This window comes from Aythya marila, assembly GCF_965140915.1.
Source record: "Aythya marila genome assembly, chromosome: 10".
In the NCBI taxonomy this organism is placed as follows: Eukaryota; Metazoa; Chordata; class Aves; order Anseriformes; family Anatidae; genus Aythya; species Aythya marila.
This window is the reverse complement of record NC_139051.1, coordinates 21737322-22024374: the sequence shown is the minus strand read 5'-3', so window position 1 is coordinate 22024374 and position 287053 is coordinate 21737322. Positions and strand designations below refer to the sequence as shown.

Below are 287053 nucleotides of genomic sequence, written 5' to 3'. Positions count from 1 at the left end.
GGTGCTGAGAAAAATCCAAGAGATTTCCTTTTTTTAATTATTTTTTAAGTGTTCCGTGCCATAAGCCATGTGTCCTCCAGGCCCACTGGGCTTTACTCTCACCGCTGTAGTCCCCTCAGAGAAAAAGGGTGTGTTGAGGGGTTGGCACCTTGTGTCCCTGTCAGGGCAGCGGCGGCTGCTGTGGCCTTTGAGTGCACAGGTAGCACAGAAGGGGTGGTGGTGTGGCTCTCTATATCAGAGAGTTTTGATGTCATGGAACTTGAGGCTGGGAATGATAAGGTTGAGTCCCTGTGGGTTAGGATCAGCGGGAAGGCTAACAAGAACAAGGCAAGCATCCTGGTGGGGGTCTGTTATACACCGCCGAACCAGGATGAGGAGACTGATGAGGAGTTCTACAGGCAGCTGACAAAAGTTGCGAAATCGTCAGCACTTGTTCTCATGGGGGACTTCAAGTTCCCAGATATATCCTGGAAGCACAACACAGCCCAGAGAAAGCAGTCTAGGAGGTTTCTGCAGAGTGTGGAAGATAACTTCCTGACGCAGCTGGTTAGTGAGCCTACCAGGGGAGGTGCTCCGCTAGACCTGCTGTTCACAAACAGAGAAGGACTGGTGGGAGGTGTGGTGGTTGGGAGCTGTCTTGGGCAGAAGCCAGGAACGGGACCAGTAAAACCGCTGTATTGGACTTCTGGAGGGCCAACTTTGAACTGTTCACGACACTGGTTGGCAGAGTCCCCTGGGAGGCAGTTCTGAGGGGCAGAAGAGTCCAGGAAGGCTGGGCGCTCTTCAAGAAGGAAATCTTAATGGCACAGGAGCGGTCTGTCCCCACGTGCCCAAAGACAAGCTGGTGTGGAAGAACACCGGCCTGGCTGAACAGAGAATTGTGGCTTGAGTTGAGGAGAAAAAAGAGGGTTTATAATCTTTGGAAAAGAGGGCAGGCCACTCGGGAGGACTATAAGAATGTTGTGAGGCAGTGCAGGGACAAAATTAGAAAGGCCAAAGCTCATCTGGAGCTCAATCTGGCTACTGCCATTAAAGAAAAAAAAAAATATTTTTACAAATACATCAACGCAAAACGGAGGACTAAGGAGAATCTCCATCCTTTACTGGATGCGGGGGGGAACTTAGTTACAAAAGATGAGGAAAAGGCGGAGGTGCTTAATGCCTTCTTCGCCTCAGTCTATAGCAGCAAAACCAGTAGATCTCTGGATAACCAGTACCCTAAACTGATGGAAGGGGATGGGGAGCGGAATGTGGCCCTCACTATCCATGGGGAAATGGTTGGCGACCTGCTACAGCATTTGGGTGTTCGCAACTTGATGGGGCCAGATGGGATCCACCCAAGGGTACTGAGAGAACTGGCAGAGGAGCTGGCCAGGCACTTTCCATCGTTTATCGGAAGTCCTGGCTATCAGGGGAGGTCCCAGTCGACTGGCGGCTAGCAAACGTAATGCCCATCTACAAGAAGGGCCGGAGGGCAGACCCAGGGAACTATAGGCCTGTCAGTTTGACCTCAGTGCCAGGGAAACTCATGGAGCAGATTATCTTGAGTGTCATAACACAGCACTTGCAGGGCAAGCAAGCAATCAGGCCCAGTCAGCATGAGTTTATGAAAGGCAGGTCCTGCTTGATGAACCTGATCTCCTTCTATGACAAAGTAACGCGCTGGGTGGATGAGGGAAAGGCTGTGGATATGGTCTACCTTGACTTCAGCAAGGCTTTTGACACCGTTTCCCACAGCATTCTCCTCAAGAAACTGGCTGCTCTTGGCTTGGACTGGCCTACACTTCATTGGGTTAAAAACTGTCTGGATAGCCGGGCCCAAAGAGTTGTGGTGAATGGAGTAAAATCCAACTGGAGGCCGGTCACTAGTGGTGTTCACCAGGGCTCAGTACTGGGGCCAGTCCTCTTTAAGATCTTTATCGATGATCTGGATGAGGGGATCGAGTGAACCCTCAGTAAATTTGCAGATGACACCAAGGTAGGTGCATGTTTCGATCTGCTCAAGGGTAGGGAGGCTCTGCAGGAGAATCTGGATAGGCTGCACCGATGAGCTGAGGTCAGCTGCATGAAGTTCAACAAGGCCAAGTGCCAGGCCCTGCACCTGGGGTGCAATAACCCCAAGCAGAGCTACAGGCTGGGAGCTGAGTGGTTGGAAGTGGTTCTGCCTGGCGGAGAAGGACCTGGGAGTACTGGCAGATAGTCAGCTGAATATGAGCCAGCAGTGTGCTCAGGTGGCCAAGAAGGCCAACAGCATCCTGGCTTGTATAAGAAGCAGTGTGTTCAGCAGGTCTAGGGAAGTGATTGTCCCCCTGTACTCAGCCCTGGTGAGGCCTCATCTTGAGTACTGTGTTCAGTTTTGGGCCCCTCGCTACAAGAAAGACACGGAGGTGCTCGAGTGAGTCCAGAGAAGGGCAACGAAGCTAGTGAGAACAAGTCCTATGAGGAGCGGCTGAGGGAGCTGGGTTTGTTCAGCCTGGAGAAGAGGAGGCTCAGGGGCGACCTTATCGCTCTCTCTAAGTACATTAAAGGAGGCTGTAGCGAGGTGGGGGTTGGACTATTCTCCCACGTGCCTGGTGACAGCATGAGGCGAATGGGCTAAAGTTGCGCCATGGGTGTTTTAGGTTGGATATTAGGAAGAACTTCTTTACTGAGAGGGTTGTTAGGCATTGGAATGGGCTGCCCGGGGAAGTGGTTGAGTCCCCATCCCTGGAGGTCTTTAAAAGACATTTAGATGTTGAACTTAGCGATATGGTTTAGTGGAGTACTGGTTAGTGGTAGGTCAGAGGTTGGACTCAATGATCTTGAGGTCTCTTCCAACCTAGACAATTCTGTGATTCTATGAAATGAGAAGAACACCTCTTAGAAAACTAAATGTTTTGTAGAACTAAAAACAAAACAGTATCAAACATCTTTAATATGTAGAAATGTGCTTTGGTGTCTCAGCTGGTTTTTAGCATGAAAATGCTAGTTTCTGTTGATCTTAATCAGTTTAATGATTCAATTCATTGTGGTAGCAAGAGGGAACTTTTTAAAAATAATTCTATTGTGTATCAGGGCTTCTTTTAACTACTAGCTTGTGTTTTTTTTTTAATAGATCTCTTGCATTGAAACATGCTGTATATTAGTAATGTCTTACTAGTCTTATACCTTGTGTACATTTTTACAAATGTTGAAAGGAATTTGAAAGTTTTATTTAGAATACAAATTTGGCTACAGCAGATGAGGTTGGATAGTAATGAATGGAAGAAACCCTCTGAACCCACTACTACGCATATTTTGGTACTATGCTTTTCTCAGCATTGTAGACTTTTTATGTGATTATTTTTTATTTTTTGTACAAAATGCTTACTATGAGGCCCTAAAAGTGTGGGGACTAATACTTCGCATAATGTAAACAGGGAGAAGAGCAGCCAACAGCTCTTTAGAGGATTTCAGGTATGAAACCAGAACAGAGAGAATGTTTTAGATTTACTGGAGAGTGAAAGTAGCTGTCTGGATAAGTTAGGATTTTTCTGTATGTTAAACACTGCTTAACACAATTTCTATAGACTTTTGCTACCCTTGGATTTACCTTGAATTTATCAGTGTTCATTTAATATTTCTAGATCAAATTAGCTTTCACTTTAGCAAATAATAGCTAACTGCCTTTAGTTGTGTTTTGGGGGAGAAAAAAAAAATAAAAAATTAACGGTTTTATGGTATTCTTGCCTATAAGTAAATAAAACCTTCAGAATTTTGAAGTTGGCTTTGAATATATTCTCTGAAATTTATGTTCAAAACATGTTTGTAAGGAAGCTCTATGTAGCAAGATGTCTAAGGTGCTGAAATACTGGTGGAGTTGGGTAAAGGAGCTGTGGGAAAGGTGATATGAAAGGCAATTTTCTGTGTGTGATAAGTAGTCAAGAAAGATTATATGTGCTGCTCGCACCTTTTCAAGAAGCTGATAGGCTATTGTGAAAGGTGACCTGCCAGTGGAGTAGCAATGGGTGAGTGACAACAACAACAGGAGCCAACAGTAAGCCTTGCAACTTCAGGACAATGTCACCAAGAACTCCTGGTGTGGTTGTTTCAGCTGGTATAAACAGAGTTCTCTGAGGCTTCAGGCCTTCACTCAACAGGTGAACTTTGCTATCCCTGGGCAAAGAATAGGGGGTACAAAATCTGGAAGGGATGATATGGAAGGTGCTATGTGTAGGGAAGCACATTTGAAGTGCTTCTATACAAAAGCATGCAGTATGAGGAATAAAATGGATGAGCTAGAAGTCTTGGCCCAGTCCCACAGCTACGACATTATCGGCATAAGCTAAACCTGGTGGGATGAGTCCTGTGGCTGGTGTGCTGCAATAGATGGTTACAGGCTCTTCAGGAGGGACAGGCAGGGTAGGCGAGGTGGCAGGGTGGCAATGTATGTGAAGCATGGGCTGGACTGCATGGAACTTTAAGTTGGGGATGGCAAAGTTGAGTGCCTCTGGATAAGGATTAAGGGGCGAACAAATAAAGGGGATGTTGTTGTGGGAATCTATTACAGACCACCTGGCCAGGACGACAACACTGATGAATTATACTTTGCAGAACTAAGAGATGCCTCGAGGTCAACTCCCCTTGTCATGGGAGATTTCAACTTGCCAGACGTCAACTGGGATCACCACGTGGCTGACACGAGCAAGTCCGGGAGGTTCATAAAGCACCTAGATGATAACTTCTTGGCACAGGTGCTAAGGGAACTAACTAGGAAAGGTGCCTTCCTTGATCTGTTGCTGGAAAACAAAGACGGTCTTGTGGGAGACGTGGCAATTGGCAGTCGTCTCTGTCATAGTCACCATGAAGTGGTTGAGTTGAGAATTTATGGTGACAGAAGGAAAACTGCCACCAAAACTTCAGCCCTGGATATGGGGAAAGCAGACTTCAGGCTGCTCAGAGAACTAGTCAACGAGGTCCCCTGGGAAGCTGCTTTTGAAGGCATTGGCGTCCATCAGTGCTGGTCAATCTTTAAGCACTGCCTCCTAAAAGCACAAGATCAGGCGATTCCAAAATATCAGTCAAAAGTCAGGTAGGTGGGGCAGAAGTCCAGCCTGGCTGACCAGGAATCTTCTACTGGAGCTTAGACGGAAAAAGAAAGAGTACAGCTGCTGGAAGGAGGGTCAGGAGACGAGGAAGTAATACAGGGATGCTGTTCATATTTATAGAGAGAAAACTTGTGGGGCCAAAGCCCAACTAGAGTTGAAGCTGGCCATGTCTGTGAGAGACAATAAAAAAGTTTTTTTTAGATATGTGAACAGAAAAAGGCGAACCAAAGAAAACATAGGTCTGCTATGTGACGGGAAAGGTCTCCTCACAGACAATGACATAGGCAAAGCAGAGATATTTAATGCCTTCTTCACCTCTGTCTTCAATGCTGATGATGGGCTTCAGGACCCAGGGTGCCCTGAGCTGGAGGACCATGATGGTGGGAATGATAAACTCCCAACCGACCCTGAACGTGTGCGGGATTTGCTGCTCCACATGGATCCATACAAGTCCATGGGTCCGGATGGGGTTCACCCCAGGGTGCTTAAAGAGCTGGCTGATGTCATTGCAGGACCTCTCTCAATTATTTTTCAATGATCTTGGGAATCTGGAGAGGTCCCAGTAGACGGGAAGCTGGCAAATGTTGTCCCAATTTTCAAGAAGGGCAAGAAAGAAGACCCTAGCAATTACAGGGCTGTCAGTCTCACGTCAGTGCCTGGTAAAATTATGGAGATGATCCTTGAAGTTACTGAAGCGCACCTGGGGACAATGCAGTCATTGGTCCCAGCCAACATGGGTTCATGAGGGGTAGGTCCTGCCTAACAAATTTGGTTTCCTTTTATGATAAGATCACCTGTCTAGTTGACCAGGGGAAACCAGCTGATATGATCTTTTTGGACTTCAGCAAGGCTTTTGACACAGTTTCCCATAGGATCCTACTGGACAAAATGTCCAGCATACAACTTAACAAAAACATCATACGATGGGTGAGCAATTGGCTGATGGGCAGGGCTCAGAGGGTTGTGGTTAATGGGGCCACATGTGGCTGGCGGATGGTCACTAGTGGGGTCCCTCAAGGCTCCATCTTAGGGCCAGTCCTCTTCAATGTCTTTATAAATGATTTGGATGTAGGACTAGAAGGAGTTCTGAGCAAATTTGCTAATGACACCACAGTTGGAGGAGTTGTGGACTCAGATGAGGGTGGAAAGGCCTTGCAGAGAGATCTGGACAGATTGGAGAGCTGGGCGATCACCAACCGCATGAAGTTTAACAAAGGCAAGTGCCAGGTCCTGCACCTGGGACGGGGCAACCCTGGCTATATGTACAGACTGGGCGATGAGACGCTGGAGAGGGATCTGGGGGTTGTGGTTGACAGCAAGTTGAATATGAGCCAGCAGTGTGCCCTGGCAGCCAGGAGGGCCAACCGTATCCTAGGGTGCATCAAGCACAGCATCGCTAGTTGGTCGAGGGAGGTGATTGTCCCGCTCTGCTCTGCACTGGTGCAGCCTCACCTGGAGTACTGTGTGCAGCTCTGGGCACCACAGTACAAGGACATTAAACTGTTGGAAAGTGTCCAGAGGAGGGCAATGAAGTTGGTGAAGGGCCTAGAGGGGAAGACATATGAGAAGCAGCTGAGGGCACTGGGCCTGTTCAGCCTGGAGTCTGAGGGGGGACCTCATCACTGTCTACAACTTCCTTGCGAGGGGGAATGGAGAGGCAGGGAAGTTTAGGCTGGACATCAGGAAGAGATTCTTCACCAAAAGAGTGGTTGCACATTGGAACAGGCTCCCCAGGGACATAGTCACTGCACCAAGCCTGTCTGAATTTAAAAAGCAATTGGACTGTGCACTTAGTCACATGGTCTAAACTTTTGGGCAGACCTGTGTGGTGCCAGGAGTTGGACTTGATGATCCTTATGGGTCCCTTCCAACTCAGGATATTCTATGATTCTATATGAGTTTGCTCCTTCTGGTATGTGATGCTGTAAGAGAATTGTTTCTGCATGTTTAAGGATTTATCCTGTTATTCATTACCCAGGATTTTCAATGTGTTTGTCACATTGCTCTTGTTGCTCCTGCAAAGGTATTTAGCTAAAACTCCATAGGTAAGTTCACATGGGTTGCAAAAGAAGTATTGCTCATTTCCAATAGGCTGGGATAATGAGATGAAGTTTGAGTGAAGGCTCAAGCTCTATTTATACTTTCAGTGTGAATTCCTAGAAATCAGATCAGGTTCTTTACTATCAAATTCTCCTTTACTTGAATCTAAAACATTGCAAGCTTTCCCCTAGGAAAACATTTTACCCATATTTCTTATGGAATGGTTTGTTGGCTTTTTATTTTTATATTAATGACAAATAGCTTTCTTCTACAACTGAACAAGATTCTCTTCAAAGAAATGTAGCAACAATTGAATGTTAGACCTTCAGCCAGACTTTCAGTAGATTTATCTCTGTATATGTAATTTTGGTGTAATACAGACTTGTTATCTATAGAATAATTTCTCTTTTCAAATGAAATCTTTATAAACAGTGATATGGAGTGGCATTAATATTATAAAGGTCTCTTAGATTCATGGTGTTTCAATTTTAGTGAATACCTCAGAAGTTAGAAAGCATTGTATGAGCAAGCTGTGAACATCTGAATTGATACTTCCAGTTCTTGTATGCAGTTGCAGCCATGCACTCAGTTTAAAAATAGTGTCGATATGTTTCAGTTACTGCACTGCAGTCTCCAGGTCTGATTCAATTCAACATTGAGCAAATTAGTATGATTATTTTAATAGTAAGTTTCCTATTTGCATAACATTATAGAGGAAACTAGCAGCTGGGCGAGCACAAACACCAGATGGCAGTATTTGATCAGTTTCTGACTTCTGAGCAAATGCATTACATGTTTTTTGGCTTATTTTATGAACGTTCTTTTTGAGTGCTACTAGGATCTCTTTTCCTTGACAAGTCCTTAAATAAATAAACGTCATTAAAAAATGAGAGCGTTCAACTGCAAGCAAACTAGCTGTAAAGGTTTTCTTAATCCTTGACAGTCTCAGAGAAACCAAAATGTCAATTAACCTAGTCAATTAACTTAATGGTTAATTTTGTGGAGATACGTGCCTCATAAATATTTCTCTTATCAACACCTATGTCTGTCTTTATTGATAGTTCTTGGTAGTTTCCTGAAGAGATCACTTAGGAAGGTAGTTACCAGTTTAGGACTTGATGGATGTGGTAATCTGAGTATTAATTGTGTGGCCCAGGTTAATTTCATTCCTATTTGTTCAGGTGAAATAAATATTTTCTGAAATGTTTTTGTATCAGTGCTTGTGCTGTGTTTTGTTGGTGGTGGTTTTTTGCACTTAAAAAACAAATAGTGGTCTGTATTTGGAAACCAGCTGTTTATATTCATTAGGAGGTTTCTTGTATTATTAAAGTCCACATTAGTTTCTGAATTCTAGAGACTGTCTATTAGTGATCGTACATGAAACCTCTTCAGGACGGATAAATTGGTAAGCAGCTCCAAATGAAGGAGGTGGAGATGTAATTTTTTTTTTTTTTTTTTTTTTTTTTTTTCCCTTTTTTACTTGTAAAGCTGATATTCCATGTAGAATGTAGAACCTGTAGAGGCAGAAGATTCATCTACCGATCACTGGTGTGCAAGAGGCTTTGCTTTATCTCTTCAGTAACGTCTGGGCCTGATGTGCAGTTTGAATACTCAAGTGTCTGCAGTCAAGAAAAGGAGACCTGTTGCTTAGCTAAGATCATAGGTTGCCTTGTTGGGACAAACTATACTGAAACATAAAGGGCTGTAAGGCCGTCACTTCCCACTGACCTCTAGTTCACCAAATATTCCACTGTGAAATAATGGAACTTTCTGGTCAGAAGAGACTTTTACAGAGGCTACCAAATATGTTAGAGGCTCTTGCGGAAAACCAGAAAAGGTTCATAACGCATGAAAGTGCCAAGGCGCTCTTGACTCTTCCAGTTAGGAAAAGGTATTTTATCTGCTCTGCAGCTTTCTGAAAATTGGCACTGGGTTTCCTTAAGAAAGGAACGTTCAAGTGTTAAGGAGAATCTGAGGGAAAATTTTATCAGGTAAGCATTTCTTTAGACACAACACTGCCTTACCCATCTGATTAACACAAACTACGTATTCTTTTTGCCCCACGTCTGCATATGAGTTCAAGTACAGGACATCTACTTAAAGAACTGTCAGTATGTTTTCGGAATTCTAAATTTTGACATTCTGTCATAGATCTTTAATTGGACTTCTAAGCCAGCTTTCTTAGCAGACAAACCATCAGAGTTTGCTCTTTGCTCAATAAGTTGATGGGAGTGCTGATCATGTGTAAAGGGAGCCTTACTGATGTGCCCTATGCAGTCCCATGGGACTTGTTACTCTTCCTCTACATTGATATCATCACAAGGTATGTCAGTGGCCAATGAACAGCTGTTTCTTATACTGATTTTTGTGCCTTTTCTTCTGCATCTATACTTTGTGTTTGCTGAGGCTGTTAAATGCTGGTTAGAACTTAGCTAGCAGGTGGTCACTGCATTTATTCTGATGCCACTTCAAAATACGTGTATATGTTGATAAGGTTTCTTGGTAAGATCACTTCTTGATTTGCCACTTTTTCAGTTTGGTTTGACAACAGTTTCATTGCACAGCACTTAGTCAACATTATTCAGCTCAACATTGTTTTGATATAAAATTCTGTATCATTGCATAGCTCTTACTAGAATCTTCCTCAATACTGCGCCGTCATTTCCATAGCGTGCTATTTCCCTGGCTGTTTTCCAGCTTCTGTCATTCCTAAAGGTTGAGCTTGGACGGTTTACAAATGTACAGACAATCGAAGTGGAGATGCTGTTTATTTGCATAATGTTAATTGTTAGTCATAAGAATGTGACTGATCACACAGAATAAACTCTTATGAGAAAATGGTGAAACAAGGAAAAAAGGGACAGATTTTTCCTCTGAAAGTGCACAGTCCTAAGTCATGTTTGCAAAGTTTTATTTAAGATTGGTAAAATTTGTGTTCTGAAATTAAAATAATGCTTGCATTTATCAAATAGCTTTATCTAAAATAAGAAAAGGAAGCATTTGTAAAGAGGGTACCCTGAATGAAAAGGTGGTTGTGACCATATGCAATTGCTTTGGGGCTTACAGATGAGTTTAAATATAAAGATGTTATATCTGATACTTTATAATAAGTGAAATCATAATACTCTTTTTAAACTTTGAACTTCAAAACAAAAGCTTTACTTCCTTTCTCTCTATTACTCATGAGTTTGGGCCTTTTTAAATGCATGCTCTGTAAAATAAATTTCTATTGGCTATAAACCCACTTACAGGAAAGGAGGAATACCTAGCACTAGAAGGGTATTTTGAGACCAGTAAATTTGAGTGTGCGGTTTGTATTACTTCAAGCTTTGTTCACATGTTTTAAAGAGTGATCAGGAAATTTCACATATGGTATTTTTCAAAAAAGCTGCAACAAAATTATTTTAATAAGAAAAATGAATGCATTAATTATTTAAAATAGTTGGTGCAACTGTTCCTTCTAACTAATCCAGGCACTTGGAAGGCAATTACACTGAGATTTGACAACATTGCCAACCCACTGCACAGTGCCTTATGCCAAAAGCTATTGTTGTTTTATTGACCATGTTAACCATTACATATGCATATGAAAAAACAGAGGCATTTTCATTGGGATTATCCTAATAGCATTAAGAGATTATTTTTAAATTTCCTTGGAAGGAAATTCACTTAAATGAGATTACTTATTACTTCACTGGTTTCCTATCGAGCTGCTATGTTTAGGTAAGTGGAGTCCATTAGAGTATAAAGTTTAAAAAAAAAATGATTTTATACATTAATGATTTCAAATAAAGGAGAAGTACTATATTTGTGCATAGCTTCTTTTGAGGAAGTTAAGTTGATGTTCTGGTTAGGAGAGATAACGCTTTTTGTCCCTCTTGGTGCCCCCCCTAGTGTCACCATTAGTTGCTAATTACTTGCAAACAAATAAACAATTAACTCCTCGTGCTTCTTGGTGGGAGAGTTTTCATTGACATGCTAAAACTTTCTAATAAAAGATTTTAATTAATGACGTTGCAAATCCAACCCCCTTGTTAGCTATAAGGAGGACTTTGGGAGAAATGCAAGTACAGTATACGTGCTATGCTAGCTGAAGGTGAAATCATGGCAAGTACATCGCTGTGTGCTGCTAATACATCAGCGTCTCAGAATCTTCAGAAAGCATCTAGTTTTGTAGAAAATAAAACCACGCAGTGTTCCTTTTCCATTGAAAGTATTTTGGGATTGGAGCAGAAGAAAGATGGCATTCCTGCAGTGAAACCTCACAGACCATGGATGGATGCATGCACCAACTTGGGTAAGCCAGCAGTCTGTTTTCTAACTTCTCAAGCTTTTACTCTTTTAAAAAAGTATATATTGTCATGTTTCTACTGAAAACCAGTAAATAGAAGTTCGTTTGCTTGCTTTTTCTAGTTTTAGGTGATGACAGTAATTCCCATCTGCAAATCCCTGTTGTTTCCTATGAAAATTCATTATTTCATGCTAACAGTGATCCAATGCAAGAGGAAAAAGTTTTGAAATGTGAAAAATATTTTTCAGTCACTGAAAGGCTATCTTTCAAACGAGAATTGAGCTGGTACAGGGGTAGAAGACCAAGAACCGCTTTCAGTAGAAACCAGGTAGGGATTTTCTTACTATTTAATAAAGGACTAACAATGCAGTTTAGTAAATTGTTGGTGGAAACCTAAAACAGCTGACTAATTTGGTATTGTGTATCTCTCCATATAGAAGTGTAATTAAGAACTAGTGTAAATTCACAATAATGTTACTAGCTTCATCTGGTTGATGTTTGTTCATGAAAGCAGAATTGTCCAAGCACTGCTTGGAAGTCTTCTATTAAACAAGTTAAGCTGTTTCTATTTATTTATTTATTTTAACTCCGGTAACAATAGCGATGATTACTCAAAAAGTTTATTTTAATCTCCTCAGATTGAAGTCTTGGAAAATGTTTTTAAAATGAACTCCTACCCCGGCATTGATATTAGAGAAGAACTAGCTCGCAAATTAGACTTAGATGAAGACAGGATCCAGGTAATTAAATTGTTTCTTTAAAGTTAATTATTTAAATTAAATTAAATTGTTTAATTATTTAATTATTTATTATAATGTTTATATAATTATTTATAATTATTTAATTATTAATTATTTAAATTAAATTAAATTGTTTTCTTTCAGAAAAAAATTTCCATCCATGTATACTGTCTGGTGATATATATAATATGGTGGATATTTCCATCCATGTGTACTGTTTTGTGATATGTCTGTACTGTCTGGTGATATAAATAGACAGATGATGGTAGTAACAATAATTTTAATATCAATTTAAAGCAGTGTGCATTTATACATAACAGTATGCATTGAGTGATTTGAGAAATGACAGCCATTGAATTCATTCTGCAACCCCAACCCTTTTTCCATAGCATCAATGAGACATTTATCACTAATATTTCTATGATTTCTGCTTTGTTAATCTCTAGTTGTTTGTGGAACTTGATCACTTGCTCCCTGGTTTTAAAATTATGCATGTCAACATACTTAAAAAACAAATTTGAAACAACTATTGAAGTAATTTCTTGGAATGAATTAGTAGATTAGCATTTTGAGTGTCAGGAGAGTACAACTGTGTTAAACCAGCATTTGAGCCTATGCCATGTATCTGGCCAAAAGCAAAATCTACTCAGGGTTTTAATTATTCATTTCCAGCTAATCAAATGTGATAAGCATACCATAAAAATTAGAATTCAGGCCTCGCCTTGGTATTTATTATGGTTTTGATTTGAGTTCTTATTGGGCTTGATGGGGAGTTTGGTGCTGCTATTAATTAAGCAGTTGAAGAAGTTACACCTTCAGACTTGTATGTGAATTGCAGCTGCTTAGGAACTTCCATTCAGTGTCACTGAAGTTGATACTAATTTTTGTATTAGTGAAGCTGGTTCTCATTTTCCAGCAAAACTAAGGGCATTATTTTCTTAGTCTTAATTAGTGCTGGTCACTGTCTTCAGATTTTAACTTTTTATTAAGCTTCCAAACTACTGTCATTTCACAAAATACTGTAGAGTTGTGTGAATATTTTTAAATTTCAAAGCTTGCTCTGATTACAGTGCTGTATTTCTGAAAACCATGACTTTTGTTTCAATTTTAGATCTGGTTTCAGAACCGTCGTGCAAAGCTGAAGAGATCACACCGAGAATCACAGTTTCTAATGGTGAAAAATACTTTCACTTCCAGCCTGCTAGAGTAGAAAGGATGGTTTGCCACTATACTACTACAATAGAACATGAAGAATTACTAGTTATTGTCATAATTTGTACTAAGTAATGATATACTAATTATATGATTTTTATCACTAGATTTGAAATGTTACAATGATTTTCAGTCAAATAAACTGTAAATACTCGAAGTATTATTATAACTTACTTTTTGTGGAGAAAGTCAACTTTTCTATATATTTTAATAAATACTTTCAGAAAAGTGTATATATTTTTTTACAGTTAAAAAACACAAACTCTGGGTTGCACAAGATTTTCAGCTTGTGTGAATTACTGCAGGCTTAACTGATAGAGACCTAAAGCTACATAATTTTGAAGTGTAAAATACTCAATATGCAAAAAAAAGTGCTTGATATATGAAATTGTGCATTGCAATAGAATTTAAATAGCTATAAAAAAGAACATATTTTCTAAAATAAAAATAAGTTCTCCATGAAGATGGAAGGACTAGCATTCAGCTGACTGTTTTCAGTTTGAACCATTGTTTCACTGAAAAAAAGCTTAAAATTTTAATATTCTTTTATATATTTCAATTCATTTATATTTGCTTGTTTAATGCTTCAACTCAGCTATCTCCTTCGTTTTCAGTGTGAGTGTTGCAGTTCCAGAGTTGCCATAATTATCTTGTAGTGACAGAATGCAGCATTTCATAGGATCAAATCAGTTGGGACCAGATCAGCTATCCAGATCATTGCCATTAATTTTAGGTTGTTGAATATTTTTTTTATCAGACACTCTATGAAAATTAATTATCCTCATACTTGATTTTCAGCCAGAAGTCAGTATGCATAAGGATGGCCTTAAACTATTTAAATAAACTGTTTTTCTACATCATGGCCAGAGGTAAGTACAGGTCTATGCTGTTGCTTGTACAGCAGAGCTTAAAGCACCACATGCTTGAAGTGCTGGTGTCCTTCAGTGAAACTGGTCCACATTACTTACTAGAGGCACATTGTACATGGGTCCAGCTGTATGTGCATAAACTCATTTTCTTAACACAAAATGATGGCAGATGGTCAGTAGAAGCACTGACTTTAATTAAAATTTCAACCCACAACAACTGGTGAATCTTAAAGAATTTAGGCATAAGATTTCATTAATTGGGTTTTCCCACTTGGCTGACATGAAAAATAAGTTTTATTTTGAACCAAAACTATATTTGCAATAGTGAAAAAAATGAGCTGAATCATTTTATCTGCCGCAAAGAAAAGGTTTTTAATATGCAAGATTGAAAAACAAAAAGAGCAAACCTCTGAAAAGTAGGGAGCAGAAATTATGTGAAGAATGCTTATGACTTTGAAATCCTCTTTGTATCTCATTCTAAGTTTAGATGTTTGACTCTCCTGCCTTGAAGGAATGCCTAGCCACTAAGCTATAATACATTCTGCTGTTGATTTCCAAATTTCATGAGGAAACAGTTTTTTCAAGGAAGTACTTTGATATTCACTGGAGGAAGAACTTGAGCCTGTCTTCAATCTACATGCGCTCACCACCAGGCCTCTGACACTTGGTTTCTTTGGAGTCACTTATGAGGAAATGAAAGTCAGTTTGTCATTGTTAATACAGGTTAAATGTAAATGGGGGGAGGGGGGGGGAGAAGAAAAGGGAGGGAGGAGGTGCAGAAGAAATTGTATAAATCCTTCTACTGTCATAGTTGTCTGAATGCAGTTAGGCTAGTAGTACTTTCATGTTTAATAAGAATAAAATGACAACAGAATTACTTTTTTTTTTTCTTCTGGCATGTTACTTTCAATGCACTATAATCTCTAGAGGTAGGGTTAAAATTTTAGACCTGTCTTTACTACTTCCAGACCATTCTTGATTCTTTCTGATGTGTGCTCTGCTTTTCTTTTAGCTTACGTTCTTAGAAATCTGTATTTTACATTTCAGTTGTAATAATGGATGCCTTAATATAGCTTTGCTGAATGTTTGCAAGTTATTGCAAAGTACAGTTGGTTTAGGATTTTACCAGATACATCATTCATCTCATTTCATGAATGAAAAGCAAATTGTTGTTCCCTGTAGAAAATGCTGTCCTACAGAATAAGAGGTAAGCTTAAGAAAAGGACTGATGTTAAAAACTTAATCTTATGTAGTTTCATAGAAAAAGCTAAAGGAAAGGATGATCCAACATCAGTCCTTAGTCAATATTTTAGATGATAGGTTGAGATGTAAGACTTTCAATAAAATCCAATTCTATATTTCCTTAAAAATATTATTTAAAAGCTGCATTATTTTAGAGCTATATTACAGGTATTTGCCATTTTGTGTCTGTAACTTCATGGGTTTATTGCCTTCATTTTTGTAGAAGTCCTAAAATCTTGAATTGCTTGACTTTGCTTCTGGAAAGCTTATTTTAGTGTGGAAGCACCAAGCTTTTTACCCAACATTGAAATATTAATTATTGATGCTTTGTTAGATTTAGGAAGTGACAATTACAATAAATATTATTAAGTGAATTTCTGTTGTTCTCTTAAATATTTTTGAATGCAGGATACAATCACAAATAAAGCAATTTAAATGGAGCCAAATCCATTAGGAATAGTTTTAGAGAAAGGAAAGCTCAATTCAGATACAGATCTTATTTGAGGTAAAGACAATATCATGAATGCATGAGTTCCTATTTTGTTTTTCTTCACACCTCAAAACATATTACCCATAGCTTAACTTTAGTGCTGGTAATTTGAAACTATTGTTAACTTTACTGCTGGAAACAAGGTTTCCAACAACAACAGATTAGAATAATCTGTCCAGATTGATGCCTAAGAACCTTACTCTATTATCTAGCAAATACCTAAATACACCTAATGTCTTTTATAATGGAACTTGTCTCAGGTGTCGGAATTCAGACAAACAATTTAAGAGAAGGAGTAAAATAATAGCACCAGCTCTGGTGTCCAGCTTTCAAGCTTTCAATTAGCAAATGTTACTAGAAGGATGGCTTGTGTAAGGAAGGTACTGAGAGTTGTGCATAGTCCTGTGAGGGGCACAAAGTTGAATAACATGATTGCATTATGTAATTAATCTTGGCTTAGATCATTCATCCCAAAGTAAATAGTTAAAAGAGAACCTTTAACTTCACATTTATGCCTATTTTGACAAGTTTGGGTTTAAATTGTGGCAATGACTTTCTCAAATACATTTGAATTTCTTTTCCATCTTAAAATATTAGTCTGTACTTCATAAGATTTTCTAAGCTTGTAACTCCTGATAACATGAAGCTTTCTGGGCTGCCTTAGTAGTGCATGTAATACTGCTACTTGGTCTGGCTGTGCCTAGGCAACTAAGAATAACGGGTGGAACTGTCAGAAGAAATCACTGTGCATACTGAAATCTCATCCCATCCCAGTTCTGCATACTTTGTCTTGCAGTGTTTCTGTTTACCTACCTTTCAGAACTGTGATCAGAAAAGTATCAGTCATCTTGGTTCCTATTCTGACCTGCATATTTGTGAAGCCACAGCCTCCTTTTCTCCCATCTGTGTTGCCTTGCGTGGGCTCCAGTGCTCATTCTGTGGGAATAAAAATGTTGTTTTTGCAGAGTTACATTGTTTTAAAGTAAGGAATCTGGTACTGAGATATGCTTGCAGTGATAAGAAAATTTAGCAGGTGACCTTGTACAATGCAGACAACCAGACTCCTTAGAACATTTAGGTGAAAATCATGGTGTCAAGTCAGGTAAGTGAAGAAACATTACCACTTCAAACAGTCAAAAGAAATTTGAAATTTAACAGGCTGGCAACTGAAGGCCATGCATTGTCTGTGAAGCATCAGATAGATTGTGAACCTGGATTACCCACTCAGTGGGGAAACAGGAGAGGGTCCTGTCATCAAAAGGTATATAAACTGTGTTTTGGAACTAGTAGGCGCACTCTCCTGCTTGTGGGGTGCCTGCGATTGCAATCGAGAATAAATTACTACTTCACTGAGATCCTTGCCTGAGCCTAAGTTATTGGCTATGGAGTGTTTCTCACAATTTGGAGGCTTGTCCGGGATCCGGTCACCTACGAGGGAGCCCCACTGCTGCAGCAGCAGGAAGGCATGCCCCGCTGATTTCAGTGGTCGTGGGCATCGATGGTGGTGGATCTGTGGAGAGCTGACAGAGGGCCCAAGACTGATTAAAGAGGCAGGATCCGTGAAGTAGTGGCTAAAGGAAGAAGGTAGGCACTCCGGTTTAAGAACTGATCCGGTAACTCTGTGCACAGACCAAGGTAAGAAATACTAAGCATTGCCTTGGGGGTCGGGTGAGACTCTGTGTGATGTGTGATTGAGATGTACTTCTGTACAAAGTGAGTGTGCAGTCCTGATCTGTGGTTCTGTAGCTCTGTGAGGGGCGTAGCCGGAGACCGACAAAATGTGAGATAAGGGAGAGAAAGGAAGAGTCTCGGGAAATTTGGTGTACGGTAAGCCCTTGCACAGGGAAGTGCTGCTTGGCAGTACACCAGTGAATCTGGTAAACTCAGGTGTGCGGTACCCCTTGCACGGTGAAGTGCTTGGCAGTTGTGGTGGTTTTACCATGCTAGGCAGCTAAACACCACAACCGCTCTCTCACTCCCCCTCCTTAGATGAGGAGGGGAAGAAGTAAAGTGAAGAACAATTCATGGGTTGAGATAAGGATAATTTAACTAAGGGGGAAATAATAATCTTTCCTTAATTATTATTATTATTATTATCTAAACAATTTAACTAAAGGGAAAAAAAAAAGGAGAGGGGAAAGGGAAAAAAGGGAGGAAAACGAACAAAACAAATAAAGGCTATGTGGAAGTGCAGAGGAAAGAAATTACTCTCTACTTCCCTCAAATGAGCGATGCTTGACCATGTCCTTGAAGCAGGGCCTCAACGCATGTAGCTGGTGTACAAGAGGAGGACCAGCATTTTCACAATGAGAGCCCACCCCTCCCCTTTTCTTCCTGTTTCCACCTTTTATTGCTGAGTGTGACATCATATGGTATGGAATATCCCTTTGGTTGGTTTAGGTCAGCTGCCCTGGTGATGATTCTCTTCTCACTTTTTTGCCCTCCCCCTAGGAGGGTTAGAGAGAGTCCTGATGCTGTGCCAGCACTGCTCAGCAGCAGACACAACACTGGTGTGATACCAGTGCTGTTCTAGCTACAAGTGCAGAGCACAGCACTGTATGGGCTGCTGCAGGGAAAGTTAACATCCCAGCCAGACCTAGTACAGCAGTACACCCCCATTTTCCAGAACTGGAACGTTAGTGTGTGGTACCCTGCTGAATCATTGGGATTAGAAATTAGAGAGCGATTGCTTATGAATAGGTGCTATGTACTGCACCTGTGCTGCGCTTAGGCCTCCAGATAACAGGAGCCCCTCATGGTTCAGACTTTAAACAAGGGGTTGGAGATAAGGAGGACTGCTTACAAAGGGACAAGATAAAGAATGTTAAACATACAGGCCTCAAGAAAACAGGAGCCCTCAGACCCAAGAACCAGATCAAACCAACCTTATGGCCCAGATTGTGACCAAAGCCTCAGAGAGCATGCATAAAGAGATGAGGTGAAAAGTTCAACCCTGATGAAAACATCTTACTTCATCCCCATGACCCTCAATGCCCACCACCACAAGGCACTGAGCAAACGCAGAGCTGAGGAGTTTATGGAAATGACTTATTGGAGCTAATTTTAATACTAAGCAGGGACAGGTTATGCATATGTATAGGCATATTGGGAAACTTCATGCATATGTAGCTCTTTACTGCATACAACCACAGCAAGTTGCTGCTTTAGGCGCGCATGACTTTGGTGGGACTACCCCCATGCCGCCCAGCACTGAATAAACATACCTACTTTACAATCTTACTGATTGTGGAGTCAGCTTTCTGTGAGTCACTAACACTACTAACACTTAACTGTGTATCGTCTTAGGTGAACTACACCCCCCTTCCCTTACCAGCAGAGAGGTTAGGAGTTTTAACAGGAGATGAAGTCTCTAATGAGGACCCCATCTGGCTAGCTGAACTATTAGACCAGTTCCTACGACCTAATTTATACTCTTGGGGAAGGGAATTATGTCTATAAGTACATGTATGTTGTTTACAGGGAAAGAAATGGGAATGATCAGGAGGAGATCTGCTATACAAAAATGGGAAAGAGCTCATCCTCCAGGATCAGGGCATACCGGCAGGGCAGAAATACCCACTTGCCAATCCTGGATGGAATAATAATAGTGTGCTACACAGAAATCTTATGAGAGACTTGGGGTCAGAATGAGAAAGTACTTGGGGATGAGTCCCGAGGACCCGGTATCCCAAGGGCTCTTGAAAGTTCATTTTGTGATTAAAGCCTGGCAAGATGCACAGAAAATGCTCCAGAAGGTGGGGGGATGTAGTGAACAGTCACTGAGGGGCCCTCCTGCGGGAGGCCCTGAAGGTGTGCGTCAGGAGGGGAGATGAGAAGGAAAAGCAGATAGCGAAACTCACGATATTGACAGTGCAGTAGGTAGTGAGGCAGAGGGTTGGAGAAAGAGGAAGAAAATCTTCAGGGGGAGTCAGGGCCAGGATGGAAAGGAGAGGAAGAGAAATGAAGGAATGGCAGGCAAGGAAGGCTGCCTGTGTTGCAGCCTGAATCCTAGCAGGGACAGGCTTTGATGGGATGTTTTAAGTGTGGCCAGGCTGGCCACTTCAGGTGGGAATGTCCGGAGTGGAAGAAAGATGAGAAAAGGAAAATGGGATTAAATATGGTATACTGATATGTTATTTCAGCATCCTGAAGGGAGAAAGGTCTAGAATTAAGTTGGCCAATGACTGAACCTTTGGTGAAATTAAGTGTTAAAAAGGGTTACTGAAAGTCTTGAAGGTTTGCTATGTAATGTTTGACACAGTTGTTTGAAGTTGAATGAGCAGGGAAAGAGGATGTAAGCATTATCTAAGTAACAGTCTAGATGTTTTGCTGTGGTGTTTGGTCAGTTTCCCACGTATCAGGGAGGGCCGGGGGGCCAGAGAGGGCAGCCTGCTCCGTCAGGGGCCTCTCCAGAGGCCGCAGAGGGGCTTCGGCTCTGATGCCTGGAGTGCCTCCTCCCCCTCCTTCTGCAAAATTTGACCCTGTAATGAGTTGATCGATTTACAAGGACAGTGAAAAACTTCCAGCCAAAAAGCCGGCTAGTTTGAAACAGTCTTAAATTACCAGTTAGCTGTGAAAGCCCACATTTATGTTATATATGGAGTGGTAATTCGTGTTGAGAAAATGGTTGATATTAATAAAGAAGGGGGAGATTTGAGAGTGTGGCCATGGGGGTTGGAAAGCCCATGGTTGAGATAACATTAGACTCTTAACGATGAGGCCATCACGAATGTAAAAGAGTTTAGAGGGAACAAAGAAGGGTGATTCAGGAGACTCCATGCAGTCTGGGGTTGCTTGTTCTCCAGCTGGTTTCTTGTTCTCCAGCCATTAAGGCATGGAAGTTTCTGGGTGTTTACTGTTGCTGTTATATTCAAAGTTGTTTGACCAATGAAAAGTTGTTTTGAGAAGAACTGCTGTGGAGAGAAGGGTATAAGAGGGGAGCCTGCCCTCAAGATAAATAAAAAAAAGGCAACGCAATGAAGTTATGTCATCAATAAAGAAGCAGGAAAAAGAAGTGAAGAGGAACAGGCTGGCAGAATGGAGACCAGGACAGGAACAGGCACTTTGATTGCCTCATGAAGATAGGTTCGGCCAAACTCAGCAAACTGCTCAGAGAAGCTCGTACAGAAAGTTGCTGGAAATAGGCGCTGGAAATAGTTGCTGGAAATAGTTGCTGGAATAGGCTGGAGAGAAGCTCAATCTGAGAGAAGCGGACCTGTGCACACAACTGCCCCTTGCTGGTAAGCAGTTGCGCATTATGGGGAATCATACATCCTTAGGAACAAAGACTGTCCTGGTAACCTTACAGTTTATTCTCCTTATTAACAATCAGACAGTTTATGATCCTGAAACATGGGACCAAATTGATGTCAAGGTGTGGGACTCTGCAACTAAAAATGACAAGGTTGCAGTGGGATTGCTCGGCACCTGCCTAGCAGTCACTGAAGCCTTAAAGTGCCATGTGGGACCACAGTCAGACACGTGTGGTTTTTCAGTGAGGGAGCTGTGGGCTCGTTTACTGATCTGACTGCTACACCATGGGCCCCTCTGCTGCTACAGCCATTGAAGGCTTTTGCTGTTATGCCCCCTGCTGACCTGGACGTGACTTTTGACCCAGGTCTATTGGCCTTGAAAAGGAGATGAATATGCTTCTATCCAGGAGGAACAGGATATGTAAGGCCTGAAGACTGAGTTGCATGACAACTTGAAGCGAGACATATTATTCAAAAGGAATGGAAAATGGAGACTGTTAAGTCATGGAACTTAAAAGATTGATTGTTACCTTTCCTGATTGTACGTATGTATAGGCATATTCAGGTATAGTATGCAAAAGCAATGTTCTGTATATTTAGAATGTTTGATGTTCGTGTGTGCTTGTTGGTGGAGTGTAGACTTCCCGCACATCCAGCGCTGTTTACTTGCCTTTTATACTTTTTGGGAATATTTCTTTCATAAATATTACTAAATTCAGATTGAATTGAGACTTCGTTTATAACATTTAGAACACCACTCATAGTCATTTATAACTTCGTATTTGCAATTATTTTATTTATCAAGTCTGTGCTTACAAATAGCAAGCTAGCACACCAGCAAACTGTTCATTATAACTTTCCTAGTGGACATAGGTACATCTGCATTTTTTTTGTTGTCCAAAGTTTTGTACTGAAAGTACTTTTAAAGCAACAACAACCAGGATTTTTTATTGTTGTGTATCAGATTAATGCTGTGTTGTAATTGAAAAGAAATGTGCCTTCAAAAAGTCATCCAAAGATTTGTATGGCTGGATTTTACAAAAGACTTGTTTACCTAACATGAAATTAAGGTAATTTCATATAGTTGAGATTAACTGTCAGGGTTAATTATTGATTAAAATAAATAAATAAATAAATAGAAATTAAAAAAATCAGACATTGGTTGTAAAATAACGTTTGCTTTGATTCCTTGGATTGACTTAGTTTCTCTATCAGTTGCTAGGTTGATGCTTTTTGTCTCTTCATTTTCTAGGATTTACTACTATGTAATGAGTTCATTCTGTGAGAGGGAGCTGGGGCTGTTGGGCACCTGAGGGTGGAGGGGTTGGTTCTGATTGAATCACAAAGGAACCTCCTGTGATCCTAATGGGCAAGCAGCATTTGTGAGGGAGAGGAATCTAGGGATGTTGAAAAGCCATCAGTTCCAGATTTATTTCTGGGGAATAGTCCCTATATTTGCATGACATGAGGGAAAAGAGACACAGAAAATGCAGACCAGTCTTGGTATTTTGGGCTTCCCAGTGTTATATATGGAGTGGTAATTCGTGTTGAGAAAATGGTTGATATTAATAAAGAAGGGGGAGATTTGGGAATGTGGCCATGGGGGTTGGAAAGCCCCGTGGTTGAGATAACATTAGGCTCTTAATGATGAGGCCATCACGAATGTAAAAGAGTTCAGAGGGAACAAAGAAGGGTGATTCAGGAGACTCCATGCAGTCTGGGGTTGCTTGTTCTCCAGCTGGTTTCTTGTTCTCCAGCCATTAAGGCATGGAAGTTTCTGGGTGTTTACTGTTGTCGTTATATTCAAAGTTGTTTGACCAATGAAAAGTTGTTTTGAGAAGAACTGCTGTGGAGAGAAGGGTATAAGAGGGGAGCCTGCCCTCAAGATAAAAAAAAAAAAAAAGGCAACCAGGTTCGATCTGGGAAGAACGGGATATATAAGGCCTCAAGACCAAGTTGCTTGACAACTTAAAGTGAGACATATTGTTCAAAATGAATGGAAAATGGAGACTGTTAAGTCATAGAACTTAAAGGGTTGTTTGTTACCTTTTCTGATTGTACATATGCATAGGTGTACTTGGTTTAGTATATAAAGCAATGTTCTGTATATTTAGAATGTTTGATGTTCATGTGATTCAAAGATCGAAGCTGAAATTTCCTTAAGTGGTATATTCTTTATTGCAGTGCTGGATGCACGGGGGATCTCTCCACCTATTGTGCATAACCAAAGCAGAAAGCAGTCTTGAATTTATACAATCAATCTATTAATATTCTACAGGTGCCTATACATATTCATCACCTATCCTCTCCTTCCCTCGTTTCTCATGCTAATTAGCTTTTTGGCACCTTGCGCCTGCGTAGAGCCTCCCAAGAATTGCGGGCAGGGGTCTTCGGGACGTGGGCAGTGGTCTTTGGGAGGAAGACCCCGAGTTTTCCTCACAGTGTACTTTTCACTTTTGGTCAGGATTCTGCTGAGTTGGCACGTTTCTTAATTGCAAGAGCTGGCTTTTGCTGATTCTTCTGTTTGTTGTATCTTTATCATGAATTCCAGTGTTCTGTTTCGAGATTTATAGTCCTTACATCTGTTTCTCTGTCTGTCTGCCGCTTCCTTATCTGGGGATTGTCCTTGCCTCCCCAATGTCTATTGTCTTTGCCTCCCCAATGTCTCCTTAATCACGTGTGTGCGTGTTGGTGGAGCGTAGACTCCCCGCACACCCAACGCTGTTTACTTGCCTTTTATATCTTTTATAGCTTTTATACCTTTTATCAATGTTCTTTATAAATATTATTAAATTCAGATTGAGTTGAGACTTCATTTATAACAAACATCACTCTTAAAATGCAGTTACCTGGCTAGATATTTTAATGAGACTCAGGTAGGTTACATAGAAAATCTCGTAGTCATTCTTGCTTAAATGAGAGTTGAGCTGATCTTCCCTGTTTCTTCTGTGAAGATATGGTGCTGGACAGTAAGATCCATCACAACTTACAGTTTAGTTGGAATGGTGTTGTCAGGTATTTTTATTATTACCATCTAACTACAAGCAAATAATAACAAATAACAAACTATAAAAATACTATAACAAACTATAAAAATACAAACTATAAAAAAATAACAAACTATAAGCAAATAATAACAAATAATTGTTGTAACTTGCTATCAACATGCTTTAACTTTCTGGGCAAGCATTAACAAATGTTGTTCATTGTGTTTGACCAGTCTCTTATTATCTGAATATTTTTCTTACTCTTTCTAGAATTTAGCAACTGACTCAATCTTGATATCGGACTGCTTCAAATTGTTGTTTTACAACAGCATGCCAGACTGTAAGTATCAAGGACCTTGAGTAGTTTGAAAAGTAGCAAATAATTGTTACTCCTAACAGGGCCCTTCCTCTTTTTAAGTACAGTTTTGTAAAATTACTGTATAGATTCTCTTGTAAACCTTCCATAAAGCGTTCTAATTTTTTCTCTGGAATATTGTTATGTATCTGTCATATAAACAGACTACAGTTTCCATATGCTTCCAGCCTTCATATTTTCTTTTGTTTATATATTTCCCTTAGCGCAAGCAGAATGAGGTGCTGTTACCAAAGTGCTTTCCAATCATCTTCCATAATGGTTACGCAATAGACTTCAGAATTCTTCTGGACATGTTCCTATTGTCTGTAATGGTATCTGTTACTAGTATCTCTGTTTTAATTATAAGAATCTTCAAAACATTTTCTTTAGCTTTAATTACACTTAGCTTTTGGCCTCAAATAGTGAATGATGTCATCCTGAAGTGCTCAAACAAATTGCTCTCTCTGGGTTAAATGGGAAAGGGTTTAAGGTAGGTTATGCTCAGTCGGGGTCCCTTAGTGTGCTAGAATTAATTTCACAGGCATTGCCACAGGATGCTATAGATAGATGAATTTCAGAATAGGCTGTTAAATCAGCTCCCCCCTGCGCAGCCCCCTATATCCCTGAAGAAAGAAAATGACAAGATGTCTGGATGGAAGGCATTGTGCTGTACTAAGAAGAGGTTGAAATTAAAAGTAAAACTGAGAAACCCTTGTAAAAATATTACTTTTGTTATAAATGAAGTCTCAACTCTATCTGAATTTAGTAATATTTATAAAAGAATGTTATATATGGAGTGGTAATTCGTGTTGAGAAAATGGTTGATATTAATAAAGAAGGGGGAGATTTGGGAATGTGGCCATGGGGTTGGAAAGCCCCGTGGTTGAGATAACATTAGGCTCTTAACGATGAGGCCATCACGAATGTAAAAGAGTTCAGAGGGAACAAAGAAGGGTGATTCAGGAGACTCCATGCAGTCTGGGGTTGCTTGTTCTCCAGCTGGTTTCTTGTTCTCCAGCCATTAAGGCATGGAAGTTTCTGGGTGTATACTGTTGCTGTTATATTCAAAGTTGTTTGACCAATGAAAAGTTGTTTTGAGAAGAACTGCTGTGGAGAGAAGGGTATAAGAGGGGAGCCTGCCCTCAAGATAAATAAAAAAAAGGCAACGCGATGAAGTTATGTCATCAATAAAGAAGCAGGAAAAAGAAGTGAAGAGGAACAGGCTGGCAGAATGGAGACCAGGACAGGAACAGGCACTTTGATTGCCTCATGAAGATAGGTTCGGCCAAACTCAGCAAACTGCTCAGAGAAGCTCGTACAGAAAGTTGCTGGAAATAGGCGCTGGAAATAGTTGCTGGAAATAGTTGCTGGAATAGGCTGGAGAGAAGCTCAATCTGAGAGAAGCGGACCTGTGCACACAACTGCCCCTTGCTGGTAAGCAGTTGCGCATTATGGGGAATCATACATCCTTAGGAACAAAGACTGTCCTGGTAACCTTACAGTTTATTCTCCTTATTAACAATCAGACAGTTTATGATCCTGAAACATGGGACCAAATTGATGTCAAGGTGTGGGACTCTGCAACTAAAAATGACAAGGTTGCAGTGGGATTGCTCGGCACCTGCCTAGCAGTCACTGAAGCCTTAAAGTGCCATGTGGGACCACAGTCAGACACGTGTGGTTTTTCAGTGAGGGAGCTGTGGGCTCGTTTACTGATCTGACTGCTACACCATGGGCCCCTCTGCTGCTACAGCCATTGAAGGCTTTTGCTGTTATGCCCCCTGCTGACCTGGACGTGACTTTTGACCCAGGTCTATTGGCCTTGAAAAGGAGATGAATATGCTTCTATCCAGGAGGAACAGGATATGTAAGGCCTGAAGACTGAGTTGCATGACAACTTGAAGCGAGACATATTATTCAAAAGGAATGGAAAATGGAGACTGTTAAGTCATGGAACTTAAAAGATTGATTGTTACCTTTCCTGATTGTACGTATGTATAGGCATATTCAGGTATAGTATGCAAAAGCAATGTTCTGTATATTTAGAATGTTTGATGTTCGTGTGTGCTTGTTGGTGGAGTGTAGACTTCCCGCACATCCAGCGCTGTTTACTTGCCTTTTATACTTTTTGGGAATATTTCTTTCATAAATATTACTAAATTCAGATTGAATTGAGACTTCGTTTATAACAGGAAGGATGTATGATTCCCCATAATGCGCAACTGCTTACTAGCGAGGGGCAGTTGTGTGCGCGGGTCCACTTCTCTCAGCTTGAGCTTCTCTCCACGTCCAGTGTGCCTATTTCCAGCGACTTTCTCTACGAGCTTCTTTGAACAGTTTGCTGAGTCTGGCTGAACCGATCTTCATCAGGCAATCAATGTGCCTGTTCCCGTCCTGGTCTCCATTCTGCTAGCCTGTTCCTTTTCATTCCTTCTTTCTGCTTCTTTATTGCTGACATGACATAACTTCATTATATCTTATTGCCTTTTTTTATCTTGAGGTCAGGCTCCCCTCTTATACCCTTCTCTCCACAGCAGTTCTTTTCAAAACAACTTTTCATTGGTCAAACAACTTTGAATATAACAGCAACAGCAAACACCCAGAAACTTCCATGCCTTAATGGCTGGAGAACAGCAATCCCAGACTGCATGGAGTCTCCTGAATCACCCTTCTTTGTTCCCTCTAAACTCTTTTATATTCCTGATGGTCTCATCATTAAGAGTCTAATGTTATCTCAACCATGGGCTTTCCAACCCCCATGGCCACACTCTCAAATCTCCCCCTTCTTTATTAATATCAACCATTTTCTCGACATGAATTACCACTCCATATATAACACTTAATTAACATTTCCAGAGTGTATTCAAATGCCCCTGGGAGAGCCTTGATTTGCTTTTTTAATAGTTGATTGAGATGAAATGCTTATATTGCAGCAAAATATCATTTTAAAATGAAGCATTAATAATGATTCAAATGTTGCTAAAGAATAAAACCTACATGACTTTAGGAATACAGTTGGATTGAAATGTTTCAAGTTCAACAGAATTTTTTGTTTAAAAATCACTCTTCCATGCAATTTTTAATTTTCTTTGCATCACAAATCTACTTTTCTCTAAAAGTGCAGTTTCATGTAACAACTAATCCAGTGTAACACAAGACTGCTGCTGAAAGATGCAGTCCTGCTCTGCTCCCTGTTTTCTCAGCAAAGATCAGATGGCCATAGAGTCAGTTCAGCTTGCTTTTAGAACAGGGAGGAGTGAGTTTGGTGGCATGTCAGTAAGCTGAACATGATAAACAGAGAACTTAGTTCTGTCCTTTATTATATTCATATGAATAAACAGATGCAAAAGTAAACAGAAATACAGAGTTCACATTAGCCTGCAGACACTTTCTTCCAGCAGAGCAAGTTGGCCTGTATACTCTACATGGAACTGTGAGGTCTGGGAAATGGTAATATTTTATGAAGATTTGCATTCATGAATCAGTGATAAATAATTGTTTCAAGAGTGATCAGAAGGCATTTTTATATAGTAACTGTTTTATTTCAGTCAGTTCCTTTTCAGTCTTTCTATTCTTACATCTGATGTTAACTTGAGCCTTTGGGAATGTTGGACTGGAAAAACTTCCATGGTCATTAAATGCAATTTCCTGTAGAAGACATTGTTACCCAGAAAGGTCACAAGACCATTCACTCCTTACTCTCTGAACTCTGCAAGCCTCCGAACACCTCCAAATACCGGAAGGTAGATTTGAGGTTTTTAAGAAGAAAGCTCAAGAATGAGTGTGTGATGTAAAAAGTGAGCAGGAGAGAAATGTGTCTGCCTGCACCATATGAGGGATTCTCTAATGTCTAGATTATTTAGCATTAAGGACTGGATGCTAATTTTCAGGACTTGTTGCAAAACATCTGGATAGAGAGGTGGTGGCTGCCAGTGTCAGAGCAAATATAGCAGAATTCATGCATCTAATTCCACTTTCAAGTCCCATATGGACACAGCAGCAGCTAATCTAGAAGTGCCAATAAATGCTCAGACACAGCAAGAGGCCATTGGCTGCCAGGATGGCATGCTGTGCTCTTCTTGCCATTCCCAAGACATAAGCAGGCAGTTGGATGGAATTGTTCTGGAGGCTGGATCTGGCCTCTGTGGCCCCTGCTATTTTAAGCACCCACTAATAATGCCTGGATGACATTAGGAAGTAAGGTCTATAGTGTGTCTATAGAAAAAAGGCAAATTAAAAACAAAAAACATTAACCCTAGGGGTCTTTTCCTAGGGGGGGAGGGGAGGGGGAGGGAGGGGGGGGGGATCAGCGTCTCCAAATCTAATTATTGGTTTAGCCTTGAGCATATGTGCAAGATGTTAAAGCGGGCATGTTTACAACTACGCTTGTTTCCCCATCTATAAAATGGGAACAGTAACACAGATCTTCCTTTCAGAATTCATTTTTTGAATTAATATTGACACATCTTTCAAGGCCCAGTGATTTAAAAGTTGCCTTGAAAAAGACAATAAATTTCAGAAGAAAAAGAAAACTAAATTTCAATTTTATGGCCTATGGTCACTGTCCTATAGTTGATAATCTTTCACTTGAGTTTAGCCAGATCTTTTGAAACTATGTCATGTTACAATATTGAAGATGCTATCAGAGTACAGTTTTCAGGATTCCTGACAATGGTGGGAATGTTCATGCTCTTGCTGAGAGTGTCTGCATCAATTTCATGCTTTCTTTTGACATTTGCTCTTAAGATTTGTTACTGGAAGATCTTTCTTCCTCATTTTCATGCCAGACGTTCTTTCTATAGGTGAACCACCCCCATGTTAGTAGGACAGTTTTATGTAAGTGGTTATTCCCAAAAGGTCTGTTTTTCTGCTTTCTGGTAGCTGTCAAATGAAGTTCCAAAAGATCCTTGTGTTACAGGTTTTCTGTTTCAGGATCTTATTTGTGCTTTTATGGACAGTGAAATGATACTTTGTGATTCCAGGCTTCTGAGAAGTTTCCGAGATGCTGCTGATCTTTTAGCGTACTGTCTGCTCAGTTCATGTTAGTTCATCCTCGTTTTCTAGCAGCAGGCTGCGTTTATCTAACAGAGATGTGATATTGCAATAGTCATGGCTGTCTGACACCAGTGGATGTGTCTACAAGCATGATAGCCTAAAACTTCCTGGCCTAAAACTGAGCAATTTTCCTAACTCCTTTTGCAGTCAAGTTCAGTCTCCGCAGGGAGAGAGATTTCAGTGCTAGAAATACAAAATATGGATGGACCAGACCTCTTCCCAATCTAAGAAGGACTTTTTTGTTGAGTGATAGAAATGTTTGGTAGGGATTTCATAACTGTACAGTAGAGCTTTTTACTTGAATTTTCATGTATTTCTAGGAACTGCTGAATTCTCACTGTCCCTTCTGTCTGGGAACAGCTGCTGAGAAAGGAGAAAAAAAAAGTTCTTAGCTTTAAGCAAGAAGGTAGAGTGGCAACCAAAACCAGCTGTAGAATGCATGATATTGATACCCGTGACTTACAGATATTCTCCAATTCATATGTACTCTATACTATTTCGGAACAAGAGACTGTTGTAAAAAGGACAAAAGAGCCTACAGAAAAGCATTCCCCACAGCCACTTTTGCCCTTACATTAGCTTGCAGCATTTTAGAGAGTCTAAGTAAAAGTTTTTAACTGCTGTCATTTGATTCCCACATCTCCTCTATCTGTTTCTACAAAAGATTTCAGTGGAAATTATTTTAAATGCGCACAAAGCAATAAAATACTTCTGTGTGCAGTCACTTCATTCATGTTAGTAAGTTGTCCATTGTGGCGGTATTGGGATAAATGTTTTTCAGATGCATCTTTTTGTTATTAGTTTAAGATGAGATATTGGGAAGGGGGCACTGAAGCTGATTTTGTCAGATGTTTTTGTTTTGTGCTAATAAATTCAAGCCCTTAGTAAATATGACTGATTTTTTTTTTTTTTTCTGCTCAGTCTACTGCCAGAGTAATCAGTGGCAGCTGCAAGTTCTTGGGTTATTCTGCTACCTAGGAAACGCCATTATTCATCCTGTATCTTTGTTTGCACTTTGTTTGCATTGTGGGCTATTGCATTGATAGCACAGCTAACGTTAATGTTCCTTCTACAGTTTCCAGCTTCTCCAGCAGTCTAGAACTCTGTTAACAGAAAATGCCAGACAAATTTCCCCATAGCTTAAAAGGGGACTTGTTTGCAGGTCAGGGAGATGTATGCGTTCAACAGTCATTGTTTGTCATAGGTGGTTATGGGCAGTAGAGATGTTATGGTCCTGTAAATAAATTGTGCTCATCTTCCTTTCTTTAGCCATGCTATTGTGTTGCTGTACGTATGTCCTTTGTAATGCATTAAAGCACAGAAGGACTAAAGTTATTTACAGTTGTTATATGGACTGACTTGATTGGGGGAAAAAAAAAAAAAAAAAAAGTTTATAGAATTTTCAGGCCTGTTTGGTCAAGCAGGACTACCTCGATAGAAGTATAATACATAAAATAATTACTGAGTAATTCAGATCAAAAGTAAGCATTGTTTCCTTCCAGAGCCTCCAAGGGACTATAGCCTAATCTCTAATCTGTGCTAAAGCATGTTTAATGGCAGGAATCTTTTCTGCTGTTGACATAACGAAGGGCTGTGGCCATCCAGAGCCCACAGGCTTGTTTTCAAAGGTGAGGTTTTATCCAATATTAATCATAGCAACAGGATGTACTAGAATGTAAAGTTTTCAAAAATAATTGGAGTTGAGATGAGTAAAGTAATGATGTATGACAAGACCCTGTGCTACCTGATCAAGAACTGAAGCTGGGATTTACCTGAGCAGGTGGTTGTACCTAGTGAGCCCCTGCAGTTCCTGCAAGCTGAATGCAGGGCGAGTCAGTGCTTTGTTGGAGCCTTGGGCTTCTGCGTCTCTTACATGACATGAGTAGTTTAGGCAAGGAATTGAATTGATGTAATTCATACATGTGTCAGAGCAGCCTGCGACTGCAATTTATATGGTTTATTCTCTTGTAAAGGAAAGTGTTTGGGTCAAAGTGTGCAATGACAAAATTAACAATGGGGATTCAAATTGGAAAAGCTGGAATACATCCACTTTTTATTGTGTTTTCCACAACTGAAGTCATCGCCGTTGATTCCCCTAGTGTGTCTACTTTATATTTTACATGTTACGCGTTGCTCCTTCCCTGTTACAGGTCCCCAACAGTTTTTGCTGTCTGTGACCCTAATGTATCCAAGGCCCCAGTCCATCCCGCTGTGCCTTCACGAAGAACATTCCGTCAGGGATTCTTTCTTTCAGGAAAAACAAACAAACAAACAAAAAACACCCCAAAAGCAGCTGCAAGCTGCCTCCAGCTCCCTCACGACGGGGCGGGGCAGGAGCAGCCCCCTTCGCCGCGGGCAGGGCCGGGCCGTCCCCGGCGAGGAGGAGCCCTCCGGTAGGGCCGAGCAGGGCAGAGCCGTACAGGGCCGGGCCCGCATCGCGCACGCCCGCGGCCGCCCCCTGCGGTGCCCGCGCGGTGGCGGCAGGTAGCATGGCCCTCGGGCCGCGGTTCGGCGCCCTCCTCACGGCGCTCCTCGCCGGCCTGGCGGGGGCTGCCCCGGGGCCCGGCGGCAGGAGGGGCTCGGCGGGAGACGCTTGCGGAGGGCGGGTGAGAGGGGCCGCGGGCACGGGAGAGGAGAGCAGGAGGTCCCCGGGCTCTGTGGGGCCGGGAGCGGGCGTGTGGGGAGCGATAGGGGAAGGGGGTGAAGGGTGGGTTGTGGGCTTTGCCTTTTGTTCCCGGCGCTGCAGTGCCCTGCTGTCAGGCTCTGGGCTGCGTTTCCTTTCTCTTTGCTGTGTCTGAGCGAGGTGTGCTGTTCGGTGCTGTGCGGGTACAAACGCGGTTGGAGTGTGACGATGCGGGGGCGCCAGAGGCTTAGGGGCTTTGCCGTTTTTTTGGGGTGTCAGCCGTGGTTTCCCTGGCTTCGGGTCACATCCTGCGCGATCCGGACCGCGACGCAGTCCGGGAGTCCGCAGGGGGCAGCGGAGGGAGGCGAGAGGGTTGAAAGAACTTGTAAAAAGCGGTGAACAACAGACTTCTGATAAAGCTTCAGGTTTAAACCTTTGTGCCGGATGGACCTGTTGAAGGCTGGACTCCCCTACTGGCTCTTTTTAAGTGAAGATCCCAAATACAACATTTGGGCTCGGTGTGCCCCTTGTGCGATCCCCAGGGGGAGGCAGGATGCGCTGCTGGGGCGCAGGGCCTGCTCTTGCTCTGTACCTTCCTGTCCTGCTTCACATTGACTTGTTATGTGTTCTCTTGCTACCTGTTAAGTCACAGCACTCCTGTAGTTCACTTTGACACTTGTAGAAACGTGCTGGGTTAATTTTTGCTTACGTAATTACTGTCGTTGTGTGTGTCTGAACGCACCAGAATCCTGTCAATATAAATCTTTTAGATTAGTAGAAACTTTTTTTTTTTTTTTTTCAAATTACTGTGAAAAAGCTTTGCTTTGCTCACTTACAACAAATGTAACACTTTTCTGTTTAACATTTTTCTGTTACATATATCTGAACTAGGAAGCTCAGACTTCCCCAGACAACTGATCAGATAGATATCTTGTCTGATCGGTTAGAGTTTCACAGCCTTGATTTTTGTAATGCCAGTTTTGCTTAGGATTGCCTACCAGGGCAGCATTTATTAGAATAATGACTGCAGGATAGTACCCATTGTGTCAGTTAGGTGGCATTTATCTTTGTATTTATCTGCATGTAAGTTGTGAGTAGAATTGATATGCTAGCGAGTGACTGATGGCCCCTCTAACACATTGTCTGCTCTGGAGTAGGGCTGCCTTTGAAGTAGTACCCTGTAGGAAGTAAAGAGACTATTTGCTCTATTAAAATTCCTTGGTATTTCCTCTGTTTAACCACAGGCCACTTCCCCTCTGCCACACTAAACACTGCAGGGACACTGACTGATTGAAAGGACACAAGCCCTGAAGTAATTGTATCCTATTGAAACAGATTCTTATTGCAGGTTATTTGTAAGTAGTGTCTAATTAATGTGTGTTAAGGACATGAATAAATCTTAACGTTTTATATAGAGAAATACATGCCATGAAAACATCTGGCATGTATTAAATGAAGCAATTGAATTGAGGTAATTCTCAGTGGCATACATTACCTAGAAGAAAATTGGTTGATTTTTAGTAATTCTTTAACAAAAAATAAAATTGGATAGCTGACTGTATCTGCACTTAAATATATGTGTTGGAGAGTTTCCTGTGCTAAAGCTGTGACTATGCGATGTACTTCTCACCCCTGCTTAATCTGTTTTATTTTTTGAGTATTGTTTTTCAAAAATCTGCGTTTAGTTCGATCACGGTGCATTTACACAAGTAATTCTCATTTTCTTCTCACTCTGCGACATATAGTTTTAATTTTCCTCAATATGCTGTAGCAGTAAAAGCTTGACTTGATGAGATCTCAGGAGGAGGAAGTATTTGATATTTTGATTCATAGCTCCTGAAATTATTCTTAATAGTTAATGTTCTCAAAATTAAAGGCATTTAATATTTTTACAACTTACATTGCAAAACACGTGCCTGTATTTATTGCTTTCTCTAGCAATACTTTGGTATGGGTTTTGCAAGCAGTAATTCAGCTAATATTAGAATGAGTAACTTAAAGAATGCTACTAATGATTAGAAGGGATTTCAGTGGATCCAGGATTTTAGAGTGTGGATTGACTTTGCTAAGTGTAGGATTTCTTTCATTGATGTTTAACAGTAATTTTAATGTATTCCTACACTTAACATTATTTCAGATTAAGGTGGAACATTTGCGTAGAGTAGAATTGTATTGCAAAGTAGCTTTCCATATGGATGGTCTTACCACATCATATGCATACCTTTATCCAGGAAAAAATAAACCAGGGGAGGGCCTCTTTTAATCTAGAAAAAGTGTGTCCACATGGGGGGCTATTCTGGAGAAGTATGCTCTGATTTTTTTTTTTTCATTCTATAAACAAGATGTGAAGGAAGTCAGAATTGGTCTCTGATGTTGATTTGAATATATTTCACATTCATTTATTCGGTGTTAAACACATGAGCAACTTTACTCTCAAGTTGTTTTGTAGATTCTAATGGGAGTACACACACGAGTAACTTTTTTCATATGTTTAATTTCTCTGAAGATCCTCGCACTGAACCATGTTCGGTATAAAGCTTAAAATTAATGAGACTGTTTGATGAGAAAATAAACATAGCATTTTAGCAAACCTCTTTTTCCACCCACCTCTGGTTAGCAGAGAGCTGTAACTTTCTTTGCTCTGCTAAGTAAAGTTTATCAAAAACACTGGGGGCTCTTTGTTCCCCTGCATCCTCTCCTCAAATGCTTCTCATGTCATCATCTATGTTTCTTATGTAAGGAGCTTTCTATATCCTCCTGTTTCATAGCAGGGACTCTGAAGATGCCCGCTTCATATCATTCCACCACCAGGAGCTCTATCTGCCCCTCTGCTTCTTTAGGCTTATGCCCATCACACAATCGTTCTTCTCTACAGCTAGGGTTTTTCTAAGCACAGACCTAAGTCATACCCAAACAATTTTCCCAGCTAAATATATGCGTTGGGAACTTTATTTGAGAGGAAGAATGCCTTGTAAAATAAGAAATAACTTGAGAGTTTAATTTCCTCTCTTTGATTCTTTAACTGCTGGAAAATAATAAGAAATAAGACTTTTCTCTTTCAGTGTATTTAAAAATTTCAAATGGTTTTGGACAGAAGACAGACTTGAGATGGAGTGTAGTGGAGAAGGTGTTAATGGTTGCTATCAGGGGGTTCTTTAATTTACAGACAATTCCTGAGTTGGTGGAAAGCGCTGCAGACCAGATGCCATTCTGTATTCTTGTAGTGGGTTTACGTGGCAAAGTTTTGGTTTTGGTAGCAGGGGAACAGCCTTGCAGGCACTAAGGTCAGTGAAGAAGGAGGGGGAGAGGTGCTCCAGGCTTTAGCAGAAGTCCCCTGTGGCCTGTGGTGAGGACCATGGTGAAACAGGCTGTCCCCTGAAGCCCGTGGAGTACCATGGTGGAGCAGGTAGACCTCCACAGAACAAGGCTGCGGCCTGTGGAAGACCTCAGCCAGAGCAGATTCTGGGCCGGACCTGTAGCCCATGGAGAGGAGCCCACACAGGAGCAGGTGACCTGGCAGGAGCTGCTACCCGTGGGGGTCCCAGGTTGGAGCAGTTTGCTCCTGAGGGATGGACCCCAGACTCATATCTGGAGCAGTTCTTGAGGAGCTGCTGCCTGTGGGAAGCCCATGCCAGATCAGTTCACCAAAGACTGCTCTCCAGCGCTCATCAGGTTGCCTAAGGAGGGGTGAACTGGCCCAGGTTGGAAATGGAGCTGGTCAAAACTCCTGCACTGGTCAGTAGTGGGATTGCACCTGTGAATAGCCACTGCAGCGTTAGCCTGGGCAACACGGAGAGACGCAGGCTCCTGACTCAGCATAGGGAGATGGTAAGATTTATTGCCTATTACTAACAAGCTAGAGAAGCGAGAAACAAATGAAAGAAACCAAAAGCACCTTCCCCCCCCCCCCCCCCCATCCACCCTCTTCTACCTTCTAGAAGTGTTCTAAAATAATTTTTCAGATCTTTTTTTCCCTCTCCACTGGCATATAGAACAATGCAATGACATTTTAGAATTCATTAGATGTATCACTTCAAGCTTAGTACATTTCTCTCATTAGATATAACTCAACATGTTGAGTGCAGAGCTTTGCAAGTATGGTTGGTCATGCAGGTAAACATCTGTATTACTTTTGTTTAGCTTAAAACTTGGCTTCAAACTTTTTTTAATTTGAATGTCGTTAATCAGGTAATGTTAGCAGATTTTTACAGTTCGCCATTTTTACTCTAGTGTCAGAAAGTGTTAATAACAGTCTTGCCTATTTAAGTTAAACAAAATTATGGAAACTTAAGCATGCTTATGTCATTGACATTAACCCTCAGCATTAACAACAAAAACACGTTTCCTTGTATGTTGGTGTTGGGAAAGGAGAATATGATGCTAATTAATAAGCTGTTGACCCAACAAGATTTCTGTAGTTGAAGTCTCTTAGGACTGTTACAGATGTGACTCATTTCCTCTTGAGACCATGTCTTTTAGTTTAGATGTCAAACTCCTCTCCTTGCCTTACTCCCTCACCCCCTAATCTGCTTTTGAGTAAGTAGAAGCACAGTAACTACCATAGCAGACTTGTTAATTTAAAATCTCGAGGCAGTTATTTAGGAACAAGTTCATTAATAGATTAATACTTCTTAGCCCACTGCTGAAAAGATGTTAAGCAGTTGTGATTAGACAGTACTAGCTTTTCTTTGGTTAATTATTTGTTAACGTTAATGTAAGATGGATGTTACTTAATTAAAACTGCAACATTTAAAGGCTGTTTAATAAGGACCAGCTGTCTTTTCCAACAGATCTGTCTAAAGATGATGAAACAGAGTTTTGATGTGAGTTTGCCTGCTTAATTCTACTCTAAGGCTGAATTTTACCCATAAATTTAGTATGTTGTTTGTAAGCCAGCAAGATAACAGGAATGTAAAGCATTACTAGAGAACTATTAAGCTGGAATACCATTTTTAATTTATAATAATTATATATCCTTATTTTTTAAAACGTATTGATTTGTTATATTGCTATGGACATAACGAGTGTACTTTTTTCTGAAACTTTAAGTTTATGCTGCTGTTTCTATACCACGTGTTGTTTTTATGTATGAAAGTGAACATTATCCATAAATGCTTTGCACATAAAATCATATCAAATTCATGGAGGCTATATCCTTCTTCCTGTATTAATCATGAAATATTTTATGGAAGAAGTGCAAGCTACAGTATAACTGAAAAGAAGGAGCTATGGCTAGGTCAGTACATATTATGTGCTTTATTTTAGGTTAGGATAATTTGAGACCCTTTTTAAAGATCAGAACTTAAGTGCAAACTTGAAAAGAAAAAAAGATTTTATTCGCTTACACATGAGGCATTGTACAACTTTTGTCTTGTCTAGCTATTTGTCTTTTCCAGCTCTCCTCAGGAGCAGTCAACACATGTTGACACCCAAAGCTTCTACAAGTTTTTCCCCAAGAGACATCAATCAAATATATACTTCAATTAGGAGAGTACTGTCTTAACACCAGTAACGGATAGACTCATTTCTGTAGTTTTACTGCAATATCTGTTTAACAAAAACAATATATTATGGATTTGATTAACCAAAGTCTGCCAGCCAAGTTATAAGTGTGTGTTTTTACATGCTTGAACTTATATTGCTTAGTAAATTGTACATTCAAGAACTAAGACATTGGATCTATTTATTAAAAAAAAAAAAAAAAAAGGAAAAGTATTGAAGTATTGGTGATCTCGGTGGATTGGTGAGGATATTCCATAGTTGCTACCCTTTATCAAATTCTTGTACTGGTTTATACAAAACAGGTGCAATTTCTGGAAGTGAATCATAAACTCCTCCATCTAGAAGGAGGATCATTAAATGTGAGATGTTTATGACAAGGCGAGTGACAGCAGCTGGCAGTCCCGCAGTAACTGTCACATGCTTGTGCAGAGCTCGACTAAGTCTTCAGCCCTGCCCAAGTGCAGTCTTCGGACTTCCAAACAGCAGAGTTGGAGATAGCAGAGCTGGAAAGAGCACCAGAAGAGACTGTCAGGGTAGAAACAGAACAAGATGAGACACATCTGGTAATTCTGGAATAAGTTCTAAAACATGGATAGATCAGATCAAGTACATACTCTAAGAATACACTTCAGAGATTTCTCTAAAACCAGGAAAAAATAAAACAAAACAACCCCCTCCCCCCTGCCCTTTTTGAAGGTGAACATCAAGGTGGATGGATTCCCTCTATTGTCTCAGAAAAGTAGTTGTCTGCTCCTGCCAGAGACATCCAGCACATAAACTTCTCTGTTCCTTCTTCAACCTGAGTTACCAGCAGTGACACTAGATGTGCTCCTTTAATAACCAGGTTAAAAAACATTAAGTATGAAATCCTTTTCACAGCATGCTGTGAATAATTAAGACTGGAATTGTGGCTAGAAAAATCTTCTGAAAGGCTTGTGTGGAGGTGAACTAAGGACTACAACAAGTTTAAGCATCAACCTGCAGTTGTGCACGATGCAGGACAGGGCAGGGATTCTTTTCTTCTAGATGCTTTTTGCTTGTTTGTTTCACTGGCAGGAAACTTTGACTGTGTGTAGCTACCAGGACATCTTGGGAGAGGGCCACGAATTTCTAGGGCACACAGGATGAAAAATGTGTTTTTCATGCAGCAGGTAAGCACTCTTTGATACTGTCTGCAAGACAAGTGAGCAAAACTTTCAATAAAGTGTCAAAACACGTCAGTAGTGTGTAAGTAGATACTGACTATATGGAATATATGTCATAGTGATCTGTTAAATACGTGTTATGATCCTTTTTTGTTGTTTCTGAAATGTAAAGCTGTAGGTACATGAGCATCCTTTATTTTTCTTGTTCTTGTGGCTCTGATCTTGGGCTGTTATTCAGCAAGACATTAAATCTAGTTTTAGGTCATATCGCTCATTCTGCTTCTTTTAACATGTTCAGAAAAATGTGAGGGGTAGCTTTGTGTGAGGAGAATTTGTGCTAGATCAAGTATCGTTATCTCCTTCTGCAGACCTGAAAGCTTAAACTCAGAAATGCGTGCTCCGGTTACTCCAACAGAACTAGAGTTTTGTCTGTTCTGAATCCAAGCTGAACCACTTGGTGCTTGGACAGTATAGAGGTGGCTGGGAAACAATGGCCTCTGTGGTGACAGATGTACCTTCTGGCTGGCAGCATGACCTTTGCAAGCCAGCGGTCTTTGAGTCCACACCTGGCCCCTGCCTTTTCCTTAACAGGTCTTGTACAGGGCACGAAGTGTTGTAGAGGCCATTGTAACATCTCCAGAGAAGTACTGTTGAAATGTGTTCAGTTTTCTGTAACCTTTGTTTATGGCCTAACAATGAAAGAACAAGCTTCTGTCTGTGATTGACAGAAACTGTAAGGGACAAATGAGGAGCATGCAGAGTTCAAAGGGCTCCAACTCAATCTGTGCATGAGGTCATAAATTGCTATGAACTGTGACAATTACATTAAGAACTGGACAACATCAAACTAAGTCTTGAGTCTGCTATGTAGAGGAGATAAGCATGCAGTTCTACTTGGGACTGCATGTTCTCTTTTAAGGTTTATAAGTAATTAATTTCTGTCTATGTATGATTCTTTTTCCCCACAAAATTGTGTGATAGTTATTTTTACACTTGCTCTAATATGGCAATGCCAGATTTTCCTCATGGTTGGTGGGCAAACTTGGATTTTAATTTCTGACCTTCCCTGTCTTCTTCACTCTTATATCAGTGGGAGGAACTAGATATTTCTGATCTTACTTCTGACTACATTCAAATCCAACCATGCAATCAATGACTTCTCTGACTTTTTTTTGTATACGGCTGTGGGAAAATTCCTGGTTGGCTGGCTATGAATTAATGAAAATCCTTAGAATGCTTCACTAATGATAGCTCCTGTGGCTTTAAAAATGCTATTCCCTTTTTTAATTTGAGGGAGGTCACAGAGGTTTACAGAAACTAAGAAAAGAAAACTTAACATCTGGTTGTGCTCTGCTGATGACTGCTTTTGTGTTAAGAAAAGTTATGGCATCTCCCCAGCATCAAACAAGTTCAAGGTGATCCTTTCTAAGAACTCTTTGCAAAAATAATTTTCACTCAAACTGTTTTCTAATTAATTTTGCTTTGTATTTTTGAATGGAGGATTTTAGACTTAAACAAGACATGGGAACTGCAAACTTGTTTTCACTTAAAAATGCACCCTGCCTTTATAAAATAAACTTCTTTTGAGTTTTATACTTATAATGTAGATAATACTTATGTGTATTTCTAATATTTTTCTTTAAAGTTGTAGAACTCTAAGATTAAAAGACCCCGGGGGGTAAAACTTTGGGATACATTAAATTAGGAGTCTTTTTTTTTTTTTTTTTTTTTTTTTTTTTTTTTTGTAGATGATATCCATAGTGAAGTTTGGTTTCATCAGTTTGCGCTTAAAGTTCCAAGGAGTAATCTGACTTGTACAAGTCCTTTTTCTCTAATTTTAATTTTACAGATTAAAAATGACTTTTTAGTTTGGCAGATTAGATCTATGCACAAATTTAGTTGAGCTAGTAGGAATGCATAATCAGAGAACATTTAGGTCCAAACAGTAGATCTTCTAAATGGTTAAAACTAGAAGCTATAAGCTGCTCAGTTAAACATGTGTATTCCAGGTGTGATTGGCCTGCATTCAGAAAGCATAAAAAATACAGCTTTAGAGAGTTTTAATAGTCACATGTCTATTATATCCTATTATATTTTTATTTTCTACAACAATTTAAACAAACTATATGCATGTCTGAACTTATTTTTCATTGACCTGTGGAAACAGCACTCTGTTCAGCTTTTCTTTTAAAGATGGAAGTCCGGTGGCTTTGTGCATGTTTATTTCTGTTCTGTTTGTTTTGCTTTTGTTAAAATCTTTGACTTCATTTTGGTGTGTGTTTGTCTGTTGTACCTTGAGTGGCTTCATGCTCCATAAACAGCTGTAGGTGGCTTTAGTGCAGAGGCTGGATGCTCAGTGAACTCCCAAAACAAGCCTCTTCTTGGGATGCTTCTGCGTACACGGGGCTCTTCCTAGAGCAGGACATGAGTTAGGGTGCTGTTCATTTCCACCGGGTCTTCCCATGTGGAGAGTTTTCAGGCGCATCTCCTTGGCATGGGGTGTGCTGCAGCAGCAGCACCACACCAAGGCACCTGAGCTGGGTAGCAGAGGCAGGAGGGCAGCACTGGTGGCATCGTGCTGCTGACAGGGTGATTTCTGCTGCTTGGGGTTTCTTGATGCTGACTTCCATCCCTGTGTTATGCAGCTGTGTCCTGGAACACCCTATACCATACACCCTGTGCTCTCATAGAGTGGTTACTGCACTGGAAATTTACATCTTAGTTTATCCAACAGGCCCGGAGGGGGAGATTTTATTTTAAAAGCCAGAGGAACTTTGGATGCAGCTACCCAGACAACAAAGGCCAGCTCTTGCCCCTGCTGCTCAGGTGTTGTCCTGTGTCTTGTCTGAAAGCCCTTGTTAAGGCCTGCGTGCACTGCTTCATGTTCCTCAGATTTCTACAGGGACTGAAGTTAACTGTGTCTGGGCTTGTTTCTAATTAGAAGCAGTGGAAACAAAACAAGGATGGAAGTTGGATCCAGCAAATTGTGCCGTTTGCCCTGAGCATAAAGACTGCTCTGTCTGGATAAGCCTTAAATATGGTGGGGACAGGAGGCCTGGCTGAATCACAGAGCTTTTTAGTAAAGTTTTCAATCTTGAGCTGGACTTCTCCTCCAAGTCTTAAAGATATGGGGTACGAATGGGTGATTTCAGGTTGACCCTGTAAGCATGTACAGGTCCTTAGAAGCTTGGAGTGGGATTTTGAAAAAGAATGGAGTGCCCTAACTCTTATTAACTTTCAATAGGATCTGTTATCTTCTGTGGCTTGGGGTGTAGTTACACATTATATTGACTCACAGTGAAGCTGGTCAGAAATTTTCGCTCCCATCTGCTTCCTCCTGCTTTGGCATTTGCCCTTCCCTCCTCACCTGGGCTCAGGCACCTGTTTGTGAGCTGCATTGTAAATCACGTGGTTCAGACCATTTGGTTTGAAAGTATCCCTGCTTCTTTGTCCTTTTATTTTCTTGTCACTATTTGGGTCACTTCAGTCCCCTGGGTGAAGTGAGATCCCCAGGCAGCTGTGCAGAGTGTATGCTCAGAGGTGCTGAACAGCAGCAGGGATTGTGCAGAGGAGCCAGGACCTCCCTGAACTAATCTGGTGTTGAGGTCGGTGCTCCTCACAACTGTTTGGATACTTCTAAAATTCCCACCCCACAGGTCTGCGAATTTAGATATGTTTTAAAAAAAGTAGCCCATTGAAAGAGTTTGAGGTTAGAAATTTCATATATGCTCAATATATGAAGTCTAAATTAAAGAAGATTTTGAAAATATTTTTAATGTGATTTTTTTTTTTTTTTTTAAATGGTGAATTTCTCACAAGCAAGATGTTAGTGTTTCAGAAGTCACTTCAGGCTCTGAAGTGCAGCCAGCTCTGTGGTGAAATACAGCAGTTCCTCGAGTGCCCCATACAACCCTTCCTGAGAGGAAATGAAAAGTAGCATATTCATTTGTAACCTGACTTCACTATACACTCTATACACTATGGGTTATGAATTGGGTAGATTAATACTAAAATTACGGAAAGACCCTTCTGAAGGCAGCAGCTGCTATTGGTACAGAATCTGTGAGCAGATTTGTGGAGTTACAGAATACAGTTGAGGGTCGTTCCCCATTCAAATGTGCTTTGATTTTTTTAACAGCATCAAAATTTTATTATGCCTCCAGATGCCACTCCCCAGATCACGTATGAACAACCCCAAAAGATGGGCCAAATGCATAGCCTGCTGCTTTAATTATAAAGCATTATCTAATGCCTTGCTTAGTCTGTTAACAACAGAAGCGTTTTGCTAAGATACTTTTCAAAGAATACCAGTAACATCTGTTCCAAAATAGTTACAGCTTTGCTTTATTGTTTACATTGTTTTCAGCAAATTATATTGGTGGAGTTTAGTCATTATCTTTACCATATTTTTTTTTCCTGGCGGGAGTAATAGGTTAACCACAAAAAAAGTTAAAATAAGAACCAAAAAAAACCACTAAAGCAAACACCTAACCTAGCCTGACCCGTAACAGGTGAAAAGTTGTTACTCCATGCTTCTTCAGAACTTCAATGGAAACAAAACATTTATCTTTTATTCATAAGTTAAGAATAATGCAGGTTGGGATAGCTTAGGTTTCTCCATATAGTTGCATTTGTAAAAGTAATTCACTAATCGTGCCATTCACTTTTGGGGTTCTTTTTCAGTAAGGACCGCTAGCCGTGAAATGTCATGCAGAGGTTTGGAAATGGGATATTCAGCTCTCTAAAGAATGAGCTGCAAGGACAGAACTTTCTTTTTTATTACGTTCTGGCAGTAAGTGCAGGAATTGAAGCCAAAAAAAAAAAAAAAGCTTGAACAGAGCCTGGTATCATCTAACAACACTGATGAATATGGTTGACTATTGTCTTCTGTAGCCACATTACGTTTGGTATATATGTTTTAATTATTGTTTGGTATTTTCCATTCAAACTGCAGAAGTTAATGATGTGCAAATTCCATTAGTTTATTTGCAAGCTTGTATGTGGAAAGTTGATTAGTAGTTAAAGATGTGATTCGTTCCCTGTCCAAAGTGCTTAGGTTTTGTTGCAGCAGAGAAAATGATCGTTTTCTTCTATACATTTTACATTCACATCCAAGTAGTTTTCCTGTTGTAAGTTATCATTTATATCTGAAGGGAAACTTACTGCTCTTTGGACCCGCTTCTTTATTTACTACAATAATCTAATCTTATTTTAATAGTGTTGAAGGTTGAAACTGAACTGGTTTTGTATTCTGTATTGTTTTATCTTTCCATTTATTAATAATTTAGGATTAGGTATTTATATATTCAGTGTAACTTTGATAAGAGGAAGCCAAGTAGATGTTTTAGAGTAGTACAAGTTCAATTAAACTTTTTAACCTGTGTATTTAAACGTTTAAGCTCTTGAATCAGGCTTTGCAGTTCTGGCGACTTGTGAAGATTTTTCAAGTATTTTTAAAATCAAGAGACTTTTTTTCATAATTTGATCAAAGTCACATAACCTGTGGCTCTGTTTTTGTTGCACATGGTGATGGTCTGCAGATAACATTACATTTTTTCAGCATGAAACCAAATACTTCAAATCCCTAAAACAGTCTCAAATTTATGCTTAATAAAAGAATTTATTGTGCTGGATGTCATCTGGTATATCACTCTGGGAACAGAAACTGGCAGTGAGTGGACAGGAAATATTTCCATTTCAAATCACTTCAATCTCATGGTCTAGGGCAAAAGTCTCTGATTTCAGAAAAAAACCCACTGTGAATATCAATGTAATAGAAGTTATTATAGTTAAGAAGAGTATCATCTTTTTCAAGTAATTCTTTCTGTTAATAGTGTTTTGTGTGAACATACTACTTACACTATTAATGTCTCCTATTTTTGGTATTTAAGTATCAAGCCTGTAATCTTTCGGAGGCAGAAGAAGTAGTAGTTATGTATTTTCAGGTAAATATCTGCACGTGCCAAATAAATAGCAGTTTGACAAGTAACTGTACTGTAGCCAAACTGCTTCAGAGTCTCTGATCCTTATAATTGGTGGTTTGTTTGTTTGTTTAGTTTTTGTTGTGTTATTTTAAAGACTGTCAGTTCCTATGTTTAGATTAGAACATAATCGTTGATTGCATTCTTTCAGCTTAATGGATTTCTTCAGATTGTCTCCTTTTTAAATATAAACTGTGAGATCCAGGGACTGTAACTTTTTTAATGGAAAATTCATGTAGTCAGATTGAAGTATCTGAACATCTCTACATTTTAAAGTATTTAAAATACTACTTAACGCATTAAAAATATTCAAAGAGTTACATATTTTAAATGGGCATATTTGGGAGACATAAAAATGGGGATTCAGCAGATAGATACTAATGTCCTGATACAGATTTTTGTTTTCATACTGTTGGGCATTAGTATACCGTGGTTATAAAAGCTTGGAACTAATTGATCAGATTAATTGTATATTTCATTCTCTGAAAAAATAGAGGCAGAAGAGTTGTGTATTTTACAGATACTTTATTAGGCTGACTGTAATTTGTTTGTAAAGATTTTTGAGATGCAAAGCTACAGAAGGACATTTGTCTTTTAAGGGTGTCTGTTTAACTTTTTTGGTGAAAATCAGCTCATCTGACATTATTTTAAGGAAAACTCAAAGAAGATATGCTCTTAAAGAACATATTTAGAACTTAAGAACATATTAACTTAAGAACTTAAAGAACATATGCTGTTCTTTTAAGAAGAGCATATGACGAGAAAATGCTACCGTGCAGTGGCCATGTGAGCGTTAAATGCAACAGATAATTTGTGAATTCTTTCTTTTTCAACTAATTATATTTTATGCTTTGACTAAATTAAAGGTGGAAGAACAAAGGAACTACTGGTGGTGTTCAAAAAGAAATGAAAAAAAAATAATTGCTTTCCTTTTTGGAGTGTATATACCTTGGTGTGACACAGGTGTATTTGTAGATAGACAAATTGGTTCTGAAGCTTTTTATTAATTAGTTTACATACTAGCTGTGAATTAAGTTGTCTTTAATGCCTTGGATGATCTGGGCTGCAGTAATGAAAATCTTCTGATTAGACAGATGAAATAGGGTTCAGATGATACATGCTGTATTTTCTTAATTGTTTTTTCTCCAGTCTTGGTAAAATTATTACTCAAAGCCAGTGGTTTACTTAAAAATAAAGAGGAGTTAATATTCCCTGTCACTAAAATCAGAGGAGTTGGTAATTTTACCTGACTTGACACCTTGCTTCTGCTGGATTGTGGGCATTACCTTGCAAAAAGCTCAACATATCACTGCTGTAAATGTGACCTTTGTTCCTTGTTAAATGTTTTACATATTAATTTGTAAGATTTTTTGTTCTAAGCCTCAGTGGATTATACTTTAGGTTTCAAATAGTTCTTGTCAAACTTACATTAGCACTTATTACCAGTTACCCTGATTATGCTATTATAATAACTTAACCTTGCACCTTATTACTAGTCAAAACAATTCATGAGAACTTGTGGATTATTTGCTTGTGGGAAACTATGCGTCTGTTTTCTTTCATAGTTAAGTCCGAGCTTCTGTACATCAGCTGGCAGTTTACTTGTATCAAGTAAGTTACCGAAGGCATACTTTTTTGTTTTGTGTTCCTGCAAAGCTAAAAAGCAAACCTTAATAAGGCCGAGACTTGTTATTTAACTCAGGCAGTTTGGAAATGTTTTATTATCTGGGGTGTAACAACAACAAAAGAATCTGTATATGAAAAGAAAGCAGTTCCCTTTACAAGAGAGAAAAGGTTTCTCTCAAGAAGTATAGATTTCCCATAAAATTTACTAATTAGTATGAAAATCACCAAAGGACATCAACTGAAGTCTGAGTCTCCTGTATACAGAGCATAAATACAGAGTATAGTTGCATATACATGGATACATATGAAAGTCCTTGTTCAGAATACTTTGCTATCTAAAACTATTTTATAGGAAACCAGGAAACCAGAAGAAAGGAAATTGTTATCCCATTTTACAGATCAGAGGCTAAGGCAAAAAAGATATTACATTGCTTCTTCCATGTTGTAAATACAGGGTATAGATAAAGCAGGAAATTAATCCATGTTTCCCAAGCCTTTGTGCAGAGTGAAATCACAGAACTGTTCTGTTCAGAATATGGTGCAAAAGGTGCTTGACTGTATTTATTTATTTTTTGTTGTCCCCCCCACCCCAGTCAATGTGTCACATATAAGGCATTTCATGGAGAATTAGGTGAGAGGGAAAATGAGATTAAAAATGCCTTTTATTTCTTCCCCAGTCTTAAGGCTTTACAACCATAACCATCCTCCTCATGTGTTAGTGCAACACCACAGGAGTGTGCTGTTCTGTGGCTGGACATTATAAATATGGTATCAGTTACAACATCTTATGCACAGTGGCACCTAGCTTGGCTTGACCTTTTAGGTGTTACCATAATATAAATACTATGTAGGCAAATACGAGTGACTGCTTTCTTGTCTGAAGATTTTTTTTCGCTTGAGCAGCTTCTCTGTTTACTATAGTATTCTAAAATTTTTTATTTATTTTTTATTTCTGGCTGTTATAGTGAAGTAGGTGAAGTTACAATTCAGGATATCTTCTCTTCAAATTCCTTTCACTTGTGAAGGCTTTGTGTGGAATGAGCTTGGGTTTTATTGGTGCTGCTTATATGGAATCCAGAAGTGTTTTTCCTCAGGCTAAATGCACTTTATGCAACTCCTGCATCTTGTCAGTGGATGAGAGAGTGGACCCATGTGCCAATACATCAAGCATTTGATGGTAGGGTTGCCATAATTTCTCCCAAGGTGTGATGTCATATTATTTATTAATGAGTTATGTAAATTTATCATTTAAAAGAGCTGTTTTGACAAAACAAAACAGAATACTATCAAGATGTGATTTTATTTTCCATATTTTTTTTTAAAATGACTGATCCAGTTTTAACCAATAATACAAGAACAAAAAGTGCCCTAAGTTTCTAGGAACTGGGTAGGAGCAATCATTCATGAATAAGGTTTAGAATGAAAATATTGCAAGACCTGAAAGGGTAGTCAAGCAACTGACACCAATGAAACAATTTAAATTCCTATTATACAGTTTGTGTGAGATAGTGAGTTTTAGCAGATAACATTTCATGTCATGTAGCGTATTAATTAGTATGAAAATAACAGTTATGAACCAGTCATGTACTGTATGTGTAACCTTTGCTTACTTTCAAAAGCACTTACCATAAAGTACATAGGGAAAGTGCATCTCAAACTGTTACTTGTTCAAGGGTGTTAGAAAATATGATATCCATAGGGTGTAACTTTTATTAGTGGAAACTGGCTGTAGTCAGACTGGAGTTTCAATACTGTTTCAAACGTTAAATCTCTATTTAAATAGTTGTATTTAGATTCCTTTTTTAGTAGTTAAAAACCTTACAGGACTCGATAGCACACAAAGCCTAAAGAGTTTGCCATTACAGATATGCTTAAAACATATGCATTTCCTTGATTTTTTTCCATCAGTAGAATTTAGCAATACTTAATGCTTTTCAGCTCCAAATACTGAAGAGAAATGAACATCTAGGAATGTTTGAAGGTATTATCTTCTTTGTTTCATAGTGAAATGTCTCAACAATCTTGATAGCAAAAGCTGTTCCAAGTAAAGGGATGGTTGTGTAGCAAGATTAGGGATAAAATATCTGGATCGGCAGAGGGTGAGAAGCAAGATCCTAGGAGAGGAAAGGCAGCCTTCATGATCAGGTGAATTTGGAGGTACACTGTCCAAGACTGGCAGTTCATCTTGAGTATTTGCCTCCTTAGAAAGCTGCATTTTGTGTGTTTTTTGTTGTCGTTGTTTTGTTCTAATTCCTGGTGTTGATCGTCATTTGGCAGAGCTTTTCCTACTTACGAGGCTGCAAAAGGGAAAGCTGAACTTTGTTTGCAGAGAGGGGCCAGTATTGGTGAGTATGGTTTCTTTCCAAGTATCCTTCAGGTGGACCATAAGCATTTGTGCAGCTTTCTGTCTATTTCTGACACGTTCCAAAAGGAGTTTTTTGGCTGCAGATATGATTGTTGTACTCCATATAGACTCACCAGGAGTGTGTAATTTGTCTGGCAGCTGCAGCTTTCAATCTGAAGCCACCAAATGTGCCTGCCTGTGTCTTTGGAGTTCAACCATGTGGATCATCTCTACATAGCAAGGAAATCTACCTTCTAATCCTCACTGCTGATTGTGTTACTGCTTAAGCTGGGAGTTGTTGCCATCTTCTCTGTGGACCAGGACTAGACTGAGGGTCTAAGAAGGAATTTATTTGCTAAAAGCACACAGTTCATTAATGAGAATCTCCATTTGGATGCTTGGCCCAGGCTGGTGGGAGTAGCAATTTATAGTGGTGAAGGAACTGAAGCTCATACTTTCAACACCATTAGAAGGAAGGGCAACATGGTTGAGACTTGTTTCTCGCTCTGCAGGAAGCCGATTTATACAGCCTGTCCATTTACTTTGTGAAAGGAAGAAAGGGAGGAATACTTGATTAACTTCTAGGGTAGGGGAGGACTTACAAGGAAAGGTAATTCATTTTATTAGCCTCATTGATGTACACGAACTTTTACTTCCAAGCAAAAGTATTTTTTAGTAATCTTTGCTGATATAATGATAATTCACTTTTTGGTGTGTGTTTGTTTTTTTCATTCAGATTTAAAAAAGGAAAAAACCACAAAGTTTCTGATATAGCCATTACACCCAGCCTGATCTGAAACTGCAGTGATCTGCCCCTCACTTTTGATGAGGGGATTGTGAAACAGAGTAGTATACAGAATAAAAGGAGCACTCCTTGTTACATATATATATTTTTTAGCGTCCCTCATTCTACTGAGCTCAATGCCAAAGGTACCTTTGCATTGCTACTGAGTAGATTCCTTCCTAATTTTTCATTGTCTGAGTCTTGTGAAGTTAGGTAGCTTGCAAGGATGGTAACTTTGAGAATGGATATTTGCATCATTTAAAATGATTTTTTTTTTACTCCATCTTTTGCAAAACTGACTTGTGCATGAAGTATTGAAAGTACTATTGGGAGAATGCTATTTAAAGCTGGAACACTGGGGGAACTTTAAAGTTGGAACATGGAGGATTTTGGCAAGCAAATAACTGTTTGTTCCTGGAATTGAACCATAGTGCTTGCTAACCCGGAACTTGAAAATCTTACGGATGAGTACAGTTGTGTGTTTCTAAATCCCCAAGAAAAGGTTTTTATGTTCAAAATAATTGCGTTACTTCAAAGAGGGATTAAGATGGAACAATCCCAAATCTTGTCTACTTTAAAAGTTTTACAAGTTCTGTGGTTCTCTGATCAGCAGAGTGTAGTTACTGCTAAATTGCCTTGTTTGACATCCTCCAGAATCAGAACTTTGGTTTGTTTATACATTGGTCCTACAAAAACAGCACACACTAGGTTTCTTTACAACCTCGAGCTCCCATGAATATGTAGTACTTTCTATAGTTATGCCTGTATGTTTCATTCGTGTAAGTAAGAATTAAAGTTAAGTTTCTGAGAATATGCAAATATCGAACTGCAAAGCTCCTCATTTTTTTCAGCGAGTTTTTCTCAAAGAATACAGGAAAAGGATTGGGACAGGGGGGAGAGGAAATCGTGTGAACACACATGAAACAGAACTGACATGCTGTGTCAAATTTTTTGCATTCCAGCCTTTATGTAATGCTCTGCTTTTAAGATTTCCTTCTGAGCAGCTGTTGTTAGCATTTTCAAAAAGTTACAAATCACATAGATAAACTCGCCTTGTACTACAAATGAAGTATTTTCTATCTGCTTGCTTGAAGTTTGCTTGCAATGAACATCTCCAGCAATGCAGTAAATAACAGAATTTTTTTTTTTAGATAGAATAGCTATGGACAAAGCAGTTAATCCACACTCAGTGAGTTTCACTCAGAATTGTTTTAAGTGTGTTTTTTTGTGCATGTGTGTGAACATACATGCATTCTGTAATGAAATTGAGAAGTAAACGGAGAAAAAAAAAACAACACCCAGAAATAATCGTGAATATAAATGCAAAATAAATGAGAAAGTGGAGATTTTTAAAACACTTGCAGCAAATGATTGCATGCTATGTAACATATCTCCAAATAATGTGCTGGCACCAATTTGTCCTTTCAAACCTTAAATATTTTTACTGGGTTGTTTCTATTTTTAAAAAATACTTTAAAATACTTTAGTCGTAATCTTTGACAGGCATAAGCAACTTTCAAGAATTCCCGGGGCGGTGGTAGTGGTGGTGTTGCTAGATGCCATAGGTTATTCCAATGTCAAGATAAGAGAGAGAATGTCTGTAATTATCCAAGAAAATACATGGAAAAGTATGGTTTAATGAGGGAAATTCCGAATTTCCCTCATTGGGTCTAAGGTATTAAGTTCTTTTAATAAAGAAGTACAGGATACAGCATGCAAATTGTTGTTCATTGGACCATTTGTTTTGAGATGTAGTATTTTCCATTTTTTATCAACATTTAAAATTCAGGAACACCATCGAAATACCCACTCAATAACTAAGAGTTCTCCCTCATATAATTTATTCTGTCTTGGTACTCATTTTTGAAATATACTAGGAGCAGAATTGTTCCAGTATTCTGGATCTTAAGCTTTTATAGGCATCAAGTTTCAATGATCAAACTCGAGTTTGATTCGTGTATGTGTGTATATAAAGATTATAAAGCTGTTTTCTGAACAAACCTGGTAAGCCCATACATATTGAATGTTGGACTGTTTATAATGCTAATAACTCATAAGCTAATAGTAAATCTGAAAATTAAATGCATTTGGAAAAAAAAGTCACTACCTATACGCAGCAAATGCCTTTGTGTCACTTTTCTAGTGAGTAGAACTTAAGTATGATAGAGGTTCTTTCTGACTGTACACTATTAACATTCTACCTTTAAGCTTAGCCAAGATGGAGTTCCTAGAAAATTTGTCATCTTGGCTCTAAAGACAACAGACATATAATACTTAACCATCGCATGGCAGACTTACTGTCTACTGTTAGCAAAATTTTGTCTATTATAGTAGTTGTCCATTACATCTTCATCTGTGCAGAGTCCTTGGACTAGCATACTAACAAATTTAGTTTACAAATTTCGTGTGCCAATTGAAACAGATCATATTGTGTTAGATAATGCATGTAAAAGTAGTGAGAGAGCCCTGATGAGAGAAAACAGAATGGAAAAGATGAAACATGGACTTCCATTTAAAGATGAGGAATTACATGTCCAGTATTATGCAAAAATAAAAACTATTTGGCTGTTATCATTATAAGTTACTCAAAAAGGGCAAATTACCTTTTTTTTTTTTTTTTTTTTTTGCCTTTTTCCGCTCTATTTACTTTATGCAGTTAAATTATAAGAAGTTAATTTTGCTGTGACCATATAACTTTTTACAGGCAGTTTCTTTACTGTTTGAGTTGAACAGAAAAACAGCAGAGAGAAAATTATTTTTAAACAGGATATTGTGGTTGTAAAAATCACTAGAACAAGCAAGTTCCTACTTCTCAATGTCTGTCCTGCATTATTCTTTCATTTATTTTTCCAAATGGCTGTTTGATCAGATTAATTAAAATAACTATGTTAAAGATCTGCAGGAAAACAAACAAAAACCAAACAGCTTTTATGCTGTTGTTTGGAGAGCATTTATGTTAACACAAAAGCAACATCAGACTGCAAATGATGGCCAGATTTCAGTGCTGCTAACATCAAATGCTGATGGTATAGTCCCTGTATTTTCCAGTATTGAGGAACTATCGTAGTGAAGGAAATATAATTGTTTGATACTGAACATCGGAATGAAAGAGAGATGGAGATGGAAAAGGAGACAGAAAAGAGTGGAGAATGGTCTTAAAAATCCCTTCCCCCACCATCCTCCAGATGTAGGCCTTTGAAGTCCTTAAAAATTCCATTTGTTTTTAGAGACCTGTAAATTTATTTGACTGGGTGTGAAACTAGACATTTTCTTTTTGGAAGTGTTTTTCCCTCTGGTTATCCATGTCTTGCCATTATGATCCCAGGTTTTGTGCTCTAGCTGCTGAAGATGGCAGAAAAACTGGAACTAGAGATGGTGGTATCTTCCTAATTGAGAGAGAGCCTGCCAAACTTGTGCTTTTGTGAACTATCTTGGCTTCTGTGTAGGTTCTAAGTGATGAAGAGATGCTCAGTCCTAGTTACGTTTACAGACTGTACATTTACCTGGATGAAACCTGGGATCAAAGAGGAATGTGTTAGGAATTCCCAATTTAAAAGGTAGGAATATGGCAGCAAAACGTCAATAACGAATCATTCATGATTTTCGAAATAAACTCCTATAGTTATACTCTGGGTGCCACTGCATATGTTCTGCTTCAAAGGAAGATATTTATTTTTTGTATCTTGTTTGCTTAGAAATATCCTAATCACCTCTTGAAACGTTTTTTTCATGGTATTCTAACTCTTTGAATGTTTTTAGGAAAGCAAAACTGCCCCTCTCGGCTTATGGTTCTGCAAGTTTTCAAATAAGTGGACAGTCAATGAAAGGTGTTTTATTGTTTCCTAGATACGCTTTTTAAAAGTAGTTATGCAAAAGCTAAAATCCTGTGCTTGCAGATTTGTTCCTTTAGCTTGTTCATTTTATAGGATGCTATGTTGTAAGTAGTAAGTGTGCACAGCAGGCTTCATTAATTAATTAATAATTCCATTATTTCAGAAGTGAGTTATTCTATTTGTTGTTCACAGCACAAGTCCATGTTTCTCAGACTGAATTGTCTGGGATCCCTCTGAAAACATCTGTACCTCTGCATTATGTACCTCCCCATTACTTCCAAGGCCCAGCTACCAGTTGTGCACCTGGCTTGGCATTGCTTGTTCTCCCCTTTCCTTTCCCCTTTGCCTTATCTCCTCTCCTGTCCCTCCAGCCAGGGATCACATCCCACAGGTAAGGGAGCACTGCTTTAACTACAGATTTTTGGCATCTGAGTATCCTCAGCCCATTTCTATCATGTTCGTGGGGAACATGCATGGCTTGAAAATATTCTAATAATTTTTCAGGGGCTTTTTAAGTTTTTTAGAAGGCTTTTAATTTAACATTATTCACACAAGAAAGTTGGAAAAAATCAAGTGTGACAGGGCAGACTATAGGAAACTTCTTAAGCAATCTAGCAAATTGCCTGAGAGAAATAAGAGCTGGTGCCCTTTTTCTACAACGCTTTGCTGCATTGAATTCCTGGGCTTGACCAAGAGATTTAAGATTTTCATGGTAGGCAGCAAATGGTATGGATTAACCTTGCTTCTATTGTCATTAAGTTGTGTCTTTAAGAACTGTCTGTTCCTTACAGCAAACCAGTTGGCATATGTTCAGTGAACAGCTGCGTGGAGCCATCTTGTGTACTGAAGAGTCAAGCTGTAAATACTTCTCATATTATTTCTTACTTTATTATGGTTTCCTACCTCTATATTGGATTGACTGATAAAGTTTAAGCTAACTTTCCACATTGCCTTTTTTAAGAATAGAGACCGAAATAGCCAGGAATGAGGCAATAATACATTTTTACTGTATTATGTTGTTCATTTTTATTTTTTTTTTGTAGGATACACTTTAATCAGTGATCTTCAGTCAGCATATTCCACTTGAAAATCTTACATGACCTTCATGAGACTAGCTGTCACACAAGTACACAAGTATACAAGCGTGTTTTAGTGTCTACCTCATCCTCTGACGGGATTTAAGTCAGCAGCTGCATAATTCAATATCCTTTCATGGCAGGAGGAACTTGAAAACTGTACCTAGTAGAAATGCCAGAACAGTATGTTCAGACAAAATGTATTTACTTACGTGGAAGGTCAACCGTAAAAACATAGATAATGTCATGATTTCATGAAAAATGACATACTGAGTGATTGTGAAAGGTCAGGACAATTCTCTTAATCTTATCCAAATGGAGTTTGTTTCTTAAATTTGGTTTAGGGAAATAAGTATTATATGTTCCTTTTATAAAAGCATGTTGCATTTCCCAGATTCTTATGTGAAGCTTTATTCTGGTTGTATTCAGTGGTATTCTGACCTGGATGCCCATGGTCACTGGGCCATCTATATGCTTTGGTTTTTATTTTTTTGTTGTTGTTTTGATTTATTTATTTATTTATTTATTTTACTGTTTTAAAGGACTTTACTGTTTTACTGTTTTTTAAAATGTTTTAAAGGCTGTCACGTTCATTAGTACCTTTTTTTTTTTAAAAAAAAAAAAAAAAAGGCTAGAGTGAATGCTTCATAATACTTGCTTCAAGTCACAGGGCTTGAACTGGGGTAAAAAAAGCTGTATTCTGGGAGATGGAGAAGGAATATGCCAAAAGTGAACATGTCCAACAGTTTTAAAATGAAGGGAGGCGAGTTCTGTCTGCACCAGGCCTGCTGCTCCCTGCTGGGCCATGCTGCACTGAAGGGGCTTCACCGGAATGGGGCTTTTCCAAGTTCAGAGCCTGGGCCTAATTGACCTACTAGACAAACTAATGCTCTGAAAGGGACAATTGTGTTAATGTGCTGACACCTGGAGACTTACTGTTGATTTTTTGCAAGTAATGTGCAAGGAAAAGCAGGGTCTTTGAACACAACAGGCTGCTCTTGTGGAGGCTGTGCTGGGAAAGGGCTGGCCAGGGGCTCCACATACAGGGAGGGTGGGGCAGTGAATGGGGATGGTAGGGTTGCAAATGTTATTGACAATTTTTGAGGTTTAGTACTGAGTTCTGATATGAGGCTTTATACTAGTTTTTCTGGTAAACTGTTGTTCCTGTGCATGCTTATCTTGGACCTTTGGCATTGGTTATAACTAAGTATTTAGTATGTCCTGAGCACCAGAGGGTTTTCTTGTTGATCTGAGGAAAACATTTTTTCTGTAATTTTTGTTTTTCTTACAAGAGGAGGGATTGAAAGTAAAGGGATGTAAAAGGGTTAGAGACAGAAATAGTCTTGGGGATGATAAAATTAAAGGTTTGCAGTCTCTGCTTCTGTCAGCTCAGAGTAACGTTTGCAAATCCCCAAATGCAGAAGTCAGGTGCTCTCAGGGTTGCTGTATCTGGGAATCTACATCTTGTGATGCTTGAGGACAAGTTCTAACAGTTTGAGGCACTGCAGGAAAAGAAACAAAAACATTGATGGAAAGGACTGCTGGCTAAATCTAGACATGACTGCGGGAGGTAATTATGCCACTGACTTCAGTGGAATTGTACATGCTCACACCGAGCATGAATATGTCTCAAAATATGGTAATGGGGAAATCTCCTCAAAGAAGTTGCTTGTAAATATCAGTTAACAGAAACCACTTAGTTTTTGCAATTACTCCCCACTCAAAAGCATGTTTTCATGATTATTTTTTTTTTTTAAGGCAGAGATTGCTTTGAAGGATTAGAAGGTTCTTTTGAAGGAAAAAAAATTTCCATAGCAACATAACCACCCCATTTTAGAATTTTCACTGTAAGTGTGGCTTCACAAAAAGGATATAGCATTTGGATATTCTTTTTCTCAACTATTCTGCTTATATTTAAAATTAGCATCATCAAGTATGCATCTTTCTGTGTGGCCTTAAAAGTGTATCTTTAATTTTGTTTTGATCCTGACATATTTCCTTTCACCTTTAAAATAACTCACACGTTTATTTAAACGTCCAGCTCCTGCTTGGTTCCACATAAATTCATCTGTGCCTCTGCACCTCTTGTAATAAATCTAGATAGATGGATTTCTGGTCTGTTCCAACAGTTGCTGCTCCTCATCTGTGCATGCTTCTAGTTTATCTCCGTTTACTGGTTTCTTTTTGGAATTTGCTGCTTCTCCAGGAATTTATCATGCACTTATTTTTGCTCTTGCTAGTATTTATTTTCTTTACAACAGTCTCTAGAAGATGGTCACTAATTCTTTTTTTATGACGCCATTGCTCAGAATAGAGCAGTCAGAGACTATTTTTTTTCTAAAGCTTGAACATTACTAATTTAGCTAATGTACGCAACTTAGTAAATTATAGTTAATATTTTCTTTCCTATCTCTCATTAATATATTCTTTACATCACTGTTTTCAAAGTATGATCCATGGGATGGAAGTGTACAGTACATACCATACGGTTCTGCAGCACCATTAAATTAAACAATATTTATGCATTTTGAGTATCTGAACTACACTCACTGCTGGGGTGGGTGGGTTTGATTTTTTTTGAATTTTCTTCACATTTGTGAATAAGTCTTTCATTTCCCCAATACATAGTTTATAATGAAGTAAAAACAACGATCTGTTTTTTGTATCTCATGCCAAATTCAGGATGCAAATGCCACAAAGACACATTTAGCTCCTCTGCAGCTGAACTTACTTGCAGTGGCTCTAAAGATGAAGCAGTCAAACTGTAAATAAATAACAGAACAGACTAAAATCTGGTAATTTCTTATGGAAGCAATGTAATGATTTATGGGAAAGAACATAAAAGAAACTGACTGACTTAGCAGAAGCTGAAAGAGAATATTTTGAGGAATCCAGGTCACAGTTTCAAGTCTAAAATAGGCATTGAGAAGCCTATTGACCCATGAATTCACTTTTATTAAAACTTCTACACTGTAACTGAGATTTTTATTTTTAAATGTTATTCCCATAATTTGTGTATGTAATGCAGGAAGATATATATCTAAAGGCAAATATGAGAAATATGAGTTGAAATAAGCAGTTACATCAAGAATATAGTACTAACAGTACAAAGCCATCTATCCAGTGTTTAGAATTCAGTCTGCATTCAGTGGAGTATACACAAATTATATAGCATACATGAATATGGATTATGTATTCTGTTATATTCTTTTGGAAGCAGTCCAGGATGCAGGCGTATGAATAATACAGATAATTAATCCTTTCATTGATGGCTGTAGAAATATTTTAAACTTGGTTGAAAACATCAAGAAAGCTTTAAAATGAAAATAGTCAAATGTCAAAATAAAATGTCAAATGTAAACCCCCTAGTTTACTGAGCACAGAGTATGATAAACATTGATTATTCATCTTGATATTAGAGTTCAAGAAAAATTGTCCCTTCAGTTTGCCTTAGGGGAGCATGAAATTAGGACCATGTGTGTATTGATTAACAACATATGAAAGATGAATCATGATTACTGTTTTGGTCTGGTGCACAAGGTTATGCTTGAGGGGTAGTGATTTCTTACCTCCTTTACCAGATCTCTGTAATTAGTGCTAGCACGTATCTCTGTTTCCTAGTATTGATCTTAAAGTGGCTGCCTGACAGTGCCTATTCACACTCACAAATTGCCTTTCTCGAATGAAAGAATGTTTGCTCAAAAATGTTGAAGTGAACTTCAGTATTGTTTGTAAAAAATGGTTATTCATAGGACAACTCTGAAATCGTCAATTTCATTGCTGGCAGGAAGTGTCAAATAAAAAAGATATTACTTTCAGCTTGACAAAGAATGTGAAACTGTATGTGTTTTAAATTGAAGAGGAAAAAGGTCAACAAGAAAAATAAAGCAGATTTAAAAGAAAATTCTTTCCATTGTATTTAATTTACTTATGTCCTCTGAAGGCAGACGTTAGTTAAATTTAACTTTCCTCAGAGGCAAAATCAGTTCTGTGGTTAAATTTTTTTTTTTTTTTTTCCCTGGAAATAGAATCCTAACTTTGTTCCTCTCTGACCTCGTAATGGGGAGAAACAGTTGTTCTAAGCTCATTTCATTAATAAGTAGTTACTGTATATGTAGGGCAGATATTAGAAGACAATAAACAAATAAAGTAGAGGTTACCTTTCAATAATAATAATAGTCTTTGTCTCTTATGAATGATCTATTTTTTCATGTTGAAAGATAGATGCTTAAAATGAAATGCCTGCACATGCCTTGATCATCCAAATGAGTTAGTCATTCGTTCTTCCAGAGATGAGGTGTATTAGTGGTATTCAGAACTCTGCTGTTTTAAGATATCTTAGGAACTTAACTATCCAAGTTGTTGATGTGGATTGAGGAACAGATCCAGCCTTGATCTCTGTGACTTGAGGTATGTGCGCTGTGGTGGAAATCCATTCTGACTTGCTTGCCCAACAGAGATGTGGGATTTGGATCTTAGCTTATCACGTTTTCTGCAGAGTTGTGTTTTGAGCTCACATACTGTGAGACTTAATGTTATTACAGATAACAACCCCACACCTCCACTTTTTAACAAACAAGATTAACTGTAATTTAATCTGTGCATTTCAACTTGATTGTCTGTTTAAAGATCAGCGGTCTACAGTTTTTCATAAAGATGTTTTGGCTATTTTCTTTCCTATGTATTTTTTAGTCCTGATGTAAAGAAGTATGTGGACCAAAGGGATTTTATAGACAAAGCCCCAGGCAATGGAGACTTGCTTTCAAGCAATGTTCAGAATAAATTAAAAGGTGCATGTAAATTCAACAAATGGTAGTGGTTAATTAACTAAGAATGTAATACCCTAAGGCTATAACATTAGTATTTATAGTTGTAAAGTAAGATGCTCTAAACAAATTGTCTTAGCTATAAGCCATTTAAAGAACACAACTACTTTATGGCTTAAATAGAAGGAAATGCTTCCTGGAAGAATATGTTCCACTCACAGCAGGAAGTATTTGGAGGGTTAGTAGCAAAGTTTAACGTAAGTTGTCTGATTAGCATACATGTTATTAACTTAGAGCTCATATGGCAATTATCTATTTCAACATTTTAAAGTACACCTAACTCTTCCAAATTTCTACAGCCTTTTTGGACATTTTAGACAGTTTTTAAATTTAGGGAATGAAAAAACAAATTAATTAAAATACTTGTGCTGATTTTCAGTGGGGTTTGATAGAATTTGCTTGTCATCCTCAGAACTTCAGCTCTGTAACACAAAAGGAAGACAGGTATTCATTTAATGGCTTATCTGCCTATGCTCATTTATAAATATAAAAAGTTAATAGGTTTCTGTTTTGTCTCTTTTTTTTTGCGTATTTATCAAACACATAATGTGTCTTTGTTTTGCCCTAGTTAAAGTTAAATGCAATTTTTCTTAAGTAGTGTAAAAGAAACAGAAAATGTTTCAGAAGAGAACAGAAATAGTAGAAAAATTAAGACTGGAAAAAATTGTCACCTTCCTGTTTCAGGAAACCTTTTCAGATAGCAGCTTGCTTAATGCCAAACTAATTGAAAGCTAAACAAATTAAAAGCCACCTAAGAAGAGAGTGAGATTACAAAATTCCAATAGTGTCAAGATCTGCTTTGCTTTTATACCTTATGTGCTATATTTTGCATCTTTTTCTAAAGTTACTTTACTCATTTTTTTTGTTCTTCTTTCTAAACCTATCAAGTGAGAGACAGTGCATGTTTACACATGATCCTGGCAACATCTGATTACCGTTGGAGCTCTTGTATACTATTAACTTCTGCTCTTTACATTGTAGTGATAAAACCAGATATAATTCCTTTTAAAGGGTAGTGTTTTTTGTTTGTTTGTTTGTTTTTTAATGGTAAATAAAGTATTAGTTGTCTTTCAGGGAATGATAAGACTCAGTGTTACAGTTTTGAACTTTGTGTCTAGTAACAGTTAGAGTAACCCTACGTTTTGTATTTCCAAAGCCATTTCAGTGATTTCAGAAAGGTAAGTCATTACTACCTCTAAGTCCAATGTTCTTCTGTGTAGGTGTAAGAGACACACCAGACTCATTTGCCTACAAATGCGTTCAGATTCCCCCAGGACAGCAATGGGATAGTTCTCCAATTGGTCCTCAGTTGAGGCATTGTCTGTTTTGATAATATTTGATAATAGAAAAGGTTGTCTGATATGGCAAAATGGATTTCTGGAATATGCACTCCTACTGAGAAAGTTACAAAATAAAATTATTGGAATTATTCCAGTTGGAAATTCACAGTATCATTTGTTCCCCTTCAACTCTTTGTTGATTTCAGCCAATAATCAATGGAAAGATTGGAATTTAAATTTCATGTCTGTGTGTTTGTCTAATTAAGCTTTTCTCAGCAAAAATTTCTTTAAAATGTTTACAATACATGTTAAAATGATGGAAGTCTCTAGATGGGGGCATCTGACATAAATAAACCAGAAGAGTGTCCCAGTGCGTAGACCACATCGGACTCAAAGTACATTGAAATGTTAATTCCACAAGAATGATACAGCACAGCAACAGTAATTACTTATAAATGTATCTGTATATAATAAGTTAGTGAAGGACAAGCATGGGCACGTATCTGGACACAAGGCACTGATGCTCTGCAGTGACCATTTACAGTCCAGGCACCCTGATGAACCAAGCTGTAGGTATTTTTTTGTCCTGCCTTATTGTACCTCTGCTTATGTTGATCTTTGAGTTCCATGTCAGTATCAAACTTGCAAAAAAAAAATAAAATAAAAAAAATACAAAAAAAGGATGACTTGATTACGTGTGAATTCTAAGTGTGCTGAAAATTTGGTTTCTTAGTTTGCTCAGTGAACAATGAGGTAATAGAGTCCTTCAGACACCTGTTCCGAGGAAGTTAATAAGATGAGGAATGTGTGGGAAGTGATGAACACTCTTTAATCACTTTATTTACTGTTTTACTCCTACCTTATTTTTTTTCTTGGAAATGATCTTTACTAAGAAAACAAAGTGCTATAGCACAGTGCTTAACAGTACATTTTTCTTCTTTCTGCTTGAACTTCTGATATTCTTTTTCATGACTGTAGATTTGGCATCAACTTTGCAACAGACTGTCATTTCTCTTCTCTTCTGCACTATATATGCCCTAGAGAACCCTATTTGATGTATCCTTAAATCTTGATTAAAGGTGGTTTTGTTTTGTCCAGGCATCATTAACCTAGATGATGGAAATTGAGAATATCAGATACCTTTATTTAAAAAATAAACTTATGTGGTTCACATCTGTTGGGCAGGACAGACTACTTTCTTTTCTCTTTGTTTTTACATCTTGTGTATTACTTTTGGCAAATTGGTGGCAGGTGAGCACATGCAGGTATGTGCAATTTGTTCTGTCATTACTTGTATTCGGATTTCCTGACTGATGGTGTACCCAAACAGAAGGAAGAAAACCTCCTCATGAGTTCTGTCATCCTCCAAAAGACTATTTACCAAAAAAAAAAAAAATGTTCAAAGTAGGTCATTTTATTTAAATTCTTTTCCTGATATTTCTCTACAGGGCCTATCACCAGCCACCAAGATGAATGCGCTACTCAATATCACCTTTAAATACGACAGTAAGTTGAAAATCTCCAATATAATCACAAAAATCAAGGACTCTGACACTGTTGTCAATGTATACCAACATCTTTCTTAAAAATGGCTCTAAGAATATTATAAGCTCCTCAGTTTTGAAATAACTTTGAAATCTAGATCTGTTGCAGCTGGGTCAGCTGGGTCTTGTCTTTCCTGCATTTCACTGATTAGAATAATACAGTCTAATAATCTACAGCAGTTTCACTTTCAGATCATTTACTCAGTATTGGTAGGAGAATTGTGAAGGATGTTTTTACTCTGTGGAAGAATGTAGTCATTGAAAGGTTTACTACATACCAATTCATCGGAAAGCATTATTTCAAGTTTTATGCATTTTGATGTGCAATTTTTCTGGAAAAGAATCAAGTAGAAAGCCACGTTTCATGTAGAAAATTATGTAATTTATATTTGTATACAGGATAAATATCTTTAAAATATATGCCTATAAGTATTTATATGGAATTTTAGCCTTGAAGATAAGTAATGTCTCTTCAGCTGGGTGAAATACAAGGAGCTTTAGATTGGCTGCAGTTCAAAAAAAGCCCAGGTTAGTGGAAAACTATCCGTATTTCAGTGAAGTCAGGTGGTTTTAGTAATGTAGCAGAGGTGTGATTTACATGGTTTATGTTGCAGCTAAACCGACGTGGTAATCATAATAATTGTAATAAGCAGATTGCAGCAATAATACCTTGAAACTCTTCAAGGATCTGCTAAATGGATGTATTTTATTGACCTCTTTTTTAAAAAAAGTTTTTGTCACCTGTGTTTTCTATTCATGGAAGAATGAATATTGAGTGCATTGGAAATTTACCTATTTGGGGGCATTTAGTGGCCATCATCAGTATACATTCAATGTGCGTTCAAGAGAAGGTCTTAATTTACAGCAGCAATGTTTGTATTAATGCCAATACAAGTCACTTTTTTTTTTTTTTTTTTTTTGCCTACTCAAAGAATTAATTCCAATCATCCTTATGCTCCTCTATTCTTATGCTTATTTCTGAGTTTGGAGTCTTTCCTTGTGAATTCATTTATTATGTAAACTGCTGTTAATGCTTAAAGAAAATGAGCAAAATTTAAGCATGTCAGATTGTACTAGAGAGAACTTTAGATTACAAATCGTAACTTTTTTTATAGAGGAAAACAGGAAAAAATATCAGTGAGAGCAGAGATCCCTGTGTTTAGTTAACACAATAGAGCCAGTTTAAGTCCCACTATCTGACGTGTTTTTTCCATTAATTCTGGCACCAGGAGCTGTGATTAACCAATAATAAGTGTTAATTCAAAGTTCTGCTGGCACTGCACTGTTTCTGGCCAAAGGAGTTGTGTTACACAGTGCTAGGGAAAGAGCTCCCATCTATCAAGTCTAAAGAGTTCATATAATGTGAAACTACAATCTTATACTGAATAAGCCAGCATGCAAGAGAATTGGGCTTGCTGTCTGTGATTTAAATGCTTTTATTTTGCCATGCAGTAACTCTAATGAGTTTCTGGTTTGTTCTTAAATTAGATTGGTAGATTATTTATTCAGGTGAAAAACAAATGTTTGTAGGTTTCAGTAGTTCACTTGTAGTCAAGTAAAAAGTGATTTCCTGAAAAGTGTGCACTTTTCCCTAGCTGTTTTCTTCCTAATTCTGTTGTTCTCTAAAAAATGTAAATCAATGATTCACAGTCAAACCTCAGATATTTGTGCTATATTGCATTTTGGCAATTTGTCATTTGACCATAACATTTTAGCAACCAGGATCCAAAATCTTGAGCTTTCTATTAATTAGTTCCAGACGTAGCAAAAACCTGTTACTTCAAAGTTTCCATTGAAAGAGATACTCTATTCTCCTCAGAGGAAGTTCATGCTGTCATTCCCTACACTCGTAGCAACAGAATTCTACAAACAGCAAAGTAATTACCAATTGCCTAGCTTTTTGAAAAAGCGATGCTGTACAAACTGTTCTATTTTTAATTGTGGGGCAGTTACATAAAAGGCCTCTTACCATTGTTGTTCATAGCACAAAGCCATTTTCTAAAACTGCCTTTTAATTAGCATTTTTTCCTTCCTTTCTTTAAGATCACACGTTATAATAGCACTTAATTTCCATGTTTTAGTTTTACAAAGTCTGTATAGACAAATACATAGCATATAGATTATGTCTGGTTTTTAGAATTTATTGCTGGCCAGTAATATATAATCTCCTGATTAACTTGTTGGTTTTACTCATTCAAAAGTGGGATTTTTTTTAATGTGTACATCTTCATGTATGTTATGCTCCAGAACTATTGAATTCCTTAGCCACCAATACTCTTTGTGCCACAGAATGCGAGCCTAAATATTGTAAGGCTTTAAAAGTAATAAAATTTGGTATTACTTTTCTTGTTTAAATCACATACGTATTTACTTTCTGTGATACAGGCTATGCTGGTATTATAAACTGGTAGTCTTTGGAGTCCTGCAGATTAGGCTTTTGCAACTGGTGAGTGGTTGTGGTCAATGATTTGGAAAGTTTTTAATTGTCCTAAGACAAAAGGTTTGCCTGAACTTACTATACAGTGTTTTTTTGTTGTTGTTGTTGTTGTTGTTGTTTTTTTTTTTTTTTTTAAATGAAATAGTGTACATGTACTTTTACTTTGCTTAGTCTTCAAGAAAAGTTAGGAAATTCATTTCATTCTTTACTCACAAGGAGAGATGTGTCTTGCTGAAACTGAATAATTTTCAGAATTCTTTGGTATGGCACGAGATAATCAGCTAGTATGTTTTCCTTAAAGCATTTTTTCCTCTGTGTTTTTAGACTGCACTCCTTATCTGAATTCAGTGGGAAAACATGTGATCGGAGATGTGCAGAATGTAACAATCAGTCAGTATGCATGTTACGAACAGGTTGCAGTGACAATACTTTGGACAGCAAATGCCATTGGTAAGTAGTAGAGGAAAATGGAGTGAACACAGCTGATGATGCACTTCCTCCATTTGGAATCTTGACTCTCTTCTTGAGGTTATTTTTCCAGCTGTGACAGCCATTAAAACCAAGTATCAAAATAAACCGAATTGTAGAACCAGATTTTTGAGTTGATGTGTCACAAAATGTTAAAACCAAGATTTTTGAAATTAATGAAGCATGTTCAATCATATAGGTCCCAATGAAAACACTATTATAACTGATAGATCTTTAAGTGGGAACAAAAGAGTTTTTTCATTGATAAAATAAGTATTTTTAAAAAAGTTTTTGTCTTGATATCATACTTTTTAATTTATATTTTCTTGTACATTATAAATGCACGCATAAATTATATGTATGTGTTAATATTGGTAGTTCGTGCTCAAAGTTTTTTTTTACTGGCAGGTATGTATGATCGAAAAAAGTTTGGAGACCACTGCAGTAGTGTGTGCTCTCTCTGTACAGCATCTCACCATCATCATAATTAAGGTGCTGAACAACGTAATATAAACTCATTTTCTTCAGTGACCATTGTTTAGCAAATGAAAAACCTGGAGTTTCCTTCTTGAATGGTTTTAGTACTTCGTTAAAGAATTTCTTCTGCAAAGGTGCTTTTCAGTATCAAGTACATCATTACAATTAGAGTTAAGCGCAGTACATTTTTCAGAATTAAAATGTTTGCCTATTCTTTTGCTCATACAGCAGATAAGATCAAATTGATACTTCATGGTTTGTAATTCCTCAAAAAGCTTTTCAATTATTTTTTTCTTATGATTTAATAAGAGCTGGAAGTTTGCATTTATGTGGTAAGATTGCACCCTAAGTGATGAGATATGGCTGCTAATGAATATGTGTATTCTTGAACTTGACATGCATTTTTAGAATAGACCTAGATTTAATAAATCAAACATTTTAGCTAAGAAAAAATTGTTGGATTTTCTTTGTGACTTCCTGGTATTAATTCATGCTTTCAGAATTTGATAACATATTGAATTTATAACAGAAAATAATGATTAATTACTGGGGTTTAAGACAGTATGTGGAAACTACACTGCGAAGCTGTGCAGTTGAAACCATTTGGTAATCTTCAGCTGCAGACTGGATGAATCAAGCCTTTATGGCAAACAAAGCTTGGTGTTCTTTCTTGTAAGGATCAGAGGTTAATCCTCTGGAAAGTGTGAAGACAGAATTGTTGTTGAAACGTCTCGGGTGACATGGAGACTGGACACTTTCTTTTTCATGGTCTTCATGTAAGCACAAATAATGCTTTTGTTCCATGGGATATTAAGAACATATTGGGCAATGCATGGTCTTTCTCGTATACATAATTATATATATATAAAAAAATAATAATCTAACGGAACAGAGGGGGCTTGAAGATCATACTTTTTTTTTTAGTGTTCAAACATAGTATGTAGTCAAATTTATGTTTTGATTCTTGTCACCTGTAGTTCTACAAAAGCTGTGTCTGTGCCTTTTGATAAATCTGTATTCTGCCATTTGTGATGCTGTTGAACAAATGTAATTAGATGGAGTAATGCTAGTTAGACTTGAAGAACTGTGCAGTGACTTTGATACCTGAGCCACAGAACTATCACAGCATAACAATGACGTTCTCCTGTGACACTCGCATCACCATGCTTCTATCTAGTCATGCAATGAAGTAACTCTGTGATGAAAACATTGTGAAGAAATGCAAAGACACTGCTGAGGGTTGATTATGTTAGAGTAGCTTGAAAAAAAAGGTGTAATTTTGGCATCACTTACAAATAACTGTATGTATGCACTCACTGGAATAAATTCCATTCCATGTAAGTCAATATTCCTGTTATCCTGTAGTATACTAGAAATAAAGAAGTTGTAACAACTACTATCACTTTATAACTTTCTTATCATTTATAAACTTCTAGGTTAAAGGAGTATTATTATAATTTGTTAGCAAATGTATTTTATTGCAAATAATGGAAATGTGATGCTACTATAAAGTACTGCTGATGAAAGTACTGATTATTTAGATTGTAGTGGTAATTTGGAAGCCCTGTCTGCTATGTGGGCCCCTCTGCTCTAGGCATTACACAAGTATGCAGTAATTACAGCCTTCACCAAAGGCTGAATTCTAAATAGGCAAGATAGAAAATGTTGGAAGAACTGACACACAATGGCAAGTATTAAAACACAAACGTATTTCTTATGAATGTTAGGATTTATTTTTAAAGGCAAATGAACTATCTTCATACTATATAAAATATCACAGAATACCTTTTGAAATATTAGTCTATTTAAATGCCCTGCTGTTTGCAGGGATTGAATACCTGAAAGGATTTCGAGTCATCCTCGAGGAGTTAAAATCTGAAGGAAGACAATGTCAGCAGATGGTTTTAAAAGATCCAAAGCAGCTCAGCCCAAGTTTTAAACGAACAGTAAGTGCTTTGTTTCAAGAAATATTTCATTGTTACTTGATTGTGTGAAGTCTTGAAAGTATTTATTTGCTGTGTATAAATGTGTATATATTTACATAGATACACGTTTAATGTGCTGTTTACTAGTTTACTAGGGTGCAGATTGCTTCCTAACATTATTTTTCTTTAATGAATAGTTGTCGATCTAGAGACAGATGTAGTCCCCTTCTGTAGAATTTTTCCTGAGGCTGGAAATTGTCATAAAGTCTTTTTGGGTGACTGTGGAGTGCAGGTGCATGTTTGAAACAGTCCATATACTGATTCTGTATTATGCTTCCTCATCATAGTGTGTGGCAGAGGGATGTATACAGGGTTCTTAATGTATTAGTTTCTGCTCATGTTTGCAGAACTGTGGGCCTATTTGAGAGAAAATGCTTTCAATTATAATAGTTTCAATCTTGTGTCTTTGTGTAGGGAATGGAATCTCATCCCTTCCTAAATCTGAAGTTTGAAACAGATTACTTTGTAAAGATTGTTCCTTTTCCTTCCATTAAAAATGAAAGTAATTATCACCCATTTTTCTTCCGAACTCGAAGTAAGTATTGTGTACAATATAGCATTACATAACATCTCTTTCTTTACTCCCCTCCCCTCCTTTTTTTTTTTTTTTTTCTTGTCAGAAAAAGCTTTTCTGATGTAAAAGAGTAGCTTTTCATGTAGCAGATGATGATGTTAGGGGAGACTGGGTTAAGATAGGTGTTGACGTAGTCTTTGAAGGAAGGACTGGGTGTTATATGGCAAGAACTTGCATGCCTTTCATAAATCTGTGGCATATAATACATGGTAGTCAACAACCAGAAGAAGAAACTTGTGTTAACTCCTTTCCTTCCCCTCACTGGACGTTGTGAACAAGCTCTGAGATCAGTTTCAAGAATGGCTATATAGGCATAAATGTAGATGAGTACATATCAAACTAGACAGTAACAACTCAAGTAGAACTTCTCAAAATTATTTAGGAACTGGCAATTCTCATTAGAGCTAAAGAGAAGGAACTTAAATAAATTCCTCAGTGCTTAAATCGTCTGATGGCAGTCTAACTCTAAGCACCCTTTTGAGTGTAACGTCTGTATGTATCTTGTGTTTTTTTCTGTATAAAACTTTCTTAAAATATTTTCAAACCTGTCTTTTGATGTGTACCAAAGTTGCATTTGTGTGCTCAGCATACTATTTTAAATTAAGTAAATGTAATTAATGCCAGTTTCTACTTCTTCCTCTCCTCCTGAGATGTGCCTGGTGCTATCCCTTTTGTCTCACTAAGGACTGCTATTTTCAAATTACTGAACCTATGTTTCTCGTATAAAGATGAGAAGGAACTTCAATCATAACATAGAAGCTGGGTTTGCAAAGTATATTTACTCCAAGCATATTATAGACTGGGAAATGAATGAATACTGCCCTCAAAATGCTGAAGTAACTCCCTTCTTTTGTCCTTTCTTTTTTTCTTTAAATAGCATTTGGATACTGTATCATTAATATTTTTTTGTGTGTGTTTGTAGCATGTGAGTTGTTGCTACAGCCAGAAAACCTTGTCTGCAAACCTTGTAAGTTAAATGTAATTTTTTCTTTATCTTATAAAAAGTCACTGTCATTCAAGAGTCAGTTGGCAATTCATGAATATCTCCTCTGACAGACTGGAAGCCAAGAAATCTGAGTGTTACCCAGCAGGGTTTTAACATGCAAGTGTCTTTTGATCATGCTCCCCATAACTTTGGGTTTAGATACTACTTTCTTCACTACAAACTTAAGCATGAAGGACCATTTAAGCAGAAGACCTGCAAACAGGTACGTCGCTGCATTTTTCAACTCTTAAAAGCACAGACCTCATTAACATAGATGTTCTAAGGTTTTACAGAAACTTTAAAAACTTACTATAATACAGAATACTATTGTTTTTTAAATTTTAAATTATTTGGTACTATTTCTGTAAATAATAATTGCATTGTGATAGAACTCATCAGTCAAAACCAGGCTTGAGTGCTCCATTGGTGCTGGATACTATAAGCAAAGGGGAAGAGGCTGTTCTCTTTTTTAAAGACCCTATAACTGATTAGTACTTGGAACTGTAGTTTATTAGTTTTTTTAAAAAAATATTCTTATCATGTAATATTCTCTCTACACTAAATTTTACGACTTAAAAGATTATCTATTTGAGATGGTATCACAAGGTAGCTCTCATTTCAGTATGCGTGGAAGTAGGCTGTGATTCTTTTACAACGAAAAACTATGTCCTCTTTACAACTAAAAACTATGTCCTCTTATGGGAGCTGCAATTTACTATATTGTTTCCCTGAACTTTGGTTAGCATTTAATAGCGAAGTTGGTCAACCTTTGATCCTAAGTCTCTGAAAGCTAGGGAGCTTCAGGGCATAACATAGCTTGTGTTAGACCAAGGTTTTGAGGTGTTTTGTTTGTTTGTTTGTTTGTTTTGGTTTGGTTTGTTTTTTTTTTTTTTTTTTTGGATAATCAATCATACTTGATTTTTGCAGATAGAGGATTGTAGTCTTTGCATATTTGAATAGAGAAATTCAGTTTTTGTGGTTTAGGATGTCCTACTTCAGGAGAGCACCATACGTTCCTAAATCAATGCGACTGTATTTTGTATTAGGTTTTAAAAGTATGTGAATGGCTAGCAAAGTATTTTCTTTCTTTAATGTAGGAGCAAAACACAGATACTACAAGTTGTATTCTTCAGAACGTAACTCCAGGGGACTATATAATTGAGGTAATATTTAGAAACTCGTACTACAGCTGAATTAATATATTAATGGGGGGAAAAATGAAACTAAAGTATTTCAAGTCAAACTGTTTGGTAAAATTAAATTTCAGGCATCCCTACTGAGGTACCTTGGGCAAGTAAAGGCAGATTGTTCTTGACCTTTCTATAGCTTTACTTCTCTAAACACGTAGTACTTCCATCTGTGCCTTCAAGTAAAATTGTGGTCCTGCATAATTCTTGGACTTTGATTCTTAATTAGAATTCTGTAGTTTGGTCAATTTCCACTATACTTGAGAGCTGTGTATTTCTTTTGGTGATGACAGTATGGGAAGTCTAAAAGTTAATATCACAACAGTAACTATGTATGATCAAAGATGAGTGATTTCACTAGTTACTACTTTAAAATGTTCTGTAATTTTAACTTTTGAATAGTAAGTTTCATATCTGGTTGGGAAATGATGTTTATATATTGCAGAAAATAAATAAAATGAATTTTCCACAAAATAAAATTCAACTTTTACTTTTCAAAGCTGGTTGATGACACTAACACAACAAGGAAAACAATGCACTATGCACTAAAACCAGGTATGTTTTTTTTAAAGCAGTATACACTATATATATTATTAACTTTTATTCAGTTTTAATTATTTTGAAAATAAATGTTGATTTGACATGTCTGTTTGCTGTAATCAATACTACTGAGGCAAACATACTGTGTTCTTTTGACCTAATGAAAAGAGAGTACACATGCACTCTGTGTATCTCTATATATTTAGTACAGTTTAGATCAACATATAGTTGGAAATCTTTGTGGGAAAGTCACATTTGTTGTGCATGTGGATATGAAAAGTCATAGTCTGTATCTTAATCGCAAACAAATGATGCATGCAGTAGTGTGGAAATAATGTAATGAACTATGAGAGCAGCCTAAGAACACTACCTGACTGTGCACTTCAGCCATGAAATGAAATTTAGCAGTGTGAAAAACCAGTCAGGTGAATGCTTGGCATCTGTATGTATTAGACCAGTCACTGAGAAATTAAACAGGGATTTCAGAATTTAACTGCAGACCAAAAGCATAGATGAAGGCAACAGACAAAGCAGGCTGATTGCTAATGCACATTGCTAAAGGTAATCTCTGCAGGAATTCAGTTTTTCCCTAAGTGGCTAGTTCAGCACTCTGGAATGAAAATTTGACAGGCCAAATGACTGGTGTGTATAGTATTAAAAACTAAACTCAGGTAAAGTTCCCCTCATGGGGGTGGGGTGGGAGGTGACAACACACAGTCTGAGTTGGCATACAGCACTTGTTACTTCTTGTTGCTTGCATTAGTTGCTCTAATGCTGTGGTGATGAGGGCAATTAGCATAAAAATATTTATAACGGAGCAGAACATGATGTTTGATTTCTCTGTATATTTGAGAATCATCTGATAATAGTGTGTGCTGCAGCAATTTTTTTCTCAGTGTAAAGATTGATTAAATAGTTATAATAAACCCATGCCTAATTCTGCTTTATTTTTCAAAGTACATTCTCCGTGGGCTGGACCAATAAGAGCTATTGCCATTACAGTCCCTTTAGTTGTCATTTCAGCGTTTGCAACACTTTTCACGGTGATGTGCCGCAAGAAGCAGCAAGGTAAGAGTTTGTTCAATACAGAGTTGCATTTAAATGTACTTTTGCAACTAAAAAGGTCCTAGCTAGTAGGTTTATTCCAGAAATACCTTCTTCTGAAGAGCTTGCTTTCTTTTTAACTTCTTTGTCTTTCCTTCACACAGCCCCACAGCCTTTTTGTGTGTTGAAACTTATAGCAAATTCTTAATCCAGTGCTTGATGGTGATTTTTTTGTAATTAAAAGTACTGTTAACTTTTAAAAAGTTAATAATTTTTACTTTTTAAAAAAAAATACTAATCAGGAGTTCACTGTAGACAGAATAGAAGAGTAGCTGGAAATATTTTTGATGTAAGGTTTCTTTTTATTCATGAAAATACTGCGTGTCAGTGTAGAATATGAACATATCTGTAAATTGTCTTATTTTAAACATTCCTTTATTTCATTCAGAAATGTCTAGTTAATATTTATTTTAAACCAGAAGGAAATGTGATACAAATATAACTCAGCACCCTCTGAAATACTACTTGTATCTATTAATGCAGATTTGCTCAGTTTCCTGGAAGTTGCCTTTACGCTTCATCCTAAGTCTTCTCCCTAAATTTACTCTTCTGAAGACTCGCAGTTTCAGACTTTCTGCAGATGTTGCAGGAACTTCTGTAATGTAGTTTCCATCCCTTTTCACCGACTTCTATCTCTTCCACGTCCAGGACCTGGCAAGCTGTGATTGTTACATTGAGATGTTAAAAACAATTGGCATTTTCTGTGGAATCTAGGGAATCATGCGGTTTCATGAATATGGAAAAAGAGGTTACATTCTCCAAACCTCACGTATCTGTGTTATCCATCTGAATGTTGGAAATGAGGTATACTGCAAGTGCTATATGCTGTCTGGGTTAAATCCTTTTACCTTCTGGTCTTCTGTGGCTGTTCCTTTGCTTGCAGCTAGCTCAGTTCCAACAAAAAGACAAATCACTGAGGATTTGTCTACAGAGAGAAGTGTTCCAGATTAGTTATTCCTGATGAAAAATAAAATTGTTGTAAATTAAATCCATAGATCGAAGTTTAATTTTGAGTAAAAAATGAGTATTCCAAAATAAAGTTTAACCAACTGCAGAACAAGATTGAATTAGCTTGGTGTGAAGCACTCATGTTCTGGTGTGAAAGCATCCATACAAGAAAGAACACACTAGTAACTATCTGGATTTAAGTTAATACCATCTTAATTCAGATTAATGTCCATATATGACATACATACCAGAGAGATACTATATGATGTTCTGAAAGGATCTGTATTCTTGGAGTTTAATGTTCTTACCTGTTGTGTCACATTTCTGTTTTATTAAAAAAGTAAATAAGACTGTTATGCAGAAAGCTCTTGATGATAGTATACATGTATCTTTAAGGTCTATGGTGTTTGAACAGTGTGTTGAAACAACGTCATTCTGTTTATAAACTAAAGCTGTCTTGAGTTTTCTGAGTTGTACAGTAATAATTTTACATTTCACTTCCCAAGTATGTTCCACATATGTAGCAGGTCCAAAGTTGGTAAATAGAGGGTATGCAATTTTTCAGGCTGGAAATGAATTATCATTTGAAAAGTCTTTACTACATGCTTTAGTAAAGAGCCTAATAAAGTTTAAAGCAAATAAACTCACACGTTTATTGTGTGAACGCTCTTCCTCTCTTCCAATTTAGAAAATATATATTCCCATCTAGATGAGGAGAGTTCAGAGTCTTCAGCATATGCTGCAGGTCTCCCTGTGGAAAGACTTCGTCCTCGGCCAAAAGTGTTCATCTGCTATTCCAGTAAAGATTGCCAGAAACACATTAATGTCATCCAGTGCTTTGCTTATTTTCTTCAGGATTTTTGTGGCTGCGAGGTAAGCTCAATATTTCTTCTGTAAACAGAATTGCTTTAATTAAAACAGTACCCACAAAACTCATAGTGATATGTACTTGAAGTGGGCTATTTCAATGCCTCCTTTCAACAGATGTAATTTTCATTATTTTTCTACATATTGCCTATATAATTTTTCTTATAGTCTGCATAGAAGACAGAATTGTGGAAAATGTGTACTGCATTGATTCCAGGACTTTTATTCAGCCATACTTAGTGAGTTTTATGTTAACTGCTTTTTCTGTGTAGAAGGTCATGCATCTTTATAATTGGCACCCACACAAGTATTAAAGATATAGTTCAGTGTTTCTAAAAGTATCTTTCACATTAGAACTCTGAAGTGGTAATACCAAACATGCACACTTGAATACATTAAGAATCCTGTTTATGCAGCAAATATATGTATTTGTTGATATTCTATATTGATTTTTGTGGATTTTTTTTACTTTCTGTTCCATTGTTGCTGTAAAATGAGCATCTTTTTTTCTTATTTTTGATTTAAAGCTGTAAGACAGACATCAAAATTCCCACTTTGAAATACTAGGCTCAGAATCTGAGACGTTTTAAAAAAATATGATCAATATGCATCCAGTTATTCACTTTATAATTGTAAGAAAAGTCAAGATAATTACTAGTTTATTTTATTGAATTTTAATCCTGCCACTGAATCTGAATGTATGAATTGGAACTTTTTTTCAGCTATACAGCAAGTCTGACCTCTGGTGGCCAAACATATTAAAATAATGGATGCCCCACATATCTGGGGATGTTCACAGTTTATTCACAGGCTTAAAATGTTTCAGACTTTAAGTAACAACCAGCAAAATGGGTTCATGTAGTAACTAGCATTGTAAAACAATCTGGAAGGTTTTCCTTTTTACCTTAGCAGTTCACTGACTTCCTTAGCCCAGTGAAATATTCAGCCTACAGGCAAAGTTTAGGCTGAACATAAGGCTTTGCTTATTTTGGTGAATAACTACTGACATGGTTAATACTGCTGATTCCAGTTTGTCCACTACCAATGCTGTGTTAATTATTACTTAAATATCTTTTAATACCTGATACATCAAGGGCAAATCATAGTTAAACTCATAATTAATTTTCAATTGTTGCATAAATACAAGCTGATTTGCTGAGCATTTATAAAACATTTAGATGTTATTAGTAAATGTATCTAATAACCTAATAATAAAAATCAACCAGAATGTTCTTTTCTCTTCCAGGTGGCTCTAGATTTGTGGGAAGATCTAAAAATTTGTAAAGAAGGTCAGAAAGAGTGGCTTATAGAAAAAATAAATGAGTCTCAGTTTATCATCATCGTGTGTTCCAAGGGAATGAAATACTTTGTTGAAAAAAAGAACTGGAAACACAGAGGAGTAACCAAAGACACAGGACAAGGAGAACTCTTTCTGTTTGCTGTGTTGACTGTTGCAGAGAAGCTTCGTCAGGCAAAGCAGAATTCAAATGACCTCTGCAAGTTCATTGCAGTCTATTTTGATTACTCCTGTGAAGGAGACATCCCTGGTATTCTGGATCTGAGTACAAAATATAAACTCATGGACAATCTCCCTCAGCTTTATTCACATTTACATTCCAGAGACATTAGCGTTCAGGATGCAGAGGTGTTTCCTGTTAATGTTAGTAAAAGGAATTATTTCAGGAGCAAGTCTGGTAGGTCCCTTTATGTTGCCATTTGCAATATGCATCAGTTCATTGACCAGGAGCCGGATTGGTTTGAGAAACAATTTATTCCCTTCCTTCCACCTCCTTTATATTACTCAGAACCTGTCATGGAAAAAATTGATTCAGGCTTTGTTTTAAATGACTTAGTGAATAAACAGGTGATGGATGATGATTTTTACCTGAAAACAGATGTAAATATTATTTCAGCTAGAAATTCAGACTCTCATTGTATAATTCAGCACTTAAACCTTGGAGAAGATACAGAAACTCAGGACATTCAAGGTGGTGGCAGCTCTGTTCTTCAGCCGTTGTTACATGCTGTTAAAACTTCAAATCTGAAAAATATGCCTCGAGATTCTGGAATCTATGATTCATCTGTTCCTTCATCTGAACTATCTTTACCCTTAATGGAAGGACTACTGACAGACCAAACTGAAACATCTTCTATTACAGAAAGTGTTTCTTCTTCATCAGGATTAGGTAAGATACAGCAGTGTTTTGAAAAATATGTCTGAACATCTCAAAATACTTAAGATACTGTGTAAGGAGCTAGATAGAGAGCTGCCCAGGAAGGTAAGCATTATGTACAGGTGGTCAAAAAAGATAGGTTTTTAATAACATTAAAGGAAAAGAATCATTCTACTTGCTGTGGGGAGCTGATCCTTAGCTTAGTAAGATTTCATTAAAGTTATATTAATAAGCCACTTTTCATTGATTCACCTAATAACTGGAGAGATTGCATCTTCCTTCCAGAGAGACTCCTTGACAGCTGGCAGCTGTGTGGCTTAATCAGGACAGTAATATGGTGAAACATTCTTACAGAAAGGCCATAAATCTAAAACTGACATACTATTTTACTCCAGCGCATGCTAGAACCTTTAGGGATACACTCTATAATGAGTGGTTAACTCAAGTTTCAGAATCACACTGGGTTTCTCATCTGATATGGAGCTGAGATGGACAAGCAAAAAGGTTTCAGTGGAGGAATTTAAATGCTTGGAAGACACTCTCCAAAACAGATACAGAGATTTACATGCATACAGTTAGATGGCATAAATATTGCCTTGGACCATATAAAAGCTGATCTGACCTTACTAGTTTGAATACATTGAATTGACATCACAGCTACATCAGTATGGAATGTTTCAGCAATTGTATGTATTAGGATAAAAATGTTTGAGATTTTCCTGGAGCAGCTACAACAGGTGAACGGCATTTTGATGCTGATATGCTGTTTTGCTTTCTTGAATGAGTCTTGGCAATGAGGTAACTTGATAGACTTTTCTTTTAACTAAATGCATTCTTTTGATTATTCAGATAATTCATAAGCTATCTTTGATGCCAGAATTATGTTAATGAGGGAACATATAGATACTGATTGATACTGCATTTGTATGTATAGTCTTAATAGTCTGTAGAACAAAATAACTAGAACCTGAAAACTTTCCATGGAAAAAATACAGATTTATTGAATTCGTTGTATAACCCGTAAATAGCCTGTTATTGCTTCAAAATTTGTATTATATGCTTTAATTTCCTGCTGTCTTCTAACTCAGCCTTTTCACATATTTGTGGAAAAGCTTACAGATTATCTATAAAGGTTCTAGTATGTGCTGGACAAAAGTAGGATGCTAGTTTTAGATTTATGCCTCTCTGTAAGAATGCGTTACCAGTATTCCCCCTCATGGCTCAATCACAGAGCTGTCAGCTGAGTATCTCAGCTGCCAAGTGGTCTCTGGAAGAAAGAAGCAGTCTTTCCAGTAATTGAATCTCAAGTCACATACATAGTTGTTAACATGTTTCATCTATAGAGGCTAAGCATTATAGCACTGCCTGGTGAAGGTGCATCTTAATGCTGATGCTGTAACATGCAAAGAAACCGAAATAACTTTTGACATTTTCTCATTCTTTATCCCTGTCCAAAAACACTACTGTGACTCATGCTCAAAATTCCCCTTGCCCAAACCATGGTCCTAATTGGGTGCAAAGAAGATAACGTCTAGAACTGAATATCATCTGCCCACTAAGTAGGTTACAACCCATTACATCTTGTTACTGTCCAATACATACAAAATGTTTATAGATGTAATATTTACATGCCTAGTAATGAGAGAAGTAAATACTACTGTGTAGCTTGTATTCATGTTCTAGTAGTCGGACATGTCCAAATTATTACTTTGAATTCACAGTGCCATTTGTGTTCTGGCTATGGATTTTTATCTGTAACTTGGTCACAAATGAAGTGAACAGCTCTGTCATTCAACAGCAAGTATATGTATCTCAGGGTACTTCCCCCCACCCCCTTTTCTTCTTTGAAAGACAGTTTTATTTACTCTTTCGAATTAAAACAATAGATCACATGAACTGCACTGAAAGTGTTAGAAATTATGTACAGACAATAGGCTTCAGACAAGCACAGAACTGCAAAGAGGAAATTCTCAAAGAGATCATCGCATTAGGTATGATCCACTGACACTTAAACCAAAATAATGTTGTGGAAGACCCAGCAGCCAGACCTTTAATAGGTCCATTCACTAATATGGTCTTCTCCAGGAAGCCCTGCCTGGGGAGAAAGTTTGTATTAACTCTTTAGATAAGGAGTTACTGAGCACAATAGTTCAGCCTCATAATTGAGGCATTATGATCCAGCAGGGTTCATAAGTTCTTTGCATTGTTTCTAAAATATTGAATGAATGCAAAGTCAGTGTTTGAAGTAATAAACCTCACTCTTTTTCCTTTTTTTTTCTTTTTTTTTCTTTTTAATTTATTTTTTAAATTTTTTAATTTTTAATTTTTTATTTTAATCTTTCATAGGGGAAGAAGAACCTCCTGTAATTACTTCTGCAAAGTTCTTAGTGCCTGGAATATGTAAAGCAGAATTTCATTGCCATATCCATACTGATGCACTGCAGGCAATTGCCCCTTTGTAATACATCACAATATTGCTATGCATTGCCACTTTATCAACAGCCTCTGTTTCTGCTTTAACTGCCACACTGTTTCAGCACTAAATCTACTTGAAGGAACAAATGCTCCCTGAAGATGACCAACGATTTGTAAGGGATTTTTACGGCCAGTAAACTTGAATCTGTTGGGCTTAATATTAAGTTTTTCATGATTTGAAAAATGCAGCAGGAAAAAAAACACTTCAGAATTATTCCTATTACTAATTTACATTTAATGATATTACACTGTTTACAGATGTCATTATCAAGTGACTTTTTTTTTTTTTTTTTTTTTTTTTTTTTTACTAAACATAATCTTACAGCTGGACATAAAACGGTTTAGAACATTAAGTCTTAGTAAATCTTGTGGTCCAGCATCTCCCTCTATCTTTAAGTGCTGACATTTTATGGCAGGAGTGTTGTAGTGAATGAGAGCAGGATTTTTTTGGAAGGAAGATTAAAAACAAAGGTGAGATCAAGAAATTCTTCATCGGGAGAAATCCTTTTCTCTTAAAAATATTTGAATTCCTATCCTTATAGTCTCCTCTCTTTCCCAGATGTTAACATGTCTCAGTACTTATTTTCAGATGAACATGTCTCTGTTCTATATGATTCTCCTCTGTTTTCTCCATGATCTAGATATGGTGATGCACAAATAGTACCATTTTGAGTCTGAAGTATCGTTTTTGTAACAGATACAAATATAAATTCTGCATATGCTGAGTGATACCATGGAAACTTTCCTGTTTTCTTCCTGGAAGGGCTAATATAAAGAATACTTTAAAGAGATGAAGGAAGAAAGATCATATTTTGTATTTAAGACCTCATTTTGTCTCTGTCCAACCATGTGATAAGTATGCTATATGGGGAATGTCATATTATCCTTCAAGGACATGCTGCTACAAAATCACCAGGGGTAAAAAAGTTAAAGACAAGCAGTTAGCAGACATGAATAATTGGCTTTGTGTTGAGCCAACCACTAAACAGAAGCCTGTGATTTATTTTGAAGTTTACAGTACTTATCGTTATTTAGTAATTAAGATAGTATTATAACAAAATATAATACTAGTAATATTATACTATATTTTAACAGAAGGCAAAAAATAGAACTGGTCCTGTTTATCTAAAGACAGCGTGCAAGTTCTTTCTTCTACAGCGACCGTGTAGGTATACCGTTACCAAAGTATCCTTGCTATTTCCTAAGAGAAACTTTTCATCTTCTCATTAGTAAAACACATCTTTGTAACTAACTGCAAGTCTTCTAGGCACCAGCATGGTAACAGCAAATAGTAAAGGACACCTCTTCAGTGTGCCTGTGCTAATTTTGCTCATGAAAGTCAAGAGTCTGTCTTGTTTCATTTGTCTTCATGTTCTACTAACAGGAGGTTATTTTAGGAATACATCAAGGGAGAACTCAAACACTTCAAGTATTTTCTCCACTTTGGTATATGAGAATAAGACCTCATGAACTCTTACGTTCTTTTACTTCTTGTAGTAGCATGAGATAGAACTACTGAAGAAGTGATTTTTGGCTGAGTAGCTTTGAAGCTCCAGTATTGTATGTTTTGCCATCAGTTTATATTTAATTGTTTGAAGATCCAACCAGAAGACTTGTGAAATTACTATCACAGATGTAGTAAGAAAGGTACTATAATGGATAAAATGTAACAATTATTTGAACCTAACATTGAATTATACCATGATGACTTAACATCACAGTGTGTCAGATTTGTAGGGTCTTGTCCATTAATCCTACTGTTCCTTTTTTTCTGAATTTGAAAGAGCACTAACTGGAAAACTTCAAACTCACATCCAAGTAAGTTAGGTGGCTTTAAGTACATATTCAGTCATCTGCACCTTCAGTTACGTTTTCATATGCTGTGCTGAAAGCAAAATATTTAATGTTTTTCCATTCTTTGAAGTTAAAAAAAAAAAAAAAAAAAATACCTAGGTCAACCGAGGCAGAATAATGTAGAGGTAAATACTCCTTCACTAAATCCATTTGTGAAAGATCTTGATTCAGTGCAATTTTTGTGGTTTTACCAGATAAAGTGTTTGGATTGATGAAATAAATGCAGAAAAGTTACAGATAATGTGTGCTGAAGAGGTGCTGTGCACAGAAGTGCCAAAGCTGCAATACATAAGGAGGAGCCAATTTCTTAGCAATTGAATAGTAATGGTAATGCTGCTGTCCCCTGTGGAAAGTCTTAGCTTAGCATACTGTTATTTTATGCTAGGCTAAAGATTGGGAAGATTCTGTGGTTCTTTTAAATTCAGTGTTAATTGAATTATTTTCAATTCACTTTTGAAAATGGACAAAAGCAACTGCACAAAGGATCAGTTGTTACTAATGTTTTTCCTTATGTTTCTTCAAAATTTGCTGTACAATCCTGCAAATCTTAATTGTTTTGTCATTATGAAGGGTCTATGTAGAGGCCAATGAAATTGTTGTAGGTGGGGAAAAAAGAATTCCTTTTTAGATTAAGGTAGAAACAGTATATTATATGACCTTGGAAAAGAATAGAATATACTTAACTGAAAATTGATGGTAGAACAAGCCCCTGCTTAAAAAAATATATATATACACATACATAGAATTGAAAAAAAAAATCAATACTTGATCAGATTTAGCAATAATTTTTTACAAAGACGCAGTATTTTATAAAATCAGAAAAATATTATGTATGTTGACATACTAGAAGGACATAGTACTGAATTTGCAAGAATTCTGTATTTTCTCTCCAATGTGAATAACAGCAAAAATCCTTGTAAACATTTTTTTGAACAAATATGTTAATACACATATTAGAGCTTAGCTTACTACTAATTTTCAAGCATTAGTAAACAATATTAATGGTGAAAGAATCCCCTTAATTACCACTAGACCTGAATGTGTGAACATTGGGTGTTTCAAAATGTCTTTTTTGTGAGGGTGGAAAAAAAATTGACAAGCTAAAGGTTCAAGATATAACTACGTTCAATACTTTGATAAATAGTTATTGTCATAATTTTTCCCTGTACATAAACACAACAACTGTTGAAAATAGAATGTAGTTGATATTTGGAGAAATTAAATTTTATGATACTATAATTTAGGAGGTAAATCTCAGAATAAAATATTTTTTGTTCATTTTCTTTCATTTGGATTTTCTTAGTAACAGACTTAGCTTGACTTAGCAGTTGTTTTATCCAATTATGCACATCATGCAAATAAACAGACTAACCACTATTCACACTACATGTCTAGAAGTGAAACAGATATTTTGATAGGTGTTTAATATAGTCTGTAAGAACTGTAAGACTTTACAGCTGTAAGAGTGTTTAATATAGTTAATCAACGTTAAGAAGCAGTAATTGTCTGAAAGTTCTGTATTGGATAGACTGGGCCTGTTGTTTTTTGTTTGTTTGTTTGTTTGTTTGTTTTTTAATAAAACTGCCTGAATATGAATTCATATAATTATTTTCACTATGTCCTCGAAGGTCTTCTAGCAGTACATGGTTCTGCATGTCAAGTGAAACCTATCCACATCAACTACAAAGCTATAATGAACTGAATTGAGTTAATTTTGTCAAAGAAGATAATTACCTAAGATTTATGTACTTTTCTTTTTCTCTTCCCATCTGAATGGATTTCAAAGAACTGTTCCAGTCAATGAATTGTGCAAACTGTATTTTCAGGGATAAGCCCTGAAACCACTCATATTCCATATGTTGATCAGGTAAATGAAGGTTTTTATAATGGGCTCTTGGCCTAGCACAATCAAACTTAAAGACTAGAAAAATCTGTAATGAGTCTGTAAAACTGATATTAAAGAATTGAACTGCTTACTTTCCGTTCAGGTTGCATATACATTAGCTGTGTTGAACTGGTTTTTATTTTTGGATTTACAGGATGGTGTTTAAAAATGTTTTAGCTCTCATCTTCTCTGGGTCTCCATCATCTTCTCTGGGTCTCCAAATTCTTAATTCTGCTCGTATATAAATCAAAGACATTCTGAAGTGTCAATAAGTATAATAATAGTTACATTCTTTTTTGAATTATAAAGTTACTTGTCTGTATCTGAACAAGGATTATTCAAGGTGTATTATTCATATTCTACAGTTCTAATCTCACTATGATCTAAATGCTTGGAGTCCTGTATACATGGGAATTTGTGTTTGAAGCAAAATGGAAAGAAGGCACTGCTTCAGTTTTTATGTCTTCAGCTTAAAACATAAGAACCCTCAGAATGCTTTCTGATGTATGGGAGCTGTTGGCCAAAATTCTTCCACGTTGAGGATGTGGAAAGACATTCATTGATATGGAGATGTGCATATGGATTAATACATCTCAAGAAATATAAGTAACTTCTCTTTTTTCTTTTATTTTACATTTAAAAACATTTAAAGATGGTGGTCACTTGATAGTGAAATCTCCCACAGAAATAAAAACTAAATCTTTTGTTATTTGAGTTATGGTGCATTGCACACAACGTGTGCATTCGAATTATAAATGGTCAGACCTGAATTATTTCTAAAAGGTCAGAAGTTAAAAGCTGTGCTATTGATCAGCTCAAGGAATTTTTCCCTCAGTCTGCTATAAATTATTTTACTTGCTAGCATTATCTGTTGCTGTTTCCCAGATCCATTAAAAAAAAAAGAAAAAAAAAAAAGGTCAGTTTATATCATTTATAACTGAATATAATTTCACTCTTTATTCTGTTAGAACAGATTTAATAAAGTCTGATCTACCTATAATGTTAACTTTTATGGGCAGCTACGCTGTTGACAGTGATTCCATATTTATAGCAGTCCATTGAAATAGCAGGAATTGTCTTACTGTTCACAAAAAGCAAGGAAGGGGAAATATTCTTTCCTTACTATCAAATGGTAGCTAAATGACCAGAAAATTAAATTCTCAATGCTAAAAGCTCAGTTCTGTGAGATTTGGGTATTTTATTCCAGTGCAGACACTTTGGGACAGCTGGGAGTTTGAAAACATTAATGTGAAAATGAAAATATATATAAGTTTATGTCTAATTATAAACAACTGCAAGAAGAAATTGATGAAGAACATTCTCCAGATGTTAATATTAAGACTTCATTTCAATGGTATGGACATGTAACATTCAAGACTGATTTTTCACAGAAATCCCACTACCCTTTTTTCCAGGCCCTGCTGGTAGGTTGACAGGCCTTGACAATAGATGGAGGATTGAAGTAGCGAGATTGAGCACACTGAATGTTGTCCCATTGGCCTGCTGCTGCTGCCTTACCTGGAATTCTAACTACTTAGTCACTGCACTAAAAAGGTCTGTTTGAAGAGAGACAGTCTTGTTGATTATACAAGTCAGGTAGATTTATTGCCTAATATTGTAAAATTCATGGTTTTTCTCCACAGGGGAAGTAATGCACCTGTGGTATCACTTACTTGTAAGCAGTATAACGTGCACTCTCCCTCTGCAAGTTGTGTATTAACCCTTTGACTGTAAACCAACATCAAATTGTTCACGCAGCTTGCTCTTAACTCCTATAATAGCGACCCGCGTTTATGATGAGATTCTATTCAACCAAAAGTATTTGACTATTAATAATCATAATATAATTTCCTGGAGAACTTAACTTCTCTTACTAATAGAATGCAATTATACAGAGGGCCTTGGAGAGTGATAGTGTTATTCCCATCTTGGGATAAAGCAACCTTTGAGGCTTTTGCTGGAATAAGGGCTATAACAAACAACTGCAGATGGGTTGTTCTTTATTACTTTTGTCAGTCCCTTAAAAATACAGATTAAAAAATAAAAATACAAGTCACTCCTTTCACGGCAGTGAACATTTATTTCTAATCCAGTTACTGAGGGCTACATTTGTCAAAAGACTGGATACCTGGAAAAGCAAAAAGGTAAATTAAACATCTAGTGAAAAGACTTGAAAATTTGCTACATTGACACAAAAGAAAATTCTGCTTCAAGGAAAAAGACCCCAACAAGATTTTACATCTGGACAGCTACAGACAGCCCACCACATTTTCACTGCAGCTAGCTACTGGGTGTTGAAAGTAATGTACACTGCAAAGTGCTGAACAATATTCACGATACAAAAATCTTTTTCAGTAGAATTTTCTTGATACACCTTTTATGAATGCTGTGATTGCACCCCTTTTTAATAGTGGTAAATTTCTCGGATGACTCATCCAGTTTCAGTGTGTCTGATTATGAAATCAGATACTAAGAATATGAGTGGGACACATCAGAGGAGTTTTTTGGTGTGTCACAGGATAGGTTTATTTTATCCTCACATGTGCACAGCTAGGGATGCAAATGCCATAAGCAAGTATTATCTTCATTTTACGGGAGAAATAGATAGTAACTAGACAGAAAATAGATCTGCATCAGAACAGGTGAGGCTGGTGTCGGCTGAAGACAGAATAAAGGGATCAAAATCTTAATGTTGAGCCATAATGCTGCTTCTTTCAACAGCCTGCAGTAAGTCACTGTATTTGGCTAGAAATATTGCAGCTTCTGCCATTTTGCAATAATCCACGTGTTAAAGCAGTCAACAGGGCATTGTTTGATGCCCTAGCCAAGTTCTGTGCCTGCTGTGCAGCAAGTCATCTGCTGATGGAGCATGGTGGGAACCAGAGGGCTGCACAGGAGAGGTACAGCAGGAACTGCAAGAGGAAGAGGAGGAAGAGATTGCCTACCTCTGCCCCACATCTGTGGGTTTTATTTCCTCTACAATAACACACAGAGGCTTCTGAGGGGTGATTTAGGGACAGCCTTTTGACCTAAAACGGATTCTGCAGGGGCCTGTTTCAGCCACTGAAAACAATCCTTGGTACTCTTCTTCCAGAAGGATATTGCTTGATGCAAGCCTGGTTTGCAGAAATAACTCTATCATTTTGATTAAAATCAAGAGTGATTTCATTGCTGTCAGTTACATCATCCCAATTTCAAAATAATGAGAAGTGAGAATTAGCGGTAGGCCTCCTTGTCTTTAGTAATGCTTGATACAAGGAACATTCCCATAAAAGTTGTTAGTCATCAGCAGAAAGGAAACCATCTACTCTCTGTTGCAGCTTTGGCAAATGTGCCAAGGTGTGATTTAGGTGTTAGGAAGGAAACCACCATGTCTTTGCAGGATAATAGTTGGACAATGCACACCTACTGAGGGTGGAGTGAGAATAATAGTTACAGTGAATCAGGAAAGCAGAACAGGATTCTCATTTCTACACTCAACTGTCTTTGCTTAGTCTGCATTTATACCTGAGAAATACACTTATCTGAAAATTCCTTAAATTGGCTTGTTAAAAACAGAGATTATTTTTAAGTATAACTGATAAATATTGCTGTATTTTAGAATAAGGTTTTGGACTGAAGTGATAATTCATTTCAGTGATAAGTGACATTTAACACAGTTTGGATTTTGCATAATAAAGAAAAATTCACATTCATTAAGATTTAAAAAGATTAAACCAACAACTGTGAGTTGTATTATAGAACTCATCATCTTAAAAAATAATAATAAAAAAAAATATGAGTAACTACTAAAAAGTGCTAAATCTCTCTATACAGCATTTTTCAGCTGATTTGACTGAATAGGTTCCACTATGTAACACAATTATAGAATTTACATTAGCCAATCCTTCACTCATTGTGTCCTCAAAGTGGAAATTTTGAGGACAGATAAGATAGACTAGAAGCTAAAGGTCTCTGAACATAGCATCTCTTCCCATTTCCTGAGGATGAATACCAAATAGAGCTATAAAACTATCTCCTTCCTTTACAGGCATGGTAAGTCCTGAATAAAAAGTAGACATGCATGCACTGCCCATTACAGTGCGGTTTTTGTAACGGGCACTACCAAAGTAGGGATGGGATGTTTGCTTTCTAGTTTTCTTGGCATCTGCCATGATGAAGGCTCAGTGTTTCAGGAACCCATCACAGACCACCTGACCTCAGCAGCCTTAGAGATTGCTCCATTCCCCTGATCGTGTTGATACTGCTGGGAGGCCAGGTGTTGCCCATAACATAAATTGATAAGTTGATTAAAACATAATTCCCTGGGTAATTAATGAAGCCATGGGCATAGAGAAGTGCCAGGTCCCCATATACCTGACTAGTTTATGTGAATTGCTGCTTTACGAGTGAGAAAAAAAATAAGGAATTGCAAAGAATAATTCTTTTAACTGGCTGATGGCAGCATAGAAAATAGGCATAGAATTAGCTCTGACACTCAGACACTGGTCTTACAAAGCTGAGTCAACATGAGCTATGTGTAGTTTATCTCATAATGGCTGTGGGGTTTTTTGTCTATTTATTCGTCTTTGTAAAGGAGAAATTAAGTTCAGTCATTTATTTAAAAGATGCACTAAATTTCTCTAACAAGTAACAAAAATAATAAAATAGCCTGTGTTAAGAAGTATCAAAATATTTGTCAGTGACATTTTGTTAGAGAATACTCAGTTACCTTCATGGCTGTTTTCCACTTGAATTGTCTGTAGTTTCAAAAGTGTATTTCATAGTTCCTTATACGTATAGTTATTCCACATAACTAGCCTTACACTATGTTTCTAGTCTCAGCTATTCAAAACAACTGAAAGATTAACTCTCACTGCAGAAGGTTAAGTTCAAAATGGAAAACTTAACCATAGTTCGACCCAATTAATTACTCTAAAATATTTCAGGTGCCTCTGGGCTACAAAATGTGGTGAGCTTATATATATATATATATATATATATATATATATATCGTTTTTTTCCATTGGCTGCTTTACATTGGCAATACTGGTGCTGATAAAGATCTAGCATCTACATTTCATTTTAATTTGTATGTCTTAATCATAGAATTACAGAATCATTAAGGTTGGAAAAGACCTCCAAGGTGATCTGGTCCAACCGTCCCCCTACCACCACTGTCCCCCAATAAACCATGTCCCTAAGCACCAGGTCCAGCCTTTCCTTGAAAAGCCCCAGGTGATGCCACCACCTCCCTGGGGAATCTGCCCCAATGCCTGACTGCTCTTTCTGAGAAGAAATGTCTTATTTCCAAACTAAACCTCTCCTGGCACAACTAAGTTATGTAATTGCCACTATTTATTATTTACTGTTATACTGAAGTAGAGCCTATAGAGTCTTGTCATTCAAAGCAACTTTACCAGGCAGAGTACAAACACAGAGCAGAAAGGTAGTCCCTGATGTAAAGAGGCCATTACCTGGTTGTTTCTATCTTTATATGCATTCTTACCCTATTTTGGGATTTGTATTTTATTCGATACTCCTTTCCTCCGAATCAGACCCCCCCCATTTACATCTGCAAATTAGGTGTCTCCTCCTCTCCCGGGCTGCCGGGACCTAATCCCGGTCCCTTGCCGGCGGTTCTCGGCGCGGAGCTGCTCCAGCTCGCCTTTTTTGGTCGCTCTGCCTCCGGAGCGTTCGGAGCCCCGAGGGGGCGGTGGATGCCGCACTCCCAAACCCGGCCCAGCAGCGCCCCTTGCTCGCTCGGGCCTGCCCCAGAACCCGGCCCGGCAGGCGGCAGAGGGCTGAGGGGGGCGAAGCCCCGGGCCGAGACGGCTGCTGAGGCGGCCACCGCGAGGAGGAGCGGAAGGGAGGGGCGCACAAACGAGAAGCGGCTGGGCCGGGGGGAAGGCGGGGAGCCGAGCCGAGCTCTGGGGGGCTTTGGCGTCTCCTCCCTGACAGCCGCCGGCGCCTTGCAGCTGGGGCTGCCACCGGGTCAAGCAGCTCTGGGAGCCGAGAAGGAGCCCAAGGGTGCCCGGTGAGGTGCAGTGGTGTGGGGTGCTGTCCCCGTGTGTCCGCGCTCTGGTTGGGGCCGGGCGGGGAGGCGGCTGCTGCCTGTCAGGGCTCTGGGGCTGGTCACAGAGGTTGGGTTGTGCCCGTGGGGGGACTGGGACGCTTCGCCGCCTCCTCCATCTCCTCATGCCCTCCTCGCTGCTGCTCTTAGCGGTCCCCCGGGGAGACGGAGGAGTCCCTCACCGGCGGGCTGGGGCGGGCGGGGCCTGAGGGACCCGCGGCCGCCCGGAGGCCCGTGAGGGTCCCTGAGGGGGCGGCAGCGGGGCGAGGAGCGGCAGCGGCCGTTGGAGGCGGCGGGCGCTCGGGCCGCTACCTCCCGGGGGCTCAGCACCCGTTTTAGCTGTACTTAGTTCTTCAAAGGTTTTCGTTACTCGTTTAGGGCCGGTTACACGAGCGTCAGTCCAAAAGGAAAGCTCCCAGGAGGAAGGGGCAGAGTCCCAGGTGTCTCTCGCCTCCTTTGAGAAGCGCAGCCGCTGTTACAAGCGAGTCATTCCCTCAGCTCTCGGCCCCAGCCCCTAGCAGGGGGCTCCGCTCCTCGTCGGTTTCCAGCCCAGCCTTCAGCCCAGCTCAGCGGAAGGAGGTTGTCGGGGTCCGTAGGCGACAGAACGAGGGAAAAAACGGCACCTTGCCTGCGGCTACGGAAGATTTGGAGTACGTGGCGAGGGGGGGGGCAGCATCCCCTGAGAGGGCACGGGTACCTAGCTGAGGGGGGACAGAGGAGGGCTTGGAGGGCTGTGTTGGTGATAGCGCCCTGAGGTGGTTCCTGCCTGCCTCTCGTGTCACAGTGCTCACGTTTTGCCTGTCCTGCTGACCAGAGCGTGTGGTTCCCCAAGGAACATGTTACGTTCTCAGGAGAAATCTAGCTTTGCTAACTGATTCCTTTATTTTTCTTCACAGCTCTTAGATCCTGCACATGTGTGTAAATGCTGATGCATATCTTGTCAGTGTTTGCATACATACACTTATCAGATTTAAATATAAATCTAGTCCTTTAGTACCTCGTGTGTCTTGCTTCTTTCTAGTGAAAGGGTAGAGAAAACTCCATCCCTAACCGTTTGTTACTGGATTAATTCAGTTAAATACCCGTTTCTGCAGTGTGTACAGAAGTCTGACTACAACAAGTTGCGAGATGGGCTCTGTATTTGTACAGAACTTGAATTCAATGCAGGAGAAGCCATGGCTTTTGGAAACAGAGTTAAGGCATTTGCTGCAGAATAGAGGGTTTTGGAGGTGAGGGAGTGTGTGAAGCAGCTGCCCCAGGATACGTGAAGTGAGAGAGTGCACAGGATTATCTTTGGCTCATCAGGTTGTGGATTTAGCTTTTCTGTCTAAAATGTTTATACATACAACTTCTTAGCTGTTCAGTAAATATTTATTACCCATTTTACTAAACAAAATACTGTTTTGAACAGCAATCCCTTTTAATTTCCTGTCATAATCATGCCAATCAGTTAGCAGTGTGACAAGGCCTTGTGACCCACGGAGATGTTGTAACATTCAGTATCATTCCCTGCACATTTCTTGGTCCTCTGCTCTGCTTTGAATAGTGCAGTTCTTCTTCCCAGGACTGCTTTTGTGCAGACAGTTGTTCTGGAGAGATTCCAAGCTGTGGGAGTCTTCTGTGTGCATGATCTGGAGGTGTATTGTGTGGAGTTGTTTCCAGAAAGTGCCCAGTCAGACCATGTGTCCTTAAATAAAAAATCTGTTTCGTTTTCCTGTTTGGGAATTGAAGCGAGCGATACCTGCTCCTGTTCAGGAATTTGTCTGTAATTCTTAATATTGATACGGGAGATGTGTTTTCTCATTTAACATTTTATCTGTTAAATCTGTTCCTTTAGATGTTAAAGACAATTAACCTAATCCCTTAAATTCTGTGTATGCTAGAATGTTATTCGTATGTCTTCAGTGTTTTAAGCATTGCAAGGTTACCTAGGTTTTGTAGATAGGTTTTGTACTTTTAGAAGGTATTCAAGTACTTAATAACTTGCAAAAGCCTGAGCAGAGCAGTACTACATTGAAATAAAAGGTGGAAACATGAAAATACTTGAGCTTGCTGTACAAAGAAAGTCTTGAAAATTTGGTGTTTGCATTTATACTTATTAACTAGGAAAATGTTATCTCCATATATCTAATATTTTCTGTGTCCTGTAAGTCCCTTTGATTCTTTACTAAATTGTGCCTCTCAGCTTGTAAGGGTGTGTTGTCCAAGTTGTATGATATTTGAAATAAACAAGTGACTGTGGTCTTGCACAAATCTCTAAAAGCATGTAGAACTATTGTAGTAGGTAAGTGACTGGAAAATACAGAACTCACTAAATATACTGCAGTAACCTGTGGTAGACAAACACCATGCTTTTTTAAGGATTATAATAGCTGCTGTTCTGAAATAAATAGCTATATAGCATGGAGCTGTGGCAGCTTCAACCCCCAAATTTACTACAGAGGGTGTAAAAACAAGCAAAAAAAAAAAAATGTTTTCCCATCTACCATCAACCAGGGTTGAACATGAAGCAATTTGCTGACAATTATAGAAATGTCAGCAGAGATCAGTTATCAGGTGCTCAACCCTGTATAGAACCCAGCCATGAAAACAAGCAGTTAGTATGCTAGTGGATCAGGTTGTTAATATCTAAACACAGGTACATGCATATTTATTTATCGCACGCTTGATGAGTAGCCTAAGGATTCCAAAGCTGACTAAGCATGCAATCAGAGGTCTGTGAGCTGCTTGAAGGTGCTTTGTGTTCCATACAGGCTACCGCTTAACTTCATGGGAATAGAAAGGTGCCCTATACTGTTACTGATTTTGCTTTCTACCTAGGATTAACTATCCTCGCAGTGTTGCAGTTCTTCTTGTCACGCTGTAGGTGTGGTACACAGTGTGTGGTACAACTTGTATTCAGAAAGGTTTATCGGCTTTTATACCACTGAAGTTTGCATAAACTTAGAAAGTTGGCAGGTGTTATCTTGTGTGGTTTCTGTAGAGCAAGAACAGCTGCTGTGCTGGTATCATCTCTCAAACATTTTAGTTGTTGAACTAATGAAAGCTGTACTTCTATTTATTTTAAACACTTCTGCACTTTTCTGAGATACATTTTTAAGATTATAACTAGAAGAGTATGCCCATTGCACTATGTGCGCTGTATCAGGAATCCTATTTATTTAATTTTAAATATTACAGTGTGTCCAGGTAGTGTTCTCCCAGAAGATTCTGTCTTGACTATCACCTTTGTTTTGGAGAAGATGGCAAAGCACAACTATTTGGACAGTGCGTGTTTTGGGGGGTGGCTGACAGCTTTTTCTAGTACATGGCCTTACCTGATGGATCCAGATACTCTGTAGCTGGGAGAGGTAAGAGGCATACATGAATTGCAGTCCAGCACCAAAAGCTGCCACATTTGTGTGATGCAGCCTCTGATGGCTGTATCCTAAACCTGCTATCACCTTGTAGATGGCAAGGTTCTTGTCTGAGTATGAGCCTTGAAATACTTCGCCTACCAAAACAGTTACTGTCAAAATTAGCTTTTTGTTGATGTTCCACAGATAAATAATGAATATCCTAGAACAAATTATTTCAAGCAAGTTGATTGCTCTTTGGAGAGAGAATCTTGCAAGCTCTCCCAGGTAGGTTTGGATTCCAGGTGTGCTTAGCAATTGCAGATGAAAAGCTTCTAAAGACAGAGAAGGTAATTTTAGAACAATACAGCTTCTGTCAGCCATTCAAGTCTATTAAGTCTGGTAAAATAAATGCAGAAACAACTTGACAAACTTCAAAGACATGAAACTGTGTAGTAATTTTGAATTAAATAAACATGATTATTAAGATAATAGGCTGAATGGATGATAATTTTAATGTCAAGGATAAAATCTGATGCCCGTTCCAGGCAGATAGATTTTTGAACGTGCTAGTTCCCTGGTGATTATAGTTTTGATAAAGGGGAAAATGGGTTGTGCTTTTATCAGCAGTTGTAGGGTTTTTCTTAGTTTTCATTTATTTTCAATGATTATTGTTTTTTTTATTTAATTGACGGAAACTGAAATATACTGAAAGGAAGAGAAGAATATGAAAAAGTAGCAGAAGTTGCATTACTTTTATACTAGACTACTGCTAGATTATACTAGATTACTAGATTTTTCCTTTTTTTTTTTTTTTTTTGCACCTGTAATTAGCATGAAAAATACTTTACTTAAATGCAAATTTCAGATATATATATATATATATATGTATATTTTATATATATATATTTAATTTAAGAAATTGTCCCTGAAATTTGTCTAGCTTTGCACAGTGCTTGCTATCAAATTCAGAAGTTTGAGGTGGATAGAGTTAAATTAATCTAAGAAATTGCTAGCTGTATGAGTCACTCAATTGGGAACATAAATACTCCTTATCTTTGTAAATAACTTTTCAACATTGTTTTGCTTCATAGTGTCAACTGCAAAACACAAAGCAGTATGTTTAGCGTAAAAGTAGTTGGATTTGTATTTGAAATTAGAGTGTATGAACAAAATCAGTGTAACTTTTTGCTCCTTTTTTCTTTGCAAAACGGCTAAAGGCTAGTGATAAATCTGCAATAGAAGCTGGATTATGATTACTGTATTGTTTTGTTTGCTTTATTGAAAAGAAAAAAAAACTTGGAAGGGGGGAAAAGTGTAAAGTGGTAAATGGTTAGCACTGGAGAATTATTCTTGCACGCTGATGGGATGGATATGTTGTTTTGTTTACTGTCTGGTGCTGAAGCCAGGTACTTGAAATATTAGGAACATCTGGATCTTTTGGTCCAGAGCAAAACAGATTTATCTCAGAATGACATAAGTAATTACTGTCACATATCACTGGCACATAATTCCTTGATATGTTTGTTGACTAGCATACAGCACTTAGTGTTGTGGGGTATTCTTCTAAACAGTAGTTCTAACTTTGTGTGCACCTTCTGCATTTTAAGCACTCTATGTAAAAAGTTCTGCTCAAGTATCTTCTAGCATTTCCTAATGTTAGCTTTTTCCTAATCATATAAGAGAGGTTTGGCTGTGTGTTACTAAGACACTAAGCACTGAAACACTAAATAATTCCTTTTCTTTATTGATACAGCAATCAGCTACCATCCCTAGAAGTGACAACAGAGCCCCAAATGTTCCCTTTTTCCCCCTGTGCTGCTAAATTTTCTCAATTGAAACTACTAAAAGACTCAAAGCTCCTGATAGCTTTGCAGATCAGGCAGTGCAGGTGAGTCCTTGCTCTTCTGTTCTTTATCCCACTGAAAGACACTGTTACAAAATCTGCTGATATGCAGAACAAATTAAACCAGTAGTCCGAATTATGGTATATTTCTCTATGTGCTTTCCTTGAAGGTGATTGGAGATGACTTGTAACATAATTGGTTGTTTTTCTTTACTTTTGGCTTGTTTTGGGGAAAAGAGCTAAACATTGGTAAAATAAAAGGCTAGAAAACAGTGTCTCACAGAAGGTTATATTTCTCCAGCATAGAGCGCTATTCCATGTCAGTGCTCTGGCTTCAGCCTGATATGAATTTGTATTTGCGTGACTGTTGCCTTTTACCTTTCATCTACTTTGTGCTGAGAATAAATATAATATTCATGCTATTTCCAAAGTAAACATTACCTTTTGTGTAAGACTGGTTAGACCACCTCTGTGCCTATAGCAGGTGGGTATATAAGGGCGAAGGAGCCAAGCTTGATACTTGCTGTGGGTCTTATATAAAGTACTATATAAAGTACTTATAGCACTTATATAAAGTACTTAGATAATAACTTATCTGTTCTTCTGAAGAGAACAGTATTTAATGAAATGTCTCAAGGAGAGTAATGAAAACCTTTTCAAATATATGTATTTAAAAAGGACCTTCAAAACCTCATTCTTCAGTGCATCACATGCATTTTTGAATGACTTAAAGATGGTAAGTACTGACATATAATGCATTCACTGAAGTCAAAATTTACTTGAAATAACCATAGTGTGTGTTAAAGAAACTTTACGGTATGCCAGGCTCGGTCTGAAGTGGTTATGCAATGTGAAGGTTCTCAGCATTGCCTGCTACTTGGAGTTGTAATCAGGAGAAATACTCTTTAAGTGCTTCTTGAGTTCTCACTGATTTTACTGAAGTACGCATTAGTGGTACAAAGATGTTTGGCAATTGCAGTATCTGAGAACATCAGAAAAACAATTTGGATAAAAGATTGTTTTGGTTCTTGTTGTTAAGCAATTAAAAAATGAAGTTAATTTTAAAGTTTAATTTTGCCTTTTAACAAGCTATTTGCCTAAGGCAGCTTCCTGGATAGCAGCTGAGTGCTATCAAGATGTCATAATATGTACCTGGAAATATGACTTCACAGAAAACAATGCAAGAGTAAATGTGCTTGTTACTGGAAATTAGACTTCTGCACAGCTTGTAAGGAATTGGAACGTCAGCTCTTTAAAATTAAAGATGTTATGATACATTTTTGCTAATTAGTTATCTCTTGTTTAGGCTTTGTGAGTATAGAGACTCCTGCTTGAGAGAGTGACTGTGTGTAACACTCCTGATGTTTCTTTGTGGTACACACACATTACTGTAGTGTTTTTACTGCCACCTTTTTATTTAAAAGGAATAATTACTGTTTCTGCACTGAGAAGTCTTAGGTATCAGTAAAACTTTCTTCAGAGTTTTTCTCAGCCAAGTATTACTAAATACAATGTCAACAATGCGAAGTATTTTAGTGAAGGTGAGGAGCTGTGGGAATATATTTTATCAGAATACTTTGGTTAGTTTTACTTTAACTGTTGTGAATAGCAGTTGAATGATACTTTAATTTTTTAACTGTCACTTCTGTAGTTTCTTACTTGTCCAGAGATACAAGTAGGGAATGAAAGGAAAGGCAAAAAGACTTTTGATGGTGGTCACAGATATACTTTGTAACAAAAGCAAAAAAAAAAAAAAAAAAAAAAAAAAAAAGTTTCTGTGTAGGGGGATGGGATTAGAAAGATTGGCTAATATTTTCCTCATTTTGCTAGATAGAAATTAAAGATGGCTTTGAGCCCATGGGGTGAGGGGGCTTCAACTCCTTTTTTGAATCTTTTCATCTTTTCTGCTCAAATGGTCCTGAAATGGTGATCTGTGTAGGTGTCTGAAGGATTAAGTGTTGTGCTGTACTAGATCCTTTTTGGCCATATAAGGAAAATGCAAAACTTCCAGAATAAAATCTAAATATAAATGTAAAAATATAATACTCTTCAGTTCTTGAGCCAATGGCTCACTGCTACTAGGCTTTTTTCTGCAATTATGGGTCCTAAGAATCTACTATGAGGCAGATGGACTGCAAATGCATCAGTCCATCAAAGCTGGTGTTTTAAATGAAAGGCGAACGCCTTTTTTTTTTCTTTTTTTTTTTTTTTTTTTTTTTTTTTCCCCTGTGGCCATAGCTCCTAAGAGAATTTGTGAGTGCATGCTTCCTTCTGGTAGCCTGGCATAGTCACAGAAGAGTAGCTATGCTAAATTTTAAATGCCTTCTTTGCCTCAGTCTTCAGCAGCAAAACCAGTTGCTCTCTGGATACCCAGTACCCTGAACTGGTGGAAGGGGATGGGGAGCAGGATGTGGCCCTCACTATCCATGGGGAAATGGTTGGCGGCCTGCTACAGCACTTGGATGGGGCCAGATGGGATCCACCCAAGGGTACTGAGAGAACTGGCAGAGGAGCTGGCCAGGCACTTTCCATCATTTATCAACAGTCCTGGCTATCAGGGGAGGTCCCAGTGGACTGGCAGCTAGCAAACATAACGCCCATCTACAAGAAGGGCTGGAGGGTAGACCCGGGGAACTATAGGCCTGTCAGTTTGACCTCAGTGCCAGGAAAGCTCATGGAGCAGATTATCTTGAGTGTCATCATGCAGCACTTGCAGGGCAACCAGGCGATCAGGCCCAGTCAGCATGAGTTTATGAAAGGCAGGTCCTGCTTGACGAACCTGATCTCCTTCTATGACAAAGTGACGCTCTGGGTGGATGAGGGAAAGGCCATGGCTGTGGTCTACCTTAACTTCAGCAAGGCTTTTGACACCGTTTCCCACAGCATTCTCCTCAAGAAACTGGCTGCTCATGGCTTGGACTGATGTATACTTAGTTGGGTTAAAAACTGTCTGGATAGCCAGGCCCAAAGAGTTGTGGTGAATGGAGTAAAATCCAACTGGAGGCCGGTCACTAGTGGTGTTCGCCAGGGCTCAGTACTGGGGCCAGTCCTCTTTAAGATTTTTATCGATGACCTGGATGAGGGGATCGAGTGAACCCTCAGTAAGTTGGCAGATGACACCAAGGTAGGTGCATGTTTCGATCTGCTCAAGGGTAGGGAGGCTCTGCAGGAGAATCTGGATAGGCTGGACTGATGGGCTGAGGTCAACTGCATGAAGTTCAACAAGGCCAAGTGCCGGGCCCTGCACCTGGGGTGCAATAACCCCAAGCAGAGCTACAGGCTGGGAGCTGAGTGGTTGGAAGTGGTTCTGCCTGGCGGAGAAGGACCTGGGAGTACTGGCAGATAGTCAGCTGAATATGAGCCAGCAGTGTGCTCAGGTGGCCAAGAAGGCCAACAGCATCCTGGCTTGTATAAGAAGCAGTGTGTTCAGCAGGTCTAGGGAAGTGATTGTCCCCCTGTACTCAGCCCTGGTGAGGCCTCATCTTGAGTACTGTGTTCAGTTTTGGGCCCCTCACTACAAGAAAGACACGGAGGTGCTCGAGCGAGTCCAGAGAAGGGCAACAAAGCTGGTGAGGGGTCCTATGAGGAGCGGCTGAGGGAGCTGGGTTTGTTCAGCCTGGAGAAAAGGAGGCTCAGGGTCGACCTTATCGCTCTCTCTAAGTACATTAAAGGAGGCTGTAGCGAGGTGGGGGTTGGACTATTCTCCCATGTGCCTGGTGACAGGATGAGGCTAAAGTTGCACCACGGGTGTTTTAGGTTGGATATTAGGAAGAACTTCTTTACTGAGAGGGTTGATAGGCATTGGAATGGGCTGCCCAGGGAAGCGGTTGAGTCCCCATCCCTGGAGGTCTTTAAAAGACGTTTAGATGTTGAACTTAGCGATATGGTTTAGTGGAGTACTGGTTAGTGGTAGGTCAGAGGTTGGACTTGATGATCTTGAGGTCTCTTCCAACCTAGATAATTCTGTGATTCTGTGAAATTTCTGATGTCTCTTCAAACGCAGCATGGATGTTTCTTCAAGGATGTTGCCTCAAAAAGACAGTGACTGTAGTGTTAAACATAGCCGCTATAAATAAAGTCTTTGACATTGTTTTCCTGTGTTTTTGTCCTGGAACTGCCTTTTGCCCACTTCTTCCTGTGAAAGCAGAGCATGATCTCTAGGGCAACACCTAATTCGAGTGTGTGCATCTTATCTAGAACAGTCAAGGCTCAGTATGCAAACAGAGGGTAAGGAACAGAATATGTTTTAAGCAGTCTCTTAAGCTGATATTTACTGACTTGCCTTGGCATCTGCCTTCCAGTTATTAAGAAAAAAGATTATAGATTTATTTTCCTCCTTCAAGTTTCATCATGTATAGTGCCTATGTCATGAAGTTCAAGTCCAAACAAGAGTTGGATGGTGATATAGAATGAAGCACCTGTGAATAGTCTTTTTTTTTTTTTTTTTCCTTAACTTTGTTCCTTTGTTTCTTGAGTTGTGTTTAATTTTTTAAGATGTTGCTATTACTGGATGTTCATTTTTGGACATAGTTTTTATACTCTGGCTGAAAAATAAACCAGCATATTCCAAACAAAGTTGTATTTTGCCAGTTTTATCTTTAATTTTGCTTGGTTCACTTTAGATATTCTTAGTGCTTGAAGAAATGTATCCTTCTCTCCATCCTAAAATACAAAAGTTTTTATTTTAGAAATAGTTATTTATTCTGAAGGAAGAGCCGATGAACTGTTTGTGGCACAACAGTGAGTCGGGATAGAATCTGCAGGCTGAGAATTTCTCATAAAAATTATTTCTAAGTAAGAGAAGAAGTGATGATATTTGATATCCATGGCCTTGGAAATTGTAGATAGATACCAATTTTCCATTTGTTGTTTAGAAGCTAAGAATCTTCTGGTATTTTGACAAGGCCATAAAACTTGTCAGTGATGTGTGTATCAGCTGTTTAATTACCTGTCTCTCCTAGTAAAGAGCACTCTAGGACCTGCGTAGACCTGTCTTTGGGAATAGGCTGACTGGAGTATCCCTGATGGTTTTCCAGAAGCTTGTCTGACTCACTGCTGGCCAGCCTCAGGAGTGGGAGTCATGCCCTGGTAGCAGCGTGAGCAAGTGCTTGATCCCAAGGCTGTGAGAAGCCCTTCCATCTCAGAACGGTAGGATTGGAAAGCTGAACAGACAGAAGTCATTCAAGATGCTGGGAGTTTGTACTACAGCAGGCAGGGGTTACATGGTGGGCGTTGCAGGAGCATTGCTTGTTCTTTGGTGTTGGTGGGTGGGAAGTTGAAGGGATGCTTTGTGATACCTGCTCCCATCTTGCAGAAGCATGCTGCCACAGCGCAGGGCTGGGAGAGGGCCAGGCATACTGGAGGATCCCATCCCCACTTATGTTAGTGCCAGCTGAGGAAGGATGTTTGACTGTTGCTGTATGGGTTGGCTGCTACGCCCACCTCCTCCGTGTGTTTAAGTGAGGAGCATGTTTGGGTAGCACTTCATTGGGTGCCTTGGCCAACCTATCCTACTACTGGAATCTGAGCAGTGGAGGCTGTAAGAGCAGGAGCTGTGTATGACTCACAGTATCCAGTTTGTCAGAAAGCCCACTGTTTTATCCAGCATATAGGTATCTCTCTGATGTTGGTGGATAATACCTTGCTATTCAAATGAATAGATGCTGGCCTCTTGCTGCCCTCCTCGTATGTTACAGAAAACACCAGATGCAGATTTTTGTAAGACCCCGAGGCTGTGGGCGTGAAGGAGTACGATGTTAGTGATAATTTCAGAGACTAGACTGGGAACATGAGGGAGCTGAGCAGTTTGACAAGGTGTATTCAGCTCTATATTACTTCAGCTCATTTTCTTTGTGGAACATAAGAGAAGAGAAACTGGGTTTATGCCATGTGTCATTTATTTTCTGTTAGGTAAGCATCAGCCCTTATTATCAATTGTTCAGAGGAAAACTTTGTAACATGGTAACTGGTATCATTTTTTCTGTCCTCTGCTGTTGCTCTAGTTTCAGCATAGGATTCTTAGTGCAATTCTGTCTGGAGTGTTTTCTTCATGTTTCTTCAGGTGGGGAGGAGAGTGATGAATACTTTTTTATTCATAGGTTAAACAATCTGTACTCTAACAGTACAGTACTAGTTCATAAGCAAACAGTAGATTTACTTATTGTTTTTCTTCTGGAATGGCAAACTCGTGGTTTTGTAACTTCATTCTTTTGGGTTGCAACTTTGTGAATTAAGAGGCTACTTTTAACTTTCCTTTGAACCTTCAATCCTAGTAGTTTAAGTGACTGTAAGAGGAGGTGCTTGTGCAACTGCTGTGATCACTGAAACATCTGGGCTTTCCCAAGGTAGAGCAGAAATTGGCTGTAATTTGCCTTGTTGAGAAATTGTTCCCTGAAACAGGGGACTTTGCAGAAGGTGTCTGGACTCCTTGACTCCTTCATTGTTCCTTCAAAATATCTGTAAAAACATCTCCCCTCCTCCTGCATTACTGCACACTGAAGAGGAAAGTAATAATTTAAAAATTTAAAATTCAACACCTGCTGCTGAGCCACTTCTAGAATTACTCCTTTTTTTTTTTTTTTTTTTTTTTTTTTTTTTTTTTTTTTTTTTGAGTTCATCTCAGTGATCCAACTGCAGAATAAGGAGTGAATTTGAGGTCAGGCTCTGAATCAAGATGAGGTCAGTGGCTACCAGGCTCTGTTCTTGCCCTCGCAGAGGCAAGGCTTTCATTGTCTTCACTTTCAGAATGGTTTTCCAATCTTTGAAACAAGATCTCAGGAAGCAAATTTGCCCAGAAACTGCCTGTGCAGAATTTATATCCCTTTTTAGTACAAGGGATGTAAAAAATGCAAACTGGAGCTGCTGTCTTTTAAGTCCATTTGTTTTTCCCCAGAGTGGTAGTGCTGCCTGCGAAAGGGAGGTAAAAAGAGGACACAGAGTCCTGTCAGGGCTGAATTTGCTGCTTTTTGGGACTTCTTTCTGAGGAACATGCTTGCTTAGGGCTACTTATACAGCCCTGTTTGGCCATGATTTTGGATCCAAGGTTGGCATTCTCTTCACAGGAGTTGTTTTGTGAAGCTGGGCCTCACCTGCCCACCAGTGACGGGCTGCAGGCCTTGCGGTCGGCTCCAACTGCCCACGGCTCTCAGGGCTGACCATGACCCTGGTTCTGCAAAGCTTTAAACAGCTCCTCAATGTTTCTTTATACCTTCCTGCGAAAAGTGAGGGGTTATTATCTTATCAAGCATAGCCTCTTTTCTGGTTATGTTCTAGTAGATTAGTATAGAGGTGGGCCTGTTTTCTGGTAATGCATTGAGTTTTTGGGTTGCTCATAATAGAAACCAGGTGTGAAGTCAAATTAGGAATCTCAAGATCAGGAAGATTGCTTTTGATCTGGTTGTTTGTTTTGTTTGTTTTAAAAGTAAAATTAAAAAAAAAAAAAAGTGTAAGACGTTTCATGTTAGCAGTGTTTCAATGTGAAATTAACTTGCTTTATCTAGAGATCTGGTTTGTTCTTAACATGAGAGTCGTTTGCTGGAAGCATGTTTGGCCATACAGACCTTTTAGAAGCACTATAGCCTGGGGATTGCTATTGCCAGGACTGCGCTGTCTGTGCTGTTTATGAGAATGACTTCAGCCATGAGTGAATTGTGTTTTTCTGCAAATCAGTGAAGTATGATCTTAAATTACTAGAATATAGGTTGTAAGTTATTAAAATATGCTGAAAAGATCTTTAAATATCAGAAATCCAAATTTTCTCTCTAGTGTTCTGTGGATCCTTCCACAGCAACACTAGCCCTGACTGCTGCTCTGAATTAACATAACTGACACTATGCATAGCCCTGGATGGGGGCTTGCTGACATCAACTCTTCTGGCACCTATTCAGAAGAGTAAACAAAAGACAATCAGTGTTGAGTTTGGCAAGGCTAGCAGGTCCACAAAACTGCCAAATCCTTCTCACAGTGTATTTATCCAATTAATCCCATTGATTTAGGAGATTTACTTAAGTGAGTAAAATGTACTGTATTTGGTCTTAAAAGTGCTTGCCTTAAAATGTGGGTTTCCTAGTGAATTAGTAAACATATGTTTTTCACTTATATTATGGTCTTAATGTTTTTGTTGTTGTTTTTCCTTTTTAGAAAAAAGATGAATTCTGAAAGCTCAGCACTTACCATGAATAGTCCTGCAATAATAAACCAGTGTGCCAGGGGAGGAATGGAGGAAGAAAAAGTTTGGTAAGGAAGCTTTACTTCTAATTTTCTGTGAGGTTAGTAGACAGCTATATTGAGAGACTTATTTTTTATTTTATTTTTTTTAAGAAGTACAAGAGTTGTTTATGTTGGAAATATTTATATTAATTTGCATTATTTAAATAGAATGAGAATGAGAAAGGAAGTTTTTATTCTGTTTTTGAGTTTTTAGCAGATGACCATGGGGCTGTAGTGTCATGGGGGATGGGAAATGGAAAAACTCTGTTCACTTCAACAGTACACCAGTTGTACTCATGGAATCTTTCACTTACAGCAAATGTCTTAATCTCTCAATGCTTCTGCTATGCTTGTGCTGTGCTATTACTAGTAGCCTTCAAAGTGCTGTACAGTTGAGAAGTCAGGCTTGTGGTTTCCTGAGATTTGTGCCGTAGGAGACATTAAAAAGTCAGTAGTTTCTACTTATTATAAAAAAAGACTTTATACTGCAGGAAAAAGAAATGCAGTTCAGTGGAAGTGAAGTTCAGTCATAGCTGAGGCAAATTCTTATACTTCGGGACAATTTTTTTGTGAAAACTGTCTCTGACCATGTGATTTTTAGCACCTTGTTTGGTGTTAGCATGAAGGGAACTGGGTGTTGGGAAGGCACTGAGGCATTTCAGCTGTGTTAGTGGGGATCCTTTATTGAGACTCTGCTGATCTTGCTTGCTGTTGTTCACTAGGGTTTAGCCAGGATTTTGTTGCATTGCTTATATACCATGTAGAAAAAGAAATAAATTCATGCTGCAGGGGAAAAAAAAAAAAAAAGAGAGAGAGAGAGACCTACATGGACAAAAAGCTAAATTACACTCATTTTTCTAGCCTAGGAAATGATCAGTGTTATAAATGAGGTCTCAACTCAATCTGAATTTTGTAATATTTATAAAACAAATATTTATAAAAGGTATAAAAGGCAAGTAAACAGCGCTGGATGTGCAGGGAGTCTATGCTCCACCAACATGCACACACGAACATCAAACATTCTAAATATACAGAACATTGCTTTCACATACTAAGCCCGAGTATGCCTATACATACGTACAATCAGGAAAGGTAACAGACAATCCTTTAAGTTCCATGACTTATCAGTCTCCATTTTCCATTCCTTTTCTTGATTACAAACAACAGTCTCCATTTTCCATTCCTTTTGAACAATATGTCTCGCTTCAAGTTGTCAAGCAACTCGGTCTTCAGGCCTTATGTATCCTGTTCTTCCCAGATCAAAGAAAAGCATATCCATCTCCTTTTCAAGGCTAATAGGCCTGGGTCAAAAGGCACGTCCAGGTCATCAGAGGGCGTAACAGCAAAAGCCTTCGATGGCAGTAGCAGCAGAGGGGCCCATGGCGTAGCAGTCGGATCAGTAAACGAGCCCACAGCTCCCTCGCTATCTGGCAAACCACACGTTTCTGACTGTGGCCCCACATGGCTCTTTAAGGCCTCAGAGATTGCTCACCAGGTGCCGAGCAATCCCACTGCAACCTTGTTGTTTTTAGCTGCAGAGTCCCACACCTTGACCTCAGTTTGGTCCCATATTTCAGGATCATAAGCTGTCTGATTGTTAATAAGGAGAATAAACTGTAAGGTTACCAGGACAGTCTTTGTTCCTAAGGATGTATGATTCCCCATAATGCGCAACTGCTTACCAGTGAGGGGCAGTTGTGTGCGTGGGTCTGCTTCTCTCCAGCTCCAGTGCGCCTATTTCCAGCGACTTTCTGTACAAGCTTCTCTGAGCAGTTTGCTGAGTCTGGCCGAACCTATCTTCGTGAGGTGATCAATGTGTCTGTTCCCGTCCTGGTCTTCATTCTGCCGGTCCCTATTAATTCCTTTTTCCTACTACTTTATTGATGACATAACTTCATTATATCGTGTTGCCTTTTTTTCATCTTAAGGACAGGCTCCCCTCTTATACCCTTCACCCCACAGCAGTCCTTTTCAAAAACAATTTTTCGTTGGTCAAACAACTTTGCCCGCCAACAGCCCAGAACACCCAGAAACTTCCATGCCTTAAGAGCTGGAGAACAAGCAACCAGAGACTGCAGGGCGACTGCATGGATTCTCAATCACCCTTCTTTGTTCCCTCTAAACTCTTTACATTCCTGATGGCCTCATCATTAACAGTCTGATGTTATCACCAACCATGGGGCTTGTTGACCCCCATGGCCACACTCTCACATCTCCCCCCTTCTTTATTAATATAAACCATCTTCTTGACATGAATTATTACTCCACATATCACAGTATGTATGTCAAGCTGTGTAACTTCTGTTACGCAGTTGAATAGTTACCTCAGTAAAATACTGTCTAGGCATCCTTATATTGGTTTTCAGTGCGTTTCTATGGGTTTAGCTGAATTGTTGTTATGAGACAAGTAGCTCATCTTTGGGAGCATGGGAAGGAAGTTCTGCGTTTCTTCTTGATGAAGAAGAGTAGTTTTGACCCTCAGAGGTCAAAACTTGCCCAGGCCTTGCCCAGCCTACTGCTGTTAGAGGTGTGAAGCAAATGGGAGCACTTTCCACTTTCTGGTCACTCCCATGTTCTTGCTTCTACTGAAGTTTTGGCTCAAAATGCTTTCCAGTTGTACTTCTCCTTTCTCTATAATAGCCAGTAAACGATCACTTGTAAATAGGAATTTAAATTGAGTCTAGCCTCTTTCTTCCAACAATCCCACAGGGTTATCATCTTTTTTTTTCCAGCTTCTGGGTGGCTGGGTCCTGCCTTCTGGTCTTTCCTACTGGCAGTGGGAATTCTTGTCCGTATTCCAGACAATACAGTTTTCCTTAGCATGGCTGCTGACTTGTTACTTTTTGTCACTTCAGCACCTCATTGTAATCCTTGATGCTTTTCTCCTGTGTCAATTGTAGGATTACAAAAGTTAGAATTTTCAACTCTCATTTTTTTTTTCAGCTTTAGATAAACACAAGCAAAGAAACTTACTTAGAACTTACCTAGCAGGTTCTTGCTTTTTAACTTTAACTTATAATAGATGTGTTGCAGAATCTCTTGCATTTACAGCTGCCTAGATGCAGTTTGTTGGCATAAAGCTGAACCACAAAACTGGTTTGTGAAAATGCTACCTACAGCTGACTCCAGAACAGTGTTTAGTTATGGCTGATACTGGGTAGAGGGGGTAGTCTGTAGAACAGCCTGGACTTTTTTTTTTTTCCATCAGTTGGTATGGATTGGTATCCTCAATGGTTCAGTTGCTTGCTTTTGTTTGAAGGAAGATGAAAGTCATTTTTCTGTTTCTCCATAATTTTGGATTAGGCTGTTATTGAGCAGAAATAGTGCACTTTGATTGCAAAAGGACTGCAAGGCTCCACTTTTATCAGTGTAAGTTGGGTACTTTTCTGCCATTATCAGTGCCAAGTACAAAAGAGTTGGGAGAACAAGGGGTGGAAATATTCTTTATCTGCTTTGTTTCAAAGTCACCTAGGTTAACTAAAACAGCTTTTAACAGTAGTTTGAACTATCAAGGCTGATGTTATATTATGGCAGATGAAAACTTCATGAGAGTAAGTGGTAATGACACCTTAAATTATCCTGGTTATTTTTGTGAGGATCTTTCTCCCCTCCTATATTGCATAGGCATTTACAAAATCTGCTGCTCTGTTTCATTGGTGTTGTATCTGCTTAGTTTGGTACCTCTGCAAGATAAAGGTCCTTGAATTCTCAAACTGGCAATGCTTCATTTGGTTCTATGGCTTTCTTCCCCCCCAGCACATGTAACCAAGATTATAGCAGCAAAACATGCTGTTAGTAGGAATAACGTGACTGCTGTAAATGTCTGATAACTAGAGGGCACCACAGCAAAGTCCATGCATAAGCCAAATTCAGCTGTTATTGATAAGCAGAAATACTGAAAAATTCAGCTGATACTGTTGATGTTATGACCATTTATTATCTAAGCCAGTATGGAGCAATACTTGAGCAACTGAAGGACTGAGAGCCTTGAAATTTTAGATGCTACTGATGTGGCAGATTCTCAGTTTCTTAATGTTGAGAATTGCAAGAAAGGAACTAAAGATAATGACACAGTTCCCACTTGCTCCCTTTAATCTGCGCTTAGTATGAAAATAGCTGGATGACATGTTGTTTTCAAAAAAAAATGTGCAGGGTAATTGGAAATCTTCTAGTTTTTGTTATTGTGTGGATTTACGATGTGCTTCCTCAAGGCTGGAAGAAATCTTGCTGGCTTTTTGAGCAAAATTAAGTCAGGAACTATTTCAGCTGTTTAAAACTAATTGAAATTTGGGGTTCTGGATCTCTCCCATCATTAAATTTGGGATGCCTTGTTTTTTCTTTTCTAAACCCTCTTCCATATTGCTTACTGAGTTTGTAGCACACTCCTATTTCTATGACAATCACCATCATTTTTAGAGCAAGTCTCTTTAAAAACTGCCTCTGACATGTGGCTTTGCTGACAAGAGGGCTTGGCTGTCCCTTTCCCTAGGCAAGGGATGTGGTATGTGTGGAAAATAATTAGAAGCAAAGTTGTTACTTTTACTGTTGTGATTTTTATTTTTATTTTTTATTTATTTTTATTTTATTCAGGACCTTAGAAAAGCAAATAGAAAACTGTAAAACAGCCACAGGAAATAGTTCAGTGAAACATCAGAAATATTTATTTCTCTTTTAAAGGAGGAAAACATCAGGGTATGAGGCTTTGCAATATCTGGCTTTTGTGGTGAAGCTGATTTAAGCCTCTCATTTGCTCGTTCCTCTTCCTGACGTTGTTAGCCATCACTGCTGTTGTGCCAATAGCATAGTGAGCTGCTCTGTGAATTAAATGAAAACAATTTTGGTTAACATAGATCTTGTTTTGGGAAAGTCAATTTTTATTTCAGTAAATTCGTGTACCGCAGCTCTACAATTAGCTGTTTGGCACAACTCAGAGGGTGAAACTGCAGTAAGTATGGGGTAGGGCACATACTGATCAAGGAATTGGGGACTTGTGGGGTTTGCTCATTTTACTAGGACTTCCTTGCCAAAGCTGATGGGTTTTATCCTAAAATAGATGGTCAACAGAGTTACAAAATATGTATAGAAAGAGTAATCTCAATTAAAGTGACTAAATTTCATACTTATATTCTGTAGATAATTATTCATTATTAAAAAAACATTAGCTCAGCAAATAAAGATATTCTTCTGATCTTTATTTTTTGTGCTGTTTCATAACTGGATAAAGTATCTGGCATGCTTGTTTTCTAGGATTTGTAAGAGCTTAATAGGTGAACATTACTATTTTAAAAGAGTGAAAAATGTTTCCAGCTTCAAAAACATACATGCAGTTTCTAGCTGTGTGGTCAAAAGGAGGTAGGCTCATGTGGTGATTCAGATTGGGCTCATTATCTGCGTTTCACTTCAGTGGAGCAATATGAGTCCATCCATAAGAATTTATAAAGCCGGCTTAAGAATGATGTAGGCCTACTTTAAAGACATTTTTCTTCTTAGAACTAAATCGCTGTTGTCAATTTTTAAGTATTGTATACAATGTGTCAAGGAAAAGCTAAGCTTCATATAGCAAAAACACCCAGTTTGTTTAATAGTGTGAACAGCGTACAGTTCTGTTGACTTTACTGGCACTAATTCTCTGTAGAATTAACTCATGAGCGAATTTTTAAGACAAGCTTTTAAGAACAAAATTTAAAAGCCTTTTTCACTGAGAAGAAGAACAGAGTGCTGAAGGCTGAGAATTTAATCACCCTAATTCAAACAGCACATTTTCTTTAGGAGGGTGGCCATTTCTATAAAGGAATATAATAAAGGAAATACTGGGTGGTAAAAAGACAAGTACAAGTTAGTATTTAAAATAGAAAAGTGTGCAGGGTGAGAGGAGGGGAAAGTAAGGTAGATATTTACATAGCATTTCATTGCAGTGTAGTCCACTCTATCCATAGTGGTTTGTCATTCTGTGCTTGAGCTCAGTTGTGAAGCACTTTCTTTCTCACTTCTGTAACACTAGGTTCTTAACAGCTGGTGCTGAGCTCAGCCTAGTTTTAGTCATTGATTTATTTAGGACCCACCAGGTTTACAATTACACAGATAGCTTTTAATGTGATTTTATCTAATAAGGAAAAATGGTTCTACAGTGTTGTTCTGCCCAGTGGCTAGGTATCAGATCACTCCAGGAACATGTTAATGTCTGATGATTTTGTTTTATCTGAGCTTTAAAATTTGGAAGCTATTTGATATAGCAAAAAAGTTATTCTGAGGTATTGTGGAAACTGAAATTGAAGCATAATACTTAAAAATTCACCTGCTGTTCTAAAGTAAAATAGAAAGAAGGGTCAACTGAGATTTTAAAAGATGCTGGAACTGAGGTGTTTATAACTTGCAATGTAACAGTAAGATAGGAAGACACTGGTGAGCAGACAAAAATCTGAATTTTCGTGATGAGGTAGCATGTAAATACCTCATGGTAGGCACTGACCTTAATGCATGTGGTTTCAATCACATCACACTTCTTCCCTAAAGAGGATCAGAATAGTGTAGCTAAATTATTGCATACTGTAGCTCACAGAAAGACAAGTACTCAAGCTGTCTTGTAGCTTGTGTGGGAAGTAAGGTTTCATTACATAAATCATAATAATTCTATTGCAGCTTTTGCCAGCTGCTAACTGATGGAGTAAGAGTTATGTGTCTGGAATTAGTGAGGAACAGAAACTAGTTTAACAACTTTCACTGTTCCTTCTATTTCTTTGTTCCTCGGTAAAAGTGAGTCATCCTGAAGAACTGAATTAAAATGGCTCTAGTCAAGTGCAGTTGAGCTGCAGATGGTTGTGATTACAAGAGGCACATACGTGTTTGGAGAATACAAGGTTACAGTGTTTGCAAAAAGGAAGTCCCATAAATTGCAGGTTAGCGCTTTAGGTAGTCAAAATTAATTTTATTTCGAGAGGCCCTGAATTAGCTGATTTCTAGTAACATCTCAGTGTGAAGACAGGAAATACTCTTCTTGGAAAGTTTAAGAATATTTGGGATAGTTAGCATAACCTAACAATTATACCAGGCTATTTTAATAAAGCAGATATATGTTTCTAAAATAGATTTGGGTGATTTTAGTAATAGATATATATTTTAAATTACTGCATTCTAAACTAATTTTTCTAGTTTATTTAATGTACTTCTCTTCCCATAAAAGGATTAATACAACAATTGAAAATTGTTATGAAGGAATCTCTCACACTGGGACTTGCAGCCTGAGAGCTAGTCCCTTAAATGAAGTGGGTGAAGATCCAGGAGAGCAACAGAAAACATGAAGAGGATGACTCATATCATCTTCTGTAGCACACCCAGAAATGGTGAGAGATGAGAAGTGTTGAAATGGTTAAAGTAAGAGTAGTTGCCAACTGCTGACTTAAGTTTCATGCAAACATGAAATGGGCTTTGTAACAGAAAAAAATATTTACCAGAGGCAAATACAAGTTTAAGCATGTATTTAGTCATCATGTCTTAAAAAAACATGTTCTGGATTTTATTTCGTCATCCTGGATGGGTTCAAAAAATCTTGACTGCTGCCTTAAGAAAGGAAGAGTTCAGCGTGCATGCTGACCTGAATATGACTCCCACAAGATGGCAGGCTTGATCTGAAATTGAGGAGAGGGGCTGTTTCCAACATCAGGCAGAGGAACAAGTAGTGCTCTGTGTTGGGAACTCACTGGTGTCCCTGTGGTTTGTGATTCTCCACTCCCCTCCCCATCCCCCCCAGCAGCTTTATTCTGGGACTGGATAAAGAGAGAAAAGTAGAGGTGAGGTGAAGCAGTTATAGATTGTTTCAAATGCAGTCCTACTGTGTTATGGCTAAAGCTGTTGTTTGTAGGCAATTAGTGGTGTGTTGTTGTTTGTTTTCCAAGAGCTTTATTTCTTCTTTTCTTTTTTTCTTGGTGATAGATGATCACTCCCCAGACTCTTGGAGAAAACTGTCATCTGTATTTTGTACATGTGGTTATATTGTCTCTAAGTCACATTTCAAATCATGTCTGTCTGTATTATATCATGTGAAACACTTGCTATGTGCTCAGTTATTATTTTATTATATTCTACCTGCATTTTCATAGATATGTCTCCATTTTTTATTATAGCTGTTAGCTGAGGGAGTTAGAACAAATGTTTCTGAAATCCCAAATTTGTTCCAATTCCAAGTCAAGAAATTTTTACCCAATTAAAGGTAGCACCGTAGCACCTTTAATTGGGTAAAGTCTGTAGGTTGCCCTCAGTGGTATTTTGTTTATAAATGCATATTAGTGACTAGTGACATTGCTTTTATATTCTGACATACGACTAAATGGAATGTTCACAAAGAGTGCATCAAGAGAGTGAGATATATTTAGTTTTAAAAGCTGAAGAGTGTTGAAAAACTGTAGGTTTGGTTACTTGAATTTAGGAAAGGAGTAAAAAAATCTATCAGTCTATCTATTACTAGAAGTTTCTGCATGACTTACTGAAGGGGTGTATTGATAAAATCTAGAAAAACTATTTAATAAAAAAGAGTGTCACTTTTAACTTTTTTGTTCGTCACCCTTTCAATTGGTACGATAATCACTGAAACTTGTGAAGGCAAATCTGTATGACTTAAAGAACCAGAATTCCTCATTTTTTGACATGTTAAGATTTCCCCACTACCATCTGTGGGTGAGAGAAATGCTTGCTGACAGGTTGAGGCATAACACAGGCATGGTGGTTAGGCTTGGATCGCCAATGTCTATAATAAATATCACCGTGGAAGGGAAGCCTCAGCATCTCTGACCAATGTTTTGGTCATCTGCAAGTTGAAGTTGTGATTATAGCAGATCAGAAATTTTGCAGTCTTGCAAATGTAGAATAAATCAGTTTGTGTAGTTTATAACAGATGAAATTTGTCATCAGTTTTTTTTTTTTTTTCATGCTATCAAAGGTTGTCTCATTTACACGACATTTTCCTGCACTTTATTTTCTTTCTCTAATACAATGTGGGGAGAAACAACAACAACAACAACAAACAATTCCAGAAGTAATAAAACTTTTTGCAAAATGTGAAGCATGTTAAGGAAAGTAAAGAAGATTTCCTCCTCTCTCCTTCATAACGTTCCAATAATGTTAAAAATAGCTTGTGGAAATAGCAAATTAACAGTGATGAAAACTGTGATTTTTTTTTTTTAGGTTGACTTAATGCCCTTAATTTCCATTTATCTCCCAAAGATGTTTAACTAAGGCCAAATTAAATATCTGATGATGTGATACTCGAATCTTAAGCAATTTTTGTTGGATTCTGTTTTAACAAAATTGTGATTTTAAAGAGTTGGTCTTGCAGGTGAAGGACAAAAAGCTTCTTAATAATCTGATCCGTATACCTGAAGCTGTCTTCCATAAAGTTTCTAGACTGTTAGATCTCAGAATCTCTGTACTCTGATACAAGAATTTCACCTCCTTGTCATTTATTTCCCATCTGATAGCAGGCCATTGTAATCCTGACCCAGCTGATGACAGCAGAGGGGTTGTTTAATTATCATTTGCATCTATGCTTCATTTTGTTAATAAAGCTTCATTTTGTTAACAAAGTGACATTTGGTGGGTGTTGCTGGAGAACAGAAATGGGTGAATGAGAAGCACGTTTTATTTGTAAACTAATGTTTTCTACATGGAATCAGGTATTGGAACAAACAGGTAGCTTTCTGGACTATGTGAGACTAGAGTGATTCTATGTGTTAACTGGATAATTTCATTTTGCATTTAATGGTGCAACGTTTTCATTTTGTTTCAAGGAGATATTTGAATAATATTGATAATTGATAAGGAGAGTATTTTGTTCATCAAAGCTTCTTTTGTGAATCACATTATAAATGAAAGGCCATGGTTATTAGAGATAGTGGCTCAAGCAAAACACTGAGTTACTACTTCCAGTTTTCACTAAATCTGACATCAGCAGTTAGGCATATCATTGTAAACTTCAGTTTAAGTAAAAAGAAACACATAGCATTTCCTGTACTGCGGTAATACAAAAGTGTGAAATCTTATCAAAGGGGAATGAGATATGTGTTAAAAAAAAATAATAATAATATCAAAAAATAATAAAATCAACTTGCTTAAAGATATCTTCCACATCTTCTTCCACATCTTCTTCCACATCTTCTTCCACATCTTCTTCCACATCTTCTTCCACATCTTCTTCCACATCTTCTTCCACATCTTCTTCCACATCTTCTTCCACATCTTCTTCCACATCTTCTTCCACATCTTCTTCCACATCTTCTTCCACATCTTCTTCCACATCTTCTTCCACATCTTCTTCCACATCTTCTTCCACATCTTCTTCCACATCTTCTTCCACATCTTCTTCCACATCTTCTTCCACATCTTCTTCCACATCTTCTTCCACATCTTCTTCCACATCTTCTTCCACATCTTCTTCCACATCTTCTTCCACAAAGATATATATATATATATATATATATATCTTTAAGCAAGTTGATTTTATGCACTTATACTTGTTCCCTCATAATTGCAATTCCCTCATGGTTTCATGCCCACATAGTGGCAAGCACTGAGATGGCAGCGGTGTTACACTGCAGCCTTCTTGCTTACACTTCTGTTGGTCAATCACAAGGTCTTCAGTAATGAGTCATTTGTACTTTAACCTTTATGAGAGTGAAAGTATTTTAGGTCTGACAGCAACAGTACGTTCATCCATTTGATCACCTTGCAAATAGTAGTGTTTATCGATATAGTCCACTATTTTAATTGTTGTTCAAGTCCTGCATTATCTTCTGGTGCTTTTTCTCTGTCTTTTACATTAACCTGTTCTGCCCCACTGTGCTCACATTTCCATTCATACCAGGATTAGTATTTTTGTTACAGATACCTGTAATACGAAGTTAATCCCAGTAAGAAAGAAACCATTCCAAAGTATTCAGAAACTATGGCTCAGAATCTTTAATAATTAACTATCCTGATATTTAAAGCTGCCTCTGAAACTATTGTAGTGGACAAATGTAATTTCTATCTCACCAGAGAAAAATCACTATATTTTCCCAAAAGTGATTATGTACTTTAATTCTCTTTCTGCAGAGGAAGCTGGTGATAAAGTTTGCAAGGAAAACACAGATGATGTTTCTATGGGAACATTTGAATATCGTAGTATTTGGAAACAAACGATCAGAAACAAAAAGCTGATTGTAACTTAGTCTTTCCTTTTTGTGGGGTGAGAGAAAGGCTGGAGAATATGCATTGGTTAAATTTGCTACGCTTTTCCTGTGGGTCCTAAACATTTCTAGAGGTAAGAGTTTTAAGAGAGAATAATTTGAATACACTGCTTTCAAGCTGGATATCTTTGGTCATCTGCAAACCTCTTATATTCAAAAGATAGCTTTTCTGACATGTAGTGTCATTACATTGCCTAAAAACTATACAAGGAAATTCCCAAATAAATCTGTAGATTTGTTTCTTCTAATGTGGAAAAGAAAACCTGGACTAATAGTAAGTATTGAAAACTACTTATAAATATTTTAGAGTATCCACTAATATTTGTTAGATGTAAATGTGCAGATACATATATGGATATGTATGGATATCATCAGCACTCTGCAGTATGAAAGCCTGTATGTAAGAATTTAGAGATGCATAGGAAGCAGTGAAATCCACCTGTTTTCTAGACAGAATTTATTTGATATTTCTGACACTAAGTACTTAAATAACTGACTTCAAGTTTACCTTTTAATGTGGAGACTTCTTAAAAAAAATAATCTGATAGATTCATTGGGAAATAGAATGCGTCTGACTTTCCTAAGAACACATGCTTTTTCCACCCCTGAATTTGAACATAAATAGCATTGTAAGAAGCATAAATTAAAATTCAGAGAAGTTAACGTGATCTGTAGGCAGGTATGTAGGTACTCTGTTTCCTGCTGTATCAGTCTACTGTGTTATACTCACTGTGGTGTTGGTCGGAAGCTAACTATTTTACTAGCTGTCCACTTAGTTATGTCTTCATTTAAAAAAAAAATGGTTAGTAAAACTATATTTAAAACAGGGGATTCAATTACTGCTATACTTATGAGTGTAGAGGAAGTTTTGTTTCAATAAGGCGCTTGTTTAGCCTGGAAAATTACATCATAAAGCAGGTGCCATCAATTTTTTTCTTGCTGTCTTCTCTCCCACCCCCAAACACTAAGATTAAGATGGTTTTATTTTTGAAAGCTATATAATGTTTTTATATTTCATGCACCAAAATATAAGCTGTATGTGATCAGATCATTTAAAATAAATCACACTACAATTTTTTAAAAATGGGAATCTTTTAAATATACTGTAATAACAATTTAATTGCTGCTGTTTCATTAGACACATTCACATCTGAAACCTTGCATTGTTTTATTTATTACCACAGCAGAACACAAAAGATTTGGTGAGTCAGAATTGGGCCCATTTAGGCATATTTCCCTCACGGTCACATCTGTTATTTGTGTAACTAAAAACAATAATTGAAAGCACAGTAAACCAACTACAAATCAATAATTTGTATCAAAGTGCAGATGGGAGATTATGACATGCATTTACTGCACCCTGGATTACAGAACTGTCTGTCACATCAAATTTGTTAATGTTTTTTTTTTCTGCCCACAGATTTCCTCATTTTCCCAGACTGGTCACTGAATTAGGGAATCCATTCCTCTTTCTCCCCTGTGCTGTGTTGGTGTGGGGCATTCTGTAGTGAAAAGTAAAATGGTGGGAAAGCTCTACCAATTTCCATACAAGTGGAAGAAAAAATAACAGAAGTTTAAAGGCTAAACTAGTTTATCCTTAAACATTGAGTTCTATTTGCTAAACTGCTTATAATAATTATTATTATTCCTGAAATAACAGAATGATAATAAAACCCTGCAACTCTTTTCTTTCAAACTGTCTGAATATAATCTGGTGAAATTTCTACAATGATGTTGCCAATTGACTGTGACGCCTGATTTGCAACATCTTCCCGAACAATTCTTGTGGGAGATAAAGCAATCTAAAACTTTTTGGACATCATATGGTAAATCCAGAGTTTAAATAATATTTATTTATTTATTTTGTGCGGACTTTATATTTGATGATTTAAAAATTATTTTCCCACTTTCATGTTTCTTTTTTAATCTGCAATTCATCTGGCACAAGCCAATGTTTTTCTGGTTGGGTACTCTGTAATAGAAAACTTAATTGATTTTCCAGCAATTCATTTTAAGACAGGTTTGAAATAAATCATTAACTTTTTCTCGTGCTGATTTTTATTTCATTATATTTGGAAGATCTTTTATATATATGTGTATTCATCATTTACACTTTGATTATATGCAAAACAACAACAAAACCCACCAACTTTAATCAGTATGGTTAAACCCAGGGGGAGAGAAATTTAGAGGCAAGGTTCTCATTTATTGAGATTATATATTTTCATATATATATATATATATATATATATATATATATATATATATATATATGAAAAAAAAAATATATATATATATTCTCTGTTATGATAGATAGGCTGCTTAATACCTGTCCATTCAGGATCTTTTTGCTTTCAGTTTACTGAAGTAGGAGACTTTCCAGGAAATTTGAATTTTTCTGTATCTTGCTGTAAGGATTTTGTATATAAATGGAAGGGGAGTTGCACAGAATAATCAGTGAAAAGATCATAGAGCATAGTGACAGAAAGCTGTCATTTTACATTTTAATGTCACATTACAGCTCTTATATTTTGCTCAGCAAGGGGATGCATTTACCAGTGGTATATGAATAGATATTTATTCTTTTATTTTTCTGTGGTAACCATGAGTGAATTTAAGAATTTTATAATGTTTTAATTTTAGTTCAGGCTTAGCCAAACTTCTTTGATTTACTAATGTTTGTCCTTTGGTTTGAATGACTTAATAGTCTTACAGTACTTGGTTTTATGGTAGGTTTTTTTCAGTATCTGTGTCAAGATATTCTTCTTTTCTTCCTTGAAGGTTATGTATGTATGCTATGCATGTGAGGCTGGACTTTTTTGACCAGCAGTATCCTTTTCGTCTGTGTTTGTGGTTTGCAGAGTTCTCTCCTGTCAACCTGAGGATGCAGAGTAGAGCATCACTACCACATCTCATTTCCGTTTTACAGCTCCTAAGTAGCCTATTTTCAACAAGATAACTGTCAACTCTCTATGCTGCACTTTACAGAACTGTATACAGTAGGTTTGTTGCCATAAACAAAATATCTATATCTTAGATTCCTCTGTTAATGTGGCAGCTTCATGCCACTAGAGCCTCCCTGAAGGCCACCGTACTTGAATGTTAATGCTGTTCATTTTTTCTTATAAACAGTAATGGCAGGACATAGGACATGGTCACTTCTTTTGCTACCATGGTCCTGTTTCAAGCCTTTCAGCAATGGAGTCTACCTAAAGAAAGAGCTAATTGTCACAGAGGATGGGTAGGAAGATTGACAAAGGACTCTAGAACTGACAGATGCTTGTTTTGGACTTTAAAAACCTTGTGTCCATGTGTAAAGAAATTGGATTTGTGTTGTCAAGTTCCATCAAAGCTCTTGAGTATTACTTTGCTGACCATTTCTACTTGAGGTGTTTTAGTGACACAAATAATACTTTTTGTCCCAGCAAGTTTTTTAATGTACCTCTATTTATTTGAAAGCCAATATCTAGAATTTCAGATTCTTTACATAGTGACTCATGCTCTCTGAGATTATTATAACACTCATTTTTAACTATATATTGTCAGTTAGACCTTGTAAACTTGGGTGCAAAGACCAACACTCATGATATCAGAGCATACTTACAATAAATATTTTCTGTAATAATTTAATGCCTTAATATTATTTTAGCAATTAGTTAAAACTCGAATGCACTACAATACAATTTGTTGTTTGTTGTGCCATTTGATAACAGTAGATGTTATTCATTATAAGTGTATTGCAACTCTATACTTTCTAGCAGAGCAAAGATGCAACTTTTGATCAGGATTCCTTCTAAAGACAGTTTGAAAATACTGTATAGTTTCTGAATTTTGTTTTCAAACCACAGTCAAATTTAAAACTAGAATCTTAAAGCTTACTGATTCTCTGCTAATCTTTATGAGGCTTTTGAATAAAGCCCTTAATAACATTTTTTAAATTTTGGTTAGTAAGGTGGGTGGTTGGGCAGTTGGACCTGATCTTTGTGGGTCCCTTCCAACTGAACTACTTTATTTTGTATCAAGTGTCTTCTACCTGCATCAGACAGTGTTAATATGTTTCTTCTGTGTTTTAGGTTTAATGTTTAATATTTTTCACTTGATAGTAATTTAAAAATTTCTTTCTTGAGATCAGTCATGGGACTTTATGGACTTTGGGAAAAATCATTATACTTTTTTTTTTTTTTTTTTTTTTCTAATTAGCCCTTCTCAGTAGGACATTAGTGAGTGAGATTAGGAGTTGGAAGACATGAAACCAGTTACTTCGCTTTTCAAAGTACTTAGAAAAGTCAGATGTGCAGAAAGGTGCATGTGTGTGCTTTAAAGAACATGGTTTCCTCAGGAAATGGTATGTGACTTTGCTATCTGTCTCTTGCTAGTAACTTTTCTACCTATTGTCCAGTTTCATTTTTAAAAAGAAATTAAAAAAAAAAAAAAAAAAAAGAAGAAGAAGAAAAGAAAAGAACATCAGAGACAATAAGGATAAACTCAAGTTTTAGCATAATGGTGTATGGGTGGAGGTGAGATGCATGAATTAGCACAGCTCTGGTGAGGAAGGCTGCATAGCTAGTTCATATTCTTTTGGCAGGAGGCTAACAGTGCATGTGTTGCTCTGAAGTAACCACAGCCTCTTCATGGCAAGAGCCTCACTGAGGCAATGAGGGACATAAGAGAGTGCAGGGTGTGGGACAAACCACAGGGCCTGCTTTCACAGGAAGCCAATCTTCATCTGCTCTGCCCCTTGTAGAGTCTCTTGAGCATGTGTATGTGGCTATGAGGTGGTGCCTGTGTGCAACAAGATGCCTCTGCTGTCATGCATGCTCAGAGCTATATGTATTCTTTATGTTCTGATTCAGGCCATGGAATTGCATGCCATGCATAGGATGAGGCTACTGCTTCGCTTTCAGTATCACCTTACCCCCTTAAGAATAAGAAAACAGCTTCTTAGCCTTAATCTTTATCCTTAGCAAAGAGCACAAACTAGAGCATCAGACTTGTTATGCTGAGCTCCATATAGTTTTCATTGCTATGCCCCTTTTGCCAAGAGATCAGCTCATCAAATGCCTGTATGCCTGTTCTTTCTCAGTTTGAAATTGTCAAAATTGGAAAATGTGCTTATAGAGTCATCAGACAAATAACATTGTTGGGGAATTTTGCAGCACTATTAAATTGTTTAATGCAGAAGACCACTATTTGGAGGCAGGAAGAGTACTGGATGAAGTGAACTTTTTTGTATCTTTTTCTGTTCATTTGGACAGTTGCTGTACAGAAAGCAAAATGCTGTTTTATTAATCAAAAGATAAAGCACAAGTGATCAGAAAAAATACAGCAGTTTGGCACCAAGACCATATTTTACAATAAAATAACTCAGAATGATCAATATATTCAAGAAAAGTAGGATTGTTTACCTTCTATTCCACACATTCTCGTGACTACCAACAGTAGTTCTGGTATCTATAACCATAAAGGAAACTGTAAATAATGATTGTCCATAGTCATCGATCAAATTAACATGTTTGATTTCTTTCTTGTGGCTTATGAGTCTTGCTTCAGCTTCTGTAGGAAGTCGCAATATTGTCCTAATGCTCTGGTGCTTTCTATGTTAAGACTGTGAGACTGTTCCCTTGGCTTTTGTAATTTTCCAGTTTTTATAAATACTGCAATGTCTACTTCCTGAACTCTGTTAATATATCTCTTTGAAACCAGAATACATTAGCTATCAGTAAGAGACAACAGATAAATGTGCCCTAACATAAGAGCATAGCATACATTTCTTCAGAGAAAACCTAATGATGGTGAACATGTTGAAACAAAAAGTCCTGATAAAAATATGGAATGAGATGATGTGTAGTTGCTAATGTTCAGCAGTTACCAAGTCTAAAGTGAGTGGTTTCTGCATGTCAGAGTGAATCTTCAACTATATTATAAAGTTGTTACAAATCATTAAGAATTTTCATGGCAAAAAATGGATCCTGTACTAGTGTATATGGATGAGAATATGCTAATACACGCAAGGGCAAATAGCTGAAAAATGTTTTCTTTCCAAGCAAATAATAATCTCTGGTATACTTACAATAAAGATTTTTCTGTTATAAGTTACCAGAGCAAAAATTATCATTCCTTAAGGTTTCCTAAATTATTGTGGAAAAACTTAAAAATCTCATGTATAAACTTGTTTATTTCATTGGGCCTTCTAAGAATCTTTGCAGTTGGTAATGTCAGTTGTGGTAGCTTTTTATTTATTTATTTATTTATTTTTTTAATGTGCTTGGGTAAGAATGTTTTGGTGTGTATCGCACAAACACATAGCACAAATGTTTTGTGGTTTTGTTTGTTTGTTCACGATTTTTTGGAAGAACAGGTAGTTCAGAATCAGCAGTGTGATTTTTAGTGATGTTGATAATGATATATTAAAATCATTAATTATTTGGGCTGTTTATTTTTTTCCTACAGCATAAATGTTCTTAAAATAATGTAGAAGAAGTACTGTTCTCTTACTGGCAGTAATTTTTGCTTTAAAATGTTTACAAGTAATGTTTCTTACAAGATTTTTCTGCTTTCAGCTTTCATACATCACTACTTTTTGATCCTTAAGTGCTTTCATTGCATTTATTTTGGGGGACATCTTAAAGCAGGTAACCTGCAGCCATAGGCCTGAAGCTTTGTTTGACTCGGTCTTCTGTCGGTAGCAAAGTACAGTCGTACATTTGGAACAGATGCTGAGAATGCACATTATTAGGCAAAGAAAAATAGTGAATTCTTGGTCTTGCTGCCCTGACATTGTACTTCAGGCAGATGCAAAGCAATTAAATCCTTTCATTATTTATGAGATTTGTTATCGATTACCTTAAATAGGATAAAATAAGAAGGTTATAGGCCTTCTTGCTTCCAGACACTGACAGACAGACTTTCCTTGAAAAAAATTATGAAAACTTTCTGTATGATCTTATAAAGTGACATTGGGCTGAAATTGCTGTCATGCTATTGGTGTTTTTATGTGCTAGAGGCTAGAAAACAACTTTGTTTTGCTGGTAGAGGTTACTGAATATTTTCTGTCCTGAATTAATATTTTGAATGGAGCTTTCATGGCATGATAGTTTCAACAGGTTTTACTTCACTGCATTCAGGGGTTTCGATAGTAATTGCTATGGCAACACTGGTGCAAAAAATGTTCCCACAGGAACCCAGCTGTGAGTAATAATGAACAACTCAAAGCATTTTGCTTTTGCTTCTCAAGTCAAATATTCCTTGTGGAAATAGTGAGACTTTTTTTTTTTTTTTTTCTTAATCAATAAGAAGTCATTCTAATAGATAAAAGTTGAGATGATATTTATGGCTTCATAGTGTCCATGTCATTTGAGCATATTGCCTGAGTATCATTCCTGAGAAGAATGAAGAGTGTTAGAAACATCAGGTGTAGAATCTGGCACTGGCTTCAAATGCCTCAAGTTGTAAAGAAACTTCCAATACCAAATACAAAGTACAAAATCTTCCAGTCAGAAATTATAACTTCCCAGCTATTAACAGTGTTACTTGTTATGTAAATGGATTTACATAATTCATGAAGATCAAACTCTTGGTAGTTTTCTGACTTCGCTGTGCAATGAAGATCAAGGTCAAAAGGGTCATAGCAGGGGACAGTATTTGTTGACTTCAGTGTCTATTTATAAGTTGCCTTAAAACCATTACCTGTTTTTTTGCAGAAATAAATTTTTCAGTGTTTGCACTAACTAAATGGAATATCTTGATGTCAGAGGATGCAATATTTATTGAAACTGTTTGTTATTAGCAAACAGTTAAGGCTCACCCTGTACATGTAAACTGGCCTTTGTGCATATAGTTGCCTTGTTTGTACTTGTTTCGCTTCCATTCTGAACAAAAATGGGAACCAATCCAGTGTTTATGATATGAATAAGCTTTTTAACTTATTTAAAGCATTTTAGGGCTTTTTAGGGCTTCATATGCATTTTAGGGCATAAAGCATTTTAGGGTATTTTAGGGCTTCATATGGTATTTTTTTACGCTCATGGAGTAACACAAAACACGGAGTGTTAGTGTATGGATACAGATTATCCATATGGATATGATCATGGACTGTTAGTGTATGGATACAAGAAAAAGTCTTGCTGAGTTATAACAAATGATGGAAAGATGTAAAAAAAAAAAAAAAAAAAAAAAAAAGTTGAAGCAGAAGAAGAATTATTTAGATCATTTAGTGAAATATGAGGAGAAAAATGTTTTGCAAGCCCAGGGTGCTGATAGTTGCTATTACAGGTATTTAGGCAACTTAATTGGAATTACTGTGGAAGCAGACATGAAAATGAAATGGAGGTGAAGTTGTTGTTTCTTTTATTGGGGTTCCTGCACCGTGCATTCTGCTGATAATGCCAGTGAAAATCTTACAAGTGAAAATGTCATGGTAAATATAAAAGTTGCATGGTTTGATTTTGATCATTACATATTGCTTTCCACTTCCATTCGAGGCCCCCCTGTAGTTCATTTTGGAGCACATGATATAATTCAGTTAAAAATAAATTATCTATCTATCTATATATAGATGTAACAGTGGTTTACTAAAGAAAACTGGTTGTGTTGGGTACCAAATTACTGAAAAGGCTTGCTCATATTTCAGCTGCAAGTATGCTAAAGACTTTGTTGAGCATAGCTTCATTTGTTGTACTTGGTTTGTTGTGCTCTTAGTGAACTGAAAGTATCCTCTTCCAGGTTCCTTATTAACCAAAGAGAAAAATAGCATATTTCAGTGGGTGCTAATCTTTAAAACAGCACCAAAAACAACAGTTGGTGTGTGTGCGCGTGTATGTGTGTGAAGCTTTTTCCTCAGAGTTGGTATAAATATTAAAACCTATTCCCATGAAAGGTCTCCTTATCAGTAAGTTAAATAATTCCCCCCCCCCTTTTGTTTTCTTCCACTTCTTAATACTCTGTTCTTTTTTTATTGTCAGCTTTAAGTGTGGGAGAAGTTCTGTTGCCTATGTTTCGGTTATGTCGTTGGAAAATAGATGCTTGTGTCCTGAGCAGAGCCCCAGAGTGCTGCAGGTTTAAAATTTAGTGAGATTTGTACATATACCCTATTGAACTCTATATGACAAAGTAGCTAAATGGGATTTGGCCTGACAATCTGCAATCCTTTAGTCACTGCAGAGGACTGAACTGGCATAAACATGAAAGAGCACTTTTCAGGTAATTGGTTACTACACAGTGAAGTTATGTCACGACCATGGTTGCATGCCCTTGGAAAAGTTAGTTTATTAGCTCTAGTGGTGACAGGCTTGTTCAAATCTTAAGATAAGATGGCCTGGTCTGTCTTTGCCTTTATAAAAAGTATAGGAGCAGATCTAGTCACCCCTTATATAACACTTCTTCATGCAAGAATAATCCTTCTCAATGAAGCAGCATTCTGAAAGTTACAACCAAGGAGGTTCATAAAGCACCTAGGTGATAACTTCTTGGCACAGGTGCTAAGGGAACCAACTAGGAAAGGTGCCTTCCTTGATCTGTTGCTGGAAAACAGAGACGGTCTTGTGGGAGACGTGGCAATTGGCAGCCATCTCTGTCATAGTCACCATGAAGTGGTTGAGTTGAGAATTTATGGTGACAGAAGGAAAACTGCCACCAAAACTTCAGCCCTGGATATGGGGAAAGCAGACTTCAGGCTGCTCACGGAGCTAGTCAACGAGGTCCCCTGGGAAGCTACTTTTGAAGGCATTGGCATCCATCAGTGCTGGTCAATCTTTAAGCACTGCCTCCTAAAAGCACAAGATCAGGCGATTCCAAAATATCAGTCAAAAGTCAGGCAGGTGGGGCAGAAGTCCAGCCTGGCTGACCAGGAATCTTCTACTGGAGCTTAGATAGAAAAAGAAAGAGTACGGCTGCTGGAAGGAGGGTCAGGAGACGAGGAAGTAATACAGGGATGCTGTTCATATTTATAGGGGCCAAAGCCCAACTAGAGTTGAAGCTGGCCATGCCTGTGAGAGACAATAAAAAAAAAAAAAAAAAAAAAAAAAAAGGTTTTTATAGATATGTGAACAGAAAAAGGCGAACCAAAGAAAACATAGGTCTGCTATGTGACGGGGAAGGTCTCCTCACAGACAATGACATAGGCAAAGCAGAGACATTTAATGCCTTCTTCACCTCTGTCTTCAATGCTGATGATGGGCTTCAGGACCCAGGGTGCCCTGAGCTGGAGGACCATGATGGTGGGAATGATAAACTCCCAACCGGCCCTGAACGTGTGCGGGATTTGCTGCTCCACATGGATCCATACAAGTCCATGGGTCCAGATGGGGTTCACCCCAGGGTGCTTAAAGAGCTGGCTGACATCATTGCAGGACCTCTCTCAATTATTTTTCAATGATCTTGGGAATCTGGAGAGGTCCCAGTAGACGGGAAGCTGGCAAATGTTGTCCCAATTTTCAAGAAGGGCAAGAAAGAAGACCCTAGCAATTACAGGGCTGTCAGTCTCACGTCAGTGCCTGGTAAAATTATGGAGAAGATGATCCTTGAAGTTACTGAAGCGCACCTGGGGACAATGCAGTCATTGGTCCCAGCCAACATGGGTTCATGAGGGGTAGGTCCTGCCTAACAAATTTGGTTTCCTTTTATGATAAGATCACCTGTCTAGTTGACCAGGGGAAACCAGCTGATATGATCTTTTTGGACTTCAGCAAGGCTTTTGACACAGTTTCCCATAGGATCCTACTGGACAAAATGTCCAGCATACAACTTAACAAAAACATCATACGATGGGTGAGCAATTGGCTGACGGGCAGGGCTCAAAGGCCTGTGGTTAATGGGGCCACATGTGGCTGTCGGATGGTCACTAGTGGGGTCCCTCAAGGCTCCATCTTAGGGCCAGTCCTCTTCAATGTCTTTATAAATGATTTGGATGTAGGACTAGAAGGAGTTCTGAGCAAATTTGCTGATGACACCACAGTTGGAGGAGTTGTGGACTCAGATGAGGGTGGAAAGGCCTTGCAGAGAGATCTGGACAGATTGGAGAGCTGGGCGATCACCAACCGCATGAAGTTTAACAAAGGCAAGTGCCAGGTCCTGCACCTGGGACGGGGCAACCCTGGCTATATGTACAGACTGGGCGATGAGACGCTGGAGAGGGATCTGGGGGTTGTGGTTGACAGCAAGTTGAATATGAGCCAGCAGTGTGCCCTGGCAGCCAGGAGGGCCAACCGTATCCTAGGGTGCATCAAGCACGGCATCGCTAGTTGGTCGAGGGAGGTGATTGTCCCGCTCTGCTCTGCACTGGTGCAGCCTCACCTGGAGTACTGTGTGCAGCTCTGGGCACCACAGTACAAGGACATTAAACTGTTGGAGAGTGTCCAGAGGAGGGCAACGAAGTTGGTGAAGGGCCTGGAGGGGAAGACGTATGAGGAGCGGCTGAGGTCACTGGGCCTGTTCAGCCTGGAGAATAGGAGGCTGAGGGGGGACCTCATCACGGTCTACAACTTCCTCACGAGACGGAGTGGAGGGGCAGGCGCTGACCTATTCACCTTAATCACCAGCGATAGGACCCATGGGAACAGTGTTAAGCTGAGGCAGGGAAAGTTTAGGCTGGACATCAGGAAGAGGTTCTTCACCAAGAGAGTGGTTGCACACTGGAACAGACTCCCTAGTGAAGTAGTCACTGCACGAAGCCTGTCTGAATTTAAGAAGTGATTGGACCGTGCACTTAGTCACATGGTCTAAACTTTTGGGCAGACCTATGTGGTGCCAGGGGTTGGACTTGATGATCCTTATGGGTCCTTTCCAACTCAGGATATTCTATGAACCCTTGATAATGGATTGCATTTAATAAAAAGAGTCTTCCTTCCTTGACTGATTGGCGTAATGCCACATCCTTGAGAAGCAGGTGTGAAGAATATCATGCAGCAATCTTTAAAAGGTATGCAGGAGTGCTTTTCACTGTTCAGTACAAAGGAAGCTCTAAGTTGTCTATAGGCGTAACAACATAACAACCTTATCTGACATTTTTGATAGAAATCAAATCTTTGGGGTCATTTTTACTTGAAATATAAACTACAATGCAGAAAAAGATAAAAGTGCAAATGGGGGCATAAGGAAAAAGTTGTATGGGAGTTTTAAAATCTCGTATTGGATTGACTTGTGTCCAAATGTTGTTTTAAATAGCACTGCCCTCTCTATTCAGTCCTTCTGATCCTTCAAGCTGTCTGTTAGTGAACCACAGCTTCACAGGAATTCATGTTTACCTTCAGAAAGAGAGCTAGACGATATGAATCCAAACAAAAAAGGCTTTCCACTCATTTTTGTTATCAAGAACATTATGTGATGACACTTGAATGATTATTTTGAGGATGTTAGTAGCTTCTATATAGCTTGATGGGGAAAATGCTGTTTGGTTGGATATCACAAAGCTCACAATCCCCTGTCTGCTTTCTCTCACTGACTATTTTTGCTTCTAGCTTATCCACGAGTGTCCAGTCTTGCTAAATTAAGTGGATTTCCCAACATTAGGTTCTCGATGACAACTTCTTTCTGTTTCGAAAACAAAATGGAATAAGCTTTTTCTGTTTCCTTGAACACGAACATTGTTGTGAGTTTTTGCCTGGAGGCTTGATTCTTCTGGCATTCTCACGATGGGGACTGTTCAGACACTACCACTGGAGCTTTTTCTTCACATGGACCAGAGGATCTTATCTGTACAGCTGGGTGGAGATGAACAAACATTCCTTTCTAATGAGTTGTTCTCTTTGTAAAGAATTCAGTGTATATCTGTGTTACGGTGAGGTGATGTAATGACTGAGAATTAACTAACATGTTATTGGTTGTCTTCTTCCTGGTATGATTGAAATACTGTAGGAATAATTTGAGCATCCACATTCAAAGCCAGCCAGTGAATAATCTTTCTTATGTTTTACAATATTAATGAAATGGTGATATTTTCTTATAATACAGGGTGCCCTTCTCATTGTCCCTGGCATTAATTCAGCTATACCTTGTCAAACAGCAAAAAAAAACCAAAACAAAACAAAAAAAAAAGAACAACAACAAAAAAACAAAACAAAACAAACAAACAAAAAACAAAAAAAAAAAAAACAAAAAAAAAAAAAACAAAAAACAAAACAAAACAAACAAACAAACAAACAAACAAAAAAAACCACAACCAACCGAACAAAAAAAAAACACCACTGTAACACTGTGTCCTTCTGTTGGCTGGTAGCAAGGGCTATTTCAACTGTGAATATGGTTCATATATGTCAAGGGGATGCATTTATAGTGGGATATCTCAAATGCAATTTATTACGTTAACGTGCAGTAGTTAAAAATGAAGAAATAATTTATGTTTACAGCTTAGCTCCAAGCCAGTGTTTTCCTAGAAGCTGAGATAGTACATCACTAGGAATCTGTTTTTGTTTGTTTTGTTTTGTTTTTTAATCAAAATGTAGAACTTTACTTCAGAGCCTCTTCAGATGCTTTTTTTTTTTTTTTCTAGTTAATAAAATTAGTATTAATATTTAAAGAAAATAAATCAAATGCAGAAATTGAAAGATATGTTATGTAGCTCCTTTGGGTTTTAGTAGTGATGGGATATTTTGCAGTGCTGGGAATTGGTTCATTGTATAAACAAGCATGTCCCACACCTACTCTTTTCCCATGCTTTCTTCAGAACAATTCACTGGTATTTGTACCTGCTTCGGTAGTGCAGGCTTTTGTCTGCATACACCCAGATTCACAAGGGCTGTTTTTCTTTTATACTGTTTATGACACTCAGTTCATGATGATGGGACAGTAGAAGATTGTCAGTATTCAGGAAGTTAGCACACCAACTAAAAATCCTTCATCTGCTTTTTTCCTTGGTGGATATTTTATGTTTCTCTGTAGGTATTAACTGTCTAGTCCTGTTTACCTAAGTGGATATTTTTTTCCAATTGTCTGGTTATGGACTCTACATAGAGTAGCTCTTAAAGAGCTCACCTCTGCAGAATTAAACTTCGGTAAATTAAGCACAAACACGGTCATTTTGAGATACTTTGTCTTTCAGAAGTGTAGCAAGTAAAATCTTCATAAGAACTTAAAATTTCTCAGTCGAATTCTACTCAAAGTCAACTTCTTCCCCTTGGAAAATAGAGGAAGTTTTACACATTCTCCTTTTGGTGCTAAAGTGTGCAGGCTTTGTATAGAAAAGGAATGACGTTTGATACTTCAGGTGAAGGAGTCAGTGTTTTTATTAAACCACATTTTTTCTCTGCTTTTCAAATCAATGCTGATGGTCCCCAAATTTATTGTTATCTGTAACTTAAAACATCCAAGAGAATTGGTGTTGTTCAAAACCATCATTCAAAGCTAAAAGAGCTCTTGTAAATCTTTGGCTTTGCCAGGTAAACTGCTTTGGAATATTTTGCAATTCATTAGCAGAAATATACCCTAGTATGTTAAAATAAGTATGTTTTTATTAACAGTGTATTATTGTACACTTTTGTGAGGTTGAGCTGATATTACAAAGAATAGTTCTGAGCAGTAAGTACTATTTGTTATTTAACTATATCTTTGTAAAATATTCACAAATGTAGAAACAACAATTTTTGCAGTTTGAAAAGAATTTTTACTTTGTCTCTAAGTGGTTTAAGCTTTCCATTTTTTTTTTTTTTGAGTATTCATGTAGATTTCTGAAATGCACTTTTTTTTTTTTTTCTTCAAATAGATGCAGCAGTTGAGTGTTTTAAGCACATAGCTTGGATATTCATATCTAAAAAAAATGATAGTGCTGTGTGTACAGAAAGACTGCAGGATCAGCTGAAGATGCAAGTTACATGAGCTTAACATAAAGTAATGTAAATCCTTCATCTATCTCATTGTGCATCAAGATATGTAAGTCTTTTCCTCTTGGAAGTGTAATAAAAACTGTACAACAGTCGGTGGATGTTTTGGTCTTTAGATTCTTTTATATTCTGTTTATTGTCAGTGACCTGCAGTGTAGCACAGGTTGCACAAAAAATGCACTGATTTATTCTGGGAGGCATGTTGATTTGGTGTCTATCTAAAAATTTCAGTAAGGGTATCTTTGTCCAGCAGATATTTTTATTATTTCTATTTGTAGTGTGTGTGTGTGTGCGTGTGAACCTAAACAGAAAATCCCACATGTTTTAAGGACAAAGGTCTTATTTTATGACTTACAGGTGTTTTGTTTTGTTTTGTTTTTTAACCTTTGTCAACAAATATTTGGGGGACATGTCTGGGTTCTGTCCAGAGTTTTACGCAGCAAGAATAGTTGTGGGTCATGATCAATTGTTGTTGAAACTCTAGTTTTGCTAATCTGCCCTGGAAATGTTACTGCTACTGGTGATAGGCAAGAAGCAAAGAATTCAAGCTTTGCTCTAAGTTCCAGGGCAGTATTGGAACGCACTAGGTATATAGTTACTGAGCTCAGTAAATGTAAAACATAGTGGACATTTTTTGCAAAATCTTTTTAAGAAAGATCAATGTTTTGTTTCCAGACAAGCAGTTATGATGATGCTGGTTTACTACGAATTGCTGCTCCCCGCCCCCCACAATATAAATATACTGAACATACTTTAAGCCAAATAACATGCATCTTTATTTTCAATTCAATGTTCCACACTGACCTTCTAGTCTTTCATTCTTAAAACTCCAGTACTAGGGAGAAAAGGTTTTGGTAACTTTTACTTAAATGAAAAGGCGTATCCATCTGTAAGAAAGACCGGGTATTATAAATGGCAGCCTTGAGATTACTGTTATAAGTAATTCCAGGAAGCAATTTTTCTCTTTCTGTCACCTGGCATGTAATTCCTTTTGTCCCAGCCATTATCTAGTCTCTAATCATATATTATATATATTTCAAGAGTGTCAGTCACATTTCATGTAGTTACAAGAACCATCCCTGTCTTGTTCTTGACATCTGAAAAAGCCTTACTAGAGAGTCTGAGTCTCTCAGGATCAGATGTGTTCATCACTGCTTGTGCCCATTAATTTGTCTCCACTTTCCATCCTTGCGTGAATATTTTTAATTTGTTGTCTCTGATACCTACTTATGCCAGTGATGATTTTAATTATTGGTCTGGTCAATAAACTATTTTATTTCCAAAGGAAGGGACTTTAATTCACCTATTGACGCAGTATCCCTATTATCAAAGCATAAGCTTTAATGGCTATTCTGTTAGCTTTTTGTTTTTGTATTTAAAATATCAAATAGTATTTCGATAACATTTTTATAATGCAGTCAGACTGTTTATTAATTAGCTTTTATTCCTTTGCAATTCAGGGAAGATTTATCCAGTAAACAGAATACTCTTTGTAGCAGTGCCCTGTAGAAAAAAAGTAAGACAGTAATTTTAAATGTCTTTGCCCAAATCTACAGTACTGTAATTATTTTCCAGTATGATTCTAACCAATATTGATAGACTGTTGGGAAGACACAGAATAAAATAGCTTGAAGATAGTGAAGGACCAAACTGAGAACTGCAAATGAGGTCGTGTTTTTGCTAGAACTATGTTTTGTTGAGGCATAGTTGAGAATCTGTTTGCATTTTACGTTGCTCTGGGTTAAGGGCACATTCAGCTGAAAAATGCTGATTTGTAGTGCTTGCCATGGCAGATGAATATATTTAGCCTACATGGTTTCTAGGTATGGGAATAGTAAGATTTCTAGAACAGTCTTTCTGTAAGATAAGAGGACAGTGCTTTTGTAGTTTTAAGGTCTTGATAAGATTGAGGTGGGCTATACGAAATGGTTGTTTGTGATGGGAAATTGGAGTTGATGTATTTACTGTTGTTCCCACATCTTACAATTTGAATACATTGTAGAATTTGAATGCCTCTGATGATGTTTTCCTGGTCCATTGTAGGGGCCCAAGAGAGCAATTGTTTCTATTTGTTGAGCAATTGTTTCATCTTGCATTTTGGAAGGCTCTCTTCTGTCAGTCTTAGTAATGATATGAAGCTTGATTAAAGGTTCTCCCCAGACTGATTTTGTTGCTTTCTGTTTCATTGAAAGTGGTTTCTTTGTATGATTTATGGGCATCTCTTTTCTGAATGCATTTTGGATATAATAGGGAAGTAATAGGTTATATATATATATATATATATATATATATATATATATAAATAAAAAGAATTTGGTTACATCCTATAGGTCTCAGCCCAGTAAGTATTGGAAAGGCATACAGTGACTTTAAGTTTTACTAGCTCGTTAATTAAGCACTCCTTTTGTTAAAACTGTCTTGGTTTTCCTGCATTTAGGGCTCTTTAATAGTGATACTATTAATAAGAAAGGAATTAGCATATCATTATGAATAATAAAGAGGTTTGTTCTCACCAAAATAAAGTAAGATCCCTAACTGATAAGACAAGCAAGGAGGACAACCATTATGAAAACAGGCAAATTATAGATGTAATATTAAGCATCTTCTCTGTGAAGACTTAGTGACTGTTGCCGTGAGGTCTGGGATGCTTTCATTGAATGGGAAGGTTACATACAGATGGATGATAAATTGTTAGTCATCAGACTTCTTTTAAGGGATGGCCTTCAGTTTAGAGTACACAGTAATACAGCCAGTTTATTTCTTAGCATAGTCCCTGGCTCTCGTTAAAAGATGAGAAGTAATTTGTTATTGTGGAGAGAAGTAATTTGTTAGGAAACTTTCATTTACCTTGTTTTTTCCCTGTTTTGTAAACTATTGTCAATCCTCTCATACTTATTCAAGTTGAAATATCTTTGTTTCCCCTATATTCAGCTTAATTAAAATACAGCTTGTGCTGGTGGTCTTAATAAACTGGGAAAATATACGCATGAATAGCGTTAAACTTATATTTCTGCATTTTCTTTGATATTTTAAGTGTGACATTTCTTGAAAAATTACTAAGGAGCACAACTGTATAGAAAGCACACGATGCATCTTGGAGATCCTGACTCTAGTTCTTTTTGGAGGACTCTGGTTCTTTTTGGAGATCATTTGTGCATGCAGTGAACAAAAAGGATGTAAAACACTGTTAGGATAATTGAAATCTGTGTCAATTGTTGATCACGTGTTTTTTGTTTTTTTTTTTTTTTTTTCCATAATGCAGTTACAGTTCCACTGAGGATCTTGTGTTAGACATTCAATTTCTTAATATCTGAACTTGGAAAACTGCTGTATGAGAACTTCTTAATGGATAATCTATAAAATCTGTACTGTATGCTCTTTGTGGTTTTTAATGACTTCATCACTGTGCTTGAAATATTGATATCCTTTATGGTTGGCTGTCTACTAGAATGAAAAACTGAAAATATTAACACCAAGGTTTGAGTTGTAACAACTCAGTTGTCATGATATTTTATGACTTTTGTTACGTTAACCTGTAAAAATGGCTATTGTGATCTTAGCTCTATGACATCTTTTAATGTACATAATATGAAAATGTCCATGTGCAACATATTTTACACCAAAATAGACAGAAGACTAAGATAATTATTGCTTACTCCTGACTACAGAAGAGAAACTGGGACACAGTGTGCTGAAGTCCCTCAGGAATTCTACACAGAAGGATCTACTCCCAGATCTTCCATGCTAGATTAGTGCTTTAACTGCAAAAACATCTGTTCTGTTATGGTTGGATGGAGAGGAGGTTTGACAGGCAGCTGTTTAATTCACTGTTTTTTAACCTGTAATCTCTGTAATTGCATGGCTTGAGTTGCTGTGTGCACAATAGTAGGTCCCGCCAACAAATTATTTGTTGGTTTGGTCAACTTCAGCAGGTCAGTCAAGCTTTGATCTGACTTCATGTGTCAAATCTCAGCAATGTTTGCATACCTTTGCAAAACAATTTAAGATCTTACTTCAAGATCTTAATGAATGGAAAGCACTTGTTAAGAGTGAAGTGGATAATGTTATAGTTACCTTTCAGAAATAATTGTGCAGTGGTAATTACAGGGTAGGAAGGTTTTGGAACGAGTATAAACTGTAGTCAGCTTCTCTGGATGTTAGCATAAAGGTATGGCTAGCTTGCTTTACATTGGTGCCTTGCATACCTTGCGTCACCATTAGGGCTGAGAGCTCCTTGGTGATCTTGCCCAGCCCAGCTGGCACACTGCACAGTGCATGGCACAGCTACAGCTTTCGCAAACCCATGCTGTTCAGGTCAGGGTCATCTCTACTGGCTGAAAATCAGTAGGAGTAATGAAGTTACTGCGAAACATCAAGCCAGTCCACCTCTGAAGACTTGTGAGGCTGCAATGTCCCTTATTGCTCAATCTAAATTGAAATGTTTTTCTAAACTGAAGAGTGAAACCTGTCAGAATTACAGCCAAGGAAATCTAAGGTGTCTTAGTACTTGAAATCTGTGTTTTTCTTTTCTCTCTTCTGTTGTCACTCTATCGTTGATGTAGAAAATAATGATGGCTGAAAATGTAATGATAAATGATTTTGTAATGGTAAATAATTTTCCTTGTTTCATCTTGTAGGCCAAAACAACAGCAACAGAACAATATTTCCTTGTTTCCTTCAACTAAGAGCTGGAATTTCAGAGGGGTAAGTTTGGTGTTGTTTTAATATTCCCTCCTGCTTTATCCTTTTGCTGCATGACTTTGTAGTTAAAACATGATCTGTGAGTGCTAAAATCACAGTAAAACAAATACAGAATGGAAACTTTAATTTCGTAATTTGCTAAAAGGCCGTGTGTGTATAAAAACAAACAAACAAGAACACACAACTTTTGTTCAGGTGATTGGCTGACTTACTATTGGCTAGGGAGACAATTTAGCATAATCAGTTTAACATACAGTGTGATTTTAAAAACGGAGTAAAATTGGTGTTTTCAGATCTAAAAGTAAATTAGCAAGACTGAGGTGATGTACACTTGTTTATTTTTATTTTTATTTTTTTTACTACAATAGATAGAGTTATTGAAAATCTGAATTTTGCAGAAGTACAGATGGAGAGCGAGTTTGTATTAAGGAGTGTATAAATGTGTTGTCTCAGAGCTTCTTCAACAAAGGGTTTAAGTAGAAAAGATGTTACTTAAATGCTTTGTTGAAAGGGTAAATGACGTCAGTAAGTTGAATGATTGGTGGTGGTCATAGTACCGTAAACATTAAAACTAAAAATATTTTTCGTGATATCTGATACTGACTTTTGTACTCTATTTCATATTTTGAATAGAGCCTCCACTATTGCTTATTGTGAACTTCTTATTTTCCCCATCTATTTCTTTCATTGCACCACAGAGCTATAGGGATGAAATCCTCAGTGTTACTGAGAGAATTTCTTGATGAAGCGAACAAACAAAAACCAACAACTTCTGAGACGTAGCTTAATTCTATATTTTGGAATCAGTTTAAAAATAAAATTGACATTAGTATTTTGTCAAATCTTCAACTGTGCTGGAAAATTATATGAGGAAGCTCATATAGAAAGAATATTGTAGGTTTGAGCTAAAGCTGGTGAAACAGTGATGCAGTGGCTCGCTGGGACTATAAAGGCCTGGAGCTGGTAAGTGTGGCGATATGATGTCAGTGATCCAAGCTGTGTGGCGGAGGTGGACTGGGCTAATCCACTAAGAATAAAGAACTGGCAAGTTTTGTTTGTTTGTTTGTTTTTAACGCACGCACACACACAAAAAAACACCTTCAGAATTAAGAGGAGAAATCAAGAACCTAAAAGGAGATAGCAGTGTGTTCTATTTATAGCCTGAATAAGAGAAAAAGGATACTAAAATAGATAAAAGGATTTTCAGACTGCTTCCTTCATATACAGAAATGAAGATATGTGGGAATTATCTGCTCCCTTATTTCAAAGGAAACTTATGGGACACTAGCAAAGAGGCCTGGTTCTATAGTTGTAATATTTCCTGAAATGCATGGTGATTGGCAGTTGAAGTGAATTGTTTGGCATGAACTACTATGTTGGGGAAGAACCTGTGCCAGTTGTTCACTGGATCTGTTCAGATGCTGAAGTCAAGCCAACTGAGCACTGGACAAGAAAGCTAAGTCCCTCCTGACATTTGCAATTTGTCAGCATCAACTTTCTTTTGGTGGATGGAAAAAACATGTTACAGAAGTCCAATGAGCAGACTTCAGGTCACAAAGGCTTTGATACAGATAGTTAATGATAAAATATTAACTTTGATGTCTTTTCTCAAACAGGCATAAAATTTTATTGGGTAAAAGAACTAAGTTAATGTTGACAGTGGAATAACCAAAATGCTCGAGGTGATCTATGCTTTGTTAAAACTTCTCTGTTATTTCTGTACTACAGACTATAATACAGGATCATTTAAAGTCACAAACAATAAAACAGGAGAAAGTTGTTAAGTATAAAGTTACAATGTTGTACATCTGTCCTCACTTTGCACTCGGAAAGAAACCTCAAAGAGAGATAGGGAAGGCCCAGATGCTAAACACTTCATGAGGGGAAACTCCTCTATACTTCTAGCTCCCTCTCGTTTCTTAACTTCATTTTATCAGAAGAAGCTTTTTTCCATTCTGAGGTGTTCATTTTGAGTGTTGTGGTTAGAGATCATATTTAATTTCCTCTACGGGGATTTCCATGTCAAGATGATATAATTTATGTGTTTTTCTATCAAAGCTGTCGGTTTTAGATAATAGTAGCAATTACTTCCAGAACTTTGGGTAGTGTCTTCCTATAGCCATGTATTTATCCCAGATATATATTTCCCTCTATTACCTATATTGCCTTTATAAGGGGGAAAGAGGAGGAAGGTGCAGCTTAGGAAGAGGGATAATCAGGATGAAGAAAGCACTGTATGATGTAGTGATCGTGTGAGAGAGTGGAGAGGGACACAGTAGGGAAATGGAGGAAAGCTAGAGGGTGTGAAAGCAAAGAAGCAGAAGTGTGGAAGGGAGGTAGAAATCTATAAAACTACGTGCTCATCGGTTCCACATTTTGCAAATGTTGATTCTGAGAAAATAAAGATGCTATATGTAGGGTGAAAAAATTGTGGCAAGGCCTTGGTAATGGAGAAAAGTTGTGAATATCTGATGAGAAGGGGCAACTCAGGAGCAGGTCAATATTGAAATAAAGAAAAGAACAGCATAGATCTTAGCACAGATATTGGTATTAACCTATTTTTCTCTCTCATAGTTGTGATTAACTCACCTTCTCATCTCCATGCCACCCTTCCACCAAAACCTTTATGCAGGTAGAAGGCTTTCCCAAGCACCACTGTTTGTTGCTTTTCCATATGATACAGCAGTTTAATATGCTTTTCCTAATGTATATATGGCAATAATTTGTTAAGTTGCCACATGGTGTGGGAAACAATTCTATTTATTATGGGGAAAAAAAAATCCTGTCAAATCAGGATTAAATTTATACAGTGATGCACCTACAGGTAGAAGATGCCAGGATTAAAGCTTCTGTGGTTGCTTGCTTGAATTACATGCCTGTGTGCTGTTTTATCCATAGTAAGTATAGTTAGACTTCTTTACAAGAAAGTTCTGAACTGAAGCAGCATAAGAATCTCTCATGAGAAATTTCAGATTTCAGCTTGTCTCCCCTCCTGTTTTCTCAAAATCATCACTTTGTTTTCACCAGCAGATAATTTTCTAACGTGCCCTAATAATATGAATGGCATGCTCAGGCTACTAAAGGCCTTTAAATTATATTTTCTTCTATAATGGCGTATTTATATATTTACAAGAGCAATGGTACGTAGCGGTCCCACAGATATGATGATGCTTCAGGTGGCAATGAAGAAACTGACAGACCATCTAAAGAAAAACAGTTACCTGGTTAATTAAGAGTTCTGGGATTGCAGGCATAACTGAAGAGGATGCTGTTTTTTTCTGTGCTGAAATTTCGTTGATATTTCTTTATACTGTTCCACAAAGAGCTAGCATCACTTCCTGCATATTTTAAACAAACATCTGAACCATTATGATTGTTTCTCTTCTTTTCTTTTCCCCTACAGTAACTTTAGTGCTAAAAATAAATCAATAGCGAAATCTAAACCAACATTTTCTATTTGAAATATTTTGAGACGTTTGGAGTGCAGTTGCCTAAAGATTCGAGATAATTTATTGCAAATGTGTTTCTTCCTATTTCCTCCTTTTTGTTTCCTTTTTAGTTTTGCAAAAGCTTTTAACTAACCAAGCTGTAGATGTGGTCACCAGTGAGGAAGGCTGATCTAATTTATGAGAAGCCTGACATAAAAATGTGCTAAACTTGCTGAAGGTTAGTTTTAGATGTGTAAGTGGTTTCCCTGCAAATTTTACTTCAAGTATTTAAAAAAAAAAAAAAAAAAAAAAGTGTCTTTTGCGCCAAATGGCAAGAGTTCCACACTCTTCAGACAGTATTTACAAAGCAGTGTGTTTCTTTTCTGCAGGCTGGCAGACTTCAGTTATTCCCGTTAGGGTGCGTGAATCAAAACAAGATAAAGGTTGCTAAGAGGGAAAGTTTTTTGCTAGCTTTAACTTGATAATTAATAACATAATTAAGTACTACTGCAGAGAGCACCTCTATTAGCTCTGGGTTCTGACTGGTTCTATTTCATGCCTGTACCCACTGATACTCATTTGCTTAAGCAATTATATTACCCATAACAGCAACTTCTAAGAAGTGGTATCAGGCAGGTCTTTATTTGTACTTGTTGAAGTAAAATTATGAGCTCATATCTGTAGTTTAAAAGTGTTGAAATATGATTCTCTTGTAGGTAAGTATGAACATTGTACGACCAATACGATTTTTTAAACACAAGTTAGCCACATTATGCTTTTTCCTGTATATGACATTCTTTTTCTTTTTAATGTACTTGTGTTTTTTAGACACAACTTCAGTAGTTTCCTCCATGGAGAAGAAAAATTATTTTGCACGGACAGTATAATTTGTAATAACCATGCCCGTTATGAGAAACAGTTCCTTCAGATGTAATAGGAGGACTCCTTGTCCTGGTTTCAGTTAGAACAGAATTAATTTTCTTCCTAGTAGCTGGTGGAATGCTGTGTTTTGGCTTAGGATGAGAAGAGTGCTGATAACACCCCGATGTTTTAATTGTTGCAGAGCAGTGCTTATACCAAGCCAAGGACACCTCAGACTTTTGCTCTGTCCTGCCAACAGGCAGGCTGGGGGTGCAGTAAGAGCTGGGAGGGGACAGACCCAGGACAGGTGACTCGAACTAGCCAAAGGGGTATTCCATACCATCTGACGTCATGCTAAACAATATATAGGGGTGGCTAGCCGGGGGGAGGGGGCCGGACTGCTCGGGGTTAGGCTGGGCATCGGTCAGCGGGTGGTGAGCAATTGCATTGTGCATCACTTGTTTGTACATATTATTAGTAGTAGTACTATTATCATCATTGTATTATTATTATTATTATTATTATTATTTTCCTGTCTTATTAAACTGTCTTTATCTCAACTCACGAGCTTCACTTTCCATTTCTCTCCCCCGTCCCAGAGAGGGAGGGGGGAGGGTGAGCGAACGGCTGCGTGGTGTTTAGCTGCCAGCCGGGTTAAACCACGACAGTCATTTTGGCGCCCAACGTGGGGCTCGAAAGGTTGAGATAACGGCAGATCTGACCAGAGTGTGTTAAACTAAAATTGGTATAAGTATTAGACCTGCTTAATAGTCACTTGTCATAATGCTGATTGCTTTAATCTCAACTGTGCTGCGCCTGTTTTCCAAATTGAGTATTATAGCACGTTATTTTCCGTATGTGCTCTCTGTCATGTTGTTTATCCTCTCCGGGCCCTGGTTTCAGACCATTATGGTACTGTGTGTTGTATCAGTGGCTTATGAGATGATGAAATATCTGGCCATGACTCTAACCTGGTATTTGTACTCAGTAACATCTTCGATTCTATACTTTGGAAACTGTATTTTGGAAACCATTAGCAATTGTATCTGTTGCCTTTTTTCATTAGGGAGTCAATCTGTGGAGGGGAAAGGGGAAGATAATTTTTCTTACTTGATCACTCTCCCTTTCTCCTTCACCACCCCTGTACCCTCCTTGATCACTCTCCCTTCCTCCTTCACCACCCTCTTATCCTCCGAGTTTATTACAATAGCTCTCCAAGATATTGAATATCCTTGGGATACTCAGACCAGCATAGTCCTGTTGTTCTGCCTCCTGAATGCACTTCAGGTTCTGCTTAAAGTTAAACAACTACTTAGGAAGCTCATCCGGAGATCTGCCCGGAGGCAGTATAGTTGTGGGTGGCAGGGAGTATGGGAGGATATGGGCAGGCATCTAGACCAGTTGGCACCCCCAGTGTTTTGGAAATTCACCCCTGAACAAGTGCAAAATCCTCAAAAACTGGCAGAATGCTTGAATAAAAGGTGTCGCGATTCGGGAAGTTCCAAAGTAACACAAATCATTGTAACATGCTGGGGCCTGGCTCATGCCTATCGAGCTGCCATGGATACTGCTATCAACTTAGTGACAGACCCTGCGGCCACTCCAAGTCCCGTGACAGATCCAACGGCCACTGTGACCCCTACGGTGGACTCTGCAGCCGCTCCAGTCCCAGCTTCTGCAGATGCTCCAGCTCCGGTTCCTGCAGCCGCTCCAGTCCCAGCTCCTGAAGCCGCTCCAGTCCCAGCTCCTGAAGCCGCCCCAGTCCCAGCTCCTGAAGCCGCCCCAGTCCCAGCTCCTGCAGCCGCTCCAGCTCCGGTTCCTGCAGCCGCTCCAGCTCCGGTTCCTGCAGCCGCTCCAGCTCCGGTTCCTGCAGCCGCTCCAGCTCCGGTTCCTGCAGCCGCTCCAGCTCCGGTTCCTGCAGCCGCTCCAGCTCCTGTAGCTGGGTCAGAGAAACGAGCTGTAGCAGTGCAAGTTGACCCTGCAGAGGGTATTCCAACCTCTGTGGCAGACCCTATAACAAGGTCAGAGAAACGAGCTGTAGCAGTGCAAGTTGACCCTGCGGAGGGTATTCCAACCTCTGTGGCAGACCCTGTAACAAGGTCAGAGAAACGAGCAGTAGCAGTGCAAGCTGCCCCTGTAGAGAAGGTGAAAAAATGGTATAGAGATTCAGGTCGTTTAGAATGCAGAGAGTCTTCTGCCAAATCTAGGTATAGAGACGACGGAGACGACGACGACGCTGGGCCATCAAGGGTTCAGGAGGAGGAAGATGAGGATGCCGAAAAATCAACAGTAACTACCCGAAGCCTAAACGAGCGTGAGTTACGAGATGTGCGAAAAGATTTTGGTCGCTGTATAGGTGAGCAGCTTGTCACCTGGCTGCTCCGATGCTGGGACACTGGAGCCAATTGTGTGGAATTAGATGGCAGGGAAGCCAAGCGACTGGGATCCCTTGCTAGAGATGCAGGCATTGACAAAGCAATTGCAGATGGAGCACAATCTCACAGCCTCTGGAGGCGTCTCCTCTCAGCTGTGAGGGAAAGGTATCCCTTCAAGGAAGAACTTTTATGTCTACCAGGCAAGTGGACCACTATGGAGAAGGGAATCCAGTATCTGAGGGAATTAGCCGTACGGGAAGTGATTTATGAGGATCCAGACCTCAGACAAACATCCAAAGATCCAGATGAAGTCAGGTGTACGCGACCCATGTGGCGGAAGTTTGTACGGAGTGCACCATCATCATATGCCAGCTCATTGGCAATAATGGCCTGGAAAGAGGATGAGGAACCCACAGTGGATGAAGTGGCTAAACAACTCCGGCAGTACGAAGAAAGTCTCTCCTCTTCCTTACAGGCCTGCGTCTCAGCTGTGGAGAAACTTTCTGAAGAGTTCCACCAACTTAAAGAGAATCTATCTTCATCCCCACCTGAACCAACCAGTGTCCACCGACCAAAAGAGAACACTGTGGAGAAACTTTCTGAAAAGGTTCACCAACTTGAAGAGAGATTATTCTCCTCCGTACCTGTACAGAGCAGTGTCTCAGCTATCAGGGGTAGTCGTTCATCCACACAAGGAAGACGATATGGTGGGTACTCACCCCGTGCTACCCTGTGGTTTTACTTACGAGACCATGGAGAGGACATGAGAAAATGGGATGGAAAATCTACCGCGACCCTAGAGGCACGGGTACGTGAGTTGCAAAAGAAAACAATCAGGAAGAAGGGATTCTCTGAAAAGTTTGCTGCTCCAACTTCCAGCAGACAGTCCTTCAAACACAGAAACGAAGAAGATTCCGACCAGGATTAGGGAGGCCCTGCCTCCAGCCAGGGGGAGGAAAGGGATAATCGAGTTTATTGGACTGTGTGGATTCAATGGCCTGGCACATCAGACGCACAGAAGTATAAGGCTTTAGTAGACACCGGTGCACAATGCACTATAATGCCATCGAGCTATAAAGGACCAGAGCCCATCTGTATTTGTGGAGTGACAGGGGGATCTCAGCAGTTGACTGTATTGGAGGCTGAAGTGAGTCTGACTGGGAATGAGTGGGAAAAGCACCGTATAGTGACTGGCCCGGATGCTCCATGTATCCTTGGCATAGACTATCTCAGAAGAGGATATTGCAAGGACCCAAAAGGGTTCCGGTGGGCTTTTGGTATAGCTGCCTTAGAGACAGAGGGCATTAAACAATTATCTACCTTGCCTGGTCTCTCAGAGGACCCCTCTGTTGTGGGGTTGCTGAGGGTCGAAGAACAGCAAGTGCCAATTGCTACCACAACTGTGCACCGGCGGCAATATCGCACTAACCGAGACTCCCTGATTCCCATCCATAAGCTAATTCATCAATTGGAGAGCCAAGGAGTGATCAGCAAGACTCATTCACCTTTCAATAGTCCCATATGGCCAGTGCGAAAGTCTAATGGCGAGTGGAGACTAACAGTGGACTATCGTGGCCTGAACGAAGTGACGCCACCACTGAGTGCTGCAGTGCCGGACATGCTGGAACTTCAGTACGAACTTGAATCGAAGGCAGCCAAGTGGTACGCCACAATTGATATCGCTAATGCATTTTTCTCCATCCCTCTAGCAGCAGAGTGCAGGCCACAGTTTGCTTTCACTTGGAGGGGAGTCCAATATACTTGGAATCGACTGCCCCAGGGGTGGAAACACAGCCCTACCATTTGCCATGGGCTGATCCAGTCTGCACTGGAGCAGGGGGAAGCTCCTGAACACCTGCAGTACATCGATGACATTATTGTGTGGGGTGACACAGCAGAGGAAGTTTTCGAGAAAGGGAAGAAAATAGTCCAAATCCTTCTGAAAGCCGGTTTTGCCATAAAACAAAATAAAGTCAAAGGACCTGCACGAGAGATCCAGTTTTTAGGAATAAAATGGCAAGATGGACGTCGTCAAATCCCAATGGATGTGATCAACAAAATAACAGCTATGTCTCCACCAACTAACAAAAAAGAAACACAGACTTTCCTAGGTGTTGTGGGGTTTTGGAGAATGCACATCCCAAATTACAGTCTGATTGTAAACCCGCTCTACCAAGTAACCCGTAAGAAGAATGAGTTTGAATGGGGCCCTGAACAAGCCTTTGAACAAATTAAGCAGGAAATAGTCCATGCAGTAGCCCTTGGGCCAGTTCGAACAGGACCAGATGTAAAGAATGTGCTCTACACTGCAGCCGGGGAGAATGGCCCCACCTGGAGCCTCTGGCAGAAAGAACCTGGGGAAACTCGAGGTCGGCCCCTGGGGTTTTGGAGCCGGGGATACAGAGGGTCTGAGGCCCGCTATATTCCAACTGAAAAGGAGATACTGGCAGCATATGAAGGAGTTCGATCTGCTTCAGAGGTGGTCGGTACTGAAGCGCAGCTCCTCCTAGCACCCCGATTGCCGGTACTAGGCTGGATGTTCAAGGGAAGGGTCTCTTCTACGCATCATGCAACTGATGCTACATGGAGCAAGTGGATTGCACTGATTACTCAGCGGGCTCGAATAGGAAACCCCAGTCGCCCAGGAATATTGGAAGTGATTATGGACTGGCCAGAAGGTAAATACTTTGGGATATCATCAGAGGAGGAGGTGGGTCGTGCTGAAGAAGCCCCACTGTACAACCAGTTACCAGAAAATGAAAAGAAATATGCCCTGTTCACTGATGGGTCCTGTCGTATTGTGGGGAAGCATCGAAGATGGAAGGCTGCTGTATGGAGTCCTACACGACGAGTTGCAGAAGCTGCTGAGGGAGAAGGTGAATCGAGTCAGTTTGCAGAAGTGAAGGCCATTCAGCTGGCTTTAGACATTGCTGAACGAGAAAAATGGCCAGTTCTCTATCTCTACACCGATTCATGGATGGTAGCAAATGCCCTGTGGGGATGGTTACAGCAATGGAAGCAAAACAACTGGCAGCGTAGGGGCAAACCCATCTGGGCTGCTGCATTGTGGCAAGATATTGCTGCTCGGGTAGAGAACCTGGCTGTGAAAGTACGTCACGTAGATGCTCATGTGCCCAAGAATAGGGCTACTGAAGAACATCAGAACAACCAGCAGGTGGATCAGGCTGCTAAGATTGAAGTAGCTCAGGTGGATCTGGATTGGCAGCATAAAGGTGAATTATTTATAGCCCGATGGGCCCATGACACCTCAGGCCATCAAGGTAGAGATGCAACATACAGATGGGCTCGTGATCGAGGGGTGGACCTGACCATGGACGCTATAGCACAGGTTATTCATGACTGTGAAACATGTGCTGCAATCAAGCAAGCCAAACGGTCAAAGCCTCTTTGGTATGGAGGACGATGGCTGAAATATAAATATGGAGAGGCCTGGCAGATTGATTACATCACACTCCCTCAAACTCGCAATGGCAAGCGCCACGTACTTACAATGGTGGAAGCAACCACCGGATGGCTGGAAACATACCCTGTGCCTCATGCCACCGCCCGGAACACTATCCTGGGCCTTGAAAAGCAAGTCCTATGGCGACATGGTACCCCAGAAAGAATAGAGTCAGACAATGGAACTCATTTCCGAAACAACCTTATAGACACTTGGGCCAAAGAACATGGTATTGAGTGGGTGTATCACATCCCCTATCATGCACCAGCCTCCGGGAAAGTTGAACGATACAATGGACTGTTAAAGACTACATTGAAAGCAATGGGCGCTGGGACATTCAAAAACTGGGATACGCATTTGGCAAAGGCCACCTGGCTAGTCAATACTAGGGGATCTGCCAACCGAGCTGGACCTGCCCAATCAAACCTGTTACGTACTGTAGATGGGGATAAAGTTCCTGTAGTGCATGTAAAAAATATGCTGGGTAAAACAGTCTGGGCTACTCCTGCCTCAGGAAAAGGCAAACCCATTCGTGGAATTGTTTTCGCTCAGGGACCTGGATACACTTGGTGGGTGATGCAAAAGAACGGAGAGGTCCGGTGTGTACCTCAAGGAGATTTAATACTGGGTAAGAATAGCCCATGAACTGAATTGTACCATCTTAATTGCTATATAATACTGTATGTTACCACTACCATGACTACTATAGGTGACTAATTAGAATGTATGGAAAAGAGTGTAACCTGAGCATGACATAAATGGTATGGAATAAGGGGTGGATAGATGTCCTGGTTTCAGTTAGAACAGAATTAATTTTCTTCCTAGTAGCTGGTGGAATGCTGTGTTTTGGCTTAGGATGAGAAGAGTGCTGATAACACCCCGATGTTTTAATTGTTGCAGAGCAGTGCTTATACCAAGCCAAGGACACCTCAGACTTTTGCTCTGTCCTGCCAACAGGCAGGCTGGGGGTGCAGTAAGAGCTGGGAGGGGACAGACCCAGGACAGGTGACCCGAACTAGCCAAAGGGGTATTCCATACCATCTGACGTCATGCTAAACAATATATAGGGGTGGCTAGCCGGGGGGAGGGGGCCGGACTGCTCGGGGTTAGGCTGGGCATCGGTCAGCGGGTGGTGAGCAATTGCATTGTGCATCACTTGTTTGTACATATTATTAGTAGTAGTACTATTATCATCATTGTATTATTATTATTATTATTATTATTATTTTCCTGTCTTATTAAACTGTCTTTATCTCAACTCACGAGCTTCACTTTCCATTTCTCTCCCCCGTCCCAGAGAGGGAGGGGGGAGGGTGAGCGAACGGCTGCGTGGTGTTTAGCTGCCAGCCGGGTTAAACCACGACACTCCTCCACCTGAGGGAGTGCTGTTGGCATCCCAGCTCTCCCGTGCCTGTTTTCTTGCTGTACGCTCATACATTTCCCTATGTGGGCAGTCCTTTGATTTCTTCCTAACCTCTTCCAGTTTGTTTAGGAGATAAGTAGATTCTTGCTCTCTGATCCATCTCATCTGTCTTTGAAAAGAAAAAGTACAAATTCCATATTTTTCTCCTTTCTAGAAATGATGTGTACTTCTCTTCCACTTGCTCTTTTTACACCTATTCCTCTTTCTTCTTCCAGTGGGTTGCAAGCTCCTGTGAAGTGCTTGCACTTCACATTTGAATTGCCCCAGCACTTCCTCCTCTTTCAGTCTTGGTGCAGGCTTTCTTTTTGTCTTGTTTTCATGGGGGTGATGTTTTGCCTCTATCCAGCATTGACCTTTCTTGGGCCAGAATGTGTCTGATGTCTGGTATTAGCAGTGGTTAGAAGCAAATCTGTAAGTCTTTATGTGTTAATGTACTCAAGGATGGATGCTGTAGATATAGTACTTGTCTACAGGTTTAGTAGAAGCTGAGTTTTTCTGTAGTCTTGAAGTTTGTTCTTTGTAGCATGGCAGGATTGGGGAAACTTCAGACTGTTGATAGCAGCAATGTAGAGTGCAATAGGAGCATTTAAAAATAATTATTAAAAGTCATTATTTTTTGATTATTAAAAAATAGTTATTTCAGTGATATACTGTTTGCAGCTCAGAAGACTAGAGCTCATAAATTGATGCAAGCAGGCAGCCTGGATGCTGATTTTTGTTTGTCAGAGCTGTTTTTGATGTCTCCCTGCTTAATCTATGGGCGGAGTTAGAAATATTTTAGCTTATTATTGGTTTTGTTTTTGAACAATCTATTGGAACTATTGTTGATTAGTCACAAGACTATTTTTTCTTGGAATAGCAAGGTTTATATTGGCAGAAAAATAGAGATGCTATCAGAAATTCATTGTGTGGCATTTGCGTAACTGGATAACAGTTGACTTCAGCTGCAGTTCCAAAACACACATTGGAATTATTCTGTTTTTAATGTATACACTGAACTTAAAACTTTAAATGAATTTAAGAATGCGTTATTCCAAACTGATTGTTTAATTACCACGATAATCAAGCTTTATCCACAATGTATAAGGGGCATAGTTGTGTCATGTCAGAATGTTCAAATCATGAAACAGGATTTGTAAATATGTGTGTTCTTAGGCCCATGATAAATGGCTCTATCCTTTTGAAGTATCAGGGGGTAGTGTACATTGCAAGGTTCTTCTCATACAGCAGTGCTGCAAAGATCTTGGATGTGCTGGAGAGACATCTATGGGTTCTTTGGAAAGGAGTAGTTAACCCCTACTTCCCACCACTGACATACAGTACTCTCAGGTATGGACCTTTTACTTACATACAATGCATCTTAGGAGGAAGAGAAAACATATTGTAACTATGCTCTTTGCATAGTGGTTTTATTTAAGGAAGAAATAAACAGCGTTACTATATGGTTAGATGAGATGAATGATGCAGCCTGGCCTTTGCTAGGTTTCTACTAGTTTGGGACTTGGGTAGAGATACCTGTGCACATTTTATGAGCTGTTATTGCTCATGCTATCCAGAGTATTCTGTAATGCTTAAGATGTTGCAGTATTTTCATTAATTCAAATCAGTAGCCATTTTATTAAAGTTTTGGCAGTCTTTACAACTAAAGTCATCCTTGAGATTAGTACCTAATTTAGTTTATAACACGACTTTCAGGTTAATTTCATGCTAGTAATACAAAATATACTTTAGGTGATATGTTTCTTTGGGCAATAATTTTGGAGGCATTCTTGTAGAGCACTTTACTAAATGCATTCTTGAAATGAAGAGACTCTCATAGGCTTTTACATCAGCAAGACTTTTCCATTGTTATTAGTATTGTAAAAGGTAGGCATTCCATTTATTACATCTCAGATGTTCTATTAGTATTTTTTAATAGCAAAAATAGTGTGGTATGTCCCATTTCTAAGGATTTGTTATGATTTGATGTTATCTTTTCATAGAATAGGTATTTTATTGGAACATGTCATACATGTATGTAGACATTCTGTTGACCCTGTAGGGCTTTATTTTATGAATCTTTGTCAGTGCTTTGTAACATGTTTTATTTTTGTTCTGGGTGTGGTTTGTTATTTATAGTAGAAATATTCTGTGTACTATAAACCTGTCACACCAGCTATTTTATGCATACAAACAATTCTGAGCTAGAAGCAACATGTGATAATGCAGATAGGTCCAATTGTCATTCTCTTAGGCCAAGTTCGGTGTTCTGTTATAGAGCAGATTTCCTGCCTTTAATCATAGATTGGGTGTTACCTTGTACTCCTGCTTTCATTTACTGTTCTTTTCTTTGTTCAACAGCAGATGAACTTGACCTATGTTCAATTTAACTCACACTAACCTCTGCCCATTTCTTTGTATTTGTTTCTTCCTGACCCCCAAACAGTGGCTGCTCATGGAGAAAACATGATGTGAAATTAGTATTTCCTATCACTTTGTTTCAGAAACTTGTGATGGTTAACAGCATGGTGCCATTGTTCAGCTGAACTTGATGCCATTTGGTCTGAGAAAACAACATTACAGTAATAATTTTGGAATATTTATCAACATTTTATTGATGTTACCCTATTTCAGAACATAAATCTTAGTGTAAAACAAATACTGGACAAGAATGGTGGTACTCATGGACTCTAAGTGCTTTCTTGTTTTTCATGGTGCTTTCAGTAAAATGTGGTGTTATTGCAACCTGTTACAGAGTTATCATTAACATCAAAACTTCCTTTTTTTTTTTTTTTTTTTTTTTTAAGCAAACCATTGCGAAGGTCTTTTATCTAATTTCCCCGTGCTAGTAACTGTAAAAATTGTCACCAATCAGTCCAAGTTTGCTGTACAAATTTCAAAATTGTCAGTGGTTAGGTTAGTACTATTTGAAACTGTGAAGTAAGTTTTAATTTAAAAGTAAATAAATATTTTATGCATTTGGAAAAGGTTGTAAGAGCAACCATTTGCCAAAACAGCTGTGAAATCCGCTGTGCTGCAGTAGAAGTTCTACTCAACCATCTGGCTCTCACTGACAGTTCCACAGGTTCTGGTTGAGGTTGTCAAGTTGTACCTGTGGCAGAAAGCTAAACCAAGTCTTCTAAGGAGCAGGTGAGAAGGAAAGTCAAAGGGAGGACTGGAAGGGAATATAAAGAACACAGGAGCTGAGGGGGGAAGGAATTTGAGTTCCTCCTGCTTTCATTTGGAAACAGGACTTTGAGTGGCTTTTGTTGATGGTCTCTATAAGAGAGGGACGGAACTGCAGGGATTTTGGATGCTGGCTGCATGTGATCCCACATATGCTAACTTGCTTAGGCTTCTGGAAGGCAAAAAGGGAACATTACTTGTCTTCATACCACATAGTACTTCAGCAGTGCACGTTCCCTTTAGTCATACCTTTCAAAATCCTAGTTGTAGCAGCAGGATACTGCTGTGAAAAATTATTGAAGTTTTTGTTTTGTTTTTGTTTTTCCCCCCTTTATATTATCACGAGCTATAGACAAGATAGCAACAGTGAAACTGCTATATATTAGTTTTGCTTGCATTTTATTATCATTTTGTTAAGGTCTGGGCAACAGAAGATGCTTGGAAATAGATAACCTGAATAAAGACTGAGCAGCTGCTTGTTATAGACATTGGCCAGATTTGAAATTTAGGCCACACCTGTAGTATGGGTATTTTATAAGTGAGAATATTAAGGCAGGAAAATTTCTTTGAAGTGTTGTCAGATATCTTTTGAGTTTAAATCATTAATATTCAGGGATCATTGTCTCCATGTAAGCCAAAGTTACAGTAATACTCAAATTTTAACCCATGTTTCTGGCTTTTTGATTCTGTGTTAGTGGTGCTGTTTTGTTGCTCCATCAGAATCAGCAGCAGTGCTACAGCTACACAGATACCAAATGAAAAGTTTTTGTGTATTTATGTATTTTGAGCTTGTTAATTATGATTTCTTCATTTCAATCTTCTGAGGCAGTTCCTGTGTGGAATCTCTAGAGATAGTGTCTTAGATTTCCTTCCTTGTTACTTGTGTGGGTGTTTGCAATGTATGTAAATCCAAGCTGCGCTTCTTTCAAGTGGTTGCTGTTGATGTTGCTGTCAACAAAGTGCAGACACCTTGGAGGCTGACTAAAGTACAACTGCAAGAAAACATATATTTTGTTTTATTTACATGGAGGTTAGAGAGCAGTGTTTGCCATGCTATCAGTCAGGGTCGATTGAGGCAGGTAAGAGTGGCAGTCTGTTTTCAATGCTGTTTACAAGGTTGATGGGACGTCTGGTTGGCCAGTCTCATGCCTGATGCTGGGCTGAAAACTCACGCTTGACATTGTGCTTCTAAAATGCTGTTGGCTTCTGAGACAGAAGGCTATTGGTGACCTAAGAAGTAGTGCGAGTGTCAATGTAAAGAAGAAAAACAGGTTGAAGTGTTTGTAGGTTGTGATGTCCAGGAAATGGAATATGGAAATCTCAGTGTTACCAGGAAACCTGACTGAAAAATGCCTGCCAGCCTAACCTCATCCTTGTTGCAGTTTAAGACCCATGAAAATCATAACATTAAAAAAAATAATAATGATAAAATTGCATCCCTATTTTAATTAGTTTTCCTAATTACTTTGTTAGTAATTATTCTTTCCATCTTGAGGACAAGCTTTAATAGTCATAAACAGAACAAAATGGAGAAAAGATTAATTTGAATGCTTCCCATCGCTTTAACAGGAAAATCTTACCTCTTCCTTAATCGTGGCACTCATGGTCACAATTTTATGAGAATTAAATGATCTGTTTGTAAGAAATCTAGATATTTTCAGTATCTTTTCTTTTGTAGTTCTGTGCCTTTCAGATCTTGGTTCTGGGCCTTTTTGTTTTTGTGCAGCCACCTTGCAGTGAAAACCAAATAGTGTTACTTTCTTCCTCTGAGAACAGGCTTCTCTTATGAGTTTACTGCTACAGGTAACAATTACTTAATCCTTAAGCTGTGGTTGGCCTGAACTTGTATAAGAACAATCCACATTTTCTTAACTCTCCAGGCATCCGTGAAGTTTCACATTTTCCTTTTGAATCATCTTTTATACATAAAAACAAGAACATATTTCTTGTTAAAATGTTACCAAATGGTGTCGTCTTTTTTTTTTCCATCTCCATTCTAATAATTCTTTTTTTAAATAGAATCAGTAGACTGGTTCCAGATTGTCCCTCAGTGTAAGGACCAGGGTCCAGAACTTCTCTGGAAAATGTGTCCTGCAGACTGTCTTGGAAATTGATATAGGACAACACAAATCTTTCTTGGTAAAATAAGTTAGGATATAAACCTTGCATCCTTATGTATGTCTACTGATGAAAGCAGTGTGTTTTTGTTTTTTAAAAAAAAGGTGTTTTTTATTTAGGGCTGCCTCCATAGAGATTGAGGTGTCAAGCCTGTCAGGCTTCTTCAGAGTCCTGGTGTATGCTGTTTAATAGGAGTGGGCTCCAATATCACATAGGCTCTAATATCTGGCACCTGATCCAGTAAGTATGTTATACCTTTTCTAAAAAGACTTGTCAGAATTGCCCTAGTTTCTGAATCATATTTGGAAATATGTATGAAATAGTGAAAGTTCAGTGTGGTCAGAGCTGAGATCGCTGTGATTATAAGCAGAATTAGAAATTTGGGCAAGCGTAACAGAAAAATACGAGCTTCCCATGGAGTTTAGATTTCTGCAACAGCTGAGGCTAAATTTTTGGGAATGAAGTTCTGAACTTCAACATCTAATATTTAATCCTAATTTCTGGATCTGGCACAGAGCTTTCTACAGTTATTTATTTATATATATTTTTAAGAGCAAGTACTCAAGCCTGGGCAAGGAATTACCAATTCCTGATGGCAAAACATTAAAATTTCTTGTGATGGGGTGAAAGATCGTTTAAGAAAGAACTTACATCTTGTGACAGTCTAAAGACAAGTTAAGAAAGAAAAAGGAAAAGGAATCTTGAGAAAAAATCCTTGCCTGTATATTGTTTAAATATAGAATTTATGTGGATTTCCTTTGAAAATAAACTGTTCTCCGCTGAAAGGCACTGAAGAGAAGATGGCTAGATATGGTTCTAGCACTTTGTTAGGCAGGGAAGAAAGACCAACAACATTTACCATTCTCCAAAAAAGAAATGTTTAAGTAATTTTTGAAAGTTTTGGCAGAAAATATCTGCTTCCTGAGGATTTTTTTTTTTTAAATATTTTCTGTCTGCTGGGAAGTGTGAAGGCTCTTGTTTTTAAAGGAATTAGTTGCTAACTGCTATCAGTTTCACCTTTTATTTTTCGCCTCCAAGCTCAGCAGAAACTTTTTGTGCTGAGTTTCATACCAACAAAAGACTGCACCAAGTCATTAGGTATGTGCTTTCTTAATTTAGAATTATTGTTTGCTTGCTACCTAAATTCAGATGTTTCTTGACATTCTTGTCTACTAGAAGCATTCAGGATTCTGCAGAACAATCTAGTATTTGTCAAGTCACAAAAATTCAACAGATCAACAGAGAGATTTAAGTATCTAGGGTCTAGAATGTCTTTGTCTTGCATTTATTATGCTGACAGCTTGATTTTTAGTATCTTAAAATGAATGATTTGACTAATTCATATTTCTCCCCAAAGTCCCTTTTAGTTAGTTCCTTTTACTTAAACCATATCTTAGTGATATGGTTTAGTGGAGGACTGGTTTAGTGTTAGGTCATAGGTTGGACTAGGTGATCTTTGAGGTCTGTTCCAAACTAAAAGATTCTGTGATACTACTTTGAGGACAAGTTTTTCTGACCCAAAAGAATTAATGCTGTTTGTGATGCAGGATAGATGATGGAAAGATGGATATGCTCCATCATTTTTTATATAAAGCACTGTGTTTCAATCACTTGTGATACTTACAGATTCCATTATTATTTGTAACTATTCTGCGTTGTTTTCTAGTTTACTTTGGATAAGGGGAGTTTATGTCTATGCATGTTTAGATTTTGAAGAGGGCTGCTCAAATGGACGTTGAAATTGCATGAAGCATATACAATTATAAATTTTCAGGTAATATATGGAAAATTGCATAATTTGATACCTTGCAGATGAACACCTTGTGGAAGTTAGCTTTTCTTATCCTGAAGTAATACAAGTTAATTTGATGGCCAAGTGAGGTAATTAACTGGGTGTATAATCACAGAAAACAAATATGTGCTAGTGACCTAGCTGGCAGTTTGAGAGAAGACTCTTGTTATCGGCAGGTCAGTCTGACTCACTTGTTCTCTTCCCAGTCGTAATGTATTTTGTCATGTAAATATAAGACCTCTTAAGGAAGCATTCTATTTTCTGGTTTGGATTATGAAATTGGAACCTAATCCTGTAACTTTCCTGACTGCAAGTTCTTAATCATATTAATGGCCAAACGTGTATGTGGCCATGGAGTTCTTTCAGGATGAGCTTCTCAGTTTTGAAATTACAGATGGCCTGGCGATTCTTATGCTGGTGGGGTAGCACCAGTCATATCCAATATTTTTAAGGCAGCAGTAAATTCAAGGTGAATGCTTTTTTTGATGCTTAAGGTATATAGCTTTCTGCTTAAGGTATGTAGCTTTCCCAACTCAAGTGAAATGAAGAATCACTGGGTTTGTTCCATGGAAGGCAGTTGCTACAGGCACGCTTACCAAGAGTGGTGAAGAATCAGCAAAAATTGAGTTTCCTTCATCTGTTATACAGAACTCCCACAGATAAAATCAAGCTTTGCACTTCCTTGACATGTCCTCAAATGCAAAATGTGGGCCTTCTGCCAAGCATATCTGTGCTGTGATTCTGAGTCGTTTCTAAAACATGCTGTGCTTGCCCTCATGTCTCTTTCTTTAAGAACTGCTTAGCAGATCCCTTAATTTCTGTAATACTGAATTTTTCCGTGAACTGAATGTTTAAAAGTTTCATCCAGTAAATACCAGGTGTTTTGTCTTCTGACGGAGGCATCTGCATTTGGAGATAGCTGTCCACATTCAAGGTTAAAGCCCGTTGCTAATTTGAGACTGAGAAGTGCACACATAGGTGGCAGGCAGTGTTTCAGTTACTGACTCTCAAAGCTCCCCAAATACCTACCTATTACTTGAAAAACACTTTAAAGATGTCTTTACCTTCACCATACTACTGCCATTCTCTTTACACTTGTTGGCAATTTTTGAAACACTCCTGTATGCCTGAAGTATTATTTAAAGCACCCTGTGAGAAAATCCAAAGCTGAGATAGAGAGGACAATGTGTATCACTCGGCTTCTGACACTTCTAGCACACTGCATGACAGGAAACGAGAGCAAACTGTGTGGCCGCATGGGGAGGAGTTCCTGCTAAAAACTGAAGGAGAAACATAGTGACTTCTTTGTAGCAGTTTTCACTGTCACGCTGAAGATTAAGAAACCTCAAATCTGAGTACAATACAAAGTGCCTCATGGTGTGGTGCTGTTTTTTTGTGCATCATCAGGTGAGTATGCATTTAGGGTTATGTTACTTTTTATTGTTTGCTTGTGTGGCATTGTAGTAAGTTGAAATTGCACAGATCATCCTTCCAAGCATGGTGTGAAATTCTGTCTTAATGAAACCAAAATGGTGCTTAGCAGGGGTGTTTCCTTCTGTAAGGAAATAAACTTCTTAAATATGTAGATAATGTATTCTGATATTTGATATTGGGATGGATGATTTTTTTTTCTTTTTTTTTCCTTTTTTTTTTTCTGTGTATTGGTAGTTTATTGTTGCAGGATGATAGTTCTTGGTTTTGTTTTCTTTCTTGTTCGGTTGTTTTACCATACATGTGTAAACATTCTGTCTCTGTCTCCTAGTATAAAAATGCTAATTCAGTCTGACACTGCTGTTTATATTAGAACATCTTGACAGTGCATAGACTTTGTGCATATAAGTGAAAGCTAAAACAGATACCATATACAGCATATTTACAGAGCATAATTACTCTGCTGCTGCTGTACGATGTGTGTATGAAGTAGCACCTGGAAAACTGGCCGCAGTTTTAGGTATTGCACCTTCAAAAGTAGCAAGATTGATACTAAATGTAGGAAATGTCACCTATGAAGAAAGTGTAAAAGATTTAGTACTTGTCACATGTAGAAAAATAAGACTCAATTTGTGGTAAAAGTGTGCACGCACTTCTTGAGTGTGTGGGAGTAATTGTAAAGGTGGCATTTGTTCTCTCTATTTGCCAAGCTAGCACAGGAATAAGAAGGCTTACAAAATCAGTCTATTTTGTGACAAGGGAGACTTAGGTTAAATATTTTTGGGGAGAACGCTTCCCAACTGCAAAGTTGGGATTGACTACACAATAGTATAATCCGTCATTTTAAACTCTTCAGTATAATTTAGAAATTTTGTTCATGTAGGCATGTTTTACATGTTGCAACAGCTAGCATTTAATTCTGGACTATTCTTAATGACTTGTGGGATTTTGTTTTGGGGCTATTCATTGTGAATGAGAATAGCACATCAGTGTCACACGTGGACAAATCTGATCTCTAAATTTGCAGCTCTAATACCAGATCATAGCATCCTGTCAGTGGCTGGAAAATTAGAGAGCTTCCTTTTATTCAAGAAGTAAAGTTATTTCAAAATATTTGTGTATGTGTTGAATAAAACCGTACTTTGAAATTCTTAGAAATGTAACAAAGGTGAGGAACTGCAGTGTGAGGCAAGTAAGTCAGGGCTGTGTTCAAGGCCTGTATACTCTTGGATTAGCTGTGGAGAATATGGCTTAAGTACATAGAAGTTTAAGACTGAATTCTTAATTGGATGTATTTTGTTTAATGCCACCTTTAACAGTAGTGAGAGGGAGAGTCTATGACAAATTTATGGCACAGAATATTTTTAAGATATTACGTGGAATGCTTTATGCAGTTCTAACTTAAAACATGTTTAAAGAAGCTAAATCAAAATTGCAACAGGCCTGGAAGTTTATCAAGGTGGTCAGAGAAACGAATAACTATTTAACTTGTGAAATTTGCTTTAATAAATGCTATCCATTTGAATTCTCTGTTTTTATTAATTAGCTTAAGAATGAGACTGCTGATGACTAACTGCTGTACTGTATAATTGTTGTAGTGTTTTTGGACATACTTAATATTTATATTTGCTGTGGGTGTGTATTTTACACATGGTTTACTTGAAAATTTATAGCAGAAGAAATCTACTAAATACTACAGTTTTACGGTTTTCATGGAACACCAGGGAGATGCGATGCACACCTGCCAGTGACATAAAATCATGTAGATTCTCTAGTGTATATTAATATTGCTGAGCTCACATTAAAATTTTTGGTTGAAACTGGGCTAAAAAAAATTCAAGAATAATTCCAGAATCAAGAGTCATGGGGATACCCACCAGTATTATATAAACTTTGTTTCCTGAGAAATAGAGCTCAAGTGTGTTTATTTTCCCCACGTATATTTAATCCTAAAATAGACACAGCAACATGTAATTTTAGTGAAAGCAAAATTAATTTTAATCTATGCTGAAAAATCCATTTTGGATGCGGCCATTTTATCTATTCTTTGTGAAGCCAAAGAGCAGCACTTCAGGTGCTATATCAAAAGCCATCTACAGGAACCTGTCTGTGGTTTTAAAGGTAGAGCAGTGTAATGATGCTGAATGAAGAGACTGAAGGAAAGCAGACTAACAGCAGAGTACTAGAACTATAAGGGATGACTTCAGTTTTTGCTAATGAAGCCAACTGAAAGCCATGTAGAGACCTAGTTTATGGAAGTTATTTTATTCTGCTGTATGTGGTTCTGGTGCTGTGCACAGCATCAGCAAGTCAAGCTCTTTTGCAATGAGATTTGTGTTCTTAAAAAAAATAATAAAAAAAATTGTAATTTGGATGAATCTGCCTTTCAAGTGAGCAAGTTTCACTGTGGTTTTCATTCCAAGAACAAAAGCCATCCACTGATATAGCAGGTTGGGAAGCAGAAGTGGTAACAGCTGTGATTAAGCAGGCAGCTGAAGCAAGTGCAGTTTGTTGCTGTCCAGATAGAGGAAGAGCACAATGCCTTCCTTAAATGCACATGCCTTTGAGAGTGCAATACCTTTAAAGGTAGAGTTTGAGCATTAAAATAGCCTCAATTTAATTTATTCTTGCTTTTACAACTGAATAGTGCATGGACTCTTCTAAACTGCATCTTAGTTCTTGTTTATATGCTAGACCAATTTAGAATCCCTAGACATTGATTGTAAGTGTTAACTAAAAGTATAATTAATGTAGCACTCCTGAAGTCTTTGTCTTGAAGTCCTGACTGAGAAAGGATCCTATACTAATAACTGCTGCTCAATCACGTAGCAAGGAACTTTTAAGAAGAAGGAAGTAAAAGTGTATCGAACTTATTTATTTGAATTCGGCTCTGCTTTTGTAGCAAACTGAAAAAGGTTCAGCATATGCAGCACTCTGCTAGATTCCAGCGCGTGATAGTCTCCCCTGTCTTCTGAAAAGGGGAAGGAAGTTTAAATAAAGACAGAATAAATACTAGTCCTCAAACAAAGCTCTGCTGATTCTTGTCCTTACAGTATCCCGTACATGCACACCCATTTCCTGTTGTTACTGTTGAACGCATTGCACATAATTTTCATTTCATTGTTCGCTTCTGTGTTCATTTCATATTACAGTGACCAGAAAAATCTCAAGTCCATCATGATAGCACTGTAGAAGTAAAACTTAATTCTGTGCTTACAGAAAGGTGGAAGGAGCTGCCATTTTGTCTGGCAGCAATGTGAAAGGCTACTCAGAAGTGCTTGGCTACCTGCAGCTCTGTGGCAGCCTTAGTGCCATGTAGAAGTTTGCTGCTGTGCTGCAGCAGACCTAGGCTGGTGGGTTTTGGTTTTATTTTGCCTGGGACATTGACAGCAAGCACTTCTGTTGCTCATACTGACATATAAACAGCCCACCAGCTGAGCACGTGCAGGGTGGGACACAGAACCTGCAAACCTGTGTAGCAGGCTCGGGGCTAACTGGGCAATCTGTCCCTCAATAGGAATAAAGCTTTTGCTTAGGTTTGTGTGGCAGTTTTGAGAAAAAGAGACCAGTAATGTCTCTGATGCTCAGAACAGTAGAGGGCAGTGGACATATACACAGAAACAAGTTTGATAATTAACCTTTACTGGATTTTTGGTTCTCTTTAGAGTTTAAGCAAATTCTTTTGCCAAGGTATCATAAAGAACTGGTATTGAAACACAGGGTTTCAATAAAAAGTAGTTATTTTCTTTTTAAAACCTTGTATTAGAATTCAGTATTCTGAAGTTGTGGTCCCCAAATGCGTGTTATGATACATCATTCAGATGAAAAGGCACTATGCTCTGGGAAGACATGCTCTGAGATCCCGTGGTCTTCCCATGCCTTCAAGCTGTCAGAACTGTCAGTGTCACAGGCAGGAAAGTCAGAGCTCACCAGGGTGGGGCACTGGTACTGATATAAAAAGGGAGTTGCAGGTTAGAGTGAAGTAAAAAGGAGATGCATTTCTCTCTAAGCTTAAACTTTCTCTCTAAGCTTAAGGTGTGAATTCTTAATCAGTTATCTCTGAACCAAGCTTAGCAGGAAATTCAGAGGTGCCTGGCTGTTTGTTGCAAGCAGAGATGCTCATGATTAATATGACATGGCCTCCCTCTATACAGGCTTCTTTTAAGAACTTTACGTCGAAGTGGTGTGTCTCTTTTTTTTTTTTTTTTTTTTCCTCCTTTCCTTCCCTTTCCTTCCCTTTCCTTCCCTTTCCTTCCCTTTCCTTCCCTTTCCTTCCCTTTCCTTCCCTTTCCTTCCCTTTCCTTCCCTTTCCTTCCCTTTCCTTCCCTTTCCTTCCCTTTCCTTCCCTTTCCTTCCCTTTCCTTCCCTTTCCTTCCCTTTCCTTCCCTTTCCTTCCCTTCCCTTCCCTTCCCTTCCCTTCCCTTCCCTTCCCTTCCCTTTCCTTCCCTTCCCTTCCCTTCCCTTCCCTTCCCTTCCCTTCCCTTCCCTTCCCTTCCCTTCCCTTCCCTTCCCTTCCCTTCCCTTCCCTTCCCTTCCCTTCCCTTCCCTTCCCTTCCCTTCCCTTCCCTTCCCTTCCCTTCCCTTCCCTTCCCTTCCCTTCCCTTCCCTTCCCTTCCCTTCCCTTCCCTTCCCTTCCCTTCCCTTCCCTTCCCTTCCCTTCCCTTCCCTTCCCTTCCCTTCCCTTCCCTTTCCTTTTTTCTTTTTTTTTTAGCATCATTTATTTCTTCTTAAACTTGAATGTCAGTGCAGCAGGAATGTGATAACATGGAAAACAAGTAATCATGGGTAGGGTTTATTCTTGTTTCAGTGTTGTGAGCATTCTGGCTTTAAGCTGGGTAATGCAACAACACTGCTGCCCCTTCTAGCTCATTTCTGAGGTCTGCGTTGTGATATCCCACCGTCTGCAGCAGGAAATGTTAAATTAGTGATTATTCAACTAACCCTAAGACAGAAGGTTATTAATCTTTTGCCTAGTAATATTATACCCAATTTATGTTAGTTAACAACATATGCCTTGGATCCAAGTGATAACTGCTGGGGAGAAAAACATTGAAGCCCTTAGTCAGAATCTACTCTTGCATTACAAGAACAGAATTGTTTATTTTCTAATCTGCAATGTTTGTTATTATTATTTTTATGGCTCTGTCATCTGTGAAACTTCTAGAAACAAATTAGTCCAGAGAGCTCAGATTTTGTCTACTTTCCTCCCAAACCAGTTTGTTATCTAGAAATACTTGAGATTTGTCAAATAGAAATCCTTTTGAAGAAACTTTGAATTATTGTTGGTAGGAAAACTGTTTATGTAACTTAGACTCAATAATCTTTACTTGCATAGTTTTCTTGCATAGTTTTATCTCACAAGTGCCACCAAGAAAAATGTTAACGGGATGCTCAAAGGATCCAGAGTAGAACATGTGACATGTTTACCTTCCTTTTCCAGAAAAGAAAGGCATGTATATACATGTATGAACTATAAAATATTCATGTGCGTACAAAAAAAAAAGTGGATATGTACACAGCCCTACCTACTTATATTTATTTAAATCATATGTTAGAACTGTGAGGCGTGTTTTTTTTTGTTTGTTTGGTTGGTTTTGGTTGTGTTTTGTTGTTGTTTGTTTATTTGTTTTTGTTTGTTTTGTTTTTTACAATATTGCTTTTTTCCTAGTGACAGTGTTGAAATGTGCCCACACGTGTATTCTGGAAAGACCAAGTTTTTCAGATATACTTCTATAGAAATATTTTTAAATACAGAATGATTAATTGGTTATTTTGTCTTTATTTTGGACTTCTTGTTTTGAGAGGGAAGGGAAAGTCTGTATTGGTGAAATGAAAGAATCTTCCTTCATTTAAATGGATTTCTGCATGGAAAAAAAAAAGTCTTAAAAAGTAAGTTGTGTGCTTTATTTTGAAATGCACAGGCCTGTGACTTTGAATGTTTAAAAACCTGGCTATTTGAGTACATTGTCTTTTTTATTTTTTATTATTATTATTTTTTATTTTGAAGCACATCTGTGTGAAGACACTTCTGCGAAATTAGAATAGACATGATTTAGGAAAAGTCAGCAATTCTTCTGACAAGTGTTTCCTTCGATGTAACAGGATGGGCTTTTAAAATCAAATTACTTTTGTGCATTTTTGCATTTCATCTCTCAGGTGGTAAAATATAAATCTCCAGTATGAATAACTACAACCCTGTGATGGAGAGAGGATGTTAATTTAGCCTTCCTATAACAATGTCTTATTACTCTAATTACTCTAATTCCTTTAATTAAATCATTGCTTTATAGAGAACAACTCTTTCCTGAGATGTTAAGACCAGGAAGTGTTCTGTCTCTGAAGCTGTGGCTGTATCCACAGCCTTTTAGCCACCAGTACCAAACACAGATAAAGATTCAAACTTGGTGTATGCCCAGTCATCGCGGTCCAATAATTCTGATTTTTGTGTATTTCAAAAGACAATTGTGCTTTCAAGTGTGATGGAAAATATCCTTCTGTCTGAAGGTGCATATTTCAAATGTGTGTAATGTGTAAATGTGTGGTCAGTCAGAAAAAAACAGACCTGTTTGTGTTCAGAATAGATGTGTTATGGGTATATTTTGTCACCTGTTCTTAAGGTCTACAAATATAATGCAGAAAAGGAAAGTTACTGAAGCACTGAAAATGGTCCTTCTTTCCCAGCAAGGCAAACAACATCGTAACAATTTTCAATTCAGTTTGTGTCAAGTAAATAAAAATTCTAATAAATAATTACTCTGCAGTGAGATAGCAGATGATACTTGTCTATTTCTCATAGAGTAATATGGAGTAACCAAACTATTTTACATTTAATGTATTTAGTACAGTGCTGCAGCATGGCATTACTCACATAGTTTGTATACAGCAGAAATCATGTATGATCCTTTCTAGTTTAAGGATTACATAACACCTTTAAAATGGATTATTTTTAATAACATTACTCTGATTTTAGAATACGTAGGGGTTCTGGTTGGAACGTTCAGTTTAGAATTTGAGGAATATTCACATCAGTAGCTTTAGTTTGCTTCCCAAGTACAAAGATAGGGTGCACTAATGCTTGTGTGTCTTACTTTATCCCTTTTCATAACATTCATAATGTTTTGGGACTTCTTACTGGATTTTAATTAAAACAAATACTGATACAATCACTAATTGGGCATGATTCTGTAAAAACAGCATACATGCACAGTATGTTATAATGTGGTTGTGTATTGTGCATGTAATGAACATAACTTGTAATTCAGGCATATTCAGATTTCTATAAGGGCCTCATCTTTTCTATCTCATAACAAATATGTGGTTAAATCTTCAAATTTTCTATAAGATCTCTATATGAGTAAGCTAATGACACCATTAGTTTCTGTCCTCATAATACAGCACACTCAGCATGGACTTTTCCTCCTCCCAACTGCACATGCTTCTTCAGGCCAGAAAGTCCTAAAAAGCTATTAATTTGTGTTAAAACTGGCGATTGACATGGCCATAGATAATTGTAAGCAATATTAACAAGAACTAGTAAATACTAGTATGCTATATGCAAGGTAAGGAAACTGAGCTAAGAAATCAGTCCTTCTCTGTTGTGCTGTGCCTGGACCAGTACAGGTGACATGTTGAGGAAAGTTTCACACATTGTGGTTTTTGGCCTGAAGTAGTATTGCTTGATATAAGCTGGTATGACAAATCTGCCATAATGTCATATTATGTGATTATGATTTGTTAGCCTAAATGACAAATAAACACATCAATGTGTACAATAAGTATTGGAGCCCATAGAGAGCCTGGCTTACTTAAATTTTGTCAGAAAGTTCAACTTTTTCATTAATGTACCACTTAGCTTATTTTGGTATTTGGGCTATAAATCCACTTCAGTGTCAAAGATCCTTGGCTTTGCAGGTAAGCTTGTTCAGCTTCAAATGCATGCAATATGTACAATGTTTATTCACATAACCCTTGTGGGCCCAGCCTAAAGCTTTGATGCTGTACTTGTAGAATCTTTTGTGAAAGGAACGTACACCAAATTGTTGAGATAAAATGATGTGCCAGGTGACTTAAAACATAAGATGGAGAGTAACATTTAGGGGCAACTTTATGGAGCATGAGAAATGCAGAAGTCAGCTGTGTGGAGCTATGGCAAATGAGCCTGGAGTTGGAACTCCTTTGGGTAAAAAATGCTCACAATGAGCAGGGATTAAAGTAATAAGCACCTTATGCTCCCTGCACAATATCAACTGCAGTCTTTGCTTCTAATCCGCTTATTATGGGCAAAGAAATTTATCTGGGAGCTCAGTTATTGGAATAAATTTTGCTATGTTTTTTTTTTTTTCTTTTTTTCTCTCACTTATATCATGATAATAGCCCTTGAAATACTTAGAAAATGAAAACATCCATCTTGCCTGCAGTGGTTGATATTTGACAATTTCTCTACCAAATGACCAAAAAAAAAAAAAAAAAAGTTGATAGCTTTTTGATTAAAAAAAAGATATTCTCTTATTTTTGAATGGTGGATCTGCCTTCTTTTGTTTTATTATTATTATGTTGACTCCTTTGGAATTAACTCTTCTAATATTTTTGCAGAGTGAAGCTTAGGTTTACAGCATTTTTATACTTCTGTAATTTACAAAAATACAAACCCAGGCTGTGGATGCAGTTGCATAATGTCCATCTACGCACACCCATCCAAAATCTATACTGTAACAGTAAGAGGGATTTGACTGTTCCCAGTCTTAGGACAAATAATTACTTTTTATAGAACACTTCCAGTTGTGTAATGTGATTGGAGAACTCATAAATCAGTTTCTGTTAATCAGTTTCTGTTTCTAAATAAAGTAATAATAATGGTGTTAAAATACCACTTGTTGTTGACTTTAAAATTATCATTGTCAGGAAAAAAGTGAGACAAGTCAAATTTCATGAAAGAAATTGCAAAATTGTAATAAAACATTGTGCAAGTCAAAGATCTGCTCAAAATTATTGGGTAAATATAAAAAGTTTCAGCACCTCTTGCTTCATTTTAAACAGCATGAAATAAAAATTTCTGGATTTTATAATAAATATTCTTTACCTTTGTTCATCAAAGAAATGGTTATCAGAAGCCTTATGCTTGACTTAGTAGATGCAGTGGTCATTTTACTGGCTAGAGTAAAACTTTCATGCTTCAGAAGAGCCTGTGGCATGAGTAATAAGGAGGAGGAGGTGGGGGTATGGACTACAGCTTTTTTTTTTTTTTTTTTTTCTCCCATTACTAATTATAACTTTCTCTCAGGAGCAATTATTTAGTGTAATATTACTGAAGTTACTATAGCCTAAAATGACACGGGTATAGTGTGTGTTCATGCAGGGCTTCTGTATTTCACACACACACATTTTTTTATATATATATATATATATATAAAATTCTCTCTCTATATAAGCCCTTTCTTGACTGTTTTAAGATGTATTTAGTACTTCTGTGAGATTCAGAAAATATAAAAAGATAGATCTGGACAGCATGTGTGTTTGTTTTTTATTTTTATATTTTTTGTTTTGTTTTGCTTTTAATGCTCATCTTTTGACTAAAGATGAAACAACAGCTGGAAACTAAATCCCAGCTGTTATTTGTGAATGCTTCTCTCTACTTGACAGTGGAAGACAAACAGCTGGATAAATAGGGATCATATATTCTGTGATTTCTCTTGTTTCTTAAATATTTCTGGTCTGGTAGAAAATGCAGAGCTCTGTTAAACGAAATTTCATGCTTCTTATTTGAAAGGCACAAAGATTAATCTTGTGATCAACCTGTGAAATGACATCAGGGAGGGCTCTTCATTTTTCCAAAACGAAAACTGAACTAAATTCCTGCAGTATATTTCACCTGCAGTATATTTGAGAATCATAGAATCATTTAGATTGGAAAGGACCTCTAAGGTCAACAAGTCCTACTATTAACCTAGTACTGTCGGGTCTACCACTAAGCCATGTCCCTACCTCCAGGGATGGTGACTCAACCACTTCCCTGTGCAACTTACAATATGCAAGAATTCCTCATGTTTTTAGTTAAAAAATAAAGGCATGTTAATAAACCTCACTCACTGTGAGCAAGAAAAGAACCAACATTTTAACTAACTTACATGCAGATAGGTGGGTTTTGAACACAAAAATAGAGCTTGTATTCACATGCATTATTATTATAATGACTAATGATGATGAGAGAAAGATATTAACTATGTATACCTATGTGTATGACTTCATTATGTATACCTGTTTTGGGATCAGACTGATGGTAGTTGGTGGTATTCTTAAAGCTTTTCTTTTCATTTTCTTTTGTAGAAGAAACGAAAACAGAGTACTCAGGATGAAGATACAATCAGTATTTGCAGCCTGGATACAAGTGTGAGTAACTTCTTTATTTTCCCCTTTTTTGCCTTTTCTTCCCCTCCTTATAAAATAAAATCTGGTTATTATATGTGCTATGAAATAAACCCATTTGTCCTTTTAGCTGGATTGTTTGCATGTGTAGCATTAATAATTTGTTTTGCCAATTATTAAAAATTTAAATTTTATTTATATTGCTGCTTTGCATTTTTCTGTACTAGTATTTATAAAGAGAAAAATGGAAGTTAGAATGACAGTAAAACAGTGAATCTCTTGTTAGTAAATAATTAGCAGGACAAAAAGGCATTGTGAATACGGGACTTAAAAACAGACCTTTTATCATATTGCTTGGCTATATGAGATGGTTTATTTCAGTTATGTCACTGGTGTTGTGAAGATGTTTAATGTGATATTAATGCAATTATGAGATCTACACGCATCATTTTAAAGTGATGTGCTGAAAATACACCTATGATTTTCTATCACACTTCAGATGTGATGAAAACATCCAAAACCCCAATCTGTAAATTGTCCAGTTTTAACATACTTTCTGAAAACATACTTTAATGTGTATACTGTTTCCACCTTCTAAGTATTGATTTTCTTTTACAAACAACAGCAAAACAAGTTACTCAAGTGACAAATACCTGCTTACTTTAAAAATAAGCTTTAGGGACTAAAATATTTCTGCTGAGTTTAGTGGATGTTAAATCAAACCGTGTATGTGTGGTGGTTATGCAGTACACTGCAGTATGTGTTGTTTTCCATGTAAAGCTGTGACTTAAGGGTACTCTTGGTCTGGCAACTCTCTTATGTCTTTGAAAATATGGGCTAAGTAGCTTATATATATATCCTCAGTGAAAGCATTTGTTTTCCCAGGCAGTGGCTAAGGGCACCAAAATGGAATGCATGTGCTCCTTATTAAGAATTTAGATTCTAATTGTGGTAATTTTAAATTATTAAAATTTTCAGGTAATAAATCTCTCAGGCTCTGTGATAAAATCAATATATATGTGTTTTTTTTTCAAATAAGCATATTAGACTTTCCTGTACAACATGCTTCCTAGCTTACATAATTAGGCGAACGACTCCCATTTGCTTCTCGCAGCTCACCTCAGCGAGCTGCTGAGTCAGTGAAGTGCTGCCAGTCATGTGGCACACTTACTGCTGCCCTGCCTCAGTGCCTTGCCTCCAGGACGTTCCTCATGCTTTGTTCTTGTTCATGAGGGTTTTCTTCACTGCTTGCCTTTGGTGCTTGACAATGGAAAGATGTGGCAATTCTTGACTCTCTCTGAAGTTTCTAATTTGTGTAAATGCATTTGTTCAACACCTTTGTCCAGGAGAGGTGGGGGATAGGAAAAAGAGAGGGTGTTAACTGTTTAAAGACTAGAGTTGCTCCACAAAGCAACATACATGTTGAGATGGCTAGGTCTCCTGCCAATTTACCTCATCATCTGGCTGCAATCTTTTTAAAATATAGATATAAAATGTTTTTATGACTGACCATGGCCAGACACACCTGTCTTTTCAAGAGAAATCGGTCATGACAGAATTTACTTTCACAGGAAATACTGGTTGGAGCTTTGCTGACTCAGGACTGGGACTGGTAACTTAAGCACATTAAATAATCTTTGTATTTGTTTAGTGATCTGGACTCGTATTGATGACTTGGGAGTTTATCAACTGGCTTATTAAACTGGCTGGTTGGTCTTGGCTCATTTTATTGCCAGCTTAAAGACTTGGATTTGTAAATCCCCTCAATGTCAAACAGTTAGTGATAACCTGTGACAGATGTGACCAGCAGACTGTGAGGGCTGTCAAATGCATGAATGTATGAATGTAACACAGTCTGAAGTCTGTTTTTAAAGGAAAATGTTATCCAGTGTGGTTTTGTTCATGCTGACCTCCACAGACAGGCTTACTTTGTATTCAGCTTACACAGTTGACTCAACCTATAGTGTTGCATGCTGTGCTCTTAAAGTAGTGATATGTTCTAGAGTGATTTGCATATGTGTATTGATTTACAGATATATAGTTAATATCTCTTATACAAATTTTAAATTTTATAGATAATCTATGATAGCTTGGAGTGTCAGATAAAGGGAAACAGTTTTCAAGGTCATACACAGCCAGTATTTTCTCATCTTTAAAACAGCCAACTACAGCTCCTCAATTCTCTGTATTTCTACTTGTGCTGGTAGGATGTCTCTCCTTACTTAAATTTAGAGATTCAATTTCCAGATTTTTCTGTCTGTGCTTTCAATCCTTGTTGCTGCTGTCATTTTTATTCTTTTCTAAGATCCAGCCTTTGAAACATAGGTCTTCAGTCTGTGCAATCCTCTTTGAGCCAGGTCTGTTGCTGGAGGAATGCAAATCCTTATGTTCCTCAGTCAGGATCAGGCAGCCAGTTCTTCTGCGTCTTACATGGAAACAGCATGACTACTTACTTCCTGTAGCTGAGTGCTCTTCGGGAAAACAAATTTTGGACTGCTGCATGTAGTTAGTACGTTATACTAAGTGAAGCAGCGATGAACCTTGTTGTCTGAAGGTTTTTATGTAGAACAGTCAGCAAGATGGCTAAAAACAATATATTTTTAATTGCTGTTGCAAAGTGGATAACTGAAGAAGAAGAAAAAATTTTGTAATGATAATAGATGATACCATGAGTCTCAACTCCGTAAAACCACAAGTAACTCAGGAGGTATCTAGAGCAATAACCTGGTAAAAAAAACCTAATGCAGCACTTGCACTTTTCCAAATAAAATTGCACCTACTTAAGCAAAATGCCATTCAGGAGAAGAAAAAGGACAATGCTGTGCAGTATTCTGCTATTAGTAGTAAGCAGCATTTGTTGTAAGCTCAAGGAAGTTGCTTCTGTTTTCTTGTCATATCAAGAAGGAACGCACAACAGATGCATGATGAACTAGGTAAGTAAAACATTTTCATATAAAGCCTCAGAAGAGTTATTTATTTGGGTTATATATAACATTTATTACTGAAAATAAAATTCTTTCAAATGTTAACTTAGTGTATTTGGAACTGTAGAAATCTTAATGATCATCTGTCAATTTGCAAGTTAATAAAGTATGCTCCAATATAAACTATGAACAAAAACATATCTTGATTTAAGCACGATTTACATACATTAGATCAGAGTTGATTAATTTTAATTGCTTTTAGTGCTGAGTGAACATTTGTTATGTATTTGAGAGTCAATATAACTAAAACATTCTTTGACCTAATTAAACTTAGCAATCAAATACTATTGAGTTTATAATTAAGGTATGGTAAGGTAGCTTTGAAAAGCTTAAAGGGGATTACATTTGCATCAGCTTATCAAAGTTGAGATAATTAAAATATATATTGTATCAGGGTCTTTTTATTTCTATTAAACTCTGCTGTGTTTTATGTTCACAGTAGAAAAGGCATTCAGCTTGCCCAGTAAGATGTATACAATGTGCTTGAATTATGCATGACTTCTAATATTGCTCTATTGCATAGATGGTCAGTATTCCATCTGTGTTCAGACTTTATAATAAAGTGACTGGTCTTAATCCATTATTAATCCATCATATGATTGGTATGGGCTAGACTCTGTCTGCTGGTGTTATTATTTGGAGTGCTTGTAATGTTATTTACCTTAAGGCCATGTTTCCTTATCCTCTTGCTATTTATCATTAACCATGGCCTACGAGCGCTCCGTTGGAAAAATGTATAAAATGCCAGTTATGCTGCATTCTTCTCCCCCATGCCCCCCATTCTGGAATGATCTCAGACTTCCTGCGTAGTGTTGCAATACGGTTACTCTTCATTTATGTGAACAACTTCTCAGAGTTTGGGTAATTGTTCCAGTAAACCTTGCAGATAATTCTGGTGAAGATAACCAATGTGTGATGAAGTTAGACATCTTCAATGCAAATCTGTCTATGCAATGTGCCACATACTGCATGAACATAGAGCAAACTGTCTTTAGGCACACCTGTGCAAATGGGAACTGTGTAAAAAATTATAAATTATAAAAACTGTGTAAAAAGTTATACAAAATCACCTAGATTCTAAAAATCAAAGCTGATCTATAGTTATCTAAAATGAAGTACTACCTTTCTTTAAGGTTTAACTCAAATCATAATATCTTACTGTGACTAAAATCTATTTGCTTATTTCTATTTAAATTTATGTACACTGAATACAAACAGCCTTACCTACAGTGCAGAGGCCCCACTGGAGTAATTGTCCCTGCTGACCCTGGGGAAATTGTTCTCTCATATGTGTTTATTTTTTCCACCACAAAAAAAAAAAAAGACATTAGCTTTGGCTAATTAATATATTTGGCAAATTCATTACGACTCTGCCCTACTTCAGTTAAAAATGGTTTGGACTTCAGTGGTAGGATCCATTCTGCCCAAATTTTGGCAGATCCATCTGTGAGTTATTTTGATCTCCTTCTATACTTTTGAGATGTGGATCCTCTTTTAAAGAGAAAACATGATGAGAGGTCAGCTGAATCTTGCACTGATACTTTGTGAAACATGATTTTTTGGCAAAGGGAAGATACTGCAGAGGGAAAGTACAGGTATAGACTTCAAGGAGGTTGCTGAGAGATTCTTTTTGTTATTGTTGTTGTTCCAGCAAGAATGCAAAAATTTGTGCTTCTGACCTCATGGTACAGTTAAAGGACTTCTGGTATCCTTTCCTAGTATTCTCCTTTTTAGTTCTTTCTCTCCTCTTCCTGTGAAATCTTTGGAAGTCAGAAGCTGCATTAATAGATGTATGTCTGAAGTGGAATAAATGGAACATGTCCACTTGCTATTTATGGTCTTGACAAAGTTAGACTAAACAAGTTGTTGTACTGCTGAGACGTGCAACAGTAGATGAAAAATATCAGCACAAATTCCAGAGTGAAGGATGATTGATAGGTACATAAAGATGCAATAAACAAACAAACCAAAAATAAAAAATAAAAAATAGAAATGCCTGAGTGAAGGGAAAAAAAAGAAAAAGAAAAGATAAGTTCAATTTATTGTGCATGCCTTTTCCTCTGCTTTGAGATTCTTTATTGTTGTGCAGTTCTTGTCATTCAAATTGGACATTCAGTGTATTCTTTAAGGGAAAAATAAAGGAAGATTTTGTGTGGAAATTGTTGGTTTCTAGAAAACAATTCTTCTTTTAATATATATATACATATATATATATATATATATATATATATATATATATATATATATTTCTGATGAGACGTGCAGAGTACCAGAGTTCATAAGCTGAAAAGACGCATAACCGTGGAGCAAAAGACAGGCACTGTGAAATCTCTCAAAGTAATCCAAGGATGCTCTTCAGAAAAAAGTCATCACTTTTGCCATCTATTTTAATTGCTGATCAAATCTTAAATTGTGATCAAGTCTTGGGAGCTGTGGAGGATTTGTGGTATGAAACTGGAGAGAGCTTATACCAGTTCTTAGATTTACTGTTTTTTGGTGAGATCAGCCATGGTCATGCATTTTCTCCTTCTTTTGACTGTAAAGAGAAAGGAGAGAAAAATTAACTAAGGTTTTTCCCCAAACCAGAAATACTTCATCCAAAAGATGCGTTCAGTTTGAATCTTTGCTCCAAACCACAGAAAATTTCCTGACTGAAAAATGCGGGAGACTAAAAGGAACTTCAAGAAGTACAAAAAATGATTATTTTTAGAAATCTACAAACACCACCCTATTTATATCTCTGATTCAATCAGATTGAAAATAATCAGTGTGGATTTTAACAGTAGCGTAGATGCGGTTCAGTTCAGGCTGGCTGCCTGGTTATTAACTGAGGGCCCTAACTGAGCCTCGCAGTTTGTGCTCAGCTCATGCAGCTTGTGGCAAGTTCTTATGAGCCCTTTAGGCCACATCTACCTAAACTGCAGCCCAGCACTTCTCGAGCTACAGCAGCTACTCTGTATATGATACACAGACAGTGAGTTTATGATTAATTTCCTTTACTATCTTTGTATCCTAGGTCATCTTCAGTACAGTGACTATATAGGCAGAAGGTGGTTAGTAGGGTTGTACAATTTGCCAGTATCATTCATATTACATTGCAGTGTAGTAATTTGATAAACTGATTGCTATTTTCTTGAATGATGCTGTTTTCCTCTATGATATTCCTCTGTAATGAAAACTGGCAATTGAAGTTTGAATTCAATTTAAATTACTTTCAGATTATAGAACCAGACTTGATGTTTGCTTGTTTTCAACATGGCAAAATCAGGAGCATTTGTGAACAGAAATTAGCCAGATGTTATTGACAGCTATGAAGTTGGGTATCTGTTATGAAATGAATTGCATGTGTATTGATTGACTTGATGCAGATTTGCAGAGATGTAGTTACATTTTCATAATGAAATTGAATCAAGAAAACAGAGTTGTTGTAGTTTTGTGGCTTGTTTACCTGGCAGTGAAAATAAAAATTGATGTTGGTTCCATAGGGATAAATATAATATAATCTTTTTTAAAATTAAATTTTATACATCATCAATGGTAACTGCGTTTTATTCTACATATATAATATGGACCATGTAGACAGAATTTGTAAGAAAAAAAAGGTTCTGTATAAATGGTGTGTTGTATATGCCCTTTAACCAGCGCTGAACATTTCCAAGTTGTGTTATACTTTTGACTGTAACAGCCTACCTGTACTTACCACATTGAAGAGGGAAAGGATGGCTCATTCTTCCTCAAACAGCTGCTGGAAGCATTTGAAATTGTGATATAGCCCGGTGCTTATTGAAGTCTTGAATAGAGGTCACGTGAGGATTTCGTTAAATCAGTGTGGCTGTATATCTTAGTCCGCAATTTTCTGTAATGCCGACTACATTTTGGCTGTGATTTTAAGTTACCAACTACAACATGAAATTACATTTATACATAAATCTACAACTCTGCCCCTATAAAATCCTAGGGCTAGGGTAGACCTCTTGAGGCCATTTTCCCCATCCTTCCTTCTCAATTGATGAATTAAATGACAGTGAAGCTCTTCATGGCAGGTATTCCTCTTGGTTTGTTAGAAACTTCTACAGCTTCTGAAGGTAGTCTAACGTAGAGCTTCACTATCTTTAATATGACTCTCCTCCTAACTAATCCAAATGTTTCTTTTTCTAACTTAAGCTCCTTTGCTCTTTTCATCTAGTGTTGTTACAAAGTAAGGATTTCTCTGTATTTTAAGACTGAAAATTCCAGCTCTCCACCCCAGTTCCTCATCTGTAGGCTCAGTAGCATCACTTCCTTCCTTGTAACCTGTCACTGATCTTTTCTGCATTCAGTGTCTTTTTCAACTTCATTACTCAGATCTGCACAGTCTGTTACAGTTATGTTCTTAACTAGCGTTGTGATCATTTTATGTCACTTACGCTATAGTCCTGTACATGTCAGGTATGATAGTCTCGCTTCCCCCACAAAATACTGTTTTTAATGCTTGTTCAGCTTATCTGTTATGATTCCAAGTCCATCACTGCAGAACTAGTATGTAAATGGTTGCTAATAACAGCCTTTATGTGCTTACATGATACAATCTGTATTGCCAGCATTACTTCAAGATTGATAAATGTAAACAAAGATCCTGGTTAAAAAAGCTTGAAATACAAAGCACTCACTGAAATTTTTATTCCAAGATTTGTGTTTTTTATCAATGACCTTTTTAGCCCTTTGTCAACACTAATGTCAAACATACTTGAGGATCTCAGACCTCAGGAAAAAGTCCTAATTGCAGAGTATTGGTAAAATTCCCACTAACTTGTGTGTGTTACTGTAGCTATGTAATCTGGACAGTGGAAGGATATCTGCCTGCAGCTGCTGACTCACTTTGTTATGCAACTCAACCCTGTTTCCTTAGCTACAGGATGGAAAGCAGCAAGGAGGATGGGGAAAGCTCCCAGTGAGTAGAAGCCCAACAAGTGTTTGGAAATGCTCCAAGAGTATTTAACAAAAAATAATGTTACTGTTTAGAACTGTGAGAATGTGTTTCTCAGTAAAATATTAGTGTGTCAGCTCCACTGATGAATGAAAATGAAAAAAGGAGAATGAAAACACACACAGTGCGTATACATACCTGCATACATACTTACATATACATGTACATACACACAGCAATACTCTTGATTGTTAAGCTACAGCCACTGACATACAGGAAGGTAAGATAATTTAGTCAGTTTTAGACCTAATCTGCAGTGAGCTTATCATATACATAACATGTATATGTTACAATACATGTATACATATATACATGTATATACAAGTATAATATATATAAATATAATACATAAAATAAATAAAATACATAAATAAAATACATAAATAAAATACATAAATAAAATACATAAATAAAATACATAAATAAAATATACATGTATATGTATATGTTACCCTACAAGTCTGCCTTAAAATGGGAAAAGAAACAAACAAAGACTTTAAGATTAGACTGAATTTTCAAGCTTATTCTGAGCACCAGTCTGCCATAAAATCATCCTGCTTGTACAGGGACAGAACATCTCCAGTGGTAACTTCTAAGATCTTTATAGTTACTTGAACTTGTTCATTTAGATAGCTATGAAAATAATCAGTAGAAAATACAGTAATGTTAACGTGAACCTGCAAGGTTCATACAAGAGGTCTTCATTCGGTTCTAAATTTGATTTGCAAGGTCAAATCCAGATCTCCTGCTACGCTGGAAGATTGTTTCATTTACTTTCTCTACACTCTATCTCCTATCTTGTCATTAGTTGGCTTAGAAAGTCTATACTTTGTTACTCTGTTAATTGTGAAGGCAATGGTTGTATAAGGGTCTAGGTGGTATTTTTGACTGCTGCTCACAAGCAAACCAATACTGCAAGGATTATTTGACTTTGTCTTAAGAAATGCTAAGACACCTGCCATTTTTGTACATTAAAAATGTTATTTAAATTACATACATTTGCTTTCCACTGATGTTAGAGATTGCCCTGTGAGTTTTGTGTGCCTCTTATAGCTTAATCTCTTAATGGAGGAGAGATTCACCTGATTTGTCTCAGTAACCTGGCTTCTGTAGTGACCACTTGATAGAACTGGGAACTGAATTGCAGTCTCTTTAAAGATCAATTTGCCTGGGCTGCAAGCAGGTTAGCTGTCAAAGGTATTCCTTTGCACTCTGTAGAACTGTCTTTTTTGAGTATGTTCAATTTCAGCAGATCTCATTTACTTATCTTTGGTAGCTTTGAATTATGATATGTGCAAACGGAAAGGTCTGATAATTGGAGCTTAAATATATAACCTTGGTTAAGAGTGACGGTGCATAGTTGTGACTGTTCTGTAAACATTAGTGAAGAGCTTTGAAGGTAAATGAAATGAATTGCAGTCCTCCAGAAGTGCAGTAATTAACTAAACAAATACAGGCCCGTTAGCTGTAAATTTCTTCTTCTTCACATGAATTTAATAGAATTTCTGCCAGAAACCTTTAATTTCATTCAACGTACGGGGACCCTGACTGAGTTTAATAACCATACCCTCTTAGTTATTACTTACAGATCTCTGTGTCAAATCTGTCAGTGTATATCTGACAGTGTGTGTACATAGATATATAGATATATATCAGATTTTTTGGTCTGAAGTGTTGGTTATTGTTGTGAAAGGTGGTCAGTAATGTGTTTGGAATAGGCTGTTGTAAGCAGGGTGCGGCTTAGCAGGGGGCAAAGTGTGACTGGATTTTTTTTCTGAAAGCTGAAGCATTCTGTGACAGTATGTGACTAGTATTGGTTATAACTAATAGTTATTAATGGGTTAGTTAAATTCTGAAAGCATTTGTAAGTAATGCAGAGTAGCTGGATGAAGTTTCATATCTTATATGAAAGTTAGCGTGGTTGATTTGTAATTAAAATAATTGTGTTAATTCTGGGGCATAAATCTGACAGCTTTCTGAGCATTGTTGTATGCAGGTTGGTATTTATTGTATGCATTGTGTTATTTCAGTGAGTCATTGTTCTCATTCTGTTGTTTCTTACTTGCATTTGATACATGTTGATTATGTTCCCCCTGTGACTTTTTGTTGTGTGTCATGTCTTAGAATAACACAAGGGCTTCCTGTGTGCTGTGTGAAATTTGCTCTGAATTCAGGTAGCTTGTGTATTTTCATGCTTGAAGACATTTTTTCTATTAGGGTAGAACCTCTTACCAGGAATAGCATAATGTTATGCTCATTTTTTCTGTCCACATGAACGTGCTGACTACATCTGTGTGAAATTGGCCAACAAACTGACTTGGAGGATGGGTTTGTATCTATCTGGAGTTGCAAGGCATTTCTTGTAAGAACATGGTTTTTCACTTACCCATTCTGTGGCTTCTTTTCACTGATTATAGAATGCTGATGGGTTTATTTTAACTTAGCGATGCTAAGAAATTAGAGATTTCTCAAGGAATTTAGTGCCTTAATTCCTGGTAAAAGTTAGCTTGGGGATTCTGAGCTTTCTCACTTGTGAGTTAGGGCAACTTCAGCTGCAGCTCCTGGAGATGGTGGCAGCCCTGCAGCTGGTGGCAGCCCTGCAGCCTTGAGCTGTCCTGAGAAGCTTCTGTAAGGTTGGCATGAGCCACAAACCGAGCTTGGGCTGGCTCCTCAGCTGCCACTGCTCACACCAGAAACCCTCTTGGTGAATCCCTGAGTGCCGGTCCCTGCCTTCTCTTATGTTACCCTGTAGTCATTGCAAATGGGTAAAATAAGCACAACTGGGAAGGAAATGGGAAGGGACAAAAATAATTGTGGTGATCAGAACCCCACTATAGCATAATCCTAAGAAAATGCTCGGTACATGAGCATTTTTCAGAGACATGGGTTTGGACATTTTCATAGTATTGAAAATAATGGAATTTTCTATTTTTTTTCTTGATTAAAAATAAGACAAGCCTTATATGTTCATGCAATCTTTGTTATCCAGCAGTTATAAAATGATTAGCACTCTTAAATCTCATGTAAAAGGGAGTATCTCACAGATTTTCTTTGCTCCAGTTATTTCTGAAAAAGTGGCGTCAAGCTATGGCATTCACATTGTCAGTGTTCACAAAATCAGGAGCATTTTATATGTCAAGATCTTTGTCTGTCTTATAAAGTGTCCTACTTTTTGTAAGCTGTTGATAGTTTTTGCAGAGGAGTTTTGTAACATTATCTCAGCTTATTAACCTGATTAATTCCTATGCAATTTCTCCAGCTTTGTTCAGCACGGATTAATTTGCAGTGATGGATCTAGCTTTCCTATTATTGGTTATTGTCATGAAACAATTAGGCTTGGTAAAAATGCCTTTCTTCTGCCTTTCTTGCTATTAAGTGTAGAGGCAAAAATGTTAGCAGTTGGATTTTATAATCTATTTGTTCAATTTTGCCTTTCTATTTGAGTTTGCAGGTAGCCTAGTATATATGTAGATACTGTATATGTCGTAAAACTGTCAAATATGAAGTAATTTCACATAAAATCAATATATATTTCTTATTGTAGGTATAAAAAGATTATTTAAATGATATTCAAGACTTTAACTGCTTATTAATGCAGGTTCTTTCAGGTAGAGCATTTAAATTATATGATTACTTTTTTTAATGGAAAAATAAGACCAATAAAGTAGGATGCTACCTGCATCTTGGGTCAAAAATGGCATTAGATGCATAAGTGGCAGATCTTGTCTAAATTCTCAGGAATTTATGGTGATACTTCTTGGGAAAAATGTTATTTATTTCTTTATTATAGTTTCCAAAGTAATCCCTTTAGTAGCAAATAGCATAGCTGTACTCTGGTTCTTACTGTCCTTATCTGTCTTTAATGGTCTTTATTTACATTAGTAGAAAACATAACTAGTGTCAACATTTTAATAATTTTTCTACCATTAGTTAAGCAATGATACATCTCTTGCTAGATGTATTTACTCACATTTATCATTTCTTGTATTCATTAAAATAACTTCCTCTCTGTGGTGTTCACTCTTAAGTAGGCTAAAAAGCTACAGATGAGAGATGTGGATGAAGGCATCTTAAAAAAACAAACAAAAAACACACAAAAAACAGTTCTCAACATTAAGCAGACCACAAAGATTTAAATATACAAATGCAGGATGGATTTACTGGTAAACCTCATCTTCCAGTTTCCTCTTAGTGACCTTAGTGTAAGAAGCAAAGAATTGATACATTCAGCAGTGTTTGGATTTTTCTTTTAATCTGGTTCTTGAGGTTATGCCAAAATGTGAAGTTGTGTGTAAGTGAGAAAGGAAGATTTGGTAGATCCTGTACCTTTGTACAGCAGCAGTTCATCTGGTATCTGCGGGTAGTCACACAGGTAATGAAGCAAAGCCATGTTTTATTATTGCTTGTGTTATAAATGGCTCAGGATTCAAATTAGGATTAAATAAAAAAAATAGGATTTATTAAAAGAATATAAAGGAATAGAGGTAAGCAAACAGCGCTGGGTGCACCGGGAGTCTCCGCTCCACCAGGACACACACCAGTTACATCAAGCAGCTGATTTTTATGCTCCTAGACTAATACATATTCATTACTACTTCTAAAAAAAAATAGATCATTATAATTAGCTTCCGGGGTCCAGTCCCTCCTACTGGAGCATGCGCAGTCTCCTCTGGGGGTCTCTTCTGGGGGTCTCTAGGGGTCTTTCATGCTGAAGGCTCGTAGTCTTCCTCTCCCCCTTTGTACTTACTTGGCACCATACCAAGTTTATAGAACATTCTCTTCAAGTCTTGTCTCCCAGCCGTCCTTCAAGCTTCTTTCTCCTTCCTCTTTATCTCTCGGCCCCCCTAACCAGATACCAAAGATCCGCATAGTATCCCATAACAGTCACTAGTTGTTATCAGTTGTTCTGAAACTCCCAGACATCAAACACAAACAGCTTCACGAGTAATTAAAACATTCTTCCCCAGCCATTCACAGACACATCTATAGCAGTGTTAGAAATAGAAGTCCGGAATAACAAAAGCAAACAGGTTCATAAATTTAAGGAGTGATAAATTGACTAGAATGAGGGGGAGACTGGGACACACTGCAGCTGAGGTTCAAGAATTGAAGTGCCAGTGCAGGGCCCAGAGGCAGACAGGATTCAAACAGAATTGTTCTTTATGGACACAAATTGTTAAAACATTCCTCACACTTGCATAACTTCCCAGTTCTTAAAAGTAACTCGAAAGAAGTGAGTTAAAATTTTGCATTGGGTGAACAAACAGGAAATGGAAGTGGGAAGGAATCATCATTAATAGCAACACAATCCTTTAACAGAAGAAAGATTACTTAGAAAAGCCAAAATGTTATAGCTCTTCCATGTGGCATTTTCTGTGTGGAACAACTAGGTCTTTTCCTTGGGGACTGTCAAGGTAACAAAGGAACCATTTATTGTTCTCAGTTTACTGTCACTGCCTAATAGAGAAAGGAGGTTGAGCCAGCAAAGCTTGCACCAATGATTTTGGAGTGGCATCACATGAAAATACTTGAATGACTTGTTCCCCCTTGATGAGGGGATTGATTAAGTAAGTAAACCTCAGTAAGTTTGCAGCTGACACCAGGCTGGGTAGTTCTGTTATCTGCTGAGGGCAGGAGGGCTCTGCAGAGAGGTCTGGACAGGCTGGTCTGATGGGCCGTATCCAGTAGCATGACATTCGACAGGGCTGAATGCTGGGTGCTGCACTTGGGTCACTGCAACCGCTTGCAGGATTACAGGCTTGGGGAAGAGTGTCTAGAAAGTTGCCCAGCAGAAAAGGACCTGGGGGTGCTGGTTGACAGCTGGCTGAACTTGAGCCAGCAGTGTGTCCAGCTGGCCAAGAAGGCCAATAGCACCCTGGTCTGTATCAGAATTGGTGGGTCCAGCTGGGCTGGGGGAGTGCTCATCCCCCTGTTGTTGGCACTGGTGAGGCCACACCTCAATTTCTGTGTTTGGTTTTGGGCTTCTCGCTACAAGCAGGGCATGGGGATTCTGGAATGTGTTCAGAGAAGAGCAAGAAAGTTGGTGAATGGACTAGAAAACAGGACAGATGAGGAGCAGCTGAGGGAATAGGATTTGATCAGTCTGGAAAAAAGCAGGCTGAGGGGAGGCTCTCTGCAATTGTGAGGAAGGAGGTTGTGGCATGGAGGGTGTTGTTCTCTTTTCTCAGATGACAAGTGACAGGACATGAGAGGACATGAGGCAATAGCCTCAAGTTGTACGAGGAGAGGCTTAGATTGGATAGCGGGTAGAATTTTTTTATGGGTAGAATTGTTATGTATTGGAATGGGCTGCCCAGGGAGCTGGTGGAGTCCTCATCCCTGGAGGTATTCAAGAAATATGTGGGCATGGACTTGGCTCTATTAGGCTGATCTTAAAGGTCTTTTCCAACGTAAATGATTTTATGATTCTATAACATGGCAAAACTGAATCAACGACAACTCTGTGAAACTCTAAATCAGCACAAGTTCCGCTATAAGCAGCAGTCACTGGCACACAGGTTCTGATAGCTGTTTCTGTGATGTAGCTATAAATTTACAAAAGTAATTTGCACTAATCTTTTTCAAATGTGTCTCATTTGTGAAGGAATTCTCCACTGCTTTGCAGTAGATATTCAGAAGTGTATACTTAAGAGCTCCCAGATAGAGAGGCATAAAGATGCAGGCCATGCTGGGAGAACAGGAGCCATTTGGATGCTGTTTGTGATGGACATCTCATTAAGCTGCTGATAAGGTAAATCTTCCACTGTTTGATTTTTTAGGAACAAAAAAAACATTCAAGCATCTGGAACAGAAAACTCAAAACGAGGAATGTGAAAATTCTAATATTTATTCCAGATATGACTTCCATCCTGAACTCATCTTTTTTTTATTTGGTTTGAAATTATCCTTGCCCGAACTAGGAGACATGCTTTACTGCTTTATAGGAGTAATATAAGAAGTTTGTAGAGAACGTGGAAGAGAAAAGAAGCTTTGTCAAGAAAAGAAGCTTAATTCAAGAGAAACAATCTAAAAGGTACAGCAGAAGTTCTCTGATATCTATTGAATTAAGATGAGGAAAAAAAGGAAGGAAATAAAAAGGGACACCTTGCGTTGAGACTCTTTCCAGGATACTAGAAATATTCTTATAAGATCTGCTGTTATTTAAAGCAAAAATAAGTGGAAGAAAATGCTGCAAAAATAACTTTTTTTTTTTTGGTCTGTACTCCAAGATTTTTCTTTAAAATACAGAAGTCAAATATCTTGCCTCACCTACAGAAAGGTGGCTCGTGCTGAATGCTAATTGCTGATCAGGCAGAAAGATTACAGCAATGGCATTCCTGTCAGGGGTTGGTGTGTGTACAGGGCTGGCTGGATTCCTGCCCTGGCTGTCCGGCTGAATCAGGGCTGAGATGCTGATGCTGTGATCAGACAGCTTCCAGCTGAGACTTCTTGTAGCAGCCCCGTGGTCTGGCTTTAGATAAGTTATTTAAAATAATTGTAAGACCAAAATGACTAAAAATGTCAAAGACTGATAAATGTCTTTATGAGGTTGGGTAACTATTCTTTCTGTACCTGTTTGTTCAAGTAATAGCTTAGCAGCTGAGTGAGAGACCCAAATAATACAAATAACTACCACAGGCATTGCTTACATTTGTTAGGTTTGCACTTGGCTTAACTGTTTTACCTTTCTACTTTTTATAGCAGTAAAGGAGTATCGAAAAAGCAGCAGGTTGTTTTTTTTTTTTTTTTCTATACTGCTTGGCGTGTTTAATTTCATGCTGCACTGAAGTTTGTGTTGGTTCCACTTCATTAATTAATTCCAGGCTGCCAATTACAGGTGGCAGCTGAAATATGAACCCATTCTGTGCTGTTGCATCCCCTGACCCCAGTCAGGTGTGATATGCCAAAGCCATACGTTACTAAGTTGAACAGGAAGAAGTAACGCTTTTAGATTTAATTAAGACAAGGTGTCTTTAAAGTTTTTCCACTCACCCCTCTCACCCTCTAGTTATTTTCTGATATATTTTTGGGGCCAACTTTAGCAAGTTTAGGAAGGAACAGGATGAAAAAACAGACGCATGCTTCCTGAAACGCACCATTAAGAATTTCCACCTAGTTTCACAAACAAGGCATAATCCTCATCCTATAAGAACTGAATATAGTAGAAAAAACTGTAGTCATAAATATTCAGAAATGCTTCACATATGGACACAAACATTTAACAAAATGCTTGTAGTAGAATCTCAACTCTAACTATATTATTTCTGAGGAGCTTCTTTTGCATTTGCTTTTTTTCTCCTTTTTTTTTTTTTTTTTTTTTAAACTAGAGTCACTGTTCGATGCTGTAGGTGTTTTTGTTGTTGTTGTCATTTTCTTTTTTTTTTCCCCTCAATACCAAATGAACTGTTGAATTACTTTGGCCAGTATTGATCTCTAAATACCAGAAATGGAATCAGGAAAGGTTCATTAGTGCTTAAGACTTTCTGCTTTCCCTTTTTGCTAGGAATATTTATTTCCCTCTGTAGTAGTTTATTCATTGTGTTTCCCTTTATTACCATTATTTCTGGAAAATTGGCAATATCACACTCAAAACTTCTTTCTAATAGTCTGGGTATAAATGTAAAAATTGACCTAAGTGTGATGTATTGATTGCATTGCACCTTCCTGAAGGTTCTGGGATACGGCAGTTCTGACTGAAGTGTCAGATGAGAGACTAATTGAGAGCATTGAAGCTCAAATGTTGAAGCTGCTGAGAGAGAGCATGATTAGAAGAGAGAGGCAATGATTAGAAACCAAACCAAACAAAATAAAACAAACAAAACCCCACACAAACATACAAAAAAACAACAGCCCACCATCTAGTCATTAAGACTACTTGAAACTACTGTAAAACCTGTTGAATCTTAGGGAAATACTGGAATCATAATTGCCTTCAATATATATATTGCAGATTTCTAAATATACAGCAAAGGAAACCAGTAGAGCAAGTAGCAGTTGTGAAACAAGTGTACTGTTATAGGGCATGAGACTAGAAGCACATTTACTGCCTGGTTACTGTATGTAACCTGGTTACTGTATGTAACCAGGCAGTAAATCTTTTCCGTATGTGCAAGTAATATCAGACATGTGATTTAGTTTCATAGTGATCAGGGAGACTTCTCATGTTTGAAAAGGTCTTTGTAACTTCTTATTTCAGCTGTTTGGCTTCTTCCTGTGATGTAGTCAATATATCCTGCAGCAACACAATTTAACGCACATCTGCTGTTAGATAGCATGTACTAAAAGAAATGTAACTTCCTGACCCGACAAAATGGATAGATTCTTACTGTGGTGATGCTCCAATCATTTGGGGAGGATAGGTATCCTTTATTTAATACAAAGACCAGATTTGGAGGAAGCAATTACAAACAGAAGCAGGTAGTCTAAATGTTTGTGCAAAAACAACTCCATCAAATTCCAGAGAACCGTATGTAATAAAATACCTGCTCTTCTGTTCCAGATATGAAGTGCATTCCGATCTTTATTGTTGGTCTATACTTTTATGAAGCTGTTCTTTCATCTTTTCAATGTTGATTCATCAATGCAATGGCTGGACATTTCATATGACTTAAGCATTTAGGTGTTTTCATTGAGGATTTTCTTTGTAAGTGCCTTAGGTCACTTTGAGTACCCAGTCTGTGCTCTGAACTATCCTTGTTCGAAGGAAGAATGGAGCGGAGAATTCAAGGAGGGTTCATAGAGCACCCTGAGAACACCTGTACCAGACACTGTGCTTGAAGTAGGACAGCAGGATTAGTAGTTCTTCTCCTACTTCAATGCAGTAAGTTGGCATGGCAGCACTCTGCTCTTGCTTTATCTCCTAATTGTTTGGCACTTCATTTTCACATTTCATTATTTAACTATTATATCTGGGATAAGGAAAATATGAGGGCAATGGAATTAAATCATGTTTCTAATCAAAAATTATCATTGTAAAAAAAAAAAAAAAAAAAAAAAATACATTTTTGTTTGGTTTTACCCCTCCAGTACCTTTTACTTCCCTATAATTCTTTCAGCTTTTATATGCAACACGATATTTTTGCTTCATTTTACATTACCATTTCTGGATGATTACAAGTTGTATTTTTACCCCCCTTCTTGTGCAATGTTTATTATTATTATTATTATTATTATTATTATTATTACTCCTAACAGTAATTTAGCTTGTTTTAAGTCAATAAGATGGCTTCTATTGATATTCTGATATTCTAATTTAGAGCTATTGATATTCTGGTATCAATATCTCTAACTCACTTTAAGTTGCTTCTACTCAAATTACCTTAAATTGTATCAATGTAGTGTTTTTCTGATATGGGTGAACTATCTCCAGCTTGGAGCTCTGGGAATATATTTCCTTGGATTTCAGTGTGGGCAGGATTTCTTTTTCATGGTTTGCCCCTCTCCTGTCTCTCACTTTAGGTCTTAAAATATATAACAAAATCAAAATGTTTTTTTTTCTATTGTCTGGACATAAATATATACATATATATTTTTATTGTCTTTTAAGGTAACAAGACCCAAAAAAGAGTTAAGTGCTTGCAAGCCATTACAACTACAGCAAATTATGTCACTGAGAGATGCTGCATGGTCTTGTTCTATTCTGTAGTAGTCTGGAACTCATACACGATGGCATAGTAACTTCCTCCTACAATATCTTATTTCAAGATCACATGCAGCTCTACTTAAAAAAAAAAAAAAAAAAAAAAAAAAAGATAAAAAGATTCTGGGAACTCTGCTGTGCTCAGTGCTCTGTATTGTTTGCTAGTGTGATATTCTTAAGGCATAGCCTTCAAAACAAAATTTTCTACCCATCTATTACTTGTTATGTATTACTACACGTAAAATTCAGATACAAGAATTAATCTAATACCACAATACCATCTCTTCTAAAATTATTTTGCTGTGTTCTTTAATGGAAATGGCATCATACTTAACTCAAAGGAAGTGGGTCTTTTTATCTACCCTATGTCTAATCTTACACTTTATTTCTACACATTACCATTGTTTTCTGGCCTTTGTTTTTTACAAAGCTAAAATTCTCCTTCAGGATTCTCCTATGTTGCATTATGATTATTGCAACAATATTTTTCCCGGCTGTCGTGGTTCCGCTCGAGTGGGCAGCCGAGCTCCACCACAGCCGCTCTCTCACTCCCCCTCCTCAAAGAGGAATGGGGAGAAAATATGTGAAAAGGGCTCAAGGGTTGAGATAAGGACGAGAAAATCACGCAATAATTATTGTAACGGGCAAAACAGACTCGGCATAAGGAGATAGTAAGATTTATTGCCTATTACTAACAAGCGAGAGAAGTGAGAAAACAAAGGAAAAAGCAAACCAAAAGCACCTTCCCCCCCATCCACTCTCTTCCACCTCCTCCCCCCGAGCGGCGCAGGGGAACGGGGGAATGGGGGTTATGGTCAGTCTACAGCACTTCTTCTCTGCCTCTCCTTCTCGGTCACTCTCGTCCCCTGTGCTGTGGGGTCCCACCCACGGGATGCAGTCCTTGATGAACTGATCCGGCGTGGGCTTCCCACAGGCAGCAGCTCTTCCAGAACTGCTCCAGATATGGGTCCATACCACGGGGTCCATCCCTCAGGAGAAAACTGCTCCAACCTGGCTCCCCTACGGGCAGCAGCTCCTGCCAGGTCACCTGCTCCTGCGTGGGCTCCTCTCCACGGGCTACAGGTCCGGCCCGGAACCTGCTCCGGCAGGGGTCTTCCACAGGCGGCAGCCTCCATCGGTGCAGGGCCACCTGCTCCACCGTGGTCTCCTCCACGGGCTGCAGCATGGAACCCTGCTCCACCGTGGTACTCCATGGGCTGCAGGGGGACATCCTGCTCCACCATGGTCCTCACCACAGGCCGCAGGGGACTTCTGCTCCGGCGCCTGGAGCACCTCTCCCCCTCCCTCTACACTGACCTTGGCACCTGCAAGGCTGTTCTCTCACTCCCGGCTGCTGTCTGGCACAGCGTTTTTTTCCCTGTCTTAAATATGCTCTCACAGAGGCGCAAACAACATCACTTATTGGCTCAGATCTGGAAAACAATGGGGCCCTTCCCAAACATGGGGCAGCTTCTAGATCTTTCTCACAGAAACCACCCCTATAGCCCCCTGCTACCAAAACCTTGCCACGTAAACCCACTACACCGGCATTAACAAACAACAGTTTTGCATCCACATATACAGGCAAATGTTACTGCAAAAGTAATTTTCCTAGGTGGTCACTTTGATTATCCTATGTTTCTCTTTGTATTGCTCCAGCGACTTCTATTTTGCATCAAGCAGAAACTAAAAAGACTTTGAAAGGTCAGGTAAATGATTTATCCCAATCCCACAAATTGTTCTGTTACTGAAGTGGGTCACTCTTGCTCCTCTCTTGGCTAGGATGCCAACTCTCATCCTTAGCTTGCTATCACTTTATCAGTGGTGGTTGGAATTACTTTCAATGTTGCTTTCCATTTTTAATTATTGACTCTCACTGCTATATCAGGGGCTGAGTTAACTACGGTAGTCAGGGGCCTGTCTGAAACTCATAGTTGTTGGCAAGTGGCACACCTCACGGCGGCTCATGGCTGCAGGTTGGGTAATGGAGGTCACTTAAAAGTAGAATGCACTTGATCTTTTGCCAGATGGTGCTTTGGGAATAACAAGTTGACCAGAGGGGAGATAGCCTTCAGAAATTATAAATAGCATTCATGAGCTAAGGATGAAGTATTCAGTGTAACTATTTGTCTTATTTCTGTGTTTCAGCTGAGAGTATTTATAGTAACTTTTGATCAGTTGGATGACTTCATCATATTTTCCCTTGGGAAGATAGCACTTTGCCACCTTAAGAAAAGCCTTGTTGTAACTCGAAGTAAAACGTGCCTGAAAGTGGCTTCTTCGCTCCCTGATTCTTGGTTAGGGGCTATGAACAAAGAAGTTCTGTCCTGGTGTGAGTTGTTGGTGTCTGAGATGTTATGCCCTCTTTCAAGCATCTTTTAAACACGAGTCACATTGTTGCTAACAACACATCATGGCTAAGGCCACGCAGCTTTGCAGCAGTGCTGGCAGTAGGCTGCTTCCATCCTTTGCTGATGCATTATCAGTTTTGCAAGGACGCTTCTTTTTGAAGTTATCCCATAGTTTTGCTCCCCCCCTCATATAGAGAGAATGAGGGTGAGAGATGATTTGTGTGTGTGTGTGTGTTCATCTTTTATTGTTTTATTTTTTGTATATTTTTGTATATATTTTTTAATATTTATTTTTGTATATTTTTTGTATATTTTTGTATATGGGTCATAGCAGATGAAAATGGAACATTCTAGAAATGATCAATGGACACCAGTATTAGAACACACATTTTGGGTCATCACTGTGATAATTGGAATGGTAAGGCATTGTGTGAACTGTGAAACTCTTCAGGATCAAGTGTGGAGGTTTTATCTACTGAATTGTCATGGAGTATTATGCTTTAGCAGATGGCAGGTTCAAGATTGCTCTATTGTAGTTATCAGGCTGTTTGTAAAGCACTTGATAGTCTCCCCCCTGTTTTGCTTGACCAACATAATTCTTTCCCTTGGATGTCTTATAATCTGTATCAAAGAATTGTAAGTTGCTTAACTTTCAGTCTAAAAATATTGCTAGCATCTCCTTGGCTATGATCTAGAAAAGGGTACATCATGCTCAGAATATGAAGTCAGCCTTACGGCTGGTCTTTGAAAGTTGTATTTAAGAAACACAGATGTTCTCTTAATTTTATGATACACAAATTGGCAAAAATAACTGAGTAGAAGATGAGTAACCATGCACAGTTGTTATCGAAATTAGTAGGTGGGTCTGTTTAAAAAATATTAAAAAAGAAAAAAGCTTCTACTCCAAAATGTTGGTCCAAAACCAGAAACACGGACAGTATTCGTTGGGTATGACTTCATGAAACAACGTAAGCTGAGCTAATAGTTCACTGCTATTAGGAGGAAAAAAAGTAGCTCTTTCCCTGCCCTGTCCCCATTGGCATCTATGCACTTTCCTTCCATTTGCCTTTAAAAGTGTTCTGGTGCTTTTGTCATGGTGCAGGAACCCATGCTTGGTAAATCCACAGCAAAGAAACCTGGCAAACGAAAGTCAGTGTTTCTTGTTGCTGCAAGTCACTAATTGTTAATTAATCTCATTCATGCTGTAAAATCATGTCCATTGTCAGCACTTTCAGAGTTTGCATCTTGAGTACTGCCCTTCCCAAAGCAAAAATGTATTCCAAAAGTCATAGAAATCAAAATCTTTGTGAAAATGGCTAACTCAGGTAACTTCTAAGGAATGCAGAGAATCATACTAACATGTCAGTGTGGCAAAGCGTGTGTCAAACTGGGCAAATGAATGGTATAATTGGATTTAACGTTTGTGTTTCTAGACAAGTAAATGGATAGGAGAGGAGGACTTAAAACGGTCTTATGTTTTGCTGCTTTTATTTCTAACCTGTAGGTCACGAATACATGAAAGCTCTTCTGATTTTTTTTTCCAATTGTTACATAATGTGGTCTAATATACTGTATTAACCCCAGACTTTGCTTTACATCTTGCAGTTGGAGGGACATAATAAGTGGCTTTTAGCCAGTATTACATGTGAAATCAATTAGAGCGGGGAAAATTGCTGTTATTCTTAATAGTTAATCCTTTCTTCATTTTCTTCTTGTCCATATCTAAAGTACACAAACACGCATACAGAGAAATATTAGAAAATGCTTTCTTCCCTGAAGTTAAATATTGAGTTATTTATATGATATAAATGTTGTTGTAATAAAATTTAATCAATCAAACAAAAAAGACCACTATTGTAATGTCTTGATAAATACTTTGTATTAGGGACAATGCTGTCCTTTGAAGAAATTTGTTACTTAATTCTCCAGCCAGGAGGGTGCTCTGGAGAGAGATTTCAGCTCCCCCAGTGCCTGTAATTTAAACAAAATATTTAAATTACATTTAATCCTATTTAAACACCATACAAGTAATTCCCAGCAATTTCTTCCTTGTATAATGCCTCTTCTGTTGTAAAATTTTAGGAAAGGACGCTCTTCCACTCAGGGCCACTAATACAGAACTTGACTTCTTTACTGTCTTTAAAAATTTAAAGATTCTTTAGATTCTTTAAAAATCCCCACTGACAGCCAGTGCGATCCTTCCCATCTCTGTGTAGGGCCGTGTAGGAAGACAAGCTCAACCAAGTACCTCCTTACAAGTGTAACTCATGAAGGGTCATTTTATCCAGCCTCACCACACCCTATGTGTTCCCTCCAGAGGGCCCACGCAGTTAGGAATTAGTTTGTGCTTTGTGTGTGGTAGCAGGGTGGAGAGGCATGAGTGAGTCCTTCCTCATTGTCTCGGTGGGCCATCGTCAGCAGGAGGCACCCTAACAGTCTGGGATATGAAACCGAGGCAGCTTTAAAAATGACTTACCATCTTCGTAGGGAAAAATTCTGTTTCCATGAAGTTTTGTTTCAGTGCAAATGCAATTGTTAGAAGGCATCCTTTAACTGCACAATACTTTCTGTAGTAAGCAAATTACATGAAGTTAGTGGGGGGGGGGGGAGAAAGAACAAACCAAACAAAAACCACCCCCCCATAAATAAATAAATAAAATCCAAACCTCCCAAAATTGGCAAATCTTCATGCTTGTCTCCCACTGCCAAATTGTTCTGTATTAATAAGAAAAAGCTCCAACAATTTATGCATGTTTTACTTTGAAAGCCTGTGGATGGCTGACCAAACGTGTGTTTATGTAACAATGCATCTATGATGTTCTGTATGGTAATCACGTCTCTCTATTCATCAGTTCCACATGAATGTACTTAGACATAAAGGTGGTACTTTTTCAAAGTAGCAATCATCCACCGTGGAGGACAATGAAGACTCCTATTTTTCATTTCATTTGACAAAACTCGGGGAATAGTTCAGGACCTCTTGGCTGCAAATCCCAAAGCAGAGGCCACAATAACAGTGAGGAAACATACGTGTTTAACTTCTTCCTCCTCTTGTTACTCCATAAGCTGCACAAATAAGGGCCATATGAAAGATAGTCTTCAAATGGAGAGTCTAGATGGAATAGAAGTTTGGGCTTCAATTTTGTAATGTCAGATGTTCCCCTGAGATATGTTCTTTGTTCTACATTGATCTTTGCATGATAAAGTCTCTACCTGGAAAAATTACAGCTGTGTTTTTTGAGAGGACATTTTTAATGGTAATCATTTATCCTGTAATTATATTTTTATATAATGTGTTTAATCAAGTGGTCTCTGATGTGTTTAATCAAGTGGTCTCTTTCAAGTATTTATCACCTAGAAAATTGTTGCTCTCACTACTGTGTGTACAGTCTGTATTTGCAATGAGGAAATTGCAGTGTCATGAATAGCTGTGCAACTGCCGGATAAGTACCCTTTATCTTGCAGTTTATATGCTTTCTAACTACTGTATCACAGTTGTTTGAGCTCCTAAGCAGAGTTGAACCCATGATGTTTAGTGAAAATGGCTACTTGAAAAAATTGCCCTTTTTTTCCAGGATGTGGTTGTTTGTTGTTTTCTTTCTGAAAGGAAAGATTCCTAATGATCACTCTGAAGTTATATTAGAGTACATTGAAGAGAGGCTTCAGAAACGTTCAATAAGTGCAGAACGGTGTGTGTACAGCATTAGCTTGGCTTACTTTCACTGGTAATTTTATGAAATAGTAACTTTTATCTGAATACTGTTAGTGAAATTGTACCTCTTGTAAGCAGTGGCTTTATGTTGTTTGTTTATTTTTATTTTTTTGGTGAAAACACATACTAATGGTGGGTGCACATATGACAGATACCCGTACTCAAAGAATATTCCATGGAGTACAAGCTACTGAGATTTCTTTTCTTGAAATGTGCTTACAATATTTCACTTAATTCAGGCTTTTACAATGGGTAAAACTTTCAGAAACAATACAAGCCAAGTAGTATGCACACTTAGCCAAAATTGTGTCAAGAACTGTTTATTGTTCTTTATTTAAAAACCAAACCAAAACACAAACAACACCAAGAGTTGATAATATAGTGTATCTGAAGATGATGGTGATAATAGTTTTATTTTTCAAAGCATTATGCCTTTGATTAAATTTTTTTCTTGCTACTTAGACCTTCTGGGAACATATCACAGAGCTGTGTTCTTGGTGAAATATATGTCTAGGTGCATAATATATATTTCAAAATCATCCAAAATGGGTGAAAAAAGCTCCCACAAATATGAATCATGGGAGAAACACAGTTAGTAGTGTTTCTCTTTTAGCATTAATAGTTATAATTAAAAGAAGAAATAGAATGAATTATTGCAACTAAGGCTAGGCTATTTTTTAGGCTTGACAGTCAAATGCAGACAAAAAAAAAAAAGCAAAGGGGTGTGTTAAGTTGGGTGGGGGAAGAAAAGCAGAGACAGACATTGAGTCTATTGGAATATGAATATTTCATCAAAAATTGATTGCATTTATCTAATCTTTTTTTAACAGCTCATCAAAACAGATTTTGTCTTTTAATAGGGAAAGCAGTCACATTAGCATATCAGGAGGAAGACAGTAATTGAGATCTGGGTGTAGACATCTCAAAATATTTCTGTTTAATTACAGATTCTGCATTTCTGCCCAAAGGCAGTTGGAAAAATTTTGGCAAAGATCATGTTGAAACAAAACTTAAACAAGACAACAAAAACACCAACCCTGAACTTTAAACAATCTATTTGTGTGTTTTATTCCTTAGGCTGTGTTCAACTTTAATTAATGATTTTCTGTTCCATTGAACTCCTTAAAGCCCATGACTTCCATGGTTAAAGATGCTTTGCTCCATTTGGATTTTCCTTATCTAAATATTTAGATTAGATTAAATATTTTAGTTACTTTTGCTGCTGCTTAGCATAATGGCTTTTTAACCGTTATCTAGAAGGAACCGTTTTTTTTTTTTTTTTTTCCTCTTTTGCTATTGTATTTTGGATAATTTGTGTTCTAAAACTTAAATGGTCCAAAGGACTTTGTCATACAGACAGATGCTTTTGCAATAGTTACTTCAATATTTGTTTTTGAATGTATGGGGAAACTGGTTAAAAGCATTGGTGTGAACTAGACAATCATGGAACAACTTCAACAGTGAACTTTAGTCCTGAACCAGGTCAACAGTGGTGGGTACCTTACTTGAGCAGGGATTACCAGAATTACCAAACAGCGTGGTTCCTAAGTAAAAATTATATATATATCAGAAAACAAACAAACAAAATCTCACAAGCCTGTTCTGGATATTCTGTGAGAGATTTTTTTGAAATTGCACTGTTGTGTAATTCCATCAGATAATATGATACTTAGAAAGTTAGGTGCATCAATGAATCCAAACTTCAGTTCTAAAAAAGTAGTTATGCTCTTCTAGTAGAGTAGACAAACATGCAAAGTCTCTAATGAATCCTATTTTAGATGTTTATAGAAGCTATAGTCTTTTAGGTGTAAGTTACTCTGAAATTCATCAGTACTGCCTATTTCTAGCAGTTAAAAAATCATATTCCTCTTAATAGAGGAATATAGTCTTTTCTCTTGTTTCTCAAGAATGCTTAGTTAAGCTGAAGTGCACTGGCCTGATTAATTGGAAAAAAGGCAGGATTTTTCTCTCTGCACTTTCTTTTATATATTTATAAACTCAGGTTCATTGAGTCTCCAAACCAGTACACTCCTGTCCTGTGTGAAGTACTCTTTATGCTGTGAGGCATGTTACAGGACTAAAATGGTTCGAGGGCATGCCCTGAAGGCGCTTTTCCTCATCTAAGTGAAGCTGATTTTTAAAATGGTTTTAGCATATGCATACATAAAACAAACAAACAAACAAACAAAAAACCATACACAGATAGTATTTGAAATCAAGGCTTCTTGGGCTTCAATGATTAGACAGCAGCTGCGGTGTTCTCAGGAAGTTCTGGCTATTGTAACCTGTGCATATGTATTGGTGTTTTGATGTGCTTGAAATGTAAGGAGAAACTGTCCACCAGTAGCAGATTGTGTACAAAAGAGGTATGTCCTGTAAACATCCTGCCAAACACTTGCAAAAATGAACATACATTCGTATGAATGAAATAGCTGTGTGTAGCTTCAGAAACATTCAACTAAGACAAATAATCCTCTGGAAAAAATAAAAAAAAATATTTTCATATCTTATGAAAAATGGAAAGCGAGGGGCCCACAGCAATGATTGGTCTAGCCTAGTATCCAATCTCTAGTGGAGGTCAACAGTGGACTGCTGTGGAAGAGTATGAAATGGAAAGAGCCTGTCATCGTGTTTCCCAAAATACTGTTTCAGTAGCCAGAAACTTGTGTCTGAGAAACTTTCTTAGCAGCAGTGTCTTGTAGCAAATATTTCCATTGTGTATAACTTGAAAATTGTATGTAACGTGAAGAATTAGCTCCACTTTTCTCTATAAATCTGCCACCATGCAGTTTAATGTGATGGTCCCCTTTTCCGTAGTTGAATGTGGTGGAAAACCATTCTCTATTTTTCTGTCTCTCATGGTTTTGTACATCTCTATAACAACTGTCCTGATTTCTCTTCCTGTCTGAAATGTCCTGTCTGCTTGCTGTTCTCTATGTGAAAGCTGTTCAATGGCTCATGTCAACACTTGTGCTTCTATTGAACCTTGGCCAGTCCTCCTGTGGCCCTTTGGAGATGGGGAGAGCAGCACAGCCCATATCACTCCAAAGGTTCAAATTTTACTTTTTCTTCTACAAAAGAAAGCAAAACATCCCAAAGTACTGGTACTTTTCTTCTAGCTTTTTCTCCAGGAACTGGGGGCTAGGGAGACTGGTGTGTGTTGTGGATTGGTTTGGGGTTTTGTTTGTTTTTATGAGCAGATGACTACAAAATAGAGAGGCAGCAGGAGACCATCTCAGCTACTGTGGCTGCTGTTGAACAGGCCTGGGAGAACAAGTGTGTGAGACATTGTATGTTTGGGATGTTGGTGAAGTCAAAGGAAGTACCCAAATGAGGACTGAGTTTGAATATGCTTATTCTAAAGGCATCACTATCTGATTAATAACCTTTAGCAAAACAAATGCTTGTGAATCAACATCCATCCAATCTGCTTTTAAAAATAGAATTAGTTCTGTCAGACTCTGTTAAGTTATTCTTGGTTGTGCTGCTTCCCTTTGCCTGAAAATATCCTTCCCTGCTGCCTCCATCCAGCTTCCCACTCTGTTTCCTTTTCCTTGTCTCCCATATTCTCTTTTTGTATGATCAGTCAAGGACCCAGACAAGGCCCCTGCTACTCCCTCTCTCTTTTCAGGAAAGTTTCACTATCTTTGTCTGAAGGTAGACACCAGCCCCTCTGCCTTGCTGACCTGGCCCAGCAGTGCATCCTGTACTATACCCGTCGTGTTTTTCCACTCTCTCTGAGCTTGTTACAATGAGGGGTGCGGGTAGGGGAGCTCTTTGACTAAACAATAGCAACAGCAGTGTAACTTTAAAAAACACAAGAAACAAACTCCTGCTTGCCAGACAGGAAGAAGTAACAATATAGGTGAACAAAATACCCAGAGATTGAGCAATGCTGAATGTTGTGGCATAGCATGATGCAGCACTCCGTCTCTGGTGGGCTGGAGCACTTGTATGCAGGATGCAGATGCCACTGACATCCACAGAAATGGGAATGGTGTTTGGGCCTGGACTGCTGGTGATGGATGGCCATGAAACCCTGCGTTTGCCAGGAGCTTAGGTGGCCCAACAGCCCAACCAAAAGGCAATAATTGAACTGCATTGACCCTCTGAGAAGCAAGCATAAAGGCGGGCTGAAATTCTCTCCTTGTGGTACACGTTGAGAAGGGCTGTGTGCGAACCAAACTTTCACAGTAGGCCGAGGCGGGCAGACGAATGCCCCCCGCAGCCAGCCCCCACTCCTCGCCTTTCCGCTGAGGAGGCGGAGTCGACACCGCCTCGCGGGGCGGGCCTGCTGCGGCGCCGCGGTGTGAGGCCGCCTCCAGCGTCTTCCCGCTGCCTCCTACCTCCTCCAGCCTCCCCCTGCCCGCAGCCCCGCACTCCTCAGCGGCCCCTCGGAGCGCGGGGCGGCCGCAGGCCCTGCGCTTGGAGCCCCCGGCGGGACGCTACTGCTGCTGCCGGGCGCCGGGAGGCTCGGCTCAAAACCGCCCTGACGGCTCGCTTTCGGAGCGGAGCAACTGTGACACCCGAAACTGCCGCTCCCACCGCCGCGATGGTGGCCAAGGATTACCCTTTTTACCTTGCGGTCAAGAGGACGAATTGTGCCTTGGACGTGCAGGCAGCGAGCTTCCCGGCTAAAGAGACGGAGGTACCTCAGTTAGGGGTGACGGGTCACAACTTTGTTCCTTTGTAGCTCTGTGGTGCTCGGGGGAGAAGCGATGCACTGGGAAAAGGGGCTTCTGGGCATAGATCCCTGGTATGTTTGAGCATCCTGTAGTGCTTTCCTTGCTGATGAACTTTTTGAAATAAAGGAAAGAGGAATCTTGTCATCTGACATTTTAAAGAATTAATCTTCAAAGTGGTTAATGAAATGTCTATTTTAGATATGTAAAGTCAGTTATATTTACTTTATTCTAGTGCGAAGTGTTACTTACTAATCGTCAATCTGATGCAGGAGCCAGTTGCATGCTTTGCTGACAGTGGAGGCAATCTGGAAGACAGTGCCTTGAAGCTCCATGTCACTGTCTTGTCCTCATCAGTGCTAAAACAAGAAATTAATGTGATTAGCACAGTTAACTGAAAGCTGCCAGGTCAGCAGGTTGACTATTGTCTTTCTTAAAATGGATGAAATCTTTTAATGTGACATTAAGGAATAAGATTTTTAACCGAAACTCAACTTATTCATTCACAAAACTCGCATAAATGGTGGAAACTTTCAAGGAGTGGGGTTTGTGAAAGACTTGAATATTTGATACTTTAGGTTAGTGTTTAGTCTGCTCTAGTTCTGTGGAAAGCGAAGTGACCTCAAGGAGGCTGTCTAGCTGTGCTGGAGGAAAGATTAAGCTTCCTTCTGAAAGTTTTTATCACTTCAAGTATATAGATTCTTTATTAGTCTTCTTTACTGAGTAACTTGAAGACAAATTGCTAAATTGTATGCTTTTAATCCAACTGTATGAAAGTTTAATTACTTCCAGTGGTTGAAGGTAACATGAGCCAAGTGTCCCTGTTTAAGCTAAGAACTCTAAGAAGAAGATTCTGCCCTTTTGCTTTTTGGTGTAATTGTACATAAAGGGTTTTAATTACTGCAGTTAACAAACCTGAAATTTTGTCAACTGTGTTTTTCAAAGTTAACACCCTGAATATGTGTGCACTTATCCATAAAGCTTGTGTTGTTAATCACTGAATAGTTCATTTAAGGGTACTGGTTTTACTGGTAATAATATCTGAGAAATATGCATTTAGTCTTTTAGTGCATGAAGATTTGAATTATTATTATTATTTTTAAATTAATAGAATTGCCAAATCTGAAGAGTTCAAGCATTATTCTGCTACACTTAGGAAGGGCAGTTTAATTATTCAAATTTCAAAGAAAAAGTCTCAGTGAAATTGTAGAGCATGAGGAAATCTCTGGTAACAGATGAGATCAATCAGAATTACAGGGTGCAAACACTGACTTGGATTTATAATCTTTCATTTTGTATCTTATATAATTAAGAAAATTCACCTTGTACTTTCAGGCTTATTTCTGAGAGTAGGACGGACCACTATTTCTTCTGAAAAATAAACTTTTAAGCATTCTTTTGTTTGTCTCCATCTGGCACTCAAAAATTTTGGCAAAGAAAGTAGAAATAAAGGCACTTTGGGAAAGGCATTGTAAGGATAGACATATGCAGCCTGATTCCTCAAAATCTATCAATATTGGGAAAAATCCCCATTTCTTCTCCAAATCAAATGTTAAGCTGTTTCTCTGACCTTTAGTAATTAAAACAAAGCTATTGAGCACCTTCTACCACGATTTCGTTACTACACCAGAAAGCTAGTGTGCTGTGTGTGGGTTATGAACTTCTGGCTTGGTGAAACTTTTGAAAACTATTTTAATTATTGACATGGGAAGTTGACTGATTTACTTACCTAATGTGCATAGATTTTGTCATATGTGGAACAGAACAGATTTTCTGCTATGTGGCTGTTGTTTTTTGGTTTAAAGTCAAAATTTGTGATTATTAAATATTTCCTCTGAAATTCAGAAAAAATCTTGAGTATATACTTAAATTAACCCCACTGATTTTAACTGAGACTAGCAAAAAATGTGTATCCTTATCAGTACTGTTGAAATTTTCCAATGTTTCAGGTGGTAGTCTTTGGGTAGCCAGCTGAAGCTTACTGACAATATACTGTTTTTTCCTCATTCTCTGACTTAAAGTGCAGAGCAGCAGTAGTAAACCACTGCTTTTTCTGAGGAACAAGTCAGTGTCACAAAAGAGAACAGAGGTTTCCTGCCTACGGTTCGTTCTGTAAACCATACTTGAACTTGTGTAGCATAAATCCAGTAGAAGTAGTACAGTCACAAAACAATGACTAATAAAATGTCCAAAATGTATGTTCAAACCTGGAACCTGAGAAAAGGTACCTGTGGTCAAAGTACAGCTGTCACACTTCTTTCTAAATACAATATAAAGGCAGCAAAACACTGCAGTGTCTGAAGAATGAGTTAATACAGGAAACAGTGCAAGGCCTTTGCCTACATCATTGCATGCCCCACATAAAATATTGTAGTACAATTCTAAGTGTAAATGGTACAGAGGTGTTGGGCTCTTTCTGGCTTTTTTTTGTAAGATGGAAATAGAGATAATCAGCAAAACTGCTTGCTTCAAGGTATTAAACAAACAAACACCCAAACACCCACATCCTTTCTTGTAATGTACTAAGTGCTTCACTTGCTATAGAGAGCTTATCAGCCCCTCTAAAGGAAACTGAAAAAAGTGTGTGACTAGAATAAATGGAGCTATTTTTAGTCTGACAAGTCTGACAAAAACTGAAGTATATTTAATAGCATGAGGTATTTAGCAGTACCTATAACAATGCATGACACACTTAGCTTCCACGTCTCCTCTGAAATTGAAATGTTAAATGAGACTTTTGCACAATGTGGCACACAAACAGCTATCACTTCCAGGTTAGTGGGATGAAGAACAGAAGGGCTACAGGTAAGCTGCTCTTGCTCATTGTTAATAGAAAGCCCAAGACAGGTCTTTCCCTCTCTCTCCCTCTCTCTCATTTTTTTCCCTTTTTTTTTTCTCTATTTTTTTTAATAGCTGCTGTAAGAGACTCTTTATCATGCTGAATTTTGCAAGTATTTTCTTCTGGTACTGGATAATAGAGTACTAATGATTTGGATTATTAAATATACCAACTGTAGTTCAACAAGATGAAATTAGTACCAAGTCTCTGGTAAAAATGTATAGTTATAACAACTGTAAAAATACATAGTTATAATGACTGAAGGTTCTAGTAGCTACTTCTCTTGCACCTGTTAATATGACAAAGCTTCTTTATGCAGACACAACCCAAAGAGGTCTGTGATATGATGTGAACATAAGAAGCATGAGTAGAGCCTGCTCTGCAATCTTCCCTTGATACTCTGGGAAGCTTATTTTATCCTGTTCCATGAAATAGGTTTGAGTGACTATAGCTGATTATTCCATTTCTGTTTGCATCTGCCTAAAGAAGTGGGAGCAGAGATGACCCGCTAAGGCTAAAAGACTCACAGACAGGAAAATATAGCATTAAGTGCTTAAATTCCCACTTAGTCCATGATCAAGGATATAAGATCTTCTGGAAGGCTGACTTTTGGTTCTTCAATGAAAATGCAAATCAGTAGAAACATAATCCCGTGCTCTACACTGTCAAATGCAATGATTACTACTTTAACAATAGTTTTATTGTCCATATAAAAATCATTAGCAATAGTTAAAAATCATTAGCTATAGTTTTTAACAGCTGACTCTGTGACCTAAGGATTTAACTGCACAGAAACAGACTTGATATGCTGATGTTGACCAAAAGAATTAATTATTACAGGTAATTTTGATCAAGAGCATCATAAGATCAGAGGCATTTTTTACCAAGGGTAACTTCCTGTAATTAAATTATAGTTTTTGTTTTAATAGGCAAGTGCAGATACAAATCAATTTATCTGACTTTGGTTAAAAAATAATAGGAAAAACAAAGCAAAATAAAAAGGACCAAAATGTTAACTTGAAGAGAAGTCTGTTTTGACCATCAGTGTTTGGCATGTTGCGTTTCATTTTTTATATCCTTTTTGATCTTAAAAGTTATATGGTATTTGCCTCGGTAAACAACAAAACCTTTTACTTAACAAAGGTAGACAAAATGAACAAAGCAAAATGCCTGGTCCTGAGATTCCTGTATAAGTTAGTGTATCTCATGAATTAATCCTCTTTTATGTATTTACATATTTTAAATCTATAGTAGTATTCTATTTTACTGTTTTTTTACTGTTTCCATTTAACCTTTCTTGATCACAAGAAATCCAGCTGTAGAAGTTGGGAGAAGTCTTTGAGATACTGAACTTTTCCTGCTCAAAATTCTTAAGCTCACCTTTTTCTATATGTAAGAAAGCTTATGTAGTTAACATACTTCTTTAAGTTCTGGAAAAAAAAAAAAAAAAAGTTGAAAAAGTTGTTGTGAAACACTATGTTTGCTTGGAATTGTGTAGTTTATGAATGGAAAGATCAGTCTGGTTAAGATGAAATTTAATGTCCCCAATAAGGCCATGAAAGTTTTTGAGCATCTTGAGCAACATCAAAGTCAATGGGGCTTGTGGTTAAGGACAGAAAAAGTGCAGTTCGAGGGAAGCCGAGGAAGTTCAAGAGCTGCTCAAGATGTACTTTCAGTATTTTGACAAGGAGCTCCCTCAAAAATGCCCTCCTTAACTCGTAATAAATCTCATATCCCTTGAGGCTTGTCTGTGTGCAGCAAATGGACTTCCATGATTGGGATTCATTTTCTCATTTAAACACAAATGTTTTTCATAACCACAAACAAGGGGAGAAGACAGCTGTGCTTAGCTATCCAAATGCTGCTAAATATCCTTGCTAGAAAATATTCTTCCTTCTTCAAGCTCAAGGTGTAAGTATTGTACAAATTTGCGTCAATAGAAAGGAGCAGATGGAGATTCAGGAGTAAAATGAGGCAGGTGTTTCTCAGATGTTTAACAACTGAATATTTTGCACTATTTTTAGCCATTCCAAGAGTGTTTTATTCCTCACGCTTTTTAAGTTTTCCACTCCATGCCCTCTTCCTCCTCAAAAAACGCACAAACAAAACAAACCCAAGAAACTAAACAAACAAAGTGGCTTAAGTCCCGGGAACAAAGACATCAATTCCTCAGAGCAAGGATGTTTTCCTGCCTCTCTGTGCAGGATCTAACATAATGCCTAGGTTTAGGCTGTAAAAACTACCGCAGTGGCATAGGATTCCTGTGCACCTCCAGGATGTTCTGGTTCATCTGGTGTTTGCTTACATCTCCTACACTGCAGAAATGGTAGGCTACAAATGGCCCTAATTCCTAAGGCTGTCTTTTGGTGTTTCCTAGTACCCTCAATATATTGCTGTCCAGGAGAAGCTCTAGGTTGTCTTGGGCTCAGGACCGTGTTTAACTCAGCCAGGGGAGTGCAGGAAGGGTAAACCTGCTCTGCTGAGTGGCATTTTGCAACAAGCACCTTGCTGCTGTGCTGCCATGCATGAACCTACCATGACATGTCTGCTTGTTAATTGGCAGCCGTGCTTCAGATCCAGTTTCTTCCAGAGGGAAAAGGTCCAGGGTAGTCTGCACAAGCAGCTTTAAATGAGAGGAAATTCAGAATTTAGTCAACTCTACGCTAGTTGTCTGGGTTTTTCGGCAATTCTGTTACTTGTGTTAATTCGCATCAGTGTAAGGTTTTTCTGTCAATTTGCCTTCATTTCATAACTGCTGGTAGACATAGATTTCTGGGTATTGCAGGCAAATGAATTATCAGTCAAGAGAGCTGGACACAACTCTTCCCTGTGCTGCTGGTGCTGCAGTGCTTCTATCTGTCATATGGCAGAGGTGGTGAGGTGGTACCAGCTGGGGGCAGCCTGTTCACAGGACGGTGACGATCTATGGTGAAGCACATGGTGCCATACCCCGATGCACACTTCAACTCGCTTTTTTTAACTGAGAGTGCTTTACCACTTCTCTGCATAGCTTTTCCTTCTACCCCAAGTATCATTTCAGGACCTCTTCTTTATAACACTGATTAAAACAAAACATCTCTGGATTTTGCTTTATTTGCTGGCTGCTTTTGTGTAGACCAGCCAAGGAAGAATAACAAACCTTTTCCTGCTCCTATGAGAGAGTGCAGGTGGTGTGGAGCCTTGTGGATTTGGAAGAAACATTAGAAGTTTTACCACATGATTTATTGGCTGATCAAGTTGCAAATATGTATCATTTACTTAACTTGCTTAATAGCCTTTTTGAGATGCCAGTGTTGTATTAGTGTGATGCCTTTCCCAGGTTTTAGGATGGATTTGTGTGGGTGATTATAGCTCAGCGTTGCACAAAGGTAGCTGTGCTTAGAGCTACTGGAGAGTTGCCTGCTTCATTATTCTTGACCACACTAATTTTTGGAGAGCTGTATGTGAACATACATTCACAGCTCTAGAAGCCTGGATGTTTGAGGATTTCCTGAATGAAGTATTTCTAACATACTATGAAATATGAAAGAAAGGCAAATTTTCTGTGGTTTCATGTATTAAAAAAGATGGTCTCTGTTAGCTTTGGTAACCACTGAGGATGTTGTTCTAGTTTTAGATCTACCTCTCTATGAAGGGACAAAAAGCTCAAATTGCATGGAATGCTTTATTTTTTAGGCTGTTTGCTGTAGTAAGAGGCTGTTGTAATGTGGGTTGCTTTTTGTTTTTTTAACCTTTTTGCTTGCATTTTTTTTTTTTTTTTAATCCTGCTGAAGTTTAAATATTGATAACATCCTGTGGAACAGAGCTTCAAAGTGTGTGCAAGGGGGTGTGTTTTTTAAATTAAACTCCAAGTTTTGGGAGCATTTATTAGAACTGTTTAATCTTAGGCCAATTTAACTAATAGCAGACTAATAAAAATAAAAATAAAAATGTTGGGCTTCCTGCCATGACAAATGTTGACTTACCCTTATAAAGTTGGCTAAAAACTAATAATCTTTAAGGTATAGGAGTTTAGCCAGTAATATGAAGTCTGAAACAGAGTGCTTCTGTTTCAGGTTGCTGGCACTGCCTGTGAGTTATGTCTGAAACAGCAGTTACTGGGCTGTTTCACTTTACAGAGTTTTCCAATTATGACACAGTTAACTCCTTTGAGACTAATTTCTAATAAAATGTTTGCAGTAATGAGTGCTCCTAAACACAGAATTAATGCCTTGGATACCTGTCTGTCTAGGTTCACAAATAGAAAGTGTATTAAAAGGCAAAAATATCCCCAGCATATCTTTGGGATAATGTCAAGAAGGGTAGCAAACCCAAGTCAAGGACTCTTGCTATAAGGAGTTACCTGAGAATTTGTTGGTTCTGGCAGTCCTTGAACTCCAGTAACATAGGCAATTACAAGCTGTTTTGAATTAGCATTGCCAATATCAGATGTTTTTTTGGGGGGGTGAAGGGAAGGCTAGTTTGCCTTTGAAGAAGGTAAAAGGAGCAAGTCCTTATGTTCTGAAACGCTGAGTTCCTGTGCAAGGTTTCACTTAGCCTTTGTTTTCTGGGTTGACTTACAAATCTCTGTAGATCCCCTTTGTTGAGTGTATTTGTTTCTAATTACAATCAGAAAAATCAACACAAAGTGATGGCAGCACTGCTGCCCATGGGCTGAGGATGGAGTATAATGACCCCTGAGGGAAATACTTTCCCTTGTTTGTCCAGTTCAGCAGCAGCTCTCTGACTGCAGACTGTTGTTGAAGTCACTAATCAGCAATGGGAGAGTCAGGTGGAAAAACAATCATACCAGCAGTGAACATACATTTGCTTTTACCGTTCGCTGGGAGGAAATTGGGCTAGCTGCTTGGGAGCACCAAGTGAAGGACTTTGGAATGAGGTACTGCAGCAAGTGAAGACCTGTTATATGGCATGTAGACTACTGCTGTGCACTGTGTTATCCAGGTCATTGGTTCAGCTGTCCTGCAGACAATGTAAAGGGAATCTGGGCTACTTTTTGTTACCTTTCATTCTATTTGTTAGAAAATGAAAATCAATCTTGTGCTAGAGTCATTTAACCATCAAAGTGTAATAATTAGGCTGTGGGTGGCCTTGTTGAATGACAATGTATAGAAAACTAATTGATATTATTAAATAGATTTAACTCACTCTGACAGGAAGGCACTTACTGTGAACTTTGGGAAAATTCCATCTTTACATGTGCTGCTGAAAGAGTCGCTTACTTTGTGGATAAAGAGCATGAGAAATGCTAGTTTCTTCCCCTGAATTCCCCCTCTAAAAGCTTTTCCTATCTATGCAGTGGGTTATTGGATACAATACAGCCAGTTGTTAGGTGCTGGTTTCACTGATTAAGGAACAGTAACATCAACTTTATAAATATGAACAACTATAAATAGCTGTCAGTACATTGCAACTGATGTAAGTACCTAATTGTTCAAAAGATCTTGTGCTTTAACGTGCTGCTGTGGATATTGAATGTTTAACCTCGCCCTGGAACAGGTGCTGTATGTAAAGCCTGGGACTTTGCAGTGATAAGGTGTGTGTTAGAGCCAGAAGTAATGATACAAAAGTTCTCTCTTTGCTTAGATGATGTTGTTTTGAAATTACTACGTTACAATGTTAAAAAGAAGCACTTCATTCAGCTACATGTGGAAAAAAGACTTAAATTGTACTGAGAAGGGAGTTGGCAGAAGTTACTCAGAAAAGTACGGCTTCCCGGTAGCACTGTAGCAGCAACTCCTTGCTGTACACATCTCCCAGTTGTCCAGCAGCAGAATGCTAAGCTTTGGAGAGCTGTACCTTAAAAGGTACAGCTTCTCTTTCTTATTCAGCAGTCTAAACTATTAGGTTAGAGCTTAATACGTAGAAAATACCACAAATACAAGTGTACACAGGGGTTCAACAGAGTGACCTACACAATAAATGACAATGAAGAAGCAATCTACAGTAGTGTTCTTCATGCCACATTAGGAGAATGCTGAGGCATGGCATCTTTGAAACTTCTTATCTGATATTTTCCTGCCTTAAATATTTGGTAATTGATTATGCTGTTGTGACTACTCTAATCTTTCTTCCTTTGAATTCCAAAGAAAAGTATAGGTTAAAAATGTACTCTTTCAGAAGTACAGGGTAGTTGTTTGAAATGTCCACTTCATGGTTTCCAGAATCATCCAGATCTTGTACACAGATCTGCTTCTTTTTCTGTTTGTTCAGTTTCAAGAGTTTGTTTTGAGGATGCATATATGTGGTATTTCCAGTTGTAATTCTTTGCTTTCTGAATTCCAATATTCACATGTTACCAAAGTCATTTTGAGTTCAAATATACAGCTCCCTCCAAAAGCCAGCTGCTCTTTGTTCTAGCTTAGTCAGGCATTAATTTGACTTTGCTTGGACTGTGCAGTCTTTGAAGTTTCTGCACTCATGTTTCCCTCAGTTTTATTTAGCCTTATATCAAATTTAAAGTACTGTCAAATTAACATTACTCATTCACATATACCAGCTCCACATTTTGGAAACCTTGCCAAACTGTAGTCTGGATCTTTTGTTTTCCAGCTTCCCATATTATCTGAGCAAGCCTTTAACTCTGACAATGCAGTCTAGCATTTAGTTTTAGTTCAGAACTCTGAAGTGATTTTTTTTTTTTTTTAATATCAATAATGACTTCAAAAGGTCAAACAAAGAATTCTAACTGCTGAATTTTGTGTCCTGACTTGGCCCAGTTCCCAGTCTGGATAGGTAATAGTTGTTGCAAGCAAATCCAGCTGCTGAATCCCATCTGCTTCTAAATTCCCTGGACCGGGAGGGCGAGTAGGGGGGAAGGACAAGTGATGACTGGGTAGCTCTGAGTCTTTTGAGCACACTCGGAGATACTGACCTGGAACCTAATGTTCATTCTTCCTGTCTTCCTGGATAGTATGTCTTTTCTGCAGCCTCTCCATGCTGGTTAGACACAGGAGTCACACGATTCTGAGTTCCCGTGTGCTTAGATTCGTATCCCCAAAAATTTTATGATTGTAGGACCCCTCCTCAGTTAACTGGAAAAACAGAGGTATTCATAGACAATATAGTAGTAAAATAACGAACACATGTACAAAGAATTCCTAACCACAAGCAGTTAATTATTTTTTTATTATTATTATTATTAAAAAAAGAAGAAAGAAAAAAGTAGGAACCACTGAAGAGGTTTGGGAAGCAGTATCTAGAATGCAACCCCTGAGTCTTATTGGACTGATGTGCAAGTGCAGACTCTCCTCAGTATCTCTGGGTAAAGCAGAACAGTTCACACACGCTGTTTCCTATTTGATCTGTTGTTTTTGAAGAACCTTGATTAGAAAAACAACCATGTGTTCAAAACTCACTTTTTCATACACTAGGCTGCGGAATTTTTCCCTGCCTAGATTATTGGTGTCAGTAGTTCATCATCTCTGTGTCACTGGTTTGGAGAGGCCACGCAGATAGCTTAAAAGGAGGGAGGGGTAGAGATGAAATGAACGTAGACCATGCAGCAGAAAAAGTGTGACCCTGGCAAGGGTGTCTAAGAATTTCAGTGTTACTATCCTACAATTTTAGAATTGCTCCAGTAGTGTTATTTTTTCATTGCACAATCAAAACCTTTCCTATACAAGCTTTATTATTCCACAGTGGAAGTGGTGACTCAGTGTTGATTGCTGTTGTGGTTAGATATTTCTGTGGGAAGGGACACCTGGAAGGTCTGGTGAGTTTTTACTTCCAGCCGGGTGTCGTAGCCAACCAGACCATTTCTAATGTGGGGTGAGTGTCAGACATTAGTAGAAAGCTTTCTGCATAATGAAGAACTTCTGCTTAATAAGATATACTTTCAGACCTGATTGGCAAAGTGTGAAGTCTTAGACTTCTGAAATTATTGAGTCATTATTTTAAATAATCATGTTAGAATCCTGTAGTAATGCTGATCTCTCATAATTGAAACATCCAATTCGTAATTGGTACTACATATTTTAGCTCTTTTGAATTCTGATCAAATTTTCCTGTGTGAGATCAGCACATGATACCCAATACGAGGAAGACAAAAGGGGATGCAGAAAGACCTTCACACAACCTTTTAGCTGACTTTCCTTTTGGTTGCTGGGAGAGGTGCTGACCTCTGGCGGCTTACAGCAAGAGGCTGTAGAAGAGCTTATTGTTTTTCAACAGTGGCTGAAACTCTATGTGGAGTTTCTTCTCTTTAACATTAACTTCTGTACCCAGTAAGGTTTAGCAGCACAAACATTAGTAAAGAAAATTATACTGCTCAAGTAACTTTCACCTTGAAATGGATGGGGGAGTTTTAAAGGAGGGGCTGTATCATGTTCCCCTGGGACTGTAGGCATTGCTGGCTAGGAGACAGCGCAGCTCTCAGACAGTCTTTGGACTGTCCAACATGAAGAAGGAGAAATCAGAGATTTTTTTTCCCCGCTTCCTCTTGCTCTCCAGGAGAAAGAAGGTGATTGTCGCTCCTTTTTACTCAGACTAATGTTATTTGATGCTTTGCATCAGTTTTCGCAGCTGCCTGAGGTTTACGTGCCCCACATGGCAGACCAAATTAGGTCCCAGCCTGAGCTCATAGCAGGCAGGTGAAGTGTAGTGATTAATAAACTTTAGCTGCTGTTGTGCAAACAGATGTGGAAATATTCACATATGAGTAGACTGGCTTGTCTTCTCGTACTTAAACACTACATAGGAAGATTCATTCAAAGTTTTTGCATCATTCCTGCTGCAGAAATGCAGTGAAGAACAGGTTTACTTATTTTGTCAGCTCATTTGCTGGCAGTAGATTCCAAAGAAAATTATTCAAGGGTTTCTCGGCTTAGTTTGGTTAAATTTAAGACTGAAAGACCGTGCAATCACAATGTAAGTGTAAAAGGTCTGTTAGACTATGGATAGCATTTAACTTCCAACCAGGATATGGCTATCTGTGATGTAGTGTAGATCAAACTTTTTTTTCCCCATCAGTTTTGTCTTTGGACCAAAGAAGATACACTTAGCAGCAAAGCTATAGAATTATACATGTAGAAGGCATATAGCAGAAAAGGAGGAGAAATCTTTTCTCTTAATCCTAACCTCCCTCCATCTTCTTTAATGTCCATATATGCTTGATTTCGAGATTTTGCTTTAGGGATGTGATATTTATGCCTAAGTAATGCCTAGGCAAGTCCTTGACTCAGAGTAAGCACTGCTGAGCAAGAACTGAAACAGTTTGTTACCAAAATTACTCTCATCTGAAATCCAAAACACAGCACCATGCCAGCCACTAGAAAAAAAATTAACTCTGTCCCAGCTGAAAGCAGGGCAGTGTCCTTTCACTGCAGTGCAGCACTAGTGATATCAGGCAGGCTCTGCCATGGGATACTATTTGTGCTTCAGGATTGGCATTCTGAGTAATCACAGGAAACAACAGCTGATGGCTGAGCCACCAATTAGAGGAGAATTACAGTGGAATCTCAAATACTTTTTTTTTTTTTTTTCCGAAGCAGGGAGGTGTGCTAAATTGATCTACTCTTTTATCTTCACCGCTAGCAGTGCAGCGGTGAAGATAAAAGAGTAGATCAATTTAGGCTGCTAAAATGCTTTAATACTGGGTTTCATTAGTGGAGGAATACATTATTTTTGCTAGAGGGTTTAACATTTTGTCCTTTATTTCAGCATTTACAGATTTCTGGGTTTGCCTGCTGAGAAGTAAATTAAATATGTAGCTGCTTCTCACCTTTCCTCTGTTGCTGTGCTAATGGAAGAGACTTTTTCTTGCCAGTAATGCAGATGATGATCATTGCTGCCTTTTTTTTTTTTTTTCCTCAATGGGAAAGATGATAAATCTGCATTATTTCCAGAAGGATTTGGCTCTTAGAACAAAAGGCTAATAGGTGTGCTTCATTTTCCAAAAGATACGTATAGGAAATTGGAGACATAGGAAACCTACACAAACTCAATAACCATGGCTGAAAAAGAAAGATGACCTGCTTTAGGATATCCTTGAAATATGATGTTAGATGGATTTTTTAACGTCACTTGGAAGGTTTGCCTACTTTTCTGTCAAAAGTTGCCTTTTGCATGTGCTGTTCAAGATCCATTAAATGTCAGAGGTTAGAAAGCCAAGGGTAACAGTTTTATTTTTATGCTTTTATAACAATTTTTTCTTTCATTATCATTTGTTTACTTTTTTTAAAATCTGCAGGATAGTTGTCATATTACATTGATGTGGTTATACGTTACTTAAACAGGGCATAAGAGCTGTTATATATGAAAAGAAAAATATTTAGTTGAATGCTTTACGGTAGATAGATTTTTCTTACTTTTTTGCATAAAATAGAAAAAATAATGTAAACATTATTTGTCTGTATATGGAGGTATTTCTATATGAATGTGCGCTCACTGGACATTTAAGTTAGAAATTGGTCTGAATTATATTTTCTAGAGTGAAATACTTTTCACTGAATAAAGTCACATGCTGACAGTGGCAGAAGGCAAAGAAACAAACTTAATTGGTTTTATCTGAAAGTATTCCTTTCAATGACAACACTGTCATAAGATGCATTAGCTGCAGAGCACTGCTGAAGATGTCTGTCTTTTTTTAAGAATGAGTTAATGTAATAACATATTTTTGTCTCTTCATCCTTCTCCCTCCCCTGCCACCAGCCATGATGATATATTTCAACTGTTTCCAGGATCTGTATTTACCAGCCAAGAGTAATCTGTCGTTGTCAGCTTTTAAAACTGCTGTTGTTTATATACTACTCTAATTATATACCAGGCTTACAAACTTCTATTTTATAATTGCTTCCTTAGAAGAACCAGTGAAACTCACAGCAGTATTTAACTGATTATGCTCACATTTCCCCCATTTTTCTGCCTTTACAGGAGCCTAGTAACAAGCGGGTCAAGCCTCTTTCCAGAGTTACATCACTAGCAAGTCTCATCCCTCCTGTAAGGGCCACTCCATTGAAGCGGTTCAGCCAAACACTTCAGGTAATAACAGTAGCTGCACTGCTGCATTAAACTGCGTTTCTAAAAAGGGAAAACACACATACAGACGCACACAATTTCTTCTAGGGTTAGTACAGGAATGGGAAGTCCATTTACTTGTGTGCATATGAGTGCACACACCAATGGAATGTGACAAACAGGTTTAAGCAGTTTATGACTATAGAATCATAGAATATCCTGAGTTGGAAGGGACCCATAAGGATCATCAAGTCCAACTCCTGGCACCACAAAGGTCTACCCAAAAGTTTAGACCATGTAACAAAGTGCCACTCAAAGTGGTGCTCACACAAAGTTACTCAATTTAAAAACTCAAAACTCTTACTTCAAAAACAACATATCTGTCCAGATAATGGATGGTTTTTTAATTACTAGGAAAACTATTACCCTTGTAGCATATAGAAGTTTCTATATTAAAGTATTACAGTTGCTTTCTAAATTCAATGAAGAACAGAGTTTTCCATGACACTTCCTGTTAATTTTGATGGGTTTCCTTGAAAATGTTATTTTTGGTACAGCTAGTCATACAGGACTGCTAAATTTCCTTCTGTGTAGTGAACTTTGAACTTCCCTAGACAAAGAGGTAGCGAACAATTGGGGAAAAAAAAGTCATTTTCCAAAGCTGCTGATAAAAATTGTTCAAGGGCAAGCATATTTAAATGCAATTTAGAAACTAAATAATTTTGTAGTTGCAGTTTCCATACAACAGATTAAGTGCATGATATTTAACATAGAGACAAATGTTACTTGAATTTATGAATTATTTGTGCATTCAGACCTGGAGACTTCAAACATCTGGGTTCTCAACTCCTAATGATTATCATGAGTGAGAAACAGTTGGGAACTGAAATACTGCTATGGGTCTGGCCTAGAAAACTTTGGGAAAAAAAATAGCACTGTTTTCTCTTAAAATAGTTTATGTAAGAAAGCATTCGTGCAGTCTAAAGAAATTTACTTTAAAATGCTAATTTCTTTGAAGAGGGGAAATATAAAAATATCTTGAATGTATTAAAACTGTTATCTAATAAAAAGTAGCTTAGAGCATTATTGAAATTATCTGTTAAATAAAAAGACATGGGGAAAGAAACCAAACAATGTTTCTGTAGCAGTAGTATCTCAAAAACAGATACTACAGCACTTCTTTAACATTGGTTTTCCTGTTTCCTATTCCTGCTATTCTGAAAGCACAGACATCTGCATACCATAATTGCATTTATGGGGTTGGAGGAGAGGCAAAATGGCTGAACTCCCTTCAGTCTGGGCTGGATCCAGAAGGTATATTGTAGCGTGACTAGAGCAGAGATGCCTGTATTCCCTGGGGTGTATAAATCTCCTCTGCAGTCTGCCTGTAGGAAAAAATTGGCCTGACCCTGAAAGGACTACATTAGTTCCAGTTGTGAGGCGTGTGGAAAGTGAATTAATTTTTGTCTAAACTGCTTCTGAGCATGGCACTTCCCGTTTTGCAGCCTTCCGCAGCTGTTGTTCTCATTTAAGGGACTGTGCTGTCATTCTGTAGTGAATGGCTGTGAGATGGGGCTTCCCAATACAATATTGTATTTAATAATGGCTGATTTAGGCTATTAAAACAACCTGTTCTTTTATGCACGTACTAGTAGCCTTCCTAGATCCTAGTGAGAGCTACATAAATGTGGTTTGGGGCAAATTTTTACAAAAGTAATTGTGAGTTTGTTAGAAGTCCTACTGTTGTGAACATTTCTGCCTTCGTCTGTTCCTGGTGGTTATTAGAATATATTTTAATTAACTGTCTGCCTCTAACCAGATTAAGCAGTGATATTGATACCTTCTCCTCCATAAGTAACTATGTTTGAAGGAGCTGCAGTGCGAAATCGACCTGTATTATGTTCTCCAAATCTTTGGTCTGAGTCTATTTCCAGGTGATGAATGCTGGTGAAGTCTCTCAAAACTGTCTTCATGGCTGGCTGTAAATTGACTTTTTGTCTGATTTTTGTCAACAGCAGTAGAACAGGAAAAAAATGGCTGATCTTCTGTACTCAGGTGCCTCAGTGGAAATTAGCTGGAAACATACTGGGGAGCATGTAGAGCCCCTATGTTAATGTTTTGCTTTTATTTTTAACTTTGCTGTGCATTGATGGAGCTGTCACTGTGTCTTGTGGAATAGTACAGAACAGGATTTTATTTTGTTTTTAATTTTATAATACTTGTAAAGGAAAAAGTATTAATTTTTCTCATTGGATGAATTTTCATGTATCTTTATTGTTATTTTTTTCAGACAAAAAAAAACAAACAAACAAAAACAAACAAACCAATCATACTTCTTACATTGCTGTTCTGTGTCTGTAAAACGAGGAAAACTACTATCACCACCACAAAATCCAAAACAAACTAATTGTTTCCCTGGGGAGAAAACAAACAAACAAACAAATACAAAGCCAATAAAACATCCATACAAAAAGACCACACCAATAGCATCAGTGAAAAGAATTAGAAAATTCTGAATTTCCTTCATGAAATTTCAAACAAACTTTCTTACATAATTCTTCCTGAATGAAAGTAATGTGCATAATTTTCCTTACTGAACTGGATTTTCTGTGTGCAGGTTGAAGAGAAAACACCTCTGTACCTGAGATATGTGTCGTGTCTTTTAAGATATTCTTAGCAACTTTTGCTGTGTTGCATATTAATTATAGAGGTATTTGATTTTTGTGTGCCTTATGTTTTCAGCTATATTACCATTTTGCACATTATTGTCAACACAAGAATGTCAAGTAACAAACCACATGATGATCTGCTTGTTTCTGTTTGGTCTTACTCACAGCTGTGCTGTTAGGCTTAAAAGCTGAAAATAGGATCAGAAAACGAATTCCAGCTGATGAGAAAAATTGTCTGGCTAGCTTCCTCTGCAACTTCAATTTTCATCAGAGTGTCTTGAATTTAAATAGGGAGTCCAAATTATTTTTTTCTTGTTAGACACACCACAAATTTCTAAAAATTATTAAGAAAATACATTTGACATCAGTTCTGAATGCTGTGACTTTGATCTGTAGTCCACCTCTTCAAGTACATAAAGCTGTTTGCTTTAGCGCAGCTGAAATTAAGATTTGTTAACTGTAGGAGTTGAACATCAGTAACACCTAGACCCTTCATAGTAATCATCTGGTAATAGCCAGTGGAAGTTATTGCAGTCAGATAAATACAGTAAATAAAATCAGGAGTTGTGGCCTGATTCTTCCCTATCTTCTCTAATTTTTGGAATTATATGAAAATTTTAATGATCCTAGACTCTAATGAACGTCATTTTTAACCACTATGCTGGGCATGTTGGTTTTTGTCTGTTTGTTTGTTTGACATTTCTACAATTCCTTCATAGGATTCATGGAACTTTTTTTTAATCCCTCAGGGCAACTGCAAACAAAAGATTACCATCACAGTACATTTAAATTTGTTTTTAAAAATTGCTAGATGAACATAAATTTAGGTCTAAATTTACGTCTAAAGACCACTAAATTGATATGCATCTGTTTACTTGGAAAAAAAATGTGTAAAGTATTAGTATTGAGATGGTTACAATGATGTTGTACATTTGTCTTAACATATCAGTGTTTTATTGAAAGAATTTATTTGGTGGATTTTTTAAATGAGGCTTATACAACAGCTTTACATCTTCTTTCTATTGTCAGTTACAGCATTGGAGATTCAGATCTGTTTGACTTTTGAGTGACAAAGCATTAATTTTACTGTTAAATAGTATTTCCCTGGTGATGCATTATTTTTTCTTCATAGCTTTATGAGTCAATTTCTAGAACATCTATGAAAAGCAGTGGAAGATGTTAAAATAAGCTTGTTGAAGTGTGTGATTCCCTTCCTAACTAGATTTCAGTGTACCAAGTTAAGTCAGTATATCAGGCAACAAGACAAAGAGACCACAGCCTCTTGATGTGAAATTTCTCCTTGTTAAAAACATGTCCAAACATTTCTGTACTTTTCCACTAATAATTATTCTTAATCCAATGTATCTTACTAATATAAAGCAAGGTACATTTTGTGTGATAATTGAAATATGAGAGAAATCAATCAAATATAGGATATTTACTGTGCCCAGATAACAGAGATGATAGGTAAGCAAGCAGGACTTTGGGGAGTTTAGTTTTCTGCCAAGTCTCAGCCCTTTTTGTCACCTTCTGTCCAAAGGAACACAATGTAGTGCTGTACAGAATGGTATCGAGCATTCCCATGCAGTGTAGAGAAATAGTACTTTCAGTGGATGTGAGAGCTTACTTTTCTCAACACACTTTATGGAGTTTGTTTGCTATTACAGGGTGCATGCCATTTTGTAACATGATGTATGACATTTTGTTAAAAGGTTTCAAGGTCAAGGCATTTATTTTAAAGATCAGTCTGTCTGGTGCTTCTCATTATAATTATTTTCTTCATTCAACATGAAGCATGCCTTTAAAAATCACTAGCATGAAAAAGCAGCTATATACTGGAGGGTATATATGGGAATGCATGGAGAAGGACACTCCACCTTGGTCATGGAATGACAACAGTTCTGCTTGGCTGCATTCTCACAATTGGTGATTTGTGGATGGACACCTGGCTCTTTCTCCCTAATCTTTCCTTTTGCATGTGAAAATAATGGGTTCCATGATTCTTCATTATAACAAGTATAAATTAAGCATGCAATTTTCATGTACGTTTCTTTATCTTCTTAAATTTTGAAGGGAGACTAGCACCTGATTTGCAAAGTTCTGGAAGGTTGGTATATATATGTGCGAGTGTGTGTGCGCATGCTTCTTTTTTTTGGCAGTTTTGTCAATTCCAAGCTCAAAATCACTTCTGTGGTGCTTTTTTTTTTTTTTTTTTTTTTTTTTTTTTTTTTATATCACATCTTCAGATAATTCAAAAACACTGTATTTATAGGCATTGCTAGCATTTCGTGGGCTGTTATCTTCAGAGGAGAATTTCAAATATTGTGCTTTGTATATACTGCTTTCAACTTGGAAATGGAGAGAATTTATTTTGCTTTAAATATTCTTGCCCATGGCAATTGAAAGATGATTGTGTTACGTAAGGCAGGTTATAAATAACAACAAAAATGTAGAGTATTTCAACAATTTGGAATACTCCAGATATTTCAGAGCTAAGACCTCATAATAAAAGTCTCTAATTTTAACAAAACAAGAAAGGAGTCTTTTAAAAATAACACAGTGAGAGCATAAAGTATTCATCCATAGCCTGAGCTCTTTCTAAGAGTCTGCAGGTAAATTAAACACTCAGATGTCTCACTTAAAATTAGACTTTGTTTTTAATGAAGATTACGACCAAACCACATAAAAGATAGAGATGCTGGTACACGTCATCTCAGTTAGAGGCTCCGAAAATATTAATAAATATGCTATCATAGTTTCAGTACTAGTATTTCATAGTTTGCTCTCTGCACTGATAGAATTTAAATAAAATGTGTCAATTACAAAGAAATAAAGAGGAAGAAGTGATATGAAAGGAATCTGGTTTGCCATTCATCACAAACATTAAAATATGAATATTAGCATACTTCTTTAAAGATAATGTGATTGTTCTTCTCTTTTCAGTCAGATCCCATTTCACACCTCTCCATGTGAATTAGTTTCTTGCTCTAAATGATTCATCTGAGGAGGCAGGAAGTTACCATTTTAAAGGTTTTCTTCATGTATGAAAATCAGTTTGATCAGGTAGAACATCAAAGCACTAAAATTTGTATCCTGCTTATATACATATCTAGAATGGTGATACCAATGGAATCTTTCATGATTCTGACAGCCTACAAAAAATAAAATATTACCATCAAGTAGCAAGATACTAAGGTATGTACTAGCGACAGCCTCACTTTATGAACCTTCTTTCTGCCCAACTGAGAAATCATTTATTTTTTAAACCGTTAATTAGTGTTTGATATAAGATATCTTTTAATCTGATATCCTTGAGGTAAGACCTATTGCATCTCAGTCCAGCCATCTTTGAGCAAACCCATTCCCCAAAAAACAAACAAACCCAACAATAGTGTGATAAAAACAGGTTGGACTTCCAGTTGAAACACAAGATGATGGGTTTGGTTTATCCAGCAATTTATGCTGTTGTAGCTTCTGGGAGCTTCTGTGTAAAAGTTTTCTTTCTTTCAAAACGAGTGAAAAAATATTCACGCTAATTTTTGTCTCTAAAAATTGCATTCTAAATTTTCTAAGAATTAGGGATCTAATGAGATGGATCTGTGTTATGCATGAATGATTCATGTCTGACTATTTACTGAATTGAAACTTTGATCAGTCATGTTGATTTGTTGTACCAGTCTGCCATTATCCCTATTGTTCATTCTTGTTGCATGGTATATGAATATTGTGTAGTTTTAACCATGTTGAGAACAGGATACAGACAGAGTTCAATGCAGGAATGGAAATATTGGCATTATGGAAAGATGTCTTAAAATTATCTCTTACATTCCCAGTACTAAACATTGCTGTTAAGTCACAGTAAGAATTATTTAGAAATGGTTGAACTTTGTATATAATTCCTCCTGGGAAAAACAAAACAAAAAACAAAACAACAACAAAAAAACCCCACGGTGTGAATCTGATGTAACAACAGAAAATATTCTTCTTTGTATTTCCAGCGTTCTATAAGTTTCCGTAGTGACAGTCGCCCAGATCTGTTCAGTCCACGGCCATGGTCTCGAAGTATGCCGCCTGCTAACACAAAGCGGAGAGACAGCAAACTGTGGAGTGAGACCTTTGATGTTTGTGTCAATCACATGCTTACATCTAAAGAAATCAAGCGTCAAGAGGTATATATATATTTCTTAACATAGGTCTTATGGTCAAAAGTCTATGTTAAAGCATGGAGTGAGAAATACTGGTCAATATAAAGATAGCACTTGAAGCTTTCTTGAAACTAAAGAGAAGACCACCATCTCCACTAGAAACAGAATTCCATCCCTATGAATTATAATTCAGCCTTAATTAGACTGATATATTCTTTCTTAAAACCAGCCCATCATATTTCCATAATAAATATAAAGTTACTGATACATGATACTCTGGCTGCGTACGTGTACATGCTCTTTATGACAGTTTCTGCAGGGATGGTTGATATTTTGTTGTTCATTTTGTTGTTCTGATAATGATTAGTGAGCATGCTATTTCAAGTACAGGTATTTATCATGTGATACCTATGCTCAGAATAGCATAATAACTTTCCCTGTAGTAAAATACTGTTTTTGAGGTAATCTTCAGTGCTATAAAGATAAAATACTAATCAACAATGTATCTTGCAAGCAAAAAAAAAACGAGTGTTAGTCTAAATGTATTGCACAAGACAAAATCTAAATAGTTTGTGTTATAGCCATGACAAAGCTCCCACTGAAATCAGCAGAAGGAAAAGTACATTGTAATGACTAGGTTGAACTGTTTTGTCTTGACAGAAACCCTACAGGCAAGTGAGGTAGCCAAGAAGTGGAAATTCTGAATCATGAGCTTATTGGTACATTGTAAATCCATTTGCACAGAAATACTTAAGGGTCTTGTTGCTATGTTAGATATGTTATCAATAATGGAGGGCTACTGCTTTTAAACTAGTGGAAGCTTATGTATCAATGGTTTATTATTAAGTTTTATAGAAATTTATAGTTGTATCAGAAAAGTTTGTAACATCCTCTCCCCAAATGTTTCAGGGACTGAAAGTCATAAACCAAATAATGGCAACATCAGGCATTTCTTTTGCAGATTTTAACGCTGTGTAAATATTCATCAGAAATAACTTTGAAAATTAACTACTTCAAAGGCAGCTTATTTAAAAATAAACTGTAGAAACTGTTTGCATAGCCTAACATTCATTACTGTCTTGGGGCAGAAGCCGGGACCTTCCATAGAACCCAGATAAATGAGCTGTATTCAAGGGAGTTTCTGTGCAAGGGTTCTGCGTTGTGTTCTGTATGCTTCAGCACAGTATCTGACCCACTTCCAGGCATGTGCTGTCAATTACCTCACACTATGGCAAGCCTTCCATGCATACATATTATCAAGCTACGAGAATCTGCAGTAACTGAAGATGTTCTTCCATGATTTATGAGGATTTAAAGCCTTGACTGTAATATTAATTTTAACTGACCAAAATGCTGTTAACTTTTCATGTACCCCAGTTTAGAATGAAATCATGTAATAAGTAAATACAGTGCTATTCTGGTAAACTAGCGAGTTAGTGTGGTTATTTTTAATCTGCCAGCTATGAAGTCTTAACTCTGCTTTGAGAGAAGTATGTAACAGCAGACAGTTAAGTATAGCTCAGCATTCATAACAAAATAATGAACCGCTATCAAAATAAAAGTGCTCACAACCAAAGAAATGTTTTAAAGATCTATCTTTCGACCTACCCAGAACTTTTATTACTGATGTATTATACGAAACACAACAAAGTCCTATGCCACCAGTTGCATAAATGGTATTTTTTAAACTAAAGATATAATTGAGTCATAATATGCTGAAGATAGCCTTCCCCCATCTAGACGCACATCTATTTGAAAAAAAAAATTACTTCTGTGGCTATTTCAGATAAGCTTTTTATGAGCAATCTGATACAGCTATTTTTAAAGATTCTGCATGTGATTACATAGCTATGGAATTAAGGCTTATTTTCTTTCTGCAACTAGATTTAGCAGAGATTCTGCTATGTGGTATCAAGACAGCTGTTCAGAATATAATGTCAAATTTTACAGTTGAGTAAAGATTAAATAAAGATAGTTTATATTTGTGTCTTTTTATAGGCTATCTTTGAACTCGCACAGGGAGAGGAAGACTTGATAGAAGATCTGAAGTTAGCGAAAAAGGTTTGCTTTAAAAGAAAAGGGTGTGGGGGGTGAGGATTGAGGAGGCAAGCTTAGGGGTATGAGGCAAAACAGCAGCATTCAGTTGTTTGTCTCTTAAAATAATCCCTGCTTTTTACAATGCTGAAATGGTAAGGGGGAAAAAAACATACTTCTGTTTCCCCGTTCTTTCTGAAAAACTTAAATGCGGTGCTTTAATTATTAAAAAAATGTTACATGGCTAGCTTAAGATATGCTTCTGAAACTTTAAAATATGCTCAGCAGTAGGTCTATTTTTACTTATGGGGAGCTGTAAATGCTATCACTAACTGTATAGCTGCCAGTCATATATTAATTACAGAGCTCTCCTTTTTTATCTTCAGGCTTATCATGACCCAATGCTTAAACTTTCCATAATGACAGAGCAAGAGCTGAACCAAATTTTTGGAACACTGGACTCTCTAATTCCTTTACATGAAGGTAAAACTCAATCTTTTCTGTGTTATTACAAGTAGCTTTATAGTTATCTGGTTCATGAAGTGATGTTTCTCTTCTATTTTTAATCATGAACAGATCTTCTTAGGCGGCTTCAAGAAGTCAGGAAATCTGATGGATCAACAGAACACGTTGGCCATATCCTTGTGGATTGGGTAAGACAGATTTAAAATCTATCTTGGGACTTAGTTTGGACCTGCAACATAGTATTAACTATTAACTAAATTATTTAAAATTTACAGTAGTATTTACAATTTCCATATCTAAAATAACATTTCAAAAATATGTTCTCAAAGTATTTTTGAAAGGTAAAGGCAACTGTTTAGAGAGATAATTAAACATTTTCTCTTTTGGGGGATTTTCTTTGAAAGATTTAGGCTAGGATGTGATTTTAAAAGCTCTTGCTATTCAGGATATGAGCACTACTTAACATTCTTCAAATAAACATCAAGAGTCAGACTCTATTTATCTGATGTAGATCACTTAAGAATCTGCCCTGATTTGTACCCTCATTTTCAAGGGAAATGAAGTTTGAACAGTCACATTGTGTAAAGGCTCCATACAGTCATTTTTTAATATCTTTCTGTTCCAGTCAAGGTGATAGATAGTCATTAGTGCTGTCAAAAATATTAATTTCCTAGAAGTTTGTTAAAATAAGGCAGACAGAAGAAAAAGTTGGTAGGTTTGTCCTTCACTACGTAACAGAGACATGGAAAAACAGGTTTTGTTAGTTTTGCTGATACAATTGCTCATAATATGAATAAAGAGCTCTTGTTTAAGATATTATTACTCAAATTTAGCAGGAAAAGAGGCTGAAAATTTTTGTGGGATTAGTTAATAATAGATGTTTAAAAGCTCTGTGTGAAATAATGGTGTTTTGTAAACATGAGCAACATGATCACTACAATAGTTAATGGTAAAATTTTAAGTATCAAATATGATCTCTCGTTTTCTTTGCATAATTTAATTTTATTTTTGTTATGTTTGAACACCAGTGAACTTCTCTCAGTCCAAATATCTGAGATTGTATTCCTTTGTAGAAGATTTTACATGTAATTGCATGTAAATACATTATGTATTATACAGTATACCATTATACAATATAAAATATGTATATGTAAATGGCTATATTGTTTTAACCAACATTAAGCTAGTTTTTTTTTTTTTTTCTTTTCTCACATTTAAGGCACAGTTCTGTCATCTTAGTGTGGTAAAGTTTTTTGAGGGCACTATAGAGAAGTACGACAGAACAAAGATTACAAGGTCATCTCAATCAGATACCAGATACTCAATTAGCTATTCCTTTAACAAATAAATCTTGTGTAAGTTAGTAGGAATAAACGCTATATTGCTCTTTGCCCTATACAATTCCTTTTTTTCTTAGGGGTTGTACAGATCACTGCTATGTTTACAAGCCCATGTTAATTGTATTTTAATCACAAAATGTCTTGCAGGGAGATGGAAGAAACATACTCTTAGCGAGTAAATCCAATTGCATAGAGATGCTTTCATAATATGTTCCAGTCAAACAGCAAGATCTGTATCAGATCACTTTATTGTTTATCTAAAACAGACCAGGTTTGGGGGTGCTCATTTCTAAGCTTTTGTTACAATTATTAGTTAAAATCAGACTTCTGTGTTCTACTACTGCCTGTAATAAGTAGTTCTCAATCATTCAGTCACAGATATACTTAATGTTTCGGAATAATGTAGAGGATCTCTAGGAACTGAGTGATTAGCTAGACCTTCTGAATAATTTAGAAGATGAACAAGGCCATCGGAGGATCACTGGAAACCCTATATATGTTGGAAGCATTATCATCAATAAACTGTGGATAAACCTCCAGATACTGAGACTCTCAGTATCAGTTTTGACATTCTGAATCCCTTGGAAATTTCTATGTAGCAAATGGTATCTTTTCAGTTGCTGAATAATTTATTCCTTCCCTCAGCTCCCATGCCTAAACTCCTATGATAGCTACTGTAGCAATCAAGTAGCAGCCAAAGCCTTACTGGATCACAAGAAACAAGATCACAGAGTGCAAGATTTCCTGCAGCGCTGCTTAGAGTCTCCTTTTAGTCGCAAGCTGGACCTTTGGCATTTCCTTGACATCCCAAGAAGCCGTTTGGTTAAATACCCATTACTGCTCAGAGAGATTTTGAGACACACACCAAATGATCATCCAGATCAACAGCACCTTGAAGAAGCTGTGAGTTGTTGGATTTTTTTAATTATGATTTTTTAGATGTATAGCATTTTATTCACATTAATACTCTAAAAACTATGGAAATGTTAAGACAAGAACAGCTGCAAGTAGTATAGGAAACCTCTAGTTCCCCTCCCCATTTAAATCCTGTTTCAGTAGACAAGTAATACAAAAAAAACCAAGAGGGTAGTGGTGGTATGGAGTGGCATGTTGTGTCCACAGCTCATATGATTCTTGTCCATTTTATATTTATTTCTTTCAATGTTGCTTTCCATTCTAGTCTAAGTTGGGTAATGTAGAGATTTCTTCTAGGTTTAAGATGATTTAGATGAGTTAACACCCTGGCTCGAGTGCTTACATAACCTTTGAATCAAGATTAGTTATCATCTATTAGTTATCATTTTTATTTTTAAAATTCTGAATAGGGTTGTATTGACTGAAGTAGAACCAGAGTACTAAATCCAAACCTTTAAAACTTCTTATTAAAGGAAATGGACCTGATTCAGATACTTTGAATGGTTTCTGAGTTTTCTATCCTTTCCCATAAATAGATATAATCTTGTAATATATAAACAAGTACACACATGCAAACATCCATTTGGGAGTAAATGAGTTTAGCTGATTTGTTTGAAATGCACTTCTAAATTAATGAATAAATGAATATCATCTTTTTTTTTTTTTTTTTTTTGAAAATGTATATTTTGAAACGCATCTACCTAACCACTGTTGGTTTGCTATTACTTCCCCAAATTGCAGTGTAAATTCAAAGCCTGCAGTGTAAATTCAAAGCTTGGATACTCATGTTTCCATGTAATTTATGAAGTGTATTATTCCCCCCTTGAGTATTCTTTTAAGCAGCCCCCGAAAACAAAACAAACAAACAAACAAACAAACAAACAAAAACAAAAAACCACTTGTAAATAGCTCAGAGTTTTTCTGCTTATTTCTAAGGTTTGTTTTTCTACATTATGTCTGGTAAGAAAGCATTTGAAATATTTTAAGATCTTGTGGTATTTGTAATGGGTAATTGTTTAATAAAATATAATAAGGATATTTCTTGTGTTATCTCAATCGTGTTATATAGCTTTGTGGTACTCTGTTTCAGTAGAACGCTATTTGTCTTTGAAATGATGTATTTCATAAATCACATGTTAAGAAACAGAAATTACTATTTACACATTGTAGTCTGCTTAATTCTGTTGCTAATATTAATTCTCTTACAGACTGGTGTGCATAAAATTCAGGAAAAACTTACTAAAAATTATTTTGTTGCAGCTACAATTCAAGTTAAGCAGAAAAAGCTCTGAATGTCAGACTGTACAATTTAAGTTCACGTCTTCATTGTTTTTCTGTAGATAAACATAATTCAGGGTATAGTGGCTGACATTAACATAAAGACTGGTGAATCTGAATGCCAATACTACAAAGAAAGACTTATTTATCTTGAAGAAGGCCAAAGGGATTCACTGATTGATAATTCACGTGTTCTATGTTGTCATGGTGAACTGAAGAACAACAAGGGAGTGGTAAGGAAAACTATTTTGTTATAAATAGTTTTTCAAGATACCTTCATGTTGCATAATGGCAAAAAGTTATACACAATGTTATAACATACTAGAGATTAAATAAACCTGGTTTAATGATGTTCTAAAAATAATAATAATGCTTTATTATTTATATATATATATATTTTAACAGAAACTGCACGTCTTCCTCTTCCAAGAAGTCTTGGTGATTACTCGAGCTATCACCCATAATGAACAGCTCTGCTACCAACTGTATCGACAGCCAATTCCAATAAGGGATCTTTTGCTAGAAGAATTGCAAGATGGAGAAGTGCGACTGGGTGGATCCATACGTGGTGCATTTAGCAACAATGAGAGAAGTATGAAAACATCTTTATTTGCTCACATGGGATCGTTATAACTTTAAGATACGGGCTAATGAGACATGTTTATTGCCATGTTTACTCTAAAATCCACATCATCTACATCCAAAATCTTAATTCTTATTTTAAACTGGTTTATGATATTGTAACTTACTTCTTTTAGATTGTTTCTCAAAGTCCACTATATTGATAATGGGATTTCTGCCCCACACCTGCTTCTGTACTGAATTGGGAAGGGAAGAAGTATGTAGAATGTAGTGGCAAAACCATGCAGTTATAAGCAAGTCTGTTTTGAAATGTTAAGATAAGCTTTAGTCTTTTTGACTTCTCTTTTATTATGGAGACACTTAGTGCTACTCCATAACGAAGTCTTTCAACTGGCAGATAGTTAATGTAGTGCTCATTGTAAAGACTGCAGGTATTCTCAATGTCAAGAGGTAAAAGTTGCAAGTAAGCATATTCTGGAGATACTTGTTTCATTGCAAGAGTCCTTTGAATTTCACCAATCTTGTGAAAACTTCAGATTATTATTTTTTTGTGTGTGTGTATTCACTTTATTTGTGAAGTGAATTGGAAGAGATGAGGTAGTCTCCAGCTGACATGGCACAGTATTCAGTGAAGTAGGTATCTGCTTTGCAGAGAAGTAGGAGGAGAGACTTTGAAGTGTGGGAGGAACTTCATCTTGCTGGTTCACTTAAAGGTTTACAGGTAGATTAATGCATGGCAGAACCAAAATTGTTTAATCCAGCAATAAGAAATTATTAGAAGTGCTTGTGTTGTTCTGTGTTCTTGCTCCACAGAACAAGGAGATACCCAGACTCTTCTCTCTGGTCTGACACTGTATTTGCAAGAAATACAAACTTTTGAAAGTCAAACATTTTGCTGACTTGTTATTTAAATATACTATATTCTATTACAACATCCATTCAACCAAAGCATTCAGCATTTGCTATATATTGTTTCTTTCAGTCAGAAATTTCTTTAGAGTCAGCTTCAAACATGGATCTCAAAGCCAGTCTCATTCACTGCAAGCCAATGACTCCTTCAACAAACAGCAGTGGCTTAATTGTATCCGGCAGGCCAAAGAAAAAGTCATGTGTGCAGGAAAAGCTGGAGAGATGAACTCAGAAGCACATTTTATTTTGTCACCAAATGGAAGCAGAGTATCCCAGGGAGAAACCACGCTTGAGCAAATGGACCAATCAGACAGTGAGTCAGACTGTAGTATGGACACCAGTGAGATCAGCATCGACTGTGACCGTATGGAACAGACAAACTCTTGTGAAAATGAAAAACAAATAGAAACCAATGTTTGACAAAAACTTACAGTTCACAGAACAAAACCTGTGTCTTACCTGTACAGTATTTGCATTCCATACATGGAACCATTTGGAGAAGCACTTTTCAAATGTTTTTTGTGACAATGTCAATGCAGCCCTTCTTGTATAGTACTTGACTAAATGTAGTACTGTAACTGCTGACTTATGTAAGCAGGAATCTTCTGCAACTCACACCCTGTGGTTATATTCCATAAATACAATGAATGAAAGAGGTACTTGATCAGTTATTCTGAATGTCCTGCTGTAAACAGAATCTCTCAACTACAGTTTGTATGTACATTACGTAAAGAATCTTTCATAATTTTAAGTATTCTATTCGCCCTTTAAGGGGGCAGCTGAAGATATGTACTTAATATGGAGTTTTAGGATGGTATTGAGATCATAAGTTTTCACAAAGGCATAGAAGAAGGAAAAATATAGCTTCTGGGACAAAAAAGAAAACGGTCTTGCAATAGCCATTCTGAGATCTTGTGGTTTTAAATCAATAAGAACTAAAAAGAGTGAGACGTGACTCTTTAGGGACTAATTTTTTTAAGTGAAGCACTCTACTAAGATTCATCAACTGAACATAAAAATCTGGTAAGTCAAAGTGGTCAGCGTAGTGCTATGGTTTACTTATCAAAGCGCATCATGCTTAAAAAAAAAAAAAAAGTAAACTGAAAAGCAAACAAATAAAAAATCCTACCACAACACAACCTCCACAGCCAGCACTGAATTAAATGAAATGCTGAGAATACTGGGTATTTGTAAATAAGCTGGTTTGCTTCCAGTGCCACATATATATATATATATATATATATATATATATATATATATATATGCATCTATTATCCCAAATAGGATAAGAGTGGAAAAAAGCTTCTGCTTGTGCATAGGCTCTCTTCAGCATTTTGCACTCCACTGGCCTCCACTGTTGGTTTTAAACACCACTTAAACTAAAGTTAAAAACATTTAACTTTCTGTAAATGTCTGTTTACATGTTTTTTTTTTGTTTGTTTTTGTTTTGTTTTGTTTTGTTTTAAAGTAAGTAACAATATTATATACCCTATGGGATTATGTAGAGAAAGTTTAAACAAAAAGGGAATTACTGTTCCTTTAGGATATATTCTATCCCCTATATTTTTGTCAAATTTTATTTTTGTTACATTTAGTCTCATGTTGTAATTGGAAATGTCACTGTTTTTTCTGGTGGCTGATTTAGTCTACTCATTATGATGAGAAGCAGATGAGTCACTTAAGTGCAGTCTAAAACACTCAGTTGAACATCTCTAACTCTTCCAAAATCCATGTGTAATATTTTATTTCTTTGTATAAGAAATAATGCCCATGATAAATGATAATATGTCAAGCTATGAAACTGATATATTCATAAATTTAAATGATCTTTGCTATTACACAAAGTACCTGTGCAAAATATTCATACCAACAAAAGTAGAAAAACTAAGTTACTGCCAAAAATGTTTATTCTGTAAGTTTACAGAAAATAGTAAATATCAAGTATCTTACATATATATGCTGATGTACAGTACAGAAGTCAGTGTGGCAAGATTATAAGCAATATAAAACAAGGTATTTTTATTTTTAAAAAAAGTCACTTTTACCCTGTAGAAAATATTTCTGTATTTATAGTTGTTTTTTTTTTAAGTCATTTTTTTCTGTTTCACTCTCTGTAATTTATTTCAACTGCTTCATTTTTAGAGCTGAATGAGTATGTCAGTGAAGGGAAGAGAAATTAAAGATTTATAGAAGAAAAGGAGTAGGAAAGATGATAAAACATTTTCATAAAACATGTTCAGCAAAATGTTTAAAAAGAGAGAAAAAGTATGGAAAGTTTAAATACAGAAAGAAAGAATGAACGTGTGTATTGACTTTTGTGTGTGTGTGTAGTTGTTAAAATAATAGCCTTAAGCTTTTCTGGAAGCATTTCAAATAAATTACTTTAAAACAGTTTGATTTTTATTTAGTTTGGTTGTTTTTGCAAGGAGACAACAAAAAGATTTCAACAGTAAGCACAGTGAATATTAACATACGTGACCAAGACTTGCATTTGTTTCTGGTGGAACTGTTATATATTTGGATTTTATTTGCTAGACACAAAATTGTAATAACTAAATAAGTCACTGCACTCAATAATCCAGCACATCCCCCAAAGTTATGTATTATTTAATCAAATTAGAGTAGGTGGAGCAAGAAGTTAATAGCCCACCATAAGTTTTTGTCTCTTGATTCCTTTTGGATCATGTGTTTACTAAATTGCATATTCTTTCAAAACATTGGGATGAACTTGCCAGTGAATCTCAAAATATTAACTTGCGTTTGTGTACTGACTATCGTTTAGCAACCCACTGAGCATCATGTTCAACACACTGTATTGCTGATGGTCCAGTTTTGCATTATAGATACAGATTTGATCTAATAAAGTTTAATGAAAGTTTTTCCAAATCACTGTGAGGAATAAGCTTTTCAGTTTAAGAGTACCAGTATCATTCTAGATTTAGTTGGTTTATTTATTTATTTATTTATTGGTTCTAGTACTTCTAAAAGGCCACTCCTTTTGAAGGAATGACAGAACTGTGGCATGGGATGGACAGACAATAAAAATACTAAAAAGGATGTGTAAAATACAAAATGCTCAATATAAAGTGTGCGCGTATATTAGTAAAGGCATCAAGATTGTCACTACTCACTATCATTAGTAACACTTCTTATCAGCACCGTGAAGTCTGAGAAGTTGCAGTGGTAAGCCAGCATGTGTGCTGCAGCCATTCAGTAATCACAGGCCTCTGCTTGATTCTTATCAAGAGAACTGCTGATGATTTCTTAGGACACCCACTGCTGCACCTGCAATGTTTCTGCTAACAAGGTAGTTCAAAGCTGTGTCAATTTTAACATGAGATCTCTTAAGGTCCCTTGCTTCTCAGATGGAAGAATATTGCCAAGGTGAGAAGGTGATGAAAAAGAACAAGTGGAGTGTGTAAAAAAGGCAAGAGTCAATGGAGAACCAGAGGGGTCTAGGGCTTCTAAGATCACCATGAGGGGATGGCAAAATAAGGAGATGAATGTGGATGCTGGATGAGTTGCAGCTCCTCTGCATCTGGGGTATTAGTACTCTGCATCTTACAGTCTGGGAGAATAATGAGGGATGAGGTATCTTGCTCTCAAGAGCAAGGGAAAAGCATAGATTGCCCTAACTGAAAAAGAAAGGTGAGCAAAGAGAGTATCTTTGGAGTTCTTTGAAATGTAAGGACCTTCTGAGACTGCAAACAAAATGTAACTCTGGTGTTTGATTCCCTAGATGTGGTCTGCAGCACTGAAAAGAGCAATGCAAGCATGAAGATGACCTGTGTCCTGGAACACAAAGTTCTGCAGCAAGACAACAGGAGCAGTTAGTTTAAAGTCTTTGAAACTCAGTACCAGGGAACCAATTGCCAAAGTCTGGGTAAAAGATGGGCCCAAAGCTGAGCTCCAAGGTAGAGAAAGTGTTTCTCAGAGGCAACTCCTATTCAGTATGACCCACCTGAACCAGGGATGCTGCCTAAAGGAATGCTCTGAAATAGTTGGAACCAGATCTCTTGAGGCTTCACAGAAATTTTTAGTGTTTGAAAGATCAGTATCAGAGCTCTTTGATGTTAATTTAATAGATTGACCTTATTTGAAATTTGGTATTTTACTGTGATGCTGTCTAGCACTTAGTAGGCAGTCTTGATTCCCAGGATCTGTAACAGAGACAGGAAGAGAGTTCTGTGTATATGAAAACTTACTCCATTTAAATATGGGGTTCCAGTTCTTCCATATTTAATATTACTAATGAATACTCATTTTAAAATATTGTAATCAGTTGTACAGGTTGATGCTGCCACCTACTGGAAATAAATTTTTTAGAGCTGATTTGATTATTTATAACATTAAAATAATTAAAATTTAAAACACATTAAATGCATGAAAGGAAAGCCAGTAGATTTTCAGACTATCACCTCAGGATCACAAACTTGTTAGAAAAAAGCACTAGCTGGGTTTCCTGTACCAATCCCTGACTTTAAGGAGACAAGCACAGACTACTCCCCCAGTTTGTCTCCTCCTTTACTACCATATGCATGTATTTTTCCCACAACTGGAAAATGACACTATGGCTCTTTCCAAATGTATAGATTAGGTTTTATCTCTAAATTTTATGAAAGTGCTTCTCTCTGCATGGTCTGTGAATGAAATGTAACAATGCCATTCTCCTACCTTTGATCTCCTGGCAACTAAAATTAGTCAGCAAGAATACTGTTGCTCAGAATTAGTACATAACCTTTTAAAGAAGTTAGATGTGTTTTGCATCATGAGAGTCATTTCTGAAAAGTAAAATAATTTATATTTATTTAAAATTTTTAAGTTAAATTAGGCAATATTTTGCATTTCTGAATATGCTTTCATAAAAGAATACAGAGGTCATTTCTGGAGCAAGCACCATGAACATCCATTATAAAAATCCTGTATTTTATGGCTATTAATCTGATTTTAGTCTGTGTTACTAATGTACAACATACGATCTGATTTCAGAATCAAAGGGATCTGCAGCTGCTTTGTACTCGGGTGGGAAACCACTTGGTATGAGCCAGAGAGTCATGGCTGAACACTTGTCAAATACCAGAAACCACAGAAACAAGAAAATAGAAAGACTCTTAAGGTGACAGATTTTATAACTTCAGTGGGGTGTTTTCTGTATGATTTTGAGTTGTTTTTGAGTTTTTGATTGTTTTTGAGTTGTAATGTCAATGTTCAACTGATCTCTTCCTATGGTAATTTATCACCGCAACTTTGTGAATTGGGATGCTTACTGCCTATTTTATATCAGAGTTTAAGATTCATAGTAGTACAGTGATCTAGAATTGTTACATCATTTGTTAAGCAGTACTTACAGTTTTGTGACAATGTCTCAGTTAAATTCCCAGGGTTATGTTAATACATAAAATAATTTGTACATCTGTAAAGAAGTAAGAAGTATCTTTTTTAAAGCAAGTGGTAAATATGGGAACTTTGCATGTTGTTGATCGGTAAATGAGGAAAATTTCTTCGTATGTGTCGTGGTTTAACCCGGCCAGCAGCTAAACACCACGCAGCCGTTCGCTCACCCTCCCCCCTCCCTCTCTGGGACGGGGGAGAGAAATGGAAAATGAAGCCCGTGAGTTGAGATAAAGACAGTTTAATAAGACAGGAAAATAATAATAACAAAATAATAATAATAATAATAATAATAATAATGATACAATGGTGATAATAGGAAAGTAATAATAATATGTACAAACAAGTGATGCACAATGCAATTGCTCACCACCCGCTGACCGATGCCCAGCCTAACCCCGAGCAGTCCGGCCCCCTCCCCCCGGCTAGCCACCCCTATATATTGTTTAGCATGACGTCAGATGGTATGGAATACCCCTTTGGCTAGTTTGGGTCACCTGTCCTGGGTCTGTCCCCTCCCAGCTCTTACTGCACCCCCAGCCTGCCTGTTGGCAGGACAGAGCGAAAGGCTGAGATGTCCTTGGCTTGGTATAAGCACTGCTCTGCAACAATTAAAACATCGGGGTGTTATCAGCACTCTTCTCATCCTAAGCCAAAACACAGCATTCCACCAGCTACTAGGAAGAAAATTAATTCTGTTCTAACTGAAACCAGGACAGTACGTTTGGCTTTGCTATGATACACCCTTAGAATGTTCGTATTTTCTACTTATTGAACATGTATTGAACATTGAAAACATATGCTTTAGTTCATTTTCTGGTATCTCTTATGAGAGAAAGCAATAGTAAGCATGCTTTCAGTTGCAAGGTAATTTTAGTTGGCAGTAGTTTCCTACACTGTTGCTTTTTTGTAGTAGTTCAATTCAATAACTTTGACAAGAATTAGCTCTATAGTTGATCCATACAAAGTAGATACATTCCTGAATTACTGGAATACAGTAAAATATGTGATTTAGACTCAATGTTTGTTCAAAAGTCTTTGAAATCTTACTGTCCATATGTTTTTTTTTCACTGTCTTTGGGTAGGTCTTTGTCTGATGTAAACTGTATATTAGTTGAGCTATGGTAATTCAAAAAAGCAGGGAAATAAATTTCATATATGTATATACCTGCTAAAATTATGGTTTCCTAAAGAAAAAAAAAATACTACTTCTATACATATTAACTTAATGGCTACTGGAATACCTTCTTTTCTTTTGAAAATTCTTTTACCTTCCCCAAAGCACAGATGTGTGTTTCAGGATTTCATTTGTAAATAGAATAAACAGTATAGTAGGAAGGACTATTAAATAAATGTGAATCCATCCCTGAAAAAAACATCTTACCTAACTTTAAAACATCATTTTAAAAAATCCTGCAGTGTCCCCAAAGAATTTCTTGTTGTATATAACTTCTATTGGTGGACAGCTTTTCCTAAATCTCCTTTGATAGTCTCACTAACACTAGATAACACTAGATTTGTATTTTATTTATTTATTTATTCTTTTCTTTTTCTTTCCTGTATATGGAATTTTTAGTTGAACTAGGTAAAATACAGGAAAATTACTCTGATACTACAATTGATTTATAATATGCTCTTCACCTCCATTAAATCCTTACAGAGACAGGACATCAAATTCCCAGGGGGACCTTCTTAATTTATCTATGGGTTTAAACCCACACATGCAGTGTGCATTACCTCTGGATAATTGAACAGCATGTTTCTGCAATTAGATTAATGTTTGGTGTTGGTGTAATTTCTGTAAATTATAGCTATAGACTCTAATTACCCTGTTTAAACTTGGCTGGCTCCCCAAAGACTTCTAAGAAGAAACTAATAATTATTAGTTTATCTTCTTGTAACACCCTGAAGGATACTATTAGCACTAGATCATTTGTGAGTTGTGAAGTTACTTTTATTTTCTAATTTACAGGTAATCTAAATAGAGATAAATAGAGATAAAAGAGCTAGGTCAAAATAGAGAAAAACTTTGCATTTGAGTTTGACAGCTTCTTTTGAATATATACAGCCACAGTTAGCAGGATTTAAGATAATTGGTATGAAGAATGAATATACACAACTACAGAACCAGTATACTTTAAACAAAGAAAATAAATCGTGGACTTCTAATATTTTTGCTAATTATTTGTAAAACTAAACATTAGGTATGGCATCTTATGCACTGCAAGAACGGTTTATTTTCAGTAGATGCTTTTCAATTCAGTGCATTCCTCAGAGCTGCCAAAGAAAGGTCTTTGCTATCCTTAGTAAAAGAACTAAAATTCTATTATTATATTTCAGATATAAAATATCTGTGTAGCTTTATTCTGAGTTATGCAGCTACTGAACTTGTGCTTACTGATAATTTACACAGCAAAGAGTTCATTCTCACATGTTAGGTAACTAACGGCAATAAATCTAAACTCAAAGCTAAGAAAGTGCACAGAATATTCAAAAAACTCTGTATGTTTTCCTTAGACTAGATTGTTTGCAATTTCTATACTTGAAATTAAAGTTTTGTGGTTTTAAATCCATGAATTACTTCACCAATTTAGGGAAGCACTGGACTGAGTGTGCACAGTAGATGCTACGATGATTAGAGAAGGTGTAACATTGAGCTCTCTCCAGTCATATAGCAAGAAGGTAACTGACACGCTGAGCTTGGAAGTGCTAGGCACTATGGGTTTTTAAAATCAGACAATTAATCATTTCAATGCTCTGGCATGATTTTAGCAGAAACGTTTACTGAATATAAACTCAGGGTTTCAGGTCATGTCTTCCAAATTGCAAGTCTCACTCTTCATACACAAATTAAGGTATATCACCATTGAAAGATGGTATATGAGTAAAACAAGCAAAAACTCATCTGGTGGGAATTACACAGACAATTTTATTGTATGAGATTAACAGAACTCCTGCAACTTGGTTCAAAACCCACATTTAACATCACTATTACTGTGAAAAAATTTGAATTTTTTATGCCTGCTTTAGAGAGTCCATCCTTCAAGTTCTTCCATTATCATGAATGACCTGGGTAATACCATTGTACCCAGATATAATTAACTCCTAAAACAGATTGCCCTATATTTATTAAAGCTCCAAACCTTCATAGTAGGTATAACATCATGTATCAGCTAGTTTGTGATATAACAGGATTCAGCTGTTCTGAATAGAACAGGATTGTCTAAGATATTTTCATAACTAAGACCCCCAAATAAATTGTGTATTTCAAATGGAGTAAAGATACTAATGTTTTATTTAGATGTCTATTTTAGAATTTTATGCTCTTATCTTACCACGTTTAATTCTGATTCCCTTCAATAATTATATCAAATTGTTAAGCTGTTTCGGGTTTCACGTATTCATATCTTTCTTTTATGTGAAGTTACAAGCATTGCAGCAAGAGTGACAGTGGTGAGTAAACATTAGCTTTATGATTCAGTACTGGCCTTCAAACAGCTGGACAAATGACATGAGCTAGCAAAGTCTTACAATACTGCAAAGGAATCCAACAAAGCTCATCTCTAGCAGTGGAAAAGCTAACTGTATATGTGATGGTGTTATTTATTGCTTTGAAATACCAATTACTAGCATTATATTTAAAGTCTTGAGTTTATTTAAGTTGGCACCTTTCCATGTTTTGCTACAGCACACTCAGGTCTGTAGCTATAGTATTGTTTTCTTTGTAGGTAAACAAAACTTTCCTTGTAACAGTTTCACTTTATTGTTCAGTTGTCACTGAATGAAAAAAAATGTTGTGTATAACCAGCCCAGCACACTACCTCTTTAGTTTCCTGTCTAGCAGGAAATTCAAAAAGTTTCTGACCTAGCTTTGATAGTACCAAGTAGCACCAAAACCTGGTTTCACTGCATTTGAAACAAATAGAACTCTTTGGTATATGAATAATTGATTATGTTGCCTTTGATTAATCTGTAGTTCTTTTCTTGTTAAAGCTTGTTTGCAATTTTACAAGCCACGGAACACAAATAGGTATTCTCACTTAAGCATCATTACTGTAGAATCTCTTCTGTCATGATCTTAGAAGGCTGTGTACATGTATTTAATTAAACACAAAAGAGGATTAAGGCCAGTGAAGTGTCATGGTTGAACGCACAAAACTCTACACAATAGCGCATTTCCTTTGCAGTTAACTCTGCCCCCCAAAAGCATTAATAGATTATATTATTTGCACTTTTAACTGATTCAATAATAATTTTTATCACTGAAACTGTTTGTCCTTGTCGTATAAAGCTATCATTGCTGTTTTAATTGGTATTACTTTAAGTAGAAATCCTATTAGCCCAAAGGTATAAAAAAGTGTTTGTAGTTCCTTTTTGTAATTAAGACAGGAAGAGGTGTATTGCAAGAAGGACCTGGAAGCCATTTTGTGTATTAAAAATAGTTTTGAGGGGGTGAGTCAGTGCAGGCCCTCTTAAATGCCCTGCTGCTTTTAGTTCTTGGAGTTTAGGTTCTTTCGCCAGGTGCTTAGCTGCTGTCTGGGATGTGACACAAGTGTTCATCCCTGTGAAGCCAGATGGGTACCTGTGGAAACACCCTCCTGCAGGAGGTGGATGGTGAGAAGTTACTAGTGTGGGGTCCAGCATCAGGCCAACACCACTCCCAGTAACATACTGGTATGCTTCCAGTACCAACTGGCCTAGCCCATTGCCTCCCACGGATCACGGGTGGGTTTGACCACCTGGCCATGTCTCTAAGGGCTCTGTCCCCGGCCTTGTGTCCTCGGGACGGGCTCTGTCCCCGCTTCAGTCTCCCGGGGCTCCCTCCCCTCAGCCCCAGGGGCGCTGCGGCCGGCCCCATACCCTCACATTCACCCGCCCGCAGCCTGCGGTAACGGGCGCTGCTCCCCTCGCCGGCACGGATGGAGCGGGCCGGGGCCCCCTCACAGGCACCTCCGGGGGCTCGGGCCCGGGGGGCCGCCCCCGCTGTACTCATGGGTCCGCGGCCGGAGCCCCCGAGGCAGCAGCGGCCCCGCTGGGAACCCTTCGTCCTCTTGAGGAGGCGGCTGTGGCGCACCAGCCACAGGCGGGCAGGCGCCTGCCCTCTCTTTATAACGTTCGCCGGCAGCGGATTGGCGGAGCCGGGCCGGGCTCCAGCCCCGTCCGCCCCGTGCCGTCGCGGCCGCCATGTTAGGGGGGGGGGCGGTGGGGCTGCCATAAAGCGAGCGGGCGGGGAGGGAGTGCTGGTGGCGGGCGGCGCATGGCGCTGGGCAGGGGTAGGCTGGCGGGGGAGGAAGAAACGGCGCGGGTTGTCGCCCTGGCTTGTCGGCGATAGGAGCGAATGGCGGATGCCGTGATCTCCGGCGGTGGCGAGATGGAGCTGGAGCAGCAGCGGCGGCCGGAGAAGAGCGGCGCGGGCCTCCTCGGGGCGGAGAGTAACAGAGCAGGAGCCGCCGAGGACGCCACACAAAATGGCGGACGCTCTGAGGGCAGTGGCGCTGGGGAGGCGCTGCTGGTGGCTGCTGTCGCTGCAGAGGACAAGGGCCCCCCAAACCTCAGCATCACTAGCGGCAGCCAGCGCAGGAGCAGCGTCTCGGCAGCACCAGAGCAGCAGCAGCAGCCGCCGCCCAGCGATGCGTTGGGGGGGTCGCCCCCTCTCCCTAAGCCCCCAGAAGACGTGCCTGTTAGGAGGAACTTTCAGATCCCCAGGAAGAGCAGAGAAAAGAAAGGTTGTGCCTTCCCTTTCCCTCCCTTCTCTCCCTCGCTCCTATCTTCATCGTATTCATTATGCAGGATCTTTATGCGCCTTACACAGCTGCATGTAAAATCCTGCGGGTGTGTAGGAGGCTGTGGCATGGCTCGGACTGACGAGGCAGCTAGGGATATGTTTTCTGGTATCAGGGAGGCTTCTACATTCTTCTTTCTTCGTACCCCTCCCTCCTTTCTTTTCCATTTTTATTTTGTCACAAGGAGGAACGAATCAAACCAACTCAGCTTGAATTTCAGACCAATGCCTTAAAAAAGGCAGGAAAGCTGGATGCGATCAGGGTGGGCTTTGAGTGTTGAGCCTGGCTCTGCTTCTGGAGATGCACGCAGAGAAGATGGTTCTCTGGGACACGGACATGCAGAGAAGATGGTTCGCTTTCTCTTCCCCCTGCCATCCTCACAGCAGGAGAGGGGTGTAACCCTCTTTAGGGTAGACTGGCAAACACTGAGCAGTTTCATTTAAGTGATGAGGTGCAGAAGATGGTTCTTGTCTAGTGAGAGTTCCCCTATTTGCAAGCAGGAAACAAGCATCACATGTTAATGTGCCTCCTGCTGGAAGTTCCTCTTCCCAGCGTCCTCTGTTTGTTTTTTGCTTTTTGAGTAATTCTTCATCTAAAAGCCCGTGGTGTTTCGTGCTTTTCATGAGATTCCATTGGCCTCTGCTTATCTTTGGTTTTGTTCAGTGGCACTGAAGACATGTTTTCCAGAAACCTATCTCAGTTCTTGACCCGTTGCAGCTTGGGGTCAGTAACGTAGTATGTGTTAAAAAATACCTGTTTGCATAGGCTTCTAGTTTTTCAAAGAAGAGTCTAACATCTATCTTCTTGAAATACTTTCTTCTGTAAGGAAGAGATGAAGGTAGGTTTGTTCCATTATCCATTCTTTTCCTGTCCCCCCTTCCATTTTTGGCAATAACTTCCCCTTTCTCCTTTTCTTTCCTTCTTTACCATCCCCATCTCTTGAGGGGGTATACCAGGCTGGCAGAGGTTCGTTACAAAAAGAATTGGGTTGATTTGTAGGAGGAAAAAAAAAAAACAACTTCTTAATATTCATCTGATGGGGAAATGTCTGGAAAAAAACATGGTGCCTCTTACACTTTGTTATCTCAAGTGTGATTACATTTGAATACTTTTAAATATAACTCAGTAGTGTGTATTACTTAACCACAGACATGTGAAGTTCTTGTTTAGCACTTGGTTCCAATGTGAATGAAAATCCAGGAAATACCTTGTTACATCACATAGTTCATCATTTGTCTCTGCGGAAGTATCTCTGAAGTATGTAATTCAAGCATCAGACTCCTTGTTAGGGTAGAAGAGGAAACCATTCTTATTGTAATTCTAAATACACTTGCAGATACCAAGGTTGTTTGACCCGTTTTTAGGGGTTTACTTTTTAGTGGACTGGAGTCCTCTTTCTTTCCAGCATACTGAAGATTCTTGGATGTTTATTCTTAAGTCATATTGGTGACTTACGGTTTCCGAAATACTCAAAACAGACTTTACATTCTGTCTACAGTGCTTGTGGGCTTATAATTGTTTATGGTTGCTTGATTGGTTTTGCAAGATCAAATTTTTGTATTATGTCATACCATAATACAAAGTGGTGTGAGAGAGCAGATGATCAGAAGTCAGCAAGCATAAAAATTGCCAACATGATCTTTGAAGAGAACTGAAGTGTTGTTGATACTGGCATTTGAGAAACAATACAATTAAATCAGCTCTGGAACTACATGAGAAGATCAACAGTGCATGGATCATCTGATCTTATATTGGCATACACTTAAAAGGTACATGGTTCCAGTATTCAAGTATATCTTGTTATATAAGAAGTAGAGATGTAACATCTGTGCCTCTCAAGAGAGCTGCTTTGGCTAGATTCCTTCCAGCATGAAGCAACACATGGAAGCTTCTTCTGGCCTTGTTTTTGGAATTGCCCTTGTTTTGCTTTCCAAATTTCAGTGTTTATTCCTGGACCTACCATACTGTTAGGTACCTGCTGTCTTGGTTATGAAGACTAACCTGTCATGTACAAACCATAAATTCTATTCAGGATAAAGTAACTTCCTTCTTTTTTACTTTATTTATTTATTTATTTATTTTCCCCAAAACGTACTTTTGGAACAACTTTTGATTGTGAAGCAATGATGTTCATAAAATTAAATCTGTGAAAAATGTAAAGGAAAAGCTATAGAAAGCTTCGAATGCAGTTCCTTATTCAGCTCTTCTAGGATTTATCTATGAACCTATTTGGAGACTAATGAGGGACCAAAAGTTGATGGAAAGAACCTTGCCATTGTGGAGGAATGCATCTGGAGGTTGCATGCTTTTTAGAACTAGCTTTGGTTAGCTGTCACAGAATCTTCTGACTTCTTTTTTTCTAGTAGAAGAATTATGGAAGCCAGACCTTATGGAAGGTTGGCTTTGAGGTGGTGGAGGTTTTTTTGTTTTGTTTTTCTGCATGTGTGCATGCATTTTTTTTCAGTACTTAAAAGCAAGGTGTCTTGAAGTTGTTTTCTGTTCTTCTTGGTATATACAGTTTGGTAAGAGGTTGTTAACACTCTCCTGAGTTGCTTGGCTCTTTTTCATGTTAGAACTGTAGCCTATTGCCATGGCTTCTTCTGATTTTATTGTCAGATTTCAGATGTCCAAATCTGCCTGAGACTTCAAAGATCGTTTTTGAACAAGACGAGGAAGAAATTACTCTCAAGATAAATTATTAGAAGTGTGCTTTTGCTTACTGAACTAACTTCAGCATAGTGGTGCTTTTACCGGAAGGCAGTTCCAAAAGACAAAAGATATGCTTGAGGAGCTGCCATTGCCTGAAGGGATTACTTGCTGGTAGACGTTGGGCTCTTACTTCCACCTTCCATGGCTGACAAAATTAGCAAACGAATGCAGTTTCTCAGTCAGAGTGGGGTGAGAAAGATCTTGTATCTTTGAAAGTCTTAACAAGTACTTGCTTGGAAGACTTGGTAACTTAAAAGCATTTGATGTTTCATTTTCTTTGTCTTTTGTCTTCTAATCTTCTGTGTCTTTAGTTGGATTGTGTATCTGCTATTTGCTACCTTATGTTTCTACTTAAGGATTTTTTTAAGCCATCCTTGTGGTAACTACTTTTGAGAGCAAAAGAAATTTTGGGCTGAGAAAGATCATGTAACTCTATCCTTATGCTTCATTCACAGCACTGATTTTTGATCTTAGTCTTAAAAAAAAAAAAAAGACATTAAAAATGCTTTTTATTTTTTTAAAGCAGGAGTAGTTTGTAAAGAGGTTAAGATGCTGCCAAGTTATCTGATAATAAAATAACTAATTTGCATTTCTTCAATTAAAGGGTAGTTCAGTATGCCTTAAAGAGAATCTCATCCTTTTCTTTGTATTCTGACTTAAAACCTGATAGCTCCAAATTCTGTTTACTCAAGTCAAATCAGCAAACAATTGGGAATGTGAAACTTACAGCAGCTAGGGAGCTCCATGCATCCAAACACACACCCTCGTGTTGGTCTCAAGAGTAGGGACTGTATTAGTTAATCATATTTTCTACTTAAAAAGTACATACCTATTTGCCAGTACACTAGGTAGAAAATAAGTAGCAGTACTGTTCTTACTTCCGCAGAGCAAATTGGCAAAACCCCCAGTAACTGAATGTGTTGTAAGGACTAGCATGCAATATCCTAACATAAATTACTGCCTGATTTACATGGGTCAATAAAGGTGCAGCAAATCCATGGTAGGTTTGTACAGTGAAAAATAAATAACACATACATTCCTTTCAAGTGATGTGGGACTGGAGATAAGCATGACAATCTTATCCTTTGGCTATAAGCACAGGATGTGGTGACTGCTGTAGATGGACTGATTTAGGACTTGGTTTTTATTTCTCGTTTCTGAACTCTTCTGTGTAGTATAGACCCTTGCATAGTGACCATAAACCTTTAGGTAATAGCTAGCTGCCCTTTAGCATCAATGCACAGACAACAGATCAAGAAGCACTGCCTTGCTTCTTACCTCAGTAGGTCATGTTTCAGGTTTTTCTGTCCTTGTGTTTTGGCATGTACATAATTTTTTAAAGAGGGCACAGAGTGCATTGTCTTCACTTGGTTAGTGTCTTACCAAGTCCAAGTCCTGCAGTGCCACCAGTTCTGGAAGGATGGACAAAGTAGAGTTGAGTCATCCGTGAAGCATATGATTAGTGCACTCAAAGACTTGTACTTGGATGAGGAAAAGCAACTTCATACCATTCACTGTAACTTTTGTTTGACTGCTGTATATAGTAGTTTATCTGAAATTCAAACCTAAGTCACCTTCTTTTTTTTTTGTTTTGTGATTAAAATACTGTCCAGTGGTCAGTATAGTAGATTTTCCATGCTCTGTCCATCATTTGGTACTTCAGAAGACGATAGAAACAAAATTGCTGCTCTTGAAGAAGAAATGCATGGTTGGTGCAAAGTTCTCAAGCTTAGTGTAGATTGCCTGCTTCTACTGTGTATGAAAAGATAGCAAGCAGACAGTAGGTTTTGGTAATAAAATCTGGTGTTTATACTCTGAAACATAAAAAGTAGCAAGTTAGTTCTGTAAGGAATTCACATTCAACTGATTTCATTCATGTTCCTTTTCTCTTGGTCGGTGGATGACATCTGATCATAAAGCCAGTCGATCAAAATAATCAATGCATGAAGTGATGCAAGGTTACCTGTGTGATGATTACTGTTCTTGTTCACTTTGTGTTACTGTGGGCAGTGAGCATCAGAGGAACAAATCCCTTTACTATGCAAGTTTTGGGTTTATTAAGCATTTTCCTGCTAAAAGGTGGATCTAAGTTCTCATTCTTGGACTGATTAGAGCAGTTAGGAATCAGTCTTGCTTTAATGTTCTGTACATAAATACATTAAAAACTTAAAATCTCAGGAGTGACCTTTGCCCATGTATTTCAAAATATTTCTGTTTTCATCTGTCTTTTCTGCAAAGGTAACAAAAGCACTTCCAGTTTCATTCGTACCACTAGTGACTTTATGATAGATAACGCTTGTTTAAGGTGTACATTTGGAGAAGCACAGGAGCATACGAATATTACTGAATAAGTAACAACAGCAATAAAACCTACTTTCAGTCCTCTGCTAAGACACTGAAGAATTGCTATATTAAAAAAAAAAAAAACCTCCAAAGTACTGTACTCCATAATAAAAGGGATAATGCAAAGCCCTCCCATAAATGTTTTGAGCACTGCTGCTGCAGCAGTCTACATAAGGCCTTCCTATCTGAAGAGCAGGGCACTGGCTGTTCTCCAGTGAGTCTGTCTTGACTCGTTCTTTAGAGCTTTACACAAAGCAGGGAATATCTAAATACATGGGAACAGCAGCAGTATTGGAATGAATGGCAGGATCTCCACCGATGTCCTCATGTGCCTCTGCCTAGTTTTGAGGCTGGGCAGTAGGCATGGCATCACAGTCACGGGTCACCAGCAGGTCCTGGGGAGTCTGCTATTGCCTGGGCTCAGTGGTAAGAGATGGGCTGGGTTTGACAGAGCATGCATTTCTAGGGAATAGGGCTGTGTGTGTGGAGGACATGCACGGTAATTGTCCAGGAAACAGGAAATGTGGGCAAGCAGCTGCCATTGGCAGTCTGTCTTACTGGTATTTTAAGAAGAGGACTTGGCAGTATGTGAAGCCTGTGCCCTACCATACTGTGGTTTGATAACTCAGAGCTGAGAGGGGCCTGAGGGCATGAGTTGGGTCAGGCAGTGCTCTTCAGCGTATTTCATTAATAGTTTTTTTTTAATAGTTATGTATCTAGCTAATAGTTTCTTTCTTCAATACAACTGCATTCAATCTTACAATATTACACTAAGTTTAGAATTTCTTCCGCTTCTGATTATCTGTACTCCCAAATTGCTGTTAGCCTTTTTGAGAATGGACATGTTATCGCAAAAAGAGGTGTTATAAGAACCATTTCCTAATCATTTTCAGAATTCTTTTAAAGCAACACTTGTGCAGTGTTGCTCCTGTTGGAATAATTGCTGTATTTTAGTTAGTGGATGGGATGCTACATCATAAAGTGGGCATAAATATAGCTTTTGCTAGATAACTCAAGTAACTTCAGTTTCTGTTTAGAACATTTGCTTCATGCTCAGGTTAATGCAGTAAATATTTCCTGTTAAAATAAGGCATAGATTACTATCTAAATGTGCTCTCATTTCAATTAATGAAATTGGAGATAAGCTATACAGAAGCAATTCAACTCTATTTGCTGCTAGAATAATGGTAGAGCATCCTGTGTATGAGCCAAATGCTACTGTAGTTCATTCCCAACTATTGTAACTCCTAGACATTTCAGCTGGTGGTGGTTTGAGGGTTGTTTTGGAGGAAGATAAGTGCTCCTACCCCTACAAAAAGAGCAGAAGCCGTCTCAGATGTGGTGGGAATGCTTCCTGATATTTGTAGTACTGCAGGATGTTGCACTTCCTGAGCCTTGTGAATGGTATTGCACAGAGAAACCAGTTGCTGTTCTGAACTGGTTCAGTTCCCTCAGGACTATTACTTTCCTAGATGTAGTCTCACAATTGGCACTCACATTCTTTGCTGGCACACACTCTGGTTCCTCTTCTGATCAATTTGTCACTTGTGGTACTCAGAAGCTTGGGGGCATGAAAACTTTTCTGTGTGAACTTAGGCGAGATTCCCCAGAAGGCAGTTGAAGAGCTTTCATTTTGAATTCATGTAAGGGATAAGATCATAGAGCATGAACACGCGCAGTGTGGTTTTTCAGCAATAAGAACTTATTGGACTTTTTAATTTATACAATATAATATTAAATTTATTCATATTTAGCATAATTACCATATGCAACACAGAAAAAAACCTTAATAGTTCTAAAGAGATGCTGAGCCATGAAATTGTTTTTAATGTTTTTATTAGAACAATTTGTTCCTGGTTTTTAATTAAAAGAGCTAATTAATTTAATTAAAATGTTATAAATTTAATGACAGTGTTTTACAGTACTTAGATGTTTTCAAATTATAAATTGAGACATACTGAGGTGCTTCCCTTATAAGCTTCTGAGAACTAGCTGTTCAAAAGGAATATTAAAAAAGCATAAAGTGTCTTTTTTTTTTTTTTTTTGAAAGATGCTGTAATTATAGGAACCTGTCTTGCCTAAATTCCCCCTTAGAAAAATAATTTAGAATAAATGACATATAAAATGGATCATGAACACGTCTTTACGTATAAACTGTCAATGAGCTGGAAAACTTAGGTTTTGTTTTGTTTTGTTTTGTTTTCAGACCAATGTTGGTGCTTATTTTATTTCTTCTCTTTTACAGCACTCTTTCAGCCAGTAGCTGTGGGCTCTCGAGAGTTTGAGGATGTTGTGAAGATTCTGCATTCATCTTACTTGGAACCCAGTTCAGTGTCGAATTTTAATTACAAGAGAGCCAGCTTAGTGCACAGTGAACTGTTGGAAAAGGAAGTGAGTATGTTTGTGGCTTCTCTTTATGGATAAGGTACAGATCAAATCAAATTAACTTTAGTGGTTTTTTTTGGAGTTAAGAGACAATGACCCAGGGATTATTTTCTACCTGTGTGCTTGATGATTAATTGCAAAACCACATTCCTGAGAATGTAAGCAACTATTTTTCAGGCAAGTTTGCTACTACACAGGTATAAAATAATACCTGAGACACTCGAAGACTAAAAGAAAAATTGTATTGGGTACCCTTTTGCTTTGTGTATTTTTTGTTTTCAAAAATGTTCTTGATGTATTTTATGCTCTTTATATATTTTTAATAACCTGTAAAGAGGTTATAGGGTCTACTTTGAATGGCCTCATGCTTCCTGTGAAATTTAATACCTTTCTTATACCAAGTTTACATAATCTCTGTAATTGTTGTCCAAGAATTAAACTTGTAGCACTTCTGCTGTACCTTATCTCCTGTCTTAAATCCAGTCTTAGCTTTCTTTCACAACTGTGAAATAGGTTTCAAGTCCCGGTACCAAAAAACTTCAAGTACAGAGTGACAGTATATGTAACTGGTAAACTCTGAAGCGTATTTTTTTCTGCTACTATATGATTTGTGGTTTATGGTTGCAGCTTGGGTATATACAGCAACTGCAGCCACCTCCGCATTGAGGTGCAACTGCTAACATACATGCATTGTGTAAGAGAGATGTGAATGTAAGGACAATTTTATGGAGTTTCAGACGTGATATGGAAAGCATTGAGCTGGATGCTTCTTCTTGACAGGCATGCTACTAATAACACTAAAACATTACTGCACTTACTGGCGCACATTACTGGTTTAAAGAATGTTTTCTTTTAGGCCAGTGATATTTTCTATGTGTATATGTTTGTTTTTTTTTTTTTTAAATTGAATTGTAGCATAATGTAATCTCATTCAAATTAGCTTTTGATTGTTTTTCTGCAGTTGGAACTGCTAACTTAGAAGGGGTCTTAAAGCATTGACACTTGAATGTGACTGCAATAATCTGTCTATACATGTTAAGAACTTATTGTACAGTTCACAGAAAAACGCAGAGAGTTGAAGTTTGATGGTCGCCTAGATAAAGAGCTTTCTGAAACCTATGCGTTTCTAATGGTTGATCGACCTCAGGTAAGAAAACAGAACTGCGTATAAAATGTTTTTTCTGTTTTAATTCACAAGCGTTTTCTTAAACTGAATGCTGTTATTGACACACTTCACATTTTTTACTGACGTCTTTAAATAATTTCTGCAAAATTCAGCCATGGAAGTCTTAGAAGGATTGGAAAGCGGTGATACTATGTCATAGTTAAAATCCTTTATTCGTTATGATTTAGGATGTACCATTTACATGTCTCTGTAAAAGTATATTTTCCATTTTAGACTCTGACTTACAGATAGAAAGGTAGATTTCTCTGGACTGTGTGTGGGTTTCTGTTGTGTGGTTGTTTTCTTTGTGGTGGCTTTTTGTTCTATCTCTTTTTTTTTTTTTTTTTTTTTAATTTAATGAAGCTTGCATGTTTTCATTACAGTTCTTTTTTTGAGTAAAGAAGAGGTACCTTAAAGAGAATTGCATAAAAGTTACTTGTATGATGAAAACAAGCATAGTTCTCTTCCTGTTCTTTTAAAAGCTGGCTGAACAAAAATGCTCATGCTGTTTTTCTGTGTATTCATGTCAGACTTATTTTCTGTTTAGTAGGTAAGAAATACGACTTAGTGTGTAGATAAGACTCTAAGATATGTGTCACGCATATAGATATGTGGATGCATTCTTAGTGTATTTGTGTGCTCCAAATGTGCATTTGTCCTATATAATCTTCAGTAATAATAGAAAATGCATCTTATCTTTTGGGTTTCCAATGATATTTTTTAAATGAAAGTGATAGAAAAGGAAGTTCTTTGCTTTATCTACAATTAGAGAGCCAGGATTTCTTAAGTATTCAATCATATGGCAGGTCTACTTCTGTATTATGTTACTAAAATGTATTAAAAGCAAGTAATGTTCATGAAGTGTGTGTAAAATTTAGGATACAGAGAAACTGTTGCATTTGTTTGGGGGTTGTTTTATTTATTGTTGTTGTTTTTTTTAGCCCAAACAGAATTATGTTTATTGCTGTGTTCACATTCCGGCTTTCCTGATAGGCTTGTTTAAAAAAAATGCCTGTTTTCCACAGATCCAAAGCATATGTGAAAAGGGGCTGCAGGTGGGCCACTCCAAAATAACAATTCTTGGCAGCCCTTCCATGGGTAACTATCTTTTGATTATATGTGCTGATATTAGTCAGTGTGACTTGGCAGAGAATGTGATGCAATTGTGTAAACTTTCAGTGCCTTTCCTAGCACTTACCTGCAGGAACATCACATATAGGTATTTTTAGCAAAGTAAACTGACATCAAGGCTTTATTTTGTAACTCTGTTTTTGACTAGATTATTTAAAACTCCTTTTTCAGAGGAATTTGAGACCTAATTCTCATTTTGTTTCAAGTCCTACCAATACAATATGTATTTGATTTCAGTTGCAGTTATTTAATCAGACGTAGTCAGTTCCAACAAGTAAGTATTTGTCTGAGGCCTTAAAATCTATGAAATTATGTTTGAAATCTTCAAAAGCAAGAAATTACTTTGCCTTCTGCATTTGAGTGTCACTTCACAATTCAAAACCAGTGTACTCTTGTGAACAGTGTAGGATGAAAAATTGCTGATGATGCTAGTGCTTTCCTGACTTACTTGACAGTCATATCTTCCATTGCTTATACCCGTGTTTTGTAATAGGACACAATACAGAAGGACTCCAGGAGTTTTGGAAAAAAAGCAAAAACTGAAAGCAATATCTGTATAGCATTTGGGCAGAGCTTGTGCTCTTGGTCACAACGCTTTTAGTAATGTATTTTTTAGTAATGTTTTTCAGTTTGTACTCCTTTCAAACTGAGTTAATGTCCATGTTCTACTGTGATGTTTAATGCTGTGCTTGGTGAGAATAGACATTTATTCTACTGTCTAGAATGTGGAAGTTGTGAACATGCCATTATACTTTTTGCTGATGCAGTTAGAAAAAAATTGGTAAATCTTTATTGATTGGAAGACACTGAGTCCTATGTAATGCTTCTTCTACTAACATTTTAACATTCATCATTACGTAGTGTTTTTTTCTGTTTTTAATATTATTCTCAGGTGTGTATATCTCCAGGTATGCTGATTTGTTGCAACCTAATCCTCTAGAAGCTGGAGCAACTGGAGATGTGATTGTTTTTAAAATAATAAAGGTAAATTCTTCTTGCTTTCTCTTGAAGGCTTATATTGCTTAGTGATACAAGTAGTTCTAACCTTACTTCTTGAACCTCCATTCATACAATTGTCTTCTTACAGAGAATCTAGAAACCAACTGGTTTTAAAATCCAATGTTGACATTGAGATTAAATACAGAATAAGAAATTTTTATAAAAGTTAAGAAATATGTTTTCTACAGGAATACGTTCTTTTTTTTCATATTTTCATAAACATCTTTCCAAAACTTCTCTTTTATTACTTACTTCCTCATGTACTTGATGCAGTTTGCCAGTTTTCAGGGAAAAGCTTGTTTACAATTCTTCCGCTTTATTACAGGGAAAAATGAAAAGCATATATGACCACATAGGCATGAAAGCAGTGGAATCGACAGTGAAGAGTGCATTAGATCCAACACCCAAGCATGAATGTCATGTTTCAAAGAATGCAAATAAAGTAACCTCCTTGCTGGCTTATCGAGCATATGAACTTACTCAGGTAGTAGAAGGTTGAGTGTGTGTTAACTTAAATAAAAACCTTATTAAGCAAAAAACAAAACAAAAACAAACAAACAAAAAAACCAACAACAACCAATTGATAATTGTGGAGGCAAATTGCCTGAAGATGTAACTTAATACTGAACTTGTCCTCTAATGCTGAAGCTGTCTGGTGTACGTTAAGCAGTAGCTCACAGAAGCCTTTATTAGAAATTACAGAACAACGTGTCAGCCTCTCCTGTTAGCCTTACGTACATGTACACCCTAAAGTAGTGCCTGTCCTGTCAGTGTTAGGTAAACCAGGAAGTAGAATGTGGAAAAAAATATGGTAATTGGTCGTATTATAACATACATATGAGAATGGCATTTAAAACTGTATTTTGGGTAGCAGCTCTTTAAGAATTAGGTTGTTGGTGGTAAGAGCACCATAAATATGATTTATTATAGTAATTTATAACTTGATAGATGTATCAGATAATATTTGGCATAATAAAAGATTTCAGACTATTAAACTCTTTTTCCATTAGTTTGCATAAGTAGTTAATCATGAGGTATATTTTTTAAGCTATTGCTGTGAAACAGTGCACCTTTCTGGGGACAAAGGTCAGGGGCTATTGTATTTGCAAAATATAGTTTATGAGTTTTTAATTCAAAGCTATGTTATTTTTCTAGTACTATTTCTATGAATATGGCTTTGATGAGATAAGACGAAGACCAAGGCATGTTTGTCCCTATGCTGTTGTTTCATTTACTTACAAAGATGAAATGGTGCAAACACCAAAATTCCTGCCCCCATCAAGGTAAGCTAGAAAGTGAATTTTGGAAAGACTGCATTCAACGTGAATTCATAGCTCTTAGTAATAGTTTTGCATCAATTTAGATGAACAGTGCTGAAATGGATGGATGTGTTACAGGGATGTAGTATAATAAATGTTTCTAATGTAAAGCAAGAGGTGACAGAATTGGTCTTATGCAGCAGGCTGCCCTGTAGGAAGCAGTTCTATTGCTCTTCTCATTTACCTCACCTTCTACCCTAGGGGGAATCCAAATAAAGCTTTGTAGAATAGAGTCATACAAATGTTCACAGCAGTACCTTGTTTGGTATTCCAAAAAATGTTCTGTATACTTAGTCACCAGACTATTTGCTAGTGTTTTCTTATGGCTTGTAGAGCGACTGTCTATGTTGATGACAGATACGATATGATACCTGTGCTGATAGGAAGGCATCCAAATGTGGGGACTGTACTAGTGCTAACAACAGTTACTGGATGTCAAAATCAGACAAGTTGCTGTAATGGTAGCTTGAGGCTAGAGAGTGTAATCAGCGTTGCTATTACTAGATTGATAAAGTCTCCTTAATATAAGGTTTCAGTAGCCACAAGCTTCTGTCTCAAGCCAGTAATCATCTCCTTTCTTTTTGTTAGATCAAACAGCTTCAACACAGAGAGAAGTACAGGTAAGAATGAATTGAAATTTAGTACTTCTATGATTGTAGGCTTGGAAAGTATTGGACATTTTTGCCCATGTAGTTTGATTTGTGTTTAATTAGAATGATTGCTTGGTTATGTTGACTGTCTACCTAACTTTTATTCTGTACCATACTGATTGCAGCGATCTCTTGTGATATTGGATGGTGTAACAGACACCTTCAAGTGTATGTTCTTCCCTTACTAGAACAAACCAGAACTGAATAAAATCGAGTTGTCTTTTCCCTCTGTTTCTGTGTATAGCATAGTAGGAACATACCTTCTGCTCACGAATCTGCTGTTCAATGCCACTTCAAATAACATGATCCCCTCCCACTTTTCTTTTGAACATCATTCAAGCAAAATATTCTTATGTATAAACATAGCTGCAGTTAAGTTATGAGGATGTCGTTGGCAACAAGGACATGCTTATATATACGTGTACAGGTAATATACCAACTACTTTACTCTGCTCAGAGCAGGTCAAAACAAGATAGGATTGCAAATACTCTTTGTTACCTTAAATAATAGGTGTAAAGGTATTATTGTCTGGTGTGTTATTAGTAGGAAATTTCCTCAAAATAGCTTTTGGAGGTTCAGCAATCTCTTTAATACTATTTCGTTTCAGTCCCTCCTAACAAGTGGTTTCACTCTATTTCTGTCTCCATCTTAATTTAGATAAATCTAACTACACATTATGGAGGGGACAGCTCTGGAATAAAGGCAAACTCCTGTGCCATGTTTCCTTGAAGTCAGGAGCACGTCCTTTCCTTCCATGCAAGCTGTGAGTATTACTGTTTAAAGAATAAGTTGAAAATACTGCTATGTCAACTCTATTAGACTAGTGAATTTAAGACATATTCAGGTAAAAGTCTAAAATGTACATTGACCAGATGCTTTAAATACCAAACTAGACTTAAATCATGAGTGTCCAGAGCTGCCTTTAGTTCATGCTCACAACTTGTCAGTCTTCGGTGTTGTTGGTGTTTTTTTTCCTGTTTTGTTTTTTATTCTTTGTTTTTCTTAAGTGACACACACTCCTTTGGAACAATAAATATCATTGTCTCACAGGATAGCTTAAAGAACTGATGTTTTATGAGAATGTATTTGATAATTCTTTTTTGGTCAATGAGGATCAGACTATGAAGGTCAAAGAAGAGAGGCCTTTTATTTATTTATTTTTATTTACCTCTCCCTCCTGCACCCTTTGTCTCTAGTCCTGAGAAGCTTGATGTTGAAAAAGTTGTAAGCATTGACCAACTGAAGAAGAAAATTTCACCTGCATTGTTGTATAAAGAAACTTACCTAGGAGCAAAAGAAGGTAAATTGTGCTAGTTTTTTTTTAATTTATTTTAAATTTTTATTTATTTAAGAACGTTTAGAAGTTTACTGAGTTACAGTTTTATTTTTTTTCTTCTAAACTTCTTTCTCCCCTTGTACCACGTCAGTGTTGAAGAATGGAATGTACTGTAGTCTTTATGAAGTTGTGGAGAAGTCCCGTTCTGGTAATCACTTGGAGGGATTACTTCAAAAGCTAGAGAAAGAGAAACTTGTGAGTGTTACAGATTTGACTATTCACTTTTCAAAATAACTTTAGTAACTAGAAATTGAGACATGCGAAAAGATGCATGGTCTCACTGGAATTACAAAGCTAGCATATTCCAAAATAGCTTATCATAGCACTTCCCTCACTTTCCTACCTTGACTGGAATTTAGCTTACAGGAAGTAAGAGTATTCATAATGTCAAAATGTCTGTTAGAAGCTTAGAAGCAGTGTGCTTTTTTTTCTTTTATTTCTTTTTTTTTTCCTCTTCCTTCAAAACAGGTTCTCGTTAAACCACTTCTGGACAGAGGATTTCTTTTTCTTCTTTCTCCTTGGCAAATGACATCCCCTTATGGTATGCATACTCTATGTTTGGTACTGTGGTTGTGGTGATGGTGGTATTGTTGTTGTTTGGTTTATAGTTGTCTTTTGAAGCATAGGGGTCTTCTCCTTTCCAACCATTTTTCTTTTTGTAGATCACCAAACTGGACGGTCCCGCATGTTAAATGCGTTATTTCTGTTTCCTGAACCTAGAGGTATAATTAGCTCAAGTAAGTTTGTTCACTTCTGTGTGTGTTATGTGGTCAGTTAAATGATGATTATAGTCTACTGAAATCAACAGTAGAACAGTGTTACAACTTAACACTGTAAACCAGGAATAATAGTTTGTTATAGCAATGGTGATGGTGTTCAAAAAGTGTTCATTTCTTCATGGAACTAAGGCATTTCTTCATGGCACTAAGTATTTTAGGCTCACTTGTTCCTAGTTTAAAACTAAAACGACTTCAGATTTCTTGGTTGTGCATAGTAGTAGAACTGAGAGTGTTCCCAGAGATCTGTGTGCTAGGAATGTTACTGCACTTTTATAGTGGGGGGGAGGGGGGTATTTCTTTAACTAACACAATGTGAAGGACAAAACATCTGAAAGTTTGTTGTTTTGATTTGGGATATGCACAAAAACCTGACCATATAATAAAGACGAATGAAAGGACTTGGCTTTAGTGTTGGGATGAGACTTAAAAGTTAATCTTTGACAGCTGAAATTTGCAATCAGTAGAATGCAGTTCTATTTTGGCCTGCTGTGAGTTAGTTAGAAGTGATGTTGTCAAAGTGTAGCTCTCTTCAGGAAGTTCCTGTTTGAAGTCTTAGCTGCTTCCTAGATGCTTACCTCTATGTTTCTTATTTTAATTTTTCTAACTTGAGTGATGGTTGATAAAATCCAAGCACTTGTAGTTTGGGTAAGAAGAGATAAGACACAGTAAGACATTTCAAGTGTATGTATGCCAGTTCCTTAAAAATATTACAGCTTTTTGCTGCCGTGACATTTCAAAGACTTGTGAGCTGTAGTTTCTGTCAAACACAAAGTTAACCACTGTTTTAAGGCCTCAGTAATTGTTTAAAAGGGTTGAATGAAAGAAAGTTTGATGGAGGAGGAGGGCAGGGGACAGAAATAAATGAATAAAAAGGATATAACTTGGATCTTCCTTTAAATGCTATTTCAAGGATGCAGTAAGAGGTTCTAATAGCATCCCAAGACCGGGAAATCGTGCTCTTGTCAAATGTTCCTATTGCATCTTGTTGAGTTGTATTGGTTTGCAAAGGACCAAAAAAGCTGTATAGCTTTGTGCTGGACTACTAAGCCCAGAACTTACTAAGAACGTCTTTTTTAGAGTTCCATGTCACAAGGATCCCAGTGAGCTTAGAATCAGTACAATGAATGGGGCAGGATTCCATGGGAAGGAGTAATGCCATTTCTTGCAGAGAGCTGTTTTTCAGTAAATCTAAAGTCTTTGAAGTGACATTTTAGGAGGGCCAGTAAGGTGATTTGAATTGGAAATTATGTGTACATAGGATATAGGTTACCACAAAATCATGAAAGTGAACAGTTCATCATGACCATGAATAGGTTGATGTTTAAGTACGCTTTAAAGCTGTTACTTCACACTTACACAAAGAAAGAAATCCCTGGCATTTGGGTTATTTCTTCAGTCATTCCAAACTGTGTTTCACCAAATATGTATAATACAGAATATTGCTAGCTAGTCATCATTAATTTATAGCTTTATGATGTGATTTTAATTGTGAATTCCCTTTTCTCCTATGGCAGCACAAAAAAGTGTTCCATTTGGAACACAGAAAAATTCAACTACTGTGGTGTTGCACGAAAATCAGGAGATCATTCCAGAATTCACAAAGTTTATTCAGTCTCTACATTTTGCTTTAATCCAATCTCGTAAAGACGCTACTGCAGATTTCAATACTGTTGTGGAAAAGTATATAAATGAGTATTTGAAAAGATGCTATAGTGGCTCTGGAAAATATAGAGAATTTGTATTATATCGGTATGAATCACGGTTGGATGACAAAAAATTTCTTTATTCTGCTCCAAAAAATAAATCTCATATTGACAGCTCCTTGCAAAACTATATTTTTGGTTGTGAGGCATATCAACTACCTGTTTCTAGAGCTAAGGAATTGATGGAGGGAAATCGGAAACTTCAACAGTTCAGTCCCATCTCAGATTATGAAGCTACAGAAGACACTGATTTTGCCAATGCAAAAAGTGGGAAAAGAATCCGTGCAAAATATGAAGCAACTGCTGCCAAGCGAAAATTCCCTCATCACGGAGATTATGATCCTGATAGACTGAAGGAACTTATTAACTTAATCCAGTGTAGGAAAAAAAATGTAGGTGGAGATTCTGATTCTGAAGACCTTAGAAATAAGAGTGGACTGAAAAGGAAGCTGGAGAAACAGTCTGAAAATCTGCGGAAACACTTAAAAATGAGTGAAGCCTCAGACAATAGTTGTCAGTACGAAGGTAAGAATCTCTTTATTTAGAGTTCCTCTTTAAGTATTGTAATTCACAGCATACTTTTAATTTTAACCTTAATAGATTGAATTTTTTTTTTTTGTGTGTGTGTATTTTAATGCTTGGTGGCTCATTTAAAGATTGGCCTGAGATCTGTTAATAGAGATGTAGTTTATGTAGGTTGTCTCTTTCTAGAATACAAGTTAATAGGGAAGGCTGACTTCCAGAGAGTTTGCTTAGCTGTAGAACTGTCCAAAGACTTTCTAGTATAGGGTACTAAGCAAATTGTGATACAGTAATGTCTTTGACTTCAGGCTTTGCTCTAATTCCTTACAGCTGCAATACCCTATATTAATAATTAGTAAATGTATATCGAAGAAGAGAATTAGATATCTAAGTATGAGCAAAGTAAAGTCAGAGCAGCCAGTAATACGTTTAATGTGACAAAGGAAACAGCTTTATGGTTTTAAGACTGAATTTATTTTGTAAATTAAACTATCTATATCCAAACCTTAGGTAATTACCTTGGATCTTATCTTAATATCTGCCAAAGAAACTTTGATTTCTGTTTCGCTGACAGGGTAATGATATAGGTCTCATTTAGATGGGGAAAACTGGGGAGAACAGGGAGAAGGGTAGCACAAAGAAGAGTGGGGGGGGATGTATATCAAGCTTCAGTAATTCCAATGCATCAAATCAGTTCAGAAGATGAAAAGCTTGAGTTAGAAACCAGTTTCCTTTTGGAGAGGTGCAGCTGGCATGTGTGGATGGAGGAGACAGAGGGTAGGCTCCATGATCAATCATGGGATTCCAGCTTGGAAGTTTATGGAACTTGAGAGTCTTTTTACGTTGGTTATTAATATAAAATATGTGACTGTGTTTCCACCTGGCTGTAATCAAAACAGTATTTGTTTGAAACTAAATTTTGACTTAACACTGTCAGGGGTTCCCAGACAGCAACATCTATCAGGAGTTTGAATTTCCATGTTTTTATATAGCTTCAGAAACTGTTCTGTTAGCTTTAGAAACTTTAATCAACATCCTCCTATTTAAAATTTTTTACTAAGAAAGTAAATGTATGTGTAATGTATGAATTGATGCTAAAGAGTGACACTGTGGGTATGTGGAAGGTGTTTGGTGTGTGCATGTGTCTGTTTTTGCTTTTGTTTTAAAACTTAGTAATGGATTACTTTTCCCCTTCTCCCCCTATCTGAAGGGGGCAGAACCTCGGACTCTCCACACTCAGTTTTCTCAATTATTACTGGTCTTGGTGGACATGATACTGACTTGAGGCAGCAAGATGTTTCCGACCCTGCTGTTACTGACACACATGGCCTCATTAAACTGCTGTTAGAAACACTAGCTAGTTCAGGACACTTGGATTCGTCGTTGGCACGGTCTGTAAATCAAGCTTTAGGATTAAACACTGATGAAATTGAAGAAGATATGAGACAAAAATATGAATATGAATCCATTCCAGCACAGGACAGAGATGATCATGAGCTTCCTAATGCTGTTCAGGCTGAAAATGTTAACTTCAAGGACCCACAGAGCCCTGTGATGCTAGAAACTGATGCAGCTTGCTTACCCTACCCTACTGATGTTGACCTACGGCTTTCAGCTAATGAAGTAGGCCTTGAACACACACTGCGTTTAAAAGTAAGTGAAACTGGCTGATAGGCTGATGCTAGTAACAGAAGTACTATTTTTGTAAACATTATGAGAATTAATAAAAAGACCTTGTAATTTTTAAATAGGTAAGTACTAACTTTTCTGTGAAGAAGACTTTCTGTTTTGCAGGAGAGTATATAGAAAATTCTAACTTTAAGATGCTTGTTTCTCATTCTTTGTCTATTCTTTCTGTAATAAAATTGTAATTAAGAATATCTGGAAGGTGGAAGGCAACCATGGGCAGTCAGTCAGTCTTCCTCACTCTAGCTTTCCAGTAAGTGTAATATGCTGATGCTCCACAAATAGGCAGCAAAACTTCCGTCATTCTTTTGCTGACTACTGTATACCGAAATGTTTTTTCATGTTTTCTGAAACAGAAGCCTTGCAATTGTTTTCTGTATCTTGTAGAAAACAGATTATTCTGTTCTGTCTCTCACCTTGATTATGGTGATGGTTTTTAGCAAGCTGAAGTTGCATGGAACAAGTGTAGTGTAAACTGTAACAGAGCTTGCATGCTGCCTTCCACCTTCCTCCTTCTCTGAGGGGTGAGTCTTGATCTGGCTGGGGTATTGATATTTTCTGAACCTGTAACCAAGTAAGGAGACATTTGAGAGTTCTTCACAGTTAACTGCCTAGCTGTTACTCTTTCTGAAGACAAGTAACGATGCAGGAGTAGTTGCTGTTGCATATGGACTTCCTGCAGCAATGGTAGCAGGGCAGGCTGTTAGTGACTATGTTAGTGTCTGGTTGGGGGACACCCCAGGATGGTTCAGTTTTCTTTGCTATCCTCTGCTTTTACTATTTTTCTGTGTTTTTCTTAACCTTACAGACTTGATAGGTGGTTTGGATATGACAGCTTGTCATGATTATGAAGTCCAATCTCAGGCACAAAAAAGCTTTTTCATACCAGGCTCCTCCCATATCTAAGCTCTTTCAAAGCTTATCCTTTGAATCCTTTTGCCCTTCTCCCCTCAAAAGTGAACCAAAAATAAATAGATTGGCCTCAATCTTTTTTCAGTTTACTGCTTTCTTGTCATAGCCAAGAAACTCAAAGTTGAACTGCAACAACTGTATTTGTGCTCTCTTGCTTTTAACCATTTTGAATGCCAGGTGAATTTAGTTTACTCAAGTTTACTTTAATACTAGTTGCAGGTGGTTCCTCAGCAGTGCTAACATGTCATGGTTTTCGTTGACTTATCAAGACTACAGCCTAAAAATGGCTAAGGAGCAGACTTTTTTTTTTGCTCCTCCACTTCCATCTCCTAGTCTCCTTGCCCTTCTCCCCCCATGTTCTGTGCTCTAAGGTATGTGCTTAGGACTGCCTTATTTAGTGACAGACCATCAGCAAAGATGCCTGTCGCAGAAGTAATCACGTGAATGAAATGCAGAAGTACCTGATGTAAACTTTTCTAACTTTGACTTGACCAATTGGAAAATTTCCTATCTGCTGGTGAACTTGGGGACATTCTTACTGTAAGCTGTTCAGTATGTAGTTTAAGGAAACAGTTGCAAATTGAGAATTTTAATCATTTTTTTTCAGGAAGCAAGCACTGGAAGTGTAAGTAGCTTTGAAGACTACAGTCCCTGTCCTAGTACACCTATAGAACACGTTTATCGCAGGCAACATTCCAACTCAAATAACATAGGAGAAGTTGGAATGCACTGGAGACTGATTCCAATTACAGGTAAGATGGGTTTAACTTATTTTGCTACATATAGTAAATGAAAGCATATTCCAAAGGTTTGTATCTTTTACAGATTCCATTGTTGGGTCACATGTTGGTACACAAGCATGTGTATATCCATGCAATTATTTCTCATTTTTGAACAATACACGCATCTGTTGGATGAAAACATACTCGTGTTTTCATGGAGAAGTACTGCTTCGGGTACAGAGTGATATAGGTTAGAAATGCAAGTGCTTGAGTATTTATCTGGTGAAGTATATAGCTGTTATAAATTCAGCATTTAAATCCACTTTCCTGGACTGGTGGACAATTGCAGCTTCTAATTCAGAAAAGTCATGAGAAATGTGTTAACCTCATAGAAAGCTGTCTACTTTGTATTGCATCAAGCTCTTCTACTAATAGTGCTTTGAAGGCTTTTATATCTAAACATTTAAAACTTAGAAACTTATTCTATAAGCTTACTTTGTTCTACTTCTTGATGAGTCAACAGTGTCAAGTCTTGGGAGCACTTAAAAGCGTGGATTTGAAGGATGTGGAAGCCAAACTGAGGAGTAGCCATGAGGAGGTTTAAATTCAAGGCTAGGAATTGAGGCCTCTTATGCGTAAACCCACGTGGACTGTGTTAACTGCATTCTCTGAGTAAATACGTACTGATTTCTGATCATTCTCTAACAATGTGGGAATCTCTCTTTGACACTTCTAATATTCATCCAGTTGTGTAGTACTGCAGCTCTTCTGTTTGCTTGGCCAAGAAGGGAGAAAGGAGTTAGCTTCTGCATTATTGATAAGCCTTTCAAAGAATCGATAGGGTGATTTTAAATTACGTTTTCTGTGTTTTCTTTAAGAGCCAAACATCAAAAATCTATTCTGGTATTTTGCCAAGTAACATCTGTCACTGTGTGTATAGGCAGATGTGGTTATGGTTGCTGAAATAACTAGCAAGTGGATGCAGTATAAGAGAGTTCATACAAGGGTTTTTCAGCTGACATGTTGTGCAGTCACCTGTGAGACTACAAATTTTGCTAGAAGAAATTTTCTTTGAGGTCTTCTGAGAGGGAAAAGTGCTGTTCTCCAGAGATGAAAGAGGTTGTCTTGAGCATCACTGGATTTCTTGTTTCTTCAAATCAGCTCTTGCTGCAGTAAGTGTTGACTAGCTCTGTAATGTGCGCTTGTAAAAGGTGCAATATATGTAGAAAGAAAACCCTGTAAATTCTAACTGCTGCTCTCCTTCAGGAGGGACGGGAAGTGTTCAAGAGGATCATTAGGAAAGAATGTGTTGGAAGAGTTCCTTATGTCATTATGGCCTGAGCACCTTTTATTCTTACCTGGTATTGAGTTTTCATCAGAAAACAAGATCAATAACACATTGTTCAACAAGTGGACTCATTCTAGTGAAGTACATCAGGAAGGCTGTAGGAGAGTCAAAACAGCCTCAAATGTTTTGGGCTACAGGCACTCCTCATTGGACATATCTTTCTATTTAGCATCTTCTGGAGGGTTTTGAATTTTCATTCTAGGGAATTAAGATCAATTCAGTAGCATAACTTAAAGGAAGCTTTGATCCTTTCTGAAACTGATGGCTTTCTAAATTCAGTGGCTTGTCCACATCTCTTTTTTTTGTTTGGTTGTTTCTGCAGCAACATAGATGTAGAAAGGAATTCAAAGAACATCAGTCTTTCTTCTTCTTAGATTACATAATCTAAATTTCTGATAATTGTAAGCAAACTTGCAAAATCCATCCCAACTTGATTTTGATTTGAATTTGGGACTGTTCATTAGCTTTAGACATTCAGCTAAAAATGGTATTTGTTCTTGCTTGTTCCTTCTCTTGTAAGAGAAGATTAATGCATCAATAAACATTCTTAAAAGTGATGGCTTTTGACGACATTCATCTTAAATACAAAGAAGCAGAATGTTCTGTGCTTTCTTTGTTGGTGGTGTTTGAATTTATGATTTCAAAATAAACCCAAGAACCCTTTTGCTGGAGTCACTGTAGAAAGACCTCTCTTAAGCAGTGAGGAATTTGATTCTTAATCTGCAATAATAACAACTTGGGCAGATCTTAAACAGCTTTTCTTTCTAAGATTGTTTTCTGGCAGTCATTGTGTGTTTTTTTTGGTTTTTTTTTTGACCTAAGTTTCTTTGACCTAAGCAGTTACGAGGTATTACTAAGGAAGAATATATTTGAAATCAGAAATAATTCTTGAATAGCTGTTGAATTCTGTATTCATGCTTTACTACTTGCTGATCCTTTTTTATTATTATTATTTTTTGTGAAGACTCGTGACCCAAAGGTGTAGGTAGATCTATGAAGGACACCACCTTCAGGGAGTTCTATTTCAGTAAGGGAAACCCTAGGTTAATTTTTTTTTTTTAAACTTTTTTTACATGCTAGAAAATATTTTGGATTGGTATCTGTATTCAGCAATACATATTTCTGTTTAAACTCCTTTACACTTCTTTACTATAGGCCTTAATTGCTTGTCCTCTCTTTCCCCTCCACACTTCCTTTTTAAAGCACTGTTTGTTTCTTTCTGGAAAACTTTAAATAATAACCTTTAAAGAATAACTTAATCAGTCTAGTGTCTAGTATATGTTCTTATTATGTATTACGAAGTCTTATTCCTAATCTAATTGTTACAGAAACTTTCTCTTATATCAGCATGAATGGATTGGGTATTACTTCTTTCATTGCTAAAATTGGTATGTAACAGGCTGTATTAAAATGCAAGAAATCACCTAAAAATAGCCCTAAATTTCAAGCTATAGTATATTTTTAATTTTCCTGCGAAGAGTTCCTTGTAGTACAATATTTCTTGATTACAATAATGTAGCTTAAGCAGCTCAAGAAAAATGAGATACATAGTCTCAAGTACCTCACATCTCAAACAAGCTTGAAATGAGTTTATTCTGTTAACATCATGATTTGGTTATTGAGTTATTCTAAAACAAAATTAATGTGCTTAAGTATGCAGAAGGCATAGATCAATGCTGAAGGCACAGGGTATAACAGAAAAACAGGTTCAAATAAAATTGAACAAATCAGAATCACCTGATTTATATCTGCTTGTACTGCTTTTAAAGAAAGCAAGAAATTAGGTTTGACTAGATGGATGTGCTTTCAAGGATGAAGAACAAACATCTAGTTTTATTAAGAAAATAAAATGGAACCACATTACTGGTTTCTCTGAACCAGTCTAAGTGGTGTAAAGTACCTACGAGGTGATTACAACATGAAAAAGGAATCCTTTTAGTGGCAGATTTTTTCCTTTTAGGCCTTTTAGAAATGGATGTTACCAAATAAGGGACAGCACATAACTTAAACTGATCACAAAAACAACTGCATTTCAAAAGAACACGGTTGTTTAAAGTTTATTTGTGCTATTTTGGTTACTGCTTCTGTTGCAGAAATCTTCTGGTTTTCTGCTTACAAGTCTATTAGCTGTAACAATAACACATTTTAAAAAAAAAAACAACAAAACAAAACAAAATACTTTCTTTGAAGTGTTGAAATGCTTATGGAACAGATACATACTGAAACACTTGTATGTATTTAAATATCTGAAATATCTGTGACAAAACCAGTTTTGAATGTGGATGGTCAATAAATTGACAGTTGCAGAAATGATTTCTGAGGTTTGGGTTTGGGAGGCTTTCAGCACTCCTTACAGGATAACTGATTCTGTGGATCAGTAATTATCATAAAACATATGTTCTACCCTTTTAAGAAAAAAAAAATCAATTGGAAGATCAAATGTACAGCTTGCAATTTGCAGTTTAACTCCACAAGGTCGTATGTGGCTAAAATATGCATTTTGAAAGTCTACAGATTATAACCCAGTAGCAAAATAAAACGTCTGAATAATTTGTTACCCTGCTCAATTTTCTAATTTGGATGTGTTTTGTAATTAAGGCAGCTACTGTTGTGTTTAATTAGCTGTTATCACTGGGAAAATTACTTGGGTTCTGGCTTTCCAAGCGAACTTTGATATTGTACAGTCTTAGGAACAATGACATTTTCTGTGCTTCTGCACATCAGAGACACACTGCATTCTGGATTTAAGGTGCTTGGGGGGAGGCACAACAGTAATACTTTCTTGAAACTGCATTTTGTTGTATTAGTTCTGTATCACTTTAAAACATAAGATGATGATGATGAACTCTTCCTATATAGGTCTGAAATCACCAGAAGAACCACTGGTGTTTTTACCACCAAAGGATGCCTTCCCTAATGACCCTCGGGTAATAAATAGGCAGAGAAGTTCTGATTATCAGTTTCCATACTCTCCATTTTCAGACACACAAAAGGGGACAGCAGAAGATGGACTTTATACAAGACAAGCGGAGAAACTTGAAGATCAGTGTGGGCTAGCAGATCAACCTTTTACAACTAAGCATTCCATAAGTGCAATAATAGAGACTACACTAATAGAAGAATATAATCTTTTTGCAAAAAAGATTCAGGACATTTTGCAGCAAAAGAACATCGCTTATGTTAGTGGTATGTCCACACCAGTCTTCTCAGCCCGAGAGAGGATAATGAGACTTTCTGAATACATTTGTTTACAGGCATCAGAGATTTCTGTGCAAGAATATATAGAGACACTGAGTGAAAAACTGAATAGTGTTATTTTGTCCTCTTCAAGCACTAGGCATACTCCACCAATTTATTCTAGTCCTGAATCAGCAGAAATAGTTCGTAACGCTGCACTGAATCCTTCACCCGAGGTGTTACCTGCTTGCAGGGACTGTGAGCCAGCATTGCTATCAGAGCCATTGTGTAATAATGTAATGGAAGATCTTGAAACTAAGGAGCAGCATTCAGCAAGCTTGCCCTTAGCGAAGGAGGAAATGGATCGTGTGAATGCTAAAACAGAAGATATACTGACATATGATCAGACATCTTCCAGTGGCGATCTGATGGAGCAGCCAGAAAAGACACAGAAATCCCCAGAGAGCTTAAATATTTCAAGCCAACCAGCTCTTTCTGATTTTATAAGCCAGTTAAAACCTGAAGTATTTAACAGTTTGGTCAAAATTATTAAAGATGTACAGAAAAACACTGTGAAATTTTATGTTCATGAAGAGGAAGAAAGTATTCTCTGCAAAGAAATCAAGGTAAGTATGTTTCATTTCAGTCTCTCTTTCATGGTAAAATAGATTGGTGTGCCTTTCAAACCAGAATGTGTAAAAACGGGGCTTGCAAACATAAAGTAGGCTAAAACTTCCTTCAAAAAAGTTTGAATTGTGACAGTGAATGATGAAAACAGGCTGTCCTGCCACATTTCTTGTTTGAGGTTGTCTTACATTTAGCTTTTACATAAGTCTCTTAGTTGGAAAGTAAAACTGGCTGTACTTTGGGGTCCTTCTGAAGGTACTGCCAGAGGGGTTAGGCTTATGGAAGGTTTTTGGGGAAAAACAGATAACAACGGCAAACGTGTGATAGCATTTTAGCAAGTACATATGAAAAGTTTGTGGTGGTGTGTTTTTTGTTGTTTGAGGTTGTTCTATTCTGTTTTCCTCTGTTTAATAATACAGGTAACTTTAGAGACTGCTGTCCTTCTGTATTTAAGTGTGTAAGATAAAATTTGAAAATGAAATAATAAAGCTTCTGTTTTCTTGAAAAACCATGCAGTTAATAGACGAGACGGCCGCTTATCCATTTATGTGCTATTCTGTAAGAATGACTGACTTGCTAAAATAGCCTATTTCCTTCCGTGTTACTACATCCTTCTGGCTAATGTATTGGAAAGACCAAAAAAAAAAAAGAAAAAGGCAGTTCCACCCTCTGACGTTCATTTCAATAGAAGACTTATTTAAATGTGGTCATGTTCTGGGGATTGTTTTGGCCTAACTACCTTTTTGCTTTCTTTACCATCTTTTCTTTCTGTGGTGTTAGGAATATCTTACAAAGTTAGGTAATACAGAGTGCCATCCAGAACAGTTCCTTAAAAGAAGAGCTGACTTAGATAAACTGTTGATAATTATTCAAAATGAAGACATCGCCAACCTCATCCATAAGGTACTTCACATAAGTAAATGCATACTACAGAAAGCTACTGTTAAAGCATAATGAGAAGAGCTCATTTCAATTAAGGTTACTTTAAATGATGACCTGGGTCATCATTTAGGTGCCTCCTGAAGAAATAAAAATGGCTGTGGTAATACTTAGGGTTGTTGCATCATACACCTCTAATAACTTCTACCTACATGTACTTGCTAATGTATACTTAGTAGTTGTAAAGCTCTGATGAGGCCTGAGTAGTTCTGCTTTTAGTTCTGTGATGCTCTAACAGCAAGCAAAGGCAGCTGCCAGGTTACCTTAGGTGTTCCTGACAGCTGTGGCTTATGAGCTTGTAGTGGACAGAAAATAAAATCATTCTAAGTACTCAGCTTCCACTGGCTCACTCCTATAATGGTTTTGAAAGAGCACCTCCCAAAGAAAGAGGAAGAAAGTAGTTGTTTTACGTTGTGTTTTCAAGTTAGATTTTCGGTATTAATAGGTAGATCAGAGAAGTTCTGTAGCTCTTTTTTTAACTGTGATCTTTTATGTTTTATTTTCCCTCATATACATCTCTGATTTTTAAACAGATACCTGGCTTAGTAACTTTGAAGAGGCTTTCTTGTGTCAGCTTTGCGGGTGTCGATAGTTTGGATGATGTGAAAAATCACACTTACAATGAACTCTTTGTGTCTGGTGGTTTTGTTGTGTCAGATGAATCTGTCCTTAATTCAGAGAGTATCACAATAGGTAAGTGTGATGCTTTCTGAAGCTTTAAAACAGTCAAAAAAGCCTAATGTTTTAGGGTAAAAGATAAGTGCCATACTCAAGAGCAGTTAGGAATCAAGTCTTCTAATTTACAGAGATAATATTGTGAGGAGATTTTTTTTTTTATTTTTTTTTTTTGTAGAACTTAAGCTAATTCAGTCTCTTACCTCACTGGCCTGTCTGGAGAACATAAACATGGATATCTTGTCTTTAAATTTGTCTTATATTGTGTAGTTATGTGTACAGAAACTTTTATTCCTTATGTCTCAATCCACAAAAAATGTAGTAAAAAATACTTGAAAAACTACATTCTTTCAATTTTGCTCTTTTGAAAATTGAATAGTTATCTAAGTATGTGTTCTCAGAGATATTTTAGCAAGGCAGATCATGCTGACTGAATACCACTGTTAGGTATCTGTCTGTTTTTATCTATTCCATTGTTTACCTTTACTTTAAAAAACAAAACAACACAAAATCCCCTTGCTTTTGGAGTATCGTTGTTGTCCAGTCTCCTAGGAACTAAACCTAAAGTACTACCTAGGGTAAAGTTGCTTAAGTACTTTGATGAAGACTGGAGAAAAAAACAACACACTTCTGTGTATATATTGAAGCAGTGTTTTCAGTTCACATACCACAAAATTTAACTTCTGTTCAATATCTTCAAAACAGATAAACTAAAACAGTTCTTAAAATTTTTGGAGGACCTCAATACACCAGATGGGAAATGGCAGTGGAAAGTCCACTGCAAAATACAAAAAAAACTTAAAGAGCTGGGGAGGTAAGCAGTCATCATTTATATATCAGTTGTTAACATGCTTCAGCTTTAAATTATGTTCTAAAAAAAACAAGTACAACTTAGCATTATGTTCATTTTTTGACTTAATATTTAGACTGACTTTAAATGTCTTTATAATGGTGTTTTTGTTTTTGTTTTTTTTCACCATCACAGACTGAATACTAATGCTTTGAGTCTGCTGACCCTGCTGAATACCTACCAAAAGAAGCACTTGGTTGAAATTCTGTCCTACCACCATTGTGATTCTCAAACTCGAAACGCACCGGAATTAGACTGTCTTATCAGGCTTCAGGCTCAAAACATACAACAGAGGCATGTTGTCTTCTTAACAGGTAAAACCAAAATATAAGATTACCTCTCTTTCTCTTTTGATAACAGGTGCTGTATCTTAATACAAAATTTCCTTTTATGTATTTAGAAAAGAATCTCAAAATGCTTTCAAATTATGCTGAAAATGGAATAGTGGTTGCTACTGTTGATGACTTTATGCAAAATTTTAAAAGTCTTGTTGGGTATCACAACTCTGTTACTGAAGACAACAGTCTGCCTCCCTCTGATGTTCAGAAAAGACAATCAGGTAATATATTACACATTTATAGTTTTTTCAGCTAATTAGACGTGTGGGGTGGAGGTTCTTGAAATAGTGTGTCTTTACTCTTTATGTAAATGAATGCTGCAGATGGCAAGGAAAACCCAACTCTCAAGCTACTTTATTTTAAGTGATGGGGAAAAAGCAGCTGGGATGGAGCAGCAAGAAGATGTTAAATACAGAATTATAGGCTGACATGGTATCCAAGAAAGCAGATGTATGCTAAAAAGGTATAACCATCTGTTTCCAGGAAAAGTATAAATGTAACAATAGCTTTTAGAAATTGTAAACAAAGGATTAAGATGTCAGTAATTGTACTCCCTTAATTGTCTGATCAAATACTGACCTACTGTATAACTTTAGATGCTGTTTTGACATTAACCCCTTTGGAGCTGGGAGTTGGGATTTCCCAACACTAAACATGAACACAATGCGCAGAAGCTTTTAGCATCGGAGTAACTGGACATTCACACAGAGGGTTAAGTGTGTATGTTGAGTAAGTGAACAAGAGTGGCAGAAGACCAAGACTTAAGTGATAATGGACTTACAGACCTGAAGCATAACACTCTGTGAGTAGTGTATAGCTTTTCTAACAAAAGTTTGTATTTCAATAGAATAGGACTTTTTTTTTTTTTTTAATGTAGTTCTTGTAGAAAACGATGAAAAGGATGAGGAGGACATGTCTCTGGATTCAGGGGATGAAGCATCACAAATAGAAATCTGCAATGATGACTCTAAGTATGATACATGTCGCTTGGAAGCTTTGCAGACAGAGGCCAAGGGCTCACACGGAGTAGATACAAAAGAAAGTTGTGTATCAGCTCCAGAGTTACCTCCTGAAGCACAAATTGGTTTGATGGAAAAGACTTCTAAAATTGACTTGAAAGAAATACAGCCAATTACTCCAGTTTCTACAACATGTTCTGCTGAAGGAGAAAAACAGAACTCAGTTGAACAAGCTCCTTTTAGTAACTTCCAAGTTTACAGCAGACAATTAAACATGTCCCATCAATTCAGTCAATTTAATTTACTCACTCATCAGACTTTTCTGGGAACAACATACCCGATTTCTGCAAATCAAAACCAAGAAGGGGGCAATTATTTTCTATCTGCTTACAGTCAAAGCATGGATACAGAAAAGTCATCATCGCCTGGTGGTTGGGATATAAATTGTGATTCTTCCAGGCCATACTCAAAACAGAAATAAACTTGTAAGTCTTTTTCTTAAGTTGATGTGGACTTTTCTGTTTCTAGAATGGTGAATTAACAATTTCTATTTTATTCTGGAACAAAATGTTTCTTGTCCTTTATCTCAAATGTTTTCTTGTCTTATTTAAACCATGATGGCCTGTACCTGTTGGAAGCATCTGAAAATTGAAATAAATATATATATTTTTTAACATTTATTGTACTTGAATTATCTTGTTTGTTGGCACTTTTAAGTTTCTACATTTGTATTTGACCTGTACATAGGCTTCAGTTTGAAGTCTGTTTTAATGTAAAACTGAATGTTTGCCTAAAATATGTGAAACGGCAAGTTTTTTTTAACTGTAAGAGTATCCAAATCACTTTTCTTTACATAAATATCAAAACTTGTGTATTTATTTGACACAATTTTGTACAAATGTTTTTACATAGCTATAAGGCAGTGTAGTTATTTTAATGACTGGATTTTGGCAAAATACCTCAATTAGATTAATGGTGCAGTTCCATTACAAAATAAAATAAACTCTTAATGCACAAGGGACTTGCTAACACATTGCATTGTCTGTGGTTTTTATACTGTTTTCAAAGTACACAAAAAAGTACCCAAATTTTATTTCATAACTAGCAATTATCTTTGTCTAATTTTGAAGCTGCATGCTTATTAGAACAACATCAGAATGATCTTACAACTTTTATTTCCCGTTGTAGTTTTAGAATAATGAGAAGGACAAAGCTAGTCTTAATGACAGTGGTAGTTCAGCTTTGCACTAGAAAATCCTCACTCCTCTCACTCCTCTCCTACTTCAGCATAGCGATCACTCTGCTCTTCTCCTTTTTAAAACTAGTATTGTCATAAACACGGAGATCTGTCTGTTTCTTAATGCTGTCCTTTTTAGTTTCCCATGTGCTAAGTTAACCTTGCATTTTCTATAGCAATTCTGTAATTCACTCATGTTATGCAGCATTTTCTGAATCAAAGGCTTCTGGAGAACAGTAGCTGATAGAAAAGTAGCTGTGGTGTGTCAGAATTACCTGTTTAGTTTCACTGATGTCTTTACATACACTAATACCCCAACTCTTACGTTTACAGTTTTTGTTTTCAAGTTGTCCAAAGTCTTTTTTTCAAAACAAAAAAGTAAACTTTTCCCTGATGTTGAATAGCTTCTCTTCTATTAATTGTTTGATTCACTTATTAAATTAGGAACAAACCATGACCAAAGTAGTTTAGCAGTTATCTTACCAGGCAAGTAATCTATCAAAAAAAAAAACCCGCCCTTGCACCAATAAACTGATAATGAATTTTGTGGAAAAACTGTTTTACCAAGTATAATGTCAACTATAGATTCTCACCTATTACATGACTTGGCATGCAAAGGGAGAGGAAAAAGGGAGTGCACATTTATTCCCTCAGCTACTGCTGTAAGGTACCTTCATAGTCAGGTTATTTCTAAAAAACAGTTGCTCCTAGAAGGAATCTTCGGTTGGAGGTTCAGTGGTTTTATTGTATATCAACTAAAATTAATTCAGGTTAGGCATCTTCTGCAGAGATCTGGAAGAAAAACAGTTTTACCCCAAATTACCCTTTCTCTTGAAGGCTAAAATATTTATTTTAAATGCATTTGTTCCTATTCTGGCTGGAAGCATTGAATGCTGACCTGTTCAGACTACTTATAAGTTGACTTCTTTAAAATGCATTCTGTTATTTTGGACCCAGCCATTACAACATTAAGTGCTGCTATCCTGTTTTAACGGGGGTCAGGGGGGTATGTGTGCATGTTGCAATCAGCAGCGCTGTGGTGTTAAAATCTGAGATTAAGTTAATAGACAATTAATTTGTCTAAGCCTAAAACCTGTCTGAGTAAGTACAAGCAGTTTTATGTAGTTAAAAATACCTACCAGCTCCTGAAGCCATTTGGAATGATTCTTTAATCTTTATCAAAAAATGCATAAACAGTACCATACACATCCATTTTTGTACAGTGGCTTGGTGGTTTCTACTAAATGGATGTGTCTTCATGTAGTATGAGGACCATTCTACACAACATCATTAGTTTAATGTATCTTCAATCTCAAAAGCAATGTAACCCTGTAATACTATCAAAATTTGCATAATAAAATGGTTCACAATTAATTACATTAGCAACGTGCTCTGCCTTTACATTTTTAAGAACTCGTACAGTTACATGTACCTTTCAAAAGGGTGAAATAAAATTCTCTTCCTGAGTTATGGTGGGAATTAGTCCAGACTCCAACTCTTTTTGCTTCTGTAGGAGGCCCTAAAATAAATGTAATATAAACATGAATGCTCTGCCTGCCTTATGCAGCCTGAACTAATAAGTGTGCTAGTGAGGTGCAATGCTGTTTAAACACACAACTTAAAGCAGTACAACATAACGCATTCATAAGGGAGGGAACTCAGGCTTTCCTGATTCGTGCAAAAGACTTGCTGAAGTGTGAGTGAAGTGGTAGCCCAGCCTGTTTCCAGGGATGCCTTATGCAGCAGAGACATGGCATTTTCATTGTATTAACTTACTGTCTTGTGTGCCATCACTACACTTGTAGTATTCTAGCATGGTCTTTTATGAAGCCAAACCCCAGAACTTGGTAAGTACCAGCTTGTAGTATTAGCATTGATTATTCTCTAAGACAAAGGAGAGTGTTACCTTTTGACCCAGAACAGTGACAGAAGTATGAGGATGTGCACATTTATGCTCAAACGTAAAAGGTTCCTGCTCTGGTACTAGAAAATTGAGAAAACCTGTAACAAAAAATCCTTACGATTGTATCTTTGGCCATGTGTATAAGTAATACATATCAGCTGTGTCAGGTACATTCATAAATTTGAAATAGTCTTTTTACTGTGATTAACGGGATCATATGAGGAGCTGCATGTGACCCCTTGCTATCTGTTTTAGATCTGTCTGAAGTATGGTACCAAGACAGTATTAAGAGAAAAGCTACAATGGTAACAATGTTAGATTGCAAGACCTTTATCAGCGATAAGGGTTCTAGGCTGATGTTACAGCTCAGCACCTCAACAACTGGTCATCCTAGTGGCACAGAAGGGGAGACAGATCACACAGAACAGGCTTAAGTTAGCATAGAAGCCTGTTAGACTTCACTTTGCATTATTTCAAAAGCAGCAGCTGCCTACTTTCACTTACTTGATAAATTACTTTTTTTTTATAACTAATCAACAGCAGTAACTACTATTTATGTTAATGAGTCAGTGGACTTATTTAGTCCCTTTGCAACAATGACGCTTATTATAGAGTGTTATTGCAATTAGTAGCAAGTTACAAAACAAAAGCAATATTTTTTTTTTGCCTTAAAATGGCCCTGAGCTGAAGTGAAAAAAAAAAAACAAAAACCATTGAACACTCCAAAAAAAAAGAAAGAAAAAAAAAGGGCTATTCAGAAGTACTGTAAAAGGGCTTTAGAGGACAGTAAGGGGAAATACACGCATAGGGACAAGTAACAAGTTCTTGCTTTCTTGCTTTGCCTGTCCTTAGACAGCCTGCTGGTAGTCAGCACGCTCAGTTAGCCATTATAGGCTACAACCTGCTAGCAAGTGTTTTTATTGTGTTTTTATTGCCCTAGGAAAATAAGATGCTTTGGTATGTACTGACTGTTTTGTAGCTGTTGTGTCTTTTAAAAAAGAGAACACAGTGTTGACTTCTTTTTTCACAAATACTTAGTCCACTTTGCCGGATGAAGAAACTCAGGCTTATTCCACTGACAACTTTGATTTAAGCAAGAAAACTAAAGTCTGCTGATAATTCTTATTACTGCCATCACCTGAAATACAGAAGAAGACTTCACTGAGCAACTAAGACAAAGGGAGACTTGCTGAGTTGTAACAAATACCATTACAGACTCACCCTCCCCTGGGCAGAAGAGGGCCCTCGTGGCCCTTTAGTTTTCACTGGTGTATCCAGGGTCCAATGAGTTCAGCTACACTGTTACTAAAACATCCTGATCATATTTTTCTATATACTCTATATGGGTTTTAAAGGCTAAAGACTGGCCAAATATAGCTAGATATGTGTATCCTGAAACTATTAATTGGATAGATATATATACATAAAATTGCGTATATTATCATTTAAAAAAACAAGACTAGATTATCTCCTGAAATAGAAAAACTAAACTCTGCTCTCCTGAAATAGAAAAACTAAACTCTGCTCTTTGGCTTGCTTATATTTCATACAAAATATTGCACTATTCAGTCTTTCTCAATGAAATAACCAACCCAAAACAGATAGAGCACCTCAGTTCAACAGGTAATGTCCTAAATGCATTCTGTAGCTGCTAGGGTATTTTAAAAAGAACTTAAAAAACTTTTTAACTCTTCAAGAACCAACCTTCACTGAAAGACTACCCTTAATGTTACTTTTTAGATATTGTTAGGGCCTGAATACTCACTGTGCAGCAAAAATGTTCCCAAGCTTGTGTCTCCTACATTTGCCAACAATGATGAACTTTAAGCCTCATTAAATATTCATGGATTTTGTTCACCTCAGCAAGCACAAAACTCAAATTATGCTTTGAAGACGTCAGCTTCATTCTTAACTGAACTACCACTGGCAAATGAAGCCTGAATACAAAACACTTGGAAGTTGTGGATATTTAACAAAAATATTAATGGGCATTAGGAAAGACCTAATGTTCTAGTTATGAAGAAAGTCATCTATCTAGAGAAATCTACCTGGAAGTCATGAGAAACTGACCTTTCAGTGTTCTTGTGTCACATCTTTTCTAAAATTACAGGTTAAGTATGCCATGGCTGACACCTCATTTGTGCAAGGGATTTACTTGCTACTGAAGCACTAGGTATGCACATGTGTTTCTCTAAAGCAGACCAGGAGCTAACTAATGGTACTCCATTGTACTTAAGTCTGTCAGTTTCCTTCTTTAATTTGGATCATTTACACAATTTTCTCCTTTAATCTAAAGAAAAATGAATAGTGCTCCTATGTATATGCTTTATTATTTGTCTTCTTATACATTTATTTACTTTTCAGCTATATATAATTTTTCTAAAAAACTGTATCTAATAATAAATGTCACTAATCTAATAAAAAAAATCTAATAAAAGCCACAATCTAATATTCTAATAATAAACAATCTAATCACAAAACAATCTAATTAGATCTAACAATCTAATAATAAAGTCACTAATATCACTATGGAGTCATTCAAAAAAAGGATGATACCAATACACACATATCTTTAATAGTCCTCAAGGAAGAACTGCAAACCTAAAGAAAAATTTTCTTTTTTGTCTTGCAGTCCTCTATCAGACCATTTAGAAGCATGAAAGAAAACTGTTCTTGTGATTGTCCAGGCCTGCGGTTTGAAGCTACTCTGGACCACGGTTCACTGCTAGCAGGTAGAGTATCAAATTCACTCATGTTTTAATAACTTGAAGCTTGACAGTATCTTTTTTTGGTATTCTGACTCCAAACAGAAAAATACGTAACTTCACAGTTACCAACTATAACCTTTGTGCTTCTTAAATCTACTGCAATGTGTGCATCCTTAAAGACAGTCTTGCCTTGTTCAAAATCCCTTGGGCAATCCTGAAGACCTAATAGTTACCAGTAACTTACTACAAATTGAACAATGTATATAAACATAGACAGGCCTCTGGTTGCCTGTGTTATTACACCAAATTACATTTTCTTTTTACTCACAACACCTGACTGATTTGACAAATCCTGAATTTTAAACATTAGCAAAAACACAGCTATCTCGGAAAGATTTTATAAGGATTTTCACACATAATATTTACAGATTGGAATATTCCAGGCCTGATACTTCGATTACCACCCCTCTAACTTTCTGTGCCATCTACATAACTCTGGCATGAGTAGCTTACCAGTCGTATAACAAAGGTTTGAGTGTTCTGTTAAAATACTGTCCTTTTTTCCCTTTGATAATGAAACATTCTTACTATAGGTAATCCTATATCAATACCTGGACAGTAATAAAGTCATTCCTCTTATTTTCAAGTTTTCTCAGGTATTCCACCTTAACATAGTAAATCTAAGGACTACGTAGTTCGTAGTCCTTAAGAGTCCAAGGATGGAAGTAATGCATTAACTAAAGCAAAATTAATGAGGAAAGGTAGAGGTCGAGGCCCAAAACTTATAGGATAGAAAAAAAATGAATTAAAAATGACTATGAGTTATGACTATGTAATAGTTTGCAATGTTCATTTTGACTTCAGTATGTAGACACACGTTTATCGATGACTTTTTGCTTACCTGGCGTAATTCTGACAGTCCCTTGAGAATTGCTTGTTGTCTCTCTCTGATTTTAACTACATCAGGATTTAGAAGAGGATCTCTAGTGTGATCAGAGCTAAATATCTGTCGTGGTGTTTGGTAAGAATCTAAAAATAAATACATATCAAATCAGTTAACAATACTCCTATACATTTTGTTCTAATTTTGTACTAGATTTTCACAGCTTGTGAAAATCAGGTTTTGGTTGCTATTAGATTGTGATCACTTTAAGTCAAATACAACTTAGGTTCCTAAGACCAAAATCTGTATGTAATAATGCCAGAGAAGTGCAATTGTCATTCAGTAAAGATAAACAAACAAACAGAAAAGGACAGATAAAAGAATTATTTTTTTTTTTGCTTTTTTTTTTAATACAAAGTATAAATTTGGTTGTATAGGCATTCTGTACAGTGCTCTGACAAACATGGGTTACAGCAGAATTCAGTAAAAAACAGATATCAAGTTGAACAAAATGTAGCACTTTGAACTAAATCACTCCAACATCTCTTCTACATGAATCAGATCATAATACATTTCAGTACCATTCAACTGTTGATACTGTGGGTCATGTGTTGAAGGTCTAGTCACTGGTGCTTCTGGATCAAGATAATACACTTCATTTGTTCGAACATACGGAATGAACTGTGAAGACAGAGGTCTTCCAGCTTCTGTAACTAGGGGAGGGGAGCTCCTCTGCTGTGCATCTGTCTTGATATTTTTCTCTCTTCTACTATTGTTGTTGTGCATCAGGAAATTAGAAGTATGTGTCTGTTTTTGTTGTACTTGGTGTAACCTGTTCTTAACTGCTGGAACAGGTGATGAGTCAGACCTGTATGAAACAATTTCAGTTAACATATAAAAAATACAAAAGTAATACGATTAAGTTTCTTTAAAAGTAGACAAAAATGCTCAGAAGACTGCACTTCTGCTCTGTTACTCTGCCTTTATACTAGCTATTTATTGTTTATGACTAGCTTGTTTTGTCTTCTCTTCTGTACTTTTGATAGTAGAAAACTAGATGCATGTGAATTATTTAAAACAGTTAAAAATCCGGAAAGAAAAGCATGCATATTTTACTATCTATATATTTATACTTTGCATTAAGGCAGAGTATTGACATACCTTTCTTCGTTCAAATTATTCTTATGTAATTGTTCTTCCTAGGACAAAACCAAGAAAGTCAAAAGTAAAATAAAAGCCCTCCATATTTTTATACTAAACACTGTTATTTCTCAAAACAAGTTTGTTCTGAAATTCCTGAAAAGTTTAGCCCAAAGCAATGATTAATAAAGGAAAGGTCCTATTGTTATATACAGTCAGTAGAAGTTTTCTAATTAAATTAAAATGCGTCTTATGGTATCACACACAGCTTAACTGTCTTAAAAATCTGCTTAAAATTCATTACCCCTTTTTTCAGGAAAGGAATTTTTGAAAATTTAGCTTTCAATAACATACATGCAAAACTTATTTACCGTTAATCATATGATTTACTATTAATCTGATTAAAAAACAACAAACTTGGTTTAACAGATGAATAAATCTTCAAAGGCACCTATGTGAACAGCTATCTAGCTATGTAATTTCACAAACCTTTTTTTTTTTTTTTTTTACCCACAGCTTCTAAAATATGTGTATGTAGCCATAATAAGCAAATGACTAAACAATATTAAGGTGGACACCTTTTCAACACCAGCATTTTTTCTACTGGCAGATGAGAGAAATGTAGGTGTTTATGTATGTATACATACATACAGAGAGAGAGAGAGCAGGCAGGAATATATTTAATCGTATTTCTTTATATGAGAATTGTTTTTTATATGCGAATTGTTTTTTCCCAGCCACATGCTACACATGCTTACTGCAAATGGGGAAGAAAAAAACCCAACTCCGTTAAGAAGTATACATTTTTATGACATTAGAGTACATCCTCAGTAGCACGGATTCTTTGCAGAAATAAGAACTGGACAGGTACTCCTGATCTATTAACCAGCACCACTATATGATGGACAGAAATGCTCAAGTCAGTGATACCATTTCATCCCACACACTACTTTCAATCCAGCTCCCTTTTTACATAATGAAACAATAATAAACTATATCAAATACATGCTTTGGCAGAATGAAACAACAATAAATGACAAAAATCAAGATGTTCTGATCATAACACAAACACGAAGTAAACAAAACACTGCTGTAGTACTGTTCTTTATGCAAAGGGTAGGTGAAAATTCTCAGAGCTTAAGTTACATCCAGGCAGAACTGAGTGAAGTAAGTCTTAAAAATACTCATCATTTGTGCCAGAGAAAATGTAGTTACCTTTCTGATCCTATGTCTCTTATTCTTCATGTTCATTTCTTCGTGAGGTGAAGGAGATCTGTTTTTTGGGCAAAGATTCCTAGGGGTATTTCTTTCTACCAGCTGAAGCAGCTCCATTTGCCGTCTCACTTTGTTTGCTTCCCTTTGTTTTTGTAGCTGTTTAGGGTATCTTTCTGATGCTGGAATATATCTTTTCCCAGGCTTGTTTATGTTCCAGTCAGGTCTTTTAATATGTTTTTCTGAAGATTTAACTTGTCTTTTTTTTCTTGCATATTGATCGTAGATGCCACCATTCTCTTGTCCTGAAATTTTATTTTTATCTGTATACTGCATTTCTTTCTGATATTTGTTGCTGTTGAAGGTTTCCTTATATTCTGTGGAAATATCAGGTGATCCACAACACATAGTTCTTCCCTCAGCTGAATCAATACATGCTGAAGTATTACAGTCATCTAAAAATAAAATGTATTTTAACTTCAAGTGTAAGTTATTCAAATAACTTGTTTGAATGTTGTCTGCACATCAATCTACCATTGCTGATTTTATTCAAAAACCAGTTGCTACAGTTTTATGGTGATTTTTATCCTTTTTGATGTGGAAAAATATAAGATCAATATAAGCAAATTGAGTGAGGAGAAAAAAAAAAAGATTAGAGAACAAAATCAAGTCACTGCAAAGTTAAACTGTAAGTAAAATTAAACTATATTATCTTAAAATGCCAAATTCAGTTTTATCCCTGGTACCCACTGGTTAAGAGCAAAATACAGCTCCTGTTTAGTACTTTAGAATGCTGATGGTTTGGTCATAATCATAGTGCTACTGTCAGAAACTTACTTTCCTAATCTTTGTCTTCCAATGGAAATATTTTGTTCAATTTTTAAATTACTAAAAATCCAGCCTCTTTCTTTACTAATTGGCATATACAAAAATATTAATTACTTTGTAAATGCTCTGAATTTCTAGTAAAATTTCTACCAGCATTATCAAAACCAAAATCATTAATTTTTGCTTATGAAAATACAAATAAATTAAAGCTTTCTCTTCTCAAGTGTTAAGAAGCTAGTAATTTTCTAAATACAAGGTAAAAAACAACTATATATTTCCATTCAATCTACTCATTGAGGCCTCACCTACAACATGAATGAATGTATACTAAGTTCATAGAATAATAGACTTAGAATCATACTTATTTTTTCTTTTGTTTGTTTGTTTTTAATAGTGTGATACATAATCAAGGTAAAGACCAGCAGGTATTCCATCTACATAGACCCACAATTTTGTCTGGATATTTAGGAAGAACTATAAAAAGCTTTTCTAAATGGTTGAATATAACCTTTCATTTTCCAATTAGTCTAGTTTTCTAATTCCAAGATTATGACAGTATTTCTGTCAGCATCTTCAAGGATTCATTAAGGACCCATCCCAGCTTGATACCAAAGCATGTTATATAAGCCTGTGAATATTCACACTGAAGATTACTAAAATATATAACTAAATGCCTTAATAAATTTAGTCCTGCAGGGCTTGTGACCATGACTAAGCCAACACCATACTTCAGACTGGCTGATTTGACTTTGTAATTGGCAGGTAACAAACTATATAGGCATACCGTTTATTTAGAAGAATACAGTGATATATGGTAATACTCTAATATGCCTGTGTCTGTCCAAGTATTTCTTGCTAGCTTTATTCCATTCTGAATGACAGTGATTTGGCCCCGTTGCTCAGTTACACCAATATGCTGTTCCACTGCCTGTATTTCAGTACACCAGGGTAATTAAGTGGAAGGGCTGTGTACCTGTCTGTACAGCGGTGTCTTTCCGAGAAGTCTGCTGATCAATATTACTGCTAATGTCATCAGGAAAGTTATGACGTTGATATGAAATGTCAGTATTACAATTTTCAAATTCAGTGTCACCTGAAAAGAATCAAGGCTTTTTTTTAATGTAGCTTTTTTTTTAAATGTAGCAACATATATTCCATTTAAACTATGCTATCAGGTTATCAAACTATTGTTGCTTAGAACGCAAACCAAAAGGTTGAGAACTATGATTCGGATCTGAATACTCTGCCTGTTTCACTGAAAATCAAGTTGACCATTTATAGGTCTGAATATTCCATATGCCTTCCTGGTGACAGCCTTAGATTTCTTCCTTTATGCAATGTAGCATTTGAAGTTATATAATAATAGTAATATACTAAAATACAGTAGTATTAGTTAACAACGACAGTTGTTCTGAAGGCTCTTTAAATAAACTGAAATGAAATTTGATTCCTGAGGCAAAGGAGCCTTATTACAAATGCAGACTGGCAAAGAAAGAACACTGGCACCTCGTGTGCAAACACCACAGGAACAAACAAACTGAATATGAAAAGATTGGTACTTGCCACCAAGATTCTTCTTAAGTTTTGAAATGTCATGTCCCTTCTGAGCCAAATCTTGAATACGCTGTTCTTGTTTTAATCTCTGTGCTAATTCTTGAGCTTTCTGCATTGTGTGATAGATCTCATTTGTTTTAAGAGTCACAAGTTCCTTTAGAAAAAAAAAAAAGTAAATATGTGATCATTTGAGAATAAAATAGGATTATTTAACCTCCATATAAACCCCAACGTTTACAGAAATCATGTCAACATACATTCGTTTTTTGAGTAAAGTATTTAAAACAAAACCAAAAGAAAAACAAAAAACAACAAGAACTAGTTCAGTAGACGCAATACCTAACATTTAAGTTTTTAATGGTAAATTCAGAAGCTCTGCATTCTGCTGTGCTGATGAAAGGCATTCAATCCAAGCATTAAAAAGCCAGCATCTAGATCCTCTTACTATTTGGATCCTCTTGCTTATTTGGATATTTAACTTCTTTCTGATAAATTAATCCTTTCATAAATGTTATCTGACTTCAGCTATCTATCATCAATGTGGTTTAATGAAATAAAAGCCCAAATAAAAATAAGAATCCTTCCTCCTATTTCCACAGAAAGGAGGCAGTAGAAAGCTCCCTAACAAAGGCAGAACATCCCTAAATCTGAGGCTTATATTTTTAGACCCGGTGGGTTCAAGATGACTGGGCCAAGGAACAACTCCTATCCAAACTGATACTACCATCTCATACCCCCATTCCATTGCATTTGCCAGTGAAAGCAAAACTGATAGCATGACATGTTTGGAAGGAGCTGAGCTATTACATAGAAATATGACTTTTCCTAATTTTTAGCAGTTTCTTCTAGCATCTACGCGCAGATTCTACACTTTTCCCTCCAGAAAATGCAGAGAAATCAAGCATCCGTATTTCTGCAGGTTCTTGAGGAGGCTATGCTTTTGAAAACAGTCTGTTTTATGACATCGCAGAATTCTGCTAACACTTATAGCTGCTACTGTGCCAAAAGAAAAGAGTATGGCTTTAACCTTCTACAGATTCTTCTGTAAGAGGTTAAGAATATATAAAAATGTGAAATTTGTGTACACCGAAGGTCAAAATGTTACTTTCAGTTTAATTTTTAAATGAAACAAGCTTGAAAGTTCAGCAGTAGTTACAGAGGTGAAAGTTCTAGAACATCAACAACTTTTTAAACAATTTTTCCAAATTATATTCTGGAAACTCTTTAATCCAGAGTAAAAGCACATCCAGTTAGATAAAGCTCATGATACTGAACCATCTTAAAAGCACCAACTTATCAACAACAATAATTGGATCGCAGACTTTGAGGTATTTTTTTAATTTAAAATTTATGTTTAAAGTGTATTTTTCTACATTATTTAAAACTACAAGTGCATTTTTGCCAGTTATTATTCATTCATCTTTCTGAAAAGGCCCTTGTCCAAAAAAAAAAAAAACTTGCCTTAAACCTATATTGTACTATATTAATTGAGAAAACAGATTTTGGTTTCAAATGTAGAAATTTCAGGTAGTTTTCATTTTCAAAATGAGGAGGCAGTACCATTTTGAAGGTGAGGAACTGTTTTCCTCAAAAAATAGTATTATTACAGACTGAATTTGGTAGGCAAAAGTCTGTTTATCATTTTGAAACTCTGAAGGACTTTTGTTCATGCTTTAGAGCAGTTATGGTCATGTTAGTGGAGATGTGGCAAAATCCCTTGCACAGTTTCAAAATATATCCTGTCATCTTTTACTCTACTTAAAAATAGTATATCAAAGTAATATACTAGAATAATCAAAACATAGTCTTCCCTCTATTCATAGCTTCTAAGTTTAGTACATACAGATAAATCAGTAAAAAAATGTCCATTTATCTGCATTAAGCAAAATACAGAAAACCACCTCTTTTTGTTTTTGTTTAAGCATATCTTCTTCAAACTGTTTCTGTATCAGTTCTTTTTCTCGTGCTAGGCGCTGTTCTTCCTCGTGTTCTTCCCATTTTCTCTTCTCTTCCTCCAGTTGTTTCTTCTTCCGCTTTTCTTCTACCTGAGCCATTATTGCTTTCTGGTAATATCATAAAAAAGTAGAATTAAAAGGTATAAAATTGAAGATACTACAATCTATTTACTCATATACTTCCATGTATGTGTATAATATTTGGATTTGGAAGCATTAAAAGAGAGACAATTTATTCAAGACAATTTATTAGTTTGTGTAACATTACTAGAGAAAATAGCTGTCTAACAGTTCATTCTTAACGAAAAAGTATTTCAAACACTTTTTTTGTTCTAATTTCTCAAAAGATATGTAGTTGCCTTCCCATTTTTTTTGAACTACCAGCCCAGCAAAGCAGTTTGAAGACAAAATGCGCAAAGATCAACAAATCTCTTTTTCTATCTTCAAAAATTGTTTTGTACATTGCCTGTGAAGAAATAGTGGTCTGATTTTTATCTAATATACTTTGATCTAGCAAGAATTACAGTTTGAGCAGATAGAATCATTACATTTACACTAAGATTTATTTACATTGTGCTATAGACATCTTCATGAAGATATATGTTCAGTTAAGAGTGCAAAAAGTAATGGGAATGGCAGCAGTAAAGTAGATAAAATTTCAAAATTCATGGAAGGGGTATATGCAAGTATCAGTCCTCCTGATGACAGTGGAGACCAAAAAAAATGTGCACAAAACCTATTAGAGCTCTAAAGTCTGTGTTGTGTCTTTCTGAGGTGAGAATTCTGTCACAGAAATGCAATCAACTCCGTACAAATATTAAAAAACTGTAGACTCTGAGAGGAATAATGTTAAACAATTGTAAACATGATCTGAAGAATGAGAGTCAACTGCCTCACTATTATTAAATGTCATGCTTTATTCATATGACAAAACTACATTTCATCCACTCATTACAATGTCATTAAACTTTAAAACAGAAATCTACCTGATGTTCTAACTGTTTCTGTCGCCGTCTGCCTCGCTCTTCAATCTGTGCAGGATCCAGGAGAGCTGTCATTGAACGAAGGAAACTACAAACAAGAAAATGTGTATATGTTTTTAATCATAAAAAGGAAAGTCTAAAGCCTTTCTTAATTAGAAGTCTCAGATTTCAAGTAATATTTTCATATCGAGGTTATCAACATTGCATTAATTAATACAGTTCAATTGTAATGAGTAAGGAAGAAAGTAACCTTGCAGTAAATTTTATTAATGAACAACAGCGGCACTTGTGTCTCACAAAGGTGAAACAACATGTAATTCTGAAAAAAAAGCAAAAGCTAGATGAGATAGATCTAATGATCAGCTTTAAAGGATCTTATTCAAGCACTTTTTTTAATTTCTGAGGAGGTGACAGAAATGAATTAGCTGGGAAGATGGTTACCCTTTCAAAGATCACTCACCTGACTTTCTGACTGTGATCCAAAGCACTGCTTTTAGCAACTTTTTCTGCATTTTCCACCTTTGAGGGCATGAGGTTGCCTAAAGCTGCAGGTGAAAAAGGGTGAACAAAAGCAGTCAGCTCCTTAGGGTCAGGTGACAGGCAAAGACTTTCAGGCTGCTTTTTGTACATTCCATTTAAAGGGTGTTGTGCATTAGCATTAAGGTGGTTCTTTAAAGAATCAAAATGCATTGCCCATCTGCCATGCTCTTCAGCCTAAATAAATACGAAGCAACAAAAAATGGAAATGTGCTCAATTACATTGTTTCTATAAAGCATGGTTAACAAAAGAGTTAGACAATACGTATTTTGTACAACAGGAACATCTGAAAATCTTTGTTTTGGAGGTACAATACACAGAGCAGTTAATTTCCTAGATGGCAAACAGAACTATTTCTGATGCATACAAGTCAGATCAGAAATTACACTGCTGATCAATACACTTGGTCAGCACCAACATATTTCTATTATATTGACAGCAAAGACAAACAAATGAACAAACCAGAAAGTTCAAAACAAACAAACAAAACAACATTAAAAAAAAAAAAAAAAAAAAAAGCTAACATGAAATCAGGCTTTTTGTTATGGCTTTTTCAATTTATATCACTATTCCATCCCATATTTTTTCAAATAGTACTGCACTCTTCTCCTTTTGTGTATATATTCTCTCCCTTATAACATGAACAAGTGGCATGCTTTACACCAGCCCACATTTACCGCCTCTGCTTTAATGGTGGATAATAGCAGAATTACTGTGCACTGGGCAGAGATGTTACTCTATTACTTCCTGTTTTCAGCTTGACAGGCCCATTGTAAAATAAGCCTTATTTTCCACCCACACCATCCGTCATTTTCAATTAAACACAAGAATCCTAGCAAAGTACCTGAAACTTCTTTAGAGGTAGCATATTGGCTTTTTAAGTCTACATTCTGTACCACCTGAGCTTATTTTTTTGGCATCATGATGGGAACTGAATATTTTAATATTTCATTAATCAAAGATTTTTACCTAAGGGACCTTTGTTTTTGCTGTAGGTACTGAAATTGTTTTTTTCTTTTCAATAAAAGAAGATTTGTTTCTCTGGAAGGCCTGGGGAACAGCTCCCTCAAATTTTGCATTCTGCAGAAAACAAACTAATGTAATCCACTTAAAGCTTTCTGAGAGTCACTTCCTTGAACAAAAAGCCACCTTCTTTAAGCAAAGTTTTATACCTATTTAAAAAGACACAAGAAACACTTAGTCCAAATAATAAGAATCCAAATAATTCTTTCTCCTGTTTCCTAAGTTTTGCCTTTCCTTTGAACACATTAATGTGGAACCACACAAGAGCAGTTAAAAAAATCTATTTTATTCTTATGTAAATCTGCAGTGAAATATGTAGAAAGGCTGAGAGTGTGACACAAGACCTGAAAATAAGATGCTGAAGTAACAAGATTAAGTACATGTAGCTTTCTTTCAAAAGGGGCTGGAAGTGAGATTACTGTAAGGTGGGTAACTACATCCATCTCCCCAGGGCACAGCTATCAAATTAAAAAAAATGAGGCAGCTAATGCTGGGACCTTTCACAGCTGTGTTGCTTTCATAACATACAGCTCAGTTTGCAAAGTGGTGTCACCTGTAAGTACGTGACCAACCTTAGCAAGAAGGTGGGTTTTTTTGGAGGTGGTTAGGAAAGCTCTCTTCTAGCATTATGAACTATGGAATTGAAATGATGAGTTTCTGTGCAGGGATTGTGTAATTGCTGTATTAAATGCTTTAGTTGAAAGTAAAAGCTGCAGCCTTTTAATACAGAAGTTTGTAGGTTATGAATGCTCGTATCAGGCAAGTTTTGGTAATTGGGATTCTTGTTCACTAATAATACTGAGAATAGTGAATATACCTGATACATAGCAAGAGGATTGTTTGATCCTGGGTTAAAGCTACACACAGCAATTTGGAAATCTGGATTCTAGCTATAGTACAGTGTTTCTTCATTTCAAAAGACAAGAGACTTTAGAAGATCATGTCAATGTTGGTCTGTATAAGAACAGAGAATGTTTCACTTAACTTAAAATCAATAGTAAGATAGAAATAGTAACAGTAAAGGAAATAAGTCTTCTTCCATATAAAGAACCTGAAGGGGTGTGAGACATCTTGCCCAAACCAGTCAAGAGTATTAAGTCTCCACATATCTGACCTGCAAAGCAATTATATTGGCCACAGTTTTCCTCTGAGATCCTTTGTAAGAGACCTGTGTTCAACAGCCTGAAAAAACTGAAGGATAAAAAAGGTAGGGCTACTTTCTTCTATCCTTTTTGGAGTAGAAATGTTTAAAAAGCTTCATTAACATGTACATGTGTGCATATGTATGTCTTAAAGTAGTATTTCCAGAAACAAGATGTGAACACCACTGTGACACACTGTGATTGTCTTTAACTTTCCTTCTTTTTTTTCTCATCTTCTTTGGTAGTCTACAGGAATTTTCTTTTTGCATAGCGTCTGGCTATTGTCTCTACAAAACCTTCCAGCCCCTGGTGCTTTCAAACTACGATGTGTCAGGAGGGGGGAGGAGTTGGAGGTAATACCACTGTTCTCATCAAACTAGACACACTGTTTTCTGCCACCAAATACTGGAACAGCTATTGGCTAAGTAGGCAGCTCTCTTGAGTTTATGATTGAAAAACTGGATGTGCTGCATTCAATTACATCTTTGTCGCTAGTTCATTAGATCTAAGATTTTATCTCTTATTTCTTATTCCAAAAGTTGAAATAAAAGTTGCTCTTATTCCAAAAAGTACCTCTAAACCACAGATACCTTTGATAAATTCAGTTTTTCTTCTGTTTTTCGTAGCTTAGCTTCTTCCTTCTGTTTGTCCAGCTCGTCAATCCACTTCTTCTGTTGCTCATGCTTTGAAGGTTGTTCCTGTGGCACAGCTTCCTGAAATAAGATAAATGCCAATCTATTACTTGTAGCAACCATTAATATGTATTGAGTACAGTGTGTTTGTACATGTTATGTACAAGCTCTTATGGGGGCAAGGTGATAACACTTTCTAGGAATGCTGAGTATGCCACAAAAAAAGACATTTGCTTTTACTGTAATAACTGACAGCAGATACAAAGCTATCCTGTTTGAAAGCAATCAATTTCACTGTAGAGGCAGTCTCCCCTGAGAATGCGTTTATCTGACACAGCATTCTCAAAGTGACAGTTGACTTTCTGAAAGAAGTTAGAATAAAAGTCAAAAGACTATGCTTATTATTCTGTAAGCAGAGCTAATGAACAATGCAAATAATTATATAACCGTTGAGATTATTCCTCAAAAAGATTCATACCTTTTAGTTAGTAATCAACGTGGAAAGACAGAAACAGGTTGTTCATGACATAAATATATTAATTTGTAAAACAAACTGGAGCAACAGGTAAGTTTGATATAGGGAGTTGACAGCACTTCAGAGAGCTTAAACTAATCATTGATATTTGATTTTGCTACCAGTTACTGCTGGATCCATACAAAAAAGAAAATCTTGTATGAATTAAAAATTGAACAGTTTCAGAACAGTGCAGTGGAAACTGTGTTCTTCAGTGTTTCTACTGATAGCTTTACCTTATCTGGGTTAGCTGTTTCCATTTTCTCAGTATGTGTTTTTTGATTGCCAGATTTTGCCCAGAAACATCCCACCTCTTCTTCTAAAGTTTCTTTCAACTTCTTCTTTAGTGCTACCTGTTCATCTTCAGGAGGAAGGGTGGGGAGGGAAGTGCACAAAACTGGTGAGAATTCCTAGTACAGGCAGGTAGATGCATTTATTAAAATAAATAATTAAAAAGGCACACCGGCTCTACAGTTTGGTTTGTAAAAAGGGCTACTAGATGAAGTCACTCCTGTGTGAGCTATCAGTTTAAATGTGATTTTGCTCTTAAAGGGGATGGCTGCTGAGTCTCTGCCCAGAGATGTGGAGGTAACAGGAATCTCTGAGAAGACTACAAACACTGAAGGATTAAGAATAACTGAGAAGGAGAGGGAAAACTAAGAGAAATAATAATAATTAAAAATTCAATTCTCATTTTTTATTAATACTAATAATCTAAGATCACTCTATAGCTGCACTGGGTTAGTAATACTAAATGCAAACTACTAACAGTGCAGAATCAAACTGAATAGTCTACATCCAAGTTGAAAACAAAACATTCCTGTATATCAATCATGTAAAGCCTGTGGCAAATTAAGCTTTTTTATTGTGTTAAACACTCTCAATTTGCTGCAGATTCCCTTTGGCTAGGCATAAGGCAAGGCTGCAAACTATTTCAAGGTCAGATTGCAACCAACATTCAGTCACAATGGTAGATAAGGCAACACTTTTCCCTTAAAATAAGCAAACTCATCTGTTAATGATAATGGCTATCAGAGTGAAAGAATGTGACCAAATCAGTAGCCAGTAACTCCTACAATATGAAGTATAAACAAATGTACTTGTTTACAAGAATATTTTGTTCAGAAGCACACAATATGTTACAGATTTTTCTTTACAGATTTTTTTGAAACTCATAAATGTCAATCTTTCGTAGAGACAAATGAAAGTACGTAACTTCCAAATTTGTAGCAATTGCATTGATACAAGTAGATCTATAAAAGCATAAGGAATGCAAGGTTTCTTGGCATCCTGAGCATATTAAATTGATCAAATATAAATAGTCTGTATTGTAATTACCCAATTCTTTCTTCCATTGTGTCTTTTTAAATTCTAACAAGGCTTTCTCCCCTTCTCTTTCACCCAAGGTAGTAAACATGTCAGCTGGTTTCCATGACTCCTTTCTAGAGGAGGATAGAAAAAAAACAATAACAAAAAAGCTTATCTGTTAAATTTTGAATACTAATTTAAAAGTTACCTTTAGATATATTCTTACTGTGATTAAGAATATTAATTCTTACTTTAATAAGAAGATTAACAATATTAATCATTAATGGGGACACTTTTTTGTAGACAATAACACAGATTTACATACATAACTTTCTGTCCTTGTTGCAGATATGACTCTTGTTTCCTGCTTGAGTTAGAATTAGCTTCATCTGGAACAGATGAAACTTCATTGTAGCATTTCTCCAAAAAGCTTGTGTTTTCCTCTGATGACTCATTAGCGGCTGTAATAGAATACAAACACATCTTAATGTAAATATATACATATATATCCACATGTAAGTAAATAAAGCATGTGTGCCCACTAAATACTTCTCAATATTTACTACTTTAAAAACAAGAAACTTGCAAACTCGACATTCTTTAATAGAACGGTTTTTAGCTCTGCTTGCATGTTTAAGGCATGTAAGTTAAAACTTCACAGGGTATTTTTAGAATGCTAGACTTATAATAAATGCTTCTACTTGACAAACAGCTCAGACTTTTGTACTCAGTAAAAGTAATTTCTGTTTTGTAATTACTTAATTTCAGTGTGTCTTGTTTGTGGTGACAAAGAGCTGACTTCTTTCATAGGTCTACAAACAGGAGTAAAGATGTAATACAAGAACATACACAATAGTTCTCACACGTGGCACTATAAGGACTGCAAAACAAGTAATACTCAACAGTAGTATTACAGCTAGGCAAAAAGATGCATGTATATCTTGGGGCCAGAGGAAAATGTCTCTGCTGCTCTTGAGATGCATAGCAATACCTAAAATCTTCATACAACCAGAAAGTCCTAACTCTGTGTGTTGTTATTTTTATTTTCAAACTTATAATGGTAATGGTACAGTGCCATTCCACTATGTATCTTTTTCCTCAATGTAAAATACTTAATTTCAGCACAAAACGTTGGCAGTTGCTTGCTTTCTTACTCTGCAAAATATTAGAGTACTATCAAGCAATTCCTAATTTTTACTGTTAGCATTAACATGTTTGATTCCTAAACAGTAATAGGCAATTTCATAATTTCATATCTATAGTAGCAAACAGTATGTTGTCAGAGACCATTGGAGTAACATCTCTGCAGCATGCAAATGAACTTAAATTATGAATTCAAAATTAAACTTTCATGTTTAGTTCCATTTCCATGAAACAAACTTCATCTATCTGTATGGAAACTGTACTTTTACAGCAGGATGCACCTTACCCGTTTCCTCTTGCTTTTCATTATGAGTCTCAAAGATGCTTCTAGTTCCTTCTTTTACAGTCATCAAAATCTGTTGAAGCTGTTCTTGTGTTAAACACACCAAATTTCCTAGGTCTTCAGCTGATACACGTATATGTGGATTTTGATGTCTCTGTTTACTTTTTGTAACATCAAGATTCTCTGAATCAGGCTTCCTGTTTGTGTTATCTCTTTGAAAAATCAAAGAGTGATCTCTATCTGTGGCTTCATTTGAAGAAGGTTTAGTTACTTGCATTTTTTCACCTTTTGTCATTGATAAGCATGATTCACTCCTTGGTTTTGCTAAGTTTTCCTGCTTGATACAGGCATTCTGCGTTGACCTCAGAATATGTCCAGTATGCCTTATTCTCAATACCTGTTTAGGGACTCTGGCTTTATTGCCCATCTTTTAAAAAAAAAAAAAAAAAAAAGTAAGACTTCACCAGGTATTAAATAAGCTAAGGAAATAAATTCTCAGAAGTACCAAACAAAAACATTTAAGCAACAGGTAAAAGAGTCATTTTTCCTTTCTGTTCCATCAGTAGAAACTATGTTTAAACTAGTGAAATATCTTTGAGTGCTAGGAATACCTTAAATGAGGATACAGCACCTAAATTTGAATATATAAAGATGACATGAAAAATTACTTGACACACCATAACATTTAAAAGAATCCATGAATATTCCTTCATTCTTCTTTGGTATTTCTGAAGTATGGCTTTGAACAGGTATATGTCTTCATGAAACAGCCACAACTATTTCAGTCTTGACTCTTCCGTTCTGTAATAACATTACCCTTTCCAGGCTTCCTGATATACACTCGTATTTATCTCACAAGTACAGGCTTGCTCTGGTTCCCCTGCTCACTGCATTCCAGTTTTACTAAGACAGGGACAACCTATACAACTACACTGGGACTAAAACACATTTCAGATCATATTTACCAGAATCCCTTTAGGGTTTCTGAAAGTTCCAATTTGGGTGACTTCCTGATTGGCAAACTAAAGCATTTTGCAAAGGTAAAAGTAGTCATATAACTTAAAATTCAACCTTGTGTTGATGATGTTGTTGTTGTTGAACTCTTTTTAAATTCAGATTGGATATAGGAAAAGGTTCTACACTGAAAGGGTGGTCAGGCACTGAACAGGCTCTCCAAGGCAGTGGTCACAGCACTGAGCTGCTGGAGTTCAAGAACTGTCTGGACAACACTGCCAGCCATAGGGTCTAATTTTTAGGTGGCTCAGTGTGGAGCCAGGAGTTGGACTCGATGATCCCTGTGGGTCCATTTCAACTCAGGATATTGTATGATGTGAACCTGAGAAATCCATTTTCATAAACATAACTGATTACAAACACTGAGACACTTCAACTGTGTTTTCAAATGTCTGTTAACAAATTGAAGAGTATAATGTATGAAGTAATTGAGAAGTAATTTCTTCACTTACCTTCACTGAAAGCCTTGATTTATCTTTTGGGAAACAAACACAAATATGTGAGAGCAGTGTTTAACAGCAACTTCCTCCTGAAAAACAGATCTTAAGAAATTCACAAACTATTATAGTCATCTGCTATTTTGTAAGGTGGGGCAAGTACTTTCCCTGTAACATCTGCCTCTATTATTTTACTTTAAAAAAAAATAAAAAAATCAGAATATACACTTCAAAAGTATGTTGGAAAACAAAACAAAAAACCCATCTGGATATATTTCAGTATCTATCTTCAGTCATCTATAGAACTACTGTACCAGTCTGATCTTCCCCTGCTACTTGTTCTTTTTCCCAGAGATCCCAGAGGTTTATGGCTTATTTTTAACTGTTTGTTTATTGTGCTTTTTTGGTTTGCTTTCTGTGTCACATTTTTCCAGGACAGTCCATGCATCCAACCCCATATACTACATGATGTTATGTCTCCATCACTTACAGCCTAAAGAAACAACACTTTCATAATCGCACCACCCTTTACTGTTCCCCCATATTGCTGCCCTGAAGTATACATACTCTTCAGTATTTTAAGCCAAGTTTTGCACAGAGCTGGTGGTTACAAAAATATTATGTTTAATATAATACTTAATAATAAAGAATATTATAATACTGGTTAATAGAGAGAATGTGATACTCAACATGAGAAATCTTGCACACATGGGTAAGGGAAAAGGAGGAGAAAACAAGTGGAATGGTACTTTGGTGGAACAAATCTCTGAAGATAACGCTGCTTCAGCTGCACTATGCAATCATTGCTCTGACAGTGGTTGTCATACATTTTGCACTGGTAGCTCCTGAATTTTTTTTGCATTGGAGAATACTAACCGTTCAGACTTTCTGCAAAACACCCTATTAATAGTCTTCCATTTAGATGAACATTTTAAAACTTGGGAGTATGCTAAATCTCTCCTGGAGAGCCATGCATTAAATTGTGAACCATCTCATATTTTCCATAATAAAGAGTGTTACCCTTTAATTATAATTAAGAGTGTTACCCATAATAAAGAGTGACCCTCTGAATAGGGTCAGTGAATTTTCCATGTATGATGTGAGCTACGTTTGAGGTAAGTGAAAGCTGTAGCGCTGCTGTTTCAGAGGTGTTGCAAGGTTTTGTCTCCAGTAGATGTATTGCTTGTTGACTCTCATAATGTCTCATTTGACAGCAAAAAGTGGAATATAATTTGGAGGGCATTAAATGGAGAATTCCTGTACCCTGAATGCCATCAGTTAGAGAAAATGGTTTTATGCTTGTATAGATTTGATAAATGTTTATGTTTGATAAAACAAAAACCTTGATTTTAATAAAGTTTAATTATTAACATATGAGAGTTTTTTCTAGTGTGGTAGCAATGAGATCTGGCCTAAATAAACAACTCATTGAAAATGATAAATCTCAGTTGCCAGATACTAAAACTACTTTAAATTCAAAAGCATGGTATAATAGAATTTTAAATTAAGCAGGGAGTTACTAAGCTGCTTTTTCCTTGTTAATAAGTGCTACTAAGTTGCAGGTGTTCTATAGTTATGACAGTCTATATACAATAGTACTTAACATTTTATGAAGGCAGACAAGCTCTAAACTGTCAAGACAATTTGGCAGCTGTTCACCTGTGGACAGACTACTCAGATGTTCAGTATCAACCTAGACCAGTGGCAAGTTGGTTAAGAGGGCCACGTAATAGCATTGTACAAATATTCTTCCTAATCTGAATATTTCAATAAAGCTGTGGTTCATATTGCTTAGAAGTCTAAGAAGCTTTAAAAATTACTTCAGATAAATGACTGAAAAAATACCATAAGAAGCCAAAATTAGCCTAGGCTTTCCATCCAACACTTCAGTTTCAAGCTTCAGTCCATCTCTGCAAAAGGAGAAAGAGAGAGAAAGAAAGAAAGAGAGAGAGAGAGAGAAGTCTGAACTATTAAGTAATATGGTAATGGTTAAGATCTTTACATCAATAACAAAAACAACTGTAGTCCATTATAACATTATATTTACTGTAGGTCAAGGTGGACTTTCAGTCTCCAACTTTGTGTATTTGTGAGCAGTTCCTCAATCCAAAGAAAACAGGTCACAAAAAGGATACATTTTTATTAATGATACTGGAAAGTTTGGATTAGCCCATTACAAGGTATGTCTTTAGAGTGAAGGTGTTACTGTATTCTAGAAAAAATACTAAACAATCTCTGTGAATTCCTGCACTGTTCATTGTGAAGTGTTGCATTCTAAAGTCTTGAACTATGCTTCCATGCAAAATAGTACTGTAAGGAATGTTCTAGCAATTCATGTCAATAGAGGGCTTGAAGGGTAAACCTTGAGTCTCTGATATCTGGGGATACGATAACAAAGGGGTTTCAGAATAACTGCTAACTATTGTGACTACTACATGGGACGCTACGCAAGTCCCTGATATCTGGCCAAGATGGACAAAGGAGAAGGACAAGGACAAAGCCTGGGAGGAAGACTACGAGCCTTCAGCATGAGAGACTCCCCAAGGGACCACTGGAGACTGATAACGCATGCACCAGTGGGAGGGTTCGGATTCCGGGAACTAATTATAATAACCTTGCCTTTTCTAGAAGTAGTAATGAATAATGAATATGTATTGACCTAGAAGCATAAAAAACAGCTGCCTGATGTAATGCGTGTGCGTGTTGGAGGAGCCCAGGCTCCCTGCGCACCCAGTGCTGCTTACTTACCTTTTATTAACCCCATAAATAAATCTTATAAAGCTAAATTGACTCGAAATTTATAACAGTACAATTTGTTTTAAGTAGAACAAATGTTACCATAAGGATTTATAAAAACAAACAAAAAGCGAACAAAAAAACCCACGCGCAACAAACATAAAAAAAAAAACAAACCATGGGAAGGCCTCGCTATGAGCACAAAGTGCCCAACGCCTTTTCTTCTTCCACGTAATTAAGAAAATCTGTCCGATTCATTCTCGGGGTACTCAAAATAAAGTTTATGTTGAAGCTGCCTTTCATTGAAAACCCCAGGCGCTCGTAGCTTTCTACTGAGCACCGTTCCAATTAACATGGCGAAGGGGCCCGAGGCTGCCAGCGGGCTGCGGCAGGCCCGCGGGTCTTCCGGCCGGCTGAGGGCCCTGAGGGACAGGGCCAGGCCCGGGGCCTCTTCCAGGGCCCTGAGGGACGGGACGGGGCTCGGCTCGGCTCGGCTCGGGGCTTCGCGGGGACCGCCAGCAGCGACCGGGGCGGAGGCGGTGCCCACAGGCGGCCGTGAGGAGGGCCCCGCTCCCGCTCCTTACCCCAGGTTCATGGCGCGGCCGGGCCGTGGGTGCTGAGGGGTGCCTGGGGCCGCCTCGGGCGCCCGCGCTCTGTGTACGGCCGTTGCCAGCCCCGCGCAAGGAGGCGGTAGGCGATAGGTTTTTCCGCGGAGCCAATGGGCTCCTCGCACACTGCAGGGGATGGCGGAGCGGGGGCTTGTGGGGAATGGAGTCCTGCTGGGGGGGGGTGTTCTCGGCTTGTGGCCCTACGGGGCTGCAGGGGGGTGCACCCTGGGGCGCTGCAGAGACGCCTTGCGGAAGCTGAGTCTGCCCTTTGCAGGGACGGGCGGCTGCCTGAGAACTTTTTTCCAAATATTACTTCCTAGCTCTTCACAGGGCATTTATTGATTGGTAACGTTAGCAAGCAAGTCTCTGGGACTTTGATTTAGGGCCTACAGGAATGGCAAAGATAAGAGAGGCTGACATTTTTCTCAGTAACGCGCCTCCTGTGAAGTCCCGAGAAGATAGGGACACCACATCAGGTGTGGGACTCTGCAACTAAAAATGACAAGGTTGCAGTGGGATTGCTCGGCACCTGGTGAACAGTCTCTGAGGCCTTAAAGAGCCATGTGGGGCCACAGTCAGAAACGTGTGGATTGCCAGATAGTGAGGGCGCTGCGGGCTCTTTTACTGATCCGGCTGCTACGCCGTCGG

General features: G+C 37.5%; 5 protein-coding genes across 21 annotated transcripts; 4 read left to right on the top strand and 1 right to left on the bottom strand.

Annotated features, from left to right (window-relative positions):
- Positions 1–11189: 11189 nt before the first annotated feature.
- Positions 11190–13347, top strand: HESX1 (HESX homeobox 1; the record flags this gene model as incomplete). Its single annotated transcript, XM_082767960.1, has 4 exons — positions 11190–11403; positions 11520–11725; positions 12036–12137; positions 13249–13347. 4 exons carry the CDS (start codon positions 11190–11192, stop codon positions 13345–13347), a joined length of 621 nt encoding a protein of 206 aa, XP_082624086.1.
- An 18746-nt stretch (positions 13348–32093) lies between these two features.
- On the top strand, positions 32094–78591 carry IL17RD (interleukin 17 receptor D). Of its 2 annotated transcripts, XM_082767956.1 has the most exons (13): positions 32094–32205; positions 62068–62125; positions 64925–65050; positions 67373–67491; positions 67945–68065; positions 69027–69071; positions 69161–69312; positions 70187–70252; positions 70777–70831; positions 71774–71884; positions 73557–73741; positions 74982–75921; positions 78256–78591. In XM_082767956.1, exons 2-13 carry the CDS (start codon positions 62089–62091, stop codon positions 78369–78371), a joined length of 2073 nt encoding a protein of 690 aa, XP_082624082.1. In that variant the 5' UTR covers positions 32094–32205; positions 62068–62088; the 3' UTR covers positions 78372–78591. The 2 variants fall into 2 exon arrangements, with proteins under 2 accessions (XP_082624082.1, XP_082624083.1); XM_082767957.1 differs by lacking the exons at positions 32094–32205; positions 62068–62125 and adding an exon at positions 65477–65560 and having other exon boundaries at positions 65022–65050.
- A 9450-nt stretch (positions 78592–88041) lies between these two features.
- ARHGEF3 (Rho guanine nucleotide exchange factor 3) lies at positions 88042–221449 on the top strand. Of its 4 annotated transcripts, XM_082767831.1 has the most exons (14): positions 88064–88139; positions 98393–98504; positions 101496–101591; positions 132228–132294; positions 162671–162733; positions 205755–205862; positions 212506–212676; positions 214651–214713; positions 215073–215169; positions 215263–215339; positions 217137–217394; positions 218747–218917; positions 219090–219276; positions 220249–221449. In XM_082767831.1, the coding sequence occupies exons 3-14, from the start codon at positions 101503–101505 to the stop codon at positions 220593–220595; spliced, it is 1698 nt and encodes a 565-aa protein (XP_082623957.1). In that variant the 5' UTR covers positions 88064–88139; positions 98393–98504; positions 101496–101502; the 3' UTR covers positions 220596–221449. The 4 variants fall into 4 exon arrangements, with proteins under 4 accessions (XP_082623958.1, XP_082623957.1, XP_082623959.1 ...); XM_082767832.1 differs by lacking the exon at positions 98393–98504 and having other exon boundaries at positions 88042–88139; XM_082767833.1 differs by lacking the exons at positions 88064–88139; positions 98393–98504; positions 101496–101591; positions 132228–132294 and adding an exon at positions 152158–152323.
- Positions 221450–230833: 9384 nt separating this feature from the next.
- On the top strand, positions 230834–261105 carry TASOR (transcription activation suppressor; the record flags this gene model as incomplete). Of its 6 annotated transcripts, none has more annotated exons than XM_082768002.1 (23): positions 230834–231292; positions 238647–238792; positions 239841–239933; positions 240977–241049; positions 241975–242066; positions 242407–242565; positions 243237–243364; positions 243989–244020; positions 244709–244814; positions 245248–245351; positions 245479–245582; positions 245856–245928; positions 246050–246124; positions 247681–248394; positions 249866–250044; positions 251597–251741; positions 255919–256862; positions 257644–257766; positions 258336–258495; positions 259183–259291; positions 259463–259641; positions 259728–259886; positions 260543–261105. In XM_082768002.1, the coding sequence occupies exons 1-23, from the start codon at positions 230905–230907 to the stop codon at positions 261103–261105; spliced, it is 4848 nt and encodes a 1615-aa protein (XP_082624128.1). In that variant the 5' UTR covers positions 230834–230904. The 6 variants fall into 6 exon arrangements, with proteins under 6 accessions (XP_082624128.1, XP_082624127.1, XP_082624126.1 ...); XM_082768001.1 differs by having other exon boundaries at positions 249602–250044; positions 256042–256862; XM_082768000.1 differs by having other exon boundaries at positions 249602–250044.
- Positions 261106–262518: 1413 nt separating this feature from the next.
- On the bottom strand, positions 262519–286467 carry CCDC66 (coiled-coil domain containing 66). 8 transcript variants are annotated; one of them, XM_082768008.1, is made up of 19 exons: positions 286382–286467; positions 284907–284971; positions 283077–283099; positions 281614–282037; positions 280510–280645; positions 280215–280318; positions 279113–279237; positions 278321–278443; positions 275488–275741; positions 275031–275115; positions 273991–274152; positions 272099–272243; positions 271509–271628; positions 269711–270162; positions 268517–268554; positions 267937–268223; positions 267374–267501; positions 263294–263380; positions 262519–262653 (listed from the first exon to the last, which is right to left on the bottom strand). In XM_082768008.1, exons 1-18 carry the CDS (start codon positions 286390–286392, stop codon positions 263297–263299), a joined length of 2766 nt encoding a protein of 921 aa, XP_082624134.1. In that variant the 5' UTR covers positions 286393–286467; the 3' UTR covers positions 262519–262653; positions 263294–263296. The 8 variants fall into 8 exon arrangements, with proteins under 8 accessions (XP_082624134.1, XP_082624137.1, XP_082624141.1 ...); XM_082768011.1 differs by lacking the exon at positions 286382–286467 and adding an exon at positions 285975–286369; XM_082768015.1 differs by lacking the exon at positions 271509–271628 and having other exon boundaries at positions 286382–286465.
- Between the last annotated feature and the right edge of the window lie 586 nt (positions 286468–287053).

Coding starts and splice junctions, on each gene's coding strand:
- IL17RD (XM_082767956.1), top strand. CDS start 62,089: ATGAATGCGCTACTCAATATCACCTTTAAATACGACA. Junction 62,126..64,924: donor TATCACCTTTAAATACGACA/GTAAGTTGAAAA, acceptor CTGTGTTTTTAG/ACTGCACTCCTTATCTGAAT. Junction 69,313..70,186: donor AGCAGAAGACCTGCAAACAG/GTACGTCGCTGC, acceptor TCTTTAATGTAG/GAGCAAAACACAGATACTAC.
- ARHGEF3 (XM_082767832.1), top strand. CDS start 101,503: ATGAATTCTGAAAGCTCAGCACTTACCATGAATAGTCCTGCAATAATA. Junction 212,677..214,650: donor AAGAAATCAAGCGTCAAGAG/GTATATATATAT, acceptor GTCTTTTTATAG/GCTATCTTTGAACTCGCACA. Junction 214,714..215,072: donor ATCTGAAGTTAGCGAAAAAG/GTTTGCTTTAAA, acceptor TTTTATCTTCAG/GCTTATCATGACCCAATGCT.
- CCDC66 (XM_082768008.1), bottom strand. Junction 275,116..275,487: donor GATCACAGTCAGAAAGTCAG/GTGAGTGATCTT, acceptor TCTTGTTTGTAG/TTTCCTTCGTTCAATGACAG. Junction 272,244..273,990: donor TTAAACAAAAACAAAAAGAG/GTGGTTTTCTGT, acceptor TTTTTTCTAAAG/GAACTTGTGACTCTTAAAAC.